Source organism: Oryctolagus cuniculus, chromosome 11, assembly GCF_051225735.1.
Source record: "Oryctolagus cuniculus isolate XC-2025 breed Fujian yellow rabbit chromosome 11, ASM5122573v1, whole genome shotgun sequence".
Lineage (NCBI taxonomy): Eukaryota > Metazoa > Chordata > Mammalia > Lagomorpha > Leporidae > Oryctolagus > Oryctolagus cuniculus.
Genome location: NC_142877.1, coordinates 51,148,571 through 51,436,928, shown reverse-complemented (window position 1 = coordinate 51,436,928; position 288,358 = coordinate 51,148,571). Strand labels below are relative to the sequence as shown.

At 39.6% G+C, this 288,358-nt stretch overlaps 1 protein-coding gene and 1 long non-coding RNA gene across 2 annotated transcripts; both read left to right on the top strand.

Annotated features, from left to right (window-relative positions):
• The first annotated feature begins 58,138 nt into the window (after positions 1 to 58,138).
• LOC127485323 (syncytin-1-like) lies at positions 58,139 to 69,922 on the top strand. The gene is made up of 2 exons (XM_051828177.2): positions 58,139 to 59,379; positions 69,886 to 69,922. The coding sequence occupies exons 1-2, from the start codon at positions 58,139 to 58,141 to the stop codon at positions 69,920 to 69,922; spliced, it is 1,278 nt and encodes a 425-aa protein (XP_051684137.2).
• A 2,639-nt stretch (positions 69,923 to 72,561) lies between these two features.
• On the top strand, positions 72,562 to 186,939 carry LOC149123458 (uncharacterized). The gene is made up of 3 exons (XR_016217131.1): positions 72,562 to 72,955; positions 173,395 to 173,505; positions 185,074 to 186,939. It is a non-coding gene; the product is annotated as an uncharacterized LOC149123458 (long non-coding RNA).
• Positions 186,940 to 288,358: the final 101,419 nt, after the last annotated feature.

Sequence of the window (288,358 nt, the reverse complement as noted above, 5' to 3'; positions counted from 1 at the left end):
ACCGTAATCCATAGAGAATGTCCAGAAAACCCAAACCAACACAGAGGCTATAGCAAGATCTGAGATTGAGATAGCCACAAGACACCAGATATTTCTGCTTTCCTCCAGGCATATCCAGAGAAAATGTTGTGGAAATTGTGTGAAGGTTAACCAAAAAATCACCATCAAACTCGTTTTGGAAAAAAGCACAATCTTTTTGTTCGGCAAGTCGATCCAACGTCATGTTTAGAAACACAAATATCATGTTTTCTTGGCTTTCTGAAGCTTTCTGCCTGGAAATCTCGAATGTGTGGAGGATTTCACTCCATCTGGAACCAATTAGCGTTTGCTGGCAGAACACAAAAAGTTACATTCTAAAAGGCATTCAAAAGCATAAAGTCCATAGATAATATCCAGAAACACAAAAAAACACAGATGCTCTAACCAGATCTGGGATTGAGATAGCCACAACACACCGGATATTTCTGCTTTAATCCAGGCATATCCGGACAAACTCTTGCGGAATTCGGGTGAAATGTAACCAAAAAATCACCATCAAAATGCTTTTGGAGAAAAGCACAATCTTTCTGTTCAGCAAGTTGATCCAGTGTCATGTTTAGAAACACAAATATCATTTTTCCTCGTGCTTCTGTGGCTTTCTGCCAGGAAAACTCGAATGTGTGGAGGATTTGGCTCTATGTGGAACCAATTAGAATTTGCTGGCAGAAAACAAAAAGTTACACGCTAAAATGCATTCAAAACTGTCAAGTCCGTAGATACAGTCCAGAAAAAAACAAAGAAACAAAGAAGCAGTAACAAGATCTGGAATGTAGATAGCCACAATACACTGGATATTTCTGCTTTCCTCCAGGCATATGTGGACAAAGTGTTGTGGAATTCGACTGAAATGTAACCAAAAAATCACCATCGAAGTGGTTTTGGAGAAAATCACAATCTTTCCGTTCAGCAAGTCGATCCAATGTCATGTTTAGAAACACAAATATCATGTTTTCTCTGGCATACTGAAGCTATCTTCCTAGAAATTTCAAATGTGTGGAGGATTTGACTCCATGTGGAACCAATAGTGTTTGGGAGTAGAAAACTAAAATTTACATGCTAAAATGCATTCAAAACCATAAAATGCAAAGATAAAGTGCAGAAAGCACAAACAAACACAGCGGCTGTATCAAGATCTGGGATTGAGATAGCCACAAAACACCGGATATTTCTGCTTTCCTCCAGGCATATACGGACAAAGTGTTTTGGAATTTGGGTTAATGTAACCAAAAAATTACCATCAAAGTGGTTTTGGAGAAGAGCACAATCTTTCTCTTCCGCCAGTGTATCCAATGTCATCTTGCCAAAAAAAAAAAAAAGCCTATTTTTTCTGGTTTCTGAAGCTTTCTGCCTAGAAATTTTGAATGTGTGGATGATTTGACTCCATGTGGAACCAATTAGTATTTGGGGGTAGAAAACTAAAATTTACATGCTAAAATGCATTCAAAACCCTCACATCCATATATAATGTCCAGAAAACACAAACACAGAGGCTGTTAGAACATCTGGGATTTAGACAGCCACAACACACCGGATATTTCTGCTTTATCCAGACATTTCCAGAAAACGTTTTGTGGTATTCGGGTGAAATGGAACCAAATAATCACCATCAAAGTGGTTTAGGAGAAAAGCACAATCTTTCTGTTCAGCAAGTCGATCCAATGTTTAGTTTAGAAACTCAGATATCATGTTTTCTTGGGTTTCTGAAGCTTTCTGACTAGAACACTTGAATGTGTGGAGGATTTCATTCATGTGGCATCAATTAGCACTTCCTGTCAGAAAACAAAAGTTACATGCTAAAATGCATTCAAAACCATCAAGTCCGTAGATGAAATCCAGAAAACACAAACAAACACAGAGGCTGTAGCAAGATCTGGGATTGAGATGGCCACAACACATCAGATATTTCTGCTTTCCTCCAGGCATATCCAGACAAAGTGTTGTGAAATTCGGATGAAATTTAACCAAAAAATCAGCGTCAAAGTGGTTTTGGAGAAAAGCACAAGCATTCTGTTCAGCAAGTGGATCCAATGTCATGTTTACAAACACAAATATCATGTTTGCTCGGTTTCTGCAGCTTTCTGCCAGGAATACGCAAATGTGTGGAGGACTGACTCCATGAGGAAGCAATTAGCGTTTGCCGGCAGAAAACTAAAATTTACATGCTAAAAAGCATTGCAAACTGTAAAATTCATAGATAAAATGCAGAAAAATCAAACAAACACAGAGGCTGTAGGAAGATCTGGGATTGAGATAGCCACAACACACCGGATATTTCTGCTTTCCTCCAGGCATATCCGGACAAAGTGTTGTGGAATTCAGGTTAAATTTAACCAAAATATCAGCATCATAGTGCTTTTGGAGAAAAGCATAATCTTTCCGTTTGGCAAGTGCATCCAATGTCATGTTTATAAACAGAAATATCATATTTGCTCGGGTTTCTGAAGCTTTCTGCCAGGAAAATTCTAATGTGTGGAGGATTTGACTCCATGTCGAACCAATTAGTGTTTGCTGGCAGAAAACAAAAAGTTACATGCTAAAATGCATTCAAAACCGTCAAGTCCGTAGATAACCTCCAGAAAACACAAACAAACACAGAGGCTCTAGGAAGATCTGGACATAATTAGCGTTTTCCGGCAGAAAACAAAAAGTTACATGCTAAAATGCAATCAAAAGTGTAATATTCATAAATAATGTCCAGAAAACACAAACAAAGACAGAGGCTGTAGCGTAGAGTTTATACAGAATTGCCGATATGAAATAAAAACACAACAAATGGCGCTTCATGCTTAGAAATATACAGGCAACACAACTAAGAGGAGTTTTTGTGTTTTGGAAAATGAAATGGAACCCTTTTGCAGAGGAGACCGATATTAATGCCTTCCAAATCGAGTGTGAATACGATGTTAACGTTAATTCAATCAGAATTCCACAGCCAGTCTGCTGTGAGGGGTGGATGAATCTGGGAACAGCCAGTTTCCTTGTGCCTCATCAAGCGCAGTATCACTAAGGACTCTTGGATTTCTTTAGCTTTTTTCAAATTTTTCTTATTCATCATGGTTTATAATAAATTGTCTAACGTGAGCTTTGGTTTGAGGCTTGAGAATTAGTTCAGGACACAGGATGTATGGTCTTCTTCAAGCAGTGCACAGCTGTCGTCTTGCTCCAATTCTGGCTTTCTGTCATGGTTTTGGGTGCCTCAGCCAATTTTTGGTTTCTTGAATGGCAATTTCCTAAATGTTTTCTGCGTCTGAGATTGTTTTGTCTTCTTCCCTCCCAAATTTTGTATTCTGATGCAATACAAACAAAAATTTAGACAGAGTTGCCGTTATGAAATAAAAACAAAACAAATGGCATTTCATGCTCAGAAATCTATAGGCAACATGACCAAGAGGAGTTTTTGTGTTTTGGAAAATGAAATGGAACCCTTTTGCTGAGGGGACAGATATTAATTCCCTCCAAATCGAGTGGGAGTGCGGTTTCATATTTATCAATCAGAATTCAACAGCCAGTCAGCTGGGAGGGGTGGATGAATCTGGGAACAGCCAGTTTCCATGTGACCAAGTCAAGCCCAATATTATTAAGTACTCTTGGATTTCTTTATTTTTTTTTTACATTTTTCTTATTTCTCATGGTTTGTAATGAATTTTTTGAAGTGAGCTTTGGATTGGAGGCTGGAATATGGATTTCAGGACACGGGAGGAATGGTCTTTTTCAATCAGGGCACAGCTGATGCCAAGTGCCAATTATGGCTTTCTGTCATGGTTTTGGGTGCCTCAGCCGATTTTTTGTTTCTTGAGTGGCAATTTCCTAAATATTTTCTGGGTCTGAGTTTGTTTTGCCTTCTTCCTTCCCAAATTTTGTATTCTGAGCAATACAAGCAAGAATTTAGACAGAGTATCCATTAGGATATAAAAACACAAGAAATTGGTGTTTCATGCTTAGAAATCTACAGGCAACACGACCAAGAGATTTTGTGTTTTGGAAAATGAAATGCAACCCTTTTGCCTAGGGGACAGATATTAATTCCCCCTAATATAGCATGTGAGTGCGGTTTTCAGGTTATTTCAATCAGAATTCCACAGCCAGTCTGCTGGAGAGGGTGGATGAATACAGAAACAGCCAGTTTCCTTGTGACTAAATCAAGCCCAATATCACTAAGGGCTCTTGGATTTCTTTGTGTTTTCTTTTTTCACTTTATTCTTATTTCTCATGTTTTGTAGTGAATTTTTTTATATGAGCTTTGGATATGAGGCTTTAATATGGAGTTCAGGGCATGGGAGGAATGGTTTTTTTCATCAGGGCACAGCTGTTGGCTTGCTCCATTTCTGGATTTCTGCCATGGTTTTGGGTGTCTCGGCCAATTTTTGGGTTCTTGAGCAGCAAATTCTTAAATTGTTGTTGGGCCTGAGGTTGTTTTGCCTTCTTCCTTCCCAAATTTTGTATTCTGATGCAATACAACAAGAGTTTAGACAGAGTTGCTGTTATGAAAGAGAAACATAACCAAGAAATCTACAGGCAACACAACCAAGAGGAGTTTTTGTATTTTGGAAAATGAAATGGAACCCTTTTGCTGAGGGAACAGATGTTAATTCCCTCCAAATCAAGTGTGAATGCGTTGCTCAGGTTAATTAAATTAGAATTCCACAGCCAGTCAACTGGGTGGGGTGGATGAATCTGGGAATAGCCGGTTTCCTTGTACCAAATCAAACCCAGTATCACTAAGGACTCTTGGATTTCTTTGGCTTTTTCAACATTTTTCTTATTTATCATGGTTTGTAATGAATTTTCTATTGTGAGCTTTGGTTTTGAGGCTGGGATAATTAGTTCACGACAAGGGAGATACGGTCTTTTTCAATCAGTGCACAACAGTTCTCTTGCTCCATTTCTGGCTTTCGGTCATGGTTTTGGGTGCCACAGCCAATTTTTGGTTTCTTGAGCAGCAATTTCCTAAATGTTTTCTGGGTCTGAGTTTGTTTTGTCTTCTTCCTTCCCAAATTTGGTATTCTGATGCAATACAAACAAGAGTTTAGACAGAGTATCCAAGAGGATATAAAAAACACAACAAATGGCATTTCATACTCAGAAATGTACAGGCAACATGACTAAGAGGAGTTTTTTATTTTGGAAAATGAAATGGAACCCTTTTGGTGAGGGGGCAGATAGTAATTCCCTCTAAATGGAGTGGGAGTGTGGTTTTCATGTTAATCAAACATAATTTCACAGCCAGTCAGCTGGGAGGGGTGGATGAATCTGATAACACCTGGTTTCCATGTGATTAAGTCAAGCCCAATATCATTAGGTACAGTTGGATTTCTTTATTTTAAGATTTATCTTATTTCTCATGTTTTGTAATGAATTTTCTGAAGTGAGCTTTGGATTGCAGCCTGTAATATGGATTTCAGGGCACAGGAGGAATGGTCTTTTTCAATCAGGACTCAGCTGATGGCATGCGACAATTCTGGCTTTCTGCGATGGTTTTGGGTGCCTCAGCTGATTTCTTAGTTCTTGAGCGGCAATTTCCTAAATTGTTGCTGTGCCTAATTTGTTTTGCCTTCTTCCTTCCCAAATTTTTATTCTGACACAATACAAACAAGAGTTCTGACAGAGTTTCTGTTATGAAATAAAAAAACAACAAATGGCGTTTCATGCTTAGAAATCTATGGGCAACACGGCCAAGAGCAGTTTTTGTGTTTTGGAAAATGAAATGGAACCCTTTTGCTGAGGGGACAGATATTAATTCCCTCCAAATCGAGTGTGAGTGCCATGTTCAGGTTAATTCGATCAGAATTCCACAGCCAGTCAGCTGGGAGGGGTGGATGATTCTGGGAACAGCTGGTTTCCTTGTGCCCAATCAAGCCCAGTATCACTAAGGACTCTTGGATTTCCTTGTCTTTTTTCACATTTTTCTTATTTATCGTGGTTTGTAATGAATTTTCTAATGTGAGATTTTGTTTTAAGGTTGGCAGAATTAGTTCAGGACACGGGAGTTTTGGTCTTTTTCAATCAGTGCACAACAGTTGGCTTGCTCCATTTCAGGCTTTCTGTCATGGTTTTGGGTGCCTCAGCCAATTTTTGATTTCTTGAGTGGCAATTTCCTAAATGTTTTCTGGGTCTGTGTTTGTTTTGACTTCTTCCTTCCCAAATTTTGTATTCTAATGCAATACAAACAAGAGTTTAGACAGAGTTGCCGTTATGAAATAAAAATACAAGAAACGGCATTTCATGCTTAGAAATCTATGGGTAATACGGCCAACAGGAGGAGTTTTTGTGTTTTGGAAAATGAAATGGAACCCTTTTTCTGAGGAGACAGATATTAATTCCCTCCAAATTGATTTTGAGTGCGGTTTTCATGTGAATCAATCAGAATTCTACAGCCAATAAGCTGGGAGGGGTGGATGAATCTGGGAGCAGCCGGTTTCCTTGTGCCTAATCAAGCCCAGCATCACTAAGTACTCTTCGATTTCTTTTTTTTTTCACATTTTTCTTATTTCTCATGGTTTGTTATGAATTTTCTGAAGCGAGCTTCGGTTTGAAGGCTGGAATATGTGTTTCAGGGCATGGGAGGAATGGTCTTTTACAATCAGGTCACAGCTGATGGTGTGCTCCAATTCTGGCTTTCTGTCATGGTTTTGGGCGCCTCAGCCGATTTTTGGGTTCTTGAGCAGCAATTTCCTAAATTGTTGCTGGGCCTGAGGCGTTTTGCCTTCTTCTTTCCCAAATTTTGTGTTCTGATGCAATACAAACAATAGTTTAGACAGAGTTGCCATTATGTATTAAAAATACAACAAATCATGTTTCCTGCTTAGAAATCTATGGGCAACATGGCCAAGAGGAGTTTTTGTGTTTTGGAAAATGAAATGGCCCTTTTGCTGAGGGGACAGATATTCCCTACAAATCGAGTGTGAGTGCCATGTTCAGGTTAATTCAATCAAAATTCCACAGCCAGTCAGCTGGGAGGGGTGGATGAATCTGGGAACAGCAGGTTTCCTTGTGCCTAATCAAGCCCAATATCACTAAGGACTCTTGGATTTCTTTGGCTTTTTTCACATTTTTCTTATTTATCATGGCTTGTAAAGAATTTTCTAATGTGAGCTTTGGTTTTGCGGTTGGGAGAATTATTCAGGACATGGGAGGTATGGTCTTTTTCAATTAGGGCACAGCTGATGGCTTGTGCCAATTCTGGCTTTCTGTCATGGTTTTGGGTGCCTCAGCCAATTTTTGGGTTCTTGAGTGGCAATTTCCTAAATTGTTGCTGGGCCTGAGGTTGTTTTGCCTTCTTCCTTCCCAAATTTTATATTCTGACACAATACAAACAAGAGTTCAGAGTTGCTGTTATGTAATAAAAACACAACAAATGGCGTTTCATGCTTAGAAATCTATGGGCTACATGGCCAAGAGGATTTTTTGTGTTTTGGAAAATGAAATGGAACCCTTTTGCTGAGGGGACAGATATTAATGTCTTCCAAATCGAGTGTGAGTGTGATGTTCAGGTTAATTCAATCAGAATTCCACAGCCAGTCAGCTGGGAGGTGTGGATGATTCTGGGAACGGCCGGTTGTCTTTTGCCTAATCAAGCCAACTATCACTAAGGACTCTTGGATTTCTTTCGCTTTTTTCATATTTTTCTTGTTTATCATGGCTTGTAAAGAATTTTCTAATGTGAGCTTTGGTTTTGCGGTTGGGAGAATTATTCAGTACATGGGAGGTATGGTCTTTTTCAATCAGGGCACAGCTGATGGCTTGTGCCAATTCTGGCTTTCTGTCATGGTTTTCGGTGCCTCAGATAATTTTGGGGTTCTTGAGCGGCAATTTCCTAAATATTTTCTGGGTCTGAGTTTGTTTTGTCTTCCTCCTTCCGAAATTTGGTATTCTGATGCAATACAAACAAGAGTTTAGATAGCGTATCCAAGAGGATATAAAAAATACAACAAATGGCATTTCATGCTCAGAAATCTGTGGGTAACATGACCACAAGGATTTTTGTATTTTGGAAAGTGAAATGGAACCCTTTTGCTGAGGGGACGGATATTCACATTTTTCTTATTTCTCATTGTTTGTAATGAATTTTCTGAAGTGAGCTTTGGATTGGAGGCTGGAATATGGATTTCAGGGAATGGGAAGAATGGTCTTTTTCAATCAGGGCACAGCTGATGGTTTGTGCCAATTCTGATTTCTGTCATGGTTTTGGGTGCCTCAGCCAATTTTTGGGTTCTTGAGTGGCAATTTCCTAAATTGGTGCTGTGCCTGAGGTTGTTTTGCATTCTTCCTTCCAAAATTTTGTATTCAGAATCAATACAAACAAGAGTTTAAACAGAGTTGCTGTTATGAAATAAAAACAGAACAAATGGCGTTTCATGCTTAGAAATCTACGGGCAACATGACCAAGAGGAGTTTTTGTGTTCTGGAAAATGAAATGGAACCCTTTTGCTGAGGGACAGATATTAATTCCCTCCAAATCGAGTGTGAGTTCAGTTTTCATGTTAATCTATCAGAATTCCACAGCCAGTCAGCTGGGAGGGGTGGATGATTCTGGGAACAGCTGGTTTCCTTGTGCCCAATCAAGCCCAGTATCAATAAGCTCTCTTAGATTTCTTTGGATTCTTCACATTTTTCTTATTTATCATTATTTGTATTGAATTTTGTAACATGAGTTTTGGTTTTGAGGCAGGAAGAAGTAATTCAGGGCACGGGAGGTATGGTCTTTTTCAATCAGTGCACAACAGTTGGCTTCCTCCAATTCTGGCTTTCTTTCATGGTTTTGGGTGCCTCAGCTGATTTTTGCTTTCTTGAGTTGCAATTTACTATATTGTTTCTGAGTCTGAGTTTACTTTGTCTTCTTCCTTCCCAAATTTTGTATTCTGCCATAATACAAACAAGAGTTTAGACAGGGTATCCAAGAGGATATAAAAAACACAACAAATGGCATTTCATGCTCAGAAATCTATGGGCAACATGACCAAGAGGAGTTTTTGTGTTCTGGAAAATGAAATGGAACCCTTTTGCTGAGGGACAGATATTAATCCCCTCCAAATCGAGTGTGAGTGCAGTTTGCATGTTAATCAATCAGAATTCCACAGCCATTCAGCTGGGAGGGGTGGATGAATCTGGGAGCAGCCAGTTTCCATGTGAGTAAGTCAAGCCCAATATCACTAAGGACTCTTGGATTTCTTTTTTTATCACATTTTTCTTATTTCTCATGGTTTGTAATGAATTTTCTGTAGTGAATTTTGGATGGGAGGCTGGAGTGTTGATTTCAGGGCACGGGAGGAATGCTCTTTTTCAATCAGGGCACTGCTGATGTCTTGTGCCAATTCTGGCTTTCTGTCATGGTTTTGGGTGCCTCAGTCAATTTTTGGGTTCTTGAGCGGCAATTTCCTAAAATGTTGCTGGGCCTGCGTTTGTTTTGCCTTCTCCCTTCCCAAATTTTGTATTCTGATGCAATACATACAACAGTTTAGACAGAGTATCCATTAGGATATAAAAAGCACAACAAATTGGTGTTTCATGCTTAGAAATCTACAGGCAACACAACCAAGAGGTATTTTGTGTTTTTGAAAATGAAATGGAACCCTGCTACTGAGGGGAAAGATATTAATTCCCTCCACCTCGAGTGTGAGTGTGGTTTTCCTGTTAATTCAATCAGAATTTCACAGCCAGTCAGCTGGGAGGGTTGGATGAATGGAACAGTCGGTTTCCTAGTGCCTAATCAAGCCCAATATCACTAAGAAAAACTTATGGGATACAGCAAAAGCAGTGTTAAGAGGAAAGTTAATATCAATAGGTGCCTACATCAATAAACTGGAAAGGTACCAAATAGATGATTTTTAGTTCATCTCAGCGATCTAGAAATTCTGAAGCAAATGAGACTCAAATCTATTAGGAGAAGAGAAATAATTAAAATCAGAGAAGAAATCAACAGGATTGAATCCAAAAAAACATTACAAAAAATCAGCCAAACCAGGAGCTGGTTTTTTGAAAAAATAAACAAAATTTACACCCCATTGGCCCAACTAACTAAAAAAAGAAGAGAAAAGACCCATATCAATAAAATCAGAGATGATAACAGAAACGTAAAAGAGACTCCACAGAAAGAAAAAGAATCATCAGAAGTTACTACAAGGACCTGTATGCCAGCAAACAGGGAAACCTATCAGAAATGGATAGATTCCTGGACACATGCAATCTACCTAAATTGAACCAGGAAGACATCAAAAACCTAAACAGACCCATAACTGAGACAGAAATTGAAACAGAAGTAAAGGCCCTCCCTACAAAGAAAAGTCCAGGACCAGATGGATTCACTGCTGAATTCTACCAGACATTTAAAGAAGAACTAACTCCAATTCTACTCAAACTATTCAGAACAATTGAAAAAGAGGGAATCCTCCCATATTCTTTCTATGAAGCCAGCATCACCTTAATTTCTAAGCTCGAAAAAGATGCAGCATTGAAAGAGAATTACAGGCCGGCACCATGGCTTACTAGGATAATCCTCCACCTTGTGGCGCCAGCACACTGGATTCTAGTCCCAGTCAGGGCAGTGCATTTTGTCCTGGTTTACCCTCTTCCAGGCCAGCTCTCTGCTGTGGCCAGGGAGTGAAGTGGAGGATGGCCCAAATGCTTGGGCCCTGCACCCCATGGGAGACCAGGATAAGACTTGGCTCCTGCCTTCAGTTCAGCGTGGTCCACTGTCACGTCCCCGACCAGCAAGGAAGACGCAACCCGAACTCTTCTTCAAGCAGTTTATTCAGGAACCTTGAACAAGCTTCTTCTTCCGCCTCCTTCCCTCTCCCATCCCTCTTATAGCCATCAGCACACCAATCAAAAGCAGCCAAGTGGCAAGGATTGATAGGTACAGCAATGCGGAAGCCAGAAGGGAGCTCAACCATCTCCTTATTAGGAGATGTTTGTTTCTCGCCAGTCCTTCCGGGAGAAAGGAGCCGGCGCCATCTTTAGGGCGCCGTGCAATGGCTCCCCACAGTTCCCCCTTTTTGTTTTAAAACCAGGCATCTAAGGATTACAGGAGAAGGTAGGGGCCTGTCCCCCACTGCCAGGCATCCACCTGGAACAGCATCCTTTTCGCGGGGGTGGGATCTGGGATGCCAACCCACATGCAGACAGACTTGCCTTCCAGAGAACGTAATGGCTCGTTCTCTCTGCAGTGCTTTGCCTCGCACCCTGCACCCATGCCTAGCATTCAAGGAAGGCCAGCCATGCTTGCGGCGATTGTCCAGCCTCAAGGGCATAAAAGGCTTGAGCTATCATGGCCAATTCCTGCCAATGAGCTGTCCTCATCCTGCACAAACACCACAGGCAAAATAACACAACAAGTAACAGCAACCCTGTCAAAGCTCCAAGTCCCGCCCACTCCTTCAGGTTGGAGACGGCTGTGCGGATCCAGGATGACAATCCAGATGTGAAGGAGACATCCACACGTGTGGAGTTGATGGTGACCACGGCAAGGCACAGTTGCTTCAAGGTGTAGTCAAATTCTGTGGACCAATTCTGCAAGAGCATCTGAGACAACTGTTTAGAGTAATTTGCTGCCTGAGTCATGTTATCATACTGAACAGAGGTCACACACAACCCTGAAAATTTCCATTCACATCCTAGCTGAGCAAGCTGCCAGAGAGTATCCACCTGCTCCTGTACCAAATCCACACGCCGATTAACAATCATCAAGCCTCCCTTTATATGTACATTTAAGGATGTCTGAGTATCCAAAGCAGCAGCCACGGAGGCCGTCAAATTATTCAGGGTATTAGCAGTTTGAACTGTCCCTGTGAGCGCTATAGCAGCTGTTGTAGCGCCCACAGCTGCAATGGAAATGGCGGTTATAACGGCTGCAGTAACGATCCCAATCAGCAATGTTATAATGAAGATAGAGAGGCTGCTTTGTGACATTGTCTGTTTGCCACACCAGTCGCTCAGGTAACCATCGAGAATATAGAAACATGTCCACGTCCCCATATTAAAACAGGGTCAGGTCCATACCATTGAGCAGTTAGAGGGTCTTTCCACTTCACATAGACTTGTTGTCTTTTGGTTTCAGGATGCCAGTGACGATGAGCTGCAGATTTCCCTTGATTATCCAGTATTAGAAAATTTAAAATGAAAAGAGCATGTGATAGCCATTTTTGTGGGGAATATGCCATGGTTCCGTATTCCCCCTTTTTTACTTTTTGTAAATAATTTTTTAATGTGGCATGTGCTCGTTCCACAATACCTTGTCCCTGGGGATTATAAGGAATCCCGGTGAAGAGAGATGTGGAAGTTAGTACAGAAGTGCTTAAAAGAGTTGGAAGTATACGCTGGGCCATTATCAGTTTTTATCTGTATAGGGGTTCCTAGAACAGCAAAGGCCTGAAGGCAATGAGAGATGTTTGGCAGCCTCGCTGGATTGGGGGGTGGCAAAAACAAAACCTGAACATGTATCTAAAGAAACATGTATGTATTTTAGTTTACCAAATTCAGGGAAATGGGTAACATCCATCTGCCAAAGCTTAAGGTTTGGACATTGAGGTGATGCAAATCATGACCATGGGATGCTTCTTAGACTTTGTCAGTCTTTCTTTAAAGGATCTGGCTTCTGAGCCAGAGACTGGAGCAGCTAGAAAGAAACACGTTTATAACTGAAGTTTAGCGTCATTTCACATCTTGGCACCACTTTTAATCTAAACAGCCTGATTGGTTATTATCTCTGCAAGATGAGAGATATATCTTTTGACATCTCCAGGGGCCCTCTGGAGATACCAAAAGTCCAGAGAATTTAGAACTTTGATTTTCAGAAAGTCTGTTAAAGGTGCCAAGAGAACTTAGAGTATCTGGTCAAAATAGAATTCCTTAACATTTAGTCAGGGTGATTTTAACACTTTTAGACCAGATCTGATCATAATATTTAACATAACTTTTTAAGACAATACTTTTTATCAATCATAACTTAACAGACAGTAGTGTTAAAAAGAGACGTTACAGTTTTTGCAACAACAGATTTTAAGATTTACAATTGAGACCATTTCCAGATAATTACTAACATTAGTACACATTTTAAAAAAATCCCATTGTTATAACAGAAGATCAGACTTCAACTTTAGGTTAGTGTAATTTTGGCATTAACATTTAACTTATAGAAAACTCTGTAAACAATGCTTTAAAATCGTAAACTTTTTACAACTTTTCATGACTTGCTCACACCTTCTGAAACTTTATACCTGTAGTTACTTTTACAGTCTTGAATTATCATGTATGGACAACCTATGAGAATACATGCTGGCAAACTTAAAAGTCTCTCTTATCAAATTTAAGATGTTAAAAGTACACATAATACATTTTCCATATTTTACTTAGCACCGATGCCTGGATAACTTAAAACACTGAGCTATTAATGAATACCACACCATTATCTGAATTAAAAGTCAAAATTACATTTCCATGCTTTTAAGTAACATAAGGATAACACCACTTGGGCAGCAACAGTCACTAGTGCATATTTACAACTTTGAAAAGATCTTCATCCTTAAGAGAAACAAGTTTAAAGCATATCAAAGACATGTAAATGTAAAACTGAGCAAGTGAACCAAAGGGCGTTTGCATTAACCCAATTTTCTGAACCAATCTGTATTGGCTTACTTGAGTTAACAACATAAAGGCTTGTATACACAGAATTTACTCTCATTTTTATAAGACTACTTTAGCTGAAAAGCAAAAACATGAATACAACATAGATTTGACATCATTTACTACATTTTAATACACTTTGTATAATTTGAATTGACTCAAACAGCTGTTACTTTAACAAATTTAGAGTCCCATCCTTTGAGAGTTCCAGGGATCCGACTGGAAGCCCCAAAGTTGAAAGACTCGGTTTAGAATTTAAACTATCAGAGAGTCAAACCATTTTAGTCAAAAATTAGTACGTTTAACCAAGGCTGTGGACTAGATCTGATCAAAGTTAGGTACTCACTCAAACATTAAAGATATAACGTAAACAGCTTCATGGTGCAGTTTTTCCAATCAAGACTCATACTGGCAATAGAAAAATGCGAAACCTTCAAGACACATGAAAACTCTCATTAGATAAGTTAGCTACAGCAGCACAGAAAATAATTGATTATCAGCGTATGAGCCCATTGCTTAAGTTTTTATTAACTGTAAAGAGAAAAACCCATCAAGTTGGAAAGGGTTATCGAATTAAGACTTTTCTCTAGGTCAAGATACCTGTGGAATTTTTCCTTTCTCTTTCTCCTGGCCTGTTGCATCTCCCTTTTTGTTTTAAAAGATATTCTTTCAGTGTGCGGTGTGCTCGCTCAATTATGCCCTGGCCCTGAGGATTGTACGGCAATCCATGGACAAGTTGAACCTCCATTTTTTGGCAAAAGGTGGTAAAGGTTTGAGATGTATAGGCCGGGCCATTATCAGTTTTTAGCACCTGGGGTCTCCCCCAGGCGGCCCATGCATCCAGACAATGAGCAATCACCTGACATTAGGGATACAATTGGGCTAGAAGGTTTAATCGGTCCTGCGGTTTCCAATATCTTCAATGCGTTCACCACATATAAGGAATCTGACAACAAGTTAAAGGCAAAAGAGCACTGCTTAAGGACTTCAATAACTATTTTTAATTCCACAACTTGAGGTGAGCCTGGCTGAAACTGATGAAATACCGGGTCATTACCCTCTACCATATAAACCCCACAGCCTGTTTTTGACCCATCTGTAAATATATTTGGAGCACCTGGTAATGGCTCAGCGGCTGTAATTTTTGGAAATCCTCATTTGCCGATTCAATTCCCGTACTTGCTTTATACCAGACTCTTTGTTATCACCACACTCTTCAGACTCACTGCTGCTTTCTGAGCTACTTTCTGCACTAGTACTACTTACTAAGGAGGGGCTGCGCAACTCGGAAAGATCGGGGTACAGTTTTTTCCTAGTTCTTTTCTGACTCTCCTTCAAAGTTTTCCCTTTTTCACTGGCAGCTCTCTCGGAGCGCTCTTCCTGAAGCTCCTCCAAGGCAGCTTGACTGCTCAGAATAGCTTCACTACACTGCTCATCCTCGAGGCATGCTCGCACTAACTTCCATATTGGTCTCACTCCCCCTTCAAGATTACCCTGTTCAAATGCAAAATCCAAATCCCTGCCTAGTTTGTCCCATGAAGGGATAGTAAGGCTTCCCGAAACCCCATACCAGGGTGCAATGGTATCGCAGTTACGTAAAAACCTATGCAATGTACTAGGCTTAAGTTTCAAACTGTTTTCTCAAAGCAGCGCATTCAGCACCAGAAAAATTGGATGGGACTGTGAATTACCCATCGTCAAAAATTTTACTCTTTCCCTGGCCACGGGTCAGAGTCCTTCTGCTTTTGTCACAGAACTTCCTCTGCTTTAATCGCAGAGCTATCCTCCCGCTATTGTCGCAGGACTGCCAGCTCTTATCGCGGATCCCCACCTTATTTTCCTGGGGGACTTACCAGCGCTGCCATGACTGCAGGAAGTTCTGAGTTCGCGTTTGAGATGGTTCCCCGTACGGGCCACCAGTTGTCACGTCCCTCGACCAGCAAGGAAGACGCAACCCGAACTCTTCTTCAAGCAGTTTATTCAGGAACCTTGAACAAGCTTCTTCTTCCGCCTCCTTCCCTCTCCCATCCCTCTTATAGCCATCAGCACACCAATCAAAAGCAGCCAAGTGGCAAGGATTGATAGGTACAGCAATGCGGAAGCCAGAAGGGAGCTCAACCATCTCCTTATTAGGAGATGTTTGTTTCTCGCCAGTCCTTCCGGGAGAAAGGAGCCGGCGCCATCTTTAGGGCGCCGTGCAATGGCTCCCCACAGTCCACCAGCCACAGTGTGCCAGCTGCGGCGGCCATTGGAGGGTGAACCAATGGCAAAAGGAAGACCTTTCTCTCTGTCTCTCACTCACTGTCCACTCTCCTGTCAAAAAAAAAAAAAGAAAAAGAAGAAAGAGAATTACAGGCCCATATCCCTGATGAACATAGATGCAAAAATCCTCAATAAAATTCTGGCCAATAGAATGCAACAACACATCAGAAAGATCATCTACCTGGACCAAGTGGGATTTATCACTGGCATTCAGGGATGGTTCAATGTGCAGAAAACAATCAACTTGATACACCACATTAACAGACTGCAGAAGAAAAACCATATGATTATTTCATTAGATGCAGAGAAAGCATTTGATAAAGTACAACACCCTTTCATGGTGAAAACTCTAAGCAAACTGGGTATGGAAGGAACATTCCTCAATACAATCAAAGCAATTTATTTAAACACATGGCCCACATCCTATTGAATGGGGAAAAGTTGGAAGCATTTCCACTGAGATCTGGCATCAGACAGGGATGCCCACTCTCACCACTACTATTCAATATAATTGTCGAAGTTTTAGCCAGAGCTATTAGGCAAGAAAAAGAAATTAAAGGGATACAAATTGGGAAGGAAGAACTCAAACTATCCCTTTTCGCAGATGATACGATTCCAAGGAACTCTACTAAGAGACTATTGGAACTCATAGAAGAGTTTGGCAAAGTAGCAGGGTATAAAATGAATGCACAAAAATCAACAGCCTTTGTATACACAGACAATGCCATGGCTGAGGAAGAACTTCTAAGATCAATCCCATTCACAATAGCTACAAAAACAATCAAATACCTTGGAGTAAACTTAACCAAGGACGTTAAGGAACTCTACGATGAAAATTACAAAACCTTAAAGAAAGAAATAGAAGAGGATACCAAAAAATGGGAAAATCTTCCATGCTCATGGAGTGGAAGAATCAATATCATCAAAATGTCCATTCTCCCAAAAGCAATTTATACATTCAATGCAAAACCAACCAAGATACCGAAGACATTCTTGTCAGATCCGGAAAAACTGATGCTGAAATGCATATGGAGACACAGGAGACCTCGAATAGCTAAAGCAATCTTGTACAACAAAAACAAAGCCGGAGGCATCACAATACCAGATTTCAGGACATACTACAAGGCAGTTGTAATCAAAACAGCATGGTACTGGTACAGAAACAGATGGATAGACCAATGGAACAGAATTGAAACACCAGAAATCAATCCAAACATCTACAGCCAACTTATATTTGATCAAGGATCCAAAACCAATCCCTGGAGTAAGGACAGTCTATTCAATAAATGGTGCTGGGAAAACTGGATTTCCACATGCAGAATCATGAAGCAAGACGCCTACCATCCACCTTACACAAAAATTCACTCAACATGGATTAAAGACTTAAATCGATGAACCCACACCATCAAAATATTAGAGAGCATTGGATAAACCCTTCAATATATAGGTACGGCAAAGACTTCTTGGAAAATATCCCAGAAGCACAGGCAGTCAAAGCCAAAATTAACATTTGGGATTGCCTCAAATTGATAAGTTTTTGTACTGCAAAAGAAACAGTCAGGAAAGTGAAGAGGCAACCGACAGAATGGGAAAAAATATTTGCAAACTATGCAACAGATAAAGGATTGATAACAAGAATCTACAAAGAAACCAAGAAACTCCACAACATCAAAACAAACAACGCACATAAGAGATGCACCAAGGACCTCAATAGACATTTTTCAAAAGAGGAAATCCAAATGGCCAACAGACACATGAAAAAATGTTAAAGATCACTAGCAATCAGGAAAATGCAAGTCAAAACCACAATGAGGTTTCACCTCATGCCAGTTAGAGTAGTTCACATGCAGAAATCTACCAACAATAGATGCTGAAGAGGATGTGGGGAAAAAGGGACACTAACCCACTGTTGGTGGGAATGCCAATTGGTTAAGCCACTATGGAAGTCAGTCTGGAGATTCCTCAGAAACCTGAATATAACCCTACAATTCAACCCAGCCATCCAACTCCTTGGAATTTACCCAAAGGTAATGAAATTGGCAAACAAGCAAGCTGTCCACACATTAATGTTTATTGCAGCTGAATTCACAATAGCTACGACCAGGAACTACCCAAATGCCCATCAACAGTAGACTGGATAAAGAAACTATGGGACATATACTCTATAGAATACTATACAGCAGTCAAAAACAACAAAATCAGGTCATTTGCAACAAGATGGAGGAATCTGGAAAACATTAAGCTGAATGAAATAAGCCAGTCCCAAACGGACAAACATCATATGTTTTCCCTGATCATAGACAAGTAACTGAGCACCAAAAAGGAAACCTGTTAAAGAGAAATGAACACTATGAGAAATGGTGACTTGATCATCCCTTACCCTGACTGTTGATGAACAATTTAATACATTATCCCTCTTAGTAATTTTTGAGTTTGTTCTACTTAATATTTTTGGGTGAATAATCAATACACAGTTATTCTTAGGTGTTGAAACATAACTGAAAATTGATCTCTGTTAAATATAAGAGTGGGAATAAGAGAGGGAAGAGAGTTGCAATTTGCACATGCTCAAGCTGAATTGCCTCAAACAGTAGAGTTAGAAACATACCAGGGGATTCGAATTCAATCCCATCGAGGTGGCATGTAGCAATGCCATCTCACTAGTCCCAGTGATCAATTTCTGTTCACAATTGATCATAATGATAAGACTAAGAGCCAAAGGGATCACATAAACAAGAATAGTGTCTGCAAACACTGAGAGAATAAAAAAGGAGAGAACAATCCAACATTGCAAGCGAGATACACAGCAGACTCATAGAATGGCAGATGTCCTAAATAGCACTCTGGCCTCAGAATCAGTCCATAAAGCACACGGATCTGGCTGAAAAGCCCATGAGAGTATTTCAGGCATGGAAAGCCAAGACACTATGGGGGGAAAAAAACCTAAATGAAAGATCTCCACGATTGAGATCCCAGTGGAAAGAATGGGTCATCAAAGAAGGAGGTACCTTTCTCTGAAGGGAGGAGAGAACTTCCACTTTGACTACGATCTTGTCTAAATAAGATAAGAATTGGTGAGCTCAAAAGGCTTCCATAGCCTTGGCAACTCATGACAAGAGCCTAGGGTGATTACTGATGCCATAAACAAGAGTGTCAATTTGTTAGGTCAACAACAGGAGTCACTGTGCACTTACTCCTCATGTAGGATCTCTGTAATTAGTGTGCTGTACATTGTGATTTAATGCTATAACTAGTACTCAAACAATATTTTTCACTTTGTGTTTCTATGTGGGTGCAAACTGTTGAAACCTTTACTTAATATATGCTAAACTGATCTTCTGTATATAAAGAGAATTGAAAATGAATCTTGATGTGAATGGAAGGGGAGATAGAGTGGGAAAGGGGAGGGTTGTGGGTGGGAGGGAAGTTATGGGGGGAAGCCATTGTACTCCATAAGCTGTACTTTGGAAATTTATATTCATTAAATAAAAGTTTTAAAAAAAGACTAATGTCTGCTCATACAAACTGATAGAATAAAAAAGGGAGAGAACGATCCAACATAGGATCACAGCAGACTCATAGAATGGCAGATGTCCTAAACAACACTGTCGCCTCAGAATCAGCCCATAAGGCATTTTGATCAGGCTGAATAGCCCATGAGAGTATGTTAGGCATGGAAAACCAAGACACTCGAGCAAAACAATAAAATAAAAAAGGACCTAAATGAAAGATCTCTGCAAGTGAGATCCCAGTAGAAAGAACAGGCCATCAAAGAAGAGGTGCCTTTCTCTTAATGGAGGAGTGAACTTCTAGTTTGACTGTGACCTTGTCTAAATAAAATCAGAGTTGATGAACTCAAAAGGCTTCCATAGCCTTGGCGACTCATGACAAGAGCCTAGGGAGATTACTGACACCATAAACAAGAGTGTCAATTTGTTAAGTCAACAACAGTAATCACTGTGCACTTACTCCTCATGTAGGATCTCTGTCCTTATTGGGCTGTACGTTGTGATTTAATGCTATAACTAGTACTCAAACAGTATTTTTCACTTTGTGTTTCTATGTGGGTGCAAACTGTTGAAACCTTTACTTAATATATACTAAATTAATCTCCTGTATATAAAGAGAATGGAAAATGAATTTTCTTGTGAATGGAAGGGGAGAGGGAGCTGCAAAGGGGAGTATTTCAGGCATGGAAAGCCAAGACACTCTGGGGAAAAAAAAAACCTAAAGGAAAGATCACCATGAGTGAGATCCCAGTGGAAACAACAGGTCATCATCCAGTCTACTGTTGATGGGCATTTGGGTTGGTTCCAGGTCTTAGCTATTGTGAATTGAGCTGCAATAAACATTAAGGTGTAGACTGCTTTTTTGTTTGCTGATTTCATTTCCTTTGGGTAAATTCCAAAATGTACTCTATAGAATACTATACAGCAGTCAAAAACAACGAAACCCAGTCATTCGCAACAAGATGGAGGAATTTGGAAAACATCATGCTGAGTGAATTAAACCAGGCCCAAAGGGACAAATATCATATGTTCTCCCTGATCGGGGACAACTAGCTGAGCACCAAAGGGGAAACTTGTTGAAGTGAAATGGACACTATGAGAAACAGTGACTTGATCACCTCTTGTCCTGACGGTTGATGTACAATGTAATACTTTATTCATTTTAGTATTTTTTTTGTTCTCGTACCATTGGTTGAACTCTGTAATTAACACACAATTATTCTTAGGTGTTTAAATTTTAACTGAAAAGTGATCCCTGTTAGGAATTTGGAAAACATTATGTTGAGTGAAATAAGCCAATCCCAAAGGGACAAATACCACTTGTTCTCCTTGATAGGTGACAACTAATGAGCACCCAAAAGGAAACCTGTTAAAGTGAAATGAACACTATGAGAAACGGTGACTTGATCAGCCCTCACCCTGACTGTTGATGAGCAGTTTAATATGTTATCCCTCTTAGTATTTTTTTTGTTTGTTCTACTTAATACTTTTGGTTGAATACTGTAATCAATACACAATTCTTCTTAAGTGCTAAAACTTAACTGAAAAGTGATTGCTGTTAAATATAAGAGTGGGAATAAGAGAGGGAAGAGATGTGCAATTTGGGACATGCTCAAGCTGACTTACCTCAAACAGTAGAGTTAGAAACATACCAGGGGATTCGAATTCAATCCCATCGAGGTGGCATGTAGCAATGCCATCTCACTAGTCCCAGTGATCAATTTCTGTTCACAATTGATCATAATGATAGGACTAAGAAACAAAGGGATCACATAAACAAGAATAGTGTCTGCAAACACTGAGAGAATAAAAAAGGGGAGAACGTTCCAACATTGCAAGTGAGATACACAGCAGACTCATAGAATGGCAGATGTCCTAAACAGCACTCTGGCCTTATAATCAGCCCTTAAGGCATGCGGATTAAGCTGAAATGCCCATGAGAGTATTTCAGGTATGGAAAGCCAAGACACTATGGGGGAAAAAAAGAAAACCTAAATGAAAGATCTCTGTGAATGAGATCCCAGTGGAAAGAATGGGTCATCAAAGAAGGAGGTACCTTTCTCTGAAGGGAGGAGAGAACTTCCACTTTGACCATGGCCTTGTCTAAATATGATCAGAGTCAGTGAACTCAGGGGGCTTCCATAGCCTTGGCAACTCATGACAAGAGCCTAGGGTGATTACTGATGCCATAAACAAGAGTGTCAATTTGTTAATTCAACAACAGGAGACACTGTGCACTCACTCCTCATGTAGGATCTTTGTCCTTAGTGTGCTGTACATTGAGATTTAATGCTATAACTAGTACTCAAACAGTATTTTTCACTTTATGCTTCTGTGTGGGAGCAAACTGTTGAAATCTTTACTTAATGTATGCTAAACTGATCTGTATATAAAGAGAATCGAAAATGAATCTTGATATGAATGGAAGGGGAGAGGGAGTGGATAAGCGGAGGGTTGCGAGTTGGAGGGACATTATGGGGGGAAGCCATTGTAATCAATATTCTGTTCTTTGGAAATTTATATTCATTAAATAAAAGTTAAAAAAAAAAGAAAATGCATGACCTAATAAAATCTATACATGACATGAAAGAAATTTTCGCCCATGAAATTGAGAACTTAAGGAGAAATCAAAATGAAATCTTTGAAATAAAGAAGTCAATAGTTCAAATTAGAAAATGCAGTGGAAAGCCTTAACAAAAGAATCTGTGAATCAAAAGAAAGAATATCTGACTTAGAAGACAAAAAAAGGATATCATTTAGAGAGATCAAATAGAAGAAGAAATTAGAAAGTTAAAATACACTGTTGGTAAATTATAGATACTATCAAATGACCCAACATAAAAGTTCTAGGAATTTCTGAAGTTTTGCAAAGATCGGATGGATTAGAAGGCCTTTTTAGTGAAATAATAACAGAAAACTTCCCTAATTTGGAGAAATAAAGGGACATTTAAGTACGAGGAGCACATAGAACTCCTAAAAGATATGACCAGAAAATATATTCACCATGATAGATTTTAATCAAACTTTCCACAGTAAAACATAAAGAAAAGATTCTAAAATCTTCAGAAGAGAAACTTTAGATTTATCTCAAGGATCTCCAGTTAGAATGAGAACGGACTTCTCATCAGAAATCCTACATGCTGGGAGGGTATATCACTATTATAAATGCATATGCACCTAATTACAGGGCACCTGACTATTTAAAACAAATGTTAGAGGAATAAAAGGGAGACATAGATTCAAACATAATAGAAATGGGGGACTTCAATACCCCACATTCAGGAATGGACAGATCCACCAGACAGAAATTCAGCAAGGAAACAGCAGAGGTAATCAACACTATAGACCAAATGGATCTAATAGGTATCTACAGAAATTTTCATCTTACAGTTCCACAATCCATATTATTCTCAGGAGTGTATGGAACTTTTTCTAGGATTGACCACATGCTAGGCCATAAAGCAAACATCAGCAAATTCCAAAAAAAAAAACAAAATCATACTGCACTTCTTCTCACACCACAATGGGATGATGCTGGAAATGAGCAACTTAACAATCTCTGAAACATATGCAAACATATGGAGACTGAACAATATGCTCCAGAATAAACAGTGGGTCATAGAAGAAATTAAAATTGAAATAAAAAATTTCTGGAAACAAATGAAACAACAATAAAATATCAAAACTTATAGTGTACAGCAAAAGCAATGTTAAGAGGAAAGTTTGTAACAATTGGTGCCTATATCAAGAAACTGGAAATACAAAAAAAATAAATGAGCTATCAATGCATCTCAAGGATCTAGAAAATGAGCAAACAAAACCCAAACTAATAGGAGAAAGAAATATCAAAATTAGGAAATTTAAAAAATGAATCCAAAAAAACAATATAAAAGATCAGCAAAATAAAGAGCTGTGGACGGCGCCGTGGCTCAATAGGCTAATCCTCCACCTAGCGGCGCCAGCACACCGGATTCTAGTCCTGGTCAGGGCACTGGATTCTGTCCCAGTTACCCCTCTTCCAGGCTAGCTCTCTGCTATGGCCAGGCAGTGCAGTGGAGGATGGCCCACGTGCTTGGGTCCTGCACCCCATGGGTGACCAGGATAAGCACCTGGCTCCTGCCTTCAGATCAGCGCAGTGTACCGGCTACAGCATGCCTGCCATGGTGGCCATTGGAGGGCGAATCAATGGCAAAGGAAGAACTTTCTCTTTGGCTCTCTCTCTCACTGTCCACTCTGCCTTAAAAAAAGAGCTGTTTACTTTAAAAAATATATAAAATTGACACATAATTGGGCAACTAACCAAAAAAAGATGCAAATTAATAAAACTGGAGATGAAAAAGGAAATGTAACAACAGACACCATAAAGTGAATAACAAGAAATTAGTACAAAGTGCTGCATGTCAACAAGCTAGAAACATAAATTAAATGGACAGGTTCCTGGAAACAACTTAGCTACATTGAGCAATGAATACACAGGAAACCTGAACAGACAAATTTCCAAGATGAAAATTGAACCAATAATAAAGACCCTCTCAATAAAGAAAAGCTGAGGTCCCGATGGCTTCACTGCTGAATTTTAACAGAAATTTAAAAGAGAACCAATATCAATTCTTCTCAAGTTATTCAAAACAATTGAAAGAGTGGAATTTTCACAAAATCTTTCTATGCAGCCAGCATCACCTTAATTTCTAAACACAGAAAAAGACACAATAGAGAAAGAGAACTACACACCAATTTCCCTAAATCAAATAGATGCAAAAGCCCTTAATAAAATTCTAGTCAACGGAATCCAACTACACATCTAAAGATCATTCACCCAGACCAACTGGAATTTATCCTTGGTATGCATGGATGGTTCAATATTTGCAAATCAATCAATGTGATACATCACATTAACAAATTTAAGAACAAAAACCAAATCTCTATATGCAGAGAAAGCATTTGATAATATAGAACACCCTTTCATGATGTAAACTGAGCAAATTGAGTACAGAGGAAAATCTCTTGACACAATCAAGGAAATTTATGACAAAAATATAGTCAGCATCCCTTTGAATGAGGAAAAGTTAGAAGCATTCTCACTGAGATCTGGAACTAGACAAGGATGCCCATGCTCAACATTGCTATTCAGTATAATCCTGGAAGATTTAACCAGAGCCATTAGCCAGAAAAAGAAATCAAGGGACACCAATTGGTAAAGAGAAAGTCAAACTATCTCTATTTGCAGATGACATCTCTATTTGCAGATGGATCCAAAAGACTCCTCCCAGAGATTATGTGAACTCATGGAAGAGTTTGGTAATGCAGGAGGATATACAACCAATACACAGGCATTAAAACAGCCTTTGTATACACAGATTGTATACACAATGGCATGTTTTTGGCAAAGAAGCAGGGTATAAAATCAATGCACAAAAATCAACAGCCTTTGTATACACAGACAATGCCATGGCTGAGGAAGAACTTCTAAGATCAATCCCATTCACAATAGCTACAAAAACAATCAAGTACCTTGGAATAAACTTAACCAAGGACGTTAATGAACTCTACGATGAAAATTACAAAACTTTAAAGAAAGAAATAGAAGAGGATACCAAGAAATGGAAAAATCTTCCATGCTCATGGAGTGGAAGAATCAATATCATCAAAATGTCCATTCTCCCAAAAGCAATTTATAGATTCAATGCAATACCAATCAAGATACCGAAGACATTCTTCTCAGATATGGAAAAAATGAGGCTGAAATTTATATGCAGGCAAAAGAGACCTCAAATAGCTAAAGCCATCTTGTACAACAAAAACAAAGCCGGAGGCATCACAATACCAGATTTCAGGACATACTACAGGGCAGTTGTAATAAAAACAGCATGGTACTGGTACAGAAACAGATGGATAGACCAATGGAACAGAATTGAAACACCAGAAATCAACCCAAACATCTACAGCCAACTTATATTTGATCAAGGATCTAAAACTAATTCCTGGAGCAAGGACAGTCTATTCAATAAATGGTGCTGGGAAAACTGGATTTCCACGTGCAGAATCATGAAGCAAGACCCCTACCTTTCACGTTACACAAAAATTCACTCAACATGGATTAAAGACTTAAATCTACGACCTGACACCATCAAATTATTAGAGAACATTGGAAAAACCGTTCAAGATATTGGCACAGGCAAAGAATTTCTGGAAAAGACCCAGGAGGCACAGGCAGTCAAAGCCAAAATCAACTATTGGGATTGCATCAAATTGAGAAGTTTCTGTACTGCAAAAGAAACAGTCAGGAGAGTGAAGAGACAACCGACAGAATGGGAAGAAATATTTGCAAACTATGCAACAGATAAAGGGTTAATAACCAGAATCTACAAAGAGATCAAGAAACTCCACAAAAACAAAACCAACAACCCACTTAAGAGATGGGCCAAGGACCTCAATAGACAATTTTCAAAAGAGGAAATCCAAATGGCCAACAGGCACATGAAAAACTGTTCAAGGTCACTAGCAATCAGGGAAATGCAAATCAAAACCACAATGAGGTTTCACCTCACCCCGGTTAGAATGGCTCACATGCAGAAATCTACCTACAACAGATGCTGGCGAGGATGTGGGGAAAAAGGGACACTAACCCACTGTTGGTGGGAATGCAAACTGGTCAAGCCACTATGGAAGTCAGTCTGGAGATTCCTCAGAAACCTGAAGATAACCCTACCGTTCGACCCAGCCATCCCACTCCTTGGAATTTACCCAAAGGAATTTAAATTGGCAAACAAAAAAGCGGTCTGCACCCTAATGTTTAATGCAGATCAATTCACAATAGCCAAGACCTGGAACCAACCTAAATGCCCATCAACGGTAGACTGGATAAAGAAATTATGGGATATGTACTCTTTAGAATACTATACCGCAGTAAGAAACAACGAAATCCAGTCATTTGCAACAAAATGGAGGAATCTGGAACACATCATGCTGAGTGAAATAAGCCAGTCCCAAAGGGACAAATACCATACGTTCTCCCTGATCGGTGACAACTGACTGAACACCAAAAAGGAAACCTCCTGAAGTGAAATGGACACTATGGGAAACGGTGACTTGATCAGCATAGCCCTGACTGTTAATGAACAACTTAATACATTATCCCTCTTAGTATTTTTTTTGTCTGTTCTACTTAATATGACTGGTTTAATTCTGTAATTAATACACAGTTATTCTTAAGTGTTGAAATTTAACTGAAATGTGATCCCTGTTAAACATAAGAGTGGGAATTAGAGAGGGAAGAGATGTACAATTTGGGACATGCTCAAGCCCCAAATGGTAGAGTTAGAAACATACCTGGGGACTCCAATTTAATCCCATCAAGGTGGCATGTACTAATGCCATCTCACCAGTCCAAGTGATCAATTTCAGTTCACAATTGATCATAATGAAAGGACTAAGTGTCAAAGGAAGCACATAAACAAGTCTAGTACCTGCTAATACTAACTGATAGAATAAATAAAGGGGAGAGTGATCCAACATGGGAAGCGAGATACTCAGCAGACCCATAGAATGGTGGATGTCCTAAACAGCACTCTGGCCTCAGAATCAGCCCTAAAGGCATTCGGATCTGGCTGAAAAGCCCATGAGAGTATTTCAGGCATGGAAAGCCAAGGCACTCTGCCAAAAAAAAAAAAAAAAAAACTAAATGAAAGATCTCTGTGAGGGAGATCCCAGTGGAAAGAACAGGTCTTCAAAGAAGGAGGTACCTTTCTCTGAAGGGAGGAGAGAACCTCCACTTTGACTATGACCTTGTCTAAACAAGATAAGAGTCAGAGAACTCAAAAGGCTTCCATAGCCTTCGAAACTCATGACTGGTGCCTAGGGAGATTACTGATGCCATAAACAGGAGTGTCAATTGGTAAAGTCAACAACAGGAGTCACTGTGCACTTACTCCTCATGTGGGATCTCTGTCCTCAATGTGCTGTACATTGAGACTTAATGCTATAACGAGTACTCAAACAGTATATTTCGCTTTGTGTTTCTATTGGGGTGCAAACTGTTGAAATCTTTACTTAATGTATACTAAATTGATCTTCTGTAAAAAAAAAAAAAAGAAATTATCAATTCCCAACTTGACTCTCACTGGGATTAAACATGACAATAGGTCTGATCTGATTTCATCATCATTTAAAAAGCATCTATTATTTTTTCACTTTATGTTTGTGTGGGAGCAAACTGTTGAAATCTTTACTTAATGTATACTAAGCTGATCTTCTGTATATAAAGAGAATCAAAAATGAATCTTGATGTGAATGGAAGGGGAGAGGGAGTGGGAAAGGGGAGGGATGCGGGTGGGAGAGATGATATGGGGGGAAAGCCATTGTAATCCATAAGCTTACTTTGGAAATTTATATTCATTAAATAAAAGTTAAAAAAAAAGAAAGAACTTCTCAGATCGTTCCCATTCACCATAGCATGGAGCAAATTTCACCAACAATGCCAAAGATCTTTATGATGTGAATTATAAAACACTAAAAAAGAAATAGAAGATACAAAATGGAAAAAAAATCCATGTTCATGAATTATAAGAAGCAATATCATCAAAATGTCCATTATTCAAAAAGCAATTTAGAAATTCAATGTGATACCAATCAAAATAGCAAAGATATTCTTCTAAGATCTAGAAAAATGATGAAGAAACACAGGAGACCTTGCATAGCTAAGCAATATTATAGAACAAAAACAAAGCCAGAGGCATCACAATACAAGGTCTCAAGACATGCTTCAAGGCAGTTATAATAAAAGCAGCCTAGTAATGGTGAAAACAAGATGGGTAGACAAAACGAACAAACAAACAAACAACAAAACCCACCAGAAGTCAATCCAAGCATCTCAACCAACTTATATTCAACCAAAGAGCATAAACACATCCCTGGAGTAAGGACAGTCACTTCAGCAAGTGGTGCTGGGAAAACCGAATTTCCCCATGCAAAAATATGAAGCAAAACCCCTACTTTACACCATACACAAATATCCATTCAAAATGATCAAAGACTTAAATCTATGAACTGATAACACCATATTATTAAAGAACATTGGGGAAATCCAGAAAGATAATTGGCTCAGGCAAAGAGTTCTTAGAAAAGAAACCAGAGGCACTGGTAATCAAAGCCATAATTAACAAATGGGATTACACTCAGAAAGTGAAGAGGCAACTGATAGAATGGGAGAAATTATTTGTAAACTATGCAGCTGATGAAAGATTTATAACCAGGATATATAAAGAGATCAAGAAACTCCACAACAATGAAACAAACAACCCAGTGAAGAAATGGGCCAAGCATTTAAATAGATATTTTTCAAAATAGGAAATCCAGATGGCAAAGAGACAAATAAAAAGTGTCTAGAATCACTAGCCATCAAGGAAATGCAAATTAAAACCACAGTGATGTGGCTGGCACTGTGGTGCTGTGGGTTAAATCCCTGGCCTGAAGTGCAAGCATCCCATATGGGTACCGTTTCTAGTCCCAGCTGCTCCTCTTTCTATACAGCTCTCTGCTATGGCCTGGGAAAAAATAGAATATGGCCTACATCCTTGGGAACCTGCACCCATGTGGGAGACCCTGAAGAAGTTCCTGGCTTCGGATCAGCACAGCTCTAGGCATTGCAGCCATCTGGGGAGTGAACCATCAGGTGGAAGACCTCTATCTCTGTCTCTACCTCTCTCTGTAACTCTGTCTTTCAAATAATTTCAATAAATCTTTAAAAAGAACACAGTGAGGTTTCACCTCATTCCAGTTAGAATTGCTTTCATACAGAAATCAACAAGCAGCAAATGCTGATGAGAATGTGAGGCAAAAGGTACCCCAACCCATTGCTGGTGGGAATGTAAACTTGTAAAGCCACTATGAAAGACCGTTTGGAGATAGCTCAGAAATCTGAATATAGACCTACCAGAGGTCCCAGCCATTTCACTCCTGGGAATTTACCCAATGGAAATGAAATCAGCAAATGAAAAATGTTACCTCGATGTTTATTAAAGCTGCATTCACAATAGCTAAGACATGGAATTGACCTAAATGCCTTACAACTAAAGACTGGATAAGGAAATTATGGGATATATACTCTATTGTATACTACACAATGGATAAAAACAATGAAATCCATTCATTTGCAACAAAATGAATGAATCTGGAAAACATACTGAGTGAAATAAGACACTCCCAATATACTAATACCACATGTTTTCCTTGATCTGTGATAACTAACAGAGCACCTAAAAGAAAATCTGTAAAATTGAGATTGACACTTTGAGAAGCAATGATTGAAAAGCTTTGGTCTTGACTGTTGAGAAAGAGTTTTTTTTTTTTTTCTATCTGTCATACTATTTGTTGAACTCTTTCTTAACATTGAGTTAATCATGTGTTTATTTTTTTATTTAATAAATGTGAATTTACAAAGTGCAACTTTTGTATTGTGGCTTCCCCCCCCAACCTCCCTCCCTCCTGTGACCCTTCCCTCTCCCACTCCCTCTCCCATCCTGCTCTTCATTGAGTTTCATTTTCAATTACCTTCATAGACAGAAATCAACTTAGTATATACTAAGCAAGGATTTCAACAGCCTGCATTCACACAACTGCACAAGGTATAGGGTATTGTTCAACTAGTATTGTTGTTTTTAAGTTTCATAGTAAAGCACATTAAGGACAGAGATCCTACATGGGGAGCATGTACCCAGTGACTCCCATTGTTGATTTAACAATTGGCACTCTTATTTATGATGTCAGCAATCATCTGAGGCTCTTGCCATGAGCTGTCTAGGCTATGGGAGCCCCTTGAGTTCACCAACTCTGAACTTGTTTAGTCAAGGCCGTATCACAGTGGAGGTTTATAAAGTCAATTGAAAATAAATCTCATTAAGCATAATGTTTGGAATAACACAGGAAGGAGGAATTTTGTAACTGTGAAGTTCTATTGTCCTGCATACTTTCCTACAGTTTACTTCTAAAGGTACAGTTTAAAATCGTGGTATGGGACTTCAAATCCCATCAAACTGGATAGTAAAAAAATGTCATCTTAATTGTTAAAGTGAACATATTAAGTGTTAAATTGATAATATAGATAGGATTATATGTTAAATGGATCATATAAATAATATGAAATGTCTGGTAATAATAAATGGAATTAAAAAGGAGAGAATATTCCAACATGGGAAGCAGTACACAGAGCAGACACATAGATTGAGAATCACATTAAATAACACTCTGTCTTCAGAATCAGCCCATAAGGCATTCTGGTCAGGTTAAAGTCGCATGAGAGCAATTCAAGCATCAAAAGCCAAGACAATGTGGTAAAAAATGTTCTACATAAAGGATCTCTGTGAGAGAGACCCCAGTGGAAAGAAGTGGCTATAAAAGAAGGATGTACTTTTGTCTGACAGGTGGAGAGTACTTCAACTTTGCTTGTGGACTTGTCTAGATACTGATACAGATTTTGGATACAGAGGCTACTATAGCCTTTGTAGCTTCTATAACCTAGGCAGCTCATGGCAAGAGTTTTGGGTGATCATTGGTATCACACATAAGAGTGTTAGTTGTTAAATTAACAACAGGAGTCACTGTGCACATACTGTGCAATGAATTGGATTATGAGAATTAACTGTAAAACTAGTTCTCGGTTTGTGTGTGTGTTTGTCTGTGTGTGTTTGTTTGTATGTGTAAATTGTTGAAATCTACTTCGTAAAAGTTGGTCTTCTATGTATAAAGTTAAATTAAAATGTATCTTAAAGGATAATGGAACTTGGAATGAGCAAGGGAGGAGGAGTGGGATGAGAGTGGAGGAGGGAGGGCAGCATAGTGAGAAGAATCACTATATTCCTAAAGTTGTACTGATGAGATTTGTACTCATTAAATAAAATGTTTCTTTGAGATATAAAAAGAAACAAGAAGAATGATTTATATGTTTCCTGAGTAATTGCTTCACTCTCAAGACAAAATGCATGACACAAAAGAATTCATCTTCAACCACACTCTAATGAAGTGGAACTCTAGTGGTTAAATTTTAGGGTTTCAAACTCATATTTGAAAGGCATGTGTTAAAAATAGATGAATTTTTATTTCAGCTCAATTCACAATAGCTAGAGCCTGGAATCAACCCAAATGCCCATCAACAGTAGACTGGATAAAGAAATTATGGGGCATGTACTCCATTGAATACTATACAGCAGTAAAAAAAATGAGATCTGGTCATTTGCAACAAAGGGAGGAATCTGGAAAACATCATGCTCAGTGAATTAAGCAAGTCCCAAAGGGACAAATATCATATGTTCCCCCTGATTGGTGACAACTAACCGAGCACAAAAAAGGAAACATGGTGAAGTGAAATGGATACTATAAGAAACAGTGACTTGATCAGCCCTTGTCCTTACTGTTGATCTACAAGTTAAAACATTATCACTTTAAGTACTTTTTTGATCTACTTAAAACTATTGGTTGAACTCTTTAATTGACACACAATTATTCTTAGGTATTTAAATTCAACTGAAAAGTGAACTCTGTTAAATGTAATAGCAGGAATAAGAGAGGGAGGAGATGTACAATTTGGGACATGCTCAATCAGACTTGCCCCAAATTGTGGAGTTAGAAACATGCCACAGGATTCCAATTCAATCCCATCGAGTTGACATGTACCAATGCCATCTCACTAGTCCAACTGATCAACTTCAGTATACAATTGATCATACTGATAGGCCTACGAGTCAAAGGGATCACATAAACTAGAGTAGTTTCTGCTAACACTAACTGATAGAATTAAAAAGGGAGAGAATGATCCAACATGGGAAGCAGGATGTCCTAAACAGCACCCTGGCCTCAGAATCAGCCTTTAAGACATTCGGACCTGGCTGAAGAGCCCATGAGAGTATTTTAGGCATGGAAAGCCAAGACACTCTGGGAAAAAATAAAACCCTAAAGGAAAGATCTCTGTGAATGAGATCCCAGTGGAAAGAATGGGGCCATCAAAGAAGGAGGTACCATTCTCTGAAGGGAGGAGAGAACTTCCACTTTGACTATGACCTTGTTGACATAAGATCGAAGTCAGTGAACCCCAAAGGCTTCCATAGCCTTGGCAACTCATGACTAGAGCCTAGGGAGATTACTGATGCCTTAAACAAGAGTGTCAATTTGTTAAGTTAACAACAGGAGTCACTGTGTACTTACTCCTCATGTAAATCCCTGTCCTTTATGTGTTGTTCAATGTGAATTAATGCTATAATTAGTACTCAAATAGTATTTTACACTTAATTGTTCTGTGTGGGTGCAAACTGTTGAAATCTTTACTTAATATAGACTAAATTGATCTGTACATAAAGATAATTGAAAATTAATCTTGATGTGAATGGAATGGGAGAGGCAGCAGGAGATGGGAGGATTGTGGGTGGGAGGGAAGTTATCGGGGGAGAAGCCATTGTAATCCATAAACTGTACTTTAGAAATTTATATTTACTAAATAAAAGTTTAAAAATGGATAAATTCAAATGTGGGAACAGGTTTTATGATGATTATTATTTGCTTTCCCTTTGTTTTCAACTCTGATAATTATACTGTATTTCTAAACACACATCTGCTTGTTACAGATACATGTATAAAATATGGAAAACATGATGCTATTCTACTTTAAGATACTTAAACAAGAAGCTGATATTCCTATGGCAACTTATATCTAATCCATTAAAAGATATTTGCTGTGACCTAATCAAATAATTAGTGTGTTATTCATGGGTAATATTCCAGAATTCAGAAAATTACTATAGTACATTTACTAGAATAAAATAATGAGTCTTACTGTGGCTGCATTTAAATTCATTGCACAAAACAAAAGTTCCAGTCTCTGGGAATTAATCCAAAACTCTTGAAATCCATTTCTCTACACATTCATCTGATGATCTATCAAATATTTATTTATAGCTCTGAGAGTCAGATCTTAACTTTCTCTGTTCGCTAGCTTCTTCTATAAATCATGCAAGATATCAACACAAGAATTACATAGAGCCTCTACTGCCACTGTTGTTCTTCTCTAACAGGGAACGGCCATGGCTAATGTGAACTTCAGTGGGAGTAAGACAGTGTACTGGTTTTAGGCCCACAACCTCTCCCTGGTTTCCTTTATTGCACAGATATGATTTTCCCTGTTCAAATTCCTGTGTTTTCTCTATACTGCCATTGTCCTAAGTGATATTCTACAAATGTGGGAACCTTAAACTTGGGCTTCCAAGCCTAGGTTCCCTCATCTCAGAGCTCAGAAACTAGTACATGATGAAAAAATAGGTCTCAATTTCATATTGCTTGAGATAAAAATGAAATTTCAGGGCTTAATGAGCTAGCTCAGCACCATGGACTTTGTGAGTTTATATGTCCTTTCCTGGAATTTGCTCTGTTTGTTCATCACACACCTCTGCCAACAGGAGTTATTCCTTCTGGGAATGGAGATACAGTTTCCAAGGGAAACTCCAATATGATAAAAATTGTGAACATCATACTCACCAAAACATGGCTAATCATAAGCCACTCCTTTGTCTGACTCTTCTGAGTCAATAAGCAAACTATAGTGATTGATTTGTCCTGAATACAGAAGATTGTATAGTCCAAGTGGTATAAATAAAGGCAGTGATGAGCAAAGAGTGAGTCTAGCTAATTAAAATAACCTCAAGGATTATTAACTGAATTTAGCCTTTTCTTTTTAAATATTTAATTATTTGAAAGGCAGAGAAATGAAAGACAAAAACAGACACAGACACATGAAGCATCTTTTTCCTTGGCTCACTTCCCAAGTTGCTAAAATAAACAGGTTTTGGCGAGGACAGAGCCAGGAGCAAGTAATTTTATTTACATCTGCTATGTGGGCACATTCCAAAGCATTTGGGTCATGTTCCATTGCCTTCCCAGGTTCATTAATAGAATATACACAAAGTAACACTACAATAGAGTAGGCCAGCATTGCAAGCAGTGGCCAATCCCATTGCAAACTAATGTGTGCCACAAACACTAGTCATTTCAGATCCACCATTAAAAATATTTAGTCATATACCTCTGTTGCCTCATCATGTATTTTTCTATTAATTCAGTTAATAATTTTATTGTTTAAAAAGACAAACAATATACACCTTGAAGTCTTAGACATAACTATTAGATAAGAACAGGAAATCAAAGGGATACAAATTAAAAAGTGGGAATTCAGATTATTCCTATTTGAAAATGACATGGTTCTCAATATAGGGAAGCCAAAAGAGTCCAGTAGTAGATGATTAGAATTCATAAAAAACTTTGTTAAAGTAGCAGAATATAATATTAACACACAAAAGTCAATAGCCTTTCTATACACAGACATTGCCATGGCCAAACATCTAAACAGAAAGATTTCCAATAAACATCTAAACAGAAAGATTTCCAATAAACAACCTAAGTATCCATCTCAAGAGTCCTAGAAAACAAGAATAAGCCAAATACAAGATGAAATTAATAGCATAGGTCATAAATAGGATGTTAACATTAAAGATAAGCAAAATAAAGATTTTATTTTTAATAGAAAAACAATCCTCTCACTAGGTTATAAAAACTAGGTTCAACTAAATAAAATCAAAGAAGGGGAAACTACAATGCATATCACATATATAATTGGCATCACTAATTTATATTAACAAGGATAAATGAAAAAAATTTAAAAATTGTTTATTTGTGGATACATATAACCTACAAAAACTGAGCCAAGTAGATATAACATATCTGAGAATCCAGGTCTCCCATGGGCTTGCAGCTTTGGGTGATGATCATTGTGAATGTTGTTCTTTAGCTGCAGCCAACATGCTCTCCATGCAGGATGTTGGTCATAGAGGAAGCCACCTGCTAGCAGGAGGTAGGAAGTACACAGTGACCTTACTTTCTGCTTGCTGTTGCTGCCAATCTACAAATGCCCTATAGAAGAAGCCTATTGGCAAGCCAGTGGTGGTTACAAGATAGCAGAATAGGGAGGGAGCTTATTTCTCTAGCCCAGGGGAAAATAGTTTTAAAAAAGTGGTAGTCTTGGGGAAGACTTGTGAAAAAAAAGCAGAGGAAACTCTACTACATGGAGGGCATGGGCACCCATGGCTCAGGACTCCAATACCCAAGAGCCTATGCACCATCGCTGCAAAGTGAGGTGAGACAAGACGGCAGTAGCCTGAGACTTTGGTGAAAAAGCAGAAGGAAGACCCTACAGGAAGTGAGGTTTGAAGCTATGTGAGGGAAAGTGCACCTGCCTAACTAGAGGAGAGGGAAAAAAAAAAGGAGAGTATGAACACATTTCTCTCTGATCACCTTACAAAGCCATACAAGCCAATAGAGCAGGCGCCAATTTGGACATACATAACAGCTGCACCAGCTCATTTCTGTGCCCGGCAATCAGCCAAATAGAGATTCCTGACTCCAGTAGGGAGAAATAACAGAAGGTTAGGAGCGTGTGAATGTGTGAAGCTTCAGAACCAGGACTGTGGAAAAAAATGAGTGTGTGTGAAAGAACTCATGGTGTGGATGAGACTTTGAGCAGTCTCAGGGGACACCACAAGCTCCAGAAGTCCTGGACACCTGGTGAGAGTCATTGCTGGAAAATCTTAACTTTTTTATTTTTTTAACTTTTATTTAATGAATATAAATTTCCAAAGTACAGCTTTTGTATTACAATGGCTTCCCCCCCATAACGTCCTCCCACCCGCAACCCTCCCCTTTCCCACTCCCTCTCCCCTTCCATTTACATCAAGATTCATTGCACAGATCCTTTGTGCGGTCCTTGGGACAGAGCAGAGGAATATTATATCCACTTTGGCTAGTGCTCAGGCACTGGACTCCATCAAGGAGAAGAGCTCAGCTGAGCAGAAATAATTCCCTTCTGATGAAAAAAGAGAGTGAAGATTTACCATGTCAAACCTGAGAGTATCAACTTAGGCATGCCCTTAATTCTAGTGAACTGAACAGAGCTCTCTGGCTACATCCACTACAAGCCTCTAGACATTCACTGAAAGCACACATTCCACTTATCTATAGAGTCATAGTATAATGACAAAAGCTGCCAAAGTGGGGGAAAAAAAAGAAGAAACCAACGAGTACCTCCACAAATGCTGAACAACAAATGCAACAACCCAAGAGACAAGAATAAGGAAGACAACATCATGCTCCCAAAAGAACAGAATACTTCAATACAAGATTATGAAGATGATGAGATAGAAGAAATGCAAGAAATAGAATTCCAAAAATTGATGATAAGATTATACAGAAGTAATCAAAAACAAAAGCATGGACTACTAAAATCCATGGAGAACATGAAAGAAAATCTCTCATGAAATTAAAATCCTTTTTTAATTTTTTTATTTAGTAAATATAAATTACCAAAGTACAGATTATGGATTACATAGGCTTCCCCCCCATAATTTCCCTCCCACTCGCACCCATCCCATCTCCCGCTCCCTCTCCCATTCCATTCACATCAAGATTCATTTTCAATTATCTTTATATACAGAAGATCGATTCAATATATATTAAGTAAAGATTTCATCAGTTTACACCCACACAGAAACACAAAGTGCAAAAATACAGTTTCAGTACTAGGTATAGAATTACTACACATTGGACAGCACACTAAGGACAGATCCCACATGAGGAGTAAGTACACAGTGACTCCTGTTGTTGACTTAACAATTTGACACTCTTGTTTATGGCGTCAGTAATCTCCCTAGGCTCTAGTCGTGAGTTGCCAAGGCTATGGAAGCCTTTGGGGTTCACCGACTTCGATCTTATTCTGACAGGGTCATAGTCAAAGTGGAAGTTCTCTCCTCCTTTCAGAGAAAGGTACCTCATCCTTTGATGGCCCCACTTTCCACTGGGATCTCACTCGAGCAGATCTTTCATTTAGGTCTTCTTTTTTTCCCAGAGTGTCTTGGCTTTCCATGCCTAAAATACTCTCATGGGCTCTTCAGCCAGATCCGAATGCCTTAAGTGCTGATTTTAAGGCCAGAGTGCTATTTAGGACATCTGCCATACTATGAGTTTGCTGTGTATCCCGCTTCTCATGTTGGATCATTCTCTCCCTTTTTGATTCTGTCAGCTAGTATTAGCAGACACTACTCTTGTTTATGTGATCCCTTTGACTCTTAGACCTAGCAGTGTGATCAATTGTGAACTGAAGTTGATCACTTGGACTAGTGAGATGGCATTGGTACATGCCACCTTGATGGGATTGAATTGGAATCCTGTGGCACATTTCTAACTCCACCATTTAGGGCAAGTCTGATTGAGCATGTCCCAAATTGTACATCTCCTCCCTCTCTTATTCCCACTCTTATATTTAACAAGGATCACTCTTCAGTTAAAATTTAAATACCTAAGAATAATTGTGTGTTAATTACAGAGTTCAACCAGTAGTACTAGAACAAAAAAATACTAAAAGGGATAAAGTATTACATTGTACATCAACAGTCAGGACAAGAGCTGATCAAGTCACTGTTTCTCTTAGTGTCCATTTCACTTCAACAAGTTTCCCCTTTGGTGCTCAGTTAGTTGTCCCCGATCAGGGAGAACATAGGATATTTGTCCCTTTGGGCCTGGCTTAATTCACTCAGCATAATGTTTTCCAGATTCCTGCATCTTGTTGCAAATGACTGGATTTCGTTGTTTTTGACTGCTGTATAGTATTCTATAGAGTACATGTCCCATAATTTCTTTATCCAGTCTACTGTTGATGGGCATTTGGGTTGGTTCCAGGTCTTAATGTGCAAACAGCTTTCTTGTTTGCCTATTTAATTTATAAGGAGGAATAAAAATGAAATTAAAAAACTCAATAGAACATGAAATCGAGATATTGAAGAGAAAACAAAATGAAAATGAAGAATACAATAGAACAACTAAAAAAGGCATTTGAGAACCTTAAAATCCAAATAAGGCAGAAGAGAGAATATCAGACTTAGAAGACAGAGCACAGAAAAGTACACAGTCTAGCTAAAGTCTGCAAGAGAAAATTAGAAATCTAAAACATATTGTTGAGAATCTATAGGATACAATATATAAAAAAAAAAACAAGATTTTGGGTTCTAGTTGTTTCTGAAGTTATGGAGAGAGAGGAAGTGTTAGAAGGACTTTTTTTTAAGAAAATACTAGCGAACTTCCAACAGACATGACCAGAAAAGATCATCAACACAACACATTGTAATCAAACTCACCACAGTGAAGCATAGGAAAAAGATTCTAAAATGTGCAAAAGAGAAATGCCTGATTACTTTCAAGGATCTTCAATTAGATTCACATCAGACTTCTAATCAGAAACGCTGCAAGCTGGGAGAGAATGGTGAGATATAGCCCAAGACTTAGAGAAAATACAGTCTTCCTATTATATTATACCCTGAAAAGGTCTCATTTGGGAATAAAGGTGAAATAAAAGCATTTCATAACAAACAGAATGAATTTGTCACCACTCATCCATCCCTGCAAAGGATGCTGAAGATGTTTTACAAACAGAAACACAGAAACACAGTCGTCAACAGAAAGAGGGTAAAGGAAGAAAACCTTGCAGTAAGGGATCACAGGAAGTTCAAACTATATATTAGAAATATCTTTGGGAACATGGCAGGGCAAAGTCACTACTTATCAGTAGCTGCAAGGATAGTAAATGGCCTCAACACTCTAGAGATCCCAGTGGAAAGAACAGGTCATCAAAGAAGAAGGTACCTTTCTCTGAAGGGAGGAGAGAACTTCCTTTCTGACTACGACCTTGCCTAAATATGATCTGAGTCAGTGAACTCAAAAGGCTTACATAGCCTTGGCAACTCATGACAAGAGCCTAAGGTGATTACTGATGCCATAAACAAGAGTGTCAATTTGTTAACTCAACAACAGGAGTCACGGTGCACTTACTCCTTATGTAGGATCTCTGTCCTTAATGTGCTGTACATTTTGATTTAATGCTATAACTAGTGCTCAAACAGTATTTTACACATTGTATTTCTGTGTGGGTGTAAACTGTTGAAATCTTTACTTAATATATGCTAAATTGACCTTCTGCATATAAAGATAATTGAAAATGAAGCTTGATGTGAATGGAAGGGGAGAGGGAGTGGGAGAGAGGAGGGTTGCAGGTGGGAGGAAAGTTATGGGGGGAACCATTGTAATCCATAAGCTGTACTTCAGAAATTTATATTCATTAAATAAAAGTTTAAAATAAAAGACACAGACTGGCTGAATGGATTAAAAAACAAAACCCATCTATTTGCTGCTTACAAGAAACACATCTTTCCAACAAAGATGCGTGCAGACTGAAAGTGAAAGGTTGGAAAAAGATATCCCATGCCAAAAGAAACCAAAACAGAGCTGATGTAGCCACCTTAATATCAGAAAAAAATAGACTTTAACACAAAAAATTGTTAAGAGAGACAAAGAGAGGCACTATATAATGATTAAGGTATCAATTCAACAGGAAGATGTAACTATTATAAATGTATATGACCTAATTACAGGGCACCAGTTTATTTAAAAGATATGTTAAGGAACTTAAAGGGAGACTTAGACTCCAATACAATAATATTGGGGGGCTTCAGTGCTCCACTTTTAGCAATGGACAGATCAACCAGACAGAAATCAACAAGGAAACAGCAGATTTAATTGACACTAGAGAACAAACAGATCTAAGAGATATGTACAGAAATATTCATCCTAATGTTACAGAATACACATTCTTCTCACTAGTGCATGGGACTTTCTCTAGGATAGACCACATATTAGGCCAAAAAGCAAGTCTCAGCAAATTTAATACAAATCAAAATCATACCATACATCTCAGGCCACAATGGAATGAAGCTGGAAATCAGCAACTCAGGATTCTCTAGAGCATAAGTAAACACATGGAGAATGTCAGCATGCTCCTGAATGAACACTGGGTCATAGAAGAAATCAAAAGAGAAATCAAAAACTCTCAGAAAGCAAATGAAGACAACAACACAACATATCAAAATGTATGGGATACAGCAAAAGCAGTGTTAAGAGGAAAGTTTATAGCAATAGGTGCCTACATCAAGAAATTGGAAAGGCACCAAATAAACGAGCTATCAATGCATCTCAAAGATCTAGAAAAACTACAGCAAACCAAACCCAAAAGTAGTAGGACAAAAGAAATAATTAAGATTAGAGAGAAAATCAACAAAATTGAATCCAATAAAATTACAAAAGAGAAGCAAAATGTTGAAAGGAATTTTTGAAAAAAAATTGACTCACCATTGGCCCATCTAACCAAATAAAGGAGAGAGAAGACACAAATCAATAAAATTAGACACGAAAAGGATATGTAACAACAAGCACCACAGAAATAACAAGAGTCATTATAAATTACTACAAAGAGTTGTATGCCAGCAATCAGGGAAATCTGTCAGAAATGGATAGATTCCTGGACATATACGACCTACAAAAATTGAAGCAAGAAACATAGAAAACCAAAAAAGACCCATAACAAAGTCAGAAATTGAATCAGTAATAAAGGCCCTCCCAACAGAGCAAAGCCCAGGACAAGAGAGCTTCACTGCTGAATTCTATCAGACATTTACAGAAGAAATAACTCCAATTCTCCTCAAGCTATTCAAAACAATTGAAAGAGAGGGAATCCTTCCAAATTCTTTCTACAAAGCCAGTATCACTTAATTCCTAAACCTGAAAAAGATGTAGCAGAGAAAGAGAATTACACGCCGATTTCTCTAAAGAACATACAAAAAATACTCAACAAAATTCAAGCCAAAATAATCCAACAACAAATTAGAAAGATCATCCAACCTGACCAAGTGGGATTTATCCTTGTATGCAGGGATGGTTCAACATTCACAAATCAATCAATGTGATACACCACATTAACAAACTGCAGAAGAAAAATCATATATTATCTCAATAGATGCAGAGAATGCATTTGGTAAATTACAAAACCATTTCATGATGAAAACTCTAACCAAATTGTGTATAGAAGGAACATTCCTCAACACAATTAAGGCAATTTATGAAAAACCCACGGCCAGAAACCTATTGAATGGGGAATAGTTGGAAGCATTTCCACTGAGATCCAGTTCCAGACAGGGATGCCAAATCTCACCATTGCTATTCAATATAGCACTAGAAGTTCTAGCCAAGCCATTAGTCAAGAAAAAGAAATTGTCATCTCCTCCTTCTCTTATTCCCATGCTTATATTTAACAGGGATCACTTTCCAGTTAAATTTCAACACCTAAGAATAATTGTGTGTTAATTACAGACTTCAACCAATAGTACTAGAACAAAAAAATATTAAAAGGGGTAAAGTATTACATTGTACATCAACAGTCAGTGTGGGGAGCAACTCGGACTAGACTAAGTTACTGGAATTAAGACTTATTTTATGCATCTGCTCTCCCACAATATGGCGCTGGGAGAGGAGGAAACAGCTTCTACACAGCTGCCTCCAGTTCAACCAACAAGCTGCAGGACCTGCTCCTGATTGGAGGAGAGCAGCGTACTCGGCGTGTGGGTAGCAGAGTTGGGATTGGCGGAAGAGGACTATAAAGGAGGAGAGAGACAACATGCACCAGGAACATCTAAGGGGAACATCTATCTGAAGGAACATCTGAGCAGCCCCCGAGAGAGCCGGCCGGCGGTGTGCCTCTCCCCCGCGGAAGTGGGGAAGGTGGCAGGGGGAACCGCCCTTCCACGGAGGTGGAAGGGATGGTAGCCAACCCGGGAAGAACCAGCAGCAAACCTGGGGAGGGCCGAGCAGACAAAAGAACAGCGCAGGGTCCTGTGTCGTTCCTCCGCGAAGACGGGGAGCGACAAGTCAGGACAAGGGCTGATCAAGTCACTGTTTCTCATAGTGTCCATTTCACTTCAACAGGTTTCCCCTTTGGTGCTCAGTTAGTTGTCGCCAATCAGGGAGAACATAGGATATTTGTCCCTTTGGGACTGGCTTAATTCACTCAGCATAATGTTTTCCAGATTCCTCCATTTTGTTGCAAATGACCGGATTTCATTGTTTTTTTGACTGCTGTATAGTATTCTATAGAGGATGACAATTTGGGACATGCTCAATCGGACTTGCCCCAAATGATGGAGTTAGAAATGTGCCAGGGGATTCCAATACAATCCCATTAAGGTGGCATGTACCAATGCCATCTCACTAGTCCACGTGATCAGTTTCAGTTCACAATTGATCACACTGATAGGTCTAAGAGTTAAAGGGATCACACAGACAAGACTAGTGTCTGCTAATACTAACTGATAGAATAAAAAAGGGAGAGAATGATCCAACATGGGAAGCGGGATACACAGCAGACTCATAGAATGGCAGATGTCCTAAACAGCACTCTGGCCTCAGAATCAGCCCTTAAGGCATTCGGATCTGGCTGAAGAGCCCATGAGAGTATTTTAGGCGTGGAAAGCCAAGACACTCTGGGGAAAAAAAAAAAACCTAAATGAAAGATCTCTGCGAGTGAGATCCCAGTGGAAAGAACGGGGTCATCAAAGAAGGAGGTACCTTTCTCTGAAAGGAGGAGAGAACTTCCACTTTGACTATGACCCTGTCTGAATAAGATCGAAGTTGGCGAACTCAAAAGGCTTCCATAGCCTTGGCAACTCATGACTAGAGCCTAGGGAGATTACTGACACCATAAACAAGAGTGTCAAATTGTTAAGTCAACAACAGGAGTCACTGTGTACTTACTCCTCATGTGGGATCTGTCCTTAATGTGTTGTCCAATGTGAAGTAATGCTATAACTAGTACTGAAACAGTATTTTATACTTTGTATTACTGTGTGGGGGCAAACTGATGAATTCTTTACTTAATATATACTAAACTGATCTTCTGTATATAAAGATAATTGAAAATGAATCTTGATGTGAATGGAATGGGAGAGGGAGCGGGAGATGGGAGGGGTGCGAGCGGGGGGAAGTTATTGGGGGAGGGGGGAAGCCATTGTAATCCATAAACTGTACTTTGGAAATTTATATTTACTAAATAAAAGTTAAAAAAAAAAAGAAAAAAAAAGAAAAAGAAATTGAAAGGGGTACAAAAAGGGAAGGAAAATGTCAAACTATCCATCTTTGCAGACAACGTGACTCTTTATTTAAGGGATCCAAAGAACTCCACTAAGAGACTATTGGAACTCATAGACAAATTTGGCAAAGTTGCAGGATATAAAATCAATACATAAAAATCAACAGCCTTTGTATACAGACACTGCCAGAACTGAGAAATAACTTCTAAGGTCAATCCCATTCACAACAGCTACCAGAAAAAACAAATACCTTGGAAAAAAGTTAACCAAGAATGTCAAACATTTCTATAATGAGAATTACAAAATCTTAAAGAACTAGAAGAGGATACCAAAAAATGGAAAAAATATTCCATGCTCACTGATTGGAAGAATCAATATCATCAAAATGTCCATTCTTCCAAAAGCAATTTACAGATACAATGTGATACCAATGAAAATATCAAACAGATTCTTATCAGACATAGAAAAAATGATGCTGATATTCATATAGAAACATATATTGAGGCGCAGGAAACCTCAAATAGATAAACGAGTCTTATACAACAAAAACAGAGCTGGAGGCATCAGAATACCAGATTTCAAGACATACTACAGGGCAATTGTAATCAAAACAGCATGGTACTGTACAGAAACAGATGGATAGGCAATAGAACAGAATAGGAACACCAGAAATCAATCCAAACATCTACAACTGATTTATATTTGATCAAGGAGCTAAAACCAATTCCTGGAGCAAGGAGAGTCTTTTAAACAAATATTGTTGGGAAAACAGGATTTCCACATGCAGAAGTATGAAGCAGCATACCTATGTTACACCTTACACAAAACTCCACTCAACATGGATTAAAGATCTAAATCTATGCTCCAACACCATAAAATTATTACAGAACATTGGAGAAAGTCTGCAAGATATAGGCACAGGCAAGACTTCTTGGAAAAATCTCCAGTGGCATAGGCAGTCAAAGCCAAAATTAACAACAGGGATTACATCAAATTGAAAAGTTTCGGTACTGCAAAAAAAAAAAAGTCAGCAAAGTGAAGAGGCAACTGAAATAATGGGAGAAAATCTTTGCAAATTATGCAACTGATAAAGGATTAATAACCAAAATCTGGCAGGCACCACAGCTCACTTGGCTAATTTTCCGCCTGTGGAGCTGGCACCCTGGGTTATAGTCCCAGTTGGGGTGCCAGGTACTGTCCCAGTTGCTCCTCTTCCAGTCCAGCTCCCTGCTGTGGCCTGGGAAGGCAGTGTAGGATGTCATGTCCCAAGTGGTTGGGCCCTGCATCCACATGGGGGACCAGGAGGAAGCATCTGGCTCCTTGCTTTGGATCAGTGCAGTGCACCAGTGTAGCAGCCATTTGGGGGGTGAACCGACAGAAAAGGAAGACTTTTCTCTCTGTCTCTCTCTCACTGTCTCACTCTGCCTGTAAAAAAAATAACCAGAATCTACAAAGAGATCAAGAAACTTCACAACAGCAAAACAAACAACCCACTTAAGAGATGGGCCAGAGCCTAAATAGACATTTTTCAAGAGGAAATCCAAATGGCCAACAGACACATGAAAAAATGTTCAGGATCACTAGCCATCAGGGAAATGCAAATCAAAACCACAATGAGGTTTCACCTCACTCCAGTTAGAATGGCTTTCATACAGAAATCAACTAACAACAGATGATGGTGAGGATGTGGGGGCAAAGGCACAATAACCCACTGTTGGTGGGAATGCAGACTGGTAAAGCCACTATGGATACAGTTTGGAGATACCTCAGCAATCTGAATGTATCCCTACCACATGACCCAGCAATTCCATTCTTTGGAGTTTACCCAAGGAGAATTAAATTGGCAAATAAAAGAGCTGTCTACACCTCAATGTTTATTGCAGCACAATTCAGAATGGCTAAGACATGGAATCAACCTAAATGCCCATCAACAGAAGACTGGATAAAGAAATTAAGTGATATGTATTCTACAGAATACTACACAGTGGTAAAAGAAATGAAATCTGGTCATTTGCAACAAAATGGAGGAATCTGGAAAACATCATACTGAGTGAAATAAGCCATGTCCAAAGGGACAAATATCATATGTTCTCCCTGATATGTGACAACTCGGCATCTAAAAGGAAAACTGTAGAAGTGAAACTGACACTATGAGAAGCAAAGACTTGATCAGCCCTTGTGATGACTGTCAAGGAACAGCTTACTGTTTATTCATTTTAGTATTTTCTTTTTCTACTTAATACCATTGGTTGAGCTTTTTACTTAACACAGAATTATTCTTAGGTGTTTAAATCAATTGAAATAAAAAATAAGAGTTGGAATAAGAGGTGGAGGGGATATACAGTTTGGCACATGCTCCCAGGTATTTACCCCTAAGGGTAAAGCTTAAAACTTGCCATGGGACTCGAAATACTAAAAACTGGCATGTGCCAATGCCACCTTACTAATTAAAGTGATCAGTTTAAGTCCATAACTGATCATAAAGAGGATTAAGTGTCAAGGGAGCACAAATAAGACCAGTGTCTGCTAATAATTGCAGAATTAAAAAGGAGAGAACAACCCAGGATGGGAAGCAGCTCACAGAGCAGACTCTTAGAATGACAAATGCCGTAAACAGAACTCTGGCCTCAGAATCACACCTTAAGGCATTTGGATCTGGCTACAAAGCACATGAGAGTAGTTCAGGCATGGAAACACAGGACAAAATGTGGCAAAAATGACCTTAAAGAAAGACCTCTGTGCGTGAGATTCCAGCAGAAAGATGTGGACATTAAAGAATGAGGTACCTTTCTCTGAAGGGAGGAGAGGACTTCCAGTTTGATTATGACCTTGTATAAATAATGTTGGACTTTGTGAACTCAAGAGGCTTCCATAGCCTTGGCAGCTCATGAAAAGAGCCTCAGATGATTACTGACATCATAAATGAAAGTCTGAACTGTTACATCATCAACAGGAGTCACTGTGCACTTGCTCCCTATATTGGGACCTGTGTACTTAATGTTTTTTACTATGAGAATTAACACTATAACTAGTTCTCAAACCATGCTTTATACTTTGTCTTTCTGTGTGGCTGCAACCTGTTGAAATCTTTACTTAGTATAGAGTTGATCTTCTGTATATAAAGATATTTAAAATGAATCTTAATGAAGAATGGGATAAGAGAGGGAGTAGGAGATGGGATGGTTTGTGGGTGGAAGGGTGGTTATAGAGCAAAGAGTCACTATAATCCAAAAGTTGTACTTTTGAAATTTATATTTATTAAATAAAAGTTTTCTATAAGTATAACATATCTGAATAGAGCAATTCTGAGTAAGAACATTAAATCAGGAATAACGTGTTCAAATGAAAGATCAGCAGCAAATATCTTCATTCATAAAATCTACAAAATTAAAAAAATATAACACCAATCTTTTGAAAAGTTAGAGAGATAACTTTTCCAAACTCATCATATGAGGCCAGCTGGTAAAGCCATTATGGAAGTCTGTTTGGAGATTCCTCAGAAACCTGAATAAAACCCTACCATACAACCCAGCCATCCCATTCCTTGGAATTTTCCCAAAGGAAATTAAGTTGGCAAATAAAAGAGCTGTCTATATCTTAATGTGTATTGCAGCTCAATTCACGATAGCTAAGACCTGGATTCAACCTAAATGCCCATCAACAAAAGACTGGATAAAGAAATTATGGGATATGCACTCTATAGAATACTATACAGCAGTAAAAAATGAAATCTGTTCATTTGCAACAAAATGGAGGAATCTGGAATACATCATGCTGAGTGAAATAAGCCAGTCCCAAAGGGACAAATATCATATGTTCTTGATCGGTGACAACTGACTGAGCACCTAAGTGGAAACCTGTTGAAGTGAAATGTACACTATGAGAAAAATAACTTGATCAGCCTGTGTCCTGACTGTTGAAGAACAACTTACTATTTTGTTCCTTTTAGTATTTTTTGTTCTACTTAATGCCATTGGTTGAACTCGTTAATTAACATGCAATTATTCTTAGGTGTTTAAATTTCACTGAAAAGTGATCTCTGTTAAATATAAGAGTGGAAATAAAGAGAGGGGGGGAGATGTACAGTATGGCACATGCTCAACAGACATACCCCTAGTGGTAGAGTTAGAAACATGCCAGGGGATTCCAATTCAATCCCATTAAGGTGTCATGTACCAATGCCAGCTCACTAGTCAAAGTGATCAGTTTCAATTCATAATTGATCATAATGATAGGATTGAGAGTCAAAGGGATCACCTAAACAAGACTAGTATCTGCTAATACTAACTGATAGAATTAAAAAGGTTGAGAACAACCCAAGATGGGCAGTGACTCATAGAATGGCAGATGTCATAAACAGCACTCTGGCCTCCGAATCAGCCGTTAAGGTTTTAGATATGGCTAAAAAGCCCATGAGAGTATTTCAGGCATGGAAACCAAGACACTCTGGCAAAAAAAGACCTAAATGAAAGATCTGCTTGAGTGAGATCACAGTGGAAAGATTGGGGCCATCAAAGAAGGAGGTACCTTTTCTGAAGGGAGGAGAGAACTTCCACTTTCACTATTGCCTTGTCTAAATAAGATCAGAGGTGGTGCACTCAAGACTTGACAGCTCATGACAAGAGCCTCGGGTGATTACTGACATCATAAATTAGATTGTCAATTGTTAAGTCAACAACAGCAGTCACTGTGCACTTACTCCCCATGTAGGATCTCTGTCCTTAATGTGTCGTACTGTGTGAATTAATGGTATCTGCAAACTGTTGAAATCTTTCCTTAGCATATACTGAATTGATCTTCTGTATATAAAAATAATTGAAAATGAATCTTGATGTGAATGGGATGGGAGAGGGAGTGGGAGATGGGATGGTTGCGGGCGGGAGGGAGGTTATGGGGGGGAGCCACTATAATCCAAAAGTTGTACTTTGGACATTCATATTTATGAAACAAAAGTTAAAAAATAAATAAATAAACTTAAGTTTAATTAAGGGAATTATAAAAAGTTTTCTATAATAATAATAACATCTCTGAATAGAGCAATCCTGAGAAAGAACATTAAATGAGGAATAGTGTGTTCAACTGAAAGATCAGCAACAAACGTCTTCATTGCTAAAATCTACAAAATAAAAAAAACACCAATTTCTTGAAAAGTATTATACAAATTGTTAGGGAGGTAACTTTTCCAAACTTATTATATGAGGCCAGTTTTTCCTAAAGTGACCTGATAGATGCAAGATCTCAGTTTATCTCTGATTCTCTTGTTTCAAATAAAAACTTACAAAGCAGAGTCCCTGCTGAATATAATGCAACACTGTCATCCTAATAGAATTTATATTAGAATATAGGTGCAAAATTTGATAGTAATTGAATCCAGTTTGGAATCCAAAAAATGAAATGGTCAGATATCATAACCAAGTCAGATGTAATACAGGAACAGGGAAAATGTGAATGTAATTCTAATTCCAATAATTCACATCAATCAAAAATAAACATCAGTATAATAAACTAGATGCAGAAAACATTTTGTATAAAATTATACATTCACTTTTGAGAAGTAAATTGAGCACAACACTTACAGATTGCATATACTTCAATTACAAAACCCTTGCATTTCAGGAACCTGAGCCAGATTCTATTGAATGCCAACAAAATGAAAGCATTTACCCTATAATTGGAACCATAAAATGATGCACATTTTTTACTTTTATATTCAATACTGCAATGTAAGGTCTAGGCAAAACAAAAAGAAAAGGGAAGGAAATAAAAGACACAGATATAGAAAAGAAGAAATTGAAATTATTTATTTTTCCAGATGATTTTATTCTATTTATATGGAAATGCAATGAGTTCAACAACAGGCCACCTGAACTGGTAAATGACTGGTAGATTTGTAGGATACAAAGTAAGCACAAAACATCAGAATAAGCTTTATATACCTATACTATTGTGAACCCACTGAGAAAATAAATTAAAGAAGAAATTAAATTCACAATAAGAAATAAAATACCCTGGATAAATTTGACTTGTGATGTAAAATGCTTCTACGGCAACAATTCTGAAGCCATGATAAAGAATCTGAGATCAAAAAGACCGCTCATATTCACAGATTGAAATACTTTCTAATATTTCCATATTATCCAAGTTAATTTACAGATACAATATGCTTTCCATCAAAATCAATGGAATTCATCATGTATCTAGAAAAATAAACCTAAACCTCATATCTTCACATATATTAAAAAATGTTCCACATAGAAAAGTAACTCTTGAGAAACAGAACACGTCTGGGGTCACACCAAATGAGTTCAATACATACCATAGATATATGGTAAACCCTGGCAGAAAAACTGATGAATAGACCAGTGTAAGAGGATAGAGGCTCCCAAAAAGAAATACAGATACATACAGACAATGGATCTTTTACAAAGCTAACAAAATACACTGGAAAAGGTATAGTCTATTCAGTAAATTGTCCAGAGGCAACAGGATATCCATATGGACATGACTAAACCCAGATGACCACCCCTCTTTTCCTGTACAAAGTCAACTGAAAGTGAGTCATGGATGTAAATGTAAGAACTGAAACTTACAAAATATAGAGAAACTATAAGACATTGACATAAGCAATGGCTTCTTGATAAGATACCCTAAGAACAGGCAATAAAAAACTAATAGAGAAACCTTATGTCAAACTAAGAAGATAATTCACAACAAAGAAGACAACCATCAGAGTGAAGATAAAACCCCTCTTAACTCCTATAAAACCAGCATCACTTTCATTCTAAAACCAGGTATATGTACAAAGCAAACTAAGACCAATGTATTTGATAAATACAGATGCAAAAAAATCCTCAAAATACTTGCTAATCAAACATCACAACACATTAGAAATATAATTCACCCAGACCAAGTGGGAATGCACTAGATAAAATATGTCCTTGATAAAAACCTTAAACTGGAAATAGAAGGAATATTCATGAACAAATTCAAGGTAGTTTATGACAAACACAGAGCCACCATCAAATTGTGTGGGTGAATTGGAAGCATTTCCACTAAGATCTACAAGGATGCTCACCCCCATAATTGCTATTCAATATAGTTCTAGAAGGCTTACTGAGAGCCACCAGCAAGCAAAATCCAAGCAAAGGGATACAAATTGGAAAGGTTGAAGTCAAATTATTACTGTTGCTAGATGATATGATTTTATATATAGGGAAGCCAAAATACTCCACCAGGAGACTACTGGAACTCAAGAGAGTTTGGTAAATTTGCAAGATAAAATCAATACACAAAATTCAATAGCATTTGTATAAAAAGACAATGCTATGGCTGAGAAAGGACATGCAAGATCAGTTCAATTCACAATAGCCAAACAAAATGGACTAAATTTAAATAAAGAGGTCAAATATCTCTACAATGATAATTACAAGACATTTTTAAAATAAATAGGAGAACATAAAAATGAAATATCTGTCATGTTCATTGATCAGAAGAATTAATAGAATCAAAATGTCCATACTACTGAAAGCAATTTATTTACGTGTTCAATATGATCCCAATCAAAATAGTAATGACATTCTTCTGAAAAAATGATAGAAAAAATGATGCTAAAATTCATATGGAAGCCCAAGAGATCCTGAATAGCTAGAGCAAACCTAAAGAATAAAACAAAGCCAGAGGCATCGCAATATCAGATTTCATGATAACTACAGGTCAGTTATTATCAAAAAAGCCTAATACTGGCACAAAAATAGACATGCAGACCAATGGACTGGAGTAGAAATTCCAGAAGTTAATACACTCATGTACAACCAACTGATCTTTGACAAAGGAGCCAAAATCAATGCCTGAAAAAAAAAAAAAGGTACTCTTCTGTTGGGGACGACGCAGCATGTGACCTCTTAGTTGAGACAGGGCTAGACAGGCCAGACCAGATAGTACTGATAACGCAACCTTGTGTGACCTCCTGCCTTAAGGCCTTGTAACCTTTCCCCTACTTGCACTAGCATTGCAGCTACAAGATAAGCACCCCCCCTCCTTCCGCCGCCCAATACCCTGCCTCTATGATATATAAGTGTGTGGTTGAAAAATAGTCGCAGCTTGATTGGCACCTGTCTTGCTGCCATCTTTGTGTCTCCTGTCCCTTTCATTTCTCCTTCTAGGTGCTTGGCCCCAGTTGCTGTCCCATGGGACGGGACAACTGGCGCCCAACGTGGGGCTCGAGTGCGGCCCTTGGGGTTCGAGTGCCTGTAAGATTGGAGGAACGCCACCTTCCAGGAGGAAAAGTTGGATTCAAGTGATTGTGCGACCGGCTCAGAACTGCCCACCCGAGATCATTAGCATCGGTCGACGCTGCAGAGTGAAGACGGTGCAAGGTAAGTGACCGCTATGGGACAGGCATCATCGTCACAGGAAATGTTCATTTCGGGTCTCAGGGAGGCCCTCAAGACATGAGGAGTTCGGGTTAAAAATAAGGATCTAAAGGCATTTTTTGAGTATGTAGAAAGATTGTGTCCCTGGTTCCCCAAGGAAGGAACAATTGACGAGATCAAGTGGGAAAGAGTTGGAAGTTGTTTAAAGGATTTTCATGAGACCTTTGGCCCTGCAAAAGTGCCTATTACGATTTTTTCATATTGAAACCTGATTAATGACATTCTAAAAACCTGTCACCTAAATAAGACTATTGATGCCCTAGTAAGGGATGGTGAGGAGACGTTACAGCAATCCTCCCGAATTGCATCTAAATGCCCATCTGTCATTCTAGATATACCCTCCACTGATGATGACCCCAACAATAAAATTAAAGAGCCCACTTTAGCCCCTACCAAGGAAGCGAGCCGACTATATCCTGCCATCCGAGACAAATTAGATTCAGATGAGGAAGCTGCCCCAGGGGAAGAGGTCGTGCACTATCATAATTCCAATTGGCCCCAAAATGTTAAAAATCCCCCGCCATACAATACTCACCCACACCTTCCCATTTGTGCCCCCGCTCTCTATGACTTTAACCCTCCTGTGCCTGACTTGTCGGCCTTGCAACAGTCACTTCAACACAGACGAGAGCACATCCAGCTCCTTAAGGAAATAAAATCCCTTGACGAGGAGCTCCACCACCTTGCCTTAGAGCAGCCCCTTCCAAAACCTAAACAAGGTAAAGTCAGGTCCAAAACCCAACCCCTTCTAGCTTTACCTGTAACCAGGAGGCAAGCCGGAGGTCATTCTGAGCCTGCCGCTGATGGGGAAAATGAGGCTGAGGAGAATTCGCCCCACCACTCTTAGGAAGATATTGAGGAACCTGGGTCAGAGGAGGAAGATCAGGTCCCCAATCAAGGACCTGGTAATGGACAGTTGCCACCCTATAAAAAACTTAGTCTCAGATTTATTGAAAAACTTAAAACTGCTTGCACCCAGTATGGTCCCACTGCCCCGTATACTCAGGCCTTATTGGAAAGCCAGAGTGCCCGGTGGCTTACACCTAATGATTGGGACTTCCTCGCCAGAGCTGCTCTCAGCGGAGGTGACTATGTCCTGTGGAGGGCTGATTATGTTCAAATTTGTAAAGAAATGGCCCAAACAAAATTTTGCTAAAGCTTCATCTAAAAATTGGACCCTCAAAAAACTTTTGGGAGATGACCCGTATAATTCCAACAATTCACAAGCCCAGTTCCCTGATGGACTTCTGGCGCAAATTAAAACTGCCAGACTAGGGGCTTGGAGAAAGCTTCCTCAAAGGGCAGCAGTCACTACCTCTTTGGCTAAGATTCAGCAGGGGCCCGACGAGCCTTATAGTGATTTTTTCTCGCGCCTTAATGTTGCAGCTGAGAGACTAGTTGGCCCAGGAGAAAATGGAAGTGCATTTGTTATGCACCTCGCCTTTGAAAATGCCAACCCAGCTTGTAAAGATATTCTTCGGCCTCATAAACATAAGGGTGATCTTTCAGACTATGTGAGGCTCTGCGCTGGTGTGGGATCGGCCCATGCCATGGGCTTGGCATTTGGGGCTGCACTCAAACTGACCCAAAATCCCTCCAAGGGGACCTCCACTTGCTACGCCTGTAAACAGCCAGGACATTTTGCCCGTGAATGTCCAACTGCCTTATCAAACAGGCCCATGGCCCAAGGCCCGGATCCATCTCCCCCAGACAGGCTGATCCCCTCCACCCCATGCCCCCGATGTCATAGGGGTTATCACTGGGCAAACGAATGCAGGTCAAAGACTAATTCTTCAGGCCAACACCTCCCTCCTCTCGTGCCGGGAAACTCCCAGAGGGGCCAGCCCCTGGCCCCAGTTTCTCAAAGGACAAACCCTGGGGCAGTACGGTTTGTCCCTTCCCAGCCTCAGGCTCAGCAAATACCTCAACAATTGCTTCTCTCCAACGAGCAACCCCAGGTAGTGCAGGACTGGACCTCTGTGCCACCTCCAATACAATATTAGATTCCACCCAGGGCCCAAAATTATCCCTACAGGGGTGCGGGGCCCCTTGCCTTCGGGTACCTGTGCTTTTATTCTTGGCCGAGCATCAGCCACCCTTAAAGGCATTCAAGCTTTTCCCGGTATTATTGACGGTGACTTTACCGGGGAAATAAAAATCCTAGCAACCACTATCAATGGAGTAGCTGCCGTTCCACAGGGCACCCGTCTAGCACAACTGGTTCTTCTGCCTTTAATTACTGGAAGTACATCCTCAATTTCTTCCAGGCCCCAAGGCATTACCCCTTTGGGCTCCTCAGATGCTTATTGGGTCCAGCCAATTACAAAAAATAGGCCTGTGTTAACCCTTACTATTGAAGGAAAGGATTTCAAGGGCATTTTGGATACAGGGGCAGATGCCACAGTCATATCTCAAGATCATTGGCCCGCCCATTGGCCGCTGACCGCATTGCTCACTGATTTGTGAGGTATAGGCCAGTCCAATAACCCCCAAGTCAGCTCAAGGGTATTACGCTGGAAAGATAAGGAAGGCAATCAGGGCACTGTGACTCCTTTTGTATTACCAGGCCTTCCTGTTAACCTGTGGGGACGTGACATTCTCTCCCAAATGGAAGTTATCCTGTGCAGCCCTAATGCTGTGGTCACACAACAAATGCTGCGCATGGATTATGTGCCTGGCACAGGACTTGGAAAAATGAGACAGGGCATAACTCAACCTATTACAGCCCCCTCTAAAACAGATAGACATGGGCTCAGATATTTGGATTTTTAGTAACGGCCACTGGCCTTCCTATACCCCATGCAGACAAAATCACATGGAATACTCAAACTCCTGTTTGGGTGGATCAGTGGCCGCTTACTCAAGAAAAGCTAAATGTCGCTACAGCGCTTGTACAGGAGCAGCTCGCGACTGGACACCTAGAGCCTTCCAATTCTCCATGGAATACACCCATTTTTGTCATAAAGAAAAAATCTGGTAAATGGCACCTTTTACAGGATTTGTGTGCTGTTAATAAGGTCATGGCACCCATGGGTGCCCTCCAACCTGGCATCCCAACCCCCGTGGCCACCCCAAATGGTTATTACAAAATAATTATAGATCTCAAAGACTGCTTTTTCACTATTCCTCTACACCCTGATGATCGTCCTTATTTTGCCTTTAGCCTCCCCTGTGTTAATTTCCAGGGACCGATGCAAAGATTTCATTGGAAAGTCTTGCCCCAGGGAATGGCCAATAGCCCCACCCTTTGTCAAAAGTTTGTAGCACAGGCAGTGGACCCGGTTCGTTTACACTGGCCACACATTTATATTCTACATTATATGGATGGCATTTTACTGGCGGCTCAAAACAAGTCAGACCTACAAGATTGCTTTACAGCACTTTCTAGAGCCTTTCTTACCCTTGGTTTACAAATTGCTCCTGATAAGGTCCAGTTACAAGACCCCTTTACCTATTTAGGTTTAAAATTACAACAGGATTTGGGTTTTGTGCCCCACATCCAGTTCCGCTTGGATTGCCTCCATACCCTTAATGATTTTCAAAAACTTCTAGGAGATATTCAATGGTTCAGGCCCTATTTAAAAATATCTAATAATGTCCTTTTGCCCCTCAATGACATTCTGCAAGGAGACCCAGATCCCTCTCCCGCCCGCGAGCTCACCCCTGCTGCAGGAGACGCATTAAACCAAGTAGCACAAACCATCAGCCAACAGTTTGTTTCACAGATTTCTTATACTCTCCCCCTGCTTTTTGTAGTTTTAGCCATACCACATACGCCCACTGGAGTTTTTTGGCAAAAATCCCTCATGCCCAAAAAAAGGGTCAACCTCTTTTCTGGGTTCATCTCCCCATTTCCTCATCTAAGGTAATTACAGTATATTTGTCTCAGGTTGCTTCAATAATCATCAAGGCTCGTTTCCTTTCCCGCCAATATTTCGGAAAAGACCCCAATGTTGTAGTAGTGCCATATACCCGAGAACAGACCCAGGTCCTTCTTCAAACTTCTGATGACTGGGGAATAGCCATGGCAGGATTTATGGGAGTCATTGACAATCACCTCCCTGATGACCCCGTGTTACAGTTTGCCCAATCCTATTCCTTTATTTTCCCAAAAAATACAAAAAGTAACCCCATTCCAAAGGCTGTTATGGTGTTTACAGATGGGTCCTCCAATGGAATGGCTGCCTTCATGGCAGATAACCGTTCCCATGTTTTTAAAACATCTTATCAGTCAGCCCAGTTGATTGAGCTGTATGCCATACTTCAAGTCTTTACACAGTTTTCCAGTCAGGCTGTAAATATTTATACCGATAGTGCATATGTAACTCACTCCATTCCGTTGCTTGAGACTTCTCCTTTTCTTAAAACAACTTCCAACGCTATGCCCTTGTTTATACAAATTCAAAAGCTAATACGAGGAAGACAACAGCCCTTCTATTTGGGACATATTAGGGCACACACAAGCCTACCAGGATCACTCTCAGAAGGTAATGCCCAGGCAGATGCTGCTACAAGGCTTACCTTCCCCACAACCATGGGATCAGTGCAGAAAGCTCAAAACTCAGAAGGTAATGCCCAGACAGATGCTGCTACAAGGCTTGCCTTCCCCATAATTGTGGGATCAGTACAGGAAGCTCAAAACTTGCATAGGTTGCATCACTTAAATGCTCAATCTCTCCATTTGTTTTGTAAAATTTCACAAGAACAGGCTCGTGAAATAGTCAAAAAATGCCCCTCAGGCGTTACAAGCCAACCTGTACCGCATTTGGGAGTCAATCCACGTGGTCTTCTCCCTAATCAATTGTGGCAAATGGATGCCACACACTTCCCAAAATTTGGCAAACTGAAGTATCTCCATGTCTCTATAGACACCTATAGTGGCTTTGTCTTTGCCTCCCCCCATACAGGAGAAGCTGCTAAGGATGTTATCTCACACCTTATCACAGCTCTTTCTGTACTGGGAAAACCTGTTAAGATTAAGACAGACAATGGTCCTGCTTATGTCAGCACTAAGTTTAAACAATTTTGTGAGGCGCTCCATATTAACCACATTGCAGGAATTCCCTACAATCCACAGGGACAGGGAATCATTGAAAGAGCCCATCAAACACTAAAAACTTGGCTCATTCGGCTTGAAGCCACTTCCTTGTCTTTTGCCTCTCCCCGCGACCGATTGAATCATGTGCTCTTTGTGCTAAACTTCCTGACCTTGGATAATAATCATTCAGCTGCGGACCGTCATTGGCACCCTTCCCCTGATACGGCTCCACCTATGGTAATGTGGCGAGACCCCCTCACCAGTAGCTGGCACGGCCCAGATCCAGTACTCATTTGGGGACATGGCTCAGCCTGCATCCTGGACCAAAAACAATCGGCACCAAGATGGCTACCTGAAAGATTAATTAAACAAGTTAATTCACCAATTCCTACAAATAATGATGTTGTTCCAGAGCCTGTACTTGGACCTGAGAATGCCTTTTCTTTATACCCACAGGAATGAAAAGACCCGGCTGGATGCTACTGGGACTCATTACAGGACTCCTTATTATTGCTGGAATTGTTGCCATTGTTGCTATTTGTGTATCTTATCTTCTCTCTATTCTCTCCTCCCCTGCTACATTTCCTGAGGGCTCACTGATTAACCCCTCCAAAGGGCCCTAATACAATGGCCCTCAGCCTTGCTCTCCTGATGATGGCAATCTACACCATCCATTGGGCTCCACCAGTCTTTGCAGGGCTTGACAACCCTCAGGGCATTCAAAAACCCCTTCAACAGCATCACCCTTGTACCTGCTCAGGGGGCATAATAGTATCCTTCCCACGAACCCGTGGCTGTGCTCAAAAGCCGCATTTTACACAAGACTGCAGAGATAAAACTGCTTATCTGACCGTCCCGGGTTCCCAATGGTTCTGTGCTCCCAAACCTAAGCTAGACTCTTTTTTTTTTTTTTTTTTTTTTTTTTTTTTTTTTTTTTTTTTTTTTTTTTTTACAGGCAGAGTGGACAGTGAGAGAGAGAGACAGAGAGAAAGGTCTTCCTTTTGCCGTTGGTTCACCCTCCAATGGCCGCCGCGGCCGGAATCCGGCGCCCCAACCGGGACTAGAACCCGGTGTGCCGGCGCCGCTAGGTGTAGGATTAGCCTAGTGAGCCGCGGCGCCGGCCCTAAGCTAGACTCTTACCGCACTGGGGATCAGTGCCTGTCAGAGTGCAATAAAACTATCCATTACTCCATGCACTCCTCCTGTTATACACAGCATCAAACCTGTAACAAGGGAAATCAGCGTTTATTGTTTGCTGTTATATCAGGAGATTATGAGGGAACGTTCGGAGGAGAGTTGTCGTCTTCACGCTTCAGCTCCCCCTCCTGCCCCACTAAGGGACAAGTAGCCTGCTGGTACCCTATAGCCCCTGTGGGAGTGTCTGACAGTGGAGGCCCTCAGGATACCCTTACTAAATTAAAAACACAAAAGGTACAAAAGGTACCGTATTTGAAAGCCTTTACCCTTCCCTCCAGTACCACCCCCTGGCTAAAGTTCATTCCAGAGGAAATAAAGACTTGGATGTCAATACCATCAATATCCTTACCAACACCCATAAACTGCTTAATCTCTCTGCCCCAAACCTTGCAAGAGACTGCTGGCTCTGTTTATGCCAGGGACCCCCCCTTCCTCTTGCCATTTTTCTACTTAATAATACCCTTGAGTTCAATATCTTCTTGGGCCACCCCCAGGGCTATGCAGCCCTTTCCTGTTCTTCCTGTCCCAACGGAAAATATCACTTGCCTTTATAAACCTCCCAACAACAATCCCTTTGATATCGATGTAGGCCTTCCTCCTTTCTGTACAAATAATGTAACAGTAAACTACCATCTTAATGCCCCTAATTCCACCGTTTTTGTATGTAGGGATAATTTAGCTTATACCATTTTACCAACAAATTGGACCGGTAATTGCATGCATGCTATACTTTTTCCTGATATAGAGATTGTCAATGGAGATACCCCTGTTCCTATCCCCTCCCTTGATTATATTGCAGGGAGACAAAAACGAGCTATTCAATTTATTCCTTTATTAGCCACATTGGGAATTTCCTCAGCTATGGTTACAGGATCCACAGGACTAGGAATCGCGGTCCACAAATATAGAGAATTGTCCCAACAACTTATTAATGATGTGCAGACCCTATCCACCACCATTCAGGACCTTCAAGATCAAATTGATTCCCTAGCAGAAGTGGTTCTACAAAATCGTAGAGGCTTAGACTTGCTTACTGCTGAACGGGGAGGTATTTGCTTGGCTTTACAGGAAAAATGCTGTTTTTATGCTAACAAATCCGGCATTGTTCGTGATAAAATCAAGACACTTCAAGAAGATCTGGAGCATCGTCGATGTGCCATGGCTGAAAATCCCTTTTGGATGGGATGGAATGGACTGCTTCCCTATTTGCTACCGCCTTTAGGCCCCATTGTTGGGTTGCTTGTTGTGATATCTATAGGTCCTTGTCTCCTCAATAAGCTGATGACCTTTATCAGACAACAAGTAGATAATTTAGCAGCCAGACCAATTCAAATACATTACCAAAGTCTGGCCATGGAAGATCCCATGGAAAACATTATCTCTCTCTCTCTGGCCGGTGAAGTCTGGCCAGTGAGGTCACGGTCCCTCCAACAACTGACTCTCCCCTTCGGTCTGCCGCTGCCCCAGTCGGGAGCCCAGGAAGGGCCCCAGGCCTATCAATAAAACGAGCAGTAAGCCAATGATGGGCACCTTCCCAGAACCTCACCCACCTAAGACAGGAGTCCTTGGGGACTGGCAAGGATATCCAATGACGGGTAAGAGGTGATGGAGCCCCGGGTCGATTCCTAAGACAGGCACTGCTTGCTCATCACGCTTGGCCTAACTGGTAGCCATTTCTGTTTAATTGATAAGAAAGGGGGATATGTCAGGGACCACGCAGCATGTGACCTCTTAGTTGAGAGACAGGGCTAGACAGGCCAGACCAGATAGTACTGATAATGCAACCTTGTGTGACCTCCTGCCTTAAGGCCTTGTAACCTTTCCCCTACTTGCATTAGCATTGCAGCTACAAGATAAGCCCCCCCTCCTTCCCCCGCCTGATACCCTGCCTCTATGATATATAAGTGTGTGGTTGAAAAATAAGTCGCAGCTTGATCGGCACCTGTCTTGCTGCCATCTTTGTGTCTCCTGTCCCTTTCATTTCTCCTTCTAGGTGCTTGGCCCCAGTTGCTGTCCCACGGGATGGGACACTCTTCAACAAATGTTACTGGAAAACTTGGATTCTGCATGTAGAAGTATGAAACAAGACCACCACCTTACAATTTATACAGAAATGAACTATAGATGGATCAATGATATAAAACAATAACCTGATAACATCAAATTACTAGATGAAAATATTGGGAAACTCAGCAAGACATTGGCATACACACGGAATTCTTGTTAAATACCCCAGAATGATAGGGAATCAAAGCAAAAATAAACAAATAGGATTGCATTAAGCTAAGATGCTTATGCACTGCAAAGGAATTGCTCAACATATTGTAGAGGCATCCAAGAGAACAGGAGAAAATATTTGCAAATCTTGCAATGGTTAAAGGCCTAATATCCAGAATCTACAAAGAGTTCAAGTAATCCAGAACAACAAAAACAACAAAAATCCTGTCAAGCAATGGGCAAAGGACAAAACAGACATTTTTGAAGGATGACATTCAAATGGTCAACAGAAACATTTAAAAATGCTCAGGATCATTAGCCATCAGGAAATGTAAATCAAAAGGATGATGAGGGTGAAACCTCACCCCAATTAGAGTGGCTATCTTTCAAAAATTATAAAACAATAAATGTTAGCAAATCTATGGGTGATAAAATACTATAATCCACTGCTGGTTAAATTGTAAAAGAGTACAACCATTATGGAACACAGTCTGGTCATTTCTCAGTAATCTGAAAATTGTTCTACCGTATACACAGCCATCCCACTCCTAAAAATTTACCCAAATGGAATGAAATCAGCATAAGGAAGACTTGTCTGCACCTTATGTTTATTGCAGATCAATAGCTAAGATCTGACATCAACCTAGAGATTCATCAACTGAATAATGGTTAAAGAAAATGTGGTATATATACACCATGCAAAACTACTCAGCTACGTAAATTAATAAGATCTTGTCTTTTACAACAAAATATATGCATATGGAAGCCATTATTCTCAGTCAAATAAACCAGCACAAAATCAACAAATAAACAAAGCACAAATAAGCAAAGCACAAAAATGCAATGTTGAGTTTTGGTTATTGCTTACAATCCTTGTCTATACTCTTGATAAACAGTGGCTTTTCTACTTGCTCCATTCAATTCTTTATTGGGTGCAGAGTTAAGCTTGTGATTATAAAATAAATTGAAATTATGCAATTATAGATATAAAAAGAAAAAATCAGAGAGGAAGGAGGACAGAGGGTCCGAGCATGGGCAAGAGGGAGGTTAGGGTGGGAAATATTATGCTCTTAAGTTTGTGTATATGAAATACATGAAATTTGTTCACCTTATATGAATAAAATTATTTTAATACCCCAGTAGACTGGGATAAAGTATTTGCCAATTCTGCATTTCATGAAGAACTGAAATTCAGAATACATATGAAACTGCTGAAATTATGCACAAATATATCTAAGAATTGGGAAAGGATCTGAACAGGCATTTCTGTAGAGAAGAAATACCCATGGTCAACAAAAATGGGAAAACATGCAATATAATTATTATATAGGAAAATGCAAATCAAAATACACTAGGTGTCACCTCACTAACAAATGCTAGTGGGGTATGAAGAAAAGAAAACTTTAATAAGTTATTGGAGCCTGCACTGTTGTGTAGCAATTAAAACCGCCACCTGCAGTACCAAAATCCCATATGGGGACTTGAGTCCCAGTTGCTCCACTTCTGATCTAGCTCTCTTCTGTGGCCTGGGAAATCAGTGGAAGGTGGCCCAAGTCTTTAGGCCTCTGCTCCCACATGGGAGACCCAGGAGGAAGCTTCTGGTTCCTGGCTTTGTTTTGGCCCAGCTCTAGCCATTGCAGCCATTTGGGGAGTGAACCAGTGGATGGAAGATCTCTCTCTCTCTCTCTCTCTCTCTCTCTGTAACTATGACTTTCAAATAAATAAATATTTTAAAATATAAGATATTGATGAGAATGCAAGTTAGCCTGAGCATTATGAAGACTTAGTATGGCCATCCCTCAAAAAATGAGAAGGGATAACCCTCTCCAACCATTGTGTATGTATCAGAAGGAAATTCAATCTGCATGCAAAAGAGATTTCTGCTTTCTCTTTTGACTACAGCACTATTCATAGTAGTAAATATTTGGAACCAACCTAGGAATCTATCAATGTGTTACAGGTTTTCCAATCCTAATTCAGTGATTAAAAAGGATTGAAATATTATTTGCTTCAAAATGGGTGGAACTGGAGATCCTTAAGTAAAGTAAGACTGGCATAGGAAGAAATAAAACTCACATGTTCTCTGATATATGGGTTTCTAAAAATGGTGGATATAAATATAAATGTTTTTAATTAGGATGGGAAAATTCATTACTGAAGATACTGGGTGGTAGGATAACAGATATAGAAACAGAGTTAGAAAGAACGAACCAGTTGCAGTGTTCCATAATATGGTGTTGTGACTTTAGTTCATGATAAGATACACTGTATAAGAAATTGGAATGGAGGAGCTTGTAGGCCTTACACACAAAATAAGCAAGGAAAATCCTCATTTTCTAGATTGATTAAATTATGTTGTGTACATACTCAAATGTTGCACTGTATCCTGTAATAATATACAAGTAGTGTTAATCAAAGACTGAGCAAAATTTTAAAAATCAGAAATGTCTCTATATTCTATCAATGAACTATCTGCAATATGTGATTAACCAAACTACATCATTTACAAAGCATAAGAAAGTAATAAGGCAATAATCTCCAGTCCTGCTAAGGATTATTTAAATAATCTTAAAATTTAAAAATCAAGGTTTCCTTTCCCACTGAACTTTCTTCTCATCCCTTGCATGACTTTCTGATATTCTATGAATGCCATTGTTGCAAAGCTAAACTTGAACCTAAATGGAAGAATAGTTGTAAGGTTTTAATATGTATTTATTTACTTGAAAGGAGGAGGGACAGTAGTGGGTAGATCTTCCATCCACTAGTTCACTTGTCAATGTTTGCAAAACCTGGGACTGGTTCCAGTTTGATCTAGGAGCCAGGAACACCTTTTGTATCTCCAATGTAGGCAGAAGGTACATGAGTACTTAAGACATCATCAAATGCCCCTCAGATACATTTTAGCAAGAATCTGGATTGGAAGTGGGGAATGGCCAGGACCTGAATGAGGAAGATAAATATGAGATGAGGGCATCCCAAGTCGTGGCTTAACTCACTGCTCATGACCCCATCCCTTTATACTATTTCATTCATTCTTAATACTGTTGTCAAATTACAGGCATGATGTTCAAACTTGGATCCATGTATTTCAGTTTAAAAAAAAAAAGGCTTAGGGTAACTGTTAAGATTAATAAAACTGTATTCCACAATTGAGGACCCGGGTGCATTTCCTGATTCTGATCCTAACTCCAGCTTCCAATTAAAGCAGACCCTGGGAAGTCATGATGATGTCTCAAGACATGTGGTTTGTGCCACCCACATGGAAAACCTGAAGTGAGTTACCTGCTCTCAGGTTTAGATCTGATCCCTCCCTGGAAGATGTGAGCATTTGCAAAGTGAACTTGTGAATAGGAGCTCTTTCTCTCATTCATTGTCTCTTGTTTTCTATCAAGTCAATTAGAAAATAATTCATCAGACATAAAGAGCAACATAGTCTTGGAAGTCATCCAAGGAAAGAAAAGACTGAAAGCAAATGGAGGTATAGCAAAATATTTATATTCTTTATTCCAATGTAACCTAACAGATAATATTATCAAATGTAACAACAGACACCACAGAAATAAAAAGAATCATCAGAAATTACTACAAGGACTTGTATGCCAGCAAACAGTGAAACCTATCAGAAATGGATAGATTCCTGGACACATGCAACCTACCTAAATTGAACCAGGAAGACATCGAAAACCTAAACAGACCCATAACTGAGACAGAAATTGAAACAGTAATAAAGGCCCTCCCAACAAAGAAAAGCCCAGGACCAGATGGATTCACTGCTGAATTCTACCAGACATTTAAAGAAGAACTAACTCCAATTCTTCTCAAACTATTCAGAACAATCGAAGAAGAGGGAATCCTCCCAAATTCTTTCTATGAAGCCAGCATCACCTTAATTCCTAAGTCGGAAAAAGATGCAGCACTGAAAGAGAATTACAGACCAATATCCCTGATGAACATAGATGCAAAAATCCTCAATAAAATTCTCGCCAATAGAATGCAACAACACATCAGAAAGATCATCCACCCAGACCAAGTGGGATTTATCCCTGGTATGCAGGGATGGTTTAATGTGCGCAAGACAATCAATGTGATACACCACATTAACAGACTGCAGAAGAAAAACCATATGATTATCTCAATAGATGCCGAGAAAGCATTTGATAAAATACAACACCCGTTCATGATGAAAACTCTAAGCAAACTGGGTTTGGAAGGAACATTCCTCAATACAATCAAAGCAATCTATGAAAAACCCACAGCCAACATCCTATTGAATGGGGAAAAGTTGGAAGCATTTCCACTGAGATCTGGTACCAGACAGGGATGTCCACTCTCACCACTGCTATTCAATATAGTTCTGGAGGTTCTAGCCAGAGCTATTAGGCAAGAAAAAGAAAATAAAGGGATACAAATTGGAAAGGAAGAACTCAAACTATCCCTCTTTGCAGATGACATGATTCTTTATTTAAGGGACCCAAAGAACTCTACTAAGAGACTAATGGAACTCATAGAAGAGTTTGGCAAAGTAGCAGGGTATAAAATGAATGCACAAAAATCAACAGCCTTTGTATACACAGACAATGCCATGGCTGAGGAAGAACTTCTACGATCAATCCCATTCACAATAGTTACAAAAACAATCAAATACCTTGGAATAAACTTAACCAAGGACGTTAAAGATCTCTACGATGAAAATTACAAAACCTTAAAGAAAGAAATAGAAGAGGATACCAAGAAATGGAAAAATCTTCCATGCTCATGGAGTGGAAGAATCAATATCATCAAAATGTCCATTCTCCCAAAAGCAATTTCTAGATTCAATGCAATACCAATCAAGATACCGAAGACCTTCTTCTCAGATCTGGAAAAAATGGTGCTGAAATTTATATGGAGGCACAAGAGACCTCGAATAGCTAAAGCAATCTTGTACAACAAAAACAAAGCCGGAGGCATCACAATACCAGATTTCAGGACATACTACAGGGCAGTTGTAATCAAAACAGCATGGTACTGGTACAGAAACAGATGGATAGACCAATGGAACAGAATTGAAACACCAGAAATCAATCCGAACATCTATAGCCAACTTATATTTGATCAAGGATCTAAAACTAATTCCTGGAGCAAAGACAGTCTATTCAATAAATGGTGCTGGGAAAACTGGATTTCCACGTGCAGAAGCATGAAGCAAGACCCCTACCTTACACCTTACACAAAAATCCACTCAACATGGATGAAAGACCTAAATCTACGACCTGACACCATCAAGTTACTAGAGAACGTTGGAGAAACCCTTCAAGACATTGGCACAAAGAGTTTCTGGAAAAGACCCGGGAGGCACAGGCGGTCAAAGCCAAAATCAACTATTGGGATTGCATCAAATTGAGAAGTTTCTGTACTGCAAAAGAAACAGTCAGGAGAGTGAAGAGACAACCGACAGAACGGGAAAAAATATTTGCAAACTATGCAACAGATAAAGGGTTAATAACCAGAATCTACAAAGAGATCAAGAAACTCCACAAAAACAAAACAAACAACCCACTTAAGAGATGGGCCAAGGACCTCACTAGACATTTTTCAAAAGAGGAAATCCAAATGGCCAACAGGCACATGAAAAAATGTTCAAGGTCATTAGCAATCAGGGAAATGCAAATCAAAACCACAATGAGGTTTGACCTCACCCCAGTTAGAATGGCTCACATTCAGAAATCTACCAACAATAGATGCTGGAGAGGATGTGGGGAAAAAGGGACACTAACCCACTGTTGGTGGGAATGCAAACTGGTCAAGCCACTATGGAAGTCAGTCTGCAGATTCCTCAGAAACCTGAATATAATCATACCCTTCGACCCAGCCATCCCACTCCTTGGAATTTACCCAAAGGAATTTAAATTGGCAAACAAAAAAGCGGTCTGCAGCCTAATGTTTATTGCAGCTCAATTCACAATAGCTAAGACCTGGAACCAACCTAATTGCCCATCAACGGTAGACTGGATAAAGAAATTATGGGATATGTACTCTTTAGAATACTATACCGCAGTAAGAAACAACGAAATCCAGTCATTTGCAACAAAATGGAGGAATCTGGAACACATCATGCTGAGTGAAATAAGCCAGTCCCAAAGGGACAAATACCATATGTTTTCCCTGATCGGTGACAACTGACTGAACACCAAAAAGGAAACCTCCTGAAGTGAAATGGACACTATGGGAAACGGTGACTTGATCAGCATAGCCCTGACTGTTAATGAACAACTTAATACATTATCCCTCTTAGTAGTTTTTTTGTCTGTTCTACTTAATATGACTGGTTTAATTCTGTAATTATCACACAGTTATTCTTAAGTGTTGAAAATTAACTGAAATGTGATCCCTGTTAAACATAAGAGTAGGAATAAGAGAGGGAAGAGATGTGCAATTCGGGACATGCTCAAGCTGACTTGCCCCAAATGGTAGAGTTAGAAACATACCAGAGGATTCCAATTCAACCCCATCAAGGTGGCATGTACCAATGCCATCTCACTAGTCCAAGTGATCAATTTCAGTTCACAATTCATCATAATGAAAGGACTAAGAGTGAAAGGTAGCACATAAACAAGTCTAGTACCTGCTAACACTAACCGATAGAATAAATAAAGGGGAGAGTGATCCAACATGGGAAGTGAGATACTCAGCAGACTCATAGAATGGCAGATGTCCTAAATAGCACTCTGGCCTCAGAAGCAGCCCTAAAGGCATTCCGATCTGGCTGAAAAGCCCATGAGAGTATTTCAGGCATGGAAAGCCAAGACACTCTGGCAAAAGATCTCTGTGAGTGAGATCCCAGTGGAAAGAACAGGTCTTCAAAGAAGGAGGTACCTTTCTCTGAAGGGAAGAGAGAACCTCCACTTTGACTATGACCTTGTCTAAACAAGATAAGAGTCGGAGAACTCAGAGGGCTTCCATAGCCTTGGAAACTCATGACTGGAGCATAGGGAGATTACTGATGCCATAGACAGGAGTGTCAATTGGTAAAGTCAACAACAGGAGTCACTGTGCACTTACTCCTCATGTAGGATCTCTGTCCTTAATGTGCTGTGCATTGAGATTTAATGCTATAACGAGTACTCAAACAATATATTTCACTTTGTGTTTCTATGGGGGTGCAAACTGTTGAAATCTTTACTTAATGCATACTAAACTGATCTTCTGTAAAAAAAAAAAAGAAATTATCAATTTCCAACTTGACTCTCACTGGGATTAAACATGACAATAAGGTCTGATCTGATTTCATCATCATTTTAAAAAAATCATCTATTATTTTTCACTTTATGTTTCTGTGTGGGAGCAAACTGTTGAAATCCATACTTAATGTATACTAAGCTGATCTGTATATTAAGATAATCGAAAATGAATCTTGATGTGAATGAAAGGGGAGAGGGAGTGGGAAAGGTGTGGGTTGCGGGTGGGAGGGACGTTATGGGGGAGAAGCCATTGTAATCCATAAGTCATACTTTGGAAATTTATATTCTTTAAATAAAAGTTAAAAAAAAAACTTAACAATGAACAGTGTTGTTACAGTTTCTGATCATTAAAAATAATGACAGAAATTATATAAATGATAGGAGTAAAGAGTTGAGAACATTCTTTTATAAGATATCTGAGCTTCCAAAGAAATAGTGTTCCAAACAAATTTTGTGTGCTAAATACATTACATTTTTGTCACCTTAAGATACATAAAACATTATGCTGAGTGAAATAAGCCAATCCCAAAGGGACAAATACCACTTGTTCTCCTTGATAGGTGACAACTAACTGAGCACCAAAAAGGAAACCTGTTAAAGTGAAATGAACACTATGAGAAACGGTGACTTGATCAGCCCTCACCCTGACTGTCGATGAGGAACTTAATATGTTATCCCTCTTAGTATTTTTTTTTGTTTGTTCTACTTAATACTTTTGGTTGAGTACTGTAATCAATACACAATTCTTCTTAAGTGCTGAAACTTAACTGAAAAGTGATCGCTGTTAAATATAAGAGTGGGAATAAGAGAGGGAAGAGATGTGCAATTTGGGACATGCTCAAGCTGACTTACCTCAAACGGTAGAGTTAGAAACATACCAGGGGACTCCAATTCAATCCCATCGAGCTGGCATGTACCAATGCCATCTCACTAGTCCCAGTGATCAATTTCTGTTCACAATTGATCATAATGATAGGAATAAGAACCAAAGGGATCACATAAACAAGAATAGTGTCTGCAAATACTAGCTGATAGAATCAAAAAGGGAGAGAATGATTCAACGTGGGAAGTGAGATACACAGCAGACCCATAGAATGGCAGATGTCCTAAACAGCACTCTGGCCTCAGAATCAGCCCTTAAGGCATGCGGATCCGGCTGAAAAGCCCATGAGAGTATTTCAGACAAATTGTAAAATGGAGGGAAAATACTTGGTAATGGGAAGGACACAACATTGGTTCCGTGGCCTACAATGTAAGAGCAGATACAAATGAAACCCTCTAACCATCCTTCCAACTATACCTAAGTCAGAATCTATGTTACATTTCAGAAACAATGGGTATTAGATAATATTAAATTATCAATTTTGAAAGTTGGTATACTGATACTGGATTTATGTTTTAAAGAGTATTATCTGTTTAAGTTCTTTCCTTAAAAATAAATGAGGCAAGAATCAGAGATTGTGAACTCCAACATATCCAGATTTAATTCAACAGTTTAGATAGTTAAAATCAGACAGATACTGGAGATTGACATTAGACTATCACAAATTCAATGCATGCCAAGGATCAGAAATGGTAAATGAGAGGTGGGGAGGAACAACACCAGATTTCATGAGAAAACATGGGTCCTGCATTAATAATGTTGACCATGAAATTAGCCTAAGTCTGTCAGTGACCCAGCAGGGCTGATGCACTGCAATAATGAATTGAAGAGAGCATGCCCTATAATTCAGTCTCCAATCAGGCCACAATTATCTATGTCATGAGCCAGTAAAAGGTGACTGTCATCCAGAGGAGTGCCTGTGGGGTTTCAGACCCAGTATGCCAGTGGGACTATCACTGGTGACTATATGGGTGGATGAGCCTCATCAGTGTCAAGGAAGGTCCAGAGGAACCCATGCGATTTCCCTGAAATCCATCAACTTAGGAGCCCCTTCAGCACAGCATCAAGTAGAGAGTATTCTGCTTTTGTTGTGGATGGCCAGATTGGGTACCAGCCGGTGGATAATGGATAAAGGGAAGTCAGGGAGAACATCACATGGTGGTACACTCAGTAGTGTGGCAGGAAGCTGCTGCTGTGAACGCTTCTTGGATGCTTGTGCTTGGGGATTTTCCAGGGCAGTTTGATAGTGAGAGCCTAATTTCAGGGGCTATTAGACATCAGAGCCAGGAGATTTGGTTTGACCTGAGGGTCAAATATATACTTATATTCAAAATCCAGCATTTAAATAGGTTATATTTTGAATATCTATTCTGCACAGTTGTCTCATTCAATAATAAGTGGTTTCTGTTTCCTTGTTGCAGGGCAGGCATTGTTCATGGTTATGCCATTTGTGTGTAATATTAGCATTTTGTTTTGAAAAATCAGAAAGGACACTGCAGCTGTACTGATAGCGAATATCTGTGTGATTTCTCAACTGGTTGTCCACCAACCAACTTTCAGGCCAGGCAGTAATTCTCAATATATTTGCAACAGTGAGACAAATATTGCAAACCAATTGGGAATTTTAGCCTTCTTTAGAGGAATGCAGCAATAACCAGGAATTAGGAGTGAAGTCAAGTGTATAAAGGAATGGAGACACAGGTGTCCTGACATGGGCTGTATGAATCAGAGAGGTCAGCATGTGAGGGGAAGATAATGGCTACATGTAGAGGAGCTGGAGACTCATGAGGATTGGCATAAGATACAAGCACAGTAGGGGCCACTTGAGGAAAGACGTGGTGTAAACAAAAGGGATGGAGACCCTGAAGCCAGCCCTTGCTGCAGGCACAAGGATAGGCTACTAAGAGCAGGCTTGGATGTCAAAGATTTTTAAATGCAAGATTACAAGGATGAACATCAGACCCAGCCACATAAAATGGTAAAATTGCTGATAATATATGGTTTCAGGAGCAAGATCAGAGATACATAAAGTCTGGCATAGCTGGAAGGCACATAGGGCTTGAGACATCATGAGGCAAATAGCTGGCAGAGTGATGGAGGATTGGCAAACACAGAAAGAAATAGAGGAGCTGTCATATAAATCAGTGCACAGATAAATTTATAGGCTCAAGATATTATGTGAGAAGACAGAGACCTAATCATCGTGACATCCTTCTTAAGATCTAAGATGAACTATACAGCAATATAGGATAGTGAAAATGGAGAATGTCATCAATATAGTGCCTTTAGTAAGGCTGTACAACAGAAACAAATAATAAAGGAAAAGTGTTTTTAAAACATATGAGCAGACGGTTGGCACTGCGGCGTATCAGGTAAAACTGCCGTCTGCAGTGTTGGCATCCAATATGCGTGCCAGTTCAAGTCCCAACTGCTCCACTTCCAATACAGCTCTCTTCTATGGCCTGGAAAAGCAGTAGAAGATGGCCCACATCCTTGGGCCCCTGCACCCACATGTGAGTGCCAGAAGAGTCTCCTGGCTCCTGGTTTCAGCTTTGCCCAGCTCTGGTCATTTCAGCCATTTGGGGAGTAAATCTTGGATGGAATACATCTCTCTCTCTCTCTGCCCCTGCTTCTCTGTAACTCTTCCTTTCAAATACATTAATATTTTTATAAAATGAGTGGAATTAATAAAGACTAGTATAATCTTAAGAAAAAGTAAAAATATGCAACACAGATTATCAGTGACAGAAATCCAAACAGCATTGTTCTTGACCAAATTAATAAAGTTTAGCAACACAGGTAAAGAATATTCTGAAATGCATAGAAATAAGTTTTTTTTAAAAAAAAAAAAACTTAAACCCAGAGCCACCACGTTATGAAATAAATTTATCAAAAATCTTCAATAACATAGGAATCTGCTATATAAACAAAACAAGTTGACTCAGCAGTGTGTGAAAAATCAAAATAACCAATGAACAAATTCGAAAAGCAAAATTTCTGGCCTAGATTTGTAGAATTTCCCTCATATTCAAGGCAGTAAAACACTCCTCAATTTCCCAGATTCATAAACAGTGGTAATAAATATGGAATACGATTTATTTCCTTTCTGAATGCAGTATTACATTGATGCCACAGTCAGATCAAGACATGAACTAAAAAGGAACTTAAAGAACCTATCTTTATAAAAAGAGGTACAAATATTTTAAGCAAAATGTTAATGTAGAGCAAAATATGGAATCACAAGAGATCAATAAAAAAGCAAGATAGAGTCAAAGATGCCAAGGTGTTTAACATTTCTAAATAAATCATGTAAATAATTCATGTGGAAGGGAAACACAAAAAAATCACATGGTAACTGCAATTAAAAGATGAAAAGTTTTGAATAAAATTAAGCATCTAATCACAAAAATAAACTGTGAGTAAAGCAGTAAAAATAGTTATTACTTATTATAACTAAGATGGGCTGCAATGCACCTGTAATATAAAGCATAATTGTCATAGAACACTGAAAGCTATTTCTCTCGGAACACAGCTGTACAAGCCACTCTCCTTGTATTTTCTGTCTTCAACAATGTCCTAGATGTGCAGTTAGGAAATTAAAAAACAGAAAATTTTATGTATAAGGATATGCTTTTAAGCAGCAAAACCATCAATAAATGTTAATTAAACTATTATATATGGAGATAATCCCATAAAATTCAAAACAAATAAAAACTGACCAGAGAATTATGCAGGATTACTGTGTATAAGATCAATATATAAACCCAATGTGTTATGACATGCCAGTAAGAACGAAACAGACAACAATATATAAATTACAGAATACAGAACTACAAGTGAATATCTGTAATAGAAACACGAGAAAGAGAGGTCAATCTATGTAATGTATTTTTTTGGTATCTTAAAATAGTCCTGGAGTCATTTTTTTTAAAGTCAAATGACCTTAAAAAAGAGCCAAGAATATAAATAATATAGAGACCCAGAATACCGGAAAGATTCAGCATTCTGTTACATGTGAGACCATTATTGAAAGTCCAAGGGTCACAAGATTTTAATAGGGTCCTGGAAAAAGGAGGGAGGGACAGAGCTCTGATGTCATGATCATCAGGGAGGTGAGAGCGGCCCCTGCTGTTGGGAGGATCAAGCTGCAAAGATGAGGCAGTTTCAGACCTGAGACCAAGCAGAGTTCCTCTCTGCCCCCACCTGCCACAACCCCAAGCTATGGCCCTCATGCTAGGAGCATTTGGATTGGCTGTGTGTTCTCTGATGTTATGCATGCTCATTGTTAGGGCCGACTTTAAAATCAGGTGTTCAAAGGCAACACTGCTGAACCACACAGCATCTTCTTTTCTGGCATCCCAATGTTAGGCTTTCTGGGTTTGTTCCTGAGAGAGGTCTCAGGTGTTTCACCCATTGCTGCTCTGTGAACTTCCCTCACCACACTCAGGAGCCCTCAGGAGGATGCTGGGACTCATTGGAAGCTGGAAAGTGGTGAGTGTCAGAGACCAGTATTCTATGGTCACAGGAGGTGAGCTGGGCCAGTAGCCAGGACCCTGGTGTCCTGTCCTGTGTCTAAAGGAAAAGGGTTTGTGTGAACCTTGGGTCCTCACAGCTTTCCAAATTGATGGTGGTTACAGAATCCACATGGAGAAATGAACTTCCACGTGTGATCTGATATCCTTTGGTTGAGAAACGAGGTCACTAGTTTACAATTCAGTCCTGTCAGCACAGCTCTTCCTAGGTTCTGAGTCAGGTTTTGTTTGATGCTAATAACAGAATAGTACAGACTCAGTAATTTAGAAAGAAATGGTATTTGTCTCATGGTTTGGGTCCAAGGTTGGAGGGCAGTATCTGTTGATGGTCATCTTGTTGGCAGAGGTTTGGGTGGCACAGAGACCATATGACCGAATAATGAAATTTCAGGAGGTTCAAATATGAAGTAGTTTCTATAGCACACACCTGGGAATAAGCAGTCACTCAGTAATCACATGAATTGATTTAGCCTAATCACTTCATTAGGGTCCCACCTGTTCCCAATGATTAATCTCTCCTAATTGGGATTAAATGCCTTCACACCCTTGTGTGGAGAGTAATATCTTTGTAAAGGCCAATCATTCTTCACTCCCTAACCCCAAGCTAACTGGTGTGAGAACTGAGAATCAAATAAACTGTTGAACACACAGTAGTTTCATTATGCATCCAAATTTGGTTTAGTCAAATGATAACTTGTAGCATTTGAGAATATCTCAGAATATCAGATTCTGCTGGCTATAAAATGGTTTATAAATTTGAGAGTTCATTTGTGACTGGTAAAAGAAAAAAAATCATTTCTCTTCAATGCCTGTACCTTTGATTTTAAGACTCAGATATTTCATGGGAAATATGAGTGGCTATGATCCTGTCTAATACACAAATTTCAGGCCATAGCTAAGCTCATGCAAGTAAGATAGCTTTAGAGGGGATCTCTGGATAACTTCATAATTTTGACTGGAGCCAGAAAATCAAATATATGCTTTTCATTGGTATATGCCTGGGATGTGTTTACGCTAAAATCTTAATCCGTTATGTCTACTAACTCTATATAATGTCAGAATTGAACTGTTCGTAAGTCATAGGTGTTATAGATGTGTTGTTTGATATTAAGCAAACAACACACATTTGGTGTTAGTGACCACGGAAATGACTGCACAGGTCACAGACTTAAACTGATTTTAAGTGTTTGATTTCTGGTGAGAATTAAGACCTTGGAGGAGGGAGCCAATGCAAACTGTTGGGAGGGAAAAGTAAAAAGTGTGGAACTCTCAGAATTAAATGTTCTGGCTGCTGAGGTTTGTCTTAGTTCCTGAGAGTGAATCCCCTTAGTGTGCATCTCCTGAGAGTGATCCCCAAAGTCTGGGAACCTGAGTTTGGTGTCCCTTGATACTGTGGGATAAATAGGTTGTTTCCTTTTAATTGCACTTAGTACACCAGTTTAGAAATTATGTGCCATGATTTCATGTTAGACATATATACTCTTGCATAGATCCCTAATATACAGTAATAAAACCTGAAAGGAAGACAATTGTTGACATCTTTGTTTTCTGCTAAATTTGAATAAGAATGTTAACATCCATAGAACTAATATTCAGGAAAATAAAGGGGCCTTGGTCAGTTCAGGTATTTTCCCAATCTCTTCTACTTCTGCCCCCAAGAGGAAAGTCCTGGTTCTTTGATGTTTTTGTTTGCTTACTTTCTGTTTCTCTAAACCATGAGTTTTGCCAGCTTTGTTTGGTATTTGTGACAATATCTTTCTTGATTTTTGTTCCTCATCTGCTAATTCTTGGCCTTTTTTGTTACATTATGGCAAAATGCTGTCATGTTATAGATTGTGTATAGACTGTGCTTCTGTAGGAAATACTGATAGTTAAAATGGATTGTCTATCTTTTCTTCCATATATACTGATTTTTGTGCCTTTTCAACACTTGAAGTGACCTTATTTATTTATTTTCTCCATCTAGTGTTAGCTGATGTATCTGCACAGTGACATATGGATAACTATTAATTACCCCTGGTTGGATATTTATACCATTGTGTTTATTTGTTCTGATAAACACTGGGCAATCCTTGCAGGTTTGTAAGCATTTTTCTTAAATATTCTGATGCTCTATCTATGAACACTGATATGAAACACTGTACTATCCTCATAGAAAATGATCGGCTCATCTCACTGTGTAACCCTTCTAAATTTTCTGACACAAATCCTGATTAACCTGAAGTGCATATTGCTTTTCCAGGCTTCAATGTAATGGTGTTATAATGACCCATGTTTCTGCATATTTTCTATTTAATCATTTTATACCTTCATCCTATTTTACTTTTGAAATCTGTACATATGTATCTTAAGGTGACAAAAATGTAATGTATTTAGCACATAAAATTGGTTTGGACACTATTTCTTTGGAAGCTCAGATATCTTATAAAAGAATGTTCTCAACTCTTTACTCCTATCGTTTATATAATTTCTGTCATTATTTTTAATGATCAGAAACTGTAACAACACTGTTCATTGTTAAGTTTTTATTAAAATGATAATATTATCTGTTAGGTTACATTGGAATAAAGAATATAAATATTTTGCTATACCTCCATTTGCTTTCAGTCTTTTCTTTCCTTGGATGACTTCCAAGACTATGTTGCTCTTTATGTCTGATGAATTATTTTCTAATTGACTTGATAGAAAACAAGAGACAATGAATGAGAGAAAGAGCTCCTATTCACAAGTTCACTTTGCAAATGCTCACATCTTCCAGGGAGGGATCAGATCTAAACCTGAGAGCAGGTAACTCACTTCAGGTTTTCCATGTGGGTGGCACAAACCACATGTCTTGAGACATCATCATGACTTCCCAGGGTCTGCTTTAATTGGAAGCTGGAGTTAGGATCAGAATCAGGAAATGCACCCGGGTCCTCAATTGTGGAATACAGTTTTATTAATCTTAACAGTTACCCTAAGCCTTTTTTTTTTAAACTGAAATACATGGATCCAAGTTTGAACATCATGCCTGTAATTTGACAACAGTATTAAGAATGAATGAAATAGTATAAAGGGATGGGGTCATGAGCAGTGAGTTAAGCCACGACTTGGGATGCCCTCATCTCATATTTATCTTCCTCATTCAGGTCCTGGCCATTCCCCACTTCCAATCCAGATTCTTGCTAAAATGTATCTGAGGGGCATTTGATGATGTCTTAAGTACTCATGTACCTTCTGCCTACATTGGAGATACAAAAGGTGTTCCTGGCTCCTAGATTAAACTGGAACCAGTCCCAGGTTTTGCAAACATTGACAAGTGAACTAGTGGATGGAAGATCTACCCACTACTGTCCCTCCTCCTTTCAAGTAAATAAATACATATTAAAACCTTACAACTATTCTTCCATTTAGGTTCAAGTTTAGCTTTGCAACAATGGCATTCATAGAATATCAGAAAGTCATGCAAGGGATGAGAAGAAAGTTCAGTGGGAAAGGAAACCTTGATTTTTAAATTTTAAGATTATTTAAATAATCCTTAGCTGGACTGGAGATTATTGCCTTATTACTTTCTTATGCTTTGTAAATGATGTAGTTTGGTTAATCACATATTGCAGCTAGTTCATTGATAGAATATAGAGACATTTCTGATTTTTAAAATTTTGCTCAGTCTTTGATTAACACTACTTGTATATTATTACAGGATACAGTGCAACATTTGAGTACGTACACAACATAATTTAATCAATCTAGAAAATGAGGATTTTCCTTGCTTATTTTGTGTGCAAGGCCTACAAGCTCCTCCATTCCAATTTCTTATACAGTGTATCTTATCATGAACTAAAGTCACAACACCATATTATGGAACACTGCAACTGGTTCGTTCTTTCTAACCCTGTTTCTATACCTGTTATCCTACCACCCAGTATCTTCAGTAATGAATCTTCCCATCCTAATTAAAAACATTTATATTTATATCCACCATTTTTTAGAAACCCATATATCAGAGAGCATGTGAGATTTATTTCTTCCTATGCCAGACTTACTTCACTTAAGGATCTCCAGTTCCACCCATTTTGAAGCAAATAATATTTCAATCCTTTTTAATCACTGATTTAGGATTGGAAAACCTGTAACACATTGATAGATTCCTAGGTTGGTTCCAAATATTTACTACAATGAATAGTGCTGTAGTCAAAAGAGAAAGCAGAAATCTCTTTTGCATGCAGATTGAATTTCCTTCTGATACATACACAATGGTTGGAGAGGGTTATCCCTTCTCATTTTTTGAGGGATGGCCATACTAAGTCTTCATAATGCTCAGGCTAACTTGCATACTCATCAATATCTTATATTTTAAAATATTTATGTATTTGAAAGTCATAGTTACAGATAGAAAGAGAGAGAGAGAGAGAGAGAGAGAGAGAGATCTTCCATCCACTGGTTCACTCCCCAAATGGCTGCAATGGCTAGAGCTGGGCCAAAACAAAGCCAGGAACCAGAAGCTTCCTCCTGGGTCTCCCATGTGGGAGCAGAGGCCTAAAGACTTGGGCACCTTCCACTGATTTCCCAGGCCACAGAGGAGAGCTAGATCAGAAGTGGAACAACTGGGACTCAAGTCCCCATTTGGGATTTTGGTACTGCAGGTGGTGGCTTTAATTGCTACACAACAGTGCAGGCTCCAATGACTTATTAAAGTTTTCTTTTCTTCATACCCCACTAGCATTTGTTAGTGAGGTGACACCTAGTGTATTTTGATTTGCATTTTCCTATATAATAATTATATTGCATGTTTTCCCATTTTTGTTGACCATGGGTATTTCTTCTCTACAGAAATGCCTGTTCAGATCCTTTCCCAATTCTTAGATATATTTGTGCATAATTTCAGCAGTTTCATATGTATTCTGAATTTCAGTTCTTCATGAAATGCAGAATTGGCAAATACTTTATCCCAGTCTACTGGGGTATTAAAATAATTTTATTCATATAAGGTGAACAAATTTCATGTATTTCATATACACAGACTTAAGAGCATAATATTTCCCACCCTAACCTCCCTCTTGCCCATGCTCGGACCCTCTGTCCTCCTTCCTCTCTGATTTTTTCTTTTTATATCTATAATTGCATAATTTCAATTTATTTTATAATCACAAGCTTAACTCTGCACCCAATAAAGAATTGAATGGAGCAAGTAGAAAAGCCACTGTTTATCAAGAGTATAGACAAGGATTGTAAGCAATAACCAAAACTCAACATTGCATTTTTGTGCTTTGCTTATTTGTGCTTTGTTTATTTGTTGATTTTGTGCTGGTTTATTTGACTGAGAATAATGGCTTCCATATGCATATATTTTGTTGTAAAAGACAAGATCTTATTAATTTACATAGCTGAGTAGTTTTGCATAGTGTATATATACCACATTTTCTTTAACCATTATTCAGTTGATGAATCTCTAGGTTGATGTCAGATCTTAGCTATTGATCTGCAATAAACATAAGGTGCAGACAAGTCTTCCTTATGCTGATTTCATTCCATTTGGGTAAATTTTTAGGAGTGGGATGGCTGTGTATATGGTAGAACAATTTTCAGATTACTGAAAAATTACCAGACTGTGTTCCATAATGGTTGTACTCTTTTACAATTTACCCAGAAGTGGATTATGTATTTTATCACCCATAGATTTGCTAACATTTATTGTTTTATAATTTTTGAAAGATAGCCACTCTAATTGGGGTGAGGTTTCACCCTCATCATCCTTTTGATTTACATTTCCTGATGGCTAATGATCCTGAGCATTTTTAAATGTTTCTGTTGACCATTTGAATGTCATCCTTCAAAAATGTCTGTTTTGTCCTTTGCCCATTGCTTGACAGGATTTTTGTTGTTTTTGTTGTTCTGGATTACTTGAACTCTTTGTAGATTCTGGATATTAGGCCTTTAACCATTGCAAGATTTGCAAATATTTTCTCCTGTTCCCTTGGATGCCTCTACAATATGTTGAGCAATTCCTTTGCAGTGCATAAGCATCTTAGCTTAATGCAATCCTATTTGTTTATTTTTGCTTTGATTCCCTAGCATTCTGGGGTATTTAACAAGAATTCCGTGTGTATGCCAATGTCTTGCTGAGTTTCCCAATATTTTCATCTAGTAATTTGATGTTATCAGGTTATTGTTTTATATCATTGATCCATCTATAGTTCATTTCTGTATAAACTGTAAGGTGGTGGTCTTGTTTCATACTTCTACATGCAGAATCCAAGTTTTCCAGTAACATTTGTTGAAGAGTACCTTTTTTTCAGGCATTGGTTTTGGCTCCTTTGTCAAAGATCAGTTGGTTGTACATGAGTGTATTAACTTGTGGAATTTCTACTCCAGTCCATTGGTCTGCATGTCTGTTTTTGTGCCAGTATTAGGCTTTTTTGAAATCTGATATTGTGATGCCTCTGGCTTTGTTTTATTCTTTAAGTTTGCTCTAGCTATTCAGATCTCTTGGGCTTCCATATGAATCTTAGCATCATTTTTTCTATCATTTTTTTCGGAAGAATGTCATTACTATTTTGATTGGGATCATATTGAACATGTAAATTGCTTTCAGTAGTATGGGCATTTTGATTCTATTAATTCTTCGAATCCATGAACATGACAGATATTTCATTTTTATGTTCTCCTATTTATTTTAAAAATGTCTTGTAATTATCATTGTAGAGATATTTGACCTCTTTATTTAAATTTAGTCCATTTTGTTTGGCTATTGTGAATTGAACTGATCTTGCATGTCCTTTCTCAGCCATAGCATTGTCTTTTTATACAAATGCTATTGAATTTTGTGTATTGATTTTATCTTGCAAATTTACCAAACTCTCTTGAGTTCCAGTAGTCTCCTGGTGGAGTATTTTGGCTTCCCTATATATAAAATCATATCATCTAGCAACAGTAATAATTTGACTTCAACCTTTCCAATTTGTATCCCTTTGCTTGGATTTTGCTTGCTGGTGGCTCTCAGTAAGCCTTCTAGAACTATATTGAATAGCAATTATGGGGGTGAGCATCCTTGTAGATCTTAGTGGAAATGCTTCCAATTCACCCACACAATTTGATGGTGGCTCTGTGTTTGTCATAAACTACCTTGAATTTGTTCATGAATATTCCTTCTATTTCCAGTTTAAGGTTTTTATCAAGGACATATTTTATCTAGTGCATTCCCACTTGGTCTGGGTGAATTATATTTCTAATGTGTTGTGATGTTTGATTAGCAAGTATTTTGAGGATTTTTTTGCATCTGTATTTATCAAATACATTGGTCTTAGTTTGCTTTGTACATATACCTGGTTTTAGAATGAAAGTGATGCTGGTTTTATAGGAGTTAAGAGGGGTTTTATCTTCACTCTGATGGTTGTCTTCTTTGTTGTGAATTATCTTCTTAGTTTGACATAAGGTTTCTCTATTAGTTTTTTATTGCCTGTTCTTAGGGTATCTTATCAAGAAGCCATTGCTTATGTCAATGTCTTATAGTTTCTCTATATTTTGTAAGTTTCAGTTCTTACATTTACATCCATGACTCACTTTCAGTTGACTTTGTATAGGAAAAGAGGGGTGGTCATCTGGGTTTAGTCATGTCCATATGGATATCCTGTTGCCTCTGGACAATTTACTGAATAGACTATACCTTTTCCAGTGTATTTTTGTTTGCTTTGTAAAAGATCCATTGTCTGTATGTATCTGTATTTCTTTTTGGGAGCCTCTATCCTCTTACACTGGTCTATTCATCAGTTTTTCTGCCAGGGTTTACCATACATCTATGGTATGTATTGAACTCATTTGGTGTGACCCCAGACGTGTTCTGTTTCTCAAGAGTTACTTTTCTATGTGGAACATTTTTTAATATATGTGAAGATATGAGGTTTAGGTTTATTTTTCTAGATACATGATGAATTCCATTGATTTTGATGGAAAGCATATTGTATCTGTAAATTAACTTGGATAATATGGAAATATTAGAAAGTATTTCAATCTGTGAATATGAGCGGTCTTTTTGATCTCAGATTCTTTATCATGGCTTTAGAATTGTTGCCATAGAGGCATTTTACATCACAAGTCAAATTTATCCAGGGTATTTTATTTCTAATTGTGAATTTAATTTCTTCTTTAATTTATTTTCTCAGTGGGTTCACAATAGTATAGGTATATAAAACTTATTCTTATTTTTTGTGCTTACTTTGTTTCCTACAAATCTACCAGTCATTTACCAGTTCAGGTGGCCTGTTGTTGAACTCGTTGCATTTCCATATAAATAGGATAAAATCATCTGGAAAAATAAATAATTTCAATTTCTTCTTTTCTATATCTGTGTCTTTTATTTCCTTCCCTTTTCTTTTTGCTTTGCCTAGACCTTACATTGCAGTATTGAATATAAAAGTAAAAAATGTGCATCATTTTATGGTTCCAATTATAGGGTAATTGCTTTCATTTTGTTGGCATTCAATAGAATCTGGCTCAGGTTCCTGAAATGCAAGGGTTTTGTAATTGAAGTATATGCAATCTGTAAGTGTTGTGCTCAATTTACTTCTCAAATGTGAATGTATAATTTTATACAAAATGTTTCCTGCATCTAGTTTATTATACTGATGTTTATTTTTGATTGATGTGAATTATTGGAATTATGAATTACATTCACATTTTCCCTGTTCCTGTATTACATCTGACTTGATTATGATATCTGACCATTTCATTTTTTGGATTCCAAACTGGATTCAATTACTATCAAATTTTGCACCTATATTCTAATATAAATTCTATTAGGATGACAGTGTTGCATTATATTCAGCAGGGACTTGCTTTGTAAGTTTTTATTTGAAACAAGAGAATCAGAGATAAACTGAGATCTTGCATCTATCAGGTCACTTTAGGAAAAACTGGCCTCATATAATAAGTTTGGAAAAGTTACCTCCCTAACAATTTGTATAATACTTTTCAAAAAATTGGTGTTTTTTTTTAATTTTGTAGATTTTAGCAATGAAGACGTTTGTTGCTGATCTTTCAGTTGAACACACTATTCCTCATTTAATGTTCTTTCTCAGGATTGCTCTATTCAGAGATGTTATTATTATTATAGAAAACTTTTTATAATTCCCTTAATTAAACTTAAGTTTATTTATTTATTTTTTAACTTTTATTTCATAAATATAAATGTCCAAAGTACAACTTTTGGATTATACTGGCTTCCCCCCCATAACCTCCCTCCCACCCGCAACCATCCCATCTCCCACTCCCTCTCCCATCCCATTCACATCAAGATTCATTTTCAATTATTTTTATATACAGAAGATCAATTCAGTATATGCTAAGGAAAGATTTCAACAGTTTGCACATATACAGAAACACAAAGTATAGAGTACTGTTTTAGTAGTAGCTTTACCATTAATTCACACAGTACAACACATTAAGGACAGAGATCCGACATGGGGAGTAAGTGCACAGTGACTCCTGTTGTTGACTTAACAATTGACAATCTAATTTATGATGTCAGTAATCACCCGAGGCTCTTGTCATGAGCTGTCAAGGCTATGGAAGCCTCTTGAGTTCACCACCTCTGATCTTATTTAGACAAGGACATAGTGAAAGTGGAAGTTCTCTCCTCCCTTCAGAGAAAGGTACCTCCTTCTTTGATGGCCCCAATTTTTCCACTGGGATCTCACTCACAGAGATCTTTCATTTAGGTCTTTTTTTTTTTGCCAGAGTGTCTTGGCTTTCCATGCCTGAAATACTCTCATGGGCTTTTTAGCCATATCTAAAACCTTAACGGCTGATTCTGAGGCCAGAGTGCTGTTTAAGACATCTGCCATTCTATGAGTCACTTCCCATCTTGGGTTGTTCTCTCCTTTTAAATTCTATCAGTTAGTATTAGCAGATACTAGTCTTGTTCAGGTGATCCCTTTGAGTCTCAATCCTAGCATTATGATCAATTATGAATTGAAACTGATCACTTTGACTAGTGAGCTGGCATTGGTACATGCCACCTTAATGGGATTGAATTGGAATCCCCTGGCATGTTTCTAACTCTACCACTAGGGTTATGTCTGTTGAGCATGGGCCATACTGTACATCTCCCCCCTCTCTTATTTCCACTCTTATATTTAACAGAGATCACTTTTCAGTGAAATTTAAACACCTAAGAATAATTTCATGTTAATTAATGAGTTCAACCAATGGCATTAAGTAGAACAAAAAATACTAAAAGGAACAAAATAGTAAGTTGTTCTTCAACCGTCAGGACACAGGCTGATCAAATCATTTTTTCTCATAGTGTACATTTCACTTCAACAGGTTTCCTCTTAGGTGCTCATTTAGTTGTCACCGATCAAGAACATATGATATTTGTCCCTTTGGGACTGGCTTATTTCACTCAGCATGATGTATTCCAGATTCCTCCATTTTGTTGCAAATGGACAGATTTCATTTTTTACTGCTGTATAGTACTCTATAGAGTGCATATCCCATAATTTCTTTATCCAGTCTTTTGTTGATGGGCATTTAGGTTGATTTCAGGTCTTAGCAATTGTGAATTGAGCTGCAATACACATTAAGATATAGACAGCTCTTTTATTTGCCAACTTTATTTCCTTTGGGTAAATTCCAAGGAATGGGATGGCTGGGTTGTATGGTAGGGTTATATTCAGGTTTCTGAGGGATCTCCAAACAGACTTCCATAATGGCTTTACCAGCTGGCCTCATATGATGAGTTTGGAAAAGTTATCTCTCTAACTTTTCAAAAGATTGGTGTTATATATTTTTTTTAATTTTGTAGATTTTATGAATGAAGATATTTGCTGCTGATCTTTCATTTGAACACGTTATTCCTGATTTAATGTTCTTACTCAGAATTGCTCTATTCAGATATGTTATACTTATAGAAAACTTTTATTTAATAAATATAAATTTCAAAAGTACAACTTTTGGATTATAGTGACTCTTTGCTCTATAACCACCCTTCCACCCACAAACCGTCCCATCTCCTACTCCCTCTCCTATCCCATTCTTCATTAAGATTCACTTTAAATATCTTTATATACAGAAGATCAACTCTATACTAAGTAAAGATTTCAACAGGTTGCAGCCACACAGAAAGACAAAGTACAAAGCATGGTTTGAGAACTAGTTATAGTGTTAATTCTCATAGTAAAAAACATTAAGTACACAGGTCCCAATATAGGGAGCAAGTGCACAGTGACTCCTGTTGACGATGTAACAGTTCAGACTTTTATTTATGATGTCAGTAATCATCTGAGGCTCTTTTCATGAGCTGCCAAGGCTATGGAAGCCTCTTGAGTTCACAAAGTCCAACATTATTTATACAAGGTCATAATCAAACTGGAAGTCCTCTCCTCCCTTCAGAGAAAGGTACCTCATTCTTTAATGTCCACATCTTTCTGCTGGAATCTCACTCACAGAGGTCTTTCTTTAAGGTCATTTTTGCCATAATGTCCTGTGTTTCCATGCCTGAACTACTCTCATGTGGTTTTTAGCCAGATCCAAATGCCTTAAGGTGTGATTCTGAGGCCAGAGTTCTGTTTACGGTATTTGTCATTCTAAGAGTCTGCTCTGTGACCTGTTTCCCATCCTGGATTGCTCTCTCCTTTTTAATTCTGCAATTATTAGCAGACACTGGTCTTATTTGTGCTCCCTTGACACTTAATCCTCTTTATGATCAGTTATGGACTTAAACTGATCACTTTAATTAGTAAGATGGCATTGGTACATGCCAATTTTTAGTATTTCAAGTCCCATGGCAAGTTTTAAGCTTTACCCTTAGGGGTAAATACCTGGGAGCATGTGCCAAACTGTATATCCCCTCCACCTCTTATTCCAACTCTTATTTTTTATTTCAATTGATTTAAACACCTAAGAATAATTCTGTGTTAAGTAAAAAGCTCAACCAATGGTATTAAGTAGAAAAAGAAAATACTAAAATGAATAAACAGTAAGCTGTTCCTTGACAGTCATCACAAGGGCTGATCAAGTCTTTGCTTCTGATAGTGTCAGTTTCGCTTCTACAGTTTTCCTTTTAGATGCCGAGTTGTCACATATCAGGGAGAACATATGATATTTGTCCCTTTGGACATGGCTTATTTCACTCAGTATGATGTTTTCCAGATTCCTCCATTTTGTTGCAAATGACCAGATTTCATTTCTTTTACCACTGTGTAGTATTCTGTAGAATACATATCACTTAATTTCTTTATCCAGTCTTCTGTTGATGGGCATTTAGGTTGATTCCATGTCTTAGCCATTCTGAATTGTGCTGCAATAAACATTGAGGTGTAGACAGCTCTTTTATTTGCCAATTTAATTCTCCTTGGGTAAACTCCAAAGAATGGAATTGCTGGGTCATGTGGTAGGGATACATTCAGATTGCTGAGGTATCTCCACACTGTATCCATAGTGGCTTTACCAGTCTGCATTCCCACCAACAGTGGGTTATTGTGCCTTTGCCCCCACATCCTCACCATCATCTGTTGTTAGTTGATTTCTGTATGAAAGCCATTCTAACTGGAGTGAGGTGAAACCTCATTGTGGTTTTGATTTGCATTTCCCTGATGGCTAGTGATCCTGAACATTTTTTCATGTGTCTGTTGGCCATTTGGATTTCCTCTTGAAAAATGTCTATTTAGGCTCTGGCCCATCTCTTAAGTGGGTTGTTTGTTTTGCTGTTGTGAAGTTTCTTGATCTCTTTGTAGATTCTGGTTACTTTTTTTACATGCAGAGTTAGACAGTGAGAGAGAGAGAGACAGAGAGAAAAGTCTTCCTTTTCTGTCAGTTCACCCCCCAAATGGCTGCTACACTGGTGCACTGCACTGATCCAAAGCAAGGAGCCAGATGCTTCCTCCTGGTCCCCCATGTGGATGCAGGGCCCAACCACTTGGGACATCCTTCACTGCCTTCCCAGGCCACAGCAGGGAGCTGGACTGGAAGAGGAGCAACTGGGACAGTACCTGGTACCCCAACTGGGACTATAACCCAGGGTGCCAGCTCCACAGGCGGAAAATTAGCCAAGTGAGCTGTGGCGCCTGCAAGATTTTGGTTATTAATCCTTTATCAGTTGCATAATTTGCAAAGATTTTCTCCCATTATTTCAGTTGCCTCTTCACTTTGCTGACTTTTTTTTTCTTTGTAGTACCGAAACTTTTCAATTTGATGTAATCCCTGTTGGGCTGCCTATGCCTCAGGAGATTTTTCCAAGAAGTCTTGCCTGTACCTATATCTTGCAGACTTTCTCCAATGTTCTGTAATAATTTTATGGTGTTGGGGCATAGATTTAGATCTGTAATCCATGTTGAGTGGATTTTTGTGTAAGGTGTAACATAGGTATCTTGCTTCATACTTCTGCATGTGGAAATCCTGTTTTCCCAACAATATTTGTTTAAAAGACTCTCCTTGCTCCAGGAATTGGTTTTAGCTCCTTGATCAAATATAAATCGGTTGTAGATGTTTGGATTGATTTCTGGTGTTCTTATTCTGTTCTATTGCCTATCCATCTGTTTCTGTACAGTACCATGCTGTTTTGATTACAATTGCCCTGTAGTATGTCTTGAAATCTGGTATTCTGATGCCTCCAGCTCTGTTTTTGTTGTATAAGACTCGTTTATCTATTTGAGGTTTCCTGCGCCTCAATATATGTTTCTATATGAATATCAGCATCATTTTTTCTACGTCTGATAAGAATGTGTTTGATATTTTCATTGGTATCACATTGAATCTGTAAATTGCTTTTGGAAGAATGGACGTTTTGATGATATTGATTCTTCCAATCAATGAGCATGGAATATTTTTCCATTTTTTGGTATCCTCTTCTAGTTCTTTAAGATTTTGTAATTCTCAATATAGAAATGTTTGACATCCTTGGTTAAGTTGTTTCCAAGGTATTTTTTTTTGCTGGTAGCTGTTGTGAATGGGATTGACCTTAGAAGTTATTTCTCAGTTCTGGCAGTGTCTGTATACAAAGGCTGTTGATTTTTATATATTGATTTTATATCCTGCTACTTTGCCAAATTTGTCTATGAGTGCCAATAGTCTCTTAGTGGAGTTCTTTGGATCCCTTAAATAAAGAGTCACGTTGTCTGCAAAGATGGATAGTTTGACATTTTCCTTCCCTTTTTGTACCCCTTTCAATTTCTTTTTCTTGACTAATGGCTTGGCTAGAACTTCTAGTGCTATATTGAATAGCAATGGTGAGATTTGGCATCCCTGTCTGGAACTGGATCTCAGTGGAAATGCTTCCAACTATTCCCCATTCAATAGGTTTCTGGCCGTGGGTTTTTCATAAATTGCCTTAATTGTGTTGAGGAATGTTCCTTCTATACACAATTTGGTTAGAGTTTTCATCATGAAATGGTTTTGTAATTTATCAAATGCATTCTCTGCATCTATTGAGATAATATATGATTTTTGTTCTGCAGTTTGTTAATGTGGTGTATCACATTGATTGATTTGTGAATGTTGAACCATCCCTTCATACAAGGATAAATCCCACTTGGTCGGGTTGGATGATCTTTCTAATTTGTTGTTGGATTATTTTGGCTTGAATTTTGTTGAGTATTTTTTGTATGTTCTTTAGAGAAATTGGTGTGTAATTCTCTTTCTCTGCTACATCTTTTTCAGGTTTAGGAATTAAGTGATACTGGCTTTGTAGAAAGAATTTGGGAGGATTCCCTCTCTTTCAATTGTTTTGAATAGCTTGAGAAGAATTGGAGTTATTTCTTCTGTAAATGTCTGATAGAATTCAGCAGTGAATCTCTATCTCTCTTGTCCTGGGCTTTTCTCTGTTGGGAGGGCCTTTATTACTGATTCAATTTCTGACTTTGTTATGGGTCTTTTTTGGTTTTCTATGTTTCTTGCTTCAATTTTTGTAGGTCGCATATGTCCAGGAATCTATCCATTTCTGACAGATTTCCCTGATTGCTGGCATACAACTCTTTGTAGTAATTTATAATGACTCTTGTTATTTCTGTGGTGCTTGTTGTTACATTTCCTTTTCATGTCTAATTTTATTGATTTGTGTCTTCTCTCTCCTTTATTTGGTTAGTTGGGCCAATGGTGAGTCAATTTTTTTTTTCAAAAAATCCTTTCAACATTTTGCTTCTCTTTTGTAATTTTTTGGATTCAATTTTGTTGATTTTCTCTCTAATCTTAATTATTTCTTTTGTCCTACTAGTTTTGGGTTTGGTTTGCTGTAGTTTTTCTAGATCTTTGAGATGCATTGATAGCTCATTTATTTGATGCCTTTCCAATTTCTTGACATAGGCACCTATTGCTATAAACTCCTCTTAACACTGCTTTTGCTGTATCCCATACGTTTTGATATGTTGTGTTGTTATCTTCATTTGCTTCCTGAGAGTTTTTGCTTTCTCTTTTGATTTCTTCTATGACCCAGTGATCATTCAGGAGCATGATGACATTCTCCATGCGTTTATTTATGCTCTAGAGAATCCTGAGTTGCTGATTTCCAGCTTCATTCCATTGTGGCCTGAGATGTATGGTATGATTTTGATTTGTTTTAAATTTGCTGAGACTTGCTTTTTGGCCTAATATGTGGTCTATCCTAGAGAAAGTCCCATGCACTAGTGAAAAGAATGTGTATTCTGTAACATTAGGATGAATATTTCTGTACATATCTCTTAGATCTGTTTGTTCTCTGGTGTCAATTAAATCTGCTGTTTCCTTGTTGATTTCTGTCTGGTTGATCTGTCCATTGCTAAAAGTGGAGCATTGAAGCCCCCAAATATTATTGTATTGGAGTCTAAGTCTCCCTTTAAGTTCCTTAACATATCTTTTAAATAAACCGGTGCCCTGTAATTAGGTGCATATACATTTATAATAGTTACATCTTCCTGTTGAATTGAACCCTCAATCATTATATAGTGCCCCTCTTTGTCTCTCTTAATATTTTTTTGTGTTAAAGTCTATTTTTTCTGATATTAAGGTGGCTACATTAGCTCTTTTTTGGTTTCTTTTGGCATGGGATATCTTTTTCCAACCTTTCACTTTCAGTCTGCATGCATCTTTGTTGGAAAGATGTGTTTCTTATAAGCAGCAAATAGACGGGTTTTGTTTTTTAATCCATTCAGCCAGTTTGTGTCTTTTATTTTAAACTTTCATTTAATGAATATAAATTTCTGAAGTACAGCTTATGGATTACAATGGTTCCCCCCATAACTTTCCTCCCACCTGCAACCCTCCTCTCTCCCACTCCCTCTCCCCTTCCATTCACATCTAGCTTCACTTTCAATTATCTTTATATGCAGAAGGTCAATTTAGCATATATTAAGTAAAGATTTCAACAGTTTACACCCACACAGAAATACAATGTGTAAAATACTGTTTGAGCACTAGTTATAGCATTAAATCAAAATGTACAGCACATTAAGGACAGAGATCCTACATGAGGAGTAAGTGCACCGTGACTCCTGTTGTGGACTTAACAAATTGGCACTCTTGTTTATGGCATCAGTAATCACCTTAGGCTCTTGTCATGAGTTGCCAAGGCTATGGAAGCCTTTTGAGTTCACTGACTCTGATCATATTTAGGCAAGGTAATAGTCAGAAAGGAAGTTCTCTCCTCCATTCAGAGAAAGGTACCTTCTTCTTTGATGACCTGTTCTTTCCACTGGGATCTCTAGAGTGTTGAGGCCATTTACTTTCAGTGCAGCTACTGATAAGTAGTGACTTTGTCCTGCCATGTTCCCAAAGATATTTCTAATTTATAGTTTGAACTTCCTGTGATCCCTTACAGCGAGGTTTTCTTCCTTTATCCTCTTTCTGTTGATGACTGTGTTTCTGTGTTTCTGTTTGTAAAACATCTTCAGCATCCTTTGCAGGGATGGATGAGTGGTGACAAATTCATTTGGTTTGTTATGAAATGCTTTTATTTCATCTTTATTCCCAAATGAGACCTTTGCAGTGTATAATATAATAAGATGCCTGTATTTTCTCTAAGTCTTGGGCTATATCTCACCATTCTCTCCCAGCTTGCAGCGTTTCTGATTAGAAGTCTGATGTGAATCTAATTGGAGATCCTTGAAAGTAATCAGGCATTTCTCTTTTGCACATTTTAGAATCTTTTTCCTATGCTTCACTGTGGTGAGTTTGATTACAATGTGTTCTGTTGATGATCTTTTCTGGTCATGTCTGTTGGAAGTTCGCTAGTATTTTGCTTAAAAAATGCCTTCTAACACTTCCTCTCTCTCCATAAATTCAGAATCTACTAGAACCCAAAATCTTGTTTTTTATATATTGTATCCTATAGATTCTCAACAATATGTTTTAGATTTCTAATTTTCTCTTGCAGACTTTAGCTAGACTGTATACTTTTCTGTGCTCTGTCTTCTAAGCATGATATTCTCTCTTCTGCCTTATTTGGATTTTAAGGTTCTCAAATGCCTTTTTTAGTTGTTCTATTGTATTCTTCATTTTCATTTTGTTTTCTCTTCAATATCTCGATTTCATGTTCTATTGAGTTTTTAATTTCATTTTTATTCCTCCTTATAAATTAAATAGGCAAACAAGAAAGCTGTCTGCACATTAATGTTTATTGCAGCTCAATTCACAATAGCTAAGACCTGGAACCAACCCAAATGCCCATCAACAGTAGACTGGATAAAGAAATTATGGGACATATACTCTATAGGATACTGTCCAGCAGTCAAAAACAATGAAATCCGCTCATCTGCAACAATATGGAGGAATCTGGAAAACATTATGCTGAGTGAATTAAGCCAGTCCCAAAGGGACAAATATCATATGTTCTCCCTGATCGGCGACAACTAACTGAGCACCAAAGGGGAAACCTGTTGAAGTGAAATGGACACTATGAGAAACAGTGACTTGATCAGGTCTTGTCCTGACTGTTGATGTACAATGTAATACTTTATCCATTTTAGTATTTTTTTTGTTCTAGTACTACTGGTTGAACTCTGTAGTTAGCACACAATTATTCTTAGGTATTTAAATTTTAACTGAAGAGTGATCCTTGTTAAATATAAGAGTGGGAATAAGAGAGGGAACAGATGTACAATTTGGAACATGCTCAATCAGACTTGCTCTAAATGGTGGAGTTAGATATGTGTCATGGGATTCCAATTCAATCCTATCAAGGTGGCATGTACCAATGCCATCTCACTAGTCCAAGTGATCAACTTCAGTTCACAATTGATCACACTGCTAGGTCTAAGAGTCAAAGGGATCACATAAACAAGAGTAGTGTCTGCTAATACTAGCTGACAGAATCAAAAAGGGAGAGAACGATCCAACATGAGAAGCGGGATACACAGCAAACTCATAGTATGGCAGATGTCCTAAATAGCACTCTGGCCTCAAAATCAGCACTTAAGGCATTTGGACATGGCTGAAGAGCCCATGAAAGTATTTTAGGCATGGAAAGCCAAGACACTCTGGCAAAAAAAGAAGACCTAAATGAAAGATCTGCTCGAGTGAGATCCCAGTGGAAAGATTGGGGCCATCAAAGAAGGAGGTACCTTTCTCTGAAGGAGGAGAGAACTTCCACTTTATCTATGACCCTGTCTGAATAAGATCAAAGTCGGTGAACCCAAAAGGCTTCCATAGCCTTGGCAACTCATGACTAGAGCCTAGGGAGATTACTGTCTCCATAAACAAGAGTGTCAAATTGTTAAGTCAACAACAGGAGTCACTGTACTTACTTCTCATGTGGGATCTGTCCTTAGTGTGCTGTCCAATGTGAAGTAATGCTATAACTAGTACTGAAACAGTATTTTACACTTTGTGTTTCTGTGTGGGTGTAAATTGATGAAATCTTTACTTAATTTATACTGAATCGATCTTCTGTATATAAAGATAATTGAAAATGAATCTTTATGTGAATGGAATGGGAGAGGGAGTGGGAGATGGGAGGGGTGCGAGTGGGATGGAAATTATGGGGGGGGAGCCTATGTAATCCATAATCTGTACTTTGGTAATTTATAGTTACTAAGTAAAAAAATAAAAATGATTTTAATTTCATGAGAGATTTTCTTTCTTGCTCTCCATGGATTTTAGTAGCCCATGCTTTTGCTTTTGATTAATTCTGTATAATCTTATTATCAATTTTTGGAATTCTATTTCTTTCATTTCTTCTATATCATCATCTTCATCATCTTGTATTAAGTGTTCTGTTCTTTTGGGAGCATGAGGTTGTCTTCCTTATTCTTGTCTCTTGGGTTGTTGCATTTGTTGTTCAGCATTTGTGGAGGTACTCGTTGGTTTCTTCTTTTTTTTCCCCCACTTTGGCAGCTTTTATCATTGTACTATGACTCTATAGAAAAGTGGAATGTCTGCTTTCAGTGAATGTCTAGAAGCTTGTAGTGGATGTAGACAGAGAGCATGTTCAGTTCACTAGAATTAAGGGCATGCCTAAGTCGATACTCTCAGGTTTGACATGGTAAATCTTCACTCTCTTTTTTCATCAGAAGGGAATTATTTCTGCTCAGTTGAGCTCTTCTCCTTGATGGAGTCCAGTGCCTGAGCACTAGCCAAAGTGGATACAATATTCCTCTGCTCTGTCCCAAGGACCGCACAAAGGATCTGTACAATCCTCAGTATAAGTTAACATTTTCCAGCAGTGACTCTCACCAGGTGTCCAGGACTTCTGGAGCTTGTGGTGTCCCACTGAGACTGCTCAAAGTCTCATCCACACCATGAGTTCTTCCACACACACTCATTTTTTTTCCACAGTCCCAGTTCTGAAGCTTCACACATTCACACGCTCCTAACCTTCTGTTATTTCTCCCCACTGGAGTCAGGAATCTCCATTCGGCTGATTTCAGGGCACAGAAATGAGCTGGTGCAGCTGTTATGTATGTCAAAATTGGCACCTGCTCTATTGGCTTGTATGGCCTTGTAAGGTGATCAGAGAGAAATGTGTTCATACTCTCCTTTTTTATTTTCTCTCCTCTAGTTAGGCAGGTGCACTTTCCCTCACATAGCTTCAAACCTCACTTTCTCTAGGGTCTTCCTTCTGCTTTTTCACCAGAGTCTCAGGCTACTGCCGTCTTGTCTCACCTCACTTTGCAGCAATGGTGCATAGGCTCTTGGATATTGGAGTCCTGAGCCATGGGTGCCCATGCCCTCCATGTAGTAGTTTCCTCTGCCTTTTTTTCACAACTCTTCCCCAAGACTACCACTTTTTTAAAACTATTTTCCCCTGGGCTAGAGAAATAAGCTCCCTCCCTATTCTGCTATCTTGTAACCACCACTGGCTTGCCAATAGGCTTCTTCTAAAGGGCAATGCAGATTGGCAGCAACAGCAAGCAGAAAGTAAGGTCACTGTGTACTTTCTACCTCCTGCTAGCAGGTGGCTTCCTCTATGACCAACATCCTACATGGAGAGCATGTTGGCTGCAGCTAAAGAACAACATTCACAATGATCATCACCCAAAGCTACAACCCCATGGGAGACCTGGATTCTCAGATATGTTATATCTACTTGGCTCAGTTTGGGTAGGTTTATGTATCCACAAAAAAACAATTTGTATGTTAATATTATATTCTGCTATTTTAACAAAGTTTTTTATGAATTCTTTTTTTAACTTTTATTTAATGAATTTAAATTTCCAAAGTACGGCTTATGGATTACAATGGCTACCCCACCATAACGTCCCTCCCACCCGCAACCCTCCCCTTTCCCACTCCCTTTCCCCTTCCATTCACATCAGATTCATTTTTGATTCTCTTAATATACAGAAGATCAGTTTACCATACATTAAGTAAAGATTTCAACAGTTTGCTCCCACACAGAAACATAAAGTGAAAAATAATAGATGATTTTTTAAATGATGATGAAATCAGATCAGACCTATTGTCATGTTTAATCCCAGTGAGAGTCAATTTGGGAATGGATAATTTTTTTTCAGCAGATCAGTTTAGTATACATTAAGTAAAGATTTCAACAGTTTGCACCCACATAGAAACACAAAGTGAAATATGCTGTTTGAGTACTCGTTATAGCATTAAATCTCAATGTACAGCACATTAAGGACAGAGATCCTACATGAGGAGCAAGTGCACAGTGACTCCTGTTGTTGACTTTACAAATTGACACTCCTGTTTATGGCATCAGTAATCTCCCTATGCTCCAGCCATGACTTTCCAAGGCTATGGAAGCCTTCTGAGTTCTCTTACTCTCACCTTGTTTAGACAAGGTCATAGTCAAAGTGGAGGTTCTCTCCTCCCTTCAGAGAAAGGTGCCTGCTTCTTTGAAGACCTGTCCTTTCCACTGGGATCTCACTCACAGAGATCTTTTTGCCAGAATGTCTTGGCCTTCCATGCCTGAAATACTCTCATGGGCTTTTCAGCCAGATCCAAATGCCTTTAGGGCTGATTCTGAGGCCAGAGTGCTGTTTAGGACATCTGCCATTCTATGAGTCTGCTGAATATCTCGCTTCCCATGTTGCATTACTCTCCCCTTTATTCTATCGGTTAGTATTAGCAGGTACTAGACATGTTTATGTGCTCCCTTTGACTCTTAGTCCTTTCATTATGATCAATTGTGAACTGAAATTGATCTCTTGGACAAGTGAGATGGCATTGGTACATGCCACCTTGATGGGATTGAATTGGAGTCCCCTGGTATGTTTCTAACTCTACCATTTGGGGCAAGTCAGCTTGAGCATGTCCCAAATTGTGCATCTCTTCCCTCTCTTATTCCTACTCTTATGTTTACCAGGGATCACATTTCAGTTAAATTTCAACACTTAAGAATAACTGTGTATTAGTTACAGAATTAAACGACTCATATTAAGTAGAACAACAAAAAGAACTACTAAGAGGGATAATGTATTAAGTTGTTCATTAAGAGTCAGGGCAATGCTGATCAAGTCACCGTTTCTCATAGTGTCCATTTCACTCCAACAGGTTTCCCTCTTGGTGTTCAGTCAGTCGTCACAGATCAGGGAGAACATATGGTATTTGTCCCTTTTCGACTGGCTTACTTCACTCAGCATGATGTGTTCCAGATTCCTCCATTTTGTTGCAAATGACTGGATTTCATTGTTTCTTACTGCGGTATAGTATTCTAAAGAGTACATATCCCATAATTTCTTTATCCAGTCTACCGTTGATGGGCATTTAGGTTGGTTCCAGGTCCTGGCTATTGTGAATTGTGCTGCAATAAACATTAAGGTGCAGACCGCTTTTTTGTTTGCCAATTTAAATTCCTTTGGGTAAATTCCAAGGAGTGGGATGGCTGGGTCAAACGGTAGGGTTATCTTCAGGTTTCTGAGGAATCTCCAGACTGACTTCCATAGTGGCTTGACCAGTTTGCATTCCCACCAACAGTGGGTTAGTGTCCCTTTTCCCCACATCCTCGCCAGCATCTGTTGTTGGTAGATTTCTGTATGTGAGCCATTCTAACTGGGGTGAGGTGAAACCTCATTGTGTTTTTATTTGCATTTCCCTGATTGCTAGTGATCTTGAACATTTTTTCATGTGCCTGTTGGCCATTTGGATTTCCTCTTGAAAAATGTCTATTGAGGTCCTTGGCCCATCTCTTAAGTGGGTTGTTGGTTTTGGTTTTGTGGAGTTTCTTGATCTCTTTGTAGATTCTGGTTATTAACCCTTTATCTGTTGCATAGTTTGCAAATATTTTTTCCCGTTCTGTCGGTTGTCTCTTCACTCTCCTGACTGTTTCTTTTGCAGTACAGAAACTTCTCAATTTGATGCAATCCCAGTAGTTGATTTTGGATTTGACTGCCTGTGCCTCCCGGGTCTTTTCCAGAAACTCTTTTCCTGTGCCAATATCTTGAAGGGTTTCTCCAATGTTCTCTAATAACTTGATGGTGTCAGGTCATAGATTTAGGTCTTTAATCTATGTTGAGTGGATTTTTGTGTAAGGTGTAAGGTAGGGGTCTTGCTTCATGCTTTTGCAGTTGGAAATCCAGTTTTCCCAGCACCATTTATTGAATAAACTGTCCCTGCTCTAGGAATTAGTTTTAGATCCTTGATCAAATATAAGTTGGTTTGTAGATGTTTGGGTTGATTTCTGGAGTTTCAATTCTGTTCCATTGGTATATCCATCTGTTTCTGGAGCAGCACCATGCTGTTTTGATTACAACTGCCCTGTAGTATGTCTTGAAATCTGGTATTGTGATGCATCCAGCTTTGTTTTTGTTGTACAAGATTGCTTTAGCTATTCGAGGTCTCTTGTGCCTCCATATGAATTTCAGCATCATTTTTTCCAGATCTGAGAAGAAGGTCTTCGGTATCTTGATTGGTATTGCATTGAATCTATAAATTGCTTTTGGGAGAATGGACATTTTGATGATGTTGATTCTTCCAATCCATGAGCATGGAAGATTTTTCCATTTCTTGGTATCCTCTTCTATTTCTTTCTTTAAGGTTTTGTAATTTTCATCATAGAGATCTTTAACGTCCTTGGTTAAGTTTATTCCAAGGTGTTTGATTGTTTTTGTAGCTATTGTGAATGGGATTGATCTTAGCAGCTCTTTCTCAGTCATGGCATTGCTTGTGTATACAAAGGCTGTTGATTTTTGTGCATTGATTTTATATCCTGCCACTTTGCCAAACTCCTCTATGAGTTCCAGTAGTCTCTTAGTAGAGTTCTTTGGATCCTCTCAGTAAAGAATCATATCATCTGCAAAGAGGGATAGTTTTACTTCTTCCTTCTCAATATATTACTTTATTTCTTTTTCTTGTCTGATTCTCTGGCTAAAACTTCCAGAACTATGTTAAATAGCAGTGGTGAGAGTGGGCATCCCTGTCTGGTGCCAGATCTCAGTGGAAATGCTTCCAACTTTTCTCCATTCAATAGGATGCTGGCCTTGTGTTTTTCATAAATTCTTTGATTATATTGAGGAATGTTCCTTCTATACCCAATTTGCTTAGAATTTTCATCATGAAAGTCTGTTGAATTTTTTCGAATGCTTTCTCTTCATCTATTGAGATAATCATACGGTTTTTCTTCTGCAGTCTGTTAATGTGGTGTATCACATTGATTGTCTTGCGCACATTAAACCATCCCTGCATACCAGGGATAAATCCCACTTGGTCTGGGTGGATGATTTTTCTGATGTGTTGTTGTATTCTATTGGCGAGAATTTTATTGAGGATTTTTGTGTCTATGTTCATCAGAGATATTGGTCTGTAATTCTCTTTCAGTGCTGCATCTTTCTCTGGCTTAGGGATTAAGGTGATGGTGGATTTATAGAAAGAATTTGGGAGGATTCCCTCTTCTTCTATTGTTCTGAATAGTTTGAGAAAAAATGGGATTAGTTCTTCTTTAAATGTCTGGTAGAATTCAGCAGTGAATCCATCTGGTCCTGGGCTTTTCTTTGTTGGGAGGGCCTTTATTACTGTTTCAATTTCTGTTTTACTTATGGGTCTATTCAGGGTTTCTATGTCTTCATGGTTCAATTTAGGTAGATTGCATGTGTCCAGAATCTATCAATTTCTGATAGATTTTCCTGTTTGCTGGCATACAAGTCCTTGCAGTAACTTCTGATGATTCTTTTTATTTCTGTGGTGTTTGTTGTTACGTTTCCTTTTTCATCTCTGATTTTTTTGATTTGGGTCTTTTCTTTTTTCAGTTAGTTGGGCCGATGGGGTGTCAATTTTGTTTATTTTTTCAAAAATACCCTGCTCTTCGCTTGGCTGATTTTTTGAAATTTTTTTTTTTGGATTCAATCCTGTTAATTTTCTCTGATTTTAATTATTTCTCTTCTCCTACTAGATTTGGGTCTGGTTTGCTGCAGTTTTTCTAGGTCCTTGAGATGTGCTGAAAGCTCATTTATTTGGTACCTTTCCAATTTCTTGATATAGGCACCTATTGCTATAAACTTACCTATCAATAATGATTTTGCCGTATCCCATAAGTTTTGGTATGTTGTGTTGTTATCCTCAATTACTTCCAGAAAGTTTTTGATTTCTCTTTTGATTTCTTGAATGACCCAGTGTACATTCAGGAGCATGTTGTTCAGTCTCCATGTGTTTGCATACTTTCTAGGATTTCCTGAGTTGTTAATTTCCAGCTTCATTCCACTGTGGTCTGAGAAGCTGCATGGTATGATTCTAATTCTTTTAAATTTGCTGAGACTTGCTCTATGGCCTAGTATGTGATCAATCCTAGAGAAGGTTCCATGCACTGCTGAGAAGAATGTAAAGTCTTTAGATGTAGGATTGAAAGTTCTGTAGGTATCTGTTAGATCCATTTGGGCAATACTGTCAATTAAATCTGCTGTTTCCTTGTTGATCTTCTGTCCTGATGATCTGTCTATTTCTGAGAGTGGAGTATTGAAGTCCCCAGTACTATTGTATTGGAATCTAAGTCTCCCTTTAAATCCCTTAACATATCTTTTAAATAGACCAGTGCCATGTAATTAGGTGCATATACATTTATAATAGTTACATCTTCCTGTTGAATTGAACCCTGAATCATTATATAGTGTCCCTCTTTGTCTCTCTTAACAGTGTTTGTATAAAAGTTTATTTGTCTGATATTAATATGGCTACACCTGCTTTTTTTGGTTTCTTTTGGCATGGAATATCTTTTTCCAACCTTTCACTTTCAGTCCGCTTGCATCTTTGTTAGAGAGATGTGTTTCTTGTAGGCAACAAATAGTTGGGTTGTGTTCCTTGAGCCAATCAGCCAATCGGTGTCTTTAAACTGAAGAGTTAAGACCATTAATGTTTTATGTGACTATTGATACATAGTGACTTTACCCTGCCAATCTCCCGGAGATATTTTCTAGTATATGCTTTGAGCTTCCCATGCTCTTTTAATGGTGGTTTTTCTTCCTTTACCTTCTTTCATATTGATGGCCGTGTTTCTGTGTTTCTGAGTGTAGCACATCTTTAAGTATCTTTTGCAGGGCCGGACGAGTGGTGGCAAAGTCTTTCAATTTCTGTTTGCTGTGAAAGGTCTTTATTTCACCTTCATTCACAAATGAGAGTTTAGCAGGATATAATATTCTGGGCTGGCAATTTTTCTCTCTTAGCACCTGTGCTATGTCTCACCATTCCCTCCTAGCCTGTAGTGTTTCTGATGAGAAGTCTGCTGTGAGTTTATTGGAGATCCTCTGAGAGTAGATTTTAGGAACTTTTCTTTATGTTTCACTGTAGTGAGTTTAATTACAACGTGTTGTAGTGAGGATATCTTTTGGTCATGTTTACTGGGGGTTCTATGAGCTTCCTGTACTAGGACGTCTCTGTCCTTCTCCAAACCTGGAAAGTTCTCTGCTAGTATCTCACTAAAAAGGCCTTCTAATCCTTTCTCTCCATGCCTTCAGGAACTCCTAGAACTCGAATGTTGGTTTTTTTTAATAGTATCCTGTAGATTCACAACAATACTTTTTAGATTTCTATTTTCCTCTTCTTTTCTTTGGTTTGACTGTATTCTTTCCTGTTCTCTGTCTTCTACGTCCGATATTCTCTCTTCTGCTTCATCCATTCTGTTTTTAAGGCTTTCTGATGTGTTTGTCATTTGATCTATTGAGCTCTTCATTTCATTTTGATTTCTCTTCACTATCACACTTTCCTGTTCTTCTAGTTTCTGCGTTTCATTTTGATTCTTCCTTAAAATTTCATTTTTATGAGAGAGATTTTCAATCCTGTCCAATAAGGATTTCTGTAGTTCAAGGATTTGCTTTTGAAAACTTCTAAATATTCTTATCATAAATTTTTTGAAATCCGTATCTTGCATTTCTTCTATCTCCTCATCTTCATAATCTTGGCTTGGGGTGTTTTGTTTATTTGGAGGCATCATAGTGTCATCGTTGAACTTGTTCCCTTGATTTTTGTGTTTGTTGCTTGGCATAGTTAATTCTTCTTCCATCACTGTGATTTTTTTATACTATGTCTGTGTTAAGTGGACTGCCTGCTGTTGGAGGAGCTTTGGAGGCTTGAGATGGAGGTGGCCTGCTCTGAGAGCTCTGCTTGGTTCTTCCCAGTTACAGGTGTGCAAAGGTGACACCCTCAGGTTATGCATAGTAAGTCTCTCTATTTATTGATTGATTGATTGATTGATTTTATTTTTTATTCAGGAGGTAAGTAATACCACATGGCTGAGCAGAATTGATGGTATTTAGCTTCCGAACTCTGGCTTCTACCCAAAGAGTCTATGCCAGCTCAGTTTCTCCTGCAGACTCCCACTGGATTGCCTAGGTTACTGAATTGTAGCCTTAGCTCTCCCCTTTTGATATGTATATCCCAAGCGGGGACTGCTCTTTATCTCTTGCTCCCCTTTGCAAGGTAGGCAGAGAGATAGAAACTTGTTTGTACCAGTACTCCCCCTACTTTTTTTTTCCTTCTCTCCTGTAGTCAGTCTGGTGAACTTTCCCCCCTCAAAGCCCGCTTCCCTCTAAATTCTGTCTGCCATTTCCCCACCAATGTCTCTGGTTACTGAGCTCACCTCTCCTTCCAGTGCGGATGTGTGGACTCAGAGCCCTGGGCATCCCTGCTCTCCCTGCTGGTGTCTGTGTGACATCCACTTCCCTTCCCGCACTTGTGTGCAGACCCTGCGGCTCCCACAGCTCAGCTTCTGCATGGTGGGCGACCTTGCTCTTCCAGTAGGTCCTCTGAGTCACAGCCACTAGATCTGGAAGAGTTTCCTCTGCAATTTTTTCATGATCCTTTTTCTGAGGCTACCTTAACTCCACTTTTATTAAACTAAATTTTCCCGGACTATCGGTGCACGCCCTCACTATTCCGCCATCTTGGCTGTGCCCACTCCCTTTATTTATACCACTTGGACTATATAATCTTCTGTATTCAGGACAAATTAATCACTATAGCTTCCTTATTGACTCAGAAGAGTCAGACAAAGGAGTGGCTTATGATTAGCCAAGTTTTGGTGAGTATGATGTTCACAATTTTTCTCATATTGGAGTTTCCCTTGCAAACTATATCTCCATTCCCAAAAGGAATAACTCCTGTTGGCAGAGGTGTGTGATGAACAGAGAGCAAATTCCAGGAAAGGACATATAAACTCACAAAGTCCATGGTGCTGAGCTAGCTCATTAAGCCCTGAAATTTCATTTTTATCTCAAGCAATATGAAATTGAGACCTATTTTTTCATCATGTGCTAGTTTCTGAGCTCTGAGATGAGGGAACCTTGGCTTGGAAGCTCAAGTTTAAGGTTCCCACATTTGTAGAATATCACTTAGGACAATGGCAGTATAGCGAAAACACAGGTATTTGAACAGGGAAAATCATATCTGTGCAATAAAGGAAACCAGGGAGAGGTTGTGGGCCTAAAACCAGTACACTGTCTTACTCCCACTGAAGTTCACATTAGCCATGGCCGTTCCCTGTTAGAGAAGAACAACAGTGGCAGTAGAGGCTCTATGTAATTCTTGTGTTGATATCTTGCATGATTTATAGAAGAAGCTAGCGAACAGAGAAAGTTAAGATCTGACTCTCAGAGCTATAAATAAAAATTTGATAGATCATCAGATGAATGTATAGAGAAATGGATTTCCAGAGTTTTGGATTAACTCCCAGAGACTGGAACTTTTGTTTTGTGCAATGAATTTAAATGCACCCACAGTAAGACTCATTATTTTATTCTAGTAAATGTACTATAGTAGTTTTCTGAATTCTGGAATATTACCCATGAATAACACACCAAATATTTGATTAGGTCACAGGAAATATCTTTTGATGGATTAGATATAACTTGCCATAGGAATATTAGCTTTTTCTTTAAGTATCTTAAAGTAGAATAGCATCATGTTTTCCATATTTTATACATGTATCTGTAACAAGCAGATGTGTGTTTAGAAATACAGTATAATTATCAGAATTGAAAACCAAGAGAAAACAAATAATAATCATCATAAAACTTGTTCCCACATTTGAATTTATCCATTTTTTAATTTTTATTTAGTAAATATAAATTTCTAAAGTACAGTTTATGGATTACAATGGCTTCCCCCATAACTTCCCTCCCACCCACAGCCCTCCCATCTCCTGCTGCCTCTCCCATTCCATTCACATCAAGATTAATGTTCAATTCTCTTTTTGTACAGATCAATTTAGTCTATATTAAGTAAAGATTTCAACAGTTTGCACCCACACAGAACAATTAAGTGTAAAATACTATTTGAGTACTAATTATAGCATTAATTCACTTTGAACAACACATAAAGGACAGAGATCTGCATGAGGATTAAGTACACATTGACTCCTGTTGTTATCTTAACAAATTGACTCTCTTGTTTAAGGCATCAGTAATCTCCCTAGGCTCTAGTCATGAGTTGCCAAGGCTATGGAAGCCTTTTGAGTTCACTGACTTCGATCTTATGTCAACAAGGTCACAGTCAGAGTGGAAGTTCTCTCCTCCCTTCAGAGAAAGATACCTCCTTCTTTGATGACCCATTCTTTCCACTAGGATCTCACATAGACCTTTCCTTTAGTTGTTTTTTTTTTGGTGTTTTTTTTTTTTTTTTTTTTTTTTTTGCCAGAGTGTCTTGGCTTTCCATTCCTAAAATACTCTCATGGGCTCTTCAGCCAGGTCCGAATGTCTTAAGGGCTGATTCTGAGGCCAGGGTGCAGTTTAGGACATCTGCCTTTCTATGAGTCTGCTGTGTATCCCGCTTCCCATGTTGGATATTTCTCTCCCTTTTTAATTCTATCAGTTAGTATTAGCAGACACTACTCTTGTTTATGTGATCCCTTTGACTCGTAGGCCTATCAGTATGATCAATTGTAAACTGAAGTTGATCACTTGGACTAGTGAGATGGCATTTGTACATGACACCATGATGGAATGAATTGGAATCCTGTAGCATGTTTCTAACTCCACCATTTGGGGCAAGTCCAATTGAGCATGTCCCAAATTGTATATCTCCTCTCTCTCTTATTCCCACTATTACATTTCACAGAGATCACTTTTCAGTTGAATTTAAATACCTAAGAATAAGTGTGTGTTAATTAAAGAGTTCAACCAATAGTTTTAAGTAGATCAAAAAAATACTTAATGTGATAAAGTTTTAACTTGTAGATCAACAGTAAGGACAAAGGCTGATCAAGGCACTGTTTCTTACAGTATCCATTGTCACTCCCCCTCTTCGTGGAGGAACGACACTAAACCATGCCTAGGCTTCATATCCGAGTCACGGCATCATTATGTCGCTCCCCGTCTTCATGGAGGAACGACACAGGACCCTGCACTGTTCTTTTGTCTGCTTGGCCCTTCCCGGGTTTGCTGCTGGTTCTTCCCGGGTTGGCTACCGTCCCTCCACCTCCATGGAGGGGCAGTTCCCCCTGCCACTTTCCCCACTTCCGCAGGGGAGCGGCACACTGCCGTCCGGCTCTCTCGGGGGCTGCACAGGTGTTCCTTCAGATAGATGTTCCCGGTGCATGTTGTCTTTCTCTTCCTTTATAGTCCTCTTCCACCAATCCCAACTCGGCTGCCCACACGCCGAGTATGTTGCTCTCCTCCAATCAGGAGCAGGTCCTGCTGTTTATTGGTTGAACTGGAGGCAGCTGTATAGAAGCTGTTTCCTCCTCTCCCAGTGCCATATTGTGGGAGAGCAGATGCATAGAATAAGTCTTAATTCCAGTAACTTAGTCTAGTCCGAGTTGCTCCCAGTTGCTCCCCTCATCCATTTCACTTCACCATGTTTCCTTTTTGGTGCTCGGTTAGTTGTTACCAATCAGGGAGAACATATGATATTTGTCCCTTTGGGACTTGCTTAATTCACTGAGCATGATGTTTTCCAGATTCCTCCATTTTGTTGCAAATGACCGGATTTCATTGTTTTTTACTGCTGTATAGTATTCTATGGAGTACATGCTCCATAATTTCTTTATCCAGGCTGCTGTTGATGGGCTTTTTGGTTGATTCCAGGTTCTAGCTATTGTGAATTGAGCTGAAATAAGAATTCATCTATTTCTAACACATGCCTTTCAAATATGAGTTTGAAACCCTAAAAGTTAACCACTAGATTTCCACTTCATTAGTGTGTGGTTGAAGATGAATTCGTTTGCGTCAAGCATTTTGTCTTGAGAGTGAAGCAATTACTCAGGAAACATACAAACCATTCTTCTTGTTTCTTTTTATATGTCAAAGAAACATTTTATTTAATGAGTACAAATCTCATCAGTACAACTTTAGGAATATAGTGATTCTTCTCACTATGCTGCCCTCCCTCCTCCACTCTCACCCCACTCCTCCTCCCTTGCTCATTCCAAGTTCCATTATCCTTTAAGATACATTTTTATTTAACTTTATACATAGAAGACCAACTTTTATGAAGTAGATTTCAACAATTTACACATACGAACTAACACACACAGACAAACACACACACGAACCGAGAACTAGTTTTATAGTTAATTCTCATAATACAGTTCATTGCACACAGAAGTCCTTTATGGAGAGTATGTGCACAGTGACTCCTGTTGTTAATTTAACAAATAACACTCTTAATGTATGATATCAGTGATCACCCAAAACTCTTGTCATGAGCTGCCTAGGTTATAGAAGCTACAAAGGCTATAGTAGCCTCTGTATCCAAAATCTGTATCAGTATCTAGACAAGTCCACAAGCAAAGTTGAAGTACTCTCCACCTGTCAGACAAAAGTACATCCTTCTTTTATAGCCACTTCTTTCCACTGGGGTCTCTCTCACAGAGATCCTTAATGTAGAACATTTTTTACCGCATTGTCTTGGCTTTTGATGCTTGAATTGCTCTCATGCGACTTTAACCTGACCAGAATGCCTTATGTGCTGATTCTGAAGACAGAGTGTTATTTAATGTGATTCTCATTCTATGTGTCTGTTCTGTGTACTGCTTCCCATGTTGGAATATTCTCTCCTTTTTAATTCTGTTTATCATTACCAGACATTTTATATTATTTATATGATCCATTGAACATGTAATCTTATCTATATTATCAATTTAACACTTAATATGTTCACTTTAACAAGATGACATTTTTTACTATCCAGTTTGATGGGATTTGAGGTCCCATACCACGATTTTAAACTGTACCTTTAGAAGTAAACTGTAGGAAAGTATGCAGGACAATAGAACTTCACAGTTACAAAATTCCTCCTTCCTGTGTTATTCCAAACATTATGCTGGAGATTCCTCAGAAACCTGAATATAACCCTACCGTTCGACCCAGCCATCCCACTCCTTGGAATTTACCCAAAGGAGTTTAAATTGATAAAGAAAAAAGCGGTCTGCACCCTAATGTTTATTGCAGCACAATTCACAATAGCCAAGACCTGGAACCAACCTAAATGCCCATCAATGGTAGACTGGATAAAGAAATTATGGGATATGTATTCTTTAGAATACTATACCGCAGTAAGAAACAACGAAATCCAGTCATTTGCAACAAAATGGAGGAATCTGGAACACATCATGCTGAGTGAAGTAAGCCAGTCCCAAAGGGACAAATACCATATGTTCTCCCTGATCGGTGACAACTGACTGAACACCAAAAAGGAAACCTCCTGAAGTGAAATGGACACTATGAGAAATGGTGACTTGATCAGCATAGCCCTGACTGCTAATGGACAACTTAATACATTATCCCTCATAGTATTTTTTTTTTGTCTGTTCTACTTAATATGACTGGTTTAATTCTGTAATTATCACACAGTTATTCTTAAGTGTTGAAAATTAACTGAAATGTGATCCCTGTTAAACATAAAAGTGGGAATAAGAGAGGGAAGAGATGTATAATTTGGGGCATGCTCGGGCTGACTTGCCCCAATTGGTAGAGTTGGAAACATACTAGGGGATTCCAATTCAATCCCATCAAGGTGGCATGTGCCAATGCCATCTCACTATTCCAAGTGATCAATTTCAGTTCACAATTGATCATAATGAAAGGACTAAGAGTCAAAGGGAGCACATAAACAAGTCTAGTATCTGCTAACACTAACCGATAGAATAAATAAAGGGGAGAGTGATCCAACATGGGAAGTGAGATACTCAGCAGACTCATAGAATGGCAGATGTCCTAAATAGCACTCTGGCCTCAGAATCAGCCCTAAAGGCACTCGGATCTGGCTGAAAAGCCCATGAGAGTATTTCAGGCATGGAAAGCCAAGACACTCTGGCAAAAAGATCTCTGTGAGTGAGATCCCAGTGGAAAGAACAGGTCTTCAAAGAGGGAGGTGCCTTTCTCTGAAGGGAGGAGAGAACCTCCACTTTGACTATGACCTTGTCTAAACAAGATAAGAGTCGGAGAACTCAAGGGGCTTCCATAGCCTTGGAAACTCATGACTGGTGCATAGGGAGATTATTGATGCCATAAACAGGAGTGTCAATTTGTAAAGTCAACAACAGGAGTCACTGTGCACTTACTCCTCATGTAGGATCTCTGTCCTTAATGTGCTGTACACTGAGGCTTAATGCTATAACGAGTACTCAAAGAGTATATTTCACTTTGTGTTTCTATGGGGGTGCAAACTGTTGAAATCTTTACTTAATGTACACTAAACTGATCTTCTGTTAAAAAAAAAAAAAAAAGAAAAGAAACTATCAATTCCCAACTTGACTCTCACTGGGATTAAACATGACAATAGGTCTGATCTGATTTCATCATCATTTAAACAAAAAATCATCTATTATTTTTCACTTTATGTTTCTGTGTGGGAACAAACTGTTGAAATCCTTACTTAAGGTATACTAAGCTGATCTTCTGTATACTAAGATAATCGAAAATGAATCTTGATGTGAATGGAAGGGGAGAGGGAGTGGGAAAGGGGAGGGTGGTGGGTGGGAGGGACGGTATGGGGGGGAAAGCCATTGTAACCCATGAGACGTACTTTGGAAATTTATATTCATTAAATAAAAGATAAAAAAAAATAAAAAAAAAGAAGTAAACTGTAGGAAAGTATGCAGGACAATAGAGCTACACAGTTACAAAATTCCTCCTTCCTGTGTTATTCCAAATATTATGCTTAAAGAGATTTATTTTCAATTGACTTTATAAACCTCCACTGGGATACGGCCTTGACTAAACAAGTTCAGAGTTGGTGAACCTAAGGGGCTCCCATAGCCTAGACAGCTCATGGCAAGAGCCTCAGATGATTGCTGACATCATAAATAAGAGTGCCAATTATTAAATCAACAATGGGAGACACTGAGTAAATGCTCCCCATGTAGCATCTCTGTCCTTAATGTGTTTTACTATGAAACTTAACGACAACATTACTAGTTGAACAATACCCTATACCTTGTGTGGTTGTGTGAAGGCAGGCTGTTGAAATCCTTGCTTAGTATATACTAAGTTGATTTCTGTATATGAAGGTAATTGAAAATGAAACTCAATGAAGAGCAGGATGGGAGGGGGAGTGGGAGAGGGAAGGGTCACAGGAGGGAGGGAGTTTGGGGGGAAGCCACAACAATACAAAGTTGCACTTTGTAAATTCACATTTATTAAATTAAAAAACACATGATTAACTCAATGTTAAGAAAGAGTTCAACAAATAGTATGACAGATAGAAAAAAAAAAAAACTCTTTCTCAACAGTCAAGACCAAAGCTTTTCAATCATTGCTTCTCAAAGTGTCAATCTCAATTTTACAGATTTTCTTTCAGGTGCTCTGTTAGGTATCACAGATCAAGGAAAACATGTGGTATTAGTATATTGGGAGTGTCTTATTTCACTCAGTATGTTTTCCAGATTCATTCATTTTGTTTCAAATGAATGGATTTCATTGTTTTTATCCATTGTGTAGTATACAATAGAGTATATATCCCATAATTTCCTTATCCAGTCTTTAGGTTCAGGGCATTTAGGTCAGTTCTATGTCTTAGCTATTGTGAATGCAGCTTTAATAAACATCGAGGTAGAGATGACATTTTTCATTTGCTGATTTCATTTCCATTGGGTAAATTCCCAGGCATGAAATGGCCGGGTCCTATGGTTGGTCTATATTCAGATTTCTGAGGTATCTCCAAACGGTATTTCGTAGTGACTTTACAAGTTTACATTCCCACCAGCTATGGGTTGGGGTACCTTTTGCCTCACATTCTCATCAGCATTTGCTGCTTGTTGATTTCTGTATGAAAGCAATTCTAACTGGAATGAGGTGAAACCTCACTGTGCTCTTTTTAAAGATTTATTGAATTTATTTGAAAGACCGAGTTACAGAGAGAGGTAGAGACAGAGATAGAGGTCTTCCACCTGATGGTTCACTCCCCAGATGGTTGCAATGCCTAGAGCTGTGCTGATCCGAAGCCAGGAACTTCTTCAGGGTCTCCCACATGGGTGCAGGTTCCCAAGGACTTAGGCCATATTCTATTTTTTCCCAGGCCATAGCAGAGAGCTGTAAAGGAAGAAGAGCAGCTGGGACTAGAATCGGCACCCATATGGGATGCCTGCACTTCAGGCCAGGGATTTAACCCACTGCACCACAGTACCAGCCACATCACTGTGGTTTTAATTTGCATTTCCTTGATGGCTAGTGATTCTAGACATTTTTATTTGTCTCTTTGCCATCTGGATTTCCTATTTTGAAAAATACCTATTTAAATGCTTGGCCCATTTCTTCACTGGGTTGTTTGTTTCATTGTTGTGGAGTTTCTTGATCTCTTTATATATCCTGGTTATAAATCTATCATCAGCTGCAGAGTTTACAAATAATTTCTCCCATTATATCAGTTGCCTCTTCACTTTCTGAGTTTAATCCCATTTGTTAATTATGGCTTTGATTACCAGTGCCTCTGGTTTCTTTTCTAAGAACTCTTCACCTGAGCCAATTATCTTGCTGCCTTTCCCCAATGTTCTTTAATAATATGGTGTTATTAGCATATAGATTTATGTCTGATCATTTTGAATGGATTTTTGTGTATGTTGTAAAGTAGGAGTTTTGCTTCATAATTTTGCATGTGGAAATCCACTTTTCTCAGCACCACTTGCTGAAGAAACTGCCCTTACTCCAGGGATGTGTTTATGCTCTTTGGTTGAATATAAGTTGGTTGAAGATGCTTTGATTGAATTATGGTGGGTTTTTTTTTTGTTTTTTCATTTTGTCTATCCATCTTTTTTTTCACCATTACTAGGCTGCTTTTATTATAACTGCCTTGAAGCATGTCCTGAGACCTTGTATTGTGATGCCTCTGGCTTTGTTTTTGTTCTATAATATTGCTTTTGCTATGCAAGGTCTCCTGTGTTTCTTCATCATTTTTCTAGATCTTAGAAGAATGCTTTGCTATTTTGATTGGTATCACATTGAATTTGTAAATTGCTTTTTGGAATAATGGACATTTTGATGATATTGCTTCTTATAATTCATGAACATGGATTTTTTTCCATTTTGTATCTTCTATTTCTTTTTAATGTTTTATAATTCACCTCATAAAGATCTTTGGCATTGTTGGTTAAATTTACTCCATGCTATTGTGAATGGGAATGATCTGAGAATTCTTTCTAAAACATGCCATTGTGTATACAATCTGTGTATACATAGGCTGTTTTAATGCCTGTGTATTGGTTGTATATCCTCCTACATTACCAAACTCTTCCATGAATTCACATAATCTCTTGGAGGAGTCTTTTGGATCCATCTGCAAATAGAGATGTCATCTGCAAATAGAGATAGTTTGACTTTCTCTTTACCAATTTGTGTCCCTTGATTTCTTTTTCTGGCTAATGGCTCTGGTTAAATCTTCCAGGATTATACTGAATAGCAATGTTGAGCGTGGGCACAGTTTTGCACAGTTTTGCAGTTTTCATCATGAAAGGGTGATGTATTTTATCAAATGCTTTCTCTGCATATAGAGATTGGGTTTTTGTTCTTAAATTTGTTAATGTGATGCATCACATTGATTGATTTGCAAATATTGAACCATCCATGCATACCAAGGATAAATTCCAGTTGGTCTGGGTGAATAATCTTTAGATGTGTTGTTGTATTCCATTGACTAGAATTTTATTGAGGATTTTTTGCATCTATTTGATTTAGGGAAATTGGTGTGTAGTTCTCTTTCTCTATTGTGTCTTTTTCTGTGTTTAGAAATTAAGGTGATGCTGGCTTCATAGAAAGATTTTGTGAAAATTCACTCTCTTTCAATAGTTTTGAATAACTTGAGAAGAATTGATATTAGTTCTCTTTTAAATTTCTGTTAAAATTCAGCAGTGAAGCCATTGGGACCTCAGCTTTTCTTTATTGAGAGGGTCTTTATTAATGATTCAATTTTCATCTTGGAAATTTGTCTGTTCAGGTTTCCTGTGTATTCATTGCTCAATGTAGCTAAGTTGTTTCCAGGATCCTGTCCATTTTATTTATGTTTCCAGCTTGTTTACATGCAGCACTTTGTATTAATTTCTTGTTATTCACTTTATGGTGTCTGTTGTTACATTTCCTTTTTCATCTCTAGTTTTATTAATTTGCATTTTTTTGGTTAGTTGCCCAATTATGTGTCAATTTTAAAAAAAACAGCTCTTTTTTTTAAAGGCAGAGTGGATAGTGAGAGAGAGAGCCAGAGAGAAAGGTCTTCCTTTGCCATCAGTTTGCCCTCCAATTGCCGCCATGGCTGGCGTGCTGCAGCCAGCACACCGTGCTGATCCGAAGGCAGGAGCCAGGTGCTTATCCTGGTCACCCATGGGGTGCAGGACCCAAGCACTTGGGCCATCCTCCACTGCACTGCCTGGACACAGCAGAGAGCTAGCCTGGAATGGGGTAACCGGGACAGAATCCAGTGCCCTGACCGGGACTAGAACCCGATGTGCTGGCGCCGCTAGGCGGAGGATTAGCCTATTGAGCTGCAGCGCCGTCCACAGCTCTTTATTTTGCTGATCTTTTATATTGTTTTTTGGATTCATTTTTTAAATTTCCTCTCTAATTTTGATATTTCTTTCTCCTATTAGTTTGGGTTTTGTTTGCTCATTTTCTAGATCCTTGAGATGCATTGATAGCTCATTTATTTTTTGTATTTCCAGTTTCTTGATATAGGCACCAATTATTACAAACTTTCCTCTTAACATTGCTTTTGCTGTACACTATAAGTTTTGATATTTTATTGTTGTTTCATTTGTTTCCAGAAATTTTTTATTTCAATTTTAATTTCTTCTATGACCCACTGTGGGGAGCAACTCGGACTAGACTAAGTTACTGGAATTAAGACTTATTCTATGCATCTGCTCTCCCACAATATGGCACTGAGAAGGGAGTAAACAACTTCTACGCAGCTGCCTCTCGCCAACTTGAGTGATGACCTGCAGGAGCTGATCCTGCTCCTGATTGGAGGAGAGCAGCGTACTCGGCGTGTGGGTAGCAGAGTTGGGATTGGTGGAAGAGGACTATAAAGGAGGAGAGAGACAACATGCACCAGGAACATCTAAGGGGAACATCTGAGGGAACACCTGTGCAGCCCCCGAGAGAGCTGGCTGGCAGTGTGCCGCTCCCCTGCGGAAGTGGGGAAAGTGGCCAGGGGGAACCGCCCCTCCACGGAGGTGGAAGGGACAGTAGCCAACCTGGGAAGAACCAGCAGCAAACCCGGGGAGGGCCGAGCAGACAAAAGAACAATGCAGGGTCCTATGTCGTTCCTCCGCAAAGAGGGGGAGCGACATAATGGTGCCGTGACTCGGATAGGAAGCTGAGGCAGGGTTCAGTGTCATTCCTCCATGAAGAGGGGGAGTTACATAATGGTGCCGTGACTCAAATATGAAGCCTAGGCAGGGTTTAATGTCGTTCCTCCGCGAAGACGGGGAGCGACACCCACTGTTTATTCTGGAGCATATTGTTCAGTCTCCATATGTTTGCATATGTTTCAGAGATTGTTAAGTTGCTCATTTCAAGCATCATTCCATTGTGGTGTGCGAAGAAGCGTAATATGATTTTTTTTTTTTTTTGTAATTCGCTGATGTTTGCTTTATGGCCTAGTATGTGGTCAATCCTAGAAAAAGTTCCATACACTCCTGAGGATAATATGTATTCTGGAACTGTAAGATGAAAATTTCTGTAGATACCTACTAGATCCATTTGGTCTGTAGTGTTGATTACCTCTGCTGTTTCCTTGCTGAATTTCTGTCTGGTGGATCTGTCCATTCCTGAATGTGGGGTATTGAAGTCCTCCATTTCTATGATGTTTGAATCTATGTATCCCTTTTGTTCCTTTAACGATTGTTTTAAATAGTCAGGTGCCCTGTAATTAGGTGCATATGCATTTATAATAGTGATATACCCTCCTAGCGTATAGGATTTCTGATGAGAAGTCCGCTCTCAGTCTAACTGGAGATCCTTGAAATAAATCTAGTGTTTCTCTTGTGAAGATTTTAAAATCTTTTCTTTATGTTTTACTGTGGAAAGTTTGATTATAATCTATCATGATGAATATATTTTCTGGTCATATCTTTTAGGAGTTCTATGTGCTCCTCGTACTTAAATGTCCCTTTATTTCTCCAAATTAGGGAAGTTTTCTGTTATTATTTCACTAAAAAGGCCTTCTAATCCATCCCATCTTTCCAAAACTTCAGAAATTCCTAGAACTTTTATGTTCAGTCATTTGAAAGTATCTATAATTTACCAACAGTGTATTTTAACTTTCTAATTTCTTTTTATGTTTGATCTCTCTAAGTGATTTCCTTTTTTTGTCTTCGAAGTCAAATATTCTTTCTTTTATTTCACAGATTCTTTTGTTAAGGCTTTCCACTGCATTTTCTAATTTGCTCTATTGACATCTTCATTTTCAAGATTTCATTTTGATTTCTCCTTAAGTTCTCAATTTCATGGGAGAAAATTTCTTTCATGTCATGTATAGATTTTATTAGTTCATACATTTTCTTTTTTTACCTTTTATTTAATGAATATAAATTTCCAAAGTACAGCTTATGGATTACAATGGCTTCCCCCCATAACGTCCCTCCCAACCACAACCCTCCCCTTTCCCACTCCCTCTCCCCTTCCATTCACATCAAGATTCATTTTTGATTCTCTTTATATACAGAAGATCAGTTTAGCATACGTTAGTAAAGATTTCAACGTTTTCTCCCACACAGAAACATAAAGTGAAAAATACTGTTTGAGTACTAGTTATAGCATTAAATCTCAATGTACAGCACATTAAGGACAGAGATCCTACATGAGGAGTAAGTGCACAGTGACTCCTGTTGTTGACTTAACAAATTGACACTCTTGTTTATGGCATCAGTAATCACCCTAGGCTCTTCTCATGAGCAGCCAAGGCTATGGAAGCCCCCTGAGTTCACTGACTCTGATTATATTTAGACAAGGCCATGGTCAAAGTGGAAGTTCAATTCTCCCTTCAGAGAAAGGTACCTCCTTCTTTGATGACCCATTCTTTCCACTGGGATCTCACTCGCAGAGATCTTTCATTTAGGTTTTTTTTTTTTCCCCAGAGTGTCTTGGCTTCCCATGCCTGAAATACTCTCATGGGCTTTTCAGCTGGATCCACGTGCTTTAAGGGCTGATTCTGAGGCCAGAGTGCTGTTTAGGACATCTACCATTCTATGGGTCTGCTGTGTATCTCGCTTCCCATGTTGGATCATTCTCTCCCTTTTTTATTCTCTCAGTTAGTATTTGCAGACACTATTCTTATTTATGTGATCCCTTTGGCTTGTAGTCCTATCATTATGATCAATTGTGATCAGAAGTTGATCACTTGTACTAGTGAGATGGCATTGGTACATGCCACCTTGATGGGATTGAACTGGAATCCCCTGGTATGTTTCTAACTACCGTTTGGGGCAATTCAGCTTGAGTATGTCCCAAATTGCACATCTCTTCCCTCTCTTATTCCCACTCTTATATTTAACAGCGATCACTTTTCATTTAAGTTTCAACACTTAACAATAAGTGTGTATTGATTACAGTATTCAACCAAAAGTATTAAGTAGAACAAACAAAAAAATTGGTAAGAGGGATAACATATTAAGTTGTTCATCAACAGTCAGGACAAGAGCTGATCAAGTCACCATTTCTCATAGTGTTATTTCACTTCAAAAGGTTTACTTTTTGGTGCTTGGTTAGTTGTCACCGATCAGGGAGAACATATGATATTTGTCCCTTTGGGACTGGCTTATTTCACTCAGCATAATGTTTTCCAAATTCCTAACAGGGATCACTTTTCAGTTAAAATTTAAACACCTAAGAATAATTGCGTGTTAATTACAGAGTTCAAACAATAGTACTAGAACAAAAAAATACTAAAATGGATAAAGTATTACATTGTACATCAACAGTCAGGACAAGAGCTGATCAAGTCACTGTTGGTGCTCTTTCAAGGAGGTCTTCTTTGGCCCTTGTCATGTGTAAAGCACTGTTGCTACTGAGGGAAGCTGATTGGTCTTTTTTTCTACAGCTAATGAATTTGGTATTTTGTATTCACTTCTATCATGATATTGCTCTGAGTCTAGGAGCAAATCACACCAGTTCTCTCACATTTCCATTTTTTTTCTCATCCAGGTAAAGTCCTAATTACCATTATTATTAAAATCATGAAATAATATTTAACAACGTAAAATTGTCATGATTATAAAGCATTAGCAATATCAAACCTGATATCAAATTGTTTCCAGTCTCTGTGATGCTATAACAGTAACATGTTTACCATGTTATTCAAATTAGAATATAGAATCTCCTAAATTATTTTAAAATATAATGCTTGAATTTGTATTTATTGGTCTTATAGATGATATAGCAGAGGTGGTTTAGTACCAACATAGTAATATACACTGAACTACTAAAAAGTTGGGGTCAGCACTGTGGCACAGTGGGTTGATGCCCTGGCCTGAAGTGCTGGCATCTCAAATGGGTGCCGGTTTGAGACCCAGGTGTTCCACTTCTTTTTTTGTTTGTTTGTTTCTTTCTTTGTTTGTTTTTTTAAACTTTTATTTAGTAAAAAAGTACAGCTTATGGATTACAATGGCTTCCCCCCAATAACTTCCCTCAAACCTGCAACCCTCACCTTTCCAGCTCCCTCTCCCCTTCCATTCACATCAAGATTCATTTTCAATTCTCTTTATATACATGAGATCAATTTAGTATATATTAAGAAAAGATTTCAACAGTTTGCACCCACATAGAAACACAAAGTGAAAAATACTGTTTGAGTACTAGTTATAGCATTAAATCACAATGTACAGCCCAATAAGGACAAAGATCCTACTTGAGGAGTAAGTGCACAGTGATTCCTGTTGTAATCCATCAGCTGTGTCCTGATTGAAAAATACCATTCCTCCCATGCCCTGAAATCCATATTCCAGCCTCCAATCCAAAGCTCACTTCAGAAAATTCATTACAAACCATGAGAAATAAGAAAAATGTGAAAAAAAGAAATCAAAGAGTCCTTAGTGATATTGGGCTTGATTAGTCACATGGAAACTGGCTGTTCCCGGATTCATCCATCCCTCCCAGCTGACTGGCTGTGGAATTCTGAATGATTCACATGAAACCCGCACTCACATTAAATTTGGAGGGAATTAATATCTGTCCCCTCAGCAAAAGGGTTCCATTGCATTTTCCAAAACACAAAAAGGGTTCCATTTCATTTTCCAAAATACAAAAACTCCTCTTGGTCATGTTGCCCATAGATTTCTAAGCATGAAACATCATTTATTGTGGGTTTATTTCATAACGGCAACTCTGTCTAAACTCTTGTTTGTATTGCATCAGAATACAACATTTGGGAAGGAAGAAGGCAAAACAACCTGAGGCCCAGCAGCAATTTAGGAAATTGCCACTCAAGAGCACAAAAATCAGCTTAGGTACCCAAAACCATGACAGAATGCCAGCATTGGCACAAGCCATCAGCTGTGCCCTGATTGAAAAAGACCATTCCTTCTGTGCCCTGAACTCCATTCTCCGGCCTCCAATCCAAAGCTCACTTCAGAAAATTCATTACAAACCATGAGAAATAAGAAAAATGTGAAAAAAAACACAAAGAAATCCAAGAGTACTTACTGATATTGGGCTTCACTTAGTAACATGGAAGCTGGCTGTTCCCGGATTCATCCACCACTCTGAGCTGACTGGCTGTGGAATTCTGATTGATTCACATGAAAACCGCACTCCCACTTGATTTGAAGGGAATTAATATCTGTCCCCTCAGCAAAAGGGTTCCATTTCATTTTCCAAAATACAGAAACTCTTGTTGGTCATGTTGCCCGTAGATTTCTGAACATGAAATGCCATTTGTTGTGTTTTTTATATACTCTGTCTAAACTCTTGTTTGTATTGTGTCAGAATACAACATTTGGGAAGGAAGAAGGCAAAGTAAACTCAGACCCAGAAACAATATAGGAAATTGACACTAAAGAAAGCAAAAATCAGCTGAGGAACCCAAAACAATGACAGAAAGCCAGAATTGGAAGAAGCCAACTGTTGTGCACTGATTCAAAAGACCATACCTTCCGGGCCTCAACTACTTCTTCCAGCCTCAAAACCACAACTCACATTAGAAAATTCAATACAAACCATGACAAACAAGAAAAATGTGAAAAATCCAAAGAAATTCAAGAGTCTTTAGTGATACTGGGCTTGGTTAGGCTCAAGGAAGCTGGCTGTTCCCAGATTCATCCACACCTCCCAGCTGACTGGCTGTGGAATTCTAATTGAATTAACATGAACATGGTACTCACACTCGATTTGGAAGCCATTACTATCTGTCCCCTCAGCAAAAGGGTTCCATTTCATTTTCCTAAATACAAAAACTCCTCTTGGTCATGTTGCCCATAGATTTCTGAGCATGAAATGCCATTTGTTGCGTTTTTTACATCCTCTTGGATACTCTGTTTAAACTCTTGCTTGTATTGCATCAGAATACAAAATTTGGGAAGGAAGAAGACAAAACAAACTCAGACCCAGAAAACATTTATGAAATTGCCACGCAAGAAACCAAAAATTGGCTGAGGCACCCAAAACATGACAAAAACCCCGAATTGGAGCAAGACAACAGCTGTGCACTGATTGAAAAAGACCATACCTCCTGTGTCCGGAACTAATTTTCCCAGCCTCAATACCAAATCTCACATTAGAAAATTGAATACAAACCATGAGAAATAAGAAAAATGGGAAAAAAGCCAAAGAAATCCAAGAGTCCTTAGTGATGCTGGGCATGATTAGGCATAAGGAAACTGGCTGTTCCCGGATTCATCCACCACTCTGAGCTGACTGGCTGTGGAATTCTGATTGATTCACATGAAAACCGCACTCCCACTTGATTTGGAGGGAATTAATATCTGTCCCCACAGCAAAAGGGTTCCATTTCATTTTCCAAAATACAAAAACTCCTCTTGGTCATGTTGACCATAGATTTCAAATCATGAAACACCAATTTCTTATGTTTCTGTTTCATAACAGCAACTCTGTCTAAACTCTTGTTTGTATTGCATCAGAATACAAAATTTGGGAAGGGAGAAGGCAAAACAAACTCAGACCCAGCAACAATTTAAGAAATTGCCACTCAAGAACCCAACAATTGGCTGAGGCACACAAAACCATTGCAGAAAGCCAGAATTGGAGCAAGGCATCAGCTGTGCCCTGATTGAAAAAGACCATTCCTCCACCCCCTGAACTTCATATTAAAGCCTCAAATCCAAAACTCACTTCAGAAAATTCATTACAAACCAGGAGAAATAAGAAAACATTGAAGAAAAAAAAAAAAACAAAGAAATCCAAGAGTCCTTAGTGATATCGGGCATGATTTAGTCACACGGAAACTGGCTGTTTCCGTATTCTTCCACTCTTCCCAGCAGACTGGCTTTGGAATTCTGATTGAATTAACCTGAAAACCACACTCGCACTCTATTTGGAGGGAATTAATATCAATCCCCGCAGAAAAAGGGTTCCATTTCATTTTCCAAAGCACAAAAACTCCTCTTGTTCGTGTTGCCTGTAGATTTCTAAGCATGAAACACCAGTTTGTTGTGTTGTTTTTTATATCCTAATGGATACTCTGTCTAAACGCTTGTTTGTATTGCCTCAGAATACAAAATTTGGGAAGGAAGAAGGCAAAACAAACTCAGGCCCAGCAAAAATTTAGGAAATTGCCGCTCAAGAAACCGACAATTGGCTGAGGCACCCAAAACAATGACAGAAAGCCAAAATTGGCGCATGCAATCAGCTGTGCCCTGATTGAAAAAGACCATTCCTCCCATGCCCTGAACTCCATATTCCAGCCTCCAATTCAAAGCTCACTTCAGAAAATTCATTACAAACCATGAGATATAAGAAAAATGTGAAAAAAAAAACAAAGAAATCCAAGAGTACGTATTGATATTGAGCTTGAATTAGTCACATGGAAACTGGCTGTTCCCGGATTCATCCATCCCTCCCAGCTGACTGGCTGTGGAATTCTGAATGATTCACATGAAAACCACACTCACACTCGATTTGGAGGGAATTAATATCTGTGCCCTCAGCAAAAGGGTTCCATTTCATTTTCCAAAACACAAAAACTCTTCTTGGTTGTGTTGCCCGTAGATTTCTAAGCATGAAACCTCAGTTCTTGTGGTTTTATTTCATATCGGCAAGTCTGTCTAAACACTTGTTTGTGTTGCATCAGAATACAAAATTTAGGAAGGAAGAAGGCAAAAGAAATTCAGGCTCAGCAACATTTTTGGAAATTGCTGCACAAGAAACCAAAAATCGGCTGAGGTAACCAAAATCATGACAGAAAGCCAGAATTGGCACAAGCCATCAGCTGTGCCCTGATTGAAAAAGACCTTTCCTCCCGTGCCCTGAACTCCATATTCCAGCCTCGAATCCAAAGCTTACATTAGAAAATTCATTACAAACCCTGAGAAATAAGAAAAATATTAAAAATAATAGAAATCCAAGAGTCCTTAGTGATATTGTGCTTGACTTATTCACAGGAAACTGGCTGTTCCTGAATTCATCCACCCCTCCCAGCTCACTGGTTGTGGAATTCTGATTGAATTAACCTGAACATCGCACTTACACTCGATTTGGATAGAATTAATATCTGTCCCCTAGCAAAAGGGTTCCATTTCATTTTGCAAAATCAAAAATTGCTCTTGTTCATGTTGCCTGTAGATTTCTAAGCATGAAACGCCAATTTGTTTTGTTTTTTACACCCTAATGTTACTCTGTCTAACTATTGCTTGTATTGTGTCAGAATACAAAATTTGGGAAGGAAGAAGTCAAGGTAAACTCAGACCTAGAAACAGTTTTGGAAATTGCCACTCAAGACACCAAAAACCGGCTAAGGCACCTAAAATCATGACAGAAAGCCAGAATTGGAACAAGACAACAACTGTGCCCTGATTGAAATAGACCATTCCTCCCGAGCCTTGAACTCCATATTCCAGCCTGAAATCCAAAGCTCACATCAGGAATTCATTACAAATCTTGGTGTGTTGTGGCTACCTCAATCCCAGATCTTGCTACAGCCTATGTGTTTGTGTTTTCTGGACTTTATCTACGGACTTGATGGTTTTGAATGCGTTTTAGCGTGTAACTCTTTATCGTCTGCGAGCAAATGCTAATTGGTTCCACATGGAGTCAAATCATCCACAAATTCGACTTTTCTAGGCAGAAAGATTCAGAAACCGAGAAAACATGCTATTTCTATTTGGAAACATGACCTTGGATCCACATTCTGAAAAGAAAGATTGTGCTTTTCTCCAAAACCACTTTGACAGTGATGTTTTGGTAAAATTTCACCTGAATTTCACAACACTTTGTTCGGATATGCCTGGATGAAAGAAATATACGGTGTGTTGTGGCTATCTCAATCCCAGATCTTGCTACAGCCTCTGTGATTATTTCTGTTTTCAGGACTTTATCTGGGAATTGACAGTTTTAAATCGTTTTATCATGTAACTCTTTGTTTTCTGCCAGCAAATGCTAATGGTTCCACATGGAATCAAATCGTCAACACATTCGAGTTTTCTCCACAGAAAGCTTCAGAAACCTGAGAGAACATGCTATTTCTGTTTTAAAAAATCACATTGGATCCACTTGCCGTACATTTAGATTGTGCTTTTTTCCAAAACCAATTTAATGGTGATTTTCTGGTAAAATTTCACCCGAATTCCACAAGACTTTGTCCGGATATGCCTGGATGAAAGCAAAAATATCCGGTGTGTTGTGGCTATCTCAATGCCAGATTTTGCTACAGCCTCAGTGTTTGCTTGTTTTCTGGAATTTTCTAAGGACTTTAGGCTTTTTAATGCATTTTAGCATGTAACATTTTGTTTTCTGCCCGCAATGCTAATTGGTTCCACATGGAGTCATATCCTCCACACATTCAAGTTTTCCAGGCGGAAAGCTTCAGAAACCCAAGAAAACATGCTATTTCTGTTTGTAAACATGACATTGGATCCAATTGCAAACAGAAATATTGTGCTTTTCTCCAAAACCACTTTTACGGTGATATTTTTGGTTAAGTTTCACCCGAACTGCACAACACTTTGTCCGGATATGCCTGGATGAAAGCAGAAATATCCGGTGTGTTGTGGCTTTATCAATCCCAGATTTTGCTACAGCCTTGGTGTTTGTTTGTTTTCTGGACATTTTCTAAGGACTTTAGGCTTTTGAATGCATTTTAGCATGTAACTTTTTCTTTTCTGCCGGCAAAAACTAACTGGTTCCAGAAGCAATTACTCCACACATCTGAGTTTTCTAGGCAGAAAGCTTCAGAAACCCGAGAAAACATGCTATTTCTGTTTGTAAACATGACATTGGATCCACTTGTCGAACAGAAAAATTGTGCTTTTCTCCAAAACCACTTTGAGGGTTATGTTTTGGATAATTTCACCCGAAATTCACAACAAGTTGTCCGGATATGCCTGCATGAAAGCAGAAATACCCGGTGTGTGTGGCTATCCTAATCCCAGATATTGCTACAGCCTCTGTGTTTGTTTGTGTTTTCAGGACTTTTTCTAGGGAATTGACAGTTTTAAATTGTTTTATCATGAAACTCTTTGTTTTCTGCCAGCAAATGCTAATTGTTTCCACATGGAGTCAAATCGTCCACACATTCGAGTTTTCTCAGCAGAAAGCTTCAGAAACCTGAGAAAACATGTATTTCTGTTTGTAAACATGACATTGGATCCACTTGAAAAATAGAAAGATTGTGCTTTTCTCCAAAACCAATTTGACGGTCATATTTTTGGTTAAATTTCACCCGAATTCCGCAACACGTTGTCTGGATATGCCTGGATGAAAGCAGACATATCCCGTGTGTTGTCGCTATCTCAATCCCAGATCTTGCTACAGCCTCTGTGATTGTTTGTGTTTTCAGGACTTTATCTACGGAATTGATGGTTTTGAATGCATTGTAGCATGTAACTTTTTGTTTTCTGCTGGTAAACGCTAATTGGTTCCACATGCAGTCAATTCCTCCACACATTCGATTATTCTAGGCAAAAAGTTCAAAAACCCGAAAAAACATGCTATTACTGTTTTTAACCATGATATTGGATGTAATATCCGAACAGAAGGATTCTGCTTTTCTCCAAAACCACTTTGACCATTATGTTTTGGTTCAATTTCACCCGAATTCCACAACACTTTTTCCAGATATGCCTGGATGTAAGCTGAAATATCCGGTGTGTTGTGGCTATCACAATCCCAGATCTTGCTACAGTCTTTGTGTTTGTTTGTGTTCTCTGGATTTCACCTATGGAGCAGGTGGTTTTGTATGCATTTTTGCATGTACCTTTTTGTTTTCTTCCAGCAAATGTTAATTCTTTAAACATGGAGTCAAATCCTACACGCATTCGATTTTTCTAGCAGAAAGCTTCAGAAACCCGAGAAAACATAAAATTTCTGTTTGTAAACATGACCTTGGATCCACATTCTAAAAAGAAAGATTGTGCTCTTCTCCAAAACCACTTTGACGGTTATGTTTTGGTGAAATTTCTCTCGAAATCAACAACACTTTGTCAGGATATGCAAGGATGAAAGCAGAAATATACGGTGTGTTGTGGCAATCTCAATCCCAGATTTGCTACAGCTTCGTGTTTGTTTATGTTTTCTGGAATTTACCTAAGGACTGCACAGTTTTGAATGCGTTTTAGCATGTAACTCTTTGTTTTCTGCCAACAAATGCTAATTAGTTGCACATGGAGTCAAATCCTCTACACATTCGAGTTTTCTTGGTAGAAAGCTTCAGAAAACCAAGAAAACATGACATTTCTGTTTGTAAACATGACCTTGGATCCACATTCCAAAATAAAGATTGTGCTTTTCTCCAAAATGACTTTGACAATGATGTTCTGGTTAAATTTCACCCGAATTCCACAACACTTTGTCCAGATATGACAGGATGAAAGCAGAAATATCTGGTGTGTTGCGGCTATCTCAATCCCAGATCTTGCTACAGCCTCTGTGTTTGTTTGTGTTTTCCGGACATTATCTAAGGAATTAACAGTTTTGAATGCATTGTAGCATGTAACATTTTGTTTTCTGCCAGCAAATGCTAATTGGTTCCACATGGATTTAAATCGTCCACACATTGAGTTTTCTAGGCGGAAAGCTTCAGAAACCTGAGAAAATATGCTATTTCTGTTTGAAAACATGACATTGGATCCACTTTTCAAACAGAAAGAATGTGCTTTTTTCCAAAACCAATTAGATGGTTATTTTCTGGTTAAATTTCACCCGAATTCCGCAACACTTTGTCTGGATATGCCTGGATGAAAGCAGACATATCCCGTGTGTTGTGGCTATCTCAATTCCAGATCTTGCTACAGCCTCCGTGTTTGTTTGTGTTTTCTGGACATTTTCTAAGGATTTTAGGCTTTTGAATACATTTTATCATGCAACTTTTTGTTTTCTGCCTGCAAATGCTAATTGGTTCTACATGGAGTCAAATCCTCCACACTTTCGAATTTTCTAGGCAGAAAGCTTCAGAAACCCAACAAAACATGCCATTACTGTTCGTAAACATGACATTGGATGTAATTTCCTAACACAAAGATTGTGCATTTATCCAAAACCACTTTGACGGTGATTTTTTGTTAAATTACACCCGAATTCCACAACACTTTGTCCAGATATGCCTGGATAAAAGCAGAAATATCCGGTGTGTTGTTGCTATCTTTATTCGACATCTTGCTGCAGCCTCCATGTTTGTTTGTGTTTGCTTGACTTTCTCTCGGGAATTGACGGTTTTCGTTGCATTGTAGCATGTAACATTTTGGTTTCTGCCTGTAAATGCTATTTTGTTCCGAATGGAGTCAAATCCTCCACACATTCGAGTTGTCTAGGCAGAAAGCTTAATGAACCCGAGAAAACATGCTATTTCTGTTTGTCAGCATGATATTGGATGTAATTTCTGAACAGAGACATTGTGCTTTTCTCCAAAACCACTTTGATGGTGATTTTCTGGTTAAATTTCACCCAAATTCCACAACACGTTGTCCGGATATGCCTGGAGGAAAGCAGAAATATCCGGTGTGTTGTGGCTAACTCAATCCCAGATGTTGCTACAGCCACCGTATTGGTGTTTTCTGGACATTATCTAAGAACTTCACCGTTTTGAATGCATTGTAGCATGTAACTTTTTGTTTTATGCCGGCAAATGCTAATTGGTTCCACATGGAGTCAAGTGCTCAACACATTTGAGTTCACTAGGCAGAAAGCTTCAGAAACCTGAGAAAACATGCTATTTCTGTTTGTAAACATGACATTGGATCCACTTGAAAACAGAAAGATTATGATTTTCTCCAAAACCACTTTGATGGTGATGTTTTGGTTAAATCTCACCCGAATTAAATAACACATTGTCCGGATATGCCTGGATGAAAGCAGAAATATCCAATGTATTTTGGCTATCTCAATCCCAGATCTTTTTACAGACATTGTGTTTGTTTTTGTTTTCTGGACTTCATCTAGGGAATTGACGGTTTTGAATGCTTTTTAGCATGTAACTTTCTGTTTTATGCCGGCAGAAGATAATTACTTCCACATGCAGTCAATTCCTACACGCTTTTGAGTTTTCTAGGAAGAAAGCTTCAGAAACCATAGAAAACATGCTATTTCTGTTTGTCAACATGACATTCGATGTAATTTCTGAACAGAAAGATTGTGCTTCTCTCCAAAACCACTTTGATGGTTATGTTTCAGTTAAATTTCACCCAAATTCCACAATTGTTCCAATAAGCATGGATGAAAGCAGAAATATCCAATGTGTTGTGGCTATCTCAATCCCACCTTTTGCTACTGCCTCCATGTTTGTTTGTGTGTTCTGTACATTATCTAAGGACTTTACGGTTTTGATTGCATTGTACATTGTGACTTTTGGTTTTCTGCCAGCAAACGCTAATTGGTTCCACATGGAGTCAAATCCTCCACTCATTCGAGTTTTCTAGGCAACAAGCTTCAGAAACCCGACAAAACATGCTATTTCTGTTTGTAAACATGACTTTGGTCCACTTGCCTATCAGAAAGGTTGTGCTGTTCTCCAAAACCACTTTGACAGTGATGCTTTGATTAAATTTCACCTGAATTCCACAACAGTTTGTCCGCATATGCCTAGATGAAAGCAGAAATATCCGGTGTGTTGTGGCTATCTCTATCCCAGATCTTGCTACAGCCTCTGTGTGTGTTTGTGATTTCTGTACTTTATCTAGGGAATTGATGGTTTTGAATGCATTTTAGCATGTAACTTTTTGTTTTCTGCCAACAAATGCTAATTGGTACCACATGGATTCAATCCTCCACACATTCGAGTTTTCTAGGCAGAACGCTTCAGAGACGCAACAAAACATGCTATTTCTGTTTGTAAACATGACATTGGTTTACTTACCAAACAGAACGATTGTGCTTTTCTCCAAAACCACTTTCACGGTTATGTTTTGGACAAATTTCACCCGAATTCCACAACACTTTGTCCGGATATGCATGGATTAAAGCAGAAGTATCTGATGTCTTGTGGCTATCTCAATCCCAGATCTTTCTACAGCCTCTGTATTTGTTTGTTTTTTTCTGGACATTATCTAAGAACTTCACGGTTTTGAATGCATTGTAGCATGTAACTTTTTCTTTTCTGCTGGCAAACACTAATTGGTTCCACATGCTGTGAATTCCTCCACACTTTCGAGTTTTCTAGGCCGAAAGCTTCAGAAACCCAACTAAACATGCTATATCTGTTTGTTAACATGACATTGGATGTAATTTCTGAACATAAAGATTGTGTTTTCCTCCAAAACCATCTTCACAGTTATGTTTTAATTAAATTTCACCCGAATTCCACAACACTTTGTCCGGATACACCTGGATGAATGCAGAAATATCCAGTGTGTTGTGGCTATCTCAATCCCAGATTTTGCTACCGCCTCCATGTTTCTTTGTGTTTTCTGAACACTATCTAAGGACGTGATGGGTTTGAATGCATTGTAGCATGTAACTTTTTGTTTTCTGCCGGCAAACGCTGATTGGTTCCAAATGGAGTCAAATCCTCCAAACAAGCTGGCGCCGTGGCTCACTAGGATAATCCTCCGCATAGCGGCGCTGGCACACCGGGTTCTAGTCCCGCTTGGGGCACCGGATTCTGTCCCAGTTGCCCCTCTTCCAGGCCAGCTCTCTGCTGTGGCCAGGGAGTGCAGTGGAGGATGGCCCAGGTGCTTGGGCCCTGAAACCCATGGGAGACCAGGAAAAGCACCTGGCTCCTGGCTCCTGCCATCGGATCAGCGCGGTGCGCCAGCTGCAGTGCGCTGGCCTTGGCGGCCATTGGAGGGTGAACCAACGGCAAAGGAAGACCTTTCTCTCTGTCTCTCACTGTCCACTCTGCCTGTCAAAAAATAAAAAAAAAAAAAACTAAAAAAAATAATAAAATAAAAAAAATAAAAAAAAATCCTCCACACATTCGCGTTTTCTAGGCAGAAAGGTTAAAAAACACAGAAAACATGCTATTTCTGTTTGTAAACATGACATTGGATCCACTTGCCGAACAGAAAGATTGTGCTTTTCTCAAAAACCATTTTGACGGTGATTTTTTGATTGAATATCACCCGAATTCCACAACACATTTTCCGGATATGCATGGATGAAAGCAGAAATATCTGGTGTGTTCTGGCTAACTCAATCCCAGATGTTGCTACAGCCGCCGTATTGCTGTTTTCTGGACATTATCTAAGGACTTGACGGTTTTGAATGCATTGAAGCATGTAACTTTTTGTTTTCTGCCGGCAAACGCTAATTGCTTCCACATGCAGTGAAATCCTCCACACTTTCGAATTCTAAGCAGAAAGGTTCAGAAACCCGAGAAAACATGCTATTTCTGTTTCTAAACATGACATTGGATGTAATTTCTGAACAGAAAGATTGTGCTTTTCTCAAAAACAACTTTGACAGTGATATTTTGGTTAAATTTCACCCGAATTCCGCAATACTTTTTCCGGATATGCATTGATAAAAGAAGAAATATCCGGTGTGTTGTGGCTTTCTCAATCCCAGATGTTGATACAGCCTCCGTATTTGTTTGTGTTCTCTGGACATTATCTAAGGACTCGACTGTTTTGAATGCATTGTACCATGTAACCTTTTATTTTCTGACGGCAAATGCTAATTGGTTCCACATGAAATCAAATGCTCTACTCATTTGGTTTTTCTAGGCAGAAAGCTCAGAAACCCGAGAAAACATGCTATTTCTGTTTCTAAACATGACATTGGATCCAGTTGCCGAATAGAAAGATTATGCTTTACTCCAAAACCACTTTGAAGGTGATGTTTTGGTTAAATTTCACCCAAATTCCACAACACTTTGTCCGGATATGCCTGGAAGAAAGCAGAAATATCTCATGTGTTTTGGCTATCTCAATCCCAGATCTTGCTACAGCCTTCCTATTTGTGTTTTCTGGATATTATCTAAGAATGACGGTTTTGAATGCATTGTAGCATGTAATTTTTTTTTTCTGCCGGCAAACGCTAATTGGTTTCACATGCAGTAAATTCTTCCACACATTCGAGTTTTCTAGGCAGAAAGCTTCAGAAACCCGACAAAACATGCTATTTCTGGTTGTAAACATGACATAGGATCCACTTACTGAACAGAAAGATTGTGCTTTTCTCCAAAACCACTTTGACGGACATTTTTTGGTTAAATTTCACCCAAATTCCACAACACTTTTTTCGGATATGCCTTGGTGAAAGCAGAAATATCCGGTGTTTTGTGGCTAAATCAATCCCAGATCTTGCTACAGCCTATGTGTCTGTTTGTGATTTCTGGACTTTATCTAGGGAATTGACGGTTTTGAATGCATTTTAGCATATAACTCTTTGTTTTCTCCCGGTAAAAGCTAATTGGTTCCACATGAACGCAATTCCTCCGCACTTTCGATTTTTCTAGGAAGAAAGCTCTTCAGAAACCCAAGAAAACATGCTATTTCTGTTTGTCAACATGACATTGGATGTAATTTCTGAACAGAGAGATGGTGCTTTTCTTGAAAACCACTTTTACTAATATGTTTTAGTTAAATTTCACCCGAATTCCACAACACGTTGTTCGGATATGCATGGATGAAAGCAGAAATTTTCAGTGTGTTGTGGCTATCTCAATTCCAGATTTAGCTACAGCCTCCGTGTTTGTTTGTGTTTTCTGCACATTATCTAATGACTTGACGGTTTTGAATGCACTTTAGCATGTAACTTTTTGTTTTCTACTGGAAAACGCTAATTGGTACCACAGTGATACAAATCCTCCACACATTCGCATTTTCTATTCAGAAAGCTTCAGAAAACCGAGAAAACATGCTATTTCTGTTTCTAAACATGACATTGGTCCACTTGCCGAACAGAAAGATTGTGCTTTTCTCCAAATCCACTTTGACGGTGATATTTTGGTTAAATTTCACCCAAATTCCACAACACTTTGTCTGGATATGCATGGATGAAAGCAGAAATATCTGGTGTGTAGTGGCTATCACAATTCCAGATTTTGCTACAGCCTCTGTGTTTCTTTGTGTTTTCTGGACATTATCTAAGGTCTTGACGGTTTTGAATTCATTGTATTATGTAACTTTTTGTTTTCTACCAGCAAACGCTAATTAGTTCCACATGGAGTCAAATCCTCCACACATTAGAGTTCTCTAGGCAGAAAGCTTCAGATGCCCGACACAACATGCTATTTCTGTTTGTCAACATGACATTGGATTTAATTTCTGAACAGAAAGATTGTGCTTTTCTCCAAAACCACTTTGACAGTTATCTTTTGGTTAAATTTCAACCGAACTCCACAACACATTGTCCGGATATGCCTGGATGAAAGCAGAAGTATCCAGTATCTTGTGGCTATCTCAATCCCAGATCCTCCCAAGGCCTCCGTATTTGTTTGTCTTTTGTGGACATTAGCTAAGGACTTGACGGTTTTGAATGCATTCTAGCATGTCACTTTTTGTTTTCTGCGGCAAACACTAATTGGATTCACCTGGAGTCAAATCCTCCACACATTCGCGTTTTCTAGGCAGAAAGCTTCAGAAACCCGAGATAACATGCTATTTCTGTTTGTCTACATGACATTGGATCCACTTGCCGAACAGAAAGATTGTGCTTTTCTCCAAAACCACTTTGACGGTGATATTTTTGTTAAATTTGACCCGAATTCCACAAGTCTTTGTCCGGATATGCCTGGATGAAAGCAGAAATATCTGGTGTTTAGTGGCTATCTCAATTCCAGATTTTGCTACAGCCTCTGTGTTTCTTTGTGTTTTCTGGACATTATCTAAGGACTTGTCGGTTTTGAATTCATTGTATTATGTAACATTTTGTTTTCTACCAGCAAACGCTAATTGATTCCACAGGGAGTGAAATCCTCCACACATTCGTGTTTTCTAGGCAGAAAGCTTCAGAAACCCGAGAAAACATGATATTTCTGTTTTTAAACATGACATTGGATCCACATTCCGAAAAGAAAGATTGTGCTTTTCTCCAAAACCACTTTGACAGTTATCTTTTGGTTAAATTTCAACCGAATTCCACAACACATTGTCCGGCTATGCCTGGATGAAAGAAATATCCGTTGTGTTGTGGCTATCTCAATCCCAGATCTTGCTACAGCCTCTGTGTTTGTTTGTGTTTTCTGGACATTATCTAAGGATTTGATTGTTTTGAATGCATTTTAGCAAGCAACTTTTTGATTTCTGCTAATTGGTACCTCCTGGAGTCAAATACTCCACAAATTCGAGTTTTTTAGGAAGAAAGCTTCAGAAACACGACAAAACATGCTATTTCTGTTTGTAAACATGACATTGGAACACTTGCTGAACAGAAGTATTGTGCTTTTTTCCAAAACCACTTTGACAGTGATGCTTTGGATAAATTTCCACCAAATTCCACAACACGTTGTCCGGATATGCATGGATGAAAGCAGAAATATCCGGTGTGTTGTGGCTATCTCAATTCCCGATCTTTCAACAGCCTCTGTGTTTGTTTGTGTTTTCTGCACATTACCTAAGGACTAGACGGTTTTGAGTGCATTGTAGCATGTCACTTTTTGTTTTCTGCCCGCAAATGCCAATTGTTCCGCATGCAGTCAAATGCTCCACACATTTGAGTTTTCTAGGCAGAAAGCTTCAGAAACACGACAAAACATGCTATTTGTTAGTAAACATGACATTGGATCCACTTGCCAAACAGAAAGATTGTGCTTTTCTCCAAAACCACTTTGAAGGTGATGTTTTGGTTAACTTTCACCCGAATTCCACAACACTTTCTCTGGATATGCCTGGATGAAAGCAGAAATATCCGCTGTGTTGTAGCTAAATCAATCCCAGACCTTGCAACAGCCTATGTGTTTTTTTTGTTTTCGGACTTTATCTAGGGAATTGACGGTTTTGAATGCATTTTAGCATGTAACTTTTTGTTTTCTACCAGCAAAATCTAATTGGTTCGACATGCATTCAATTCCTCCACACTTTCAAGTTTTCTAGGCAGAAAGCTTCAGAAACCCGAGGAAACATGGTATGTCTCTTTGTCACCATGACATTTGATGTTATTTCTGAACAGAAACATGGTGCTTTTCTCGAAAACCGCTTTCACTGTTATGTTTTCACCCCAATTCCACAACACTTTTTCCGAATATGCATGGATGAAAGCAGAAATATCCGGTATGTTGTGGCTATCTCAATTCCAGATTTTGCTACAGCCTCCGTGTTTCTTTGTGTTTTCTGGACATTATCTAATTACTTCACGGTTTTGAATGCATTGCAGCATGTCACTTTTTGTTTTCTGCCGTCAAACGCTAATTGGTTCCACATGGAGTCAAATCCTCCACACATTCGGGTTTTCTAGGCAAAAATCTTCAGAAACACGACAAAACATGCTATTTCTGTTTGTAAAAATGACATTGGATCCACTTGCAGGACAGAAATATTGTGCTTTTCTCCAAAACCACTTTGACGGTCATGTTTTGGTTAAATTTCACCCGAATTCCACAGCACTTTCTCCGGATATGCCTGGAGGCAAGCGGAAATATCCAGTGTGTTGTGGATATCTCTGTCCCACGTCTTGCTACAGCCTCTGTGTTTGTTTGTGCTTTCTGGACATTACCTAAGGATTTGATTGTTTTGAATGCATTGTAGCATGTAACTTTTTGTTTTCTGCCCGCAAATGCTAATTGGATTCACCTGGAGTCAAATACTCCGCAAATTCAAGTTTTCTAGGCAGAAAGCTTCAGAAACATGACAAAACATGCTATTTCTGTTATTAAAGATGACATTGGATCCCCTTGCCAAACAGAAAGATTGTGCTTTTCTCCAAAACCACTTTGAAGGTGATGTTTTGATTAAATTTCACCCAAATTCCACAACAGTTTGTTCGGATATGCCTGGATGAAAGCAGAAATATCTGCTGTGTTGTGGCTAAATCAATCCCAGATCTTGCTACAGCCTCTGTGTTTCTTTGTGTTTTCTGACTTTATCTAGGGAATTGATGGTTTTCAATGCATTTTAGCATGTAACTTTTTGTTTTCTTCCAGCAAAATCTAATTGGTTCCACATGGAGTCAATTCTCCACACATTCGCGTTTTCTATTCAGAAAGCTTCAGAAACCCGAGAAAACATGATATGTCTCTTTGTCAACATGACATTGGATGTAATTTCTGAACAGAAAGATGGTGCTTTTATTGAAAACAACTTTCATTGTTATGTTTTAGTTAAATTTCACCAGAATTCCACAACTCTTTTTCAATATATGCCTGGATGAAAGCAGAAGTATCCAGTATCTTGTAGCCATCTCAATCCCAGATCTTCCTAAAGCCTCCGTATTTGTTTGTGTTTTCTGGACATTATCTAATTACTTGATGGTTTTGAATGCATTGAAGCAGGTAACTTTTTGTTTTCTGCCGGCAAAAGCTAATGGGTTCCATATGGAGTGAAATCCTACACACAATGGAGCTTTCTATTCAGAAAGCTTCAGAAACAAGAGAAAACATGCTATTTCTGTTTGTAAACATGACATTGGATCCACTTGCCAAACAGAAAGATTGTGCTTTTCCCCAAAACTACTTTGACGGTCATTTTTTGGTTATTTTACCCGAATTCCACAACACTTTGTCTGGGTATGGTTTCACCTCACCCCAGTTAGAATGGCTCACATACAGAAATCTACCAACAACAGATGCTGGCGAGGAGGGGGGAAAAAGGGACACTAACCCAATGTTGGTTGGATGCAAACTGGTCAAGCCACTATGGAAATCAGTCTGGAGATTCCTCAGAAACCTGAATATAACCCTACCATTCGACCCAGCCATCCCACTCCTTGGAATTTACCCAAAGGAGTTTAAATTGGCAAACAAAAAAGTGGTCTGCACCCTAATGTTTATTGCAGCTCAATTCACAATAGCCAAGACCTGGAACCAACCTAAATGCCCATCAACAGTAGAATGGATAAAGAAATTATGGGATATGTATTCTTTAGAATATTATACTGCAGTAAGAAACAACGAAATCCAGTCATTTGCAACAAAATGGAGCAATCTGGAACACATCATGCTGAGTGAAATAAGCCAGTCCCAAAGGGGCAAATACCATATGTTCTCCCTGATCGGTGACAACTGACTGAACACCAAAAAGGAAACCTGTTGAAGTGAAATGAACACTATGGGAAACGGTGACTTGATCGGCATAGCCCTGACTGTTAATGGACAACTTAATACATTATCCCTCCTAGTATTTTTTTTGTCTGTTCTACTTAATATGACTGGTTTAATTCTGCAATTATCACACAGTTATTCTTAAGTGTTGAAAATTAACTGAAATGTGATCCCTGTTAAACATAAGAGTGGGAATAAGAGAGGGAAGAGATGTATAACTTGGGGCATGCTCGGGCTGACTTGCCCCAAATGGTAGATTTGGAAACATACCAGGGGATTCCAGTTCAATCCCATCAAGGTGGCATGTACCAATGCCATCTCACTATTCCAAGTGATCAATTTCAGTTCACAATTGATCATAATGAAAGGACTAAGAGTCAAAGGGAGCACATAAACAAGTCTAGTACCTGCTAACACTAACCAATAGAATAAATAAAGGGGAGAGTGATCCAACATGGGAAGTGAGATACTCAGCAGACTCATAGAATGGCGGATGTCCTAAATAGCACTCTGGCCTCAGAATCAGCCCTAAAGTCACTCGGATCTGGCTGAAAAGCCCATGAGAGTATTTCAGAGATGGAAAGCCAAGACACTCTGGCAAAAAGATCTCTGTGAGTGAGATCCCAGTGGAAAGAACAGGTCTTCAAAGAGGGAGGTGCCTTTCTCTGAAGGGAGGAGAGAACCTCCACTTTGACTATGAGCTTGTCTAAACAAGATAAGAATCGGAGAACTCAGAGGGCTTCCATAGCCTTGGAAACTCATGACTGGAGCATAGGGAGATTACTGATGCCATAAACAGGAGTGTCAATTTGTAAAGTCAACAACAGGACTCACTGTGCACTTACTCCTCATGTAGGATTTCTGTCCTTAATGTGCTGTACATTGAGATTTAATGCTATAACGAGTACTCAAACAGTATATTTCACTTTGTGTTTCTATGGGGGTGCAAACGGTTGAAATCTTTACTTAACTTACACTAAACTGATCTTCTGTAAAAAAAAAACGAAATTATCAATTCCCAACTTGACTCTCACTGGGATTAAACAGGACAATAGGTCTGATCTGATTTCATCATCATTTAAAAAATCATCTATTATTTTTCACTTTATGTCTCTGTGTGGGAGTAAACTGTTGAAATCCTTACTTAATGTATACTAAGCTGATCTTCTGTATATTAAGATAATTGAAAATGAATCTTGATGTGAATGGAAGGGGAGAGGGAGTGGGAAATGGAGGGTTATGGGTGGGAGGGACGGTATGGGGAGGAAGCCATTGTAATCCATAAATCGTACTTTGGAAATTTATATTCATTAAATAAAAGTTAAAAAAAAAAGCTAATGGGTTCCATATGGAGTCAAATCCTACACACAATGGAGTTTTCTAGGCAGAAAGCTTCAGAAACAAGAGAAAACATGGTATTTCTGTTTGTAAACATGACATTGGATCCACTTGCCAAACAGAAGGATTGTGCTTTTCTCCAAAACCACTTTGACGGTCATTTTTTGGTTATTTTACCCGAATTCCACAACACTTTGTCTGGGTATGCCTGGATTAAAGCATAAATATCCTGTGTGTTTTGGCTAGCTCAACCAGATCTTGCTACAGCCTCTGTGTGTGTTTGTGTTTTCTGGACATTATCTACGGACTTGACGGTTTTGAATGCATTTTAGCATGTAACTTTTTGTTTTCTGCCAGGAAATCATAATTGGTTCCAGATGAAGTCAAATCCTCCACACATTCGAGTTTTCTAGGGAGAAAGGTTCAGATACCTGACAAAACATGCTATTTCTGTTTGTTGACATGACAGTTGATGTAAGTTCTGAAGAGAAACATTGTGCTTTCCTCCAAAACCACTTTGACAGTGATTATTTTAGATAAATTTCACCCGAATTCCACAAAATGTTTTCCCGATATGCATAGATGAAAGCAGAAATATCCAGTGTGTTGTGGCTATCTCAAACCCAGATCTTGCTAAGGCCTCCATATTTGTTTGTGTTTTCTGGACATTATCTAATTACTTGATGGTTTTGAATGCATTGTAGCATTTAACTTTTTGTTTTCTGTGGGCAAATGCTAGTTGGTTTCACATGGAGTCTAATCCTCCACACATTCGAGTTTTCTAGGCAGAAAGCTTCAGAAACCCAACAAAACATGCTATTTCTCTTCGTAAACATGACATTGGATATAATTTCTGAACAGAAAGATTGTGCTTCTCTCGAAAACCACTTTCACTGCTATGTTTTAGTTAAATTTCAACCGAATTCCACAACACTTTGTCCAGATATGCCTGGATGAAAGCACAAATATCCGGTGTGTTGTGGCTATCTCAATCCCAGATCTTGCTACAGCCTCCGTGTTTGTTTGTGTTTTCTTTTTTTTTCGTTTCTGTTTCATTTATTTCATAACCTGCCACCATGGCACATATTTCCAAGACTCTTTTTTTAAAAAAAGATTTATTTATATTTGAAAAGCAGAGTTACACAGAGATACAAGGTGAGGCAGAGAGAGAGAGGTCTTCCATCTGATGGTTCACTCTGCAGTTGGCTGTAATGGCTGGAGCTGTGCCTATCTGAAGCCAAGAGCCAGGAGCTTCTTCTGGGTCTCCCATGCCAGTGCAGGGGCCCAGGGACTTGGGCCATCTTTTGCTGCTTTCCCAGGCCATAGCAGAGAGCTGAATCAAAAGTGGAATAGCCAGGTCTCGAACTGGCACCCATATGGGATGCCGGCACTGCAGGCAGCAGCTTTACCCGCTATGCCACAGCACCGGCCCCCTAGGCCTCTGTTGCCTCATACATAGATGAGGACCTGGGGTTGACAGATTTCTGAGGTCCCTTCTCATGTCAGTGCTTAATGACTAGGGGCTTAACAGTTTTTTAAAATTATCTTTAATGATTAATCACAAAGATGCAGGTAAATGGATAAAGCTCTAAAGCTAGTCATATTTATAAATGTGAACGATGCAAACAATGGTAAAAAAGCACAAAGGAAAAGCATTCCAGAAACCTTCACCAAAAAAAAAATGACAGAATTATGACATCTAGGTTTGTTTTTCCAACTGTCTCTTTAAGGGTCCTACACTGAGGCAGCCACCCGGGAGTCTCGTCCTCTGCTTCTTCTGGATGTGGTAGTTCGAGATGCTGTAAGGCACTTCCTCCAGATGCATCACGTTTTAAAGCACTTACTCTCAAGAACTTTTTGAAGTTCGGCTGGTCCTACTTTACTCACTGACTCATGTTTAGATTACAGAAACAAATGATCAAGTTGAAACTCATTCTCAAACAGAATTCCTTCCCCTCAAAATATAGTACATAAACTGAGCTCCAGGCTTTGCATTTTCACCATCTGGCCCACAGTGTGAGATGATATTAGTTGCATGTCAGGGAATTTTTCCCCTTCTTCTTTCAAAAAAAAAAAAAGAAAAAAGAATCCTAATCTATAGTATGAAAAGTATTAAATGAAACATCTGCCTCGCTGAATGAGTAGATGAACTTTGCAGTCCGCATGCTGCTGGCGTTTGTCAAGAACATGTTTACATTGCTGACTGGTGTAAATTTTCAAGATGGTGACATGAAATTCATTTACTAAAATATCTTATTCAAATCTCTTAAAACACATGTTTCATTTCATTTTTTTTTGTTTTTTTCTTTCCCCTTTAATGTTCTTCTATTTGACAAAAGCCATTGCCAATTATGACAGTGAGAGGTGGCTGAGATTCTGGGCAAGCTGAGGTCACCGATTATTTAAAGAAAAAATATATAATAAAATGTTCCAGGAGCCAGCACCACGTCTTGTTAATGTAGAGCTAATATTTTTCCCATTCTGTCGGTTGTCTCTTCACTCTCCTGACTGTTTCTTTTGCAGTACAGAAACTTCTCAATTTGATGCAATCCCAATAGTTGATTTTGGCTTTGACTGCCTGTGCCTCCTGGGTCTTTTCCAGAAATTCTCTGCCTGTGCCAATATCTTGAAGGGTTTCTCCAATGTTCTCTAGTAACTTGATGGTGTCAGGTCGTAGATTTAGGTCTTTAATCCATGTTGAGTGGATTTTTGTGTAAGGTGTAAGGTAGGGGTCTTGCTTCATGATTCTGCATGTGGAAATCCAATTTTCCCAGCACCATTTATTGAATAGACTGTCCTTGCTCCAGGAATTAGTTTTAGATCCTTGATCAAATATGAGTTGGTTTGTAGATGTTTGGGTTGATTTCTGGTGTTTCAATTCTGTTCCATTGGTCTATCCATCTGTTTCTGTACCAGTACCATGCTGTTTTGATTACAACTGCCCTGTAGTATGTCTTGAAATCTGGTATGGTGATGCCTCCGGCTTTGTTTTTGTTGTACAAGATTGCTTTAGCTATTCGAGGTCTCTTCTGCTTCCATATAAATTTCAGCACCATTTTTTCCATATCTGAGAAGAAGGTCTTCGGTATCTTGATTGGTATTGCATTGAATCTATAAATTGCTTTTGGGAGAATGGACATTTTGATGATATTGATTCTTTTTTTTCAGTTTTTTATATTATAATTTTTTTAAAACTTTTATTTAATGAATATAAATTTCCAAAGTACGATTTATGGATTACAATGGCTTCCCCCCATACGGTCCCTCCCATTCCTTCTCCCCTTCCATTCACATCAAGATTCATTTTCAATTATCTTAATACACAGCAGATCAGCTTAGTATACATTAAGTAAGGATTTCAACAGTTTGCTCCCACACAGAATCATAAAGTGAAAAATAATAGATGATTTTTTTAAATGATGATGAAATCAGATCAGACCTATTGTCATGTTTAATCCCAGTGAGAGTCAAGTTGGGAATTGATAATTTCTTTTTGTTTAACAGAAGATCAGTTTAGTATGCATTAAGTAAAGATTTCAACAGTTTCCACCCCCATAGAAACACAAAGTGAAATATATTGTTTGAGTACTCGTTATAGCATTAAATCTCAATGCACAGCACATTAAGGAGAGATCCTACATGAGGAGTAAGTGCACAGTGACTCCTGTTGTTGACTTTACCAATTGACACTCCTGTCTATGCCATCAGTAGTCTCCCTATGCTCCAGTCATGAGTTTCCAAGGCTATGGAAGCCTGAGTTCTCCGATTCTTATCTTGTTTAGACAAGCTCATAGTCAAAGTGGAGGTTCTCTCCTCCCTTCAGAGAATGGTACCTCCTTCTTTGAAGACCTGTTCTTTCCACTGGGATCTCACTCACAGAGATCTTTTTGCCAGAGTGTCTTGGCTTTCCATCTCTGAAATACTCTCATGGGCTTTTCAGCCAGATCCGAGTGCCTTTAGGGCTGATTCTGAGGCCAGAGTGATTTAGGACATCTGCCATTCTATGAGTCTGCTGAGTATCTCACTTCCCATGTTGGATCACACTCCCCTTTATTTATTCTATCGGTTAGTGTTAGCAGGTACTAGACTTGTTTATGTGCTGCTCCCTTTGACTCTTAGTCCTTTCATTATGATGAATTGTGAACTGAAATTGATCTCTTGGACTAGTGAGATGGCATTGGTACATGCCACCTTGATGGGATTCAATTGGAATCCGCTGGTATGTTTCTAACTCCACCATTTGGGGCAAGTCAGCTTGAGCATGCCCCAAATTATACATCTCTTCCCTCTCTTATTCCCACTCTTATGTTTAACAAGGATCACATCTCAGTTAATTTTCAACACCCAAGAATAACTGTGTATTAATTACAGAATTAAACCAGTCATATTAAGTAGAACAGACAAAAAGAACTACTGAGAGGTATAATGTATTAAGTTGTTCATTAACAGTTAGGGCTATGCTGATCAAGTCACCGTTTCCCATAGTGTCCATTTCACTTCAACAGGTTTCCTTTTTGGTGTTCAGTCAGTTGTCACCGATCAGGGAGAACATATGGTATTTGCCCCTTTTCGACTGGCTTACTTCACTCAGCATGATGTGTTCCAGATTCCTCCATTTTGTTGCAAATGACTGGATTTCATTGTTTCTTACTGCGGTATAGTATTCTAAAGAGTACATATCCCATAATTTCTTTATCCATTCTACCGTTGATGGGCATTTAGGTTGGTTCCAGGTCTTAGCTATTGTGAATTGAGCTGCAATAAACATTACGGTGCAGACCGCTTTTTTGTTTGCCAATTTAAATTCCTTTGGGTAAATTCCAAGGAGTGGGATGGCTGGGTCGAACGGTAGGGTTATCTTCAGGTTTCTGAGGAATCTCCAGACTGACTTCCATAGTGGCTTGACCAGTTTGCATTCCCACCAACAGTGGGTTAGTGTCCCTTTTCCCCACATCCTCGCCAGCATCTGTTGTTGGTAGATTTCTGCATGTGAGCCATTCTAACCGGGGTGAGGTGAAACCTCATTGTGGTTTTGATTTTCATTTCCCTGATTGCTAATGACCTTGAACATTTTTTCATGTGCCTGTTGGCCATTTGGATTTCCTCTTTTGAAAAATGTCTATTGAAGTTCTTGGCCCATCTCTTAAGTGGGTTGTTGGTTTTGTTTTTGTGGAGTTTCTTGATCTCTTTGTAGATTCTGGTTATTAACCCTTTATCTGTTGCATAGTTTGCAAATATTTTTTCCCATTCTGTCGGTTGTCTCTTCACTCTCCTGACTGTTTCTTTTGCAGTACAGAAACTTCTCAATTTGATGCAATCCCAATAGTTGATTTTGGCTTTGACTGCCTGTGCCTCCTGGGTCTTTTCCAGAAATTCTCTGCCTGTGCCAATATCTTGAAGGGTTTCTCCAATGTTCTCTAGTAACTTGATGGTGTCAGGTCGTAGATTTAGGTCTTTAATCCATGTTGAGTGGATTTTTGTGTAAGGTGTAAGGTAGGGGTCTTGCTTCATGATTCTGCATGTGGAAATCCAATTTTCCCAGCACCATTTATTGAATAGACTGTCCTTGCTCCAGGAATTAGTTTTAGATCCTTGATCAAATATAAGTTGGCTGTAGATGTTTGGGTTGATTTCTGGTGTTTCAATTCTGTTCCATTGGTCTATCCATCTGTTTCTGTACCAGTACCATGCTGTTTTGATTACAACTGCCCTGTAGTATGTCCTGAAATCTGGTATGGTGATGCCTCCGGCTTTGTTTTTGTTGTACAAGATTGCTTTAGCTATTCGAGGTCTCTTGTGCCTCCATATAAATTTCAGCACCATTTTTTTCCAGATCTGAGAAGAAGGTCTTCGGTATCTTGATTGGTATTGCATTGAATCTATAAATTGCTTTTGGGAGAATGGACATTTTGATGATATTGATTCTTCCACCCCATGAGCATGGAAGATTTTTCCATTTCTTGGTATCCTCTTCTATTTCTTTCTTTAAGGTTTTGTAATTTTCATCGTAGAGATCTTTAACGTCCTTGGTTAAGTTTATTCCAAGGTATTTGATTGTTTTTGTAGCTATTGTGAATGGGATTGATCTTAGAAGATCTTCCTCAGCCATGGCATTGTCTGTGTATACAAAGGCTGTTGATTTTTGTGCATTGATTTTATACCCTGCTACTTTGCCAAAATCTTCTATGAGTTCCAATAGTCTCTTAGTAGAGTTCTTTGGGTCCCCTAAATAAAGAATCATGTCATCTGCAAAGAGGGATAGTTTGAGTTCTTCCTTCCCAAATTGTATATATTTAATTTCTTTTTCTGGCCTAATAGCTCTGGCTAGAACCTCCAGAACTATATTGAATAGTAGTGGTGAGAGTGGACATCCCTGTCTGGTGCCAGATCTCAGTGGAAATGCTTCAAGCTTTTCCCCATTCAATAGGATGTTGGCTGTGGGTTTTTCGTAGATTGCTTTGATTGTATTGAGGAATGTTCCTTCCAAACCCAGTTTGCTTAGAGTTTTCATCATGAATGGGTGTTGTATTTTATCAAATGCTTTCTCGGCATCTATTGAGATAATCATATGGTTTTTCTTCTGCAGTCTGTTAATGTGGTGTATCACATTGATTGTCTTGCGCACATTAAATCATCCCTGCATACCAGGGATAAATCCCACTTGGTCTGGGTGGATGATCTTTCTGATGTGTTGTTGCATTCTATTGGCGAGAATTTTATTGAGGATTTTTGCATCTATGTTCATCAGGGATATTGGTCTGTAATTCTCTTTCAGTGCTGCATCTTTTTCTGGCTTAGGAATTAAGGTGATGCTGGCTTCATAGAAAGAATTTGGGAGGATTCCCTCTTCTTCGATTGTTCTGAATAGTTTGAGAAGAATTGGAGTTAGTTCTTCTTTAAATGTCTGGTAGAATTCAGCAGTGATTCCATCTGGTCCTGGGCTTTTCTTTGTTGGGAGGGCCTTTATTACTGTTTCAATTTCTGTCTCAGTTATGAGTCTGTTTAGGTTTTCGATGTCTTCCTGGTTCAATTTAGGTAGGTTGCATGTGTCCAGGAATCTATCCATTTCTGATAGGTTTCCCTGTTTGCTGGCATACAAGTCCTTGTAGTAATTTCTGATGATTCTTTTTATTTCTGTGGTGTCTGTTGTTACATTTCCTTTTTAATCTCTGATTTTATTGATTTGGGTCTTTTCTCTTCTTTTTTTAGTTAGTTGGGCCAATGCGGTGTCAATTTTGTTTATTTTTTCAAAAAACCAGCTCCTTGTTTGGCTGATTTTTTGGAATGTTTTTCTTGATTCAATCCTGTTGATTTCTTCTCTGATTTTAATTATTTCTCTTCTCCTACTAGATTTGGGTCTGGTTTGCTGTAGGTTTTCTAGATCCTTGAGGTGAATTGAAAGCTCATCTATTTGGTGCCTTTCCAATTTCTTGATGTAGACACCTATTGATATAAACTTTCCTCTTAACACTGCTTTTGCTGCGTCCCATAAGTTTTGGTATGTTGTGCTGTTATCCTCATTTACTTCCAGAAAATTTTTGATATCTCTTTTGATTTCTGAATGACCCATTGTTCATTCAGGAGCATGTTGTTCAATCTGCATGTGTTTGCATATGCTCTAGGGATTCCTGAGTTGCTAATTTCCAACTTCATTTCTTTATGGTCTGAGAAGCTGCATGGTATGATTCTAATTCTTTTGAATTTGCTGAGACTTGCTTTATGACCTAGTATGTGGTCAATCCTAGAGAAGCTTCCATGTCCTGCTGAGAAGAATGTAAAATCTTTGGCTGTAGGATTGAAAGTTCTGTATATATCTGTTAGATCCATTTGGGCTATAGTGTCGTTTAAATCTACTGTATCCTTGTTGATCTTCTGACCGGATGATCTGTCTATTTCTGAGAGTGGAGTATTGAAGTCCCCCAGTACTATTGTATGGGGGTCTAAGTCTCCCTTTAAGTCCCTTAACAAATCTTTTAGATAAACCGGTGCCCTGTAGTTAGGTGCATATACATTGAGAATTGTTATATCTTCCTGTTGAATTGATCCCTTAATCATTATGTAGTGTCCCTCTTTGTCTCTCTTAACGGTTTTTGTGGTAAAGTTTATGTTGTCTGATATTAAGATGGCTACGCCCGCTCTTTTTTCATTTCTGTTGGCATGGTATATCTTTTTCCAGCCTTTTTCCAGCCTTTCACTTTCAGTCTGTATGGAGATTGTTGGAAAGATGTGTTTCTTGTAAGCAGCAAATAGATGGGTTTTGTTCCTTAACCCAATCAGCCGATCGGTGTCTTTTAACTGGACAGTTCAGGCCATTCACGTTCAATGTGACTAATGATAAGTGGTAACTTTGCCCTGCCATTTGCCAAAGATAAGTTCTAATATATGCTTTGAATTCCCTGTGATCTTTTGCTGTGAGGTTTCCTTCCTTGGTTTCCTTCCTTTACCTTCTTTCATATTGATGACCGTGTTTCTGTGTTTCTGTGTGTAACACATCTTTAAGCATCTTTTGCAGGGCTGGACGAGTGGCAACAAATTCTTTCAATTTCTGTTTGCAACGAAAAGTCTTTATTTCACCTTCATTCACAAATGATAGCTTTGCAGGATATAATATTCTGGGCTGGCAATTTTTCTCTCTTAGTACCTGGGCTATATCTCGCCATTCCCTCCTAGCTTGTAGGGTTTCTGATGAGAAGTCAGCTGTGAGTCTGATTGGAGTTCCTCTGAGAGTAATCTGACATTTCTCTCTTACACATTTTAGGATCTTTTCTTATGTTTCACTGTGGAGAGTTTAATTACAACGTGTCGTGGTGAGGATCTCTTTTGGTCGTGTTTATTAGGGGTTCTGTGAGCTTCCTGTACTAGGATTTCTCTGTCCTTCTCCAAACCTGGGAAATTTTCTGCTAATATCTCACTAAAAAGGCCTTCTAATCCTTTCTCCCTCTCCATGCCTTCAGGAACTCCTAGAACCCGAATGTTGGGTTTTTTTAATAGTATCCTGAAGATTCCCGACAATATGTTTTAGATTTCTAATTTCCTCTTCTTTTCTTTGGTCTGACTGTATCCTTTCCTGTTCTCTGTCTTCTAAGTCCGATATTCTCTCTTCTGCTTCACCCATTCTGTTTGTAAGGCTCTCTATTGTGTTTTTCATTTGATCTATGGAATTCTTCACTACAGTCACTGTCACAGTTTCCTGTTGTACTAGTTGTTTCGTTTCATTTTGATTCCTCCTTAATATTTCATTTTCATGAGAGAGATTTTCTATCTTGTCCATTAAGGATTTCTGTAGTTCAAGAATTTGTTTTTGAGAACTTCTTAATGTTCTTATCAATTTTTTGAGATTTGCTTCTTGCATTTCTTCTATGTCATCATCTTCATAATCTTGAATTGGGGTGTCTTTTTCATTTGAGGGCGTCATAGTGACTTCCTTGTTTTTATTACCTCGGTTTTTGCATTTGTTATTTGGCATATTGAAGATATTTAGTTTCTTCACTGTGGTGCTTTTTCTTGTTATAGTATGACTCTAGATTAAGTGGACTATCTGTTTTTGATGGAGACTTAGGGCTTGAGATGGGTGCGGCCTGAGAGCTTTGTTTGGTGTGCCAAAGGTGACACTCCCAGGTTAGGCGTGGTAATTCTCTCTCTCTCTCTTTCTTTTTTTTTTTTATTGATTCAAAAGGGAAGTAATTCTGCACAGCTGAACGAAGTTGCAGGTAGTTAGCAGGCAAATGATATACCCACAGGAGCCAGAGATCGGAAGCTCTTTCCCAAGATCCCCACAGGGAATCTGTTCGGCCCGCAGAGTGGGCTCAAATTCTCCTTCAGCCTCCGACTGGGTTGCCAAAGTTACGGAATTGTAGCATCTCTGGAGAGTGCTCATGTGAATTCAGTGAGTTCTCTCCCCCACCGTCTTTTTTTTCACAGTCTCAGTTCAGTAGCACCACAAATTTACTAGGTCCTAATCTCCTGTTAATTCACCCCACCCAGAGTCAGGTTTTTCTGCTAGGCTCAGGGCCGGTGCAGACCTGAGGTCGCTCTGCTTATGACGTATGTCCAAGATGGCGCCTGCTCTTTGTCTTGCTCGCCCTTGAGAGGTGAGCGGAGAGAGAGAAACCCATGTCACCTTTTTTTTTCTCTCTCTCTCTCTTCCAGTTAGCCTGGTGAACTTCCCCCCCACCAGGGATCATTCCCTATAGTCTCCTCTCTCCGCTTGCCTGCCGGTTCAGCTATTGAGGTTCAGCTCACCTCACGTTACAGCGCTGGTTTGTTGAGTCTGTCGCTGGTGTCCTGAACTGTGGGCTCCCACGCTCTCCACGCAGGTCTGCTGTGAATCACGCGTTCCGGAAGAGTTTCTTCTGCTGTTTCTTCCCCTACTCTTCCTTGAACCTGCAGTATCTCCACTTTTATTAAACTATCTCTCCCCGGACTATCAGTGTGTTCCCTTCCTATTATGCCATCTTGCCTCGTTTGTTTGTGTTTTCTAACATTATCTAATTACTTGAAGGTTTTGAATGCATTGTAGCATTAAACTATTTTAATGCCAGCAAACGCTAATTGGTTCCACATGGAGTCAAATCCTCCACACATTCGAGTTTTCTAGGCAGAAAGCTTCAGAAACTTGAGAGAACATGCTATTTCTGTTTGTAAATTTGACATTAGATCCACTTGCTGAACAGAAAGATTGTTCTTTTATCCAAAATAACTTTGACAGTGATTTTTTTGGTGAAATTTCAACCGAATTCCACAACATTTTGTCTGGGTAAGCCTGGATGAAAGCAGAAATATCTGCTGCGTTGTGGATATCTAAATCCCAGATAGTGAAACAAACTCCGTGTTTGCTTTCTGGACATTTTCTAAGGACTTTAGGCTTTTGAATGCATTTTAGCATGCAACTTTTTGTTTTCTGCTGGCAAACGCTAATTTGACTCCACATGGAGTCAAATCCTCCACACATTCGCGTTTTCTAGCCCGAAAGCTTCAGAAACCCGAGAAAACATGCTATTTCTGTTTGACAACATGACATTGGATGTAATTTCTTAACAGAAAGATTGTGCTTTTCTCAAAAAACACTTTGATGGTGATTTTTGGATAAATTTCACCCGAATTCCACAACACTTTGTCCGGATATGCTTGGATGAAAGCAGAAATATCCGGTGTGTTGTTGGTATCTCAACCCCAGATCTTGCTACTGCCTCTATTTTTCTTTGCGTTTTCTGGAAATTATCTGGGGATTTTAGTTTTTCAATGCATTTTTGGATATATATTTTTGTTTTCAACCAACTAATGCTATTTGGTTCGACATGGAGTCAAATCCTCCACACATTCGAATTTTCTAGGCAGAAAGCTTCAGAAACCAGAGAAAACATGCTTTTTCTGTTTCTAAACATGACATTGGATCCACTTGCTCACAGAAAGATTTTGCATCTCCAAAACCACTTTGATGGTGATTTTTAGGTTAAATTTCACCCGAATTGTGCAACACTTTGCCCGGATATGCCTGGATGAAAGCAGAAATATCCAGTGTGTTGTGGCTATCTCAATTCCAGATCTTGCTACAGCCTCCGTATTTGTTTGTGTATTCTGGACATTATCTAATGACTTGACAGTTTTGAATGCATTGTAGCTTGTAACTTTTTTTTTTCTGCCGCAAATGCTATTTGGTTCAACATGGAGTCAAATCCTCCACACCTTCGAGTTTTCTAGGCAGAAAGCTTCAGAAGCCCAAGAAAACATGCTATTTCTGTTTAAAAACATGAAATTGGATGTACTTTCTTAACAGAAAGATTGTGCTTTTATCAAAAACCACTTTTATGGTGATTTTTTGGTTAAATTTCACCCAAATTCCACAACTCTTTGTCCAATATGACTGGATGAAAGCAGAAATATCTGGTGTGTTGTGGCTATCTCAACCCCAGATCTTCCTACAGCCTCTGTTTTTCTTTGTGTTTTCTGGAAATTATCTGGGGATTTTAGGCTTTAAAATGCATTTTAGGATGCATATTTTTGTTTTCAGCCCGCTAATGCTAATTGGTTCCTAATGGAGTCAAATCCTCCACACATTCGAGTTTTCTAGGCAAAATACTGCAGAAACCCAAAAAACATGCTATTTCTGTTTGTAAACAAAACATTGGAGCCACTTGCCAAACAGAAAGATTGTGCTTTTCTCCCAAACCACTTTAAGAGTGATGTTTTGGTTAAAGTTCACGCGAATTCCAGAAAACTTTGTCAGAATATGCCTGGATGAAAGCAGAAATATCTGGTGTGTTGTGGCTATCTCATTCTTAGGTGTCGCTACATCCTCCATGTTTCTTTGGGTTTTCTGGACTTTATCTATGGACTTGATGGTTTTGAATGCATTTTAGCATGTAACATTTTATTTCTGCCGGCAAACGATAATTGGTACCAATGGAGTCAAATGCTACACACATTCGAGTTTTCTAGGCAGAAAGCTTCAGAAACCCGTGAAAACATGCTATTTCTGTTTGTAAATTTGACATTAGATCCACTTGCTGAACAGAAAGATTGTTCTTTTATCCAAAATAACTTTGACGGTGATTTTTTTGGTTAAATTTCAACCAAATTCCACAACAATTTGTCAGGGTAAGCCTGGATGAAAGCAGAAATATCTGCTGCATTGTGGATATCTAAATCCCAGATAGTGAAACAACCTCCGTGTTTGTATGCTTTCTGGACATTTTCTAAGGACTTTAGGCTTTTTTTTTAACTTTTATTTAATGCATATAAATTTCCAAAGTACGACTTATGGATTACAATGGCTTTCCCCCCCATACCGTCCCTCCCACCCACAACCCTCCCCTTTCCCACTCCCTCTCCCCTTCCATTCACATCAAGATTCATTTTTGATTATCTTAATATACAGAAGATCAGCTTAGTATACCTCAAGTATGGATTTCAACAGTTTGCTCCCACACAGAACATAAAGTGAAAAATAATAGATGATTTTTTTAAATGATGATGAAATCAGAGCAGACCTATTATCATGTTTAATCCCAGTGAGAGTCAAGTTGGGAATTGATAATTTCTCTCTCTCTCTTTTTTTTTTTTAGAGAGGATCAGTTTAGTATGCATTAAGTAAGGATTTCAACAGTTTGCACCCCCATAGAAACACAAAGTGAAATATATTGTTTGAGTACTCGTTATAGCATTAAATCTCAATGTACAGCACATTAAGGATAGAGATCCTACATGAGGAGTAAGTGCACAGTGACTCCTGTTGTTGACTTTACCAATTGACACTCCTGTTTATGGCATCAGTAATCTCCCTATGCTCCAGTCATGAGTTTCCAAGGCTATGGAAGCCCTCTGAGTTCTCCGATTCTTCTTGTTTAGACAAGGTCATAGTCAAAGTGGAGGTTCTCTCCTCCCTTCAGAGAAAGGTACCTCCTTCTTTGATGACCTGTTCTTTCCACTGGGATCTCACTCGCAGAGATCTTTTGCCAGAGTGTCTTGGCTTTCCATGCCTGAAATACTCTCATGGGCTTTTCAGCCAGATCCGAATGCCTTTAGGGCTGATTCTGAGGCCAGAGTGCTATTTAGGGCATCTGCCATTCTATGAGTCTGCTGAGTATCTCACTTCCCATGTTGGATCACTCTCCCCTTTATTTACCCTATCGGTTAGCGTTAGCAGGTACTAGACTTGTCTATGTGCTCCCTTTGACTCCCAGTCCCTCCACCATGACCAACTGTGAACTGAAACTGATCACCTGGAACAGTGAGATGGCATTGGTACATGCCATCTTGATGGGATTGAATTGGAATCCCCTGGTATGCTTCCAACTCCACCACTTGGGGCAAGTCAGCCTGAGCATGTCCCAAATTATACATCTCTTCCCTCTCCCATTCCCACCACCATGTTCAACAGGGATCACATTTCAGTTAATTTTCAACACTTAAGAATAACTGTGCATCAATTACAGATCTAAACCTGTCATATTAAGTAGAACAGATAAAAAAACTACTAAGAGGGATAATATATTAAGTTGTTCATTAACAGTCAGGGCTATGCTGATCAAGTCACCATTTCCCATAGTGTCCACCTCACTCCAACAGGTTTCCCTCTTGGTGTTCAGTCAGTCGTCACAGATCAGGGAGAACATATGGTATTTGTCCCTTTTCGACTGGCTTACTTCACTCAGCATGATGTGTTCCAGATTCCTCCATTTTGTTGCAAATGACTGGATTTCATTGTTTCTTACTGCGGTATAGTATTCTAAAGAGTACATATCCCATAATTTCTTTATCCAGTCTATCGTTGATGGGCATTTAGGTTGGTTCCAGGTCTTAGCTATTGTGAATTGAGCTGCAATAAACATTATGGTGCAGACCGCTTTTTTGTTTGCCAATTTAAATTCCTTTGGGTAAATTCCAAGGAGTGGGATGGCTGGGTCGAACGGTAGGGTTATCTTCAGGTTTCTGAGGAATCTCCAGACTGACTTCCATAGTGGCTTGACCAGTTTGCATTCCCACCAACAGTGGGTTAGTGTCCCTTTTTCCCCTCATCCTCGCCAGCATCTGTTGTTGGTAGATTTCTGCATGTGAGCCATTCTAACCGGGGTGAGGTGAAACCTCATTGTGGTTTTGATTTGCATTTCCCTGATTGCTAATGACCTTGAACATTTTTTCATGTGCCTGTTGGCCATTTGGATTTCCTCTTTTGAAAATGTCTATTGAGGTCCTTGGCCCATCTCTTAAGTGGGTTGTTGGTTTTGTTTTTGTGGAGTTTCTTGATCTCTTTGTAGAATCTGGTTATTAACCCTTTATCTGTTGCATAGTTTGCAAATATTTTTTCCCATTCTGTCGGTTGTCTCTTCACTCTCTTGACTGTTTCTTTTGCAGCACAGAAACTTCTCAATTTGATGCAATCCCAATAGTTGATTTTGGCTTTGACTGCCTGTGCCTCCCGGGTCTTTTCCAGAAATTCTTTGCCTGTGCCAATATCTTGAAGGGTTTCTCCAATGTTCTCTAGTAACTTGATGGTGTCAGGTCGTAGATTTAGGTCTTTAATCCATGTTGAGTGGATTTTTGTGTAAGGTGTAAGGTAGGGGTCTTGCTTCATGATTCTGCATGTGGAAATCCAATTTTCCCAGCACCATTTATTGAATAGACTGTCCTTGCTCCAGGAATTAGTTTTAGATCCTTGATCAAATATAAGTTGGCTGTAGATGTTTGGGTTGATTTCTGGTGTTTCAATTCTGTTCCATTGGTCTATCCATCTGTATCTGTACCAGTACCATGCTGTTTTAATTACAACTGCCCTGTAGTATGTCTGAAATCTGGTATTGTGATGCCTCCGGCTTTGTTTTTGTTGTACAAGATTGCTTTAGCTATTCGAGGTCTCTTGTGCCTCCATATAAATTTCAGCACCATTTTTTCCATATCTGAGAAGAAGGTCTTCGGTATCTTGATTGGTATTGCATTGAATCTATAAATTGCTTTTGGGAGAATGGACATTTTGATGATATTGATTCTTCCAATCCATGAGCATGGAAGATTTTTCCATTTCTTGGTATCCTCTTCTATTTCTTTCTTTAAGGTTTTGTAATTTTCATCGTAGAGATCTTTAACATCCTTGGTTAAGTTTATTCCAAGGTATTTGATTGTTTTTGTACCTATTGTGAATGGGATTGATCTTAGAAGTTCTTCCTCATCCATGGCATTTTCTGTGTATCTTCCTGGTTCAAATTAGGCAGGTTGCATGTGTCCAGGAATCTATCCATTTCTGATAGGTTTCCCTGTTTACTGGCATACAAGTCCTTGTAGTAATTTCTGATGATTCTTTTTATTTCTGTGGTGTCTGTTGTTACATTTCCTTTTTCATCTCTGATTTTATTGATTTGGGTCTTTTCTCTTCTTTTTTTAGTTAGTTGGGCCAATGGGGTGTCAATTTTGTTTATTTTTTCAAAAAACCAGCTCTTCGTTTGGCTGATTTTTTGTAATGTTTTTCTTCATTCAATCCTGTTGATTTCTTCTCTGATTTTAATTATTTCTCTTCTCCTACTAGATTTGGGTCTGGTTTGCTGTAGGTTTTCTAGATCCTTGAGGTGAATTGAAAGCTCATCTATTTTGTGTCTTTCCAATTTCTTGATGTAGGCACCTATTGACATAAACTTTCCTCTTAACACTGCTTTTGCTGCGTCCCATAAGTTTTGGTATGTTGTGCTGTTATCCTCATTTACTTCCAGAAAGTTTTTGATTTCACTTTTGATTTCTTCTATGACCCATTGTTCATTCAGGAGCATGTTGTTCAATCTCCATGTGTTTGTGATGCTCTAGGGATTCCTGAGTTGCTAATTTCCAACTTCATTCCTTTATGGTCTGAGAAGCTTCATGGTGTGATTCTAATTCTTTTGAATTTGCTGAGACTTGCTTTATGACCTAGTATGTGGTCAATCCTAGAGAAGCTTCCATGTCCTGCTGAGAAGAATGTAAAATCTTTAGCTGTAGGATTGAGAGTTCTGTATATATCTGTTAGATCCATTTGGACTATAGTGTTGTTTAAATCTACTGTATCCTTGTTGATCTTCTGACCGGATGATCTGTCTATTTCTGAGAGTGGAGTATTGAAGTCCCCCAGTACTACTGTATTGGGGTCTAAGTCTCCCTTTAAGTCCGTTAATAAATCTTTTAGATAAACTGGTGCCCTGTAGTTAGGTGCATATACATTGATAATTGTTATATCTTCCTGTTGAATTGATCCGTTAATCATGATATAGTGTCCCTCTTTGTCTCTCTTAACGGTTTTTGTGGTAAAGTTTATGTTGTCCGATATTAAGATGGCTACGCCCACTCTTTTTTCATTTCTGTTGGCATGGTATATCTTTTTCCAGCCTTTCACTTTCAGTCTGTATGGATCTTTGTTGGAAAGATGTGTTTCTTGTAAGCAGCAAATAGATGGGTTTTGTTCCTTAACCCAATTAGCCAATCGGTGTCTTTTAACTGGACAGTTCAGGCCATTCACGTTCAAAGTCACTAATGATAAGTGGTAACTTTGCCCTGCCATTTGCCAAAGATAAGTTCTAATATATGCTTTGAATTCCCTGTGATCTTTTGCTGTGAGGTTTCCTTCCTTGGTTTCCTTCCTTTACCTTCTTTCATATTGATGACCGTGTTTCTGTGTTTCTGTGTGTAACACATCTTTAAGCATCTTTTGCAGGGCTGGACGAGTGGCAACAAATTCTTTCAATTTCTGTTTGCAACGAAAAGTCTTTATTTCACCTTCATTCACAAATGATAGCTTTGCAGGATATAATATTCTGGGCTGGCAGTTGTTCTCTCTTAGTACCTGGGCTATATCTCGCCATTCCCTCCTAGCTTGTAGAGTTTCTGATGAGAAGTCAGCTGTGAGTCTGATTGGAGTTCCTCTGAGAGTAATCTGACGTTTCTCTCTTACACATTTTAGGATCTTTTCTTTATGTTTCACTGTGGAGAGTTTAATTACAACGTGTCGTGGTGAGGATCTCTTTTGGTCGTGTTTATTAGGGGTTCTGTGAGCTTCCTGTACTAGGATTTCTCTGTCCTTCTCCAAACCTGGGAAATTTTCTGCTAATATCTCACTAAAAAGGCCTTCTAATCCTTTCTCCCTCTCCATGCCTTCAGGAACTCCTAGAACCCGAATGTTGGGTTTTTTTAATAGTATCCTGAAGATTCCCGACAATATGTTTTAGATTTCTAATTTCCTCTTCTTTTCTTTGGTCTGACTGTATCCTTTCCTGTTCTCTGTCTTCTAAGTCCGATATTCTCTCTTCTGCTTCACCCATTCTGTTTGTAAGGCTCTCTATTGTGTTTTTCATTTGATCTATTGAATTCTTCACTTCAGTCACTATCACAGTTTCCTGTTGTACTAGTTGTTTCGTTTCATTTTGATTCCTCCTTAATATTTCATTTTCATGAGAGAGATTTTCTATCTTGTCCATTAAGGATTTGTGTAGTTCAAGAATTTGTTTTTGAGAACTTCTTAATGTTCTTATCAATTTTTTGAGATCTGCTTCTTGCATTTCTTCTATGTCATCATCTTCATAATCTTGAATTGGGGTGTCTTTTTCATTTGAGGGCGTCATAGTGACTTCCTTGTTTTTATTACCTCGGTTTTTGCGTTTGTTATTTGGCATATTGAAGATATTTGGTTTCTTCACTGTGGTGCTTTTTCTTGTTATACTATGACTCTAGATTAAATGGACTATCTGTTTTTGATGGAGCCTTAGGGCTTGAGATGGGTGTGCCCTAGAGCTCTGTTTGGTGTGCCAAAGGTGACACTTCCAGGTTAGGCGTGGTAATTCTCTCTCTCTCTCTTTCTTTTTTTTTTTTTATTGATTCAAAAGGGAAGTAATTCTGCACAGCTGAACGAAGTTGCAGGTAGTTAGCAGGCAAATGATATACCCACAGGAGCCAGAGATCGGAAGCTCTTTCCCAAGATCCCCACAGGGAATCTGTTCGGCCCGCAGAGTGGGCTCAAATTCTCCTTCAGCCTCCGACTGGGTTGCCAAAGTTACGGAATTGTAGCATCTCTGGAGAGTGCTCATGTGAATTCAGTGAGTTCTCTCCCCCACCGTCTCTTTTTTCACAGTCTCAGCTCAGTAGCACCACAAATTTACTAGGTCCTAATCTCCTGTTAATTCGCCCCGCCCAGAGTCAGGTTTTTCTGCTAGGCTCAGGGCCGGTGCAGACCTGAGGTCGCTCTGCTTTTGACGTATGTCCAAGATGGTGCCTTCTCTTTGTCTTGCTCGCCCTTGAGAGGTGAGCGGAGAGAGAGAAACCCGTGTCCGTACTAGTCACCCTTTTTTTTTCTCTCTCTCTCTCTCTCTTCCAGTTAGCCTTGTGAACTTCCCCCCCTGGGGGTCGTTCCCTCTAGTCTCTCTCTGCTTGCCTGCCGGTGTCTCGGGCTATTGAGGTTCGGCTCACCTCGCGTTCCAGCGCTGGTGTGTTGAGTCTGCCGCTGATGTCCCGAACTGTGGGCTCCCACGCTCTCCACGCAGGTCTGCTGTGAGTCATGCGTTCCAGAAGAGTTTCTTCTGCTGTTTCCTCCCCTACTCTTCCTTGAACCTGCAGTATCTCCATTTTTATTAAACTATCTCTCCCCAGACTATCAGCGTGCTCCCTTCCTATTCCGCCATCTTGCCGGAAATCCTCGGACTTCAGGCTTTTGAATGCATTTTTGGATGTATATTTTTGTTTTCTGCCAGAAAAAGCTAATTGGTACCACATGCAGTCAATTCCTACACACATTCCAGTTTTCCAGGAAGAAAGCCTCATAAAGCAGAGAAAACACACTTTTTCTGTTTGTAAACACGACATTGGATCCACTTGCCGAACAGAAGGATTGTGCTTTTGTCCAAACTACTTTGATGGTGATTTTTGGTTAAATTTCAACTGAATTCCACAACACTTTGTCCAGGTAAGCCTGGATGAAAGCAGAAATATCCGGTGCGTTGTGGCTATCTCAATCCCAGATCTCGTTACAGCCTCCATGGTTGTTTGTTTTCTGGACATTTTCTAAGGAATCTAGGCTTTTCAATGCATTTTAGCATGCAACTTTTTGTTTTCTGCTGGCAAACGCTAATTGGTAACACATGGAGTCAAATCCTCCACACATTCAAGTTTTCTAGCCAGAAAGCTTCAGAAACAAGACAAAACATGCTATTTCTGTTTGTCAACATGACATTGGAAGTAATTTCCGAACAGAAAGATTGTGCTTTTCTCAAAAAACACTTTGACGGTGATTTTTTGTTAAATTTCACCCGAATTCCACAACACTTTGTCCGGATATGCCTGGATGAAAGCAGAAATATCCGGTCTGTTGAGGCTATTTCAATCCCAGAACTTGCTACAGCCTCTGTGTTTGTTTGTGTTTTCTGGACTTTATCTGTGGACTTGACGGTTTTAAATGCATTTTAGCATGTAACTCTTGGTTTTCTGCCGTAAAACCTAATTGGTTCCACATGCCGTCAATTCCTCCACACTTTAGAGTTCTCTACATAGAAAGCTTCAAAAACCCAAGAAAACATGGTATTTCTGTTTCTCAACATGACATTGGATGTAATTTCTGAACAGAAAGATTGTGCTTTTCTCAAAAACCACTTTGATGAAGATTTTTGGTTAATTTTCACTGAATTCCACAACACTTTGTCTGGATATGCCTGGATGAAAACAGAAATATCCAGTGTGTTATGGCTATCTCAACCCCAGATCTTGCTACAGCCTCTGTGTTTGTTTGTGTTTTCTGGACTTTATCTATGGAATTAACAGTTTTGAATGCATTGTTGCATGTAACTTTTTGTTTTCTGCCAGCAAATGCTAATAGGTTGCATATGGTGTCAAATCCTGCAAACATTTGAGTTTTCATGGCAAAAAGCTTCAGAAACTGGAGAAGAAAATGCTATTTGTGTTTGTCAACATGACATTGGATGTAAATTCCGAACACAAAGATTGTGCTTTTCTCCAAAACCACTTTGACGGTGATGTTTTGCTTAAATTTCACTCGAATTCCACAACACTTTGACCGGATATGCCTGGATGAAAGCTGCAGTATCCGGTGTGTTGTGTCTATCTCAATTTCAGATCTTGCTACAGCCTCTGTGTGTGTTTGGTTTTCTGGTATTTATGTACGAACTTGACGGTTTTGAATGCATTTTAGCACATAACATTTTCTTTTTTGTCCGGAAAACTAATTGCTTCCACATGCAGTCAATTCCTCCCCACATTTGATTTTTCTAGGCAGAAAGCCTAAGAAACCCAAGAAAACAGGCCATTTCTCTTTGTAAACATGACACTGGATCCACTTGCCAAACAGAAAGATTGTGCTTTTCTCCAAAACAACTTTGACGGTGATTTTTTGGTTAAATTTCAAGCGAATTCCACATCATTTTGTCCGGATATGCCTGGATAAAAGCAGAATTATCCGCTGTGTTGTGGCTATCTCAGTCACACATATTGCTACAGTCTCCATGTTTGTTTGTGTTTTCTGGACTTCATCTATGGACTTCAAGGTTTTGAATGCATTGTAGCATGTAACTTTTTGTTTTCTGTCCAAAAATGCTATTTGGTTCCACATTTAGTCAAAATCTCCACACATTCGAGTTTTCTAGACAGAAAGTTTCAGAAACCTGAGAAAACATGCTATTTCTGTTTGTAAACATGACATTGGATCCACTAGCCGAACAGAAAGATTGTGCTTTTCTCCAAAACAAGTTTGATGGTGATTTTTTGGTTAAATTTCACCCAAATTCCACAACACTTTGTCCGGATATGCATGGATGAAAGCAGAAATATCCCAAGTGTTGTGGCTACCTCAATCCCAAATTTTGCTACTGCCTCCGTGTTTGTTTGTGTTTTCTGGACACTATCTAAGGACTTGAAGGTTTTGAGTGCATTGTAGCATGTAACTTTTTGTTATCTGCCGGCAAATGCTAATTGGTTCCACATGGAGTCAAATTCTCCACACATTCGAGTTTTCTAGGCAGAAAGCTTCAGAAACCCGATAAAACATGCAATTTCTGTTGCTAAACATGACATGGATCCACTTGCCAAACAGAAAAATTGTGCTTTTCACCAAAACCACTTTGATGGAGATATTTTGTTAAAGTTCACCCGAATTCCACAACACTTTGTCCGGATATGCCTGGATGAAAGCAGAAATATCCGGTGTCTTGTGGCTATCTCAATCCCAGATCTTGCTACCGCCTCCGTGTTTGTTTGTGTTTTCTGGACATATCTAAGGGCTTAACAGTTTAGAATGCATTGCTGCATGTAACTTTTTGTTTTCTGCCTGCAAACACTATTTGGTTCCACAGGAAGTCAAATCCTCCACACATTCGAGTTTTCTAAGCAGAAAGATTCAGAAACCCGAGAAAGCATCTTATTTCTGTTTGAAACCTAACATTTGTCCACTTGACGAACAGAAAGATTGTGCTTTTCTCCAAAACCACTTTGACGGTGATTTTTTGGTTGAAGCTCACCTGAATTTAACAACACTTTGTCCGGATATGCCTGGATGAAAGCAGAAATATCCGGTGTGTTATGGCTATCTCAATCCCACATCTTGCTACAGCCTCCGTATTTCTTTGTGTTATCTGGACTTTATCTAAGGACTTGACAGTTTTGAGTGCATTGTAGCATGTAACTTTTTGTTTTCTGATGGCAACTGCTATTTCGTTCCACGTGGAGTCAATTCCTTCACTCATTCGAGTTTTCTAGGTAGAAAGTAAAGCTATGGATTACAATGGCTTCCCCCCCTTAACGTCCCTCCCTCTGCCACCCTCCGCTTTCCCACTCCCCCTCCCCTTCCATTGACATCAAGATTCGTTTTCTATTCTCTTTATATACAGAAGATCAGTTTAGCATACATTAAGTAAAGATTTCAACAGTTTGCTCCCACACAGAAACATAAAGTCAAAAATACTGTTTGAGTACTAGTTATAGCATTAAATCTCAATGTACAGCACACTAAGGACAAAGATCCTACATGAGGAGTAAGTGCACAGTGACTCCTGTTGTTGACTTAACATACTGACACTCTTGTTTATGGCATCAGTAATCACCCTAGGCTCTTGTCATGAGCTGCCAAGGCTATGGAAGCCCCCTGAGTTCACTGACTCTGACCATATTTAGACAAGGCCATGGTCAAAATGGAAGTTCTCTCCTCCCTTCAGAGAAAGGTACCTCCTTCTTTAATGACACATTCTTTCCACTGGGTTCTCACTCGCAGAGATCTTTCATTTAGTTTTTTATTTCCCCCAGAGTGTCTTGGCTTTCCATGCCTGAAATGCTCTCATGGGCTTTTCAGCCGGATCCGCATGCCTTAAGGGCTGATTCTGAGGCCAAAGTGCTGTTTAGGACATCTGCCATTCTATGGGTCTGCTGTGTATCTCACTTTGCATGTTGGATCATTCTCTCCCTTTTTTATTCTATCAGCTAGTATTTGCAGACACTATTCTTGTTTATGTGATCCCTTTGGTTCTTATTCCTATCATTATGATCAATTGTGAACAGAAATTGATCACTGGGACTAGTGAGATGGCATTGGTACATGCCACCTTGATGGGATTGAATTGGAATCCCCTGGTATGTTTCTAACACGACCATTTGAGGTAAGTCAGCTTGAGCATGTCCCGAATTGCACAACTCTTCCCTCTCTTATTCCCACTCTTACATTTAACAGCGATACTTTTCAGTTAAGTTTCAGCACTTAAGAATAATTGTGTATTGATTTCAGTATTCAACCAAAAGTATTAAGTAGAACAAACAAAAAAAATACTAAGAGGGATAACATATCAAGTTGTTCATCAACAGTCAGGGTGAGGGCTGATCAAGTCACCGTTTCTCCTAGTGTTCATTTCACTTTAACAGGTTTCCTTTTTGGTGCTCAGTTAGTTGTCACCTATCAAGGAGAACAAGTGGTATTTGTCCCTTTGGGACTGGCTTATTTCACTCAACATAAAGTTTTCCAAATTCCTAACAGGGATCGCTTTTCAGTTAAAATTTAAACACCTAAGAATAATTGTGTGTTAATTACAGAGTTCAACCAATGGTACTAGAACAAAAAAAATACTAAAATGGATAAAGTATTACATTGTACTTCAACCGTCAGGACAAGAGCTGATCAAGTCACTGTTTCTCATAGTGTCCATTTCAATTCAACATGTTTCACCCTTTGTGCTCAGTTAGTAGTTGCTGATCAGGGAGAACATATGATATTTCTCCCTTTGGGCCTGGCACAATTCACTCAGCATGATGTGTTCCAAATTCCTCCATCTTGTTGCTAATGATCGGGTTTCATTGTTTTTGACTACTCTATAGTATTTGATAGAGTACATGTCCCATAATTTCTTTATCAAGTCTTTATCCAGTCTACTGTTGATGGGCATTTGCATTGTTGGTTCCAGGTCTTAGCTATTGTGAATTGAGCTGCAATAAACATTATGGTGCAGACCGCTTTTTTGTTTGCCAATTTAAATTCCTTTGGGTAAATTCCAAGGAGTGGGATGGCTGGGTTGAATGGTAGGGATATCTTCAAGTTTCTGAGGAATCTCCATACTGACTTCCACAGTGGCTTGACCAGTTTGCATTCCCACCAACAGTGGGTTAGTGTCCCTTTTTCCCCACATCCTCGCCAGCATCTGTTGTTGGTAGATTTCTGCATGTGAGCCATTCTAACCGGGGTGAGGTGAAACCTCATTGTGGTTTTGATTTGCATTTCCCTGATTGCTAATGACCTTGAACATTTTTTCATGTGCCTGTTGGCCATTTGGATTTCCTCTTTTGAAAATGTCTATTGAGGTCCTTGGCACACCCATTAAGTGGGTTTTTTTTTTTTTTGTGGAGTTTCTTGATCTCTTTGTAGATTCTGGTTATTAACCCTTTATCTGTTGCATAGTTTGCAAATATTTTTTCTCATTCTGTCGGTTGTCTCTTCACTCTCCTGACTGTTGCTTTTGCAGTACAGAAACTTCTCAACTTGATGCAATCCCAATAGTTGATTTTGGCTTTGACTGCCTGTGCTTCTGGGGTCTTTTCCAAGAAGTCATTGCCGGTACCTATATCTTGCAGGGTTTTTCCAATGCTCTCTAATAATTTGATGGTGTCAGGTCGTAAATTTAAGTCTTTAATCCATGTTGAGTGAATTTTTGTGTAAGGTGTAAGGTAGGGGTCTTGCTTCATGATTCTGCATGTGGAAATCCAATTTTCCCAGCACCATTTATTGAATAGACTGTCCTTACTCCAGGGATTGGTTTTGGTCCTTGATCAAATATGAGTTGGCTGTAGATGTTTGGGTTGATTTCTGGTGTTTCTATTCTGTTGCATTGGTCTATCCATCTGTTTCTGTACCAGTACCATGCTGTTTTGATTACAACTGCCCTGTAGTATGTCCTGAAATCTGGTATTGTGATGCCTCCGGCTTTGTTTTTGTTGTACAAGATTTCTTTAGCTATTCGAGGTCTCCTGTGTCTCCATATGAATTTCAGCATGATTTTTTCTAGATCTGAGAAGAATGTCTTCGGTATTTTGATTGGCATTGCATTGAATCTGTAAATTGCTTTTGGGAGAATGGACATTTTGATGATATTGATTCTTCCAATCCATGAGCATGGAAGATTCTTCTATTTCTTTCTTTAAGGTTTTGTAATTTTCATCGTAGAGATCTTTAACGTCCTTGGCTAAGTTTATTCCAAGGTATTTGATTGTTTTTGTAGCTATTGTGAATGGGATTGATCTTAGAAGTTCTTCCTCAGCCATGGCATTGCCTGTGTATACAAAGGCTGTTGATTTCTGTGCATTGATTTTATACCCTGCTACTTTGCCCAACTCTTCCATGAGTTCCAATAATCTCTTAGTAGAGTTCTTTGGGTGCCCTAATAAAGAATCATATCATCTGCAAAGAGAGATAGTTTGAGTTCTTCCCTCCCAATTTGTATCCCTTTAATTTCTTCTCTTGCCTAATAGCTCAGGCTATAACTTCCAGAACTATATTGAATAGCAGTGGTGAGAGTGGGCATCCCTGTCTGGTACCAGATCTCAGTGAAAATGCTTCAAGCTTTTCCCCATTCAATAGGATGTTGGCTGTGGGTTTTTCATAGATTGCTTTGATTGTATTGAGGAATGTTCCTTCCAAACCCAGTTTGCTTAGAGTTTCCATCATGAATGGGTGTTGTATTTTATCAAATGCTTTCTCGGCATCTATTGAGATAATCATATGGTTTTTCTTCTGCAGTCTGTTAATGTGGTGTATCACATTGATTGTCTTGCGCACATTAAATCATCCCTGCATACCAGGGATAAATCCCACTTGGTCTGGGTGGATGATCTTTCTGATGTGTTGTTGCATTCTATTGGCGAGAATTTTATTGAGGATTTTTGCATCTATGTTCATCAGGGATATTGGTCTGTAATTCTCTTTCAATGCTGCATCTTTTTCCGGCTTAGGAATTAAGGTGATGCTGGCTTCATAGAAAGAATTTGGGAGGATTCCCTCTTCTTCGATTGTTCTGTATAGTTTGAGAAGAATTGGAGTCAGTTCTTCTTTAAATGTCTGGTAGAATTCAGCAGTGAATCCATCTGGTCCTGGGCTTTTCTTTGTTGGGAGGGCCTTTATTACTGTTTCAATTTCTGTCTCATTATGTGTGTGTTGAGATTTTCTATATCTTCCTGGTTCAATTTAGGTAGGTTGCATGTGTCCAGGAATCTATCCATTTCTGATAGGTTTCCCTGTTTGCTGGCATACAAGTCCTTGTAGTAATTTCTGATGATTCTTTTTATTTCTGTGGTGTCTGTTGTTACATTTCCTTTTTAATCTCTGATTTTATTGATTTGGGTCTTTTCTCTTCTTTTTCTAGTTAGTTGGGCCAGTGGGGTGTCAATTTTGTTTATTTTTTTCAAAAAACCAGCTCTTCGTTTGGCTGATTTTTTGTAATGTTTTTCTTGATTCAATCCTGTTGATTTCTTCTCTGATTTTAATTATTTCTCTTCTCCTACTAGATTTGGGTCTGGTTTGCTGTAGGTTTTCTAGATCCTTGAGGTGAATTGAAAGCTCATCTATTTGGTGCCTTTCCAATTTCTTGATGTAGGCACCTATTGATATAAACTTTCCTCTTAACACTGCTTTTCCTGCGTACCATAAGTTTTGGTGTGTTGTGCTGTTATCTTCATTTACTTCCAGAAAGTTTTTGATTTCACTTTTGATTTCTTGAATGACCCATTGTTCATTCAGGAGCATGTTGTTCAATCTGCATGTGTTTGCGTATGCTCTAGGGATTCCTGAGTTGCTAATTTCCAACTTCATTCCTTTATGGTCTGAGAAGCTGCATGGTATGATTCTAATTCTTTTGAATTTGCTGAGACTTGCTTTATGACCTAGTATGTGGTCAATCCTAGAGAAGCTTCCATGTCCTGCTGAGAAGAATGTAAAATCTTTAGCTGTAGGATTGAGAGTTCTGTATATATCTGTTAGATCCATTTGGACTATAGTATTGTTTAAATCTACTGTATCCTTGTTAATCTTCTGTCCTGTTGATCTGTCTATTTCTGAGAGTGGAGTATTGAAGTCCCCCAGTACTATCGTATTGGGGACTAAGTCTCCCTTTAAGTCCCTTAACAAATCTTTTAGATAAACTGGTGCCCTGTAGTTAGGTGCATATACATTGAGAATTGTTATATCTTCCTGTTGAATTGATCCCTTAATCATTATATAGTGTCCCGTCCCTCTTTGTCTCTCAACAGTTTTTGTGGTAAAGTTTATGTGGTCCGATATTAAGATTGCTACGGCTGCTCTTTTTTCATTTCTGTTGGCATGGTATATCTTTTTCCAGCCTTTCACTTTCAGTCTGTGTGGATCTTTGTTGGAAAGATGTGTTTCTTGTAAGCAGCAAATAGATGGGTTTTGTTCCTTAACCCAATCAGCCAATCGGTGTCTTTTAACTGGACAGTTCACGCCATTCACGTTCAATGTGACTAATGATAAGTGGTAACTTTGCCCTGCCATTTGCCAAAGATAAGTTCTAATATATGCTTTGAATTCCCTGTGATCTTTTGCTGTGAGGTTTCCTTCCTTTACCTTCTTTCATATTAATGACCATGTTTCTGTGTTTCTGTGTGCAACACATCTTTAAGCATCTATTGCAGGGCTGGACTAGTGGCGACAAATTCTTTCAATTTCTGTTTGCTACGAAAAGTCTTTATTTCACCTTCATTCACAAATGATAGCTTTGCAGGATATAATATTCTGGGCTGGCAGTTGTTCTCTCTTAGTACCTGGGCTATATCTCGCCATTCCCTCCTAGCTTGTAGGGTTTATGATGAGAAGTCAACTGTGAGTCTGATTGGAGATCCTCTGAGAGTAATCTGATGTTTCTCTCTTGCACGTTTTAGGATCTTTTCTTTATGTTTCACTGTGCAGAGCTTAATTACAATGTGTTGTGGTGAGGATCTCTTTTGGTCGTGTTTATTAGGGGTTCTGTGAGCTTCCTGTACTAGGATTTCTCTGTCCTTCTCCAAACCTGGGAAATTTTCTGCTAATATCTCACTAAAAAGGCCTTCTAATCCTTTCTCCCTCTCCATGCCTTCAGGAACTCCTAGAACCCGAATGTTGGGTTTTTTAATAGTATCCTGAAGATTCCGGACAATATGTTTTAGATTTCTAATTTCCTCTTCTTTTCTTTGGTCTGACTGTATCCTTTCCTGTTCTCTATCTTCTAAGTCCAATATTCTCTCTTCTGCTTCACCCATTCTTTTTGTAAGGCTCTCTAATGTGTTTGTCATTTGATCTATTGAATTCTTCACTTCATTATGATTTCTCATCACTATCACAGTTTCCTGTTGTACTAGTTGTTTCATTTCATTTTGATTCCACCTTAATATTTCATTTTCATGAGAGTGATTTTCTATCTTGTCCATTAAGAATTTCTGTAGTTCAAGAAGTTGTTTTTGAGAACTTCTTAATATTCTTATCAATTTTTTGAGATCTGCTTCTTGCATTTCTTCTATCTCATCATCTTCATAATCTTGAATTGGGGTGTTTTCTTCATTTGGGGGCGTCATAGTGACTTCCTCATTTTTATTACCTTGGTTTTTGCGTTTGTTATTTGGCATATTGAAGATATTTGGTTTCTTCACTGTGGTGCTTTTTCTTGGTATACTATGACTCTAGAAAGTGCACTGTCTGTTTTTGATGGAGCCTTAGAGGCTTGAGATGGGTGTGGCCTGAGAGCTCAGTTGGTGTGCCAAAAGTGACACTCCCAGTTTAGGCGTGGTAGAACTCTCTCTCTTTCTTTCTTTTTTGATTAAAAAGGGAATTAATTCCACACAGCTGAATGAGGTTGGAGGTAGTTAGCAGGCAAATGATATACCCACAGGAGCCAGAGATCAGAAGCTCTTTCCCAAGGACCACACAAGTAATCTGTTCTGCCCTCAGAGTGGGCTCAAATTCTCCTTCAGTCTCCCACTGGGTTGCCAAAATTATGGAATTGTAGCATCTCTGGAAAGTACTCACATGAATTCCATGAGTTCTCTCCCCCACCGTCTTTTTTCACAGTCATGGTTCACTTTGAATTCATTTTAACAAGTAACTTTTTGTTTGCTGCTGGAAAATGCTAATTGATTTCACATGGAGACAAATCCTCCACACATTCGAATTTTCTAGGCAGAAAGCTTCAGAAACCCAAGAAAACATGCTATTTCTGTTTGTAAACATGACATTGGATCCACGTGGCAAACAGAAAAATTGTGCTTTTCACGAAAACCACTTTGACGGTCATTTTTTGGTTAAATTTCACCTGAATTCCACAATATTTTGCCCGGATATGCCTGGATGAAAGCAAAAATATCCGGTGTCTTTTGGCTATCTCAATTCCAGATCTTGCTATAGCCTCCATGTTTGTTTGTGTTTTCTGGACATTATGTAAGGAATTTAAGATTTTAAATTCATTTTAACATGTAACATTTTGTTTTCTGCCAACAAACTCTAATTGCTTCCACATGGAGTCAAATCCTCCACACATTCGAGTTTCTAGGCAGAAAGCTTCAGAAGCCAGAGAAAACATGCTGTTTCTGTTTGAAACATGACATTGGGTCCACTTGCCGAACAGAAAGATTGTGCTTTTCTCCAAAACCACTTTGAAGGTGATTTTTTGGATAAATTTCACCCAAATTCTACAACAATTTATCCAGATATGTCTGGATGAAAGCAGAGACATCTGGTGTGTTGTGGCTATCTCAATCCCAGATCTTGCTACAGCCTCTGTGTTTGTTTGTGTTCTGGACTTTATCTACGGACTTTAGTTTTTGAATGCTTTTTATCATGTAACTTTTTGTTTTTTGCCGGCAAACGCTAATAGTCCACATGGAGTCAAATCCTTCACATTCGAGTTTTCTAAGCAGAAAGCTTCAGAAGCCCGAGAAAATATGTTATTTCATTTGTAAACATGACATTGGATGCACTTGCTGAACAGAAAGATTGTGCTTTTATCCAAAACGACTTTGACAGTGATGTTTTTGGTTCAATTTCACCCGAATTCCACAACACTTTGTCCGGATATGCATGGATGAAAGCAGAAATATCCAGTGTTTTGTGCCTATAGCAATCCCAGATCTTGCTACAGCCTCCGTGTTTGTTTGAATTAACTGGACAGTATCTAAGGAATTTATGCTTTTGAATTCATTTTAACATGTAACTTTTTGTTTTCTGCCAGCAACAGCTAATTGCTTCCTCATGGAGACAAATCCTCCACATTTTTGAGTTTTCTAGGCAGAAAGCTTCAGAAACCCAAAAAAACATGCTATTTTTCCATTTGTAAACATGACATTGGAATCACTTGCTGAACAGAGAGATTGTGCTTTTCTCCAAAACCACTCTGATGGTGATTTTTTGGTTAACGTTCACCCGAATTCCAAAACACTTTGTCTGTTTATTCCTGGATGAAAGCAGAAATGTCCGGTGTGTTGTGGCTATCTCAGTCCCAGTCCTTGCCACAGTCTCTCTGTTTGTTTGTGTTTTCTCAACTTTATCTACGGACTTGACGGCTTTGAATGGAATTTAGCAACTAACTTTTTGTTTTCTGCCGGGAAAAGCTAATTGCTGCCACCTGGAGTCAACTCCTCCACACATTTGAGTTTTCTAGGCAGAAAGCTTCAGAAACCCGAGAAAACATGCTATTTCTGTTTGTAAACATGACATTGGATCCACTTGCCAGACAGAAAGATTGTGCTTTTACCCAAAACCACTTTGATGGTGATTTTTTGGTTATCTTTCACCTGAATTCCACAACACTTTGTTCAGATATGCCTGGATGAAAGCAGAAACATCTGGTGTGTTGTGGCTATCTTAATTGCAGATCTTGCTACAGACACTGTTTGTTTGTGTTTTCTGGACTTTATCTACAGACGTGACGGTTTTGAATGCATTTTAGCATGTAACTTTTTGTTTTCTGCCAGCCAATGCTAATTGTTTCCACATGGAGTCAAATCCTACACACATTCGAGTTTTCTAGGCATTATGATTCAGAAAGTGAGAAAACATGCTATTTCTGTTCGTAAACATGACATTGGATCCACTTGCCGAAAAGAAAGATTGTGCTTTTCTCTAAATCCCCTTTGATGATGATTTTTTGGTTAAATTTCACCTGAATTCCACAACAATTTGTCTAGAAATGCCTGGATGAAAGCAGAACTATCTGGTGTGTTGTGGCTATCTCAATCCCAGATCTTGCTACAGCCTCTGTGTTTGTTTGTGTTTTCTGGACATTATCTACAGACTTTATGGTTTTGAATTCATTTTAACATGTAACTTTTTGTTTTTTGTCGACAAACGCTAATTACTTCCACATGAAGTCAAATCCTCCATACATTCGATTTTCTGGCAGAAAGTTTAAGAAACGTAAAAAAACTTGATATTTCTGTTTGAAAACATGACATTTGTCCACTTGCCAAACAGAAAGATTGTGCTTTTCTCCAAAATCACTTTGACGGTACTTTTTGATTAGATTTCACCCGAATCCCACAATACTTTTCCAGATATGCCTAGATCAAAGCAGAAATATCTGAGGTGTTAGGGCTATCTCAATCCCAGATCTTGTGGCAGCCTCTGTGTTTGTTTGTGTTTTCTGGACATAATCTACAGACTTTATGCTTTTGAAAGCATTTGAGCATGTAATTTTGTTTTTTACCAGAAAACGCTAATGGGTTCCACATGGAGTCAAATCCTCCACACATTCAATTTTCTGTTTAGAAAGCTTCAGAAACCCATGAAAACTTGATATTGGTGTTTCTTAACAAGATATTGGATACACTTTCTAAACAGAAAGATTGTGCTTTTCTCCATAACCACTTTGATGGTAATTTTTGGTTAAATATCACCCGAATACCTCAACACTTTTCCGTATATTCCTGGAGGAAAGCAGAAATATCTGGTGTGTTGTGGCTATCTCCATCCCAGATCTTGCTGCAGCCTCTTTATTTCTTTTTGTTTTCTGAACATTATCTACATACTTTACTGTATTGAATGCATTTTAACATGTAACATTTTGTTTTCTGCTAGCAAACGCTAATTGGTTCAACATGGAGTCAAATCCAGCACACATTCAATTTTCTGGGCAGAAAGCTTCAGAAACCTGAGAAAACTTGATATTGGTGTTTGTAAACATGACCTTGGATACACTATCCGAAGAGAAAGGTTTTGCTTTTCTCCAAAATCACTTTGACAGTAATTTTTTGGTTAAATTTAACCCAAATTCCACAACATGTTGTCCAGATATGCCTGGATGAAAGCAGAAATATCTGGTGTATTGTGGTATCTAAATCCGAGATCTTGCTACAATCTCTGTGTTTGTATTCTCTGGACATTATCTACGGACTTAACGGTTTTGAATGCATTTTAGCATATAAGTTTTTGGTTTCTGCCGGGAAACCCTAATTGTTTCCAAATGGAGTCGAATCCCCCACACAATCAATTTTCTGGGCAGAAAGCTTCAATAACCCGAGAAAACATGATATTTGTGTTTGTACTCTTGACATTTGATCCACCTGCCGAAAAGAAAGATTGTGCTTTTCTCCAAATTCCCTTTGATGTTGATTTTTTGGTTAAATTTCACCTGAATTCCACAACAATTTGTCTGGAAATGCCTGGATGAAAGCAGAACTATCTGGTGTGTTGTGGCTATCTCAATCCCAGATCTTGCTACAGCCTCTGTGTTTCTTTATGTTTTCTGGACATTTTCTAAGAACCTTATGGATGTGAATGCATTTTAGCATGTGAATTTTTGGTTTCTGCCTGCAAAATCTAATTGTGGGAATTCACGTGAACACTCTCCAGAGATGCTACAATTCCATAACTTTGGCAACCCAGTGGGAGACTGAAGGAGAAGTTGAGCCCACTCTGATGGCAGAACAGATTCCATGTGTGGTCCTTGGGAAAGAGCTACCGATCTCTGGCTCCTGTGGGTATATCATTTGCCTGCTAACTACCTCCAACATCATTCAGCTGTGCAGAATTACTTCCCTTTTAATCAAAAAAAGAAAGAGAGAGAGAGAGAGAGGTTTACCATGCCTAACCTGTGAGTGTCACCTTTGGCACATCAAACAGAGCTCCCAGGCCACACCCATCTCAAGCCCTAAGGCTCCATCAAAAACAGATAGTCCACTTAATCTAGAGTCATAGTATAACAAGAAAAAGCACCACAGTGAAGAAACCAAATATCTCCAATATGCCAAATAACAAACGCAAAAACCGAGGTAATAAAAACAAGGAAGTCACCATGACGCCCTCAAATGAAAAAGACACCCCAATTCAAAATTATGAAGATGATGACATAGAAGAAATGCAAGAAGCAGATCTCAAAAAATTGATAAGAATATTAAGAAGTTCTCAAAAACAAATTCTTGAACTACAGAAATCCTTAATGGACAAGATAGAAAATCTCTCTCGTGAAAATGAAATATTAAGGAGGAATCAAAATGAAATGAAACAACTAGTACAACAGGAAACTGTGACAGTGACTGTAGTGAGGAATTCAATAGATCAAATGAAAAACACAATAGAGAGCCTTACAAACAGAATGGGTGAAGCAGAAGAGAGAATATCGGACTTAGAAGACAGAGAACAGGAAAGGATACAGTCAGACCAAAGAAAAGAAGAGGAAATTAGAAATCTAAAACATATTGTCCGGAATCTTCAGGATACTACTAAAAAACCCAACATTCGGGTTCTAGGAGTTCCTGAAGGCATGGAGAGGGAGAAAGGATTAGAAGGCCTTTTTAGTGAGATATTAGCAGAAAATTTCCCAGGTTTGGAGAAGGACAGAGAAATCCTAGTACAGGAAGCTCACAGAACCCCTAATAAACACGACCAAAAGAGATCCTCACCACAATACATTGTAATTAAGCTCTGCACAGTGAAACATAAAGAAAAGATCCTAAAATGTGTAAGAGAGAAACATCAGATTACTCTCAGAGGATCTCCAATCAGACTCACAGCTGACTTCTCATCAGAAACTCTACAAGCTAGGAGGGAATGGCGAGATATAGCCCAGGTACTAAGAGAGAACAACTGCCAGCCCAGAATATTATATCCTGCAAAGCTATCATTTGTGAATGAAGGTGAAATAAAGACTTTTCATTGCAAACAGAAATTGAAAGAATTTGTGGCCACTCGTTTAGCCCTGCAGAAGATGCTTAAAGATGTGTTGCACACAGAAACACAGAAACACGGTCATCAATATGAAAGAAGGTAAAGGAAGGAAACCAAGGAAGGAAACCTCACAGCAAAAGATCACAGGGAATTCAAAGCATATATTAGAACTTATCTTTGGCAAATGGCAGGGCAAAGTTACCACTTATCATTAGTCACATTGAACGTGAATGGCGTGAACTGTCCAGTTAAAAGACACCGATTGGCTGATTGGGTTAAGGAACAAAACCCATCTATTTGCTGCTTACAAGAAACACATCTTTCCAACAAAGATCCATACAGACTGAAAGTGAAAGGCTGGAAAAAGATATACCATGCCAACAGAAATGAAAAAAGAGTGGGCGTAGCCATCTTAATATCGGACAACATAAACTTTACCACAAAAACCGTTAAGAGAGACAAAGAGGGACACTACATAATGAATAAGGGATCAATTCAACAGGAAGATATAACAATTCTCAATGTATATGCACCTAACTACAGGGCACTGGTTTATCTAAAAGATTTGTTAACGGACTTAAAGGGAGACTTAGTCCCCAATACAATAGTACTGGGGGACTTCAATACTCCACTCTCAGAAATAGACAGATCAACAGGACAGAAGATTAACAAGGATACAGTAGATTTAAACAACACTATAGTCCAAATGGATCTAACAGATATATACAGAACTCTCAATCCTACAGCTAAAGATTTTACATTCTTCTCAGCAGGACATGGAACCTTCTCTAGGATTGACCACATACTAGGTCATAAAGCAAGTCTCAGCAAATTCAAAAGAATTAGAATCATACCATGCAGCTTCTCAGACCATAAAGGAATGAAGTTGGAAATTAGCAACTCAGGAATCCCTAGAGCATACGCAAACACATGCAGATTGAACAACATGCTCCTGAATGAACAATGGGTCATTCAAGAAATCAAAAGTGAAATCAAAAACTTTCTGGAAGTAAATGAAGATAACAGCACAACATACCAAAACTTATGGGACGCAGGAAAAGCAGTGTTAAGAGGAAAGTTTATATCAATAGGTGCCTACATCGAGAAATTGGAAAGGCACCAAATAGATGAGCTTTCAATTCACCTCAAGGATCTAGAAAACCTACAGCAAACCAGACCCAAATCTAGTAGGAGAAGAGAAATAATTAAAATCAGAGAAGAAATCAACAGGATTGAATCAAGAAAAACATTCCAAAAAATCAGCCAAACCAGGAGCTGGTTTTTTGAAAAAAATAAACAAAATTGACACCCCATTGGCCCAACTAACTAAAAAAAGAAGAGAAAAGACCCAAATCAATAAAATCAGAGATTAAAAAGGAAATGTAACAACAGACACCACAGAAATAAAAAGAATCATCAGAAATTACTACAAGGACTTGTATGCCAGCAAACAGGGAAACCTATCAGAAATGGATAGATTCCTGGACACATGCAACCTACCTAAATTAAACCAGGAAGACATCGAAAACCTCAACAGACCCATAACTGAAACAGAAATTGAAACAGTAATAAAGGCCCTCCCAACAAAGAAAAGCCCAGGACCAGATGGATTCACTGCTGAATTCTACCAGACATTTAAAGAAGAACTAACTCCAATTCTTCTCAAACTATACAGAACAATCGAAGAAGAGGAAATCCTCCCAAATTCTTTCTATGAAGCCAGCATCACCTTAATTCCTAAGTCGGAAAAAGATGCAGCACTGAAAGAGAATTACAGACCAATATCCCTGATGAACATAGATGCAAAAATCCTCAATAAAATTCTTGCCAATAGAATGCAACAACACATCAGAAAGATCATCCACCCAGACCAAGTGGGATTTATCCCTGGTATGCAGGGATGGTTTAATGTGCGCAAGACAATCAATGTGATACACCACATCAACAGACTGCAGAAGAAAAACCATATGATTATCTCAATAGATGCCGAGAAAGCATTTGATAAAATACAACACCCATTCATGATGGAAACTCTAAGCAAACTGGGTTTGGAAGGAACATTCCTCAATACAATCAAAGCAATCTATGAAAAACCCACAGCCAACATCCTATTGAATGGGGAAAGGCTTGAAGCATTTTCACTGAGATCTGGTACCAGACAGGGATGTCCACTCTCACCACTGCTATTCAATAAAGTTCTGGAGGTTCTAGCCAGAGCTATTAGGTAAGAAAAAGAAATTAAATAGATACAAATTGGGAAGGAAGAACTCAAACTATCCCTCTTTGCAGATGACATGATTCTTTATTTAGGGGACCCAAAGAACTCTACTAAGAGACTATTGGAACTCATAGAAGATTTTGGCAAAGTAGCAGGGTATAAAATCAATGCACAGAAATCAACAGCCTTTGTATACACAGGCAATGCCATGGCTGAGGAAGAACTTCTAAGATCAATCCCATTCACAATAGGTACAAAAACAATCAAATACCTTGGAATAAACTTAACCAAGATGTTAAAGATCTCTACGATGAAAATTACAAAACCTTAAAGAAAGAAATAGAAGAGGATACCAAGAAATGGAAAAATCTTCCATGCTCATGGAGTGGAAGAATCAATATCATCAAAATGTCCATTCTCCCAAAAGCAATTTATAAATTCAATGCAATACCAATCAAGATACCGAAGACATTCTTCTCAGATCTGGAAAAAATGGTGCTGAAATTTATATGGAGGCACAAGAGACCTCGAATAGCTAAAGCAATCTTGTACAACAAAAACAAAGCCAGAGGCATCACCATACCAGATTTCAAGACATACTACAGGGCAGTTGTAATCAAAACAGCATGGTACTGGTACAGAAACAGATGGATAGACCAATGGAACAGAATTGAAACACCAGAAATCAATCCAAACATCTACAGCCAACTTATATTTGATCAAGGATCTAAAACTAATTCCTGGAGCAAGGACAGTCTATTCAATAAATGGTGCTGGGAAAACTGGATTTCCACATGCAGAATCATGAAGCAAGACCCCTACCTTACACCTTACACAAAAATCCACTCAACATGGATTAAAGACCTAAATCTACGACCTGACACCATCAAGTTACTAGAGAACATTGGAGAAACCCTTCAAGATATTGGCACAGGCAGAGAATTTCTGGAAAAGACCCAGGAGGCACAGGCAGTCAAAGCCAAAATCAACTATTGGGATTGCATCAAATTGAGAAGTTTCTGTACTGCAAAAGAAACAGTCAGGAGAGTGAAGAGACAACCGACAGAATGGGAAAAAATATTTGCAAACTATGCAACAGATAAAGGGTTAATAACCAGATTCTACAAAGAGATCAAGAAACTCCACAAAAACAAAACCAACAACCCACTTAAGAGATGGGCCAAGGACCTCAATAGACATTTTCAAAAGAGGAAATCCAAATGGCCAACAGGCACATGAAAAAATGTTCAAGGTCATTAGCAATCAGGGAAATGCAAATCAAAACCACAATGAGGTTTCACCTCACCCCGGTTAGAATGGCTCACATGCAGAAATCTACCAACAACAGATGCTGGCGAGGATGAGGGGAAAAAGGGACACTAACCCACTGTTGGTGGGAATGCAAACTGGTCAAGCCACTATGGAAGTCAGTCTGGAGATTCCTCAGAAACCTGAAGATAACCCTACCGTTCGACCCAGCCATCCCACTCCTTGGAATTTACCCAAAGGAATTTAAATTGGCAAACAAAAAAGCGGTCTGCACCCTAATGTTTATTGCAGCTCAATTCACAATAGCTAAGACCTGGAACCAACCTAAATGCCCATCAACGGTAGACTGGATAAAGAAATTATGGGATATGTACTCTTTAGAACACTATACCACAGTAAGAAACAATGAAATCCAGTCATTTGCAACAAAATGGAGGAATCTGGAACACATCATGCTGAGTGAAATAAGCCAGTCGAAAAGGGACAAATACCATATGTTCTCCCTGATCGGTGACAACTGACTGAACACCAAAAAGGAAACCTGTTGAAGTGAAATGGACACTATGAGAAACGGTGACTTGATCAGCATAGCCCTGACTGTTAATGAACAACTAAATACATTATCCCTCTTAGTAGTTTTTTTGTATGTTCTAGTTAATATGACTGGTTTAATTATGTAATTAATACACAGTTATTCTTAAGTGTTGAAAATTAACTGAAATGTGATCCCTGTTAAACATAAGAGTGGGAATAAGAGAGGGAAGAGATGTATAATTTGGGGCATGCTCAAGCTGACTTGCCCCAAATGGTAGAGTTAGAAACATACCAGGGGATTCCAATTCAATCCCATCGAGGTGGCATATACCAATGCCATCTCACTATTCCAAGTGATCAATTTCAGTTCACAATTGATCATAATGAAAGGACTAAGAGTCAAAGGGAGCACATAAACAAGTCTAGTACCTGCTAACACTAACCGATAGAATAAATAAAGGGGAGAGTGATCCAACATGGGAAGCGAGATACTCAGCAGACTCATAGAATGGCAGATGTCCTAAACAGCACTCTGGCCTCAGAATCAGCCCTAAAGGCATTCCGATCTGGCTGAAAAGCCCATGAGAGTATTTCAGGCATGGAAATCCAAGACACTCTGGCAAAAGATCTCTGTGAGTGAGATCCCAGTGGAAAGGACAGGTCTTCAAAGAAGGAGGTACCTTTCTCTGAAGGGAGGAAAGAACCTCCACTTTGACTATGACCTTGTCTAAACAAGATAAGAATCGGAGAACTCAGAGGGCTTCCATAGCCTTGGAAACTCATGACTGGAGCATAGGGAGATTACTGATGCCATAGACAGGAGTGTCAATTGGTAAAGTCAACAACAGGAGTCACTGTGCACTTACTCCTCATGTAGGATCTCTGTCCTTAATGTGCTGTGCATTGAGATTTAATGCTATAACGAGTACTCAAACAATATATTTCACTTTGTGTTTCTATGTGGGTGCAAACTGTTGAAATCTTTACTTAATGCATACTAAACTGATCCTCTGTAAAAAAAAAAAAAAAAGAAATTATCAACTCCCAACTTGACTCTCACTGGGATTAAACAGGACAATAGGTCTGATCTGATTTCATCATCATTTAAAAAAATCATCTATTATTTTTCACTTTATGTTTCTGTGTGGGAGCAAACTGTTGAAATCCTTACTTAATGTATACTAAGCTGATCTGCTGTGTATTAAGATAATTGAAAATGAATCTTGATGTGAATGGAAGGGGAGAGAGAGTGGGAAATGGAGGGTTATGGGTGGGAGGGACGGTATGGGGAGGAAGCCATTTAATCCATAAATCGTACTTTGGAAATTTATATTTATTAAATAAAAGTTAAAATAAAAAAGAAGTGAAGCAGCTGAGACTCACTCCAATATGGGTTGTGGATTTCCCAAGGGTCCCAAGGGTCAGCTTAACATGCTGTACCACAATGCCCGACGCAGTGTATACGTTCTTGTGTGGAACCAGGAGTCAGATATGATCCAAAATCCCCAGCCTCAACAACCAGTTTCATAAGTATCCATATGGAAAGAAGTAGATATGGTCTCTGTTTTTTGTTTTTGTTTTTGTTTGTTGCCTTCTTCCTAAAAGACTTATCACTTTAAATTGTACTTAAGCATTTGTTATTATTCAAAATACATTTGCTGAATATGAATGCTGTTTCCAGAACTAAGTAACAGTGAAAAAGCCCAAATAAAGGCAAAAAAGCGAGAAGCAAGCATACTAGTGTAATTCATAAATTCTTATTGTAAAACTGCTCTTTCTAATGGATGTAAAGAGGTAAAAAAAAATCTAATTGGTCCCACATGGAATCAAATCGTGCATGCATGTGATTTTCTGGGCAGAAAGCTTCAGAAATCGAGGAAACTTAATATTGTTGTTTGTAAACATGACTTTGGATTTACTTTCCTAACAGAAAGATTGTGCTCTTCTCCACAACCACTTTGACGGTGATTTCTTGGTTAAAATTCACCCGAATCCCACAACACTTTGTCTGGATATTCCTGGATGAAAACAGAAGTATCTGGTGAGTTGTGGCTATCTCAATCCAAGATCATTCTGCAGACTCTGTTTTTGATTGTTTTTTTTCTGGACATTATATACGGACTTTATGGTTTTGAATGCATATAACTTTTTGGTTTCTACTGGCAAATGCTAACTGGTTCCACATGCAAACTAATCCTCCACACATTCGAGTTTTTAGGCAGAAAGTTTCAGAAACCCGAGAAAACACTATATTTCAGTGTGTAATATGACATTGGATCCAGTCCCAAACAGAAAGATTGTGCTTTTCTCCAAAACCACATTGATGGTGATTTTTTGGTTACATTTCACCCGAATTCCATAACACTTTGGATATGCCTGGATGAAAGCAGAAATATCTGGTGTGTTGTGGCTATCTCCATCCCAGATCTTGTTGCAGCCTCTGTGTGTGTTTGTGTTTTCTGGACCTTCTCTACGAATTTTATGGTTTTGAATGCGTTTTGGCATGTAAATTTTTGTTTTCTACTGGCAAATGCTAATTCGTTCCACATGGAGTCAAATCCTCCACACATTTGACTGTTCTAGGCAGTGAGCTTCAGAAACCCAAGAAAACATGATATTGGTGTTTATAAACATGACATTGGATCCAATTGCTGAACAGAAAGACTGTGGTTTTCTCCAAAACCACTTTGACGGTGATTTTTTGGTTAAAATTCACCCGAATTCCACAACACTTTGTCTGTATATGCATGGATGAAAGCAGAAATATCTGGTGTGTTGTGGCTATCTCAATCCCAGATCTTGCTATAGCCTCTGTGTTTGTTTGTGTTTTCTGGACATTCTCTATGGACTCTATGGTTTTGAATGCATTTTAGCATGTAAGTTTTTGTTTTCTGCTGGCAAACGCTGATTGGTTCCACATGGAGTCAAATCCTCCACACATTCGAGTTTTCTAGGCAGAGAGCTTTATAGACCTGAGAAAACATGATATTTCTCTTTGTAAACATGACATTGGATCCACTTCCTGAACAGAAAATTGTGCTTTTCTCCAAACGACTTTTACGGTGATTTTTTGATTCAATTTCACCCAAATTCCACAACACTTTGTCTGGATATGCCTGGATGAAAGCAGAAATATCTGATGTGTGTGGCTATCTCAATCCCAAATCTTGCTACAGCCTCTGTGCTTGTTTGTGTTTTGTGGACACTCTCTACGAACTTTACGGTTTTGAATGCATTTTAGCATGTATCTTTTTGTTTTCCACCTGCAAACGCTAATTGTTTCTACATGGAGTCAAATCCTCCACACATTCGAGTTTTCTAGTCAGAAAGCTTCAGATACCTGAGAAAACATGATATTTGTATTTGTATGTCCCGTCCTGTGGGACAGGTACTGGGGCCGAGCACCTAGAAGGGACACCTAGAGCACCTAGAAGGGACAGGAGACACAAAGATGGCAGCCAGACAGGTGCTGATCAAGCTGCGACTTTATTTTTCAACCACACACTTATATATCATAGAGGCAGGGTATCAGACGGGGGAAGGAGGGGATCTTATCTTGTAGCTGCAATGCTACTGCAAGTAGGGGAAAGGTTACAAGGCTTTAAGGCATGAGGTCACACAAGGTTGCGTTATCAGCACTATCTGGTCTGGCATGTCTAGCCCTGTCTCTCCACTAAGAGATCACATGCTGTGTGGTCCCTGACATATCCCCCTTTCTTATCAATTAAACAGAAATTGCTACCGGTTAGGCCAAGCATGATGAGTGAGCAGTGCCTGTCTTAGGAATTGACCTGGAGCTCCAGCACCTCTTACCCATCATTGGATTTCCTTGCCAGTCCCCAAGGACTCCTGTCTTAGGTGGGTGAGGTTCCAGGAAGGTGCCCATCATTGGCTTACTGCTCATTTTATTGATAGGCCTGGGGCCCTTCCTGGGCTCCCAACTGGGGCAGTGGCAGACTGAAGGAGAGAGTCAGTTGTTAGAGGGACTGTGACCTCACCGGCCAGGCTTCACCGGGCAGAGAGATAACATTCTCCATGGGATCTTCCATGACCAGACTTTGGTAATGTATTTGAATTGGTCTGGCTGCTAAATTATCTACTTGTTGTCTGATAAATGTCATCAGCCTATTGAGGAGACAAGGACCTATAGATAGCACAACAAGCAACCCAACAATGGGGCCTAAAAGCGGTAGCAAATAGGGAAGCAGTCCATTCCATCCCGTCCAAGAGAGATTTTCAACCATGGCACGGTGATGATGCTCCAGATCTTCTTGAAGTGTCTTGATTTTATCACAAACAATGCCGGATTTGTTAGCATAAAAACAGCATTTTTCCTGTAAAGCCAAGCAAATACCTCCCCATTCAGCAGTAAGCAAGTCTAAGCCTCGACAATTTTGTAAAACCACTTCTGTTAGGGAGTCAATTTGATCTTGAAGGTCCTGAATGGTGGTGGATAGGGTCTGCACATCATTAATAAGTTGTTGGGACAATTCTCTATATTTGTGGACCGTGAATCCTAGTCCTGTGGATCCTGTAACCATAGCTGAGGAAATTCCCAATGTGACTAATAAAGGAATAAATTGAATAGCTCGTTTCTGTCTCCCTGCAATATAATCAAGGGAGGGGATAGGAACAGGAGTATCTCCATTGATAATCTCTATATCAGGAAAAAATATAGCATGCATGCAATTACTGGTCCAATTTGTTGGTAAAATGGTATAAGCTAAATTATCCCTACATACAAAAACGGTGGAATTAGGGGCATAAAGAGGGTAATTTAGTGTTACATTATTTGTATAGAAAGGAGCAAGGCCTACATCGATATCGAAGGGATTGTTGTTGGGAGGTTTATAAAGGCAAGTGATATTTTCTGTTGGGACAGGAAGAACAGGAAAGGGCTGCATAGGGGGGTGGCCCAAGAAGATATTAAACCCAAGGGTATTATTAAGCGGTAGAAAAATGGCAAGAGGAAGGGGGGGTCCCTGGTGTAAACAGAGCCAGCAGTCTCTTGCAAGGTTTGGGGCAGAGAGATTAAGCAGTTTATGGGTGTTGGTAAGGATATCGATGGTATTGACATCCAAGTCTTTATTTCCTCTGGAATGAACTTTAGCCAGGGGGTGGTATTGGAGGGAAGGGTAAAGGCTTTCAAATACGGTACCTTTTGTACCTTTTGTGTTTTTAATTTAGTAAGGGTATCCTGAGGGCCTCCACTGTCAGACACTCCCACAGGGGCTATAGGGTACCAGCAGGCTACTTGTCCCTTAGAGGGGCAGGAGGGGGAGCTGAAGCGTGAAGACGACAACTCTCCTCCAAACGTTCCCTCATAATCTCCTGATATAACAGCAAACAATAAATGCTGATTTCCCTTGTTACAGGTTTGATACTGTGTATAACAGGAAGAGTGCACGGAGTAATGGATAGTTTTATTGCACTCTGACGGGCACTGATCCCCAGTGCGGTAAGAGTCTAGCTTAGGTTTGGGAGCACAGAACCATCGGGAACCTGGGACGGTCAGATAAGCAGTTTTATCTCCGCAGTCTTGTGTAAAATGCAGCTTTTGAGCACGGCCACGTGTTCGTGGGAAGGATACTATTATGCCCCCTGAGCAGGTACAAGGGTGATGCTGTTGAAGGGGTTGTCAAGCCCTGCAAAGACTGGTGGAGCCCAATGGATGGTGTGGATTGCCATCATCAGGAGAGCAAGGCTGAGGGCCATTGTATTAGGGCCCTTTGGAGGGGTTAATCAGTGAGCCCTCAGGAAATGTAGCAGGGGAGGAGAGAATAGAGAGAAGATAAGATACACAAATAGCAACAATGGCAACAATTCCGGCAATAATAAGGAGTCCTGTAATGAGTCCCAGTAGCGTCCAGCAGGGTCTTTTCATTCCTGTGGGTATAAAGAAAAGGCATTCTCAAGGGCCAAGTACAGGCTCTGGAACAACATCATTATTTGTAGGAATTGGTGAATTAACTTGTTTAATTAATCTTTTGGGTAGCCATCTTGGTGCTGATTGTTTTTTGTCCAAGATGCAGGCTGAGCCACGTCCCCAAATGAGTACTGGATCTGGGCCGTGCCAGCTACTGGTGAGGGGGTCTCACCACATTACCATAGGCGGAGCCGTATCAGGGGAAGGGTGCCAATGACGGTCCGCAGCTGAATGATTATTATTATCCAAGGTCAGGAAGCTTAGCACAAAGAGTGCATGATTCAATCGGTCGCGGGGAGAGGCAAAAGACAAGGAAGTGGCTTCAAGCCGAGTGAGCCAAGTTTTTAGTGTTTGATGGGCTCTTTCAACGATTCCCTGTTCCTGGGGATTGTAGGGAATTCCTGTAATGTGGTTAATATGGAGCACCTCACAAAATTGTTTAAACTTAGTGCTGACATAGGCAGGACCATTGTCTGTCTTAATCTTAACAGGTTTTCCCAGTACAGAAAGAGCTGTGATAAGGTGCGAGATAACATCCTTAGCAGCTTCTCCTGTATGGGGGGAGGCAAAGACAAAGCCACTATAGGTGTCTATAGAGACACGGAGATACTTTAGTTTGCCAAATTTTGGGAAGTGTGTGGCATCCATTTGCCACAGTTGATTAGGGAGAAGACTACATGGATTGACTCCCAAATGCGGTACAGGTTGGCTTGTAATGCATGAGGGGCATTTTTTGACTATTTCATGAGCCTGTTCTTGTGAAATTTTACAAAACAAATGGAGCGATTGAGCATTTAAGTGATGCAACCTATGCAAGTTTTGAGCTTCCTGTACTGATCCCACAATTATGGGGAAGGTAAGCCTTGTAGCAGCATCTGCCTGGGCATTGCCTTCTGAGAGTGATCCTGGTAGGCTTGTGTGTGCCCTAATATTTCCCAAATAGAAGGGCTGTTGTCTTCCTCGTATTAGCTTTTGAATTTGTATAAACAAGGGCATAGCATTGGAAGTTGTTTTAAGAAAAGGAGAAGTCTCAAGCAGCGGAATGGAGTGAGCTACATATGCACTATCAGTATAAATATTTACAGCCTGACTGGAAAACTGTGTAAAGACTTGAAGTATTGCATACAGCTCAACCAACTGGGCTGACTGATAGGATGTTTTAAACACATGGGAACGGTTATCTGCCATGAAGGCAGCCATTCCATTGGAGGACCCATCTGTAAACACCATAACAGCCTTTGGAATGGGGTTACTTTTTGTATTTTTTGGGAAAATAAAGGAATAGGATTGGGCAAACTGTAACACGAGGTCATCAGGGAGGTGATTGTCAATGACTCCCATAAATCCTGACATGGCTATTCCCCAGTCATCAGAAGTTTGAAGAAGGAACTGGGTCTGTTCTCAGGTATATGGCACTACTAAAACATTGGGGTCTTTTCCAAAATATTGGCAGGAAAGGAAACGAGCCTTGATGATTATTGAAGCAACCTGAGACAAATATACCTTAGATGAGGAAATAGGGAGATGAACCCAGAAAAGAGGTTGACCCTTTTTATTGGGCATGAGGGATTTTTGCCAAAAAACTCCAGTGGGCATATGTGGTGTGGCTAAAACTACAAAAAGCAGGGGGAGAGTATAAGAAATCTGTGAAACAAACTGTTGGCTGATGGCTTGCATTACTTGGTTTAATGCGTCTCCTGTAGCAGGGGTGAGCTCGTGGGGGAAGAGGGATCTGAGTCGCCTCACAGAATGTCATTGAGGGGCAAAAGGACATTATTAGATATTTTTAAATAGTGCCTGAGCCATTGAATATCTCCTAGAAGTTTTTGAAAATCATTAAGGGTATGGAGGCAATCAAAGTGGAACTGGATGTGGGGCACAAATATCAAATCCTGTTGTAATTTTAAACCCAAATAGGTAAAGGGGTCTTGTAACTGGACCTTATCAGGAGCAATTTGTAAACCAAGGGTAAGAAAGGCTTTAGAAAGTGCTGTAAAGCAATCTTGTAGGTCTGACTTGTTTTGAGCCACCAGTAAAATGTCATCCATATAATGTAGAATATAAATGTGTGGCCAGTGTAAACGAACCGGGTCCACTGCTTGTGCTACAAACTTTTGACAAAGGGTGGGGCTATTGGCCATTCCCTGGGGCAAGACTTTCCAATGAAATCTTTGCATCAGTCCTTGGAAATTAACACGGGGGAGGCTAAAGGCAAAATAAGGACGATCATCAGGGTGTAGAGGAATAGTGAAAAAGCAGTCTTTGAGATCTATAATTATTTTGTAATAACCATTTGGGATGGCCACGGGGGTTGGGATGCCAGGTTGGAGGGCACCCATTGGTGTCATGACCTTATTAACGGTGTGCAAATCCTGTAAAAGGCGCCATTTACCAGATTTTTTCTTTATGACAAAAATGGGCATATTCCAGGGAGAATTGGAAGGCTCTAGGTGTCCAGCCACGAGCTGCTCCTGTACAAGCGCTATAGCAGCATTTAGCTTTTCTTGATTAAGTGGCCACTAATCCACCCAAACAGGAGTTTGAGTATTCCATGTGATTTTATCTGCATGGGATACAGGAAGGCCAGTGGCCGTTACTAAAAATCCAAATATCCGAGCCCATGTCTATCTGTTTTAGAGGGGGCTGTAATAGGTTGAGTTATGCCCTGTCTCATTTTTCCAAGTCCTGTGCCAGGCACATAATCCATGTGCAGCATTTGTTGTGTGACCACAGCATTAGGGCTGCACAGGATAACTTCCATTTGGGAGAGAATGTCACGTCCCCACAGGTTAACAGGAAGGCCTGGTAATACAAAAGGAGTCACAGTGCCCTGATTGCCTTCCTTATCTTTCCAGCGTAATACCCTTGAGCTGACTTGGGGGTTATTGGACTGGCCTATACCTCACAAATCAGTGAGCAATGCGGTCAGCGGCCAATGGGCGGGCCAATGATCTTGAGATATGACTGTGGCATCTGCCCCTGTATCCAAAATGCCCTTGAAATCCTTTCCTTCAATAGTAAGGGTTAACACAGGCCTATTTTTTGTAATTGGCTGGACCCAATAAGCATCCGAGGAGCCCAAAGGGGTAATGCCTTGGGGCCTGGAAGAAATTGAGGATGTACTTCCAGTAATCAAAGGCAGAAGAACCAGTTGTGCTAGACGGGTGCCCTGTGGAACGGCAGCTACTCCATTGATAGCGGCTGCTAGGATTTTTATTTCCCCAGTAAAGTCACCGTCAATAATAACGGGAAAAACTTGAATGCCTTTAAGGGTGGCTGATGCTTGTCCAAGAATAAAAGCACAGGTACCCGAAGGCAAGGGGCCCCACACTCCTGTAGGGATAATTTGTGGGCCCTGGGTGGAATCTAATATTGTATTGGAGGCGGCACAGAGGTCCAGTCCTGTACTACCTGGGGTTGCTCGTTGGAGGGAAGCAATTGTTGAGGTATTTGCTGAGCTTGAGGCTGGGAAGGGACAAACCGTACTGCCCCAGGGTTTGTCCTTTGAGAAACTGGGGCCAGGGGCTGGCCCCTCTGGGAGTTTCCCAGCACATGAGGAGGGAGGGGTTGGCCTGAAGAATTAGTCTTTGACCTGCATTCGTTTGCCCAGTGATAACCCCTATGACATCGGGGGCATGGGGTGGAGGGGAGCAGCCTGTCTGGGGGTGATGGATCCGGGCCTTGGGCCATGGGCCTGTTTGATAAGGCAAGTGGACATTCGCAGGCAAAATATCCAGGCTGTTTACAGGCGTAGCAAGTGGAGGTCCCCTTGGAGGGATTTTGGGTCAGTTTGAGTGCAGCCCTAATTGCCAAGCCCATGGCATGGGCCGATCCCACACCAGCGCAGAGCCTCACATATTCTGAAAGATCACACTTATGTTTATGAGGCTGAAGAATATCTCTACAAGCTGGGTTGGCATTTTCAAAGGCGAGGTGTGTAACAAATGCACTTCCATTTTCTCCTGGGCCAACTAGTCTCTCAGCTGCAATATTAAGGCGTGAGACAAAATCACTATAAGGCTCGCCGGGGCCCTGCTGAATCTTAGTCAAGGAGGTGGTGACTGCTCCCCTTTGAGGAAGCTTTCTCCAAGCCCCTAGTCTGGCAGTTTTAATTTGCGCCAGAAGTCCATCAGGGAACTGGGCTTGTGAATTGTTGGAATTATACGGGGCATCTCCCAAAAGTTTTTTGAGGGTCCAATTTTTAGATGAAGTTTTAGCAAAATTTTTTTGGGCTATTTCTTTGCAAATTTGAACATAGTCAGCCCTCCACAGGACATAATCACCTCCGCTGAGAGCAGCTCTGGCGAGGAAGTCCCAATCATTAGGTGTAAGCCACCGGGCACTCTGGCTTTCCAATAAGGCCTGAGTATACGGGGCAGTGGGACCATACTGGGTGCAAGCAGTTTTAAGTTTTTCAATAAATCTGAGACTAAGTTTTTTATAGGGTGGCAACTGTCCATTACCAGGTCCTTGATTGGGGACCTGATCTTCCTCCTCCGACCCAGGTTCCTCAATATCTTCCTCAGAGTGGTGGGGTGAATTCTCCTTAGCCTCATTTTCCCCATCAGTGGCAGGCACAGAATGACCTCTGGCTTGCCTCCTGGTTACAGGGAAAGCTAGAAGGGGTTGGGTTTTGGACCTGACTTTACCTTGTTTAGGTTTTGGAAGGGGCTGCTCTAAGGCAAGGTGGCGGAGCTCCTCATCTAGGGATTTTATTTCCTTAAGGAGTTGGATGTGCTCTCATCTGTGTTGAAGTGACTGTTGCAAGGCCGACAAGTCAGGCACAGGAGGGTTAAAGTCATAGAGAGCCGAGGCACAAATGGGAAAGTGCAGATGAGTATTGTATGGTGGGGGATTTTTAACATTTTGAGGCCAATTGGAATTATGATAGTGCACGACCTCTTCCCCTGGGGCAGCTTCCTCATCTGAATCTAATTTGTCTTGGATGGCAGGATATAGTTGGCTCACTTCATTTGTAGGGGTTAAAATGGGCTCTTTAATTTTATTGTTAGGGTCATCATCAGTGGAGGGTATATCCAGAATGACAGATGGGCATTTAGATGCAGGTCAGGAAGATTGCTGAAACGTCTCCTCACCATCCCTTACTAGGGCATCAATAGTCTTATCTAGGTGACAGGTTTTTAGAATGTCATTAATCAGGTTCCAATATGAAAAAATTGTAATAGGCACCTTTTCAGGCCAAAAGTTTCATGAAAATCCTTTAAACAACTTCCAACTCTTTCCCACTTGACCTCATCAATTGTTCCTCACTTGGGGAACCAGGGACACAATTTTTCTACAATCTCAAAAAATACCTTTAGATCCTTATTTTTAACTCGAACTCCTTGTGTCTTGAGGGCCTCCCTGAGACCCGAAATGAACATTTCCCATGATGATAATACCTGTCCCATGGCCATCACTTACCTTGCACTGTCTCCACTCCGCAGCATCGACCGATGCTAATGATCTCGGGTGGGCAGTTCCGAGCTGGTCGCACAATCACTTGGATCCAAGTTTTCCTCCAGGAAGGCAGCATTCCTCCAATCTTACAGGCACTCGAACCCCAAGAGCTGCACTCGAGCCCCACGTTGGGTGCCAGTTGTCCCGTCCCTGGGACAGCAACTGGGGCCAAGAACCTAGAAGGAGAAATGAAAGGGATAGGAGACACAAAGATGGCAGCCAGACAGGTGCCGATCAAGCTGCGACTTTATTTTTCAACCACACATTTATATATCATAGAGGCAGGGAATAGGGCGGGGGAAAGAAGGGGAGCTTATCTTGTAGCTGCAATGCTACTGCAAGTAGGGGAAAGGTTACAAGGCCTTAAGGCATGTGGTCACACAAGGTTGCATTATCAGCACTATCTGATCTGGCATGTCTAGCCCTGTCTCTCCACTAAGAGGTCACATGCTGCGTGATCCCCGACATTTGAAAATTGATATTGAATCCACTTGCAGAACAGAAAGATTGTGCTTTTCTCCAAAACCACCTTGACGGTGATTTTGTGGTTCAATTTCAACCGAATTCCACAACACTTTGTCTGGATACGACTGGACGAAAGCAGAAATATCCGGTGTGTTGTGGCTATCTCCATCTGAGATCTTGCTACAGCCTGTGTGTTTGTTTGTGTTCTCTGGACATTCTCTACGGACTTGAAGTTTTAAATGCATTTTAGCATGTAACATTTTTTTTTCTACCGACAAACGCTAATTGGTTCCACATGGAGTCAAATCCTCCACACATTCGAGTGTTCTAGGCAGAAAGCTTCAGAAACCAAGAAAACATGATATTTCTCTTTATGAACATGACATTGGATCCACATGCCAAAAAGAAAGATTGTGCTTTTCAACAAAACCACTTTGACAGTGATTTTTTGGTTAAATTTCACCCAAATTCCACAACACATTGTCCTGTTTATGCCTGGATGAAAGCAGAAATATCTGGGGTATTGTGGCTATCTCATTCCCAGATCTTGCTACAGCCTCTGTGCTTGTGTGTGTTTGCTGGAAATTATCTCGGATTATATTTTTGAATGCATTTTAGCATGTAAGTTTTTGTTTTCTGCTGGCAAATGCTAATTGGTTCCACATGGAGTCAAATCCTCCACACATTTGAGGATTCTAGTCAGAAAGCTTCAGAAACCCGAGAAAACATGACATTTCTGTTGTAAATGTGACAGTGGATCACTTGCAGTATGGAAAGGTTGTGCTTGTCACCAAAACCAATTTAACGGTGACATTTTGGCTAAATTTCACTGAAATTCCACAACAATTTTTCTGCATTTGCCTGGAAGTAAGCAGCAATATCTGGTGTGTTGTGGCTATCTCAATCCCGGAGCTTGCTACAGCCTCTGTGTTTGTTTGTGTTTTCTTGACATTATCTATGGACTTGACAGTTTTTAATGCATTTTAGCATATAACATTTTGTTTTCTGCCAGCAAACACTAATTGGTTCCACATGGAGTCAAATCCTCTACACCGTCCAGTTTTCTAGGCAGAAAGCTTCAGAAACCTGAGAAAACGTGATATTTCTGTTTGGAAACATGACATTGTCCACGTGCGGAACAGAAAGATTGTGTTTTCTCCAAAACCACTTTGACGGTGATTTTTTGGTTAAATTTCACCCAAATTCCACAAGACTTTGTCCGTTTATGCCTGGATGAAAGCAGAAATATCTGGTGTGTTGGTGTCTATCTCCATCCAAGATCTTGCTACAGCCTCTAGGTTTGCTTGTGTTTTCTGGACATTACCTACGGACTTGATGTTTTTGAATGCATTTTAGCATGTAACGTTTGTTTTTCTGCCGACAAACGCTAATTGGTGTCACATGCAGTCAAATCCTCCACACATTCGAGTGTTCTAGGCAGAATACTTCAGAAACCCGAGAAAACATGATATTTATGTTTCTAAAGATGACATTGGATCCACATGCCGAACGGAAGTGTTGTGCATTTCTCCAAAACCACTTGGGTGGTGATTTTTTTGGTTAAATTTCACCCGAATTCCACAAAAAGTTTTCTGCTTATGCCTGGATGAAAGCAGAAAAATCTGGTGTGTTGTGGCTATCTCCATCCCAAATCTTGCAACAGCCTCTGTGTTTGTTTTTGTTTTCTGGGAATTATCTATGCACTTGATGGTTTTGAATGCATTTTAGCATGTAACTTTTTCTTTTCGTCCTGCAAAGGCTAATTCATTCCACATGGAATAAAACCTCCACGTATTCGAGAGTTCTAGGCTGAAACCTTCAGAAACCCGAGAAAACATGCTATTTCTGTTTGTGAACATGACATTGGATCCACTTGCCGAACAGAAAGATTATGCTTTGCTCCAAAACGACTTTGACAGTGATGATTTCGTTCAATTCACCCGAATTCCACAACACATTGTCTGTATATGCCTGGATGAAAGGAGAAATATCCGGTGAGTTGTGGCTATCTCCATCCCAGATCTTGCTACAGACTCTGTGTTTGTTTGTGTTTTCTGGACATTCTCTATGAACTTGACAGTTTTGAATGCATTTTAGGATGTAATTTTTTGTTATTCTTCTGACAAATGCTAATTGGTTCCACATGGTGTCAAATCCTCCACACATTTGAGTTTTCTAGGCAGATAGCTTTAGAATCCTGAGAAAACACTATATTTCTTTTTGTAAACATGACATTGCATCCACTTTCTGAACAAAAAGATTGTGCTTTTCTGCAAAACCATTTTGATGGTGCTTTTTTGATTAAATTAAACCTGAATTCGACAACACTTTTTCTGGATATGCTTGGATGAAAGCTAAAATATTTGGTGTATTGTGGCTATCTCCATCCCAGATCTTGCTACAGCATCTGTGTTTGTTTGTGTTTTTTGGACATTCTCTACAAACTTGACGGTTTTTAATGCATTTTAGCATGTAACTTTTGTTTTTCTGCCGACAAATGCTAATTGGTTCCACATGGTGTCAAATCCTCCACACACTCAAATGTTCTAGGCAGAAAGCTTCAGAAACCCAAGAAAACACGATATTTCTGTTGATAAACATGACATTGGTTCCACTTGCCAAACAGAAAGATTGTGCTTTTCTCCAAAACCACTTTGATGGTGATTTTTTTGGTTATATTTCACCAGAATTCCACCACTCTTTGTCTGTATATGACTGGACAAAAGCAATATATCTGGTGTATTGTGGCTATCTCCATCCCAGATCTTGCTACAGCCTCTGTGTTTGTTTGTGTTTTCTGAACATTATCTACGGACTTGACGTTTTTCAAAGCATTTTAGAATGGAACTTTTGTTTTTCTGCCGACAAATGCTAATTGTTTTCACATGGAGTCAAATCCTCCACACATTTGAGTGTTCTAGGCAGAAAACTTCAGAAACCCAAGACAACATGATATTTCTGTTTATAAAGATGCCATTGGTTCCACTTGCCCAACAGAAGGATTGTGCATTTCTGCAAAACCACGTTGACGGTCATTTTTTGGATAAATTTCACCCGAATTCCACAAAAAGTTTTCTGCTTATGCCTGGATGAAAGCAGAAATATCTGGTGTGTTGTGGCTATCTCCATCCCAGATCTTAACAGCCTCTCTAATTGTTTGTGTTACCTGGACATCATGCACTTGAGGGTTTTGAAAGCATTTTAGCATGTAACTTTTTGTTTTATGCTGGCAAACGCTAATATTTCCACACGCAGTCATATCCTGCACACATTCAATTTTTCTATGCAGAAAGCTTTAGAAACCTAAGAAAACATGCTATTTCTGTTTGTGAACATGACATTGAATTCACTTCCAGAACAGAACGATAGTGCTTTTCTACAAAACCAATTGACGGTGATTTTTTGGTTAAATTTACCCGAATTGCACAACACATTGTCCATTATGCCTGGATGAAAGCAGAAATATCTGGTGTGTTGTGGCTATCTCCATCCCAATCTTACTACAGCCTCTGTGTTTGTTTGTGTTTTCTGGTTGTGATCCATGAACTTGACAGTTTTGAATGCATTTACGCATGTAACTATTAGTTTTCTGCTGGCAAATGCTAATTGGTTCCAAAGCTGTCAAATCTTCCTCACATTCGAGTTTTCTAGGCAGAAAACTTCAGAAACTGAGAAAACATGATATTTCTGCTTTGAAACATGACACTGGATCCACTTGCCGAACAGAAAGATTGTGCTTTTCTCCAAAAGAACTTTGACGGTGATTTTTTGGTTAAATTTCACCTGAATTCCACAAAAAGTTATCTGCTTATTCCTGGATAAAAGCAGAAATATCTGGTGTGTTGTGGCTATCTTCATCGCAGATCTTGCTACAGCCTCTGTGTTTGTTTGTGTTTTCTGGACATTATCTACGGACTTGACGTTTTTCAATGCATTTTAGCACGTAACTTTTGTTTTTCTGACGGCAAGCACTAATTGGTTCTAAGTGGAGTCAAATCCTCCACAAATTTGACTGTTCTAGGCAGAATAATAAAAAACCTGAGAAAACATGCTATTTCTGTTTATAGAGGTGACATTGGATCCACGTGCTGAACAGAAAGATTGTGCCTTTTTTCCAAAACCACTTTTACATTGATATTTAGGCAAAAGTACACCGAATTCACCAAAACATTGTCCAGATGTGCCTGGACGAAAGCAGAAATATCTGGTGCGTTGTGGCTATCTCCATCCCAGATCTTTATACAGCCTCCGTATTTGTTTGTGTTTTCTAGTATTTACCTGCGGACTTGACGGTATTGAATGCATTATAGCATGTAACTTTTGTTTTCTGTAGACACACGCTCATTGGTGGCACATGGTACAAACCCTCCGCACATTTGAGTTTTCTATGCAGAAAGCTTGAGAAACAAAGGAAACATGATATGTGTGTTGTAAACATGACATTGGATCCACCTGCCGTACGGAAAGATTGTGCTTTTCTCCAAACCACTTTGACTGTGATTTTTTGGTTAATTTCACCTGAATTCCACAACACTTCTCTGGATATGCCTGGATGAAAGCAGAAGTAGCTGGTGTGTTGTGGCTATATCCATCCCAGATCTTGCTACAGCCTCTGTGTTTGTTGGTGTTTTCTGGACATTCTCTACAGACTTGACAGTTTTGAATGCACTTTAGCATGTAACTATTTCTTTTCTGCCTGCAAAGGCTAATTCGTTCCACATGGAGTCAAATCCTCCACACATTCTAGCTTTTTAGTCAGAAAGCTTCAGATACCTGAGAACACATGATATTTGTGTTTGTAAACTTGACATTGGATCCACTTGCAGAATAGAAAGATTGTGCTTTTCTCCAAAACCACTTTGACAGCGATAGTTTGGTTAAATTTCACCTGAATTCCTCAACACTTTGTCTGTATATGTCCGGATGAAAGCAGAAATATCTGGTGTGTTGTGGCTATTTCAATCCCGGATCTTGCCTCAGACTCTGTGTTTGTGTTTCTGCACTTTCTCTATGAACTTTACAATTTGAAAGCATTTTAGCATGTGACTTTTTATTTTCTGCTGGCAAACGCTAATTGGTTCCACATGCAGTCAAATCCTGCACACATTCGATTTTTCTATGCAGAAAGCTTTAGAAACCTGAGAAAACATGATATTTCTGTTTGTAAACATGACATTGGATCCACTTCCCGAACAGAAATTTGTGCTTTGCTCCAAAACCACTTTGACGGTGATTATTTTTGGAAAATTACACCGAATTCCACAACACTTGGTCTGGATATGCCTGGATGAAAGCAGAAATATCTGGTGTGTTCTGGCTCTCTGAAAGCCAGATCTTGCTATAGCCTCTATGTTTCTTTGTGTTTTCTGGACATTCCCTCGGTCTTGATGGTTTGGAATGCATTTTAGTATGTAACTTTTTGTTTTCTGCCTGAAAACGCTAATTGCTTCCACATGGAGTCAATTCCTCCACACACTCAGATTTTCTAGGCAGAAGGCTTCAGAAACCTGAGAGAAAATTATTTCAGTTGAAAAATATGATATTGGATACATTTGCCGAACAGAAAGATTCGGCTTTTCTCCAAAAACACTTTGACATTGATGTTTAGGCAAAAGTACACTGAATTCACCAAAACTTTGTCCGGATATGCCTGGATGAAAGCAGAACTATCTGGTGTGTTGTGGCTATCTCCATCCCAGATCTTGCTACAGCCTCTGTGTGTGTTTGTGTTTTCTGGACAATCTTTATGGACTTGACGGTTTTGAATGCATTTTAGCATGTAACATTTTGTTTTCTGACGGCATAGGCTACTTTGTTCCACATGGAGTCAAATCCTCCACACATTCGAGTTTTCTATGCAGAAAACATCAGAAACCCGAGAAAACATGATATTTGTGTTGTCAACATGACATTGGATCCACCTGCCGTACGGAAAGATTGTGCTTTTCTCCAAACCACTTTGACTGTGATTTTTTGATTAAATTTCACTGAATTCCCCCCAAATTTTTCGGTTTCTGCCTGGAGGAAAGCAGAATTATCTGGTGTGCTGTGGCTATCTCCATCCCAGATCTTGTTACATCCTCTGTGTGTGTTTGTGTTTTCTGGACATTCTCTACGAACTTGATGGTTTGGAATGCATGTTAGCATGTAACTTTTGTTTTTCTGCCGACAAATGCTAATTGGTTACACACGGAGTCAAATCCTCCACACATTCGAGTGTTGTAGGCAGAAAGCTTCAGAAACCCGAGAAAACACGATATTTATGTTTATAAAGATGCCATTGGATCCACTTGCCCAACAGAAAGAGTGTGCATTTCTCCAAAACCACTGTGACGGTGATTTTCTGGTTAAATTTCACCTGAATTCCACAAAAAGTTTTCTGCTTATGCCTGGATGAAAGCAGAACTATCTGGTGTGTTGTGGCTATCTCCATCCCAGATCTTGCAACAGCCTCTCTGTTTGTGTTTTCTGGACATTATCTATGGACTTGACGGTTTTGAGTGCACTTTAGCATGTAACTATTTCTTTTCTGCCTGCAAAGGCTAATTCGTTCCACATGGAGTCAAATCCTCCACATATTCGAGTTTTCTAGGAAGAAAGCTTCAGATACCTGAGAAAACATGATATTTGTGTTTGTAAACTTGACATTGGATCCACTTGCAGAATAGAAAGATTGTGCTTTTCTCCAAAACCACTTTGACAGCGATAGTTTGGTTAAATTTCACCTGAATTCCTCAACACTTTGTCTGTATATGTCCAGATGAAAGCAGAAATATCTGGTGTGTTGTGGCTATTTCAATCCCGGATCTTGCCTCAGACTCTGTGTTTGTGTTTCTGCACTTTCTCTAAGAACTTTACGATTTGGAATGCATTTTAGCATGTGACTTTTTATTTTCTGCTGGCAAACGCTAATTGGTTCCACATGCAGTCAAATCCTGCACACATTCGATTTTTCTATGCAGAAAGCTTTAGAAACCTGAGAAAACATGATATTTCTGTTTGTAAACATGACATTGGATCCACTTCCCGAACAGAAATTTGTGCTTTGCTCCAAAACCACTTTCACGGTGATTTGTTTTGGAAAATTACACCGAATTCCACAACACTTGGTCTGGATATGCCTGGATGAAAGCATGACTATTTGGTGTCTGTGGCTATCTCAATCCCAGACCTTGCTACAGCCTCTATGTTTGTTTCTGCTTTCTCGACATTCTCTACGGACTTTATGGTTTTGAATGTATATTAGCATGTAACTTTTTGTTTCCTGCCTGCAAACGCTAATTCGTTCCACATGGTGTCAAATCCTCCACACATTCAAATTTTCAAGTGAGAAAGCTTCAGAAACCCGAGAAAACATGATATTTGTGTTGTCAACATGACATTGGATCCACCTGCCGTACGGAAAGATTGTGCTTTTCTCCAAACCACTTTGACTGTGATTTTTTGGTTAATTTCACCTGAATTCCACAACACTTCTCTGGATATGCCTGGATGAAAGCAGAAGTAGCTGGTGTGTTGTGGCTATCTCCATCCCAGATCTTGCTACAGCCTCTGTGTTTGTTGGTGTTTTCTGGACATTCTCTTCGGACTTGATGGTTTGGAATGCATTTTAGCATCTAACACTTTCTTTTCTGCTGGCAAACGCTAATAGGCTCCACATGGAGTCAAATCCTCCACACCTTCGAGTGTTCTAGGCAGAAAGCTTAAGAAAACCGAGAAAACACGATATTTGTGCTTGTAAACATGACATTGGCTCCACTTCCTGAACAGAAAGATTGTGCTTTTCTCCAAAACCAATTTGACGGTCATATTTTTGGTTAAATTTCACCCAAATTCCACAACACTTTGTCCGGATATGCCTGGATGAAAGCAGAAATATCTGGTGTTTGTGGCTATCTCGATCCCAGATCTTGCTACAGCCTGTGTGTGTGTTTGTATTTTCTGGACAGTCTCTACGGACTTTATGGTTTTGAATGCATTTTGGCATGTAACTTTTTGTTTTCTGCCTGCAAACGCTAATTCGTTCCATATAGAGTCAAATCCTCCCCATATTTGAGTTTTCTACACAGAAAGTGCCAGAAACCAAAGAAAACATGATATTCGTGTGTGTAAACATGCTCTTGAATCCACTTGCAGAATAGAAAGTTTGTGCCTTTCTCCAAAACCACTTTGACGGTGATTTTCTGGTTAAATTACACCGAATTCCACAACACTTGGTCTGGATATGCCTGGATGAAAGCAGAAATATCTGGTGTGTTCTGGCTACCTGAAAGCCAGATCTTGCTATAGCCTCTGTGTTTCTTTGTGTTTTCTGGACATTCCCTCGGTCTTGATGGTTTGGAATGCATTTTAGTATGTAACTTTTTGTTTTCTGCCTGAAAACGCTAATTGGTTCCACATGGAGTCAAATCCTCCACACATTCAGATTTTCTAGGCAGAAGGCTTCAGAAACCCGAGAGAAAAATTATTTCCGTTGAAAAATAAAACCACTTTGACATTGCTATTTAGGCAAAAGTACACTGAATTCACCAAAACTTTGTCCGGATATGCCTGGATGAAAGCAGAACTATCTGGTGTGTTGTGGCTATCTCCATCCCAGATCTTGCTACAGCCTCTGTGTGTGTTTGTGTTTTCTGGACAATCTTTATGGACTTGACGGTTTTGAATGCATTTTAGCATGTAACATTTTGTTTTCTGACGGCATAGGCTAATTTGTTCCACATGGAGTCAAATCCTCCACACATTCGAGTTTTCTATGCAGAAAACATCAGAAACCCGAGAAAACATGATATTTGTGTTGTCAACATGACATTGGATCCACCTGCCGTACGGAAAGATTGTGCTTTTCTCCAAACCACTTTGACAGTGATTTTTTGATTAAATTTCACTGAATTCCCCCCAAATTTTTCGGTTTCTGCCTGGAGGAAAGCAGAATTATCTGGTGTGCTGTGGCTATCTCCATCCCAGATCTTGCTACAGCCTCTGTGTGTGTTTGTGTTTTCTGGACATTCTCTACGAACTTGATGGTTTGGAATGCATGTTAGCATGTAACTTTTGTTTTTCTGCCGACAAATGCTAATTGGTTACACACGGAGTCAAATCCTCCACACATTCGAGTGTTGTAGGCAGAAAGCTTCAGAAACCCGAGAAAACACGATATTTATGTTTATAAAGATGCCATTGGATCCACTTGCCCAACAGAAAGATTGTGCATTTCTCCAAAACCACTGTGACGGTGATTTTCTGGTTAAATTTCACCTGAATTCCACAAAAAGTTTTCTGCTTATGCCTGGATGAAAGCAGAACTATCTGGTGTGTTGTGGCTATCTCCATCCCAGATCTTGCAACAGCCTCTCTGTTTGTGTTTTCTGGACATTATCTATGGACTTGACAGTTTTGAGTGCACTTTAGCATGTAACTATTTCTTTTCTGCCTGCAAAGGCTAATTCGTTCCACATGGAGTCAAATCCTCCACATATTCGAGTTTTCTAGGAAGAAAGCTTCAGATACCTGAGAAAACATGATATTTGTGTTTGTAAACTTGACATTGGATCCACTTGCAGAATAGAAAGATTGTGCTTTTCTCCAAAACCACTTTGACAGCGATAGTTTGGTTAAATTTCACCTGAATTCCTCAACACTTTGTCTGTATATGTCCAGATGAAAGCAGAAATATCTGGTGTGTTGTGGCTATTTCAATCCCGGATCTTGCCTCAGACTCTGTGTTTGTGTTTCTGCACTTTCTCTACGAACTTTACGATTTGGAATGCATTTTAGCATGTGACTTTTTATTTTCTGCTGGCAAACGCTAATTGGTTCCACATGCAGTCAAATCCTGCACACATTCGATTTTTCTATGCAGAAAGCTTTAGAAACCTGAGAAAACATGATATTTCTGTTTGTAAACATGACATTGGATCCACTTCCCGAACAGAAATTTGTGCTTTGCTCCAAAACCACTTTGACGGTGATTATTTTTGGAAAATTACACCGAATTCCACAACACTTGGTCTGGATATGCCTGGATGAAAGCATGACTATTTGGTGTCTGTGGCTATCTCAATCCCAGACCTTGCTACAGCCTCTATGTTTGTTTCTGCTTTCTCGACATTCTCTACGGACTTTATGGTTTTGGATGCATTTTGGCATGTAACTTTTTGTTTTATGCCTGCAAACGCTAATTCGTTCCATATAGAGTCAAATCCTCCCCATATTTGAGTTTTCTACACAGAAAGTGCCAGAAACCAAAGAAAACATGATATTTGTGTGTGTAAACATGCTCTTGAATCCACTTGCAGAATAGAAAGTTTGTGCCTTTCTCCAAAACCACTTTGACGGTGATTTTCTGGTTAAATTACACCGAATTCCACAACACTTGGTCTGGATATGCCTGGATGAAAGCATGACTATTTGGTGTCTGTGGCTATCTCAATCCCAGACCTTGCTACAGCCTCTATGTTTGTTTCTGCTTTCTCGACATTCTCTACGGACTTTATGGTTTTGAATGTATATTAGCATGTAACTTTTTGTTTCCTGCCTGCAAACACTAATTCGTTCCACATGGAGTCAAATCCTCCACACATTCAAATTTTCAAGTGAGAAAGCTTCAGAAACCCGAGAAAACATGATATTTGTGTTGTCAACATAACATTGGGTCCACCTGCCATACGGAAAGATTGTGCTTTTCTCCAAACCACTTTGACTGTGATTTTTTGGTTAATTTCACCTGAATTCCACAACACTTCTCTGGATATGCCTGGATGAAAGCATGACTATTTGGTGTCTGTGGCTATCTTAATCCTAGACCTTGCTACAGCCTCTATGTTTGTTTCTGCTTTCTCGACATTCTCTACGGACTTTATGGTTTTGAATGTATATTAGCATGTAACTTTTTGTTTCCTGCCTGCAAACGCTAATTCGTTCCACATGGTGTCAAATCCTCCACACATCCAAATTTTCAAGTGAGAAAGCCTCAGAAACCCGAGAAAACATGATATTTGTGTTGTCAACATGACATTGGATCCACCTGCCATACGGAAAGATTGTGCTTTTCTCCAAACCACTTTGACTGTGATTTTTTGGTTAATTTCACCTGAATTCCACAACACTTCTCTGGATATGCCTGGATGAAAGCAGAAGTAACTGGTGTGTTGTGGCTATCTCCATCCCAGATCTTGCTACAGCCTCTGTGTGTGTTTGTGTTTTCTGGACAATCTTTATGGACTTGACGGTTTTGAATGCATTTTAGCATGTAACATTTTGTTTTCTGACGGCATAGGCTAATTTGTTCCACATGGAGTCAAATCCTCCACACATTCGAGTTTTCTATGCAGAAAACATCAGAAACCCGAGAAAACATGATATTTGTGTTGTCAACATGACATTGGATCCACTTGCCATTCAGTAAGATTGTGCTTTTCTCCAAATCCACTTTGACAGTGATTTTTTGATTAAATTTCACTGAATTCCCCCCAAATTTTTCAGTTCTGCCTGGATGAAAGCAGAATTATCTGGTGTGCTGTGGCTATCTCCATCCCAGATCTTGCTACAGCCTCTGTGTGTGTTTGTGTTTTCTGGACATTCTCTACGAACTTGATGGTTTGGAATGCATGTTAGCATGTAACTTTTGTTTTTCTGCCGACAAATGCTAATTGGTTACACACGGAGTCAAATCCTCCACACATTCGAGTGTTGTAGGCAGAAAGCTTCAGAAACCCGAGAAAACACGATATTTATGTTTATAAAGATGCCATTGGGTCCACTTGCCCAACAGAAAGAGTGTGCATTTCTCCAAAACCACTGTGACGGTGATTTTCTGGTTAAATTTCACCTGAATTCCACAAAAAGTTTTCTGCTTATGCCTGGATGAAAGCAGAACTATCTGGTGTGTTGTGGCTATCTCCATCCCAGATCTTGCAACAGCCTCTCTGTTTGTGTTTTCTGGACATTATCTATGGACTTGACGGTTTTGAGTGCACTTTAGCATGTAACTATTTCTTTTCTGCCTGCAAAGGCTAATTCGTTCCACATGGAGTCAAATCCTCCACATATTCGAGTTTTCTAGGAAGAAAGCTTCAGATACCTGAGAACACATGATATTTGTGTTTGTAAACTTGACATTGGATCCACTTGCAGAATAGAAAGATTGTGCTTTTCTCCAAAACCACTTTGACAGCGATAGTTTGGTTAAATTTCACCTGAATTCTTCAACACTTTGTCTGTATATGTCCGGATGATACCAGAAATATCTGGTGTGTTGTGGCTATTTCAATCCCAGATCTTGCCTCAGACTCTGTGTTTGTGTTTCTTCACTTTCTCTACGAACTTTACGATTTGGAATGCATTTTAGCATGTGACTTTTTATTTTCTGCTGGCAAACGCTAATTGGTTCCACATGCAGTCAAATCCTGCACACATTCGATTTTTCTATGCAGAAAGCTTTAGAAACCTGAGAAAACATGATATTTCTGTTTGTAAACATGACATTGGATCCACTTCCCGAACAGAAATTTGTGCTTTGCTCCAAAACCACTTTCACGGTGATTTTTTTTGGAAAATTACACCGAATTCAACAACACTTGGTCTGGATATGCCTGGATGAAAGCATGACTATTTGGTGTCTGTGGCTATCTCAATCCCAGATCTTGCTACAGCCTCTATGTTTGTTTCTGCTTTCTCGACATTCTCTACAGACTTTATGGTTTTGAATGTATATTAGCATGTAACTTTTTGTTTCCTGCCTGCAAACGCTAATTCGTTCCACATGGAGTCAAATCCTCCACACATTCAAATTTTCAAGTGAGAAAGCTTCAGAAACCCGAGAAAACATGATATTTGTGTTGTCAACATGACATTGGGTCCACCTGCCGTACGGAAAGATTGTGCTTTTCTCCAAACCACTTTGACTGTGATTTTTTGGTTAATTTCACCTGAATTCCACAACACTTCTCTGGATATGCCTGGATGAAAGCAGAAGTAGCTGGTGTGTTGTGGCTATCTCCATCCCAGATCTTGCTACAGCCTCTGTGTTTGTTGGTGTTTTCTGGACATTCTCTTCGGACTTGACGGTTCGGAATGCACTTTAGCATCTAACACTTTCTTTTCTGCTGGCAAACGCTAATAGGCTCCACATGGAGTCAAATCCTCCACACCTTCGAGTGTTCTAGGCAGAAAGCTTAAGAAAACCGAGAAAACACGATATTTTTTGTGCTTGTAAACATGACATTGGCTCCACTTCCTGAACAGAAAGATTGTGCTTTTCTCCAAAACCAATTTGACGGTCATATTTTTGGTTAAATTTCACCCAAATTCCACAACACTTTGTCCGGATACGCCTGGATGAAAGCAGAAATATCTGGTGTTTGTGGCTATCTCGATCCCAGATCTTGCTACAGCCTGTGCGTGTGTTTGTATTTTCTGGACATTCTCTACGGACTTTATGGTTTTGAATGCATTTTGGCATGTAACTTTTTGTTTTCTGCCTGCAAACGCTAATTCGTTCCATATAGAGTCAAATCCTCCCCATATTTGAGTTTTCTACACAGAAAGTGCCAGAAACCAAAGAAAACATGATATTCGTGTGTGTAAACATGCTCTTGAATCCACTTGCAGAATAGAAAGTTTGTGCCTTTCTCCAAAACCACTTTGACGGTGATTTTCTGGTTAAATTACACCGAATTCCACAACACTTGGTCTGGATATGCCTGGATGAAAGCAGAAATATCTGGTGTGTTCTGGCTCTCTGAAAGCCAGATCTTTCTATAGCCTCTGTGTTTCTTTGTGTTTTCTGGACATTCTCTACTGTCTTGATGGTTTGGAATGCATTTTAGTATGTAACTTTTTGTTTTCTGCCTGAAAACGCTAATTGGTTCCACATGGAGTCAAATCCTCCACACATTCAGAATTTCTAGGCAGAACGCTTCAGAAACCCGAGAGAAAAATTATTTCCGTTGAAAAATAAAACCACTTTGACATTGCTATTTAGGCAAAAGTACACTGAATTCACCAAAACTTTGTCCGGATATGCCTGGATGAAAGCAGAACTATCTGGTGTGTTGTGGCTATCTCCATCCCAGATCTTGCTACAGCCTCTGTGTGTGTTTGTGTTTTCTGGACAATCTTTATGGACTTGACGGTTTTGAATGCATTTTAGCATGTAACATTTTGTTTTCTGACGGCATAGGCTAATTTCTTCCACATGGAGTCAAATCCTCCACACATTCGAGTTTTCTATGCAGAAAACATCAGAAACCCGAGAAAACATGATATTTGTGTTGTCAACATGACATTGGATCCACCTGCCGTACGGAAAGATTGTGCTTTTCTCCAAACCACTTTGACTGTGATTTTTTGATTAAATTTCACTGAATTCCCCCCAAATTTTTCGGTTTCTGCCTGGAGGAAAGCAGAATTATCTGGTGTGCTGTGGCTATCTCCATCCCAGATCTTGCTACAGCCTCTGTGTGTGTTTGTGTTTTCTGGACATTCTCTACGAACTTGATGGTTTGGAATGCATGTTAGCATGTAACTTTTGTTTTTCTGCCGACAAATGCTAATTGGTTACACACGGAGTCAAATCCTCCACACAATCGAGTGTTGTAGGCAGAAAGCTTCAGAAACCCGAGAAAACACGATATTTATGTTTATAAAGATGCCATTGGATCCACTTGCCCAACAGAAAGAGTGTGCATTTCTCCAAAACCACTGTGACGGTGATTTTCTGGTTAAATTTCACCTGAATTCCACAAAAAGTTTTCTGCTTATGCCTGGATGAAAGCAGAACTATCTGGTGTGTTGTGGCTATCTCCATCCCAGATCTTGCAACAGCCTCTCTGTTTGTGTTTTCTGGACATTATCTATGGACTTGACGGTTTTGAGTGCACTTTAGCATGTAACTATTTCTTTTCTGCCTGCAAAGGCTAATTCGTTCCACATGGAGTCAAATCCTCCACATATTCGAGTTTTCTAGGAAGAAAGCTTCAGATACCTGAGAAAACATGATATTTGTGTTTGTAAACTTGACATTGGATCCACTTGCAGAATAGAAAGATTGTGCTTTTCTCCAAAACCACTTGGACAGTGATAGTTTGGTTAAATTTCACCTGAATTCCTCAACACTTTGTCTGTATATGTCCAGATGAAAGCAGAAATATCTGGTGTGTTGTGGCTATTTCAATCCCGGATCTTGCCTCAGACTCTGTGTTTGTGTTTCTGCACTTTCTCTACGAACTTTACGATTTGGAATGCATTTTAGCATGTGACTTTTTATTTTCTGCTGGCAAACGCTAATTGGTTCCACATGCAGTCAAATCCTGCACACATTCGATTTTTCTATGCAGAAAGCTTTAGAAACCTGAGAAAACATGATATTTCTGTTTGTAAACATGACATTGGATCCACTTCCCGAACAGAAATTTGTGCTTTGCTCCAAAACCACTTTCACGGTGATTTTTTTTGGAAAATTACACCGAATTCCACAACACTTGGTCTGGATATGCCTGGATGAAAGCATGACTATTTGGTGTCTGTGGCTATCTCAATCCCAGACCTTGCTACAGCCTCTATGTTTGTTTCTGCTTTCTCGACATTCTCTACGGACTTTATGGTTTTGAATGTATATTAGCATGTAACTTTTTGTTTCCTGCCTGCAAACGCTAATTCGTTCCACATGGAGTCAAATCCTCCACACATTCAAATTTTCAAGTGAGAAAGCTTGAGAAACCCGAGAAAACATGATATTTGTGTTGTCAACATGACATTGGATCCACCTGCCGTACGGAAAGATTGTGCTTTTCTCCAAACCACTTTGACTGTGATTTTTTGGTTAATTTCACCTGAATTCCACAACACTTCTCTGGATATGCCTGGATGAAAGCAGAAGTAGCTGGTGTGTTGTGGTTATCTCCATCCCAGATCTTGCTACAGCCTCTGTGTTTGTTGGTGTTTTCTGGACATTCTCTTCGGACTTGACGGTTTGGAATGCATTTTAGCATCTAACACTTTCTTTTCTGCTGGCAAACGCTAATAGGCTCCACATGGAGTCAAATCCTCCACACCTTCGAGTGTTCTAGGCAGAAAGCTTAAGAAAACCGAGAAAACACGATATTTTTTGTGCTTGTAAACATGACATTGGCTCCACTTCCTGGACAGAAAGATTGTGCTTTTCTCCAAAACCAATTTGACGGTCATATTTTTGGTTAAATTTCACCCAAATTCCAAAACACTTTGTCCGGATATGCCTGGATGAAAGCAGAAATATCTGGTGTTTGTGGCTATCTCGATCCCAGATCTTGCTACAGCCTGTGTGTGTGTTTGTATTTTCTGGACATTCTCTACGGACTTTATGGTTTTGAATGCATTTTGGCATGTAACTTTTTGTTTTCTGCCTGCAAACGCTAATTCGTTCCATATAGAGTCAAATCCTCCCCATATTTGAGTTTTCTACACAGAAAGTGCCAGAAACCAAAGAAAACATGATATTTGTGTGTGTAAACATGCTCTTGAATCCACTTGCAGAATAGAAAGTTTGTGCCTTTCTCCAAAACCACTTTGACGGTGATTTTCTGGTTAAATTACACCGAATTCCACAACACTTGGTCTGGATATGCCTGGATGAAAGCATGACTATTTGGTGTCTGTGGCTATCTCAATCCCAGACCTTGCTACAGCCTCTATGTTTGTTTCTGCATTCTCGACATTCTCTACGGACTTTATGGTTTTGAATGTATATTAGCATGTAACTTTTTGTTTCCTGCCTGCAAACGCTAATTCGTTCCACATGGAGTCAAATCCTCCACACATTCAAATTTTCAAGTGAGAAAGCTTCAGAAACCCGAGAAAACACGATATTTATGTTTATAAAGATGCCATTGGATCCACTTGCCCAACAGAAAGAGTGTGCATTTCTCCAAAACCACTGTGACGGTGATTTTCTGGTTAAATTTCACCTGAATTCCACAAAAAGTTTTCTGCTTATGCCTGGATGAAAGCAGAACTATCTGGTGTGTTGTGGCTATCTCCATCCCAGATCTTGCAACAGCCTCTCTGTTTGTGTTTTCTGGACATTATCTATGGACTTGACGGTTTTGAGTGCACTTTAGCATGTAACTATTTCTTTTCTGCCTGCAAAGGCTAATTCGTTCCACATGGAGTCAAATCCTCCACATATTCGAGTTTTCTAGGAAGAAAGCTTCAGATACCTGAGAACACATGATATTTGTGTTTGTAAACTTGACATTGGATCCACTTGCAGAATAGAAAGATTGTGCTTTTCTCCAAAACCACTTTGACAGTGATAGTTTGGTTAAATTTCACCTGAATTCCTCAACACTTTGTCTGTATATGTCCGGATGATACCAGAAATATCTGGTGTGTTGTGGCTATTTCAATCCCGGATCTTGCCTCAGACTCTGTGTTTGTGTTTCTGCACTTTCTCTACGAACTTTACGATTTGGAATGCATTTTAGCATGTGACTTTTTATTTTCTGCTGGCAAACGCTAATTGGTTCCACATGCAGTCAAATCCTGCACACATTCGATTTTTCTATGCAGAAAGCTTTAGAAACCTGAGAAAACATGATATTTCTGTTTGTAAACATGACATTGGATCCACTTCCCAAACAGAAATTTGTGCTTTGCTCCAAAACCACTTTCACGGTGATTATTTTTGGAAAATTACACCGAATTCCACAACACTTGGTCTGGATATGCCTGGATGAAAGCATGACTATTTGGTGTCTGTGGCTATCTCAATCCCAGACCTTGCTACAGCCTCTATGTTTGTTTCTGCTTTCTCGACATTCTCTACGGACTTTATGGTTTTGAATGCATTTTGGCATGTAACTTTTTGTTTTCTGCCTGCAAACGCTAATTCGTTCCATATAGAGTCAAATCCTCCCCATATTTGAGTTTTCTACACAGAAAGTGCCAGAAACCAAAGAAAACATGATATTCGTGTGTGTAAACATGCTCTTGAATCCACTTGCAGAATAGAAAGTGTGTGCCTTTCTCCAAAACCACTTTGACGGTGATTTTCTGGTTAAATTACACCGAATTCCACAACACTTGGTCTGGATATGCCTGGATGAAAGCAGAAATATCTGGTGTGTTCTGGCTCTCTGAAAGCCAGATCTTTCTATAGCCTCTGTGTTTCTTTGTGTTTTCTGGACATTCTCTACTGTCTTGATGGTTTGGAATGCATTTTAGTATGTAACTTTTTGTTTTCTGCCTGAAAACGCTAATTGGTTCCACATGGAGTCAAATCCTCCACACATTCAGATTTTCTAGGCAGAACGCTTCAGAAACCCGAGAGAAAAATTATTTCCGTTGAAAAATAAAACCACTTTGACATTGCTATTTAGGCAAAAGTACACTGAATTCACCAAAACTTTGTCCGGATATGCCTGGATGAAAGCAGAACTATCTGGTGTGTTGTGGCTATCTCCATCCCAGATCTTGCTACAGCCTCTGTGTGTGTTTGTGTTTTCTGGACAATCTTTATGGACTTGACGGTTTTGAATGCATTTTAGCATGTAACATTTTGTTTTCTGACGGCATAGGCTAATTTCTTCCACATGGAGTCAAATCCTCCACACATTCGAGTTTTCTATGCAGAAAACATCAGAAACCCGAGAAAACATGATATTTGTGTTGTCAACATGACATTGGATCCACCTGCCGTACGGAAAGATTGTGCTTTTCTCCAAACCACTTTGACTGTGATTTTTTGATTAAATTTCACTGAATTCCCCCCAAATTTTTCGGTTTCTGCCTGGAGGAAAGCAGAATTATCTGGTGTGCTGTGGCTATCTCCATCCCAGATCTTGCTACAGCCTCTGTGTGTGTTTGTGTTTTCTGGACATTCTCTACGAACTTGATGGTTTGGAATGCATGTTAGCATGTAACTTTTGTTTTTCTGCCGACAAATGCTAATTGGTTACACACGGAGTCAAATCCTCCACACAATCGAGTGTTGTAGGCAGAAAGCTTCAGAAACCCGAGAAAACACGATATTTATGTTTATAAAGATGCCATTGGATCCACTTGCCCAACAGAAAGAGTGTGCATTTCTCCAAAACCACTGTGACGGTGATTTTCTGGTTAAATTTCACCTGAATTCCACAAAAAGTTTTCTGCTTATGCCTGGATGAAAGCAGAACTATCTGGTGTGTTGTGGCTATCTCCATCCCAGATCTTGCAACAGCCTCTCTGTTTGTGTTTTCTGGACATTATCTATGGACTTGACGGTTTTGAGTGCACTTTAGCATGTAACTATTTCTTTTCTGCCTGCAAAGGCTAATTCGTTCCACATGGAGTCAAATCCTCCACATATTCGAGTTTTCTAGGAAGAAAGCTTCAGATACCTGAGAACACATGATATTTGTGTTTGTAAACTTGACATTGGATCCACTTGCAGAATAGAAAGATTGTGCTTTTCTCCAAAACCACTTGGACAGTGATAGTTTGGTTAAATTTCACCTGAATTCCTCAACACTTTGTCTGTATATGTCCAGATGAAAGCAGAAATATCTGGTGTGTTGTGGCTATTTCAATCCCGGATCTTGCCTCAGACTCTGTGTTTGTGTTTCTGCACTTTCTCTACGAACTTTACGATTTGGAATGCATTTTAGCATGTGACTTTTTATTTTCTGCTGGCAAACGCTAATTGGTTCCACATGCAGTCAAATCCTGCACACATTCGATTTTTCTATGCAGAAAGCTTTAGAAACCTGAGAAAACATGATATTTCTGTTTGTAAACATGACATTGGATCCACTTCCCGAACAGAAATTTGTGCTTTGCTCCAAAACCACTTTCACGGTGATTTTTTTTGGAAAATTACACCGAATTCCACAACACTTGGTCTGGATATGCCTGGATGAAAGCATGACTATTTGGTGTCTGTGGCTATCTCAATCCCAGACCTTGCTACAGCCTCTATGTTTGTTTCTGCTTTCTCGACATTCTCTACGGACTTTATGGTTTTGAATGTATATTAGCATGTAACTTTTTGTTTCCTGCCTGCAAACGCTAATTCGTTCCACATGGAGTCAAATCCTCCACACATTCAAATTTTCAAGTGAGAAAGCTTGAGAAACCCGAGAAAACATGATATTTGTGTTGTCAACATGACATTGGATCCACCTGCCGTACGGAAAGATTGTGCTTTTCTCCAAACCACTTTGACTGTGATTTTTTGGTTAATTTCACCTGAATTCCACAACACTTCTCTGGATATGCCTGGATGAAAGCAGAAGTAGCTGGTGTGTTGTGGTTATCTCCATCCCAGATCTTGCTACAGCCTCTGTGTTTGTTGGTGTTTTCTGGACATTCTCTTCGGACTTGACGGTTTGGAATGCATTTTAGCATCTAACACTTTCTTTTCTGCTGGCAAACGCTAATAGGCTCCACATGGAGTCAAATCCTCCACACCTTCGAGTGTTCTAGGCAGAAAGCTTAAGAAAACCGAGAAAACACGATATTTTTTGTGCTTGTAAACATGACATTGGCTCCACTTCCTGGACAGAAAGATTGTGCTTTTCTCCAAAACCAATTTGACGGTCATATTTTTGGTTAAATTTCACCCAAATTCCAAAACACTTTGTCCGGATATGCCTGGATGAAAGCAGAAATATCTGGTGTTTGTGGCTATCTCGATCCCAGATCTTGCTACAGCCTGTGTGTGTGTTTGTATTTTCTGGACATTCTCTTCGGATTTATGGTTTTGAATGCATTTTGGCATGTAACTTTTTGTTTTCTGCCTGCAAACGCTAATTCGTTCCATATAGAGTCAAATCCTCCCCATATTTGAGTTTTCTACACAGAAAGTGCCAGAAACCAAAGAAAACATGATATTTGTGTGTGTAAACATGCTCTTGAATCCACTTGCAGAATAGAAAGTTTGTGCCTTTCTCCAAAACCACTTTGACGGTGATTTTCTGGTTAAATTACACCGAATTCCACAACACTTGGTCTGGATATGCCTGGATGAAAGCATGACTATTTGGTGTCTGTGGCTATCTCAATCCCAGACCTTGCTACAGCCTCTATGTTTGTTTCTGCATTCTCGACATTCTCTACGGACTTTATGGTTTTGAATGTATATTAGCATGTAACTTTTTGTTTCCTGCCTGCAAACGCTAATTCGTTCCACATGGAGTCAAATCCTCCACACATTCAAATTTTCAAGTGAGAAAGCTTCAGAAACCCGAGAAAACACGATATTTATGTTTATAAAGATGCCATTGGATCCACTTGCCCAACAGAAAGAGTGTGCATTTCTCCAAAACCACTGTGACGGTGATTTTCTGGTTAAATTTCACCTGAATTCCACAAAAAGTTTTCTGCTTATGCCTGGATGAAAGCAGAACTATCTGGTGTGTTGTGGCTATCTCCATCCCAGATCTTGCAACAGCCTCTCTGTTTGTGTTTTCTGGACATTATCTATGGACTTGACGGTTTTGAGTGCACTTTAGCATGTAACTATTTCTTTTCTGCCTGCAAAGGCTAATTCGTTCCACATGGAGTCAAATCCTCCACATATTCGAGTTTTCTAGGAAGAAAGCTTCAGATACCTGAGAACACATGATATTTGTGTTTGTAAACTTGACATTGGATCCACTTGCAGAATAGAAAGATTGTGCTTTTCTCCAAAACCACTTGGACAGTGATAGTTTGGTTAAATTTCACCTGAATTCCTCAACACTTTGTCTGTATATGTCCAGATGAAAGCAGAAATATCTGGTGTGTTGTGGCTATTTCAATCCCGGATCTTGCCTCAGACTCTGTGTTTGTGTTTCTGCACTTTCTCTACGAACTTTACGATTTGGAATGCATTTTAGCATGTGACTTTTTATTTTCTGCTGGCAAACGCTAATTGGTTCCACATGCAGTCAAATCCTGCACACATTCGATTTTTCTATGCAGAAAGCTTTAGAAACCTGAGAAAACATGATATTTCTGTTTGTAAACATGACATTGGATCCACTTCCCAAACAGAAATTTGTGCTTTGCTCCAAAACCACTTTCACGGTGATTATTTTTGGAAAATTACACCGAATTCCACAACACTTGGTCTGGATATGCCTGGATGAAAGCATGACTATTTGGTGTCTGTGGCTATCTCAATCCCAGACCTTGCTACAGCCTCTATGTTTGTTTCTGCTTTCTCGACATTCTCTACGGACTTTATGGTTTTGAATGCATTTTGGCATGTAACTTTTTGTTTTCTGCCTGCAAACGCTAATTCGTTCCATATAGAGTCAAATCCTCCCCATATTTGAGTTTTCTACACAGAAAGTGCCAGAAACCAAAGAAAACATGATATTTGTGTGTGTAAACATGCTCTTGAATCCACTTGCAGAATAGAAAGTTTGTGCCTTTCTCCAAAACCACTTTGACGGTGATTTTCTGGTTAAATTACACCGAATTCCACAACACTTGGTCTGGATATGCCTGGATGAAAGCATGACTATTTGGTGTCTGTGGCTATCTCAATCCCAGACCTTGCTACAGCCTCTATGTTTGTTTCTGCATTCTCGACATTCTCTACGGACTTTATGGTTTTGAATGTATATTAGCATGTAACTTTTTGTTTCCTGCCTGCAAACGCTAATTCGTTCCACATGGAGTCAAATCCTCCACACATTCAAATTTTCAAGTGAGAAAGCTTCAGAAACCCGAGAAAACACGATATTTATGTTTATAAAGATGCCATTGGATCCACTTGCCCAACAGAAAGAGTGTGCATTTCTCCAAAACCACTGTGACGGTGATTTTCTGGTTAAATTTCACCTGAATTCCACAAAAAGTTTTCTGCTTATGCCTGGATGAAAGCAGAACTATCTGGTGTGTTGTGGCTATCTCCATCCCAGATCTTGCAACAGCCTCTCTGTTTGTGTTTTCTGGACATTATCTATGGACTTGACGGTTTTGAGTGCACTTTAGCATGTAACTATTTCTTTTCTGCCTGCAAAGGCTAATTCGTTCCACATGGAGTCAAATCCTCCACATATTCGAGTTTTCTAGGAAGAAAGCTTCAGATACCTGAGAACACATGATATTTGTGTTTGTAAACTTGACATTGGATCCACTTGCAGAATAGAAAGATTGTGCTTTTCTCCAAAACCACTTGGACAGTGATAGTTTGGTTAAATTTCACCTGAATTCCTCAACACTTTGTCTGTATATGTCCAGATGAAAGCAGAAATATCTGGTGTGTTGTGGCTATTTCAATCCCGGATCTTGCCTCAGACTCTGTGTTTGTGTTTCTGCACTTTCTCTACGAACTTTACGATTTGGAATGCATTTTAGCATGTGACTTTTTATTTTCTGCTGGCAAACGCTAATTGGTTCCACATGCAGTCAAATCCTGCACACATTCGATTTTTCTATGCAGAAAGCTTTAGAAACCTGAGAAAACATGATATTTCTGTTTGTAAACATGACATTGGATCCACTTTCCAAACAGAAATTTGTGCTTTGCTCCAAAACCACTTTCACGGTGATTATTTTTGGAAAATTACACCGAATTCCACAACACTTGGTCTGGATATGCCTGGATGAAAGCATGACTATTTGGTGTCTGTGGCTATCTCAATCCCAGACCTTGCTACAGCCTCTATGTTTGTTTCTGCTTTCTCGACATTCTCTACGGACTTTATGGTTTTGAATGCATTTTGGCATGTAACTTTTTGTTTTCTGCCTGCAAACGCTAATTCGTTCCATATAGAGTCAAATCCTCCCCATATTTGAGTTTTCTACACAGAAAGTGCCAGAAACCAAAGAAAACATGATATTTGTGTGTGTAAACATGCTCTTGAATCCACTTGCAGAATAGAAAGTTTGTGCCTTTCTCCAAAACCACTTTGACGGTGATTTTCTGGTTAAATTACACCGAATTCCACAACACTTGGTCTGGATATGCCTGGATGAAAGCATGACTATTTGGTGTCTGTGGCTATCTCAATCCCAGACCTTGCTACAGCCTCTATGTTTGTTTCTGCATTCTCGACATTCTCTACGGACTTTATGGTTTTGAATGTATATTAGCATGTAACTTTTTGTTTCCTGCCTGCAAACGCTAATTCGTTCCACATGGAGTCAAATCCTCCACACATTCAAATTTTCAAGTGAGAAAGCTTCAGAAACCCGAGAAAACACGATATTTATGTTTATAAAGATGCCATTGGATCCACTTGCCCAACAGAAAGAGTGTGCATTTCTCCAAAACCACTGTGACGGTGATTTTCTGGTTAAATTTCACCTGAATTCCACAAAAAGTTTTCTGCTTATGCCTGGATGAAAGCAGAACTATCTGGTGTGTTGTGGCTATCTCCATCCCAGATCTTGCAACAGCCTCTCTGTTTGTGTTTTCTGGACATTATCTATGGACTTGACGGTTTTGAGTGCACTTTAGCATGTAACTATTTCTTTTCTGCCTGCAAAGGCTAATTCGTTCCACATGGAGTCAAATCCTCCACATATTCGAGTTTTCTAGGAAGAAAGCTTCAGATACCTGAGAACACATGATATTTGTGTTTGTAAACTTGACATTGGATCCACTTGCAGAATAGAAAGATTGTGCTTTTCTCCAAAACCACTTTGACAGCGATAGTTTGGTTAAATTTCACCTGAATTCTTCAACACTTTGTCTGTATATGTCCGGATGATAGCAGAAATATCTGGTGTGTTGTGGCTATTTCAATCCCAGATCTTGCCTCAGACTCTGTGTTTGTGTTTCTGCACTTTCTCTACGAACTTTACGATTTGGAATGCATTTTAGCATGTGACTTTTTATTTTCTGCTGGCAAACGCTAATTGGTTCCACATGCAGTCAAATCCTGCACACATTCGATTTTTCTATGCAGAAAGCTTTAGAAACCTGAGAAAACATGATATTTCTGTTTGTAAACATGACATTGGATCCACTTCCCGAACAGAAATTTGTGCTTTGCTCCAAAACCACTTTCACGGTGATTTTTTTTGGAAAATTACACCGAATTCCACAACACTTGGTCTGGATATGCCTGGATGAAAGCATGACTATTTGGTGTCTGTGGCTATCTCAATCCCAGATCTTGCTACAGCCTCTATGTTTGTTTCTGCTTTCTCGACATTCTCTACGGACTTTATGGTTTTGAATGCATTTTGGCATGTAACTTTTTGTTTTCTGCCTGCAAACGCTAATTCGTTCCATATAGAGTCAAATCCTCCCCATATTTGAGTTTTCTACACAGAAAGTGCCAGAAACCAAAGAAAACATGATATTTGTGTGTGTAAACATGCTCTTGAATCCACTTGCAGAATAGAAAGTTTGTGCCTTTCTCCAAAACCACTTTGACGGTGATTTTCTGGTTAAATTACACCGAATTCCACAACACTTGGTCTGGATATGCCTGGATGAAAGCATGACTATTTGGTGTCTGTGGCTATCTTAATCCCAGACCTTGCTACAGCCTCTATGTTTGTTTCTGCTTTCTCGACATTCTCTACGGACTTTATGGTTTTGAATGTATATTAGCATGTAACTTTTTGTTTCCTGCCTGCAAACGCTAATTCGTTCCACATGGAGTCAAATCCTCCACACATTCAAATTTTCAAGTGAGAAAGCTTCAGAAACCCGAGAAAACATGATATTTGTGTTGTCAACATGACATTGGATCCACCTGCCGTACGGAAAGATTGTGCTTTTCTCCAAACCACTTTGACTGTGATTTTTTGGTTAATTTCACCTGAATTCCACAACACTTCTCTGGATATGCCTGGATGAAAGCAGAAGTAGCTGGTGTGTTGTGGTTATCTCCATCCCAGATCTTGCTACAGCCTCTGTGTTTGTTGGTGTTTTCTGGACATTCTCTTCGGACTTGACGGTTTGGAATGCATTTTAGCATCTAACACTTTCTTTTCTGCTGGCAAACGCTAATAGGCTCCACATGGAGTCAAATCCTCCACACCTTCGAGTGTTCTAGGCAGAAAGCTTAAGAAAACCGAGAAAACACGATATTTTTTGTGCCTGTAAACATGACATTGGCTCCACTTCCTGGACAGAAAGATTGTGCTTTTCTCCAAAACCAATTTGACGGTCATATTTTTGGTTAAATTTCACCCAAATTCCACAACACTTTGTCCGGATATGCCTGGATGAAAGCAGAAATATCTGGTGTTTGTGGCTATCTCGATCCCAGATCTTGCTACAGCCTGTGTGTGTGTTTGTATTTTCTGGACATTCTCTTCGGACTTTATGGTTTTGAATGCATTTTGGCATGTAACTTTTTGTTTTCTGCCTGCAAACGCTAATTCGTTCCATATAGAGTCAAATCCTCCCCATATTTGAGTTTTCTACACAGAAAGTGCCAGAAACCAAAGAAAACATGATATTCGTGTGTGTAAACATGCTCTTGAATCCACTTGCAGAATAGAAAGTGTGTGCCTTTCTCCAAAACCACTTTGACGGTGATTTTCTGGTTAAATTACACCGAATTCCACAACACTTGGTCTGGATATGCCTGGATGAAAGCATGACTATTTGGTGTCTGTGGCTATCTTAATCCCAGACCTTGCTACAGCCTCTATGTTTGTTTCTGCTTTCTCGACATTCTCTACGGACTTTATGGTTTTGAATGTATATTAGCATGTAACTTTTTGTTTCCTGCCTGCAAACGCTAATTCGTTCCACATGGAGTCAAATCCTCCACACATTCAAATTTTCAAGTGAGAAAGCTTCAGAAACCCGAGAAAACATGATATTTGTGTTGTCAACATGACATTGGATCCACCTGCCATACGGAAAGATTGTGCTTTTCTCCAAAACCAATTTGACGGTCATATTTTTGGTTAAATTTCACCCAAATTCCACAACACTTTGTCCGGATATGCCTGGATGAAAGCAGAAATATCTGGTGTTTGTGGATATCTCGTTCCCAGATCTTGCTACAGCCTGTGTGTGTGTTTGTATTTTCTGGACATTCTCTACGGACTTTATGGTTTTGAATGCATTTTGGCATGTAACTTTTTGTTTTCTGCCTGCAAACGCTAATTCGTTCCATATAGAGTCAAATCCTCCCCATATTTGAGTTTTCTACACAGAAAGTGCCAGAAACCAAAGAAAACATGATATTCGTGTGTGTAAACATGCTCTTGAATCCACTTGCAGAATAGAAAGTGTGTGCCTTTCTCCAAAACCACTTTGACGGTGATTTTCTGGTTAAATTACACCGAATTCCACAACACTTGGTCTGGATATGCCTGGATGAAAGCAGAAATATCTGGTGTGTTCTGGCTCTCTGAAAGCCAGATCTTTCTATAGCCTCTGTGTTTCTTTGTGTTTTCTGGACATTCTCTACGGTCTTGATGGTTTGGAATGCATTTTAGTATGTAACTTTTTGTTTTCTGCCTGAAAACGCTAATTGGTTCCACATGGAGTCAAATCCTCCACACATTCAGATTTTCTAGGCAGAAGGCTTCAGAAACCCAAGAGAAAAATTATTTCCGTTGAAAAATAAAACCACTTTGACATTGCTATTTAGGCAAAAGTACACTGAATTCACCAAAACTTTGTCCGGATATGCCTGGATGAAAGCAGAACTATCTGGTGTGTTGTGGCTATCTCCATCCCAGATCTTGCTACAGCCTCTGTGTGTGTTTGTGTTTTCTGGACAATCTTTATGGACTTGACGGTTTTGAATGCATTTTAGCATGTAACATTTTGTTTTCTGACGGCATAGGCTAATTTCTTCCACATGGAGTCAAATCCTCCACACATTCGAGTTTTCTATGCAGAAAACATCAGAAACCCGAGAAAACATGATATTTGTGTTGTCAACATGACATTGGATCCACCTGCCGTACGGAAAGATTGTGCTTTTCTCCAAACCACTTTGACTGTGATTTTTTGATTAAATTTCACTGAATTCCCCCCAAATTTTTCAGTTCTGCCTGGATGAAAGCAGAATTATCTGGTGTGCTGTGGCTATCTCCATCCCAGATCTTGCTACAGCCTCTGTGTGTGTTTGTGTTTTCTGGACATTCTCTACGAACTTGATGGTTTGGAATGCATGTTAGCATGTAACTTTTGTTTTTCTGCCGACAAATGCTAATTGGTTACACACGGAGTCAAATCCTCCACACATTCGAGTGTTGTAGGCAGAAAGCTTCAGAAACCCGAGAAAACACGATATTTATGTTTATAAAGATGCCATTGGATCCACTTGCCCAACAGAAAGAGTGTGCATTTCTCCAAAACCACTGTGACGGTGATTTTCTGGTTAAATTTCACCTGAATTCCACAAAAAGTTTTCTGCTTATGCCTGGATGAAAGCAGAACTATCTGGTGTGTTGTGGCTATCTCCATCCCAGATCTTGCAACAGCCTCTCTGTTTGTGTTTTCTGGACATTATCTATGGACTTGACGGTTTTGAGTGCACTTTAGCATGTAACTATTTCTTTTCTGCCTGCAAAGGCTAATTCGTTCCACATGGAGTCAAATCCTCCACATATTCGAGTTTTCTAGGAAGAAAGCTTCAGATACCTGAGAACACATGATATTTGTGTTTGTAAACTTGACATTGGATCCACTTGCAGAATAGAAAGATTGTGCTTTTCTCCAAAACCACTTTGACAGCGATAGTTTGGTTAAATTTGACCTGAATTCTTCAACACTTTGTCTGTATATGTCCGGATGATAGCAGAAATATCTGGTGTGTTGTGGCTATTTCAATCCCGGATCTTGCTTCAGACTCTGTGTTTGTGTTTCTGCACTTTCTCTACGAACTTTACGATTTGGAATGCATTTTAGCATGTGACTTTTTATTTTCTGCTGGCAAACGCTAATTGGTTCCACATGCAGTCAAATCCTGCACACATTCGATTTTTCTATGCAGAAAGCTTTAGAAACCTGAGAAAACATGATATTTCTGTTTGTAAACATGACATTGGATCCACTTCCCGAACAGAAATTTGTGCTTTGCTCCAAAACCACTTTCACGGTGATTTTTTTTGGAAAATTACACCGAATTCCACAACACTTGGTCTGGATATGCCTGGATGAAAGCATGACTATTTGGTGTCTGTGGCTATCTCAATCCCAGACCTTGCTACAGCCTCTATGTTTGTTTCTGCTTTCTCGACATTCTCTACGGACTTTATGGTTTTGAATGCATTTTGGCATGTAACTTTTTGTTTTCTGCCTGCAAACGCTAATTCGTTCCATATAGAGTCAAATCCTCCCCATATTTGAGTTTTCTACACAGAAAGTGCCAGAAACCAAAGAAAACATGATATTCGTGTGTGTAAACATGCTCTTGAATCCACTTGCAGAATAGAAAGTTTGTGCCTTTCTCCAAAACCACTTTGACGGTGATTTTCTGGTTAAATTACACCGAATTCCACAACACTTGGTCTGGATATGCCTGGATGAAAGCATGACTATTTGGTGTCTGTGGCTATCTTAATCCCAGACCTTGCTACAGCCTCTATGTTTGTTTCTGCTTTCTCGACATTCTCTACGGACTTTATGGTTTTGAATGTATATTAGCATGTAACTTTTTGTTTCCTGCCTGCAAACGCTAATTCGTTCCACATGGAGTCAAATCCTCCACACATTCAAATTTTCAAGTGAGAAAGCTTCAGAAACCCGAGAAAACATGATATTTGTGTTGTCAACATGACATTGGATCCACCTGCCGTACGGAAAGATTGTGCTTTTCTCCAAACCACTTTGACTGTGATTTTTTGGTTAATTTCACCTGAATTCCACAACACTTCTCTGGATATGCCTGGATGAAAGCAGAAGTAGCTGGTGTGTTGTGGTTATCTCCATCCCAGATCTTGCTACAGCCTCTGTGTTTGTTGGTGTTTTCTGGACATTCTCTACGGACTTGACGGTTTGGAATGCATTTTAGCATCTAACACTTTCTTTTCTGCTGGCAAACGCTAATAGGCTCCACATGGAGTCAAATCCTCCACACCTTCGCGTGTTCTAGGCAGAAAGCTTAAGAAAACCGAGAAAACACGATATTTTTTGTGCCTGTAAACATGACATTGGCTCCACTTCCTGAACAGAAAGATTGTGCTTTTCTCCAAAACCAATTTGACGGTCATATTTTTGGTTAAATTTCACCCAAATTCCACAACACTTTGTCCGGATATGCCTGGATGAAAGCAGAAATATCTGGTGTTTGTGGCCATCTCGATCCCAGATCTTGCTACAGCCTGTGTGTGTGTTTGTATTTTCTGGACATTCTCTACGGACTTTATGGTTTTGAATGCATTTTGGCATGTAACTTTTTGTTTTCTGCCTGCAAACGCTAATTCGTTCCATATAGAGTCAAATCCTCCCCATATTTGAGTTTTCTACACAGAAAGTGCCAGAAACCAAAGAAAACATGATATTTGTGTGTGTAAACATGCTCTTGAATCCACTTGCAGAATAGAAAGTTTGTGCCTTTCTCCAAAACCACTTTGACGGTGATTTTCTGGTTAAATTACACCGAATTCCACAACACTTGGTCTGGATATGCCTGGATGAAAGCATGACTATTTGGTGTCTGTGGCTATCTTAATCCCAGACCTTGCTACAGCCTCTATGTTTGTTTCTGCTTTCTCGACATTCTCTACGGACTTTATGGTTTTGAATGTATATTAGCATGTAACTTTTTGTTTCCTGCCTGCAAACGCTAATTCGTTCCACATGGAGTCAAATCCTCCACACATTCAAATTTTCAAGTGAGAAAGCTTCAGAAACCCGAGAAAACATGATATTTGTGTTGTCAACATGACATTGGATCCACCTGCCGTACGGAAAGATTGTGCTTTTCTCCAAACCACTTTGACTGTGATTTTTTGGTTAATTTCACCTGAATTCCACAACACTTCTCTGGATATGCCTGGATGAAAGCAGAAGTAGCTGGTGTGTTGTGGTTATCTCCATCCCAGATCTTGCTACAGCCTCTGTGTTTGTTGGTGTTTTCTGGACATTCTCTTCGGACTTGACGGTTTGGAATGCATTTTAGCATCTAACACTTTCTTTTCTGCTGGCAAACGCTAATAGGCTCCACATGGAGTCAAATCCTCCACACCTTCGAGTGTTCTAGGCAGAAAGCTTAAGAAAACCGAGAAAACACGATATTTTTTGTGCCTGTAAACATGACATTGGCTCCACTTCCTGGACAGAAAGATTGTGCTTTTCTCCAAAACCAATTTGACGGTCATATTTTTGGTTAAATTTCACCCAAATTCCACAACACTTTGTCCGGATATGCCTGGATGAAAGCAGAAATATCTGGTGTTTGTGGCTATCTCGATCCCAGATCTTGCTACAGCCTGTGTGTGTGTTTGTATTTTCTGGACATTCTCTTCGGACTTTATGGTTTTGAATGCATTTTGGCATGTAACTTTTTGTTTTCTGCCTGCAAACGCTAATTCGTTCCATATAGAGTCAAATCCTCCCCATATTTGAGTTTTCTACACAGAAAGTGCCAGAAACCAAAGAAAACATGATATTCGTGTGTGTAAACATGCTCTTGAATCCACTTGCAGAATAGAAAGTGTGTGCCTTTCTCCAAAACCACTTTGACGGTGATTTTCTGGTTAAATTACACCGAATTCCACAACACTTGGTCTGGATATGCCTGGATGAAAGCATGACTATTTGGTGTCTGTGGCTATCTTAATCCCAGACCTTGCTACAGCCTCTATGTTTGTTTCTGCTTTCTCGACATTCTCTACGGACTTTATGGTTTTGAATGTATATTAGCATGTAACTTTTTGTTTCCTGCCTGCAAACGCTAATTCGTTCCACATGGAGTCAAATCCTCCACACATTCAAATTTTCAAGTGAGAAAGCTTCAGAAACCCGAGAAAACATGATATTTGTGTTGTCAACATGACATTGGATCCACCTGCCATACGGAAAGATTGTGCTTTTCTCCAAAACCAATTTGACGGTCATATTTTTGGTTAAATTTCACCCAAATTCCACAACACTTTGTCCGGATATGCCTGGATGAAAGCAGAAATATCTGGTGTTTGTGGATATCTCGTTCCCAGATCTTGCTACAGCCTGTGTGTGTGTTTGTATTTTCTGGACATTCTCTACGGACTTTATGGTTTTGAATGCATTTTGGCATGTAACTTTTTGTTTTCTGCCTGCAAACGCTAATTCGTTCCATATAGAGTCAAATCCTCCCCATATTTGAGTTTTCTACACAGAAAGTGCCAGAAACCAAAGAAAACATGATATTCGTGTGTGTAAACATGCTCTTGAATCCACTTGCAGAATAGAAAGTGTGTGCCTTTCTCCAAAACCACTTTGACGGTGATTTTCTGGTTAAATTAAACCGAATTCCACAACACTTGGTCTGGATATGCCTGGATGAAAGCAGAAATATCTGGTGTGTTCTGGCTCTCTGAAAGCCAGATCTTTCTATAGCCTCTGTGTTTCTTTGTGTTTTCTGGACATTCTCTACGGTCTTGATGGTTTGGAATGCATTTTAGTATGTAACTTTTTGTTTTCTGCCTGAAAACGCTAATTGGTTCCACATGGAGTCAAATCCTCCACACATTCAGATTTTCTAGGCAGAAGGCTTCAGAAACCCAAGAGAAAAATTATTTCCGTTGAAAAATAAAACCACTTTGACATTGCTATTTAGGCAAAAGTACACTGAATTCACCAAAACTTTGTCCGGATATGCCTGGATGAAAGCAGAACTATCTGGTGTGTTGTGGCTATCTCCATCCCAGATCTTGCTACAGCCTCTGTGTGTGTTTGTGTTTTCTGGACAATCTTTATGGACTTGACGGTTTTGAATGCATTTTAGCATGTAACATTTTGTTTTCTGACGGCATAGGCTAATTTGTTCCACATGGAGTCAAATCCTCCACACATTCGAGTTTTCTATGCAGAAAACATCAGAAACCCGAGAAAACATGATATTTGTGTTGTCAACATGACATTGGATCCACCTGCCGTACGGAAAGATTGTGCTTTTCTCCAAACCACTTTGACTGTGATTTTTTGATTAAATTTCACTGAATTCCCCCCAAATTTTTCAGTTCTGCCTGGATGAAAGCAGAATTATCTGGTGTGCTGTGGCTATCTCCATCCCAGATCTTGCTACAGCCTCTGTGTGTGTTTGTGTTTTCTGGACATTCTCTACGAACTTGATGGTTTGGAATGCATGTTAGCATGTAACTTTTGTTTTTCTGCCGACAAATGCTAATTGGTTACACACGGAGTCAAATCCTCCACACATTCGAGTGTTGTAGGCAGAAAGCTTCAGAAACCCGAGAAAACACGATATTTATGTTTATAAAGATGCCATTGGATCCACTTGCCCAACAGAAAGAGTGTGCATTTCTCCAAAACCACTGTGACGGTGATTTTCTGGTTAAATTTCACCTGAATTCCACAAAAAGTTTTCTGCTTATGCCTGGATGAAAGCAGAACTATCTGGTGTGTTGTGGCTATCTCCATCCCAGATCTTGCAACAGCCTCTCTGTTTGTGTTTTCTGGACATTATCTATGGACTTGACGGTTTTGAGTGCACTTTAGCATGTAACTATTTCTTTTCTGCCTGCAAAGGCTAATTCGTTCCACATGGAGTCAAATCCTCCACATATTCGAGTTTTCTAGGAAGAAAGCTTCAGATACCTGAGAAAACATGATATTTGTGTTTGTTAACTTGACATTGGATCCACTTGCAGAATAGAAAGATTGTGCTTTTCTCCAAAACCACTTGGACAGTGATAGTTTGGTTAAATTTCACCTGAATTCCTCAACACTTTGTCTGTATATGTCCAGATGAAAGCAGAAATATCTGGTGTGTTGTGGCTATTTCAATCCCGGATCTTGCTTCAGACTCTGTGTTTGTGTTTCTGCACTTTCTCTACGAACTTTACGATTTGGAATGCATTTTAGCATGTGACTTTTTATTTTCTGCTGGCAAACGCTAATTGGTTCCACATGCAGTCAAATCCTGCACACATTCGATTTTTCTATGCAGAAAGCTTTAGAAACCTGAGAAAACATGATATTTCTGTTTGTAAACATGACATTGGATCCACTTCCCGAACAGAAATTTGTGCTTTGCTCCAAAACCACTTTCACGGTGATTTTTTTTGGAAAATTACACCGAATTCCACAACACTTGGTCTGGATATGCCTGGATGAAAGCATGACTATTTGGTGTCTGTGGCTATCTCAATCCCAGACCTTGCTACAGCCTCTATGTTTGTTTCTGCTTTCTCGACATTCTCTACGGACTTTATGGTTTTGAATGCATTTTGGCATGTAACTTTTTGTTTTCTGCCTGCAAACGCTAATTCGTTCCATATAGAGTCAAATCCTCCCCATATTTGAGTTTTCTACACAGAAAGTGCCAGAAACCAAAGAAAACATGATATTCGTGTGTGTAAACATGCTCTTGAATCCACTTGCAGAATAGAAAGTTTGTGCCTTTCTCCAAAACCACTTTGACGGTGATTTTCTGGTTAAATTACACCGAATTCCACAACACTTGGTCTGGATATGCCTGGATGAAAGCATGACTATTTGGTGTCTGTGGCTATCTTAATCCCAGACCTTGCTACAGCCTCTATGTTTGTTTCTGCTTTCTCGACATTCTCTACGGACTTTATGGTTTTGAATGTATATTAGCATGTAACTTTTTGTTTCCTGCCTGCAAACGCTAATTCGTTCCACATGGAGTCAAATCCTCCACACATTCAAATTTTCAAGTGAGAAAGCTTCAGAAACCCGAGAAAACATGATATTTGTGTTGTCAACATGACATTGGATCCACCTGCCGTACGGAAAGATTGTGCTTTTCTCCAAACCACTTTGACTGTGATTTTTTGGTTAATTTCACCTGAATTCCACAACACTTCTCTGGATATGCCTGGATGAAAGCAGAAGTAGCTGGTGTGTTGTGGTTATCTCCATCCCAGATCTTGCTACAGCCTCTGTGTTTGTTGGTGTTTTCTGGACATTCTCTACGGACTTGACGGTTTGGAATGCATTTTAGCATCTAACACTTTCTTTTCTGCTGGCAAACGCTAATAGGCTCCACATGGAGTCAAATCCTCCACACCTTCGCGTGTTCTAGGCAGAAAGCTTAAGAAAACCGAGAAAACACGATATTTTTTGTGCCTGTAAACATGACATTGGCTCCACTTCCTGGACAGAAAGATTGTGCTTTTCTCCAAAACCAATTTGACGGTCATATTTTTGGTTAAATTTCACCCAAATTCCACAACACTTTGTCCGGATATGCCTGGATGAAAGCAGAAATATCTGGTGTTTGTGGCCATCTCGATCCCAGATCTTGCTACAGCCTGTGTGTGTGTTTGTATTTTCTGGACATTCTCTACGGACTTTATGGTTTTGAATGCATTTTGGCATGTAACTTTTTGTTTTCTGCCTGCAAACGCTAATTCGTTCCATATAGAGTCAAATCCTCCCCATATTTGAGTTTTCTACACAGAAAGTGCCAGAAACCAAAGAAAACATGATATTTGTGTGTGTAAACATGCTCTTGAATCCACTTGCAGAATAGAAAGTTTGTGCCTTTCTCCAAAACCACTTTGACGGTGATTTTCTGGTTAAATTACACCGAATTCCACAACACTTGGTCTGGATATGCCTGGATGAAAGCATGACTATTTGGTGTCTGTGGCTATCTTAATCCCAGACCTTGCTACAGCCTCTATGTTTGTTTCTGCTTTCTCGACATTCTCTACGGACTTTATGGTTTTGAATGTATATTAGCATGTAACTTTTTGTTTCCTGCCTGCAAACGCTAATTCGTTCCACATGGAGTCAAATCCTCCACACATTCAAATTTTCAAGTGAGAAAGCTTCAGAAACCCGAGAAAACATGATATTTGTGTTGTCAACATGACATTGGATCCACCTGCCGTACGGAAAGATTGTGCTTTTCTCCAAACCACTTTGACTGTGATTTTTTGGTTAATTTCACCTGAATTCCACAACACTTCTCTGGATATGCCTGGATGAAAGCAGAAGTAGCTGGTGTGTTGTGGTTATCTCCATCCCAGATCTTGCTACAGCCTCTGTGTTTGTTGGTGTTTTCTGGACATTCTCTTCGGACTTGACGGTTTGGAATGCATTTTAGCATCTAACACTTTCTTTTCTGCTGGCAAACGCTAATAGGCTCCACATGGAGTCAAATCCTCCACACCTTCGAGTGTTCTAGGCAGAAAGCTTAAGAAAACCGAGAAAACACGATATTTTTTGTGCCTGTAAACATGACATTGGCTCCACTTCCTGGACAGAAAGATTGTGCTTTTCTCCAAAACCAATTTGACGGTCATATTTTTGGTTAAATTTCACCCAAATTCCACAACACTTTGTCCGGATATGCCTGGATGAAAGCAGAAATATCTGGTGTTTGTGGCTATCTCGATCCCAGATCTTGCTACAGCCTGTGTGTGTGTTTGTATTTTCTGGACATTCTCTTCGGACTTTATGGTTTTGAATGCATTTTGGCATGTAACTTTTTGTTTTCTGCCTGCAAACGCTAATTCGTTCCATATAGAGTCAAATCCTCCCCATATTTGAGTTTTCTACACAGAAAGTGCCAGAAACCAAAGAAAACATGATATTCGTGTGTGTAAACATGCTCTTGAATCCACTTGCAGAATAGAAAGTTTGTGCCTTTCTCCAAAACCACTTTGACGGTGATTTTCTGGTTAAATTACACCGAATTCCACAACACTTGGTCTGGATATGCCTGGATGAAAGCATGACTATTTGGTGTCTGTGGCTATCTTAATCCCAGACCTTGCTACAGCCTCTATGTTTGTTTCTGCTTTCTCGACATTCTCTACGGACTTTATGGTTTTGAATGTATATTAGCATGTAACTTTTTGTTTCCTGCCTGCAAACGCTAATTCGTTCCACATGGAGTCAAATCCTCCACACATTCAAATTTTCAAGTGAGAAAGCTTCAGAAACCCGAGAAAACATGATATTTGTGTTGTCAACATGACATTGGATCCACCTGCCATACGGAAAGATTGTGCTTTTCTCCAAAACCAATTTGACGGTCATATTTTTGGTTAAATTTCACCCAAATTCCACAACACTTTGTCCGGATATGCCTGGATGAAAGCAGAAATATCTGGTGTTTGTGGATATCTCGTTCCCAGATCTTGCTACAGCCTGTGTGTGTGTTTGTATTTTCTGGACATTCTCTTCGGACTTTATGGTTTTGAATGCATTTTGGCATGTAACTTTTTGTTTTCTGCCTGCAAACGCTAATTCGTTCCATATAGAGTCAAATCCTCCCCATATTTGAGTTTTCTACACAGAAAGTGCCAGAAACCAAAGAAAACATGATATTCGTGTGTGTAAACATGCTCTTGAATCCACTTGCAGAATAGAAAGTGTGTGCCTTTCTCCAAAACCACTTTGACGGTGATTTTCTGGTTAAATTACACCGAATTCCACAACACTTGGTCTGGATATGCCTGGATGAAAGCAGAAATATCTGGTGTGTTCTGGCTCTCTGAAAGCCAGATCTTTCTATAGCCTCTGTGTTTCTTTGTGTTTTCTGGACATTCTCTACGGTCTTGATGGTTTGGAATGCATTTTAGTATGTAACTTTTTGTTTTCTGCCTGAAAACGCTAATTGGTTCCACATGGAGTCAAATCCTCCACACATTCAGATTTTCTAGGCAGAAGGCTTCAGAAACCCAAGAGAAAAATTATTTCCGTTGAAAAATAAAACCACTTTGACATTGCTATTTAGGCAAAAGTACACTGAATTCACCAAAACTTTGTCCGGATATGCCTGGATGAAAGCAGAACTATCTGGTGTGTTGTGGCTATCTCCATCCCAGATCTTGCTACAGCCTCTGTGTGTGTTTGTGTTTTCTGGACAATCTTTATGGACTTGACGGTTTTGAATGCATTTTAGCATGTAACATTTTGTTTTCTGACGGCATAGGCTAATTTGTTCCACATGGAGTCAAATCCTCCACACATTCGAGTTTTCTATGCAGAAAACATCAGAAACCCGAGAAAACATGATATTTGTGTTGTCAACATGACATTGGATCCACCTGCCGTACGGAAAGATTGTGCTTTTCTCCAAACCACTTTGACTGTGATTTTTTGATTAAATTTCACTGAATTCCCCCCAAATTTTTCAGTTCTGCCTGGATGAAAGCAGAATTATCTGGTGTGCTGTGGCTATCTCCATCCCAGATCTTGCTACAGCCTCTGTGTGTGTTTGTGTTTTCTGGACATTCTCTACGAACTTGATGGTTTGGAATGCATGTTAGCATGTAACTTTTGTTTTTCTGCCGACAAATGCTAATTGGTTACACACGGAGTCAAATCCTCCACACATTCGAGTGTTGTAGGCAGAAAGCTTCAGAAACCCGAGAAAACACGATATTTATGTTTATAAAGATGCCATTGGATCCACTTGCCCAACAGAAAGAGTGTGCATTTCTCCAAAACCACTGTGACGGTGATTTTCTGGTTAAATTTCACCTGAATTCCACAAAAAGTTTTCTGCTTATGCCTGGATGAAAGCAGAACTATCTGGTGTGTTGTGGCTATCTCCATCCCAGATCTTGCAACAGCCTCTCTGTTTGTGTTTTCTGGACATTATCTATGGACTTGACGGTTTTGAGTGCACTTTAGCATGTAACTATTTCTTTTCTGCCTGCAAAGGCTAATTCGTTCCACATGGAGTCAAATCCTCCACATATTCGAGTTTTCTAGGAAGAAAGCTTCAGATACCTGAGAAAACATGATATTTGTGTTTGTTAACTTGACATTGGATCCACTTGCAGAATAGAAAGATTGTGCTTTTCTCCAAAACCACTTGGACAGTGATAGTTTGGTTAAATTTCACCTGAATTCCTCAACACTTTGTCTGTATATGTCCAGATGAAAGCAGAAATATCTGGTGTGTTGTGGCTATTTCAATCCCGGATCTTGCTTCAGACTCTGTGTTTGTGTTTCTGCACTTTCTCTACGAACTTTACGATTTGGAATGCATTTTAGCATGTGACTTTTTATTTTCTGCTGGCAAACGCTAATTGGTTCCACATGCAGTCAAATCCTGCACACATTCGATTTTTCTATGCAGAAAGCTTTAGAAACCTGAGAAAACATGATATTTCTGTTTGTAAACATGACATTGGATCCACTTCCCGAACAGAAATTTGTGCTTTGCTCCAAAACCACTTTCACGGTGATTTTTTTTGGAAAATTACACCGAATTCCACAACACTTGGTCTGGATATGCCTGGATGAAAGCATGACTATTTGGTGTCTGTGGCTATCTCAATCCCAGACCTTGCTACAGCCTCTATGTTTGTTTCTGCTTTCTCGACATTCTCTACGGACTTTATGGTTTTGAATGCATTTTGGCATGTAACTTTTTGTTTTCTGCCTGCAAACGCTAATTCGTTCCATATAGAGTCAAATCCTCCCCATATTTGAGTTTTCTACACAGAAAGTGCCAGAAACCAAAGAAAACATGATATTCGTGTGTGTAAACATGCTCTTGAATCCACTTGCAGAATAGAAAGTTTGTGCCTTTCTCCAAAACCACTTTGACGGTGATTTTCTGGTTAAATTACACCGAATTCCACAACACTTGGTCTGGATATGCCTGGATGAAAGCATGACTATTTGGTGTCTGTGGCTATCTTAATCCCAGACCTTGCTACAGCCTCTATGTTTGTTTCTGCTTTCTCGACATTCTCTACGGACTTTATGGTTTTGAATGTATATTAGCATGTAACTTTTTGTTTCCTGCCTGCAAACGCTAATTCGTTCCACATGGAGTCAAATCCTCCACACATTCAAATTTTCAAGTGAGAAAGCTTCAGAAACCCGAGAAAACATGATATTTGTGTTGTCAACATGACATTGGATCCACCTGCCGTACGGAAAGATTGTGCTTTTCTCCAAACCACTTTGACTGTGATTTTTTGGTTAATTTCACCTGAATTCCACAACACTTCTCTGGATATGCCTGGATGAAAGCAGAAGTAGCTGGTGTGTTGTGGTTATCTCCATCCCAGATCTTGCTACAGCCTCTGTGTTTGTTGGTGTTTTCTGGACATTCTCTACGGACTTGACGGTTTGGAATGCATTTTAGCATCTAACACTTTCTTTTCTGCTGGCAAACGCTAATAGGCTCCACATGGAGTCAAATCCTCCACACCTTCGCGTGTTCTAGGCAGAAAGCTTAAGAAAACCGAGAAAACACGATATTTTTTGTGCCTGTAAACATGACATTGGCTCCACTTCCTGAACAGAAAGATTGTGCTTTTCTCCAAAACCAATTTGACGGTCATATTTTTGGTTAAATTTCACCCAAATTCCACAACACTTTGTCCGGATATGCCTGGATGAAAGCAGAAATATCTGGTGTTTGTGGCTATCTCGATCCCAGATCTTGCTACAGCCTGTGTGTGTGTTTGTATTTTCTGGACATTCTCTACGGACTTTATGGTTTTGAATGCATTTTGGCATGTAACTTTTTGTTTTCTGCCTGCAAACGCTAATTCGTTCCATATAGAGTCAAATCCTCCCCATATTTGAGTTTTCTACACAGAAAGTGCCAGAAACCAAAGAAAACATGATATTCGTGTGTGTAAACATGCTCTTGATCCACTTGCAGAATAGAAAGTGTGTGCCTTTCTCCAAAACCACTTTGACGGTGATTTTCTGGTTAAATTACACCGAATTCCACAACACTTGGTCTGGATATGCCTGGATGAAAGCATGACTATTTGGTGTCTGTGGCTATCTTAATCCCAGACCTTGCTACAGCCTCTATGTTTGTTTCTGCTTTCTCGACATTCTCTACGGACTTTATGGTTTTGAATGTATATTAGCATGTAACTTTTTGTTTCCTGCCTGCAAACGCTAATTCGTTCCACATGGAGTCAAATCCTCCACACATTCAAATTTTCAAGTGAGAAAGCTTCAGAAACCCGAGAAAACATGATATTTGTGTTGTCAACATGACATTGGATCCACCTGCCGTACGGAAAGATTGTGCTTTTCTCCAAACCACTTTGACTGTGATTTTTTGGTTAATTTCACCTGAATTCCACAACACTTCTCTGGATATGCCTGGATGAAAGCAGAAGTAGCTGGTGTGTTGTGGTTATCTCCATCCCAGATCTTGCTACAGCCTCTGTGTTTGTTGGTGTTTTCTGGACATTCTCTTCGGACTTGACGGTTTGGAATGCATTTTAGCATCTAACACTTTCTTTTCTGCTGGCAAACGCTAATAGGCTCCACATGGAGTCAAATCCTCCACACCTTCGAGTGTTCTAGGCAGAAAGCTTAAGAAAACCGAGAAAACACGATATTTTTTGTGCTTGTAAACATGACATTGGCTCCACTTCCTGAACAGAAAGATTGTGCTTTTCTCCAAAACCAATTTGACGGTCATATTTTTGGTTAAATTTCACCCAAATTCCACAACACTTTGTCCGGATATGCCTGGATGAAAGCAGAAATATCTGGTGTTTGTGGCCATCTCGATCCCAGATCTTGCTACAGCCTGTGTGTGTGTTTGTATTTTCTGGACATTCTCTACGGACTTTATGGTTTTGAATGCATTTTGGCATGTAACTTTTTGTTTTCTGCCTGCAAACGCTAATTCGTTCCATATAGAGTCAAATCCTCCCCATATTTGAGTTTTCTACACAGAAAGTGCCAGAAACCAAAGAAAACATGATATTCGTGTGTGTAAACATGCTCTTGAATCCACTTGCAGAATAGAAAGTTTGTGCCTTTCTCCAAAACCACTTTGACGGTGATTTTCTGGTTAAATTACACCGAATTCCACAACACTTGGTCTGGATATGCCTGGATGAAAGCATGACTATTTGGTGTCTGTGGCTATCTTAATCCCAGACCTTGCTACAGCCTCTATGTTTGTTTCTGCTTTCTCGACATTCTCTACGGACTTTATGGTTTTGAATGTATATTAGCGTGTAACTTTTTGTTTCCTGCCTGCAAACGCTAATTCGTTCCACATGGAGTCAAATCCTCCACACATTCAAATTTTCAAGTGAGAAAGCTTCAGAAACCCGAGAAAACATGATATTTGTGTTGTCAACATGACATTGGATCCACCTGCCGTACGGAAAGATTGTGCTTTTCTCCAAACCACTTTGACTGTGATTTTTTGGTTAATTTCACCTGAATTCCACAACACTTCTCTGGATATGCCTGGATGAAAGCAGAAGTAGCTGGTGTGTTGTGGTTATCTCCATCCCAGATCTTGCTACAGCCTCTGTGTTTGTTGGTGTTTTCTGGACATTCTCTACGGACTTGACGGTTTGGAATGCATTTTAGCATCTAACACTTTCTTTTCTGCTGGCAAACGCTAATAGGCTCCACATGGAGTCAAATCCTCCACACCTTCGCGTGTTCTAGGCAGAAAGCTTAAGAAAACCGAGAAAACACGATATTTTTTGTGCTTGTAAACATGACATTGGCTCCACTTCCTGGACAGAAAGATTGTGCTTTTCTCCAAAACCAATTTGACGGTCATATTTTTGGTTAAATTTCACCCAAATTCCACAACACTTTGACCGGATACGCCTGGATGAAAGCAGAAATATCTGGTGTTTGTGGCCATCTCGATCCCAGATCTTGCTACAGCCTGTGTGTGTGTTTGTATTTTCTGGACATTCTCTACGGACTTTATGGTTTTGAATGCATTTTGGCATGTAACTTTTTGTTTTCTGCCTGCAAACGCTAATTCGTTCCATATAGAGTCAAATCCTCCCCATATTTGAGTTTTCTACACAGAAAGTGCCAGAAACCAAAGAAAACATGATATTCGTGTGTGTAAACATGCTCTTGAATCCACTTGCAGAATAGAAAGTTTGTGCCTTTCTCCAAAACCACTTTGACGGTGATTTTCTGGTTAAATTACACCGAATTCCACAACACTTGGTCTGGATATGCCTGGATGAAAGCATGACTATTTGGTGTCTGTGGCTATCTTAATCCCAGACCTTGCTACAGCCTCTATGTTTGTTTCTGCTTTCTCGACATTCTCTACGGACTTTATGGTTTTGAATGTATATTAGCATGTAACTTTTTGTTTCCTGCCTGCAAACGCTAATTCGTTCCACATGGAGTCAAATCCTCCACACATTCAAATTTTCAAGTGAGAAAGCTTCAGAAACCCGAGAAAACATGATATTTGTGTTGTCAACATGACATTGGATCCACCTGCCGTACGGAAAGATTGTGCTTTTCTCCAAACCACTTTGACTGTGATTTTTTGGTTAATTTCACCTGAATTCCACAACACTTCTCTGGATATGCCTGGATGAAAGCAGAAGTAGCTGGTGTGTTGTGGTTATCTCCATCCCAGATCTTGCTACAGCCTCTGTGTTTGTTGGTGTTTTCTGGACATTCTCTACGGACTTGACGGTTTGGAATGCATTTTAGCATCTAACACTTTCTTTTCTGCTGGCAAACGCTAATAGGCTCCACATGGAGTCAAATCCTCCACACCTTCGCGTGTTCTAGGCAGAAAGCTTAAGAAAACCGAGAAAACACGATATTTTTTGTGCCTGTAAACATGACATTGGCTCCACTTCCTGGACAGAAAGATTGTGCTTTTCTCCAAAACCAATTTGACGGTCATATTTTTGGTTAAATTTCACCCAAATTCCACAACACTTTGTCCGGATACGCCTGGATGAAAGCAGAAATATCTGGTGTTTGTGGCCATCTCGATCCCAGATCTTGCTACAGCCTGTGTGTGTGTTTGTATTTTCTGGACATTCTCTACGGACTTTATGGTTTTGAATGCATTTTGGCATGTAACTTTTTGTTTTCTGCCTGCAAACGCTAATTCGTTCCATATAGAGTCAAATCCTCCCCATATTTGAGTTTTCTACACAGAAAGTGCCAGAAACCAAAGAAAACATGATATTCGTGTGTGTAAACATGCTCTTGAATCCACTTGCAGAATAGAAAGTTTGTGCCTTTCTCCAAAACCACTTTGACGGTGATTTTCTGGTTAAATTACACCGAATTCCACAACACTTGGTCTGGATATGCCTGGATGAAAGCATGACTATTTGGTGTCTGTGGCTATCTTAATCCCAGACCTTGCTACAGCCTCTATGTTTGTTTCTGCTTTCTCGACATTCTCTACGGACTTTATGGTTTTGAATGTATATTAGCATGTAACTTTTTGTTTCCTGCCTGCAAACGCTAATTCGTTCCACATGGAGTCAAATCCTCCACACATTCAAATTTTCAAGTGAGAAAGCTTCAGAAACCCGAGAAAACATGATATTTGTGTTGTCAACATGACATTGGATCCACCTGCCGTACGGAAAGATTGTGCTTTTCTCCAAACCACTTTGACTGTGATTTTTTGGTTAATTTCACCTGAATTCCACAACACTTCTCTGGATATGCCTGGATGAAAGCAGAAGTAGCTGGTGTGTTGTGGTTATCTCCATCCCAGATCTTGCTACAGCCTCTGTGTTTGTTGGTGTTTTCTGGACATTCTCTTCGGACTTGACGGTTTGGAATGCATTTTAGCATCTAACACTTTCTTTTCTGCTGGCAAACGCTAATAGGCTCCACATGGAGTCAAATCCTCCACACCTTCGCGTGTTCTAGGCAGAAAGCTTAAGAAAACCGAGAAAACACGATATTTTTTGTGCCTGTAAACATGACATTGGCTCCACTTCCTGGACAGAAAGATTGTGCTTTTCTCCAAAACCAATTTGACGGTCATATTTTTGGTTAAATTTCACCCAAATTCCACAACACTTTGTCCGGATACGCCTGGATGAAAGCAGAAATATCTGGTGTTTGTGGCCATCTCGATCCCAGATCTTGCTACAGCCTGTGTGTGTGTTTGTATTTTCTGGACATTCTCTACGGACTTTATGGTTTTGAATGCATTTTGGCATGTAACTTTTTGTTTTCTGCCTGCAAACGCTAATTCGTTCCATATAGAGTCAAATCCTCCCCATATTTGAGTTTTCTACACAGAAAGTGCCAGAAACCAAAGAAAACATGATATTCGTGTGTGTAAACATGCTCTTGAATCCACTTGCAGAATAGAAAGTTTGTGCCTTTCTCCAAAACCACTTTGACGGTGATTTTCTGGTTAAATTACACCGAATTCCACAACACTTGGTCTGGATATGCCTGGATGAAAGCATGACTATTTGGTGTCTGTGGCTATCTTAATCCCAGACCTTGCTACAGCCTCTATGTTTGTTTCTGCTTTCTCGACATTCTCTACGGACTTTATGGTTTTGAATGTATATTAGCATGTAACTTTTTGTTTCCTGCCTGCAAACGCTAATTCGTTCCACATGGAGTCAAATCCTCCACACATTCAAATTTTCAAGTGAGAAAGCTTCAGAAACCCGAGAAAACATGATATTTGTGTTGTCAACATGACATTGGATCCACCTGCCGTACGGAAAGATTGTGCTTTTCTCCAAACCACTTTGACTGTGATTTTTTGGTTAATTTCACCTGAATTCCACAACACTTCTCTGGATATGCCTGGATGAAAGCAGAAGTAGCTGGTGTGTTGTGGTTATCTCCATCCCAGATCTTGCTACAGCCTCTGTGTTTGTTGGTGTTTTCTGGACATTCTCTTCGGACTTGACGGTTTGGAATGCATTTTAGCATCTAACACTTTCTTTTCTGCTGGCAAACGCTAATAGGCTCCACATGGAGTCAAATCCTCCACACCTTCGCGTGTTCTAGGCAGAAAGCTTAAGAAAACCGAGAAAACACGATATTTTTTGTGCCTGTAAACATGACATTGGCTCCACTTCCTGGACAGAAAGATTGTGCTTTTCTCCAAAACCAATTTGACGGTCATATTTTTGGTTAAATTTCACCCAAATTCCACAACACTTTGTCCGGATACGCCTGGATGAAAGCAGAAATATCTGGTGTTTGTGGCCATCTCGATCCCAGATCTTGCTACAGCCTGTGTGTGTGTTTGTATTTTCTGGACATTCTCTACGGACTTTATGGTTTTGAATGCATTTTGGCATGTAACTTTTTGTTTTCTGCCTGCAAACGCTAATTCGTTCCATATAGAGTCAAATCCTCCCCATATTTGAGTTTTCTACACAGAAAGTGCCAGAAACCAAAGAAAACATGATATTCGTGTGTGTAAACATGCTCTTGAATCCACTTGCAGAATAGAAAGTTTGTGCCTTTCTCCAAAACCACTTTGACGGTGATTTTCTGGTTAAATTACACCGAATTCCACAACACTTGGTCTGGATATGCCTGGATGAAAGCATGACTATTTGGTGTCTGTGGCTATCTTAATCCCAGACCTTGCTACAGCCTCTATGTTTGTTTCTGCTTTCTCGACATTCTCTACGGACTTTATGGTTTTGAATGTATATTAGCATGTAACTTTTTGTTTCCTGCCTGCAAACGCTAATTCGTTCCACATGGAGTCAAATCCTCCACACATTCAAATTTTCAAGTGAGAAAGCTTCAGAAACCCGAGAAAACATGATATTTGTGTTGTCAACATGACATTGGATCCACCTGCCGTACGGAAAGATTGTGCTTTTCTCCAAACCACTTTGACTGTGATTTTTTGGTTAATTTCACCTGAATTCCACAACACTTCTCTGGATATGCCTGGATGAAAGCAGAAGTAGCTGGTGTGTTGTGGTTATCTCCATCCCAGATCTTGCTACAGCCTCTGTGTTTGTTGGTGTTTTCTGGACATTCTCTACGGACTTGACGGTTTGGAATGCATTTTAGCATCTAACACTTTCTTTTCTGCTGGCAAACGCTAATAGGCTCCACATGGAGTCAAATCCTCCACACCTTCGCGTGTTCTAGGCAGAAAGCTTAAGAAAACCGAGAAAACACGATATTTTTTGTGCCTGTAAACATGACATTGGCTCCACTTCCTGGACAGAAAGATTGTGCTTTTCTCCAAAACCAATTTGACGGTCATATTTTTGGTTAAATTTCACCCAAATTCCACAACACTTTGTCCGGATACGCCTGGATGAAAGCAGAAATATCTGGTGTTTGTGGCCATCTCGATCCCAGATCTTGCTACAGCCTGTGTGTGTGTTTGTATTTTCTGGACATTCTCTACGGACTTTATGGTTTTGAATGCATTTTGGCATGTAACTTTTTGTTTTCTGCCTGCAAACGCTAATTCGTTCCATATAGAGTCAAATCCTCCCCATATTTGAGTTTTCTACACAGAAAGTGCCAGAAACCAAAGAAAACATGATATTCGTGTGTGTAAACATGCTCTTGAATCCACTTGCAGAATAGAAAGTTTGTGCCTTTCTCCAAAACCACTTTGACGGTGATTTTCTGGTTAAATTACACCGAATTCCACAACACTTGGTCTGGATATGCCTGGATGAAAGCATGACTATTTGGTGTCTGTGGCTATCTTAATCCCAGACCTTGCTACAGCCTCTATGTTTGTTTCTGCTTTCTCGACATTCTCTACGGACTTTATGGTTTTGAATGTATATTAGCATGTAACTTTTTGTTTCCTGCCTGCAAACGCTAATTCGTTCCACATGGAGTCAAATCCTCCACACATTCAAATTTTCAAGTGAGAAAGCTTCAGAAACCCGAGAAAACATGATATTTGTGTTGTCAACATGACATTGGATCCACCTGCCGTACGGAAAGATTGTGCTTTTCTCCAAACCACTTTGACTGTGATTTTTTGGTTAATTTCACCTGAATTCCACAACACTTCTCTGGATATGCCTGGATGAAAGCAGAAGTAGCTGGTGTGTTGTGGTTATCTCCATCCCAGATCTTGCTACAGCCTCTGTGTTTGTTGGTGTTTTCTGGACATTCTCTTCGGACTTGACGGTTTGGAATGCATTTTAGCATCTAACACTTTCTTTTCTGCTGGCAAACGCTAATAGGCTCCACATGGAGTCAAATCCTCCACACCTTCGCGTGTTCTAGGCAGAAAGCTTAAGAAAACCGAGAAAACACGATATTTTTTGTGCCTGTAAACATGACATTGGCTCCACTTCCTGGACAGAAAGATTGTGCTTTTCTCCAAAACCAATTTGACGGTCATATTTTTGGTTAAATTTCACCCAAATTCCACAACACTTTGTCCGGATACGCCTGGATGAAAGCAGAAATATCTGGTGTTTGTGGCCATCTCGATCCCAGATCTTGCTACAGCCTGTGTGTGTGTTTGTATTTTCTGGACATTCTCTACGGACTTTATGGTTTTGAATGCATTTTGGCATGTAACTTTTTGTTTTCTGCCTGCAAACGCTAATTCGTTCCATATAGAGTCAAATCCTCCCCATATTTGAGTTTTCTACACAGAAAGTGCCAGAAACCAAAGAAAACATGATATTCGTGTGTGTAAACATGCTCTTGAATCCACTTGCAGAATAGAAAGTTTGTGCCTTTCTCCAAAACCACTTTGACGGTGATTTTCTGGTTAAATTACACCGAATTCCACAACACTTGGTCTGGATATGCCTGGATGAAAGCATGACTATTTGGTGTCTGTGGCTATCTTAATCCCAGACCTTGCTACAGCCTCTATGTTTGTTTCTGCTTTCTCGACATTCTCTACGGACTTTATGGTTTTGAATGTATATTAGCATGTAACTTTTTGTTTCCTGCCTGCAAACGCTAATTCGTTCCACATGGAGTCAAATCCTCCACACATTCAAATTTTCAAGTGAGAAAGCTTCAGAAACCCGAGAAAACATGATATTTGTGTTGTCAACATGACATTGGATCCACCTGCCGTACGGAAAGATTGTGCTTTTCTCCAAACCACTTTGACTGTGATTTTTTGGTTAATTTCACCTGAATTCCACAACACTTCTCTGGATATGCCTGGATGAAAGCAGAAGTAGCTGGTGTGTTGTGGTTATCTCCATCCCAGATCTTGCTACAGCCTCTGTGTTTGTTGGTGTTTTCTGGACATTCTCTACGGACTTGACGGTTTGGAATGCATTTTAGCATCTAACACTTTCTTTTCTGCTGGCAAACGCTAATAGGCTCCACATGGAGTCAAATCCTCCACACCTTCGCGTGTTCTAGGCAGAAAGCTTAAGAAAACCGAGAAAACACGATATTTTTTGTGCCTGTAAACATGACATTGGCTCCACTTCCTGGACAGAAAGATTGTGCTTTTCTCCAAAACCAATTTGACGGTCATATTTTTGGTTAAATTTCACCCAAATTCCACAACACTTTGTCCGGATACGCCTGGATGAAAGCAGAAATATCTGGTGTTTGTGGCCATCTCGATCCCAGATCTTGCTACAGCCTGTGTGTGTGTTTGTATTTTCTGGACATTCTCTACGGACTTTATGGTTTTGAATGCATTTTGGCATGTAACTTTTTGTTTTCTGCCTGCAAACGCTAATTCGTTCCATATAGAGTCAAATCCTCCCCATATTTGAGTTTTCTACACAGAAAGTGCCAGAAACCAAAGAAAACATGATATTCGTGTGTGTAAACATGCTCTTGAATCCACTTGCAGAATAGAAAGTTTGTGCCTTTCTCCAAAACCACTTTGACGGTGATTTTCTGGTTAAATTACACCGAATTCCACAACACTTGGTCTGGATATGCCTGGATGAAAGCATGACTATTTGGTGTCTGTGGCTATCTTAATCCCAGACCTTGCTACAGCCTCTATGTTTGTTTCTGCTTTCTCGACATTCTCTACGGACTTTATGGTTTTGAATGTATATTAGCATGTAACTTTTTGTTTCCTGCCTGCAAACGCTAATTCGTTCCACATGGAGTCAAATCCTCCACACATTCAAATTTTCAAGTGAGAAAGCTTCAGAAACCCGAGAAAACATGATATTTGTGTTGTCAACATGACATTGGATCCACCTGCCGTACGGAAAGATTGTGCTTTTCTCCAAACCACTTTGACTGTGATTTTTTGGTTAATTTCACCTGAATTCCACAACACTTCTCTGGATATGCCTGGATGAAAGCAGAAGTAGCTGGTGTGTTGTGGTTATCTCCATCCCAGATCTTGCTACAGCCTCTGTGTTTGTTGGTGTTTTCTGGACATTCTCTACGGACTTGACGGTTTGGAATGCATTTTAGCATCTAACACTTTCTTTTCTGCTGGCAAACGCTAATAGGCTCCACATGGAGTCAAATCCTCCACACCTTCGAGTGTTCTAGGCAGAAAGCTTAAGAAAACCGAGAAAACACGATATTTTTTGTGCCTGTAAACATGACATTGGCTCCACTTCCTGGACAGAAAGATTGTGCTTTTCTCCAAAACCAATTTGACGGTCATATTTTTGGTTAAATTTCACCCAAATTCCACAACACTTTGTCCGGATACGCCTGGATGAAAGCAGAAATATCTGGTGTTTGTGGCCATCTCGATCCCAGATCTTGCTACAGCCTGTGTGTGTGTTTGTATTTTCTGGACATTCTCTACGGACTTTATGGTTTTGAATGCATTTTGGCATGTAACTTTTTGTTTTCTGCCTGCAAACGCTAATTCGTTCCATATAGAGTCAAATCCTCCCCATATTTGAGTTTTCTACACAGAAAGTGCCAGAAACCAAAGAAAACATGATATTCGTGTGTGTAAACATGCTCTTGAATCCACTTGCAGAATAGAAAGTTTGTGCCTTTCTCCAAAACCACTTTGACGGTGATTTTCTGGTTAAATTACACCGAATTCCACAACACTTGGTCTGGATATGCCTGGATGAAAGCATGACTATTTGGTGTCTGTGGCTATCTTAATCCCAGACCTTGCTACAGCCTCTATGTTTGTTTCTGCTTTCTCGACATTCTCTACGGACTTTATGGTTTTGAATGTATATTAGCATGTAACTTTTTGTTTCCTGCCTGCAAACGCTAATTCGTTCCACATGGAGTCAAATCCTCCACACATTCAAATTTTCAAGTGAGAAAGCTTCAGAAACCCGAGAAAACATGATATTTGTGTTGTCAACATGACATTGGATCCACCTGCCGTACGGAAAGATTGTGCTTTTCTCCAAACCACTTTGACTGTGATTTTTTGGTTAATTTCACCTGAATTCCACAACACTTCTCTGGATATGCCTGGATGAAAGCAGAAGTAGCTGGTGTGTTGTGGTTATCTCCATCCCAGATCTTGCTACAGCCTCTGTGTTTGTTGGTGTTTTCTGGACATTCTCTACGGACTTGACGGTTTGGAATGCATTTTAGCATCTAACACTTTCTTTTCTGCTGGCAAACGCTAATAGGCTCCACATGGAGTCAAATCCTCCACACCTTCGCGTGTTCTAGGCAGAAAGCTTAAGAAAACCGAGAAAACACGATATTTTTTGTGCCTGTAAACATGACATTGGCTCCACTTCCTGGACAGAAAGATTGTGCTTTTCTCCAAAACCAATTTGACGGTCATATTTTTGGTTAAATTTCACCCAAATTCCACAACACTTTGTCCGGATACGCCTGGATGAAAGCAGAAATATCTGGTGTTTGTGGCCATCTCGATCCCAGATCTTGCTACAGCCTGTGTGTGTGTTTGTATTTTCTGGACATTCTCTACGGACTTTATGGTTTTGAATGCATTTTGGCATGTAACTTTTTGTTTTCTGCCTGCAAACGCTAATTCGTTCCATATAGAGTCAAATCCTCCCCATATTTGAGTTTTCTACACAGAAAGTGCCAGAAACCAAAGAAAACATGATATTCGTGTGTGTAAACATGCTCTTGAATCCACTTGCAGAATAGAAAGTTTGTGCCTTTCTCCAAAACCACTTTGACGGTGATTTTCTGGTTAAATTACACCGAATTCCACAACACTTGGTCTGGATATGCCTGGATGAAAGCATGACTATTTGGTGTCTGTGGCTATCTTAATCCCAGACCTTGCTACAGCCTCTATGTTTGTTTCTGCTTTCTCGACATTCTCTACGGACTTTATGGTTTTGAATGTATATTAGCATGTAACTTTTTGTTTCCTGCCTGCAAACGCTAATTCGTTCCACATGGAGTCAAATCCTCCACACATTCAAATTTTCAAGTGAGAAAGCTTCAGAAACCCGAGAAAACTTGATATTTGTGTTGTCAACATGACATTGGATCCACCTGCCGTACGGAAAGATTGTGCTTTTCTCCAAACCACTTTGACTGTGATTTTTTGGTTAATTTCACCTGAATTCCACAACACTTCTCTGGATATGCCTGGATGAAAGCAGAAGTAGCTGGTGTGTTGTGGTTATCTCCATCCCAGATCTTGCTACAGCCTCTGTGTTTGTTGGTGTTTTCTGGACATTCTCTACGGACTTGACGGTTTGGAATGCATTTTAGCATCTAACACTTTCTTTTCTGCTGGCAAACGCTAATAGGCTCCACATGGAGTCAAATCCTCCACACCTTCGCGTGTTCTAGGCAGAAAGCTTAAGAAAACCGAGAAAACACGATATTTTTTGTGCCTGTAAACATGACATTGGCTCCACTTCCTGGACAGAAAGATTGTGCTTTTCTCCAAAACCAATTTGACGGTCATATTTTTGGTTAAATTTCACCCAAATTCCACAACACTTTGTCCGGATACGCCTGGATGAAAGCAGAAATATCTGGTGTTTGTGGCCATCTCGATCCCAGATCTTGCTACAGCCTGTGTGTGTGTTTGTATTTTCTGGACATTCTCTACGGACTTTATGGTTTTGAATGCATTTTGGCATGTAACTTTTTGTTTTCTGCCTGCAAACGCTAATTCGTTCCATATAGAGTCAAATCCTCCCCATATTTGAGTTTTCTACACAGAAAGTGCCAGAAACCAAAGAAAACATGATATTCGTGTGTGTAAACATGCTCTTGAATCCACTTGCAGAATAGAAAGTTTGTGCCTTTCTCCAAAACCACTTTGACGGTGATTTTCTGGTTAAATTACACCGAATTCCACAACACTTGGTCTGGATATGCCTGGATGAAAGCATGACTATTTGGTGTCTGTGGCTATCTTAATCCCAGACCTTGCTACAGCCTCTATGTTTGTTTCTGCTTTCTCGACATTCTCTACGGACTTTATGGTTTTGAATGTATATTAGCATGTAACTTTTTGTTTCCTGCCTGCAAACGCTAATTCGTTCCACATGGAGTCAAATCCTCCACACATTCAAATTTTCAAGTGAGAAAGCTTCAGAAACCCGAGAAAACTTGATATTTGTGTTGTCAACATGACATTGGATCCACCTGCCGTACGGAAAGATTGTGCTTTTCTCCAAACCACTTTGACTGTGATTTTTTGGTTAATTTCACCTGAATTCCACAACACTTCTCTGGATATGCCTGGATGAAAGCAGAAGTAGCTGGTGTGTTGTGGTTATCTCCATCCCAGATCTTGCTACAGCCTCTGTGTTTGTTGGTGTTTTCTGGACATTCTCTACGGACTTGACGGTTTGGAATGCATTTTAGCATCTAACACTTTCTTTTCTGCTGGCAAACGCTAATAGGCTCCACATGGAGTCAAATCCTCCACACCTTCGCGTGTTCTAGGCAGAAAGCTTAAGAAAACCGAGAAAACACGATATTTTTTGTGCCTGTAAACATGACATTGGCTCCACTTCCTGGACAGAAAGATTGTGCTTTTCTCCAAAACCAATTTGACGGTCATATTTTTGGTTAAATTTCACCCAAATTCCACAACACTTTGTCCGGATACGCCTGGATGAAAGCAGAAATATCTGGTGTTTGTGGCCATCTCGATCCCAGATCTTGCTACAGCCTGTGTGTGTGTTTGTATTTTCTGGACATTCTCTACGGACTTTATGGTTTTGAATGCATTTTGGCATGTAACTTTTTGTTTTCTGCCTGCAAACGCTAATTCGTTCCATATAGAGTCAAATCCTCCCCATATTTGAGTTTTCTACACAGAAAGTGCCAGAAACCAAAGAAAACATGATATTCGTGTGTGTAAACATGCTCTTGAATCCACTTGCAGAATAGAAAGTTTGTGCCTTTCTCCAAAACCACTTTGACGGTGATTTTCTGGTTAAATTACACCGAATTCCACAACACTTGGTCTGGATATGCCTGGATGAAAGCATGACTATTTGGTGTCTGTGGCTATCTTAATCCCAGACCTTGCTACAGCCTCTATGTTTGTTTCTGCTTTCTCGACATTCTCTACGGACTTTATGGTTTTGAATGTATATTAGCATGTAACTTTTTGTTTCCTGCCTGCAAACGCTAATTCGTTCCACATGGAGTCAAATCCTCCACACATTCAAATTTTCAAGTGAGAAAGCTTCAGAAACCCGAGAAAACATGATATTTGTGTTGTCAACATGACATTGGATCCACCTGCCGTACGGAAAGATTGTGCTTTTCTCCAAACCACTTTGACTGTGATTTTTTGGTTAATTTCACCTGAATTCCACAACACTTCTCTGGATATGCCTGGATGAAAGCAGAAGTAGCTGGTGTGTTGTGGTTATCTCCATCCCAGATCTTGCTACAGCCTCTGTGTTTGTTGGTGTTTTCTGGACATTCTCTACGGACTTGACGGTTTGGAATGCATTTTAGCATCTAACACTTTCTTTTCTGCTGGCAAACGCTAATAGGCTCCACATGGAGTCAAATCCTCCACACCTTCGCGTGTTCTAGGCAGAAAGCTTAAGAAAACCGAGAAAACACGATATTTTTTGTGCTTGTAAACATGACATTGGCTCCACTTCCTGGACAGAAAGATTGTGCTTTTCTCCAAAACCAATTTGACGGTCATATTTTTGGTTAAATTTCACCCAAATTCCACAACACTTTGTCCGGATACGCCTGGATGAAAGCAGAAATATCTGGTGTTTGTGGCCATCTCGATCCCAGATCTTGCTACAGCCTGTGTGTGTGTTTGTATTTTCTGGACATTCTCTACGGACTTTATGGTTTTGAATGCATTTTGGCATGTAACTTTTTGTTTTCTGCCTGCAAACGCTAATTCGTTCCATATAGAGTCAAATCCTCCCCATATTTGAGTTTTCTACACAGAAAGTGCCAGAAACCAAAGAAAACATGATATTCGTGTGTGTAAACATGCTCTTGAATCCACTTGCAGAATAGAAAGTTTGTGCCTTTCTCCAAAACCACTTTGACGGTGATTTTCTGGTTAAATTACACCGAATTCCACAACACTTGGTCTGGATATGCCTGGATGAAAGCATGACTATTTGGTGTCTGTGGCTATCTTAATCCCAGACCTTGCTACAGCCTCTATGTTTGTTTCTGCTTTCTCGACATTCTCTACGGACTTTATGGTTTTGAATGTATATTAGCATGTAACTTTTTGTTTCCTGCCTGCAAACGCTAATTCGTTCCACATGGAGTCAAATCCTCCACACATTCAAATTTTCAAGTGAGAAAGCTTCAGAAACCCGAGAAAACTTGATATTTGTGTTGTCAACATGACATTGGATCCACCTGCCGTACGGAAAGATTGTGCTTTTCTCCAAACCACTTTGACTGTGATTTTTTGGTTAATTTCACCTGAATTCCACAACACTTCTCTGGATATGCCTGGATGAAAGCAGAAGTAGCTGGTGTGTTGTGGTTATCTCCATCCCAGATCTTGCTACAGCCTCTGTGTTTGTTGGTGTTTTCTGGACATTCTCTACGGACTTGACGGTTTGGAATGCATTTTAGCATCTAACACTTTCTTTTCTGCTGGCAAACGCTAATAGGCTCCACATGGAGTCAAATCCTCCACACCTTCGCGTGTTCTAGGCAGAAAGCTTAAGAAAACCGAGAAAACACGATATTTTTTGTGCTTGTAAACATGACATTGGCTCCACTTCCTGAACAGAAAGATTGTGCTTTTCTCCAAAACCAATTTGACGGTCATATTTTTGGTTAAATTTCACCCAAATTCCACAACACTTTGTCCGGATACGCCTGGATGAAAGCAGAAATATCTGGTGTTTGTGGCCATCTCGATCCCAGATCTTGCTACAGCCTGTGTGTGTGTTTGTATTTTCTGGACATTCTCTACGGACTTTATGGTTTTGAATGCATTTTGGCATGTAACTTTTTGTTTTCTGCCTGCAAACGCTAATTCGTTCCATATAGAGTCAAATCCTCCCCATATTTGAGTTTTCTACACAGAAAGTGCCAGAAACCAAAGAAAACATGATATTCGTGTGTGTAAACATGCTCTTGAATCCACTTGCAGAATAGAAAGTTTGTGCCTTTCTCCAAAACCACTTTGACGGTGATTTTCTGGTTAAATTACACCGAATTCCACAACACTTGGTCTGGATATGCCTGGATGAAAGCATGACTATTTGGTGTCTGTGGCTATCTTAATCCCAGACCTTGCTACAGCCTCTATGTTTGTTTCTGCTTTCTCGACATTCTCTACGGACTTTATGGTTTTGAATGTATATTAGCATGTAACTTTTTGTTTCCTGCCTGCAAACGCTAATTCGTTCCACATGGAGTCAAATCCTCCACACATTCAAATTTTCAAGTGAGAAAGCTTCAGAAACCCGAGAAAACATGATATTTGTGTTGTCAACATGACATTGGATCCACCTGCCGTACGGAAAGATTGTGCTTTTCTCCAAACCACTTTGACTGTGATTTTTTGGTTAATTTCACCTGAATTCCACAACACTTCTCTGGATATGCCTGGATGAAAGCAGAAGTAGCTGGTGTGTTGTGGTTATCTCCATCCCAGATCTTGCTACAGCCTCTGTGTTTGTTGGTGTTTTCTGGACATTCTCTTCGGACTTGACGGTTTGGAATGCATTTTAGCATCTAACACTTTCTTTTCTGCTGGCAAACGCTAATAGGCTCCACATGGAGTCAAATCCTCCACACCTTCGCGTGTTCTAGGCAGAAAGCTTAAGAAAACCGAGAAAACACGATATTTTTTGTGCCTGTAAACATGACATTGGCTCCACTTCCTGGACAGAAAGATTGTGCTTTTCTCCAAAACCCATTTGACGGTCATATTTTTGGTTAAATTTCACCCAAATTCCACAACACTTTGTCCGGATATGCCTGGATGAAAGCAGAAATATCTGGTGTTTGTGGCCATCTCGATCCCAGATCTTGCTACAGCCTGTGTGTGTGTTTGTATTTTCTGGACATTCTCTACGGACTTTATGGTTTTGAATGCATTTTGGCATGTAACTTTTTGTTTTCTGCCTGCAAACGCTAATTCGTTCCATATAGAGTCAAATCCTCCCCATATTTGAGTTTTCTACACAGAAAGTGCCAGAAACCAAAGAAAACATGATATTCGTGTGTGTAAACATGCTCTTGAATCCACTTGCAGAATAGAAAGTTTGTGCCTTTCTCCAAAACCACTTTGACGGTGATTTTCTGGTTAAATTACACCGAATTCCACAACACTTGGTCTGGATATGCCTGGATGAAAGCATGACTATTTGGTGTCTGTGGCTATCTTAATCCCAGACCTTGCTACAGCCTCTATGTTTGTTTCTGCTTTCTCGACATTCTCTACGGACTTTATGGTTTTGAATGTATATTAGCATGTAACTTTTTGTTTCCTGCCTGCAAACGCTAATTCGTTCCACATGGAGTCAAATCCTCCACACATTCAAATTTTCAAGTGAGAAAGCTTCAGAAACCCGAGAAAACTTGATATTTGTGTTGTCAACATGACATTGGATCCACCTGCCGTACGGAAAGATTGTGCTTTTCTCCAAACCACTTTGACTGTGATTTTTTGGTTAATTTCACCTGAATTCCACAACACTTCTCTGGATATGCCTGGATGAAAGCAGAAGTAGCTGGTGTGTTGTGGTTATCTCCATCCCAGATCTTGCTACAGCCTCTGTGTTTGTTGGTGTTTTCTGGACATTCTCTACGGACTTGACGGTTTGGAATGCATTTTAGCATCTAACACTTTCTTTTCTGCTGGCAAACGCTAATAGGCTCCACATGGAGTCAAATCCTCCACACCTTCGCGTGTTCTAGGCAGAAAGCTTAAGAAAACCGAGAAAACACGATATTTTTTGTGCTTGTAAACATGACATTGGCTCCACTTCCTGAACAGAAAGATTGTGCTTTTCTCCAAAACCAATTTGACGGTCATATTTTTGGTTAAATTTCACCCAAATTCCACAACACTTTGTCCGGATACGCCTGGATGAAAGCAGAAATATCTGGTGTTTGTGGCCATCTCGATCCCAGATCTTGCTACAGCCTGTGTGTGTGTTTGTATTTTCTGGACATTCTCTACGGACTTTATGGTTTTGAATGCATTTTGGCATGTAACTTTTTGTTTTCTGCCTGCAAACGCTAATTCGTTCCATATAGAGTCAAATCCTCCCCATATTTGAGTTTTCTACACAGAAAGTGCCAGAAACCAAAGAAAACATGATATTCGTGTGTGTAAACATGCTCTTGAATCCACTTGCAGAATAGAAAGTTTGTGCCTTTCTCCAAAACCACTTTGACGGTGATTTTCTGGTTAAATTACACCGAATTCCACAACACTTGGTCTGGATATGCCTGGATGAAAGCATGACTATTTGGTGTCTGTGGCTATCTTAATCCCAGACCTTGCTACAGCCTCTATGTTTGTTTCTGCTTTCTCAACATTCTCTACGGACTTTATGGTTTTGAATGTATATTAGCATGTAACTTTTTGTTTCCTGCCTGCAAACGCTAATTCGTTCCACATGGAGTCAAATCCTCCACACATTCAAATTTTCAAGTGAGAAAGCTTCAGAAACCCGAGAAAACATGATATTTGTGTTGTCAACATGACATTGGATCCACCTGCCGTACGGAAAGATTGTGCTTTTCTCCAAACCACTTTGACTGTGATTTTTTGGTTAATTTCACCTGAATTCCACAACACTTCTCTGGATATGCCTGGATGAAAGCAGAAGTAGCTGGTGTGTTGTGGTTATCTCCATCCCAGATCTTGCTACAGCCTCTGTGTTTGTTGGTGTTTTCTGGACATTCTCTTCGGACTTGACGGTTTGGAATGCATTTTAGCATCTAACACTTTCTTTTCTGCTGGCAAACGCTAATAGGCTCCACATGGAGTCAAATCCTCCACACCTTCGCGTGTTCTAGGCAGAAAGCTTAAGAAAACCGAGAAAACACGATATTTTTTGTGCCTGTAAACATGACATTGGCTCCACTTCCTGGACAGAAAGATTGTGCTTTTCTCCAAAACCCATTTGACGGTCATATTTTTGGTTAAATTTCACCCAAATTCCACAACACTTTGTCCGGATATGCCTGGATGAAAGCAGAAATATCTGGTGTTTGTGGCCATCTCGATCCCAGATCTTGCTACAGCCTGTGTGTGTGTTTGTATTTTCTGGACATTCTCTACGGACTTTATGGTTTTGAATGCATTTTGGCATGTAACTTTTTGTTTTCTGCCTGCAAACGCTAATTCGTTCCATATAGAGTCAAATCCTCCCCATATTTGAGTTTTCTACACAGAAAGTGCCAGAAACCAAAGAAAACATGATATTCGTGTGTGTAAACATGCTCTTGAATCCACTTGCAGAATAGAAAGTTTGTGCCTTTCTCCAAAACCACTTTGACGGTGATTTTCTGGTTAAATTACACCGAATTCCACAACACTTGGTCTGGATATGCCTGGATGAAAGCATGACTATTTGGTGTCTGTGGCTATCTTAATCCCAGACCTTGCTACAGCCTCTATGTTTGTTTCTGCTTTCTCGACATTCTCTACGGACTTTATGGTTTTGAATGTATATTAGCATGTAACTTTTTGTTTCCTGCCTGCAAACGCTAATTCGTTCCACATGGAGTCAAATCCTCCACACATTCAAATTTTCAAGTGAGAAAGCTTCAGAAACCCGAGAAAACATGATATTTGTGTTGTCAACATGACATTGGATCCACCTGCCGTACGGAAAGATTGTGCTTTTCTCCAAACCACTTTGACTGTGATTTTTTGGTTAATTTCACCTGAATTCCACAACACTTCTCTGGATATGCCTGGATGAAAGCAGAAGTAGCTGGTGTGTTGTGGTTATCTCCATCCCAGATCTTGCTACAGCCTCTGTGTTTGTTGGTGTTTTCTGGACATTCTCTTCGGACTTGACGGTTTGGAATGCATTTTAGCATCTAACACTTTCTTTTCTGCTGGCAAACGCTAATAGGCTCCACATGGAGTCAAATCCTCCACACCTTCGCGTGTTCTAGGCAGAAAGCTTAAGAAAACCGAGAAAACACGATATTTTTTGTGCCTGTAAACATGACATTGGCTCCACTTCCTGGACAGAAAGATTGTGCTTTTCTCCAAAACCCATTTGACGGTCATATTTTTGGTTAAATTTCACCCAAATTCCACAACACTTTGTCCGGATATGCCTGGATGAAAGCAGAAATATCTGGTGTTTGTGGCCATCTCGATCCCAGATCTTGCTACAGCCTGTGTGTGTGTTTGTATTTTCTGGACATTCTCTACGGACTTTATGGTTTTGAATGCATTTTGGCATGTAACTTTTTGTTTTCTGCCTGCAAACGCTAATTCGTTCCATATAGAGTCAAATCCTCCCCATATTTGAGTTTTCTACACAGAAAGTGCCAGAAACCAAAGAAAACATGATATTCGTGTGTGTAAACATGCTCTTGAATCCACTTGCAGAATAGAAAGTTTGTGCCTTTCTCCAAAACCACTTTGACGGTGATTTTCTGGTTAAATTACACCGAATTCCACAACACTTGGTCTGGATATGCCTGGATGAAAGCATGACTATTTGGTGTCTGTGGCTATCTTAATCCCAGACCTTGCTACAGCCTCTATGTTTGTTTCTGCTTTCTCGACATTCTCTACGGACTTTATGGTTTTGAATGTATATTAGCATGTAACTTTTTGTTTCCTGCCTGCAAACGCTAATTCGTTCCACATGGAGTCAAATCCTCCACACATTCAAATTTTCAAGTGAGAAAGCTTCAGAAACCCGAGAAAACATGATATTTGTGTTGTCAACATGACATTGGATCCACCTGCCATACGGAAAGATTGTGCTTTTCTCCAAACCACTTTGACTGTGATTTTTTGGTTAATTTCACCTGAATTCCACAACACTTCTCTGGATATGCCTGGATGAAAGCAGAAGTAGCTGGTGTGTTGTGGTTATCTCCATCCCAGATCTTGCTACAGCCTCTGTGTTTGTTGGTGTTTTCTGGACATTCTCTACGGACTTGACGGTTTGGAATGCATTTTAGCATCTAACACTTTCTTTTCTGCTGGCAAACGCTAATAGGCTCCACATGGAGTCAAATCCTCCACACCTTCGCGTGTTCTAGGCAGAAAGCTTAAGAAAACCGAGAAAACACGATATTTTTTGTGCTTGTAAACATGACATTGGCTCCACTTCCTGGACAGAAAGATTGTGCTTTTCTCCAAAACCAATTTGACGGTCATATTTTTGGTTAAATTTCACCCAAATTCCACAACACTTTGTCCGGATACGCCTGGATGAAAGCAGAAATATCTGGTGTTTGTGGCCATCTCGATCCCAGATCTTGCTACAGCCTGTGTGTGTGTTTGTATTTTCTGGACATTCTCTACGGACTTTATGGTTTTGAATGCATTTTGGCATGTAACTTTTTGTTTTCTGCCTGCAAACGCTAATTCGTTCCATATAGAGTCAAATCCTCCCCATATTTGAGTTTTCTACACAGAAAGTGCCAGAAACCAAAGAAAACATGATATTCGTGTGTGTAAACATGCTCTTGAATCCACTTGCAGAATAGAAAGTTTGTGCCTTTCTCCAAAACCACTTTGACGGTGATTTTCTGGTTAAATTACACCGAATTCCACAACACTTGGTCTGGATATGCCTGGATGAAAGCATGACTATTTGGTGTCTGTGGCTATCTTAATCCCAGACCTTGCTACAGCCTCTATGTTTGTTTCTGCTTTCTCGACATTCTCTACGGACTTTATGGTTTTGAATGTATATTAGCATGTAACTTTTTGTTTCCTGCCTGCAAACGCTAATTCGTTCCACATGGAGTCAAATCCTCCACACATTCAAATTTTCAAGTGAGAAAGCTTCAGAAACCCGAGAAAACTTGATATTTGTGTTGTCAACATGACATTGGATCCACCTGCCGTACGGAAAGATTGTGCTTTTCTCCAAACCACTTTGACTGTGATTTTTTGGTTAATTTCACCTGAATTCCACAACACTTCTCTGGATATGCCTGGATGAAAGCAGAAGTAGCTGGTGTGTTGTGGTTATCTCCATCCCAGATCTTGCTACAGCCTCTGTGTTTGTTGGTGTTTTCTGGACATTCTCTACGGACTTGACGGTTTGGAATGCATTTTAGCATCTAACACTTTCTTTTCTGCTGGCAAACGCTAATAGGCTCCACATGGAGTCAAATCCTCCACACCTTCGCGTGTTCTAGGCAGAAAGCTTAAGAAAACCGAGAAAACACGATATTTTTTGTGCTTGTAAACATGACATTGGCTCCACTTCCTGGACAGAAAGATTGTGCTTTTCTCCAAAACCAATTTGACGGTCATATTTTTGGTTAAATTTCACCCAAATTCCACAACACTTTGTCCGGATACGCCTGGATGAAAGCAGAAATATCTGGTGTTTGTGGCCATCTCGATCCCAGATCTTGCTACAGCCTGTGTGTGTGTTTGTATTTTCTGGACATTCTCTACGGACTTTATGGTTTTGAATGCATTTTGGCATGTAACTTTTTGTTTTCTGCCTGCAAACGCTAATTCGTTCCATATAGAGTCAAATCCTCCCCATATTTGAGTTTTCTACACAGAAAGTGCCAGAAACCAAAGAAAACATGATATTCGTGTGTGTAAACATGCTCTTGAATCCACTTGCAGAATAGAAAGTTTGTGCCTTTCTCCAAAACCACTTTGACGGTGATTTTCTGGTTAAATTACACCGAATTCCACAACACTTGGTCTGGATATGCCTGGATGAAAGCATGACTATTTGGTGTCTGTGGCTATCTTAATCCCAGACCTTGCTACAGCCTCTATGTTTGTTTCTGCTTTCTCGACATTCTCTACGGACTTTATGGTTTTGAATGTATATTAGCATGTAACTTTTTGTTTCCTGCCTGCAAACGCTAATTCGTTCCACATGGAGTCAAATCCTCCACACATTCAAATTTTCAAGTGAGAAAGCTTCAGAAACCCGAGAAAACATGATATTTGTGTTGTCAACATGACATTGGATCCACCTGCCGTACGGAAAGATTGTGCTTTTCTCCAAACCACTTTGACTGTGATTTTTTGGTTAATTTCACCTGAATTCCACAACACTTCTCTGGATATGCCTGGATGAAAGCAGAAGTAGCTGGTGTGTTGTGGTTATCTCCATCCCAGATCTTGCTACAGCCTCTGTGTTTGTTGGTGTTTTCTGGACATTCTCTATGGACTTGACGGTTTGGAATGCATTTTAGCATCTAACACTTTCTTTTCTGCTGGCAAACGCTAATAGGCTCCACATGGAGTCAAATCCTCCACACCTTCGCGTGTTCTAGGCAGAAAGCTTAAGAAAACCGAGAAAACACGATATTTTTTGTGCTTGTAAACATGACATTGGCTCCACTTCCTGGACAGAAAGATTGTGCTTTTCTCCAAAACCAATTTGACGGTCATATTTTTGGTTAAATTTCACCCAAATTCCACAACACTTTGTCCGGATACGCCTGGATGAAAGCAGAAATATCTGGTGTTTGTGGCTATCTCGATCCCAGATCTTGCTACAGCCTGTGTGTGTGTTTGTATTTTCTGGACATTCTCTACGGACTTTATGGTTTTGAATGCATTTTGGCATGTAACTTTTTGTTTTCTGCCTGCAAACGCTAATTCGTTCCATATAGAGTCAAATCCTCCCCATATTTGAGTTTTCTACACAGAAAGTGCCAGAAACCAAAGAAAACATGATATTCGTGTGTGTAAACATGCTCTTGAATCCACTTGCAGAATAGAAAGTGTGTGCCTTTCTCCAAAACCACTTTGACGGTGATTTTCTGGTTAAATTACACCGAATTCCACAACACTTGGTCTGGATATGCCTGGATGAAAGCAGAAATATCTGGTGTGTTCTGGCTCTCTGAAAGCCAGATCTTGCTATAGCCTCTATGTTTCTTTGTGTTTTCTGGACATTCCCTCGGTCTTGATGGTTTGGAATGCATTTTAGTATGTAACTTTTTGTTTTCTGCCTGAAAACGCTAATTGGTTCCACATGGAGTCAAATCCTCCACACATTCAGATTTTCTAGGCAGAAGGCTTCAGAAACCCGAGAAAAAAATTATTTCCGTTGAAAGATAAAACCACTTTGACATTGCTATTTAGGCAAAAGTACACTGAATTCACCAAAACTTTGTCCGGATATGCCTGGATGAAAGCAGAACTATCTGGTGTGTTGTGGCTATCTCCATCCCAGATCTTGCTACAGCCTCTGTGTGTGTTTGTGTTTTCTGGACAATCTTTATGGACTTGACGGTTTTGAATGCATTTTAGCATGTAACATTTTGTTTTCTGACGGCATAGGCTACTTTGTTCCACATGGAGTCAAATCCTCCACACATTCGAGTTTTCTATGCAGAAAACATCAGAAACCCGAGAAAACATGATATTTGTGTTGTCAACATGACATTGGATCCACCTGCCGTACGGAAAGATTGTGCTTTTCTCCAAACCACTTTGACTGTGATTTTTTGGTTAATTTCACCTGAATTCCACAACACTTCTCTGGATATGCCTGGATGAAAGCAGAAGTAGCTGGTGTGTTGTGGTTATCTCCATCCCAGATCTTGCTACAGCCTCTGTGTTTGTTGGTGTTTTCTGGACATTCTCTACGGACTTGACGGTTTGGAATGCATTTTAGCATCTAACACTTTCTTTTCTGCTGGCAAACGCTAATAGGCTCCACATGGAGTCAAATCCTCCACACCTTCGCGTGTTCTAGGCAGAAAGCTTAAGAAAACCGAGAAAACACGATATTTTTTGTGCTTGTAAACATGACATTGGCTCCACTTCCTGAACAGAAAGATTGTGCTTTTCTCCAAAACCCATTTGACGGTCATATTTTTGGTTAAATTTCACCCAAATTCCACAACACTTTGTCCGGATACGCCTGGATGAAAGCAGAAATATCTGGTGTTTGTGGCCATCTCGATCCCAGATCTTGCTACAGCCTGTGTGTGTGTTTGTATTTTCTGGACATTCTCTACGGACTTTATGGTTTTGAATGCATTTTGGCATGTAACTTTTTGTTTTCTGCCTGCAAACGCTAATTCGTTCCATATAGAGTCAAATCCTCCCCATATTTGAGTTTTCTACACAGAAAGTGCCAGAAACCAAAGAAAACATGATATTCGTGTGTGTAAACATGCTCTTGATCCACTTGCAGAATAGAAAGTTTGTGCCTTTCTCCAAAACCACTTTGACGGTGATTTTCTGGTTAAATTACACCGAATTCCACAACACTTGGTCTGGATATGCCTGGATGAAAGCATGACTATTTGGTGTCTGTGGCTATCTTAATCCCAGACCTTGCTACAGCCTCTATGTTTGTTTCTGCTTTCTCGACATTCTCTACGGACTTTATGGTTTTGAATGTATATTAGCATGTAACTTTTTGTTTCCTGCCTGCAAACGCTAATTCGTTCCACATGGAGTCAAATCCTCCACACATTCAAATTTTCAAGTGAGAAAGCTTCAGAAACCCGAGAAAACTTGATATTTGTGTTGTCAACATGACATTGGATCCACCTGCCGTACGGAAAGATTGTGCTTTTCTCCAAACCACTTTGACTGTGATTTTTTGGTTAATTTCACCTGAATTCCACAACACTTCTCTGGATATGCCTGGATGAAAGCAGAAGTAGCTGGTGTGTTGTGGTTATCTCCATCCCAGATCTTGCTACAGCCTCTGTGTTTGTTGGTGTTTTCTGGACATTCTCTACGGACTTGACGGTTTGGAATGCATTTTAGCATCTAACACTTTCTTTTCTGCTGGCAAACGCTAATAGGCTCCACATGGAGTCAAATCCTCCACACCTTCGCGTGTTCTAGGCAGAAAGCTTAAGAAAACCGAGAAAACACGATATTTTTTGTGCTTGTAAACATGACATTGGCTCCACTTCCTGGACAGAAAGATTGTGCTTTTCTCCAAAACCCATTTGACGGTCATATTTTTGGTTAAATTTCACCCAAATTCCACAACACTTTGTCCGGATACGCCTGGATGAAAGCAGAAATATCTGGTGTTTGTGGCTATCTCGATCCCAGATCTTGCTACAGCCTGTGCGTGTGTTTGTATTTTCTGGACATTCTCTACGGACTTTATGGTTTTGAATGCATTTTGGCATGTAACTTTTTGTTTTCTGCCTGCAAACGCTAATTCGTTCCATATAGAGTCAAATCCTCCCCATATTTGAGTTTTCTACACAGAAAGTGCCAGAAACCAAAGAAAACATGATATTCGTGTGTGTAAACATGCTCTTGAATCCACTTGCAGAATAGAAAGTGTGTGCCTTTCTCCAAAACCACTTTGACGGTGATTTTCTGGTTAAATTACACCGAATTCCACAACACTTGGTCTGGATATGCCTGGATGAAAGCAGAAATATCTGGTGTGTTCTGGCTCTCTGAAAGCCAGATCTTGCTATAGCCTCTATGTTTCTTTGTGTTTTCTGGACATTCCCTCGGTCTTGATGGTTTGGAATGCATTTTAGTATGTAACTTTTTGTTTTCTGCCTACAAACGCTAATTGGTTCCACATGGAGTCAAATCCTCCACACATTCAGATTTTCTAGGCAGAAGGCTTCAGAAACCCGAGAAAAAAATTATTTCCGTTGAAAGATAAAACCACTTTGACATTGCTATTTAGGCAAAAGTACACTGAATTCACCAAAACTTTGTCCGGATATGCCTGGATGAAAGCAGAACTATCTGGTGTGTTGTGGCTATCTCCATCCCAGATCTTGCTACAGCCTCTGTGTGTGTTTGTGTTTTCTGGACAATCTTTATGGACTTGACGGTTTTGAATGCATTTTAGCATGTAACATTTTGTTTTCTGACGGCATAGGCTACTTTGTTCCACATGGAGTCAAATCCTCCACACATTCGAGTTTTCTATGCAGAAAACATCAGAAACCCGAGAAAACATGATATTTGTGTTGTCAACATGACATTGGATCCACCTGCCGTACGGAAAGATTGTGCTTTTCTCCAAACCACTTTGACTGTGATTTTTTGGTTAATTTCACCTGAATTCCACAACACTTCTCTGGATATGCCTGGATGAAAGCAGAAGTAGCTGGTGTGTTGTGGTTATCTCCATCCCAGATCTTGCTACAGCCTCTGTGTTTGTTGGTGTTTTCTGGACATTCTCTACGGACTTGACGGTTTGGAATGCATTTTAGCATCTAACACTTTCTTTTCTGCTGGCAAACGCTAATAGGCTCCACATGGAGTCAAATCCTCCACACCTTCGCGTGTTCTAGGCAGAAAGCTTAAGAAAACCGAGAAAACACGATATTTTTTGTGCTTGTAAACATGACATTGGCTCCACTTCCTGGACAGAAAGATTGTGCTTTTCTCCAAAACCCATTTGACGGTCATATATTTGGTTAAATTTCACCCAAATTCCACAACACTTTGTCCGGATACGCCTGGATGAAAGCAGAAATATCTGGTGTTTGTGGCCATCTCGATCCCAGATCTTGCTACAGCCTGTGCGTGTGTTTGTATTTTCTGGACATTCTCTACGGACTTTATGGTTTTGAATGCATTTTGGCATGTCACTTTTTGTTTTCTGCCTGCAAACGCTAATTCGTTCCATATAGAGTCAAATCCTCCCCATATTTGAGTTTTCTACACAGAAAGTGCCAGAAACCAAAGAAAACATGATATTCGTGTGTGTAAACATGCTCTTGAATCCACTTGCAGAATAGAAAGTGTGTGCCTTTCTCCAAAACCACTTTGACGGTGATTTTCTGGTTAAATTACACCGAATTCCACAACACTTGGTCTGGATATGCCTGGATGAAAGCAGAAATATCTGGTGTGTTCTGGCTCTCTGAAAGCCAGATCTTGCTATAGCCTCTATGTTTCTTTGTGTTTTCTGGACATTCCCTCGGTCTTGATGGTTTGGAATGCATTTTAGTATGTAACTTTTTGTTTTCTGCCTGAAAACGCTAATTGGTTCCACATGGAGTCAAATCCTCCACACATTCAGATTTTCTAGGCAGAAGGCTTCAGAAACCCGAGAAAAAAATTATTTCCGTTGAAAGATAAAACCACTTTGACATTGCTATTTAGGCAAAAGTACACTGAATTCACCAAAACTTTGTCCGGATATGCCTGGATGAAAGCAGAACTATCTGGTGTGTTGTGGCTATCTCCATCCCAGATCTTGCTACAGCCTCTGTGTGTGTTTGTGTTTTCTGGACAATCTTTATGGACTTGACGGTTTTGAATGCATTTTAGCATGTAACATTTTGTTTTCTGACGGCATAGGCTACTTTGTTCCACATGGAGTCAAATCCTCCACACATTCGAGTTTTCTATGCAGAAAACATCAGAAACCCGAGAAAACATGATATTTGTGTTGTCAACATGACATTGGATCCACCTGCCGTACGGAAAGATTGTGCTTTTCTCCAAACCACTTTGACTGTGATTTTTTGGTTAATTTCACCTGAATTCCACAACACTTCTCTGGATATGCCTGGATGAAAGCAGAAGTAGCTGGTGTGTTGTGGCTATCTCCATCCCAGATCTTGCTACAGCCTCTGTGTTTGTTGGTGTTTTCTGGACATTCTCTACGGACTTGACGGTTTGGAATGCATTTTAGCATCTAACACTTTCTTTTCTGCTGGCAAACGCTAATAGGCTCCACATGGAGTCAAATCCTCCACACCTTCGCGTGTTCTAGGCAGAAAGCTTAAGAAAACCGAGAAAACACGATATTTTTTGTGCTTGTAAACATGACATTGGCTCCACTTCCTGGACAGAAAGATTGTGCTTTTCTCCAAAACCCATTTGACGGTCATATTTTTGGTTAAATTTCACCCAAATTCCACAACACTTTGTCCGGATACGCCTGGATGAAAGCAGAAATATCTGGTGTTTGTGGCTATCTCGATCCCAGATCTTGCTACAGCCTGTGCGTGTGTTTGTATTTTCTGGACATTCTCTACGGACTTTATGGTTTTGAATGCATTTTGGCATGTAACTTTTTGTTTTCTGCCTGCAAACGCTAATTCGTTCCATATAGAGTCAAATCCTCCCCATATTTGAGTTTTCTACACAGAAAGTGCCAGAAACCAAAGAAAACATGATATTCGTGTGTGTAAACATGCTCTTGAATCCACTTGCAGAATAGAAAGTGTGTGCCTTTCTCCAAAACCTCTTTGACGGTGATTTTCTGGTTAAATTACACCGAATTCCACAACACTTGGTCTGGATATGCCTGGATGAAAGCAGAAATATCTGGTGTGTTCTGGCTCTCTGAAAGCCAGATCTTGCTATAGCCTCTATGTTTCTTTGTGTTTTCTGGACATTCCCTCGGTCTTGATGGTTTGGAATGCATTTTAGTATGTAACTTTTTGTTTTCTGCCTGAAAACGCTAATTGGTTCCACATGGAGTCAAATCCTCCACACATTCAGATTTTCTAGGCAGAAGGCTTCAGAAACCCGAGAAAAAAATTATTTCCGTTGAAAGATAAAACCACTTTGACATTGCTATTTAGGCAAAAGTACACTGAATTCACCAAAACTTTGTCCGGATATGCCTGGATGAAAGCAGAACTATCTGGTGTGTTGTGGCTATCTCCATCCCAGATCTTGCTACAGCCTCTGTGTGTGTTTGTGTTTTCTGGACAATCTTTATGGACTTGACGGTTTTGAATGCATTTTAGCATGTAACATTTTGTTTTCTGACGGCATAGGCTACTTTGTTCCACATGGAGTCAAATCCTCCACACATTCGAGTTTTCTATGCAGAAAACATCAGAAACCCGAGAAAACATGATATTTGTGTTGTCAACATGACATTGGATCCACCTGCCGTACGGAAAGATTGTGCTTTTCTCCAAACCACTTTGACTGTGATTTTTTGGTTAATTTCACCTGAATTCCACAACACTTCTCTGGATATGCCTGGATGAAAGCAGAAGTAGCTGGTGTGTTGTGGTTATCTCCATCCCAGATCTTGCTACAGCCTCTGTGTTTGTTGGTGTTTTCTGGACATTCTCTACGGACTTGACGGTTTGGAATGCATTTTAGCATCTAACACTTTCTTTTCTGCTGGCAAACGCTAATAGGCTCCACATGGAGTCAAATCCTCCACACCTTCGCGTGTTCTAGGCAGAAAGCTTAAGAAAACCGAGAAAACACGATATTTTTTGTGCTTGTAAACATGACATTGGCTCCACTTCCTGAACAGAAAGATTGTGCTTTTCTCCAAAACCCATTTGACGGTCATATTTTTGGTTAAATTTCACCCAAATTCCACAACACTTTGTCCGGATACGCCTGGATGAAAGCAGAAATATCTGGTGTTTGTGGCCATCTCGATCCCAGATCTTGCTACAGCCTGTGTGTGTGTTTGTATTTTCTGGACATTCTCTACGGACTTTATGGTTTTGAATGCATTTTGGCATGTAACTTTTTGTTTTCTGCCTGCAAACGCTAATTCGTTCCATATAGAGTCAAATCCTCCCCATATTTGAGTTTTCTACACAGAAAGTGCCAGAAACCAAAGAAAACATGATATTCGTGTGTGTAAACATGCTCTTGATCCACTTGCAGAATAGAAAGTTTGTGCCTTTCTCCAAAACCACTTTGACGGTGATTTTCTGGTTAAATTACACCGAATTCCACAACACTTGGTCTGGATATGCCTGGATGAAAGCATGACTATTTGGTGTCTGTGGCTATCTTAATCCCAGACCTTGCTACAGCCTCTATGTTTGTTTCTGCTTTCTCGACATTCTCTACGGACTTTATGGTTTTGAATGTATATTAGCATGTAACTTTTTGTTTCCTGCCTGCAAACGCTAATTCGTTCCACATGGAGTCAAATCCTCCACACATTCAAATTTTCAAGTGAGAAAGCTTCAGAAACCCGAGAAAACTTGATATTTGTGTTGTCAACATGACATTGGATCCACCTGCCGTACGGAAAGATTGTGCTTTTCTCCAAACCACTTTGACTGTGATTTTTTGGTTAATTTCACCTGAATTCCACAACACTTCTCTGGATATGCCTGGATGAAAGCAGAAGTAGCTGGTGTGTTGTGGTTATCTCCATCCCAGATCTTGCTACAGCCTCTGTGTTTGTTGGTGTTTTCTGGACATTCTCTACGGACTTGACGGTTTGGAATGCATTTTAGCATCTAACACTTTCTTTTCTGCTGGCAAACGCTAATAGGCTCCACATGGAGTCAAATCCTCCACACCTTCGCGTGTTCTAGGCAGAAAGCTTAAGAAAACCGAGAAAACACGATATTTTTTGTGCTTGTAAACATGACATTGGCTCCACTTCCTGGACAGAAAGATTGTGCTTTTCTCCAAAACCCATTGGACGGTCATATTTTTGGTTAAATTTCACCCAAATTCCACAACACTTTGTCCGGATACGCCTGGATGAAAGCAGAAATATCTGGTGTTTGTGGCTATCTCGATCCCAGATCTTGCTACAGCCTGTGCGTGTGTTTGTATTTTCTGGACATTCTCTACGGACTTTATGGTTTTGAATGCATTTTGGCATGTAACTTTTTGTTTTCTGCCTGCAAACGCTAATTCGTTCCATATAGAGTCAAATCCTCCCCATATTTGAGTTTTCTACACAGAAAGTGCCAGAAACCAAAGAAAACATGATATTCGTGTGTGTAAACATGCTCTTGAATCCACTTGCAGAATAGAAAGTGTGTGCCTTTCTCCAAAACCACTTTGACGGTGATTTTCTGGTTAAATTACACCGAATTCCACAACACTTGGTCTGGATATGCCTGGATGAAAGCAGAAATATCTGGTGTGTTCTGGCTCTCTGAAAGCCAGATCTTGCTATAGCCTCTATGTTTCTTTGTGTTTTCTGGACATTCCCTCGGTCTTGATGGTTTGGAATGCATTTTAGTATGTAACTTTTTGTTTTCTGCCTGAAAACGCTAATTGGTTCCACATGGAGTCAAATCCTCCACACATTCAGATTTTCTAGGCAGAAGGCTTCAGAAACCCGAGAAAAAAATTATTTCCGTTGAAAGATAAAACCACTTTGACATTGCTATTTAGGCAAAAGTACACTGAATTCACCAAAACTTTGTCCGGATATGCCTGGATGAAAGCAGAACTATCTGGTGTGTTGTGGCTATCTCCATCCCAGATCTTGCTACAGCCTCTGTGTGTGTTTGTGTTTTCTGGACAATCTTTATGGACTTGACGGTTTTGAATGCATTTTAGCATGTAACATTTTGTTTTCTGACGGCATAGGCTACTTTGTTCCACATGGAGTCAAATCCTCCACACATTCGAGTTTTCTATGCAGAAAACATCAGAAACCCGAGAAAACATGATATTTGTGTTGTCAACATGACATTGGATCCACCTGCCGTACGGAAAGATTGTGCTTTTCTCCAAACCACTTTGACTGTGATTTTTTGGTTAATTTCACCTGAATTCCACAACACTTCTCTGGATATGCCTGGATGAAAGCAGAAGTAGCTGGTGTGTTGTGGCTATCTCCATCCCAGATCTTGCTACAGCCTCTGTGTTTGTTGGTGTTTTCTGGACATTCTCTACGGACTTGACGGTTTGGAATGCATTTTAGCATCTAACACTTTCTTTTCTGCTGGCAAACGCTAATAGGCTCCACATGGAGTCAAATCCTCCACACCTTCGCGTGTTCTAGGCAGAAAGCTTAAGAAAACCGAGAAAACACGATATTTTTTGTGCTTGTAAACATGACATTGGCTCCACTTCCTGGACAGAAAGATTGTGCTTTTCTCCAAAACCCATTTGACGGTCATATTTTTGGTTAAATTTCACCCAAATTCCACAACACTTTGTCCGGATACGCCTGGATGAAAGCAGAAATATCTGGTGTTTGTGGCTATCTCGATCCCAGATCTTGCTACAGCCTGTGCGTGTGTTTGTATTTTCTGGACATTCTCTACGGACTTTATGGTTTTGAATGCATTTTGGCATGTAACTTTTTGTTTTCTGCCTGCAAACGCTAATTCGTTCCATATAGAGTCAAATCCTCCCCATATTTGAGTTTTCTACACAGAAAGTGCCAGAAACCAAAGAAAACATGATATTCGTGTGTGTAAACATGCTCTTGAATCCACTTGCAGAATAGAAAGTGTGTGCCTTTCTCCAAAACCACTTTGACGGTGATTTTCTGGTTAAATTACACCGAATTCCACAACACTTGGTCTGGATATGCCTGGATGAAAGCAGAAATATCTGGTGTGTTCTGGCTCTCTGAAAGCCAGATCTTGCTATAGCCTCTATGTTTCTTTGTGTTTTCTGGACATTCCCTCGGTCTTGATGGTTTGGAATGCATTTTAGTATGTAACTTTTTGTTTTCTGCCTGAAAACGCTAATTGGTTCCACATGGAGTCAAATCCTCCACACATTCAGATTTTCTAGGCAGAAGGCTTCAGAAACCCGAGAAAAAAATTATTTCCGTTGAAAGATAAAACCACTTTGACATTGCTATTTAGGCAAAAGTACACTGAATTCACCAAAACTTTGTCCGGATATGCCTGGATGAAAGCAGAACTATCTGGTGTGTTGTGGCTATCTCCATCCCAGATCTTGCTACAGCCTCTGTGTGTGTTTGTGTTTTCTGGACAATCTTTATGGACTTGACGGTTTTGAATGCATTTTAGCATGTAACATTTTGTTTTCTGACGGCATAGGCTACTTTGTTCCACATGGAGTCAAATCCTCCACACATTCGAGTTTTCTATGCAGAAAACATCAGAAACCCGAGAAAACATGATATTTGTGTTGTCAACATGACATTGGATCCACCTGCCGTACGGAAAGATTGTGCTTTTCTCCAAACCACTTTGACTGTGATTTTTTGGTTAATTTCACCTGAATTCCACAACACTTCTCTGGATATGCCTGGATGAAAGCAGAAGTAGCTGGTGTGTTGTGGTTATCTCCATCCCAGATCTTGCTACAGCCTCTGTATTTGTTGGTGTTTTCTGGACATTCTCTACGGACTTGACGGTTTGGAATGCATTTTAGCATCTAACACTTTCTTTTCTGCTGGCAAACGCTAATAGGCTCCACATGGAGTCAAATCCTCCACACCTTCGCGTGTTCTAGGCAGAAAGCTTAAGAAAACCGAGAAAACACGATATTTTTTGTGCTTGTAAACATGACATTGGCTCCACTTCCTGGACAGAAAGATTGTGCTTTTCTCCAAAACCCATTTGACGGTCATATATTTGGTTAAATTTCACCCAAATTCCACAACACTTTGTCCGGATACGCCTGGATGAAAGCAGAAATATCTGGTGTTTGTGGCCATCTCGATCCCAGATCTTGCTACAGCCTGTGCGTGTGTTTGTATTTTCTGGACATTCTCTACGGACTTTATGGTTTTGAATGCATTTTGGCATGTAACTTTTTGTTTTCTGCCTGCAAACGCTAATTCGTTCCATATAGAGTCAAATCCTCCCCATATTTGAGTTTTCTACACAGAAAGTGCCAGAAACCAAAGAAAACATGATATTCGTGTGTGTAAACATGCTCTTGAATCCACTTGCAGAATAGAAAGTGTGTGCCTTTCTCCAAAACCACTTTGACGGTGATTTTCTGGTTAAATTACACCGAATTCCACAACACTTGGTCTGGATATGCCTGGATGAAAGCAGAAATATCTGGTGTGTTCTGGCTCTCTGAAAGCCAGATCTTGCTATAGCCTCTATGTTTCTTTGTGTTTTCTGGACATTCCCTCGGTCTTGATGGTTTGGAATGCATTTTAGTATGTAACTTTTTGTTTTCTGCCTGAAAACGCTAATTGGTTCCACATGGAGTCAAATCCTCCACACATTCAGATTTTCTAGGCAGAAGGCTTCAGAAACCCGAGAGAAAAATTATTTCCGTTGAAAGATAAAACCACTTTGACATTGCTATTTAGGCAAAAGTACACTGAATTCACCAAAACTTTGTCCGGATATGCCTGGATGAAAGCAGAACTATCTGGTGTGTTGTGGCTATCTCCATCCCAGATCTTGCTACAGCCTCTGTGTGTGTTTGTGTTTTCTGGACAATCTTTATGGACTTGACGGTTTTGAATGCATTTTAGCATGTAACATTTTGTTTTCTGACGGCATAGGCTACTTTGTTCCACATGGAGTCAAATCCTCCACACATTCGAGTTTTCTATGCAGAAAACATCAGAAACCCGAGAAAACATGATATTTGTGTTGTCAACATGACATTGGATCCACCTGCCGTACGGAAAGATTGTGCTTTTCTCCAAACCACTTTGACTGTGATTTTTTGGTTAATTTCACCTGAATTCCACAACACTTCTCTGGATATGCCTGGATGAAAGCAGAAGTAGCTGGTGTGTTGTGGCTATCTCCATCCCAGATCTTGCTACAGCCTCTGTGTTTGTTGGTGTTTTCTGGACATTCTCTACGGACTTGACGGTTTGGAATGCATTTTAGCATCTAACACTTTCTTTTCTGCTGGCAAACGCTAATAGGCTCCACATGGAGTCAAATCCTCCACACCTTCGCGTGTTCTAGGCAGAAAGCTTAAGAAAACCGAGAAAACACGATATTTTTTGTGCTTGTAAACATGACATTGGCTCCACTTCCTGGACAGAAAGATTGTGCTTTTCTCCAAAACCCATTTGACGGTCATATTTTTGGTTAAATTTCACCCAAATTCCACAACACTTTGTCCGGATACGCCTGGATGAAAGCAGAAATATCTGGTGTTTGTGGCTATCTCGATCCCAGATCTTGCTACAGCCTGTGCGTGTGTTTGTATTTTCTGGACATTCTCTACGGACTTTATGGTTTTGAATGCATTTTGGCATGTAACTTTTTGTTTTCTGCCTGCAAACGCTAATTCGTTCCATATAGAGTCAAATCCTCCCCATATTTGAGTTTTCTACACAGAAAGTGCCAGAAACCAAAGAAAACATGATATTCGTGTGTGTAAACATGCTCTTGAATCCACTTGCAGAATAGAAAGTGTGTGCCTTTCTCCAAAACCACTTTGACGGTGATTTTCTGGTTAAATTACACCGAATTCCACAACACTTGGTCTGGATATGCCTGGATGAAAGCAGAAATATCTGGTGTGTTCTGGCTCTCTGAAAGCCAGATCTTGCTATAGCCTCTATGTTTCTTTGTGTTTTCTGGACATTCCCTCGGTCTTGATGGTTTGGAATGCATTTTAGTATGTAACTTTTTGTTTTCTGCCTGAAAACGCTAATTGGTTCCACATGGAGTCAAATCCTCCACACATTCAGATTTTCTAGGCAGAAGGCTTCAGAAACCCGAGAAAAAAATTATTTCCGTTGAAAGATAAAACCACTTTGACATTGCTATTTAGGCAAAAGTACACTGAATTCACCAAAACTTTGTCCGGATATGCCTGGATGAAAGCAGAACTATCTGGTGTGTTGTGGCTATCTCCATCCCAGATCTTGCTACAGCCTCTGTGTGTGTTTGTGTTTTCTGGACAATCTTTATGGACTTGACGGTTTTGAATGCATTTTAGCATGTAACATTTTGTTTTCTGACGGCATAGGCTACTTTGTTCCACATGGAGTCAAATCCTCCACACATTCGAGTTTTCTATGCAGAAAACATCAGAAACCCGAGAAAACATGATATTTGTGTTGTCAACATGACATTGGATCCACCTGCCGTACGGAAAGATTGTGCTTTTCTCCAAACCACTTTGACTGTGATTTTTTGGTTAATTTCACCTGAATTCCACAACACTTCTCTGGATATGCCTGGATGAAAGCAGAAGTAGCTGGTGTGTTGTGGTTATCTCCATCCCAGATCTTGCTACAGCCTCTGTGTTTGTTGGTGTTTTCTGGACATTCTCTACGGACTTGACGGTTTGGAATGCATTTTAGCATCTAACACTTTCTTTTCTGCTGGCAAACGCTAATAGGCTCCACATGGAGTCAAATCCTCCACACCTTCGCGTGTTCTAGGCAGAAAGCTTAAGAAAACCGAGAAAACACGATATTTTTTGTGCTTGTAAACATGACATTGGCTCCACTTCCTGGACAGAAAGATTGTGCTTTTCTCCAAAACCCATTTGACGGTCATATATTTGGTTAAATTTCACCCAAATTCCACAACACTTTGTCCGGATACGCCTGGATGAAAGCAGAAATATCTGGTGTTTGTGGCCATCTCGATCCCAGATCTTGCTACAGCCTGTGCGTGTGTTTGTATTTTCTGGACATTCTCTACGGACTTTATGGTTTTGAATGCATTTTGGCATGTCACTTTTTGTTTTCTGCCTGCAAACGCTAATTCGTTCCATATAGAGTCAAATCCTCCCCATATTTGAGTTTTCTACACAGAAAGTGCCAGAAACCAAAGAAAACATGATATTCGTGTGTGTAAACATGCTCTTGAATCCACTTGCAGAATAGAAAGTGTGTGCCTTTCTCCAAAACCACTTTGACGGTGATTTTCTGGTTAAATTACACCGAATTCCACAACACTTGGTCTGGATATGCCTGGATGAAAGCAGAAATATCTGGTGTGTTCTGGCTCTCTGAAAGCCAGATCTTGCTATAGCCTCTATGTTTCTTTGTGTTTTCTGGACATTCCCTCGGTCTTGATGGTTTGGAATGCATTTTAGTATGTAACTTTTTGTTTTCTGCCTGAAAACGCTAATTGGTTCCACATGGAGTCAAATCCTCCACACATTCAGATTTTCTAGGCAGAAGGCTTCAGAAACCCGAGAAAAAAATTATTTCCGTTGAAAGATAAAACCACTTTGACATTGCTATTTAGGCAAAAGTACACTGAATTCACCAAAACTTTGTCCGGATATGCCTGGATGAAAGCAGAACTATCTGGTGTGTTGTGGCTATCTCCATCCCAGATCTTGCTACAGCCTCTGTGTGTGTTTGTGTTTTCTGGACAATCTTTATGGACTTGACGGTTTTGAATGCATTTTAGCATGTAACATTTTGTTTTCTGACGGCATAGGCTACTTTGTTCCACATGGAGTCAAATCCTCCACACATTCGAGTTTTCTATGCAGAAAACATCAGAAACCCGAGAAAACATGATATTTGTGTTGTCAACATGACATTGGATCCACCTGCCGTACGGAAAGATTGTGCTTTTCTCCAAACCACTTTGACTGTGATTTTTTGGTTAATTTCACCTGAATTCCACAACACTTCTCTGGATATGCCTGGATGAAAGCAGAAGTAGCTGGTGTGTTGTGGCTATCTCCATCCCAGATCTTGCTACAGCCTCTGTGTTTGTTGGTGTTTTCTGGACATTCTCTACGGACTTGACGGTTTGGAATGCATTTTAGCATCTAACACTTTCTTTTCTGCTGGCAAACGCTAATAGGCTCCACATGGAGTCAAATCCTCCACACCTTCGCGTGTTCTAGGCAGAAAGCTTAAGAAAACCGAGAAAACACGATATTTTTTGTGCTTGTAAACATGACATTGGCTCCACTTCCTGGACAGAAAGATTGTGCTTTTCTCCAAAACCCATTTGACGGTCATATTTTTGGTTAAATTTCACCCAAATTCCACAACACTTTGTCCGGATACGCCTGGATGAAAGCAGAAATATCTGGTGTTTGTGGCTATCTCGATCCCAGATCTTGCTACAGCCTGTGCGTGTGTTTGTATTTTCTGGACATTCTCTACGGACTTTATGGTTTTGAATGCATTTTGGCATGTAACTTTTTGTTTTCTGCCTGCAAACGCTAATTCGTTCCATATAGAGTCAAATCCTCCCCATATTTGAGTTTTCTACACAGAAAGTGCCAGAAACCAAAGAAAACATGATATTCGTGTGTGTAAACATGCTCTTGAATCCACTTGCAGAATAGAAAGTGTGTGCCTTTCTCCAAAACCTCTTTGACGGTGATTTTCTGGTTAAATTACACCGAATTCCACAACACTTGGTCTGGATATGCCTGGATGAAAGCAGAAATATCTGGTGTGTTCTGGCTCTCTGAAAGCCAGATCTTGCTATAGCCTCTATGTTTCTTTGTGTTTTCTGGACATTCCCTCGGTCTTGATGGTTTGGAATGCATTTTAGTATGTAACTTTTTGTTTTCTGCCTGAAAACGCTAATTGGTTCCACATGGAGTCAAATCCTCCACACATTCAGATTTTCTAGGCAGAAGGCTTCAGAAACCCGAGAGAAAAATTATTTCCGTTGAAAGATAAAACCACTTTGACATTGCTATTTAGGCAAAAGTACACTGAATTCACCAAAACTTTGTCCGGATATGCCTGGATGAAAGCAGAACTATCTGGTGTGTTGTGGCTATCTCCATCCCAGATCTTGCTACAGCCTCTGTGTGTGTTTGTGTTTTCTGGACAATCTTTATGGACTTGACGGTTTTGAATGCATTTTAGCATGTAACATTTTGTTTTCTGACGGCATAGGCTACTTTGTTCCACATGGAGTCAAATCCTCCACACATTCGAGTTTTCTATGCAGAAAACATCAGAAACCCGAGAAAACATGATATTTGTGTTGTCAACATGACATTGGATCCACCTGCCGTACGGAAAGATTGTGCTTTTCTCCAAACCACTTTGACTGTGATTTTTTGGTTAATTTCACCTGAATTCCACAACACTTCTCTGGATATGCCTGGATGAAAGCAGAAGTAGCTGGTGTGTTGTGGTTATCTCCATCCCAGATCTTGCTACAGCCTCTGTGTTTGTTGGTGTTTTCTGGACATTCTCTACGGACTTGACGGTTTGGAATGCACTTTAGCATCTAACACTTTCTTTTCTGCTGGCAAACGCTAATAGGCTCCACATGGAGTCAAATCCTCCACACCTTCGCGTGTTCTAGGCAGAAAGCTTAAGAAAACCGAGAAAACACGATATTTTTTGTGCTTGTAAACATGACATTGGCTCCACTTCCTGAACAGAAAGATTGTGCTTTTCTCCAAAACCCATTTGACGGTCATATTTTTGGTTAAATTTCACCCAAATTCCACAACACTTTGTCCGGATACGCCTGGATGAAAGCAGAAATATCTGGTGTTTGTGGCTATCTCGATCCCAGATCTTGCTACAGCCTGTGCGTGTGTTTGTATTTTCTGGACATTCTCTACGGACTTTATGGTTTTGAATGCATTTTGGCATGTAACTTTTTGTTTTCTGCCTGCAAATGCTAATTCGTTCCATATAGAGTCAAATCCTCCCCATATTTGAGTTTTCTACACAGAAAGTGCCAGAAACCAAAGAAAACATGATATTCGTGTGTGTAAACATGCTCTTGAATCCACTTGCAGAATAGAAAGTGTGTGCCTTTCTCCAAAACCACTTTGACGGTGATTTTCTGGTTAAATTACACCGAATTCCACAACACTTGGTCTGGATATGCCTGGATGAAAGCAGAAATATCTGGTGTGTTCTGGCTCTCTGAAAGCCAGATCTTGCTATAGCCTCTATGTTTCTTTGTGTTTTCTGGACATTCCCTCGGTCTTGATGGTTTGGAATGCATTTTAGTATGTAACTTTTTGTTTTCTGCCTGAAAACGCTAATTGGTTCCACATGGAGTCAAATCCTCCACACATTCAGATTTTCTAGGCAGAAGGCTTCAGAAACCCGAGAGAAAAATTATTTCCGTTGAAAGATAAAACCACTTTGACATTGCTATTTAGGCAAAAGTACACTGAATTCACCAAAACTTTGTCCGGATATGCCTGGATGAAAGCAGAACTATCTGGTGTGTTGTGGCTATCTCCATCCCAGATCTTGCTACAGCCTCTGTGTGTGTTTGTGTTTTCTGGACAATCTTTATGGACTTGACGGTTTTGAATGCATTTTAGCATGTAACATTTTGTTTTCTGACGGCATAGGCTACTTTGTTCCACATGGAGTCAAATCCTCCACACATTCGAGTTTTCTATGCAGAAAACATCAGAAACCCGAGAAAACATGATATTTGTGTTGTCAACATGACATTGGATCCACCTGCCGTACGGAAAGATTGTGCTTTTCTCCAAACCACTTTGACTGTGATTTTTTGGTTAATTTCACCTGAATTCCACAACACTTCTCTGGATATGCCTGGATGAAAGCAGAAGTAGCTGGTGTGTTGTGGCTATCTCCATCCCAGATCTTGCTACAGCCTCTGTGTTTGTTGGTGTTTTCTGGACATTCTCTACGGACTTGACGGTTTGGAATGCATTTTAGCATCTAACACTTTCTTTTCTGCTGGCAAACGCTAATAGGCTCCACATGGAGTCAAATCCTCCACACCTTCGCGTGTTCTAGGCAGAAAGCTTAAGAAAACCGAGAAAACACGATATTTTTTGTGCTTGTAAACATGACATTGGCTCCACTTCCTGAACAGAAAGATTGTGCTTTTCTCCAAAACCCATTTGACGGTCATATTTTTGGTTAAATTTCACCCAAATTCCACAACACTTTGTCCGGATACGCCTGGATGAAAGCAGAAATATCTGGTGTTTGTGGCTATCTCGATCCCAGATCTTGCTACAGCCTGTGCGTGTGTTTGTATTTTCTGGACATTCTCTACGGACTTTATGGTTTTGAATGCATTTTGGCATGTAACTTTTTGTTTTCTGCCTGCAAACGCTAATTCGTTCCATATAGAGTCAAATCCTCCCCATATTTGAGTTTTCTACACAGAAAGTGCCAGAAACCAAAGAAAACATGATATTCGTGTGTGTAAACATGCTCTTGAATCCACTTGCAGAATAGAAAGTGTGTGCCTTTCTCCAAAACCTCTTTGACGGTGATTTTCTGGTTAAATTACACCGAATTCCACAACACTTGGTCTGGATATGCCTGGATGAAAGCAGAAATATCTGGTGTGTTCTGGCTCTCTGAAAGCCAGATCTTGCTATAGCCTCTATGTTTCTTTGTGTTTTCTGGACATTCCCTCGGTCTTGATGGTTTGGAATGCATTTTAGTATGTAACTTTTTGTTTTCTGCCTGAAAACGCTAATTGGTTCCACATGGAGTCAAATCCTCCACACATTCAGATTTTCTAGGCAGAAGGCTTCAGAAACCCGAGAAAAAAATTATTTCCGTTGAAAGATAAAACCACTTTGACATTGCTATTTAGGCAAAAGTACACTGAATTCACCAAAACTTTGTCCGGATATGCCTGGATGAAAGCAGAACTATCTGGTGTGTTGTGGCTATCTCCATCCCAGATCTTGCTACAGCCTCTGTGTGTGTTTGTGTTTTCTGGACAATCTTTATGGACTTGACGGTTTTGAATGCATTTTAGCATGTAACATTTTGTTTTCTGACGGCATAGGCTACTTTGTTCCACATGGAGTCAAATCCTCCACACATTCGAGTTTTCTATGCAGAAAACATCAGAAACCCGAGAAAACATGATATTTGTGTTGTCAACATGACATTGGATCCACCTGCCGTACGGAAAGATTGTGCTTTTCTCCAAACCACTTTGACTGTGATTTTTTGGTTAATTTCACCTGAATTCCACAACACTTCTCTGGATATGCCTGGATGAAAGCAGAAGTAGCTGGTGTGTTGTGGTTATCTCCATCCCAGATCTTGCTACAGCCTCTGTGTTTGTTGGTGTTTTCTGGACATTCTCTACGGACTTGACGGTTTGGAATGCATTTTAGCATCTAACACTTTCTTTTCTGCTGGCAAACGCTAATAGGCTCCACATGGAGTCAAATCCTCCACACCTTCGCGTGTTCTAGGCAGAAAGCTTAAGAAAACCGAGAAAACACGATATTTTTTGTGCTTGTAAACATGACATTGGCTCCACTTACTGAACAGAAAGATTGTGCTTTTCTCCAAAACCCATTTGACGGTCATATTTTTGGTTAAATTTCACCCAAATTCCACAACACTTTGTCCGGATACGCCTGGATGAAAGCAGAAATATCTGGTGTTTGTGGCTATCTCGATCCCAGATCTTGCTACAGCCTGTGCGTGTGTTTGTATTTTCTGGACATTCTCTACGGACTTTATGGTTTTGAATGCATTTTGGCATGTAACTTTTTGTTTTCTGCCTGCAAACGCTAATTCGTTCCATATAGAGTCAAATCCTCCCCATATTTGAGTTTTCTACACAGAAAGTGCCAGAAACCAAAGAAAACATGATATTCGTGTGTGTAAACATGCTCTTGATCCACTTGCAGAATAGAAAGTTTGTGCCTTTCTCCAAAACCACTTTGACGGTGATTTTCTGGTTAAATTACACCGAATTCCACAACACTTGGTCTGGATATGCCTGGATGAAAGCATGACTATTTGGTGTCTGTGGCTATCTTAATCCCAGACCTTGCTACAGCCTCTATGTTTGTTTCTGCTTTCTCGACATTCTCTACGGACTTTATGGTTTTGAATGTATATTAGCATGTAACTTTTTGTTTCCTGCCTGCAAACGCTAATTCGTTCCACATGGAGTCAAATCCTCCACACATTCAAATTTTCAAGTGAGAAAGCTTCAGAAACCCGAGAAAACTTGATATTTGTGTTGTCAACATGACATTGGATCCACCTGCCGTACGGAAAGATTGTGCTTTTCTCCAAACCACTTTGACTGTGATTTTTTGGTTAATTTCACCTGAATTCCACAACACTTCTCTGGATATGCCTGGATGAAAGCAGAAGTAGCTGGTGTGTTGTGGTTATCTCCATCCCAGATCTTGCTACAGCCTCTGTGTTTGTTGGTGTTTTCTGGACATTCTCTACGGACTTGACGGTTTGGAATGCATTTTAGCATCTAACACTTTCTTTTCTGCTGGCAAACGCTAATAGGCTCCACATGGAGTCAAATCCTCCACACCTTCGCGTGTTCTAGGCAGAAAGCTTAAGAAAACCGAGAAAACACGATATTTTTTGTGCTTGTAAACATGACATTGGCTCCACTTCCTGAACAGAAAGATTGTGCTTTTCTCCAAAACCCATTTGACGGTCATATTTTTGGTTAAATTTCACCCAAATTCCACAACACTTTGTCCGGATACGCCTGGATGAAAGCAGAAATATCTGGTGTTTGTGGCTATCTCGATCCCAGATCTTGCTACAGCCTGTGCGTGTGTTTGTATTTTCTGGACATTCTCTACGGACTTTATGGTTTTGAATGCATTTTGGCATGTAACTTTTTGTTTTCTGCCTGCAAACGCTAATTCGTTCCATATAGAGTCAAATCCTCCCCATATTTGAGTTTTCTACACAGAAAGTGCCAGAAACCAAAGAAAACATGATATTCGTGTGTGTAAACATGCTCTTGAATCCACTTGCAGAATAGAAAGTGTGTGCCTTTCTCCAAAACCACTTTGACGGTGATTTTCTGGTTAAATTACACCGAATTCCACAACACTTGGTCTGGATATGCCTGGATGAAAGCAGAAATATCTGGTGTGTTCTGGCTCTCTGAAAGCCAGATCTTGCTATAGCCTCTATGTTTCTTTGTGTTTTCTGGACATTCCCTCGGTCTTGATGGTTTGGAATGCATTTTAGTATGTAACTTTTTGTTTTCTGCCTGAAAACGCTAATTGGTTCCACATGGAGTCAAATCCTCCACACATTCAGATTTTCTAGGCAGAAGGCTTCAGAAACCCGAGAAAAAAATTATTTCCGTTGAAAGATAAAACCACTTTGACATTGCTATTTAGGCAAAAGTACACTGAATTCACCAAAACTTTGTCCGGATATGCCTGGATGAAAGCAGAACTATCTGGTGTGTTGTGGCTATCTCCATCCCAGATCTTGCTACAGCCTCTGTGTGTGTTTGTGTTTTCTGGACAATCTTTATGGACTTGACGGTTTTGAATGCATTTTAGCATGTAACATTTTGTTTTCTGACGGCATAGGCTACTTTGTTCCACATGGAGTCAAATCCTCCACACATTCGAGTTTTCTATGCAGAAAACATCAGAAACCCGAGAAAACATGATATTTGTGTTGTCAACATGACATTGGATCCACCTGCCGTACGGAAAGATTGTGCTTTTCTCCAAACCACTTTGACTGTGATTTTTTGGTTAATTTCACCTGAATTCCACAACACTTCTCTGGATATGCCTGGATGAAAGCAGAAGTAGCTGGTGTGTTGTGGCTATCTCCATCCCAGATCTTGCTACAGCCTCTGTGTTTGTTGGTGTTTTCTGGACATTCTCTACGGACTTGACGGTTTGGAATGCATTTTAGCATCTAACACTTTCTTTTCTGCTGGCAAACGCTAATAGGCTCCACATGGAGTCAAATCCTCCACACCTTCGCGTGTTCTAGGCAGAAAGCTTAAGAAAACCGAGAAAACACGATATTTTTTGTGCTTGTAAACATGACATTGGCTCCACTTCCTGGACAGAAAGATTGTGCTTTTCTCCAAAACCCATTTGACGGTCATATATTTGGTTAAATTTCACCCAAATTCCACAACACTTTGTCCGGATACGCCTGGATGAAAGCAGAAATATCTGGTGTTTGTGGCCATCTCGATCCCAGATCTTGCTACAGCCTGTGCGTGTGTTTGTATTTTCTGGACATTCTCTACGGACTTTATGGTTTTGAATGCATTTTGGCATGTAACTTTTTGTTTTCTGCCTGCAAACGCTAATTCGTTCCATATAGAGTCAAATCCTCCCCATATTTGAGTTTTCTACACAGAAAGTGCCAGAAACCAAAGAAAACATGATATTCGTGTGTGTAAACATGCTCTTGAATCCACTTGCAGAATAGAAAGTGTGTGCCTTTCTCCAAAACCACTTTGACGGTGATTTTCTGGTTAAATTACACCGAATTCCACAACACTTGGTCTGGATATGCCTGGATGAAAGCAGAAATATCTGGTGTGTTCTGGCTCTCTGAAAGCCAGATCTTGCTATAGCCTCTATGTTTCTTTGTGTTTTCTGGACATTCCCTCGGTCTTGATGGTTTGGAATGCATTTTAGTATGTAACTTTTTGTTTTCTGCCTGAAAACGCTAATTGGTTCCACATGGAGTCAAATCCTCCACACATTCAGATTTTCTAGGCAGAAGGCTTCAGAAACCCGAGAAAAAAATTATTTCCGTTGAAAGATAAAACCACTTTGACATTGCTATTTAGGCAAAAGTACACTGAATTCACCAAAACTTTGTCCGGATATGCCTGGATGAAAGCAGAACTATCTGGTGTGTTGTGGCTATCTCCATCCCAGATCTTGCTACAGCCTCTGTGTGTGTTTGTGTTTTCTGGACAATCTTTATGGACTTGACGGTTTTGAATGCATTTTAGCATGTAACATTTTGTTTTCTGACGGCATAGGCTACTTTGTTCCACATGGAGTCAAATCCTCCACACATTCGAGTTTTCTATGCAGAAAACATCAGAAACCCGAGAAAACATGATATTTGTGTTGTCAACATGACATTGGATCCACCTGCCGTACGGAAAGATTGTGCTTTTCTCCAAACCACTTTGACTGTGATTTTTTGGTTAATTTCACCTGAATTCCACAACACTTCTCTGGATATGCCTGGATGAAAGCAGAAGTAGCTGGTGTGTTGTGGTTATCTCCATCCCAGATCTTGCTACAGCCTCTGTGTTTGTTGGTGTTTTCTGGACATTCTCTACGGACTTGACGGTTTGGAATGCATTTTAGCATCTAACACTTTCTTTTCTGCTGGCAAACGCTAATAGGCTCCACATGGAGTCAAATCCTCCACACCTTCGCGTGTTCTAGGCAGAAAGCTTAAGAAAACCGAGAAAACACGATATTTTTTGTGCTTGTAAACATGACATTGGCTCCACTTCCTGGACAGAAAGATTGTGCTTTTCTCCAAAACCCATTTGACGGTCATATATTTGGTTAAATTTCACCCAAATTCCACAACACTTTGTCCGGATACGCCTGGATGAAAGCAGAAATATCTGGTGTTTGTGGCCATCTCGATCCCAGATCTTGCTACAGCCTGTGCGTGTGTTTGTATTTTCTGGACATTCTCTACGGACTTTATGGTTTTGAATGCATTTTGGCATGTAACTTTTTGTTTTCTGCCTGCAAACGCTAATTCGTTCCATATAGAGTCAAATCCTCCCCATATTTGAGTTTTCTACACAGAAAGTGCCAGAAACCAAAGAAAACATGATATTCGTGTGTGTAAACATGCTCTTGAATCCACTTGCAGAATAGAAAGTGTGTGCCTTTCTCCAAAACCACTTTGACGGTGATTTTCTGGTTAAATTACACCGAATTCCACAACACTTGGTCTGGATATGCCTGGATGAAAGCAGAAATATCTGGTGTGTTCTGGCTCTCTGAAAGCCAGATCTTGCTATAGCCTCTATGTTTCTTTGTGTTTTCTGGACATTCCCTCGGTCTTGATGGTTTGGAATGCATTTTAGTATGTAACTTTTTGTTTTCTGCCTGAAAACGCTAATTGGTTCCACATGGAGTCAAATCCTCCACACATTCAGATTTTCTAGGCAGAAGGCTTCAGAAACCCGAGAAAAAAATTATTTCCGTTGAAAGATAAAACCACTTTGACATTGCTATTTAGGCAAAAGTACACTGAATTCACCAAAACTTTGTCCGGATATGCCTGGATGAAAGCAGAACTATCTGGTGTGTTGTGGCTATCTCCATCCCAGATCTTGCTACAGCCTCTGTGTGTGTTTGTGTTTTCTGGACAATCTTTATGGACTTGACGGTTTTGAATGCATTTTAGCATGTAACATTTTGTTTTCTGACGGCATAGGCTACTTTGTTCCACATGGAGTCAAATCCTCCACACATTCGAGTTTTCTATGCAGAAAACATCAGAAACCCGAGAAAACATGATATTTGTGTTGTCAACATGACATTGGATCCACCTGCCGTACGGAAAGATTGTGCTTTTCTCCAAACCACTTTGACTGTGATTTTTTGGTTAATTTCACCTGAATTCCACAACACTTCTCTGGATATGCCTGGATGAAAGCAGAAGTAGCTGGTGTGTTGTGGTTATCTCCATCCCAGATCTTGCTACAGCCTCTGTGTTTGTTGGTGTTTTCTGGACATTCTCTACGGACTTGACGGTTTGGAATGCACTTTAGCATCTAACACTTTCTTTTCTGCTGGCAAACGCTAATAGGCTCCACATGGAGTCAAATCCTCCACACCTTCGCGTGTTCTAGGCAGAAAGCTTAAGAAAACCGAGAAAACACGATATTTTTTGTGCTTGTAAACATGACATTGGCTCCACTTCCTGAACAGAAAGATTGTGCTTTTCTCCAAAACCCATTTGACGGTCATATTTTTGGTTAAATTTCACCCAAATTCCACAACACTTTGTCCGGATACGCCTGGATGAAAGCAGAAATATCTGGTGTTTGTGGCTATCTCGATCCCAGATCTTGCTACAGCCTGTGCGTGTGTTTGTATTTTCTGGACATTCTCTACGGACTTTATGGTTTTGAATGCATTTTGGCATGTCACTTTTTGTTTTCTGCCTGCAAACGCTAATTCGTTCCATATAGAGTCAAATCCTCCCCATATTTGAGTTTTCTACACAGAAAGTGCCAGAAACCAAAGAAAACATGATATTCGTGTGTGTAAACATGCTCTTGAATCCACTTGCAGAATAGAAAGTGTGTGCCTTTCTCCAAAACCACTTTGACGGTGATTTTCTGGTTAAATTACACCGAATTCCACAACACTTGGTCTGGATATGCCTGGATGAAAGCAGAAATATCTGGTGTGTTCTGGCTCTCTGAAAGCCAGATCTTGCTATAGCCTCTATGTTTCTTTGTGTTTTCTGGACATTCCCTCGGTCTTGATGGTTTGGAATGCATTTTAGTATGTAACTTTTTGTTTTCTGCCTGAAAACGCTAATTGGTTCCACATGGAGTCAAATCCTCCACACATTCAGATTTTCTAGGCAGAAGGCTTCAGAAACCCGAGAGAAAAATTATTTCCGTTGAAAGATAAAACCACTTTGACATTGCTATTTAGGCAAAAGTACACTGAATTCACCAAAACTTTGTCCGGATATGCCTGGATGAAAGCAGAACTATCTGGTGTGTTGTGGCTATCTCCATCCCAGATCTTGCTACAGCCTCTGTGTGTGTTTGTGTTTTCTGGACAATCTTTATGGACTTGACGGTTTTGAATGCATTTTAGCATGTAACATTTTGTTTTCTGACGGCATAGGCTACTTTGTTCCACATGGAGTCAAATCCTCCACACATTCGAGTTTTCTATGCAGAAAACATCAGAAACCCGAGAAAACATGATATTTGTGTTGTCAACATGACATTGGATCCACCTGCCGTACGGAAAGATTGTGCTTTTCTCCAAACCACTTTGACTGTGATTTTTTGGTTAATTTCACCTGAATTCCACAACACTTCTCTGGATATGCCTGGATGAAAGCAGAAGTAGCTGGTGTGTTGTGGCTATCTCCATCCCAGATCTTGCTACAGCCTCTGTGTTTGTTGGTGTTTTCTGGACATTCTCTACGGACTTGACGGTTTGGAATGCACTTTAGCATCTAACACTTTCTTTTCTGCTGGCAAACGCTAATAGGCTCCACATGGAGTCAAATCCTCCACACCTTCGCGTGTTCTAGGCAGAAAGCTTAAGAAAACCGAGAAAACACGATATTTTTTGTGCTTGTAAACATGACATTGGCTCCACTTCCTGGACAGAAAGATTGTGCTTTTCTCCAAAACCCATTTGACGGTCATATTTTTGGTTAAATTTCACCCAAATTCCACAACACTTTGTCCGGATACGCCTGGATGAAAGCAGAAATATCTGGTGTTTGTGGCTATCTCGATCCCAGATCTTGCTACAGCCTGTGCGTGTGTTTGTATTTTCTGGACATTCTCTACGGACTTTATGGTTTTGAATGCATTTTGGCATGTAACTTTTTGTTTTCTGCCTGCAAACGCTAATTCGTTCCATATAGAGTCAAATCCTCCCCATATTTGAGTTTTCTACACAGAAAGTGCCAGAAACCAAAGAAAACATGATATTCGTGTGTGTAAACATGCTCTTGAATCCACTTGCAGAATAGAAAGTGTGTGCCTTTCTCCAAAACCTCTTTGACGGTGATTTTCTGGTTAAATTACACCGAATTCCACAACACTTGGTCTGGATATGCCTGGATGAAAGCAGAAATATCTGGTGTGTTCTGGCTCTCTGAAAGCCAGATCTTGCTATAGCCTCTATGTTTCTTTGTGTTTTCTGGACATTCCCTCGGTCTTGATGGTTTGGAATGCATTTTAGTATGTAACTTTTTGTTTTCTGCCTGAAAACGCTAATTGGTTCCACATGGAGTCAAATCCTCCACACATTCAGATTTTCTAGGCAGAAGGCTTCAGAAACCCGAGAAAAAAATTATTTCCGTTGAAAGATAAAACCACTTTGACATTGCTATTTAGGCAAAAGTACACTGAATTCACCAAAACTTTGTCCGGATATGCCTGGATGAAAGCAGAACTATCTGGTGTGTTGTGGCTATCTCCATCCCAGATCTTGCTACAGCCTCTGTGTGTGTTTGTGTTTTCTGGACAATCTTTATGGACTTGACGGTTTTGAATGCATTTTAGCATGTAACATTTTGTTTTCTGACGGCATAGGCTACTTTGTTCCACATGGAGTCAAATCCTCCACACATTCGAGTTTTCTATGCAGAAAACATCAGAAACCCGAGAAAACATGATATTTGTGTTGTCAACATGACATTGGATCCACCTGCCGTACGGAAAGATTGTGCTTTTCTCCAAACCACTTTGACTGTGATTTTTTGGTTAATTTCACCTGAATTCCACAACACTTCTCTGGATATGCCTGGATGAAAGCAGAAGTAGCTGGTGTGTTGTGGCTATCTCCATCCCAGATCTTGCTACAGCCTCTGTGTTTGTTGGTGTTTTCTGGACATTCTCTACGGACTTGACGGTTTGGAATGCATTTTAGCATCTAACACTTTCTTTTCTGCTGGCAAACGCTAATAGGCTCCACATGGAGTCAAATCCTCCACACCTTCGCGTGTTCTAGGCAGAAAGCTTAAGAAAACCGAGAAAACACGATATTTTTTGTGCTTGTAAACATGACATTGGCTCCACTTCCTGGACAGAAAGATTGTGCTTTTCTCCAAAACCCATTTGACGGTCATATTTTTGGTTAAATTTCACCCAAATTCCACAACACTTTGTCCGGATACGCCTGGATGAAAGCAGAAATATCTGGTGTTTGTGGCTATCTCGATCCCAGATCTTGCTACAGCCTGTGCGTGTGTTTGTATTTTCTGGACATTCTCTACGGACTTTATGGTTTTGAATGCATTTTGGCATGTAACTTTTTGTTTTCTGCCTGCAAACGCTAATTCGTTCCATATAGAGTCAAATCCTCCCCATATTTGAGTTTTCTACACAGAAAGTGCCAGAAACCAAAGAAAACATGATATTCGTGTGTGTAAACATGCTCTTGAATCCACTTGCAGAATAGAAAGTGTGTGCCTTTCTCCAAAACCTCTTTGACGGTGATTTTCTGGTTAAATTACACCGAATTCCACAACACTTGGTCTGGATATGCCTGGATGAAAGCAGAAATATCTGGTGTGTTCTGGCTCTCTGAAAGCCAGATCTTGCTATAGCCTCTATGTTTCTTTGTGTTTTCTGGACATTCCCTCGGTCTTGATGGTTTGGAATGCATTTTAGTATGTAACTTTTTGTTTTCTGCCTGAAAACGCTAATTGGTTCCACATGGAGTCAAATCCTCCACACATTCAGATTTTCTAGGCAGAAGGCTTCAGAAACCCGAGAGAAAAATTATTTCCGTTGAAAGATAAAACCACTTTGACATTGCTATTTAGGCAAAAGTACACTGAATTCACCAAAACTTTGTCCGGATATGCCTGGATGAAAGCAGAACTATCTGGTGTGTTGTGGCTATCTCCATCCCAGATCTTGCTACAGCCTCTGTGTGTGTTTGTGTTTTCTGGACAATCTTTATGGACTTGACGGTTTTGAATGCATTTTAGCATGTAACATTTTGTTTTCTGACGGCATAGGCTACTTTGTTCCACATGGAGTCAAATCCTCCACACATTCGAGTTTTCTATGCAGAAAACATCAGAAACCCGAGAAAACATGATATTTGTGTTGTCAACATGACATTGGATCCACCTGCCGTACGGAAAGATTGTGCTTTTCTCCAAACCACTTTGACTGTGATTTTTTGGTTAATTTCACCTGAATTCCACAACACTTCTCTGGATATGCCTGGATGAAAGCAGAAGTAGCTGGTGTGTTGTGGCTATCTCCATCCCAGATCTTGCTACAGCCTCTGTGTTTGTTGGTGTTTTCTGGACATTCTCTACGGACTTGACGGTTTGGAATGCATTTTAGCATCTAACACTTTCTTTTCTGCTGGCAAACGCTAATAGGCTCCACATGGAGTCAAATCCTCCACACCTTCGCGTGTTCTAGGCAGAAAGCTTAAGAAAACCGAGAAAACACGATATTTTTTGTGCTTGTAAACATGACATTGGCTCCACTTCCTGGACAGAAAGATTGTGCTTTTCTCCAAAACCCATTGGACGGTCATATTTTTGGTTAAATTTCACCCAAATTCCACAACACTTTGTCCGGATACGCCTGGATGAAAGCAGAAATATCTGGTGTTTGTGGCTATCTCGATCCCAGATCTTGCTACAGCCTGTGCGTGTGTTTGTATTTTCTGGACATTCTCTACGGACTTTATGGTTTTGAATGCATTTTGGCATGTAACTTTTTGTTTTCTGCCTGCAAACGCTAATTCGTTCCATATAGAGTCAAATCCTCCCCATATTTGAGTTTTCTACACAGAAAGTGCCAGAAACCAAAGAAAACATGATATTCGTGTGTGTAAACATGCTCTTGAATCCACTTGCAGAATAGAAAGTGTGTGCCTTTCTCCAAAACCACTTTGACGGTGATTTTCTGGTTAAATTACACCGAATTCCACAACACTTGGTCTGGATATGCCTGGATGAAAGCAGAAATATCTGGTGTGTTCTGGCTCTCTGAAAGCCAGATCTTGCTATAGCCTCTATGTTTCTTTGTGTTTTCTGGACATTCCCTCGGTCTTGATGGTTTGGAATGCATTTTAGTATGTAACTTTTTGTTTTCTGCCTGAAAACGCTAATTGGTTCCACATGGAGTCAAATCCTCCACACATTCAGATTTTCTAGGCAGAAGGCTTCAGAAACCCGAGAGAAAAATTATTTCCGTTGAAAGATAAAACCACTTTGACATTGCTATTTAGGCAAAAGTACACTGAATTCACCAAAACTTTGTCCGGATATGCCTGGATGAAAGCAGAACTATCTGGTGTGTTGTGGCTATCTCCATCCCAGATCTTGCTACAGCCTCTGTGTGTGTTTGTGTTTTCTGGACAATCTTTATGGACTTGACGGTTTTGAATGCATTTTAGCATGTAACATTTTGTTTTCTGACGGCATAGGCTACTTTGTTCCACATGGAGTCAAATCCTCCACACATTCGAGTTTTCTATGCAGAAAACATCAGAAACCCGAGAAAACATGATATTTGTGTTGTCAACATGACATTGGATCCACCTGCCGTACGGAAAGATTGTGCTTTTCTCCAAACCACTTTGACTGTGATTTTTTGGTTAATTTCACCTGAATTCCACAACACTTCTCTGGATATGCCTGGATGAAAGCAGAAGTAGCTGGTGTGTTGTGGCTATCTCCATCCCAGATCTTGCTACAGCCTCTGTGTTTGTTGGTGTTTTCTGGACATTCTCTACGGACTTGACGGTTTGGAATGCATTTTAGCATCTAACACTTTCTTTTCTGCTGGCAAACGCTAATAGGCTCCACATGGAGTCAAATCCTCCACACCTTCGCGTGTTCTAGGCAGAAAGCTTAAGAAAACCGAGAAAACACGATATTTTTTGTGCTTGTAAACATGACATTGGCTCCACTTCCTGGACAGAAAGATTGTGCTTTTCTCCAAAACCCATTGGACGGTCATATTTTTGGTTAAATTTCACCCAAATTCCACAACACTTTGTCCGGATACGCCTGGATGAAAGCAGAAATATCTGGTGTTTGTGGCTATCTCGATCCCAGATCTTGCTACAGCCTGTGCGTGTGTTTGTATTTTCTGGACATTCTCTACGGACTTTATGGTTTTGAATGCATTTTGGCATGTAACTTTTTGTTTTCTGCCTGCAAACGCTAATTCGTTCCATATAGAGTCAAATCCTCCCCATATTTGAGTTTTCTACACAGAAAGTGCCAGAAACCAAAGAAAACATGATATTCGTGTGTGTAAACATGCTCTTGAATCCACTTGCAGAATAGAAAGTGTGTGCCTTTCTCCAAAACCACTTTGACGGTGATTTTCTGGTTAAATTACACCGAATTCCACAACACTTGGTCTGGATATGCCTGGATGAAAGCAGAAATATCTGGTGTGTTCTGGCTCTCTGAAAGCCAGATCTTGCTATAGCCTCTATGTTTCTTTGTGTTTTCTGGACATTCCCTCGGTCTTGATGGTTTGGAATGCATTTTAGTATGTAACTTTTTGTTTTCTGCCTGAAAACGCTAATTGGTTCCACATGGAGTCAAATCCTCCACACATTCAGATTTTCTAGGCAGAAGGCTTCAGAAACCCGAGAGAAAAATTATTTCCGTTGAAAGATAAAACCACTTTGACATTGCTATTTAGGCAAAAGTACACTGAATTCACCAAAACTTTGTCCGGATATGCCTGGATGAAAGCAGAACTATCTGGTGTGTTGTGGCTATCTCCATCCCAGATCTTGCTACAGCCTCTGTGTGTGTTTGTGTTTTCTGGACAATCTTTATGGACTTGACGGTTTTGAATGCATTTTAGCATGTAACATTTTGTTTTCTGACGGCATAGGCTACTTTGTTCCACATGGAGTCAAATCCTCCACACATTCGAGTTTTCTATGCAGAAAACATCAGAAACCCGAGAAAACATGATATTTGTGTTGTCAACATGACATTGGATCCACCTGCCGTACGGAAAGATTGTGCTTTTCTCCAAACCACTTTGACTGTGATTTTTTGGTTAATTTCACCTGAATTCCACAACACTTCTCTGGATATGCCTGGATGAAAGCAGAAGTAGCTGGTGTGTTGTGGCTATCTCCATCCCAGATCTTGCTACAGCCTCTGTGTTTGTTGGTGTTTTCTGGACATTCTCTACGGACTTGACGGTTTGGAATGCATTTTAGCATCTAACACTTTCTTTTCTGCTGGCAAACGCTAATAGGCTCCACATGGAGTCAAATCCTCCACACCTTCGCGTGTTCTAGGCAGAAAGCTTAAGAAAACCGAGAAAACACGATATTTTTTGTGCTTGTAAACATGACATTGGCTCCACTTCCTGAACAGAAAGATCGTGCTTTTCTCCAAAACCCATTGGACGGTCATATTTTTGGTTAAATTTCACCCAAATTCCACAACACTTTGTCCGGATACGCCTGGATGAAAGCAGAAATATCTGGTGTTTGTGGCTATCTCGATCCCAGATCTTGCTACAGCCTGTGCGTGTGTTTGTATTTTCTGGACATTCTCTACGGACTTTATGGTTTTGAATGCATTTTGGCATGTAACTTTTTGTTTTCTGCCTGCAAACGCTAATTCGTTCCATATAGAGTCAAATCCTCCCCATATTTGAGTTTTCTACACAGAAAGTGCCAGAAACCAAAGAAAACATGATATTCGTGTGTGTAAACATGCTCTTGAATCCACTTGCAGAATAGAAAGTGTGTGCCTTTCTCCAAAACCACTTTGACGGTGATTTTCTGGTTAAATTACACCGAATTCCACAACACTTGGTCTGGATATGCCTGGATGAAAGCAGAAATATCTGGTGTGTTCTGGCTCTCTGAAAGCCAGATCTTGCTATAGCCTCTATGTTTCTTTGTGTTTTCTGGACATTCCCTCGGTCTTGATGGTTTGGAATGCATTTTAGTATGTAACTTTTTGTTTTCTGCCTGAAAACGCTAATTGGTTCCACATGGAGTCAAATCCTCCACACATTCAGATTTTCTAGGCAGAAGGCTTCAGAAACCCGAGAGAAAAATTATTTCCGTTGAAAGATAAAACCACTTTGACATTGCTATTTAGGCAAAAGTACACTGAATTCCCCAAAACTTTGTCCGGATATGCCTGGATGAAAGCAGAACTATCTGGTGTGTTGTGGCTATCTCCATCCCAGATCTTGCTACAGCCTCTGTGTGTGTTTGTGTTTTCTGGACAATCTTTATGGACTTGACGGTTTTGAATGCATTTTAGCATGTAACATTTTGTTTTCTGACGGCATAGGCTACTTTGTTCCACATGGAGTCAAATCCTCCACACATTCGAGTTTTCTATGCAGAAAACATCAGAAACCCGAGAAAACATGATATTTGTGTTGTCAACATGACATTGGATCCACCTGCCGTACGGAAAGATTGTGCTTTTCTCCAAACCACTTTGACTGTGATTTTTTGGTTAATTTCACCTGAATTCCACAACACTTCTCTGGATATGCCTGGATGAAAGCAGAAGTAGCTGGTGTGTTGTGGCTATCTCCATCCCAGATCTTGCTGCAGCCTCTGTGTTTGTTGGTGTTTTCTGGACATTCTCTACGGACTTGACGGTTTGGAATGCACTTTAGCATCTAACACTTTCTTTTCTGCTGGCAAACGCTAATAGGCTCCACATGGAGTCAAATCCTCCACACCTTCGCGTGTTCTAGGCAGAAAGCTTAAGAAAACCGAGAAAACACGATATTTTTTGTGCTTGTAAACATGACATTGGCTCCACTTCCTGGACAGAAAGATTGTGCTTTTCTCCAAAACCAATTTGACGGTCATATTTTTGGTTAAATTTCACCCAAATTCCACAACACTTTGTCCGGATACGCCTGGATGAAAGCAGAAATATCTGGTGTTTGTGGCTATCTCGATCCCAGATCTTGCTACAGCCTGTGCGTGTGTTTGTATTTTCTGGACATTCTCTACGGACTTTATGGTTTTGAATGCATTTTGGCATGTAACTTTTTGTTTTCTGCCTGCAAACGCTAATTCGTTCCATATAGAGTCAAATCCTCCCCATATTTGAGTTTTCTACACAGAAAGTGCCAGAAACCAAAGAAAACATGATATTCGTGTGTGTAAACATGCTCTTGAATCCACTTGCAGAATAGAAAGTGTGTGCCTTTCTCCAAAACCACTTTGACGGTGATTTTCTGGTTAAATTACACCGAATTCCACAACACTTGGTCTGGATATGCCTGGATGAAAGCAGAAATATCTGGTGTGTTCTGGCTCTCTGAAAGCCAGATCTTGCTATAGCCTCTATGTTTCTTTGTGTTTTCTGGACATTCCCTCGGTCTTGATGGTTTGGAATGCATTTTAGTATGTAACTTTTTGTTTTCTGCCTGAAAACGCTAATTGGTTCCACATGGAGTCAAATCCTCCACACATTCAGATTTTCTAGGCAGAAGGCTTCAGAAACCCGAGAGAAAAATTATTTCCGTTGAAAGATAAAACCACTTTGACATTGCTATTTAGGCAAAAGTACACTGAATTCCCCAAAACTTTGTCCGGATATGCCTGGATGAAAGCAGAACTATCTGGTGTGTTGTGGCTATCTCCATCCCAGATCTTGCTACAGCCTCTGTGTGTGTTTGTGTTTTCTGGACAATCTTTATGGACTTGATGGTTTTGAATGCATTTTAGCATGTAACATTTTGTTTTCTGACGGCATAGGCTACTTTGTTCCACATGGAGTCAAATCCTCCACACATTCGAGTTTTCTACGCAGAAAACATCAGAAACCCGAGAAAACATGATATTTGTGTTGTCAACATGACATTGGATCCACCTGCCGTACGGAAAGATTGTGCTTTTCTCCAAACCACTTTGACTGTGATTTTTTGGTTAATTTCACCTGAATTCCACAACACTTCTCTGGATATGCCTGGATGAAAGCAGAAGTAGCTGGTGTGTTGTGGCTATCTCCATCCCAGATCTTGCTACAGCCTCTGTGTGTGTTTGTGTTTTCTGGACAATCTTTATGGACTTGACGGTTTTGAATGCATTTTAGCATGTAACATTTTGTTTTCTGACGGCATAGGCTACTTTGTTCCACATGGAGTCAAATCCTCCACACATTCGAGTTTTCTACGCAGAAAACATCAGAAACCCGAGAAAACATGATATTTGTGTTGTCAACATGACATTGGATCCACCTGCCGTACGGAAAGATTGTGCTTTTCTCCAAACCACTTTGACTGTGATTTTTTGGTTAATTTCACCTGAATTCCACAACACTTCTCTGGATATGCCTGGATGAAAGCAGAAGTAGCTGGTGTGTTGTGGCTATCTCCATCCCAGATCTTGCTACAGCCTCTGTGTTTGTTGGTGTTTTCTGGACATTCTCTACGGACTTGACGGTTTGGAATGCACTTTAGCATCTAACACTTTCTTTTCTGCTGGCAAACGCTAATAGGCTCCACATGGAGTCAAATCCTCCACACCTTCGCGTGTTCTAGGCAGAAAGCTTAAGAAAACCGAGAAAACACGATATTTTTTGTGCTTGTAAACATGACATTGGCTCCACTTCCTGGACAGAAAGATTGTGCTTTTCTCCAAAACCCATTTGACGGTCATATTTTTGGTTAAATTTCACCCAAATTCCACAACACTTTGTCCGGATACGCCTGGATGAAAGCAGAAATATCTGGTGTTTGTGGCTATCTCGATCCCAGATCTTGCTACAGCCTGTGCGTGTGTTTGTATTTTCTGGACATTCTCTACGGACTTTATGGTTTTGAATGCATTTTGGCATGTAACTTTTTGTTTTCTGCCTGCAAACGCTAATTCGTTCCATATAGAGTCAAATCCTCCCCATATTTGAGTTTTCTACACAGAAAGTGCCAGAAACCAAAGAAAACATGATATTCGTGTGTGTAAACATGCTCTTGAATCCACTTGCAGAATAGAAAGTGTGTGCCTTTCTCCAAAACCACTTTGACGGTGATTTTCTGGTTAAATTACACCGAATTCCACAACACTTGGTCTGGATATGCCTGGATGAAAGCAGAAATATCTGGTGTGTTCTGGCTCTCTGAAAGCCAGATCTTGCTATAGCCTCTATGTTTCTTTGTGTTTTCTGGACATTCCCTCGGTCTTGATGGTTTGGAATGCATTTTAGTATGTAACTTTTTGTTTTCTGCCTGAAAACGCTAATTGGTTCCACATGGAGTCAAATCCTCCACACATTCAGATTTTCTAGGCAGAAGGCTTCAGAAACCCGAGAGAAAAATTATTTCCGTTGAAAGATAAAACCACTTTGACATTGCTATTTAGGCAAAAGTACACTGAATTCCCCAAAACTTTGTCCGGATATGCCTGGATGAAAGCAGAACTATCTGGTGTGTTGTGGCTATCTCCATCCCAGATCTTGCTACAGCCTCTGTGTGTGTTTGTGTTTTCTGGACAATCTTTATGGACTTGACGGTTTTGAATGCATTTTAGCATGTAACATTTTGTTTTCTGACGGCATAGGCTACTTTGTTCCACATGGAGTCAAATCCTCCACACATTCGAGTTTTCTACGCAGAAAACATCAGAAACCCGAGAAAACATGATATTTGTGTTGTCAACATGACATTGGATCCACCTGCCGTACGGAAAGATTGTGCTTTTCTCCAAACCACTTTGACTGTGATTTTTTGGTTAATTTCACCTGAATTCCACAACACTTCTCTGGATATGCCTGGATGAAAGCAGAAGTAGCTGGTGTGTTGTGGCTATCTCCATCCCAGATCTTGCTGCAGCCTCTGTGTTTGTTGGTGTTTTCTGGACATTCTCTACGGACTTGACGGTTTGGAATGCACTTTAGCATCTAACACTTTCTTTTCTGCTGGCAAACGCTAATAGGCTCCACATGGAGTCAAATCCTCCACACCTTCGCGTGTTCTAGGCAGAAAGCTTAAGAAAACCGAGAAAACACGATATTTTTTGTGCTTGTAAACATGACATTGGCTCCACTTCCTGGACAGAAAGATTGTGCTTTTCTCCAAAACCAATTTGACGGTCATATTTTTGGTTAAATTTCACCCAAATTCCACAACACTTTGTCCGGATACGCCTGGATGAAAGCAGAAATATCTGGTGTTTGTGGCTATCTCGATCCCAGATCTTGCTACAGCCTGTGCGTGTGTTTGTATTTTCTGGACATTCTCTACGGACTTTATGGTTTTGAATGCATTTTGGCATGTAACTTTTTGTTTTCTGCCTGCAAACGCTAATTCGTTCCATATAGAGTCAAATCCTCCCCATATTTGAGTTTTCTACACAGAAAGTGCCAGAAACCAAAGAAAACATGATATTCGTGTGTGTAAACATGCTCTTGAATCCACTTGCAGAATAGAAAGTGTGTGCCTTTCTCCAAAACCACTTTGACGGTGATTTTCTGGTTAAATTACACCGAATTCCACAACACTTGGTCTGGATATGCCTGGATGAAAGCAGAAATATCTGGTGTGTTCTGGCTCTCTGAAAGCCAGATCTTGCTATAGCCTCTATGTTTCTTTGTGTTTTCTGGACATTCCCTCGGTCTTGATGGTTTGGAATGCATTTTAGTATGTAACTTTTTGTTTTCTGCCTGAAAACGCTAATTGGTTCCACATGGAGTCAAATCCTCCACACATTCAGATTTTCTAGGCAGAAGGCTTCAGAAACCCGAGAGAAAAATTATTTCCGTTGAAAGATAAAACCACTTTGACATTGCTATTTAGGCAAAAGTACACTGAATTCACCAAAACTTTGTCCGGATATGCCTGGATGAAAGCAGAACTATCTGGTGTGTTGTGGCTATCTCCATCCCAGATCTTGCTACAGCCTCTGTGTGTGTTTGTGTTTTCTGGACAATCTTTATGGACTTGACGGTTTTGAATGCATTTTAGCATGTAACATTTTGTTTTCTGACGGCATAGGCTACTTTGTTCCACATGGAGTCAAATCCTCCACACATTCGAGTTTTCTACGCAGAAAACATCAGAAACCCGAGAAAACATGATATTTGTGTTGTCAACATGACATTGGATCCACCTGCCGTACGGAAAGATTGTGCTTTTCTCCAAACCACTTTGACTGTGATTTTTTGGTTAATTTCACCTGAATTCCACAACACTTCTCTGGATATGCCTGGGTGAAAGCAGAAGTAGCTGGTGTGTTGTGGCTATCTCCATCCCAGATCTTGCTACAGCCTCTGTGTTTGTTGGTGTTTTCTGGACATTCTCTACGGACTTGACGGTTTGGAATGCACTTTAGCATCTAACACTTTCTTTTCTGCTGGCAAACGCTAATAGGCTCCACATGGAGTCAAATCCTCCACACCTTCGCGTGTTCTAGGCAGAAAGCTTAAGAAAACCGAGAAAACACGATATTTTTTGTGCTTGTAAACATGACATTGGCTCCACTTCCTGGACAGAAAGATTGTGCTTTTCTCCAAAACCCATTTGACGGTCATATTTTTGGTTAAATTTCACCCAAATTCCACAACACTTTGTCCGGATACGCCTGGATGAAAGCAGAAATATCTGGTGTTTGTGGCTATCTCGATCCCAGATCTTGCTACAGCCTGTGCGTGTGTTTGTATTTTCTGGACATTCTCTACGGACTTTATGGTTTTGAATGCATTTTGGCATGTAACTTTTTGTTTTCTGCCTGCAAACGCTAATTCGTTCCATATAGAGTCAAATCCTCCCCATATTTGAGTTTTCTACACAGAAAGTGCCAGAAACCAAAGAAAACATGATATTCGTGTGTGTAAACATGCTCTTGAATCCACTTGCAGAATAGAAAGTGTGTGCCTTTCTCCAAAACCACTTTGACGGTGATTTTCTGGTTAAATTACACCGAATTCCACAACACTTGGTCTGGATATGCCTGGATGAAAGCAGAAATATCTGGTGTGTTCTGGCTCTCTGAAAGCCAGATCTTGCTATAGCCTCTATGTTTCTTTGTGTTTTCTGGACATTCCCTCGGTCTTGATGGTTTGGAATGCATTTTAGTATGTAACTTTTTGTTTTCTGCCTGAAAACGCTAATTGGTTCCACATGGAGTCAAATCCTCCACACATTCAGATTTTCTAGGCAGAAGGCTTCAGAAACCCGAGAGAAAAATTATTTCCGTTGAAAGATAAAACCACTTTGACATTGCTATTTAGGCAAAAGTACACTGAATTCACCAAAACTTTGTCCGGATATGCCTGGATGAAAGCAGAACTATCTGGTGTGTTGTGGCTATCTCCATCCCAGATCTTGCTACAGCCTCTGTGTGTGTTTGTGTTTTCTGGACAATCTTTATGGACTTGACGGTTTTGAATGCATTTTAGCATGTAACATTTTGTTTTCTGACGGCATAGGCTACTTTGTTCCACATGGAGTCAAATCCTCCACACATTCGAGTTTTCTACGCAGAAAACATCAGAAACCCGAGAAAACATGATATTTGTGTTGTCAACATGACATTGGATCCACCTGCCGTACGGAAAGATTGTGCTTTTCTCCAAACCACTTTGACTGTGATTTTTTGGTTAATTTCACCTGAATTCCACAACACTTCTCTGGATATGCCTGGATGAAAGCAGAAGTAGCTGGTGTGTTGTGGCTATCTCCATCCCAGATCTTGCTACAGCCTCTGTGTTTGTTGGTGTTTTCTGGACATTCTCTACGGACTTGATGGTTTGGAATGCATTTTAGCATCTAACACTTTCTTTTCTGCTGGCAAACGCTAATAGGCTCCACATGGAGTCAAATCCTCCACACCTTCGCGTGTTCTAGGCAGAAAGCTTAAGAAAACCGAGAAAACACGATATTTTTTGTGCTTGTAAACATGACATTGGCTCCACTTCCTGAACAGAAAGATTGTGCTTTTCTCCAAAACCCATTTGACGGTCATATTTTTGGTTAAATTTCACCCAAATTCCACAACACTTTGTCCGGATACGCCTGGATGAAAGCAGAAATATCTGGTGTTTGTGGCTATCTCGATCCCAGATCTTGCTACAGCCTGTGCGTGTGTTTGTATTTTCTGGACATTCTCTACGGACTTTATGGTTTTGAATGCATTTTGGCATGTAACTTTTTGTTTTCTGCCTGCAAACGCTAATTCGTTCCATATAGAGTCAAATCCTCCCCATATTTGAGTTTTCTACACAGAAAGTGCCAGAAACCAAAGAAAACATGATATTCGTGTGTGTAAACATGCTCTTGAATCCACTTGCAGAATAGAAAGTGTGTGCCTTTCTCCAAAACCACTTTGACGGTGATTTTCTGGTTAAATTACACCGAATTCCACAACACTTGGTCTGGATATGCCTGGATGAAAGCAGAAATATCTGGTGTGTTCTGGCTCTCTGAAAGCCAGATCTTGCTATAGCCTCTATGTTTCTTTGTGTTTTCTGGACATTCCCTCGGTCTTGATGGTTTGGAATGCATTTTAGTATGTAACTTTTTGTTTTCTGCCTGAAAACGCTAATTGGTTCCACATGGAGTCAAATCCTCCACACATTCAGATTTTCTAGGCAGAAGGCTTCAGAAACCCGAGAAAAAAATTATTTCCGTTGAAAGATAAAACCACTTTGACATTGCTATTTAGGCAAAAGTACACTGAATTCCCCAAAACTTTGTCCGGATATGCCTGGATGAAAGCAGAACTATCTGGTGTGTTGTGGCTATCTCCATCCCAGATCTTGCTACAGCCTCTGTGTGTGTTTGTGTTTTCTGGACAATCTTTATGGACTTGACGGTTTTGAATGCATTTTAGCATGTAACATTTTGTTTTCTGACGGCATAGGCTACTTTGTTCCACATGGAGTCAAATCCTCCACACATTCGAGTTTTCTACGCAGAAAACATCAGAAACCCGAGAAAACATGATATTTGTGTTGTCAACATGACATTGGATCCACCTGCCGTACGGAAAGATTGTGCTTTTCTCCAAACCACTTTGACTGTGATTTTTTGGTTAATTTCACCTGAATTCCACAACACTTCTCTGGATATGCCTGGGTGAAAGCAGAAGTAGCTGGTGTGTTGTGGCTATCTCCATCCCAGATCTTGCTACAGCCTCTGTGTTTGTTGGTGTTTTCTGGACATTCTCTACGGACTTGACGGTTTGGAATGCACTTTAGCATCTAACACTTTCTTTTCTGCTGGCAAACGCTAATAGGCTCCACATGGAGTCAAATCCTCCACACCTTCGCGTGTTCTAGGCAGAAAGCTTAAGAAAACCGAGAAAACACGATATTTTTTGTGCTTGTAAACATGACATTGGCTCCACTTCCTGGACAGAAAGATTGTGCTTTTCTCCAAAACCCATTTGACGGTCATATTTTTGGTTAAATTTCACCCAAATTCCACAACACTTTGTCCGGATACGCCTGGATGAAAGCAGAAATATCTGGTGTTTGTGGCTATCTCGATCCCAGATCTTGCTACAGCCTGTGCGTGTGTTTGTATTTTCTGGACATTCTCTACGGACTTTATGGTTTTGAATGCATTTTGGCATGTAACTTTTTGTTTTCTGCCTGCAAACGCTAATTCGTTCCATATAGAGTCAAATCCTCCCCATATTTGAGTTTTCCACACAGAAAGTGCCAGAAACCAAAGAAAACATGATATTCGTGTGTGTAAACATGCTCTTGAATCCACTTGCAGAATAGAAAGTGTGTGCCTTTCTCCAAAACCACTTTGACGGTGATTTTCTGGTTAAATTACACCGAATTCCACAACACTTGGTCTGGATATGCCTGGATGAAAGCAGAAATATCTGGT

Excerpts from the sequence above, each read along its gene's own strand:
- LOC127485323 (XM_051828177.2), top strand. The coding sequence starts at position 58,139 with ATGCACTCCTCCTGTTATACACAGCATCAAACCTGTAACAAGGGAAAT. Across the intron at positions 59,380-69,885 it reads CCTTTAGGCCCCATTGTTGG|GGCAGGCATTGTTCATGGTT; the intron begins GTTGCTTGTTGT and ends TCCTTGTTGCAG.